Consider the following 288,358-nt stretch of genomic DNA (forward strand, 5'->3'; position numbering starts at 1 on the left):
CAGAGAAGTGGGCTTTCAGCGTTAGTCGGTGGTGCGGTCAGAAAAGGCAGAGGTGGTCAGAAGCTAAGTCTTAGCACTAGAATTTCTTCAGCCACAGCTCTTTGCCCAACAGCAACGTCTAACACACAGCAGTGTTTTTTGATTTTATCATTTCCAGCGAGGAACGCGACAGCAGGCTGTTCTGACATTTGCGCTTCGCTGCAACTTTGTTGAACTTAAGAGACTTGGGTTATTCAGAATAGTATTTTATTTGCCCTGAAGTTTTATTCCAAGACCAAGGACAATTAGCTCACATTTTAACAAGGAAGCAATTAAAGAGCATGACGTTCATAAAAGTGATTTATTGTGCTATTAAATTAGGATGAAAATCATCAAAGTTCATAATAGCCAAAGAAAAACAAATAGAAATTATCTTCGTACTTGGTTTGTACCCCGATGCTTATCAGCCTGAAACGCGTGTATTTATTCTCCAGCGCTGCTGTGTAATTTCTGTCATTGTATCTCGCTGTTTGGAAAACTCATTGTTTTCATTCTGTGTTGAATAGCAATCCTTTAAACTGAAAAGGTTTCAATAGCCCTTATCTGCTTAAAACTTTCTCTGAAAACAGGCTAAGCTAAAGGAGTAAAGGAGTTTTGCATACCCCCAGGCAAAATTGCTGGAGCCAAGTGTTCCACCGGCCATGAGGCGAGCCTCTTGCCCTCCAAAACCCTCTGCTTCTTCCATCTGTCCAGCCGCCTATGCATTTATGAAAATGCTTGCTCTCAAAATACTTCCCTTTCCACTGTTTTTATATGTAAACCAAAAAGATTAAGATGTTTTTACTGAAATGTCAGTTTCAGACTAACACGGTCTGCTCTCATTTTCTTCTCTAGAACATTTTAAAATATCATGGGTATCTTTTTCTTACTAGATATAAATATGTTAATAACTCCAAAAGAAAAGAAGAAGCAACGAGAACATGTCCCAGTGGCAGCACTACCGAACCAGAGATCAGGAGTCTTTCTACCGCTGGCTGCCTCTGTGATACTAAGGAAAAAAAAGTTTTATTATTGAAATAACAACACATTAACTCCTTCATAGGACTCTTGGCTGCAAAACGTTTGAGCACTTTCTCTAAACAGTCTTAGTCTCTTAGTCAGTCAAGATTTTCCTAACAATCAGGGTTCTCCTTTCATAACAATACACAGAAGTGCCTTTTAGTCTTTTGCTCTTCACTAGCATCTTTCATAAAAATTCTTCCTGCATCTCACTGCCAGCCCCTCGTATTTTGACTAGGGAGCAGCCTTCAAAGGTAAAAGCTCCATCTCCGCAAAAGGTCCAGTTTGCACGAAGTTTAGGGATCCTACCACGCTATCAGAGGTTGCAAGCCTGCTAGCCCTTTTTGATGTCACAAGGCGATGAGAAGATCCACCTGACTAAGAATTGCAAATAAATTCTCCTGAGCAGTAAAATCATCAGGAAAAATCTATCCCTAAAGTTAATAGGTGAGAGCCGGTTCAGATAACCTGCGCCCCTATCCAGGACATAAATCTGAAGCATGTGGGAAAGCGGGTCTCTGAAACTGAGCATCCTACTTATTAATCACTGGAAAGATTCCTGGTTTAGGTGTCTGAAATTCATTGCAGCGACGGAGCTTGTTATACATTTAATATAAGGGAATTGTTCATCTACTTAACTACGTGCTAAATTGATTTGCTGAATTGGGGCCTGTGTTTTAAAGTCATAATAAATCTCTGCTTTTCTGGACATGGTTTCTCTTACTATAATAACTTGGTAAACATTTATTTATTACAAATTTGAACTTTACAATTTGCAAATAATTTTTATCAATTCCTTAAAAAGGCTCATTCATGACTTGGAAAGCATCATGTATTATCACATCAATGCAAAGAAAGCTAGTAAGACCTTAAGTACATCTGTTTTCTAGAAAACAAAATTATTTTTTTAAGAAGTGTTTCAAATTCCCATTTCCTTAGTAAATGATCCTTCCTTATTTGAAAAAGGAAAGCATTAAATGCTCTGCCTCTATGATGAGTTTTAAATAGATATTTTCAATGAATTATCCTGATTGAGCTGCCTGTCAAGATAATGGTATAAATTGCTCCTTCAATCTACATTTGCAAACTGATTTGAACAGCTTCAGTAAAGACTCAGACAAAAGTTAAAGGAATCTGATGTAAATCAACAATGAGATTAGTGTTCAGATCTCCTTTAACAGACAGGCTGTGCCGCAGCTGAACAGACTCATGTTTCAGTTTCTTTTCTGTTTTGCTTTAATTTCCCTATTTCAACTCTGTTTAAATTTAAAAAGTATGAGTGACAGTCTAGAAAGAGGGCTCTGAAACAGATAATGAAATTATTCCAGAACCTCAGGTACTGCGTCTTAAAAACTTGTATTGATCATACAAATGACTGAATTCTACATGCAGAAAATATGTTCAAACGTTGAAATGCCAAAAAAAAATAAGGACTTTTAAAAAATTAGGATTCTAGAATGCTTTACATGTGATATGGACTTAAAAGGCAAAAGTATTATTGATCTTATTAACAAATCTCAATCTCATACAGAAAATGTTGCTATTTTTAGCTTTTCACTTCTCTGCTATAAAAAAATATTTTTCTTGCTGTGTTTAGTTTTTAAATCACTTGATCATTACAGTGATCTCCATTTTATTTTGTTTGTGTTTAAGATGATTTAGGTGTTCTAGTACCTTTTAACAGCATGTTCCAATATTGTTTTGCCTTTTTGATTACTTTACAGCCACTTTTAGAAGAAAAAGGAACAATGATAATTGGATATAAAATTGCATTATTCATGTTCTGAAAAATGATTAGAAGATTTGAAAAATGTTGACATACCTCACTATTCTGTTTTGCTCTGCTTTAAATATTGGTGTATTTATTAAAGCTGGTTGGAAAATTTAATCATATATAATATTTTTGTTTTTCATCAGATTTGAATTCTTTCCAGGTTTTTCAGGACTCTCGTTTTTCTACACGTCTCAGAAAATCTGTATTAAATGAGGTAGGATTTATTCCAAGTTATCCAGTGCATATCTTCAAAGAAGTATGTTATGTATATATCCTTTACAATAACTTATTATGTAAATAGTTATTAATACAGAATAGTTGGGAAAAGAATACTTTAAAAAATGTTAATGCCTTTTAAAATGTTGCGTGAGAGATTTCAGCGCATGTAGTGAATATCTCGAGTTATAGTTCACGCAGTACTTTTTATTCATCAGTTTTAACCCTTGAGGTTATTTTCTACTTTTTTGTTGTGGCTACATGTTATCTGTTATTTTCCATAGCCAGAAATTAATTCCTGAAGGGCAGGATTTTTGCTTTTTTAACCTGCTGCGTGATACATGATTCTTCACTGAAAATAATCTGGTTCGTACGTGTAGTGCAAAATCATCCGCGTGGAGAATGTGGATGCTCAGACTCTGATCTCACAGCTCTGGGCACAGAGGACAGACGGCTGCAGCCACCCGCAGCCCTGCTCCAGCCCGTGGCTCTAGTTCAGGACCCACGCAAGGAGCTGCGGCAGGAGCAGGACCAGTTCAGCACCCTTGAACAACTAGCTCAAGGTCAGGGGCAGTTTTGGGTGCAAAGGCTTTAGTTATAACCTTATATGTGGTTCTTCGACATTAAATCCTGAGGGCATCCCCTTCTGCCCTCAGCTTTAGGGACTTAACCAAGGCTAGTTTCTGAGCCCAGTCACTGCGAATTCCCAGTATGGTCCCAGAAGAAAGGCAGGCTTCATCTCCACTTCCAGAGCAGAGCTAAGCTAAGATCGGATGCGATGTCTGCAGGAGCCAACCTCTCTCTATTGACTGCTGTGGGAGTATGACCTGAGGAGGTGCTTCCTTAGGCGCTTCAAGAAATTTCTTAGAACTCTGCAGGATGGATCTAGGAATAGAAATTTCAAGAAAACTGGCACAGCTGGGTCATGGATTTCGCCAAAGAGGCTCATTATAAAGAGTGTTTATATAATTTAAGCCTGGAATGAAACCCTGCTAGACATATGCCTCATTATTTTTTTTACCCTCTGAACAGATTTCCCATCAATCTCTGCGGTGGTAACCCAAGGTAAAGCCTGGTCAAACCACTGCATGTAAACACACGTAAGTTGAAGCACATGAGCAGTCCTTCTGGAGCCAATGGGCTTGGCTTGTTAAAGTGGGATTATTTGGCATGTGCGTAATGAGCAGAACTTCAAAATGGTGATGTCCAAGCAAAGGCTAAAGGCTTTGAAAGAAGGAAGGAAAGAGGCAGTAGCAGTTCAGTTCCTCTAGATGAGAGGAGTGAGAAATGGTTATAATTACTGCTTGAGACTGTTCTTGCTAACCATGGAGCTGCTAGCTACCTGTCCTTGCCTGAAGCTGCCCAAATCTCAGAGACAGGTGGGACCATGGCCAGTAATTATAGTGATTTCTCCCTTGCAAAGGGAACTGAGCTGCTGCAGCTTCACATGGGCTCACTCCAGCACAGAGAATGTTCTCAAACTTCTTAAAAAATTGCTTAGAATTTATCTTTATGATGGTTTTAGGCGGGAGGAGGGAAGGGTAAATCATACAAGAGCAAAGCAAAACAACCTCAAACAACAAAAGGCCAACTCCAGAGGTGCAAAGGAAACAATGATTATCAAGATCCCAAAGTCTGGCCAAGATAGTTGAAACAGTTTTGATACAGATCTTGGATTCAGTATGATACTACGTGCAAGTAAAAGTAACCTTGACTGAGCTAGTGTTCATTCCAGCTTTAGGCATGGCTGTTTCCAAACCCACTTTCCCCACGTTGTTCCACATCACCGATTTCTAGGGTGGGTTATCCCTGAGCATAGACGAGGCTCACCCTAGTAAAGCCTGCCCCCTTTTTTTCCATTGTTTTACTACTTGGAGTACAGTATACTGAATATTCTCCCCCTATTTATTGGTCTCTTTTCTTCGTATATGTCACTTTTGGCCTTTCAGCAGTGCAACTGTCTGGGCCACAACAACAACAGGAAAAACGCTGCTGACAGATTGCCGTTTTCATCTGTGATTTAACATCAGTCCTGCTCAGGCTCTGAACTGTTCCACATTGCTCAGGAGCCTAAATCAACTCACTAGGCGATCCCGCCTTGCTCAGCAGCAGGCATCCTCCTTGCTCGGGGCGACAGGAGAACGTGCTTAAGCACACCGAAGGGAATAGATTTAAGGACATACTGAAGTGTTGCTCTGATTTGCAGCCTGAGGAAAACAGCCTTACTGTAGCAACATAGATCTGCCTACTAGTTTGGTCAGTCTGGATTCAGTGGTGAAAATGAAGGCAAAATGAGGTCAAACACCACAGAAGTCATGAGTGTGTTAAGAGGTGAAGCAAGATCGTGATTGAAGAGTACAAAAAAAGCCTGTAAGGTGAGGAGATGATCTAAACCACGTCCAAGAGACAGGATGGGGCAAAGCCAGGGATTGAAGGGAAAGTGGTATCAATGCAGAACGCACAGAGCAGGGACACGTGGCACGATGGGAGCTGGCAGAGCTGAAACAGGCTGGTGAGAAGACTCACGTGCTCTCAGACTGCACGTGGGAAATTTGAAGAGCACAAATTTGTCCGTAGCAGAAGTGTGCAAGTGACCTGTGCCCTAGCAGCAGTTTAAAATACCAATACAGATGTGCCCAGAGACTCTTCACCCAAACACCCATTAACTAACCATTTGCTGTACTACCAGACTGATCTAGCACAGGGTCCATCTCCCATGTACACAGGAGCCAATGGAAGTTAGGCATATCCTCATTCATACAAACAAGAGAATAGAGTTAATATTACATCACTGTGAGAGTTTCACTTTGTAGCCTTAATATTGTTCTTATACAAAAGGTTTCATGCCGTATAGAAATTACCTTGTCAATGCACTTTTCTGGGAGCAGGGCAGATGTGCTTGTCACTTGTTTGTAGCATCTTGGTACTGGAACATGAGTGGGGGCCATGGGGAAGGAAGGAAGGCCACCAAGGGACAGATCCCATCTCAAGGCTACCACCACCTTTCTGCAGCTACTACAGTTTCATCAACCCACCTTCCTCAAGCCCAAGGAAGGAAACTCGGCTTGACAAGTGTGTTTCTCATCAGGCTATCGGGGTGTTTGTTAAGCGACAAAACAAACAATCCTTTTTCATGGAGGGTTGTGTTGAAAAGTGACTTTCCTTTTATAAACTGGCCTGAGCCTCTCTCAGTCATGTCTGTTTTCTATGTGTGATCATTGCAGGGGAGGGAGGGGAGTCAAAGTGATTCAGCGCTTGGAGCCTCATCCAAGACTTTGTACAGCTTGGATCACTGTCATGTTTAGAAGCGGGAGGATGACAGGAGACTCTGCTAGCAGAATGTCTCAGATTGTTTGTCCTTGCACTTAATCCACTTTATGCTTCCTCTCCTGCCAACACTAGCAGCAACCAGCAGCTTTGAGACACTGGAGTTTTTGTGTAGCTCTTGCACATTATTTTGCTTCAATTTTTCCTCTCAGCATTGGACTTTTTTTTTTTTTTCTCTTTTGTGATATATGTGGTGGTTATGAAAGGTGTGCCTGTGAAAACAATACTGACAAAGGATTCAGTTGCATTCACTGGGGAATACAGCAGGAATTATACCGAAGATATCCAGCTATTGTAGAGTCATGGAATAAATTATGTTGGAAGGGACCTCTGGAAGTCATCTGGTCAAAACTTGTGCTCAGAGCTTCAAAGTTAGATCAGGTTGCTCAGGGCTTTGTTCAGTCATGTTTCGAAAATCTTAAGGAATGGATCTTACACAGCCTCTTTGGGCAATTATGCCAGTGGTTAACCACTGGTCATGATTTTTTTTTCCTGTATATTCAGCCAGGATTTCCCTTGCTGTAGATTGTGACTATTGCCTCCTGTCCTTTTGCTATGAACATCTGAGAAGAGTCCAGTTCTGTCTTCTCTGCAACCCTCCTTTAGGCAGCTGAACACAACAGTGAGATATTCCCTCTGCCCCTGTTCCTCAGTCTGAGGGAACCCAGATCTCCCAGCCTCTCCTCCTGCTTTGTATGCTCCAGCCCCCGACCAGCTCAGTGGCCTTGGCTGAACTTATTTAAGTTTGTCCATGTCATTCTTGTACCAATGGGCCAAAAGTGGACACAGTACTCTAGCAAGTGGCAAGTAGAAAGGAATAATCCTTTCTCTCAACCTGCTGGCTGCACTTTGGCTGATACAGTCCAGCACACAGTAGCTCACTGACACAGTGGCACACTGTGAACTTTTGATCCCAGTCTGGTGTCCACCAGGACCCCTAGGTCATTTTCTGCAAAGCTGTTTTCTAGCAGTCGGTCCCCAGCCAGTACTGGTGCATGGAGTTACTCCATTCCAGACGCAGGACTGCATTCCTTTTTGTTGAGCTTCCTGAGATTCCTGTAGGTCCACTTCTTCAGCTTGTCATGTCTCTGAATGGCAGTCAAATCTCCAGCACACTCAATGCTCCCCTCAGCTTGGCATAATTCACTGAGGCGCCTGCCATCCCATCGCCTGGGGAACTGGTGAAGGTGTTGAACACCATCCATCCCAGTACCTACAGCTGAGGAACACCACTCAGCTCTGACCTCCAGCCAGACTGCAGCTCATTAACCACTTGCCTCGAAGCCCAGCAGTCCAGCCAGCTTTTCAGCCACTTTGTATTCCACATCTCCCAGGCTTGGCTACAGCTATGTTACCTCTCTTGCCTGTGGACATTAATGTTGATCTGTGGTAGAGAAAGGAGTTGCAAAAATTCGAGCACAGAGATCAGAGGCAGGAGAGCTGGGCTGTTTCCCAGGGTCTGCTGTGTGACCTCCAGTCCCCACACAGGGATTCAAACAGATCAGAGCAGAGGTAGGGTCAGAAATCAGCTGCAGAGAGAGAGGCAAAAGCCTCACAGCCATCTCATTGCTGAAAGGGCCTTTTTCTCCCCACTTAAAGGCTCAGGAATATCACTGCCCTCATTTCACATCAGGATTTGGGAAGAGGGACAGGCATGTTTGTGCATAGCTCTCTGTCATCAGGTGTCCCTCTTTCCATGTGTTTTCCTCGTGCCTCTGTAACACAGGGGAACACCCTAGGTCCCAAACAGGGATAGCCTATAGTACCTGAGACAGAGCAACAGTCCTCTAAGCCCTTCTTCCATGTTACTGGCCTGCTTTCTTGCTGCCAGGAAACCTGGGCTCAGCCGGAAACTCCATCAAGGTGGGTTTGATGGAGCTGCAAAGTGAGGTTTATGGATACTCAGCAGTTTGCCACTGTCTGCAAACATACCCGCCTCCTTGAGCAGGGATGCTGTCTGCCCTGAACCACGAAGAGCCCGGAGGAGCATGCTGCAGCAGCCTGGGACGTGGGAAAAGCGGAGGACACAACCCTGCACCACAGGGCTGGCAGCAGGATTCCACTTCCTCGCCCCATCAAGGAAATTTCCTGCGCAAAGATCCTGGAGCAAAATCCAGTAATGTGGCCTGAGCCATAAATCGAGCCCCGGAGGGAAAGGGGCACCCCCAGCCCCAGTGCCCCACTGAGTGTCCCAGCTCAGACCGGCACATGGGGTGACCACGCCAGAATGCGGAGCTCCAGCCTGTTCATAAGGAGGAAAAGGGAGACACCTAATGGGAACAGGCACAAAAAGCACCACAGCACACGCGCACTCGCGACGGGAAAGCATGGGTGCAAGGCAAAGACCTGCAGTTTTGCCTGCAGTGGGCCAAGGAGGTCCAAAGGCATTTGGGAAGGGATTGGAGAGCAGCATCTCCACAGGGTCTGATGGGCTGCTCTTGCAGTCACGCTGGGGGCTGGCAAGGGCAGTGCAGGGGCCATCTCTGCAGCAAAACTGCCTCTCACCTGCTGCACGTGTGGAGCCCAACCATGTGTGTGATCTCCCTGCACTCAGCTCCTTGGTGCTGCTCCAACGAGCAGCCCAGGGCGTGCGGGCAGCGGCTTGCAGACCATCCGAGCTACACCATGGATGGCCTCCCCAGCCAGCTGAGGGGCAGCGATGCTGTTGTGGCCACTGCTGCTGTGCTTGAGGGTCCCAGCAGCACCATGGCTGCACTGCCAGGACAGCAAAGAGGGGGTGAAGGACCCTCAGAGCTGTGGGCAACTGTTGCTCTTAACGCTACTCTTTGAAGTACGGGCAGTGAGACAGCTGTTGTCCTAACCCTACACCAAAAATGTCATGGCTGCAGGTGACGGCAGCATCATGGATAAGATCAACCTGGATAGCTGGGGACAACCGGCATCAAAGTTGTTTCTGACAGCAATCAAACAGGCAAAGGAACAAAAGAGGACACCTCAGGTGGCTTCACACCTTGCTCTCTCCCTCCCTGTGGAACATGAGCACCGAGTCCTACTGAAAGGAAGAGAAGTCTGACAGGTCCCATGAAACACAGACAAACACGAAGTTCCTCTAGTGCAGCACCAATTTATTTCACCAATTTCTGCCCATAGAAAGGCCGCATAGGCTGCCAGCAATTTGAGACAGTGAATCCACCGACCATCTTCCCAAAGAGACCTCCGCTCATGAGGAGACCAAGCCTGGTGAATTATAGCCCCCTCAACTCACCCTGCAAGCATTCGCTGCTAATCCCTCATAACCATGCCAGGGAGCAAGCGCAGGTTCCATTTTACAGATGAAAGAAGTGCAGTGGTCCCTGTGCCCATCCCCAGCCGAGAGGATGTGGGGGGCTGGGGTTCATCAGGTCGATGGAAACAGCACACGCTCCCCCCCAACAGTGAAACAACGAGAACAATTAGCCGGTGAGGCTGAGAGGTAGATCACCTCAGCAACCAAACAGGCAAGCATGGAGATCTCACTAGAGAAGAGAGCAGCCGTGCAAACCACCAAGTGCAATCGGGAAGAAACCTCACAGATCACTGTTAATGACAGCTGCTCAGCAAGGAACAAAGTGCTTCATACTGGTCATGGGCCGAAGTCCACGGTTGTCCACGCTGGCCGTCATCTTAGACAGATGTACAGTGTTAGCTTGCCAGGGATTCCAAGCTTTTGTAGTCCTAACCCGCGTTGCGGTAACCCGAGATAGGAAATAAAAAGCAACTTCTTGCCAGCATTCCTGGATGAGCTTCAGGGGGAGAGCTGTCTGCTCCTCTCCGGCCAAGCCGTGCCTATAACTGTGCGACTCCCGGGAAGCACATGAGTGTTTTTGTGGTGAAAATGTGACTCAGCAAAGTTCTGCTCTCAGCTGGATCTTGGAGGCAGCCGTTGGTGTCTGAGACAGAGGCGAAATACCACCAACGGGCTGATGAGAGCTGCCCTCTGCGGGAGGCAGCTGTCTGCCCGCCCCAGCTGCTGCCAGTGCCTGTCTGGGCACCTGTCAGGAGTGGGACAGGGGGATGCTGCGTTCCAAAGTGGAGAGAGCAGAGATGTTGAGGAAAGAGACCGAGATGAGTAATACGGGTATTAGGGGTAGTCAGGGAAAAGGGTGTGGGAAAGCAAAGAGCACAGGGCTCCTCTGTAGGAGAACGGGAGAGGGGAAGGACACATTAGGATGGGGCATCTTAAAAGGAAGGAGGGAACTTACGCTGATAATAGGTCAGTATTTGTTGTAGCAATGACTGCAATAAGCATATCAACAAAATATGTAATTCTTTAACATAGTCAAGAATTTTTTCTTGGTTCTTGCCAGTGAAAGGCACAGGACACTGGAGGTAACAGGAAGGGGAGAAGCAGGTCTGGGCTTTGCATGCCCAGGGTCTGGAAAGGGTTTACTTGTGTTCAAATCTTACTGAAATAAATGAGATTTAAGCAAAGGTTTAATTGCTGCACTCAATAGAGATGCTTTCTTGAATTAGACCCTTCATCAACAAATGTTAATCAGATGTATTTCCTTCCCAAGATGCCTGCCTGTGAGGACAATTTCACCATCTCAGGTGCTCAAGTGCACTAGTGACAAGGCTACAAGGCCACGTGGGCAGGGGTAGTGCTGAACCTCTCAGACCCCTGTTCTGCCACTGGTGCTCATGACAAATAGTGCATTTATTTCTCTGAAATAGCAGCCTCCAGCTACTTCAGCAAGACTGCTGCTGAACGCAGGACTGCTCCTCATGAGAAAGACAACAGACTCCCATCTTGGGCTGCCAGCTCCTTCATACCAGGACTTCACGGACACCTCTGAAGACCACCATCACGCCAGTGTCATAGGCACTACAGGAACACAGAGCGGGTTCTCCACCTCCTCCACCTGCGTGGAGAAAAAAGTCACGTGCCTTTGGCAGAAAATAAACCCATGTAGTCAAATACCAGAGTGAGGTGGGGGAAAAGTCAGATGAATCAAATAGATGGATCAGATTCCAGTAGGCCCTGAAGGTCACTCCAGGCAGGGTCTGCCAGAGGGAAGGTGGGAGCAGCGTCGCTCCTCCAGGGAGGGTGCCAAGCTACCAGTCTCTTGTCGATTAATCCTGGGGAGCAGGAGGCGGTGGAGAACACCCTGCCAATTGTAAATGTGGTGATGGGGCATTGGGGGCATATATACGCATCATTAGTCATCCGCAAGAATTTTGTTTTTGTAACCTCTGCATTTTTATCTGTCACTTCAAGCAATAAATATGCACTCCCGCCAGTGATTTGACATTACACTTGCTTTGGATGGTTGCCTTTCCCAAATATTAATAGTAACTCATTGTGGACACAGCATTGGTATTTAGTTAGATCAGACCAGCTTCTTTTAAAAAACAACTTTTCGTATAAAGAGAACAGATGTTTTTAATTTACACAAAGAACAAAAACAAAGTTCTATTGTTCAGTTACAGTGAACACAAACATTACAGGCACACAGAAACTAACACCAATAGCACGTTAAAAAAAAATTAAAAGCCCATCATTATACAGGTCTGCTTATTTGTGCTTTTTCCACCACTTTAATGATTTAGTGGCATGCAACGATAGCAAGTGTTGCTTTTTGGAATTCATATGAATTTGAGTGCGGCATATTTTAAAGATAAAAATGGCATAAACACGAGGACACTTTCTAAACACACATTATACAGACAATAATAATAATAGTTCTATAATAACAAATGAGGAATGTAAACCCTCATATTTCACAGCACAAGCCAACTACTAGCTCATGGAGATAGAAAGAAATTCCCTCTTTGAGATGATTATTCTATAGTTGTTCTTTACAGGGTATATTTTCCTCTGCACGCTCTGCACACAACAGGAAGGTCTCACCCGTCTGAAACACAATGTGTGTGTACGAAAACGGACAAAGCATTTTAATTGGATCAGAGCAGTTGTTTTGTGGTGTGGTATGGTATGAAGTTAAACCAGAACTATCCTTATATGCAATTTTTCCCTTGGGACATAAAAGCCCTTTGAATGTATTTACGAGCTTCTGCCACTTGCAGGTTGGAGCAGAGTTCAGTCATGTGTTCATGTCAAGGTGATCAAGCCCTTTCCAGACCAGGAGTGCTACCCTGCAGGTGGAGGTCACAGACACACACCCTGAAAAAAAAAAACCCACAACATTTTTCAGAGATAAATCTTAGCATCATTCCCATTTTCTCACCCACTGGACCCACAACCTGGATATCTAATTCTCAGCTTACTCCAAGGCACAGCTTTTCTCATGGAGAAGCATGTCCTCTAGCATTTCCTTCCTGAAGATTTCCTAGTGGCTCTCTCTAGTTGGTTGTCACATCTTAGGTCAGCTTCTAGGGCAGCTATTTCTAGGTTTAGAAATACTAACATACTAATATTTCATTTCTATTTCAGATTTGCCAGTCCTGCAGCTGCAAGAGGACAAGGAGGGCAGAGATTCCTTATCTTGGCTTCTCCCAACTCTATGTAGGCAAAGATTCTGCTTTTGGTACATTAAAACCAGACTTCACCTCATATCCTTTCCCATTGTTCACTAGTTATTTTTTTGTCTAATAACAGGTGCCATTTGACTCTATCCCACACTCGGACTAAGTATCAAACTATGAGGCTTAGTTAAGATCATCACATGGAACCTAGTGAAAAAAACCCACAACACTTCCTTGCATTTTAACCAGTTGGAAAAATAAAGTTATAATTAAAAGACTCGGGACAGAAAAATGAGAAAGTCTTTTTCTGTAGCAACTGTATAACCTGGGGATTTCAGTACCACAGAACAACAGAAAGACAAACATCATGACTCAAAAGAGCTGGAGCCTTTTTCCACCACTAAAAGCAAGTCTTGATGGGAGAGGTGCTATACGTGTGCGGCTCCAAGTGGCTGGTTTTAAACTTTCAATCACATTATATAATACAAAACCCAGTTCCAGACCCATGCAGGAAAAAAGAGAAACCAAACATTACATTCATACGGTACCTCTCAGCTCGAAAGAACCCAAGCCATGAATCATCTTATCCACCACAGAATGCCATCACCTTAACGTCAAAACACAGCAGCTCTTTATTACCCTACAAGAACATTAAGATGGGTCCTCTTCCGCAGCCAAAACATCAAGGAAAACTCAGTAGACAAATATAATAACCTGGAATGCACAAGTGTATCCTCCCTACCTTCATAACGAGTACCAGAGGGACTTTAGGGACCACAAGCAGCTGATGTTTCCAGCCGCCCAATGCTAACAATGCTTTCCACAGCACTTAAGCGATCCTTGGAAGCCAAAAACATTTGACCTGGACTTGCTTTGCTTTGCTTGGTGGACAGTGAGGCCAAGAGCTGGCTATCGCACGCTGACCGCAATCTCTGTGTCACATCCAAAGTCGTTTCTGCCACATTTATAACCATGATTAATGCCAGAAACAGAGCAATTGCGATACTCTGTGTTGTCCAAAGATCCAGAAATTCATCTACCCCCTGCTTGTGCAAAGAAGGCAGCTAATTGCAGCCGTGTACCTGTCCTGACGGTTGGCTGTTCATTAATAAATTGCAATCACGCTCTCTCAAACACGGTTCCCTCAGACCTTGACTCTCCGTATCTCGGAGAGATGCTACATGGCTCTTGGAAGTGGCTTATCAAAATTGGAACTGTTTGCTATCCAAATATACTGAAGTTTTCACTCAAAATTCAAAATCTCATTGTTACACCACACTCATCACTGTGGTATCTGAGTACCGCCATTTCCAGCTGAATTCCAGCCCCAGCTGGATTCAATGAAGAGTCACTCTGAGTCCGAGGACGCAGAGCTAACTCAGGCCAGGATCATGCAGCGAGTCCTGCGTGGGCTCATGAGAAGTTTGTTGCAGAAGTTGGACTTCGGCTGCCGCTGAATGAGAAAGGGTCTCCTGGCCAAAGGACATTAATTAGGAGATTGCTAAAGCCCTGGGGCTCTGCTCCAGAGCACTCACACAAGCGTGCCACCGGCTCCCTGTTCTACAAAGTGAGCGTGTCTGGCAAGGCGGTGGGGTAGGTCCTGCTGTTACTGCAGAGGTTCTCTGAGACAGGGGGACAGAGGAGGAAATTACACTGATTGCACGGTGTTCTGAGAGTGGATACGCCCGCTGGCTTTTGTTTATCCCAAAGCGATGTGAAGCATACTGCAAAAACAACCTAATTTCTACAGCACAGCTCTGCTCATGGATATGAACGAAAGTAAGATGAGAACGGTTGGGTAATGCTCCAAATGGGGACAAAAAGGAGATTGAGCCCTGTTTTTCAATGGCTAAAATGTCAACCTAAATGTCCTGTACTTCTTAGCCCACCGTAGCTCATTCATGGCACACAAGCTGTATTTTTATCTCGCCAAACCTCTCCAGCCTCTCCGCTTCTCAGAGAGCTTGCAGTTCCAGAACCACAGCTCCCACCAGGCACAATGACGTTCTCTTCCCCAACAATATGTGTGGCCATTTACAGACCTGCACATGGTCTGACTGATCCAGAGATATCGGAGCACTTCTGAAAACAAGATGTAGATGTTTTCACCAAAACGCTCTCCGATAATCAAACAAATCAAAGGGCAACCTAACTGGATCCACAAAAGCAAAACATGTAGCTGCCAAAGAACCGCTGTTATCTCTGGCATGGCTGGGTCACTAGGACATTTCACAGAAACAAAAATGTATTTCCTGTGCAGACCCAACTAAAATACCTCCAAGGAAATGTTTTGTGTGCTCTTAAGACCTGAAGCCAAAGCTACCCAACTGGCTTGTTAGGAACGAGATTACCACCCAGGGGCTGATGGAAAGCACGGAGCACCCTCTGCTGCACTCATTAAAATTAGACTCAGCAGCAGCACTCAACCTTGTGAATACCTGGCAGAACGGTGCTCTGCCCTCCTAGTGAGGGAAGCTGCCTCCCACTGCCAGGAGCTCAGATAACGGAGGACACTGCAGGATTCAGCCCAGGCGTCTCTCCAAGACAGAAGCCACCAGTCTCTCCTGAGTCACACACCGGGTTTGGAGAAGGTAGCACAATCTCTGTTGTGAAAGGTCAGCTACACCTTTCCTCCTGCGTCTGACCAAGTTCTCTCTCCACAGCTGGGTCAGCTTTATTTCAAAGAAAGGAGGACTTTGCTGCCCATGCACAGGTCTCCAGGGACAGATGGAGGTTGTGGGTTACTCGCTACGCAGGTAATGAGACTTCAGTTGCTGCCCCATTCATTTTCTATCTTGATCTTTTTTTTCTCTGTTCATCCCATCATTTGTTCATGTACTTACACTGCAGGATCTGGCTGCTTTTCTTGCTGTTCTGGCTGGGACAAGGGAGGCAGATGGCTCCTCCAGGTTGGTGAAACATGATAAAAGGATAGCAAGGAGAGGCAAGGATGAGAACTTGGTTATTTTGCTTGTAACAAGATGTGCCTCTTCTCTGCCCTCCAGTCCCACTGGCTCATCTGCTCTGTATGTGTTCCCACCAGGTTTTGTAGAGAGCAGTTGCCGCTCCAGGATTTTTTGGATGAAACTGAATAAACTCTTGCTCCAGGGAAAGTTCTTCCAGCTCGAAATCAATGGTGAGTCACAAGTGGCTGCCCTGAGTACCGTGAAGGCTGGGGAATCACCTAAGTGATCCCAGTGCCTGTGATCTGGATGCTGCTGCCATCTACTTGATAATTGGTAACTGACCCCAGAGAACTTGCAGAACATCCTTGCCACCTAGACCTGGCTTCTGCACCTCAGTTTGGCCACTATCCCTACAGATGAGTAAAGCTTGTATCTACAGCCACAGTCCCCTTCGCCCCTTCCCCCTAACATGCTAGGGAAAGGAGAAAAGATGGCCTGAGGAGGAAGGACTGACTTCACTTTCATTCTTTCCTCTGCTGAGTCCTTACATGTGTCTAGCAAGGAAAACAAAGGCGACATTGCAGCTTGGATATGTTCTGGGCAGCACAAATGACAGCAGCAGTGTAGGCTGGGTAATACCCAGAAAACACGCTCTCAACGAGCGTTGAGTGAGTGCTGCAGTAATTAAAGGATTTTTTTTTTTTTAATTTCCTTTTTATTTAACATCACAATAGCAGTTAGATAGCCTATTTCAGTTTGAACAAAGGCTTTCCATTTTGCTAAGGAAAACAAAAATCCACTTAACCAAAATGAAAACCAGAAAATGTTCACATCAGATTGAAAAAAGTATATGATTTCACCCCAAACCAGATTTCTTTCTATTGAGATCAGTCCACTTTTTTCTGAGTTTTGTTTTTTTGCAGTTGATTTGGAGGCAGAACTGAAAAAGTCAAGCAGAGCAAGGGTGTGGGAAGAAGTGATAGCATTTATGAGAGCAACTGATACTGCTGGAAAAAACAGACCAGCCTTCAGGCACAAAAAGGTTGTTTGTTTCTTCCAGCTCTATCAGTTGGTCTCATAAAAGCTACTCCCTTTTCTTCCAAAATTCTTCTCACTTATCTCCTTACTCTATCCTAGCTGTAAGAATCCATCTACTGAAACAGCAGTTATTAGTACTGTTCGACATATAAAGATGACAGACAAATCTAGAAATTCCAATGGCAGCTAGTTAAACCCTATCTACTTGTACAGATTCTTGTGTCTAACCCAAAACTAAAATAGTTCCTTAATCAGAGGGCAGATAATTAACAAAATATGATGTTATTAACTCTATCAGCATCAAGAGCGGAGCGCAGCCAGCCCTCATCGTCTCTGTTACTTGACTCCACCATAGCTTTAACAGCACACAGTGTCTTGCCAAGCAGAGACGAGCAGCAAACCTGACCAATTTGTAGAAGCGCCCATCCAAAATAGGTCTGTGAGTGCATCCTTTGACCAGAGTTAGCAGCAAATTAACACAACCCGAGGATTTTTAGAAATGGATGGGCTTAGTAGCCCATAACTATTTTCTAGAGAGTAAAATCAAGGAGGGAGAAATATATGTGATGCCTCAGAGAAACTCTCCATAAGAGTTCTTCAGGGTGGCTGTGGCACAACCTTCTGGACACAGAGAAAGGGGCATTAAAGTGAGCAGAATGTGGGTGAGCTTGAGACATGCCAGACTGTCTCATGCACTCTAACACATACCAGCACAGCTTCGCCAGCTTCTTAACAGCAGACATTGCTGGAGAGCACTCAACCCAGCTGGATCTCTTTTCAGAGGACCTCTTTTCTCAGCTCCACTCTGCCCCATGACTTGCCCTGAGCTTTCCACCCACACATGATTCCCTTTTTCTGTAGATCCTTATGCTGGCCCCATTCTACTGGATGAGAAACTAGCGTCTCGCTGTGGCTATGTCCTCTCAGAAGACGTGTGGGGCAATCCCGTCTTCCGCGCATCAGTACTTGGCTGTCATGTGGCCAACGAGGTAAGACCCAGAGACGGGCTTGAAAACAGCTCAGACAGTACGTCCTCTCCAAAAAGACAAGATTTGGATATTACATGGCATTCCAATGGCATGTTTTGAGAACTCAAGAAACAGTGAACTCAAGGAGTTAGTGGTGGTGGTGTGTAGAAATGAATAGGCAATGGCTCTCCAGTACGAAGTTTGTTCACTGTGACTGACACGGGATTTCCTCTTTCCATGAAATGACACTTGGCCTAATGCTGCTGACTGGCTGCCAGTTCTCAAGCATATCCTTGTAGCTGCTGATTTGCCAGAGATTTTCTTGAAATCCTCTCTGGAAAGAAGTAGGCATCTACTCGAAAAAGCAACATTTGCAGTGTGATTCTGGCAGACCGTTTCCTGGCTTAATTTGTGTGGTAATGTGCCTGTTAACACATGCCTAGGAACCTAGATCACACACATCTGTTAGACCCAGATTTGTCTCACGTAACTTTAGCCATCTAAAAGATAATGTCTAGTCTAAACTAGTTGTTTACGCTTCCACAATAGTCAATGGAGAGAAACAGGCATCTCCGGAAGGTGATTCACCCCTTCCTAAAATATGTGTAAAAGTGTAGCCTGGATTTCTAATTTCTAAATGTTAGTTGAGATGAAATGTACCTAGAAACAGAACGTATCAGAGTAGAAACTTCATTGCTTGTCCGTGTTTAGTCTGGTTGGTCCTGGAAGCCCCACAGAAAAAATAAGGTAAAACTTTATGGGCAGAGGTTATGCTAACAAGAACGGAGGGTGTACAGTGTGCTGTGCAATGACCAGGATTTCCAGACTGGAAATTTCTCTGGAAAGGTTTTGCCTTTTTCTGTAGAAAAATACACATCCACGTCAGATTGAAGCACAGTCCATGGCTTCATGCGTGGCTCCTGGAGAACTGAAGGACCAAGAGGAGCTCTTAGCAAAGCTAGTCAAGATAGACACTAAATAGCACTTGTAAGACAGATCCGAACTACCTACACCATACTGAAAGCTCCAGTACTTTCGCTTCATGGGGAGGCCCATAGCAATCATGAACGGAAGGAATGTGAACCACATGGAGAGGTAGGTCAGATTTTCCCCTGACTAGCTGCTCCTTAATACTGTGGCAAGAACAGTGCTGAGCGGTGACCCGAGGCAAAGGCTGTGAGTACCGAGGCAATGTCTCTGCCTCAGAAAGCCCAAGCACACAAACCAGTTAAGACAGGGTGGTATGCTGGAGGAACTGTCACTACAGACTCATCGTAATAAAATGTTCTCAGAAACAGGACACTGGGCTGGACAGTCCCACACAGCCCCTTCTGGGACCTTCCACACTATCTGCTGAATTGTCTGTTCTTCTTCCCAGGCAGATGAGCTGTTTTCACTGACTGTGAACATCAAGGTCTCCTCATTTTCAAGCATGAGGGCAGCTGTGACCTACACCTACCCTATGTACTGCTCCTACTCTGCCTGGGCTTCAAGAGAAATTGTGTGTGAAGAAAACTACATGGAGGTAAAAGCTTTCCCACTTTCCTACATCCAAGCTCCCTGCCAGGCACAACAATCTCCACATGTTCCAGTCAGAAGTTGATTTTACACTATGTACCAGGCTTGATAGTGACCTGCTGAAATTCAGCAGGGGGTGTAACTGTAGGTGCTTATTAGTAACACGTTTGCATGTCATAGGTATTTTACATGCAGTGAAATTCAGTTAACGGTACAGATGTCAGGTTTGATGAGGCTTTGAGCAACGTGATCTAGGGGAAGGTGTCCCTGCCCATGGCAGGAGGGTTGGAACTAAGTGGTCTTTAAGGTTCCTTCCAACTCAAACTGTTCTACGATTCTATGATGTAAGTCAAGCTACTGCAAGCACATCAGCAGCCAGGCAGGCCAACCTGTTTAGCTCACGAGAATACCTTTATGCTATAAAATGCTGCAGCATCTGTGAGGATGTCATCCTTGTATTTGAAATAATAAAACCTGGAGCTTGCAGAGCTGCAACCCTGCTGTGCCACACAACTCACAAGATATCATTATGAGACAGGACCCACTGGGTGGTACGATTTGGCTGTCCAGCCTGCTACCAGCATCTGCACACCAATGTAGAAAGAAGGCACTGAACAAAAAAAATTTCACTGCTTTTTGTACACACCTACTATAGGCAGGATGAAGAAAGCCTATTTCTCCTGCTAGGACTTGAGCTGTGCAGTCAAGTCTGAGTGTTGCAACACATTTAAACTGTGGTACAGATGTCTGGGGCAAACATTGACTTCCAACTCAATGTCCAGAACTCACCTCACTCTGCAGCACATGCTGGCAAGATATACATCATAGCATCTACCTTACGTCTTGAGGATCCTGCATTTTCAGGTCTTCAGCCTGCCTGCGAAGAGAGAAGCAGTCCTGTTAAAGCCAACAGCCTGCTTCCCTATACCTCCAGTGGAGACACCCAGGTGCCCCTGGAAGTGTCCAGAGTGGGATCTCGTTTACAGCTTACCAGATATGAAACAGGACTTTTGATTTACCTGGTTATACACAAAGTATTCCTTCTGCTGTACACACACCACCATAAATGTCATGGCTTTAATATTGATTTTAAGGCCACAGAAATTACCACTATCAAGAACCTCTTTGGAAACACTTTAGTTACCTCCAGTGAATGTCAACTGCTAAATCGCAACAGACACTGGAGAGGAAATCTGAAAGCCCTCTCTTTACTCCCCATGCCTATAACAATTGTGAAGATTTGATTGTTCTCAAAGAATCTCCTCTGTGTCCCCAGGTGTCAGTGAAGACCAATGTCCCTGCAGTTTCAAATGACTACACCGTAGCATGGCTGTCTGCACTGCCAGAGGTATGAAGGGGAGTCTTTCCTAGCAGCTCCTCGCCTGCCTCTTCTCACTAATCTCATGACGCACTCTTGGGGCATAGCTCCATCTCTGTCAAAACAGGGATATGGCAAAGATGCCATCAAGTATTGAAAAACCTCTCAAGTTTTCTTAGAGCTCTAGGCTGCAAAAAGACATTTAGGTGGGAGAACAGAGCCATATGCTTGTTACATTAGTAGAAACTGAGTTCAAGACAAACAAAGGTACGTGGTTCTTCACACAATTGGTAGTGAATCTGTCAAACTCCTTGCCAAAAGATGTTGTGGCTGCTAAAAGCTTGCTTGATCTCAAGGAGAGTCTGGAAAAATTGACCGAAGAGAAATCCAATAAGACATATGAAATACAAAGAAGCTACAGATAGCTCAGAAGTCTCTGAGCTGAAAATTATTTGAGGCTGGAAAGTATTAGGGGGAAATACATACGCTCGTCCTATTTTTCTCATGTCTTATTTGCTCATTATGCCAATTTTTCCTTTTGACTGTCCCTCTAAATAGTTATCAGTTCAGGAGACTCTGTTCTAGACCCGTATAGACATTCCTCTCTTCTTATCTTTGACACAGTATGGCTATGTACTATAAAAGGTAGTCTGGCATTTGGCCTCTGGACTGCTCCAGCCATCGACAGACACGAAAGCAATCATTTTATTAATAGCACAGGCATTTTGTCCAAGGGGATTTATTCAAGGCCACCAGTCTAAGTTTCTTCCAGGGCTGCTATAACACTATCTCTAAAGATGCCTTAAAGAGCTATAGAATTCCTTACCTTGATATATGTCAAGGGTGTTTCTTGCTTGGAGTGGACTGTAGTGTCCAGTGCCACTCCAGTTACTCCAGCTTCTAATAGGAAAATAGATGCTACAATATCATAGTTTTTTAAGAGACTTTGGTAGACTTAGATCTCATGCAGCTCATCTCTCTCTTGCAGACTCAAAATGTTGCATACCAGCTATGGCAACTGATGTTTGTTTCTCCATCAGGGAGAAAGAGAATAACGGTAAGCGATGCAGCAAAGCTGGGCTACAGCTTCAATAATACGCTGTCCCGAGTGTACCTCCGTGCGCCCTATCACAGCAACGAGTCCGACATCAGTGTGGTGAGTTGCTGCTCTCAGTCAGATGCAAAACTGTGCTGTTTCCACTGCCTCCCTAGGACATCAGTTCTCTTTCTTTGCCTGCATCCCAACAGGTCAGTGGTGTAAATATGAACATGGTGACTTCCACTTCCATGTACAGGCAGCGGTGGCTGCTCTTGCTGATTGACACAACTGTCTCCTGTCCTGTTGGTAAGGGCTTCTTCATTGTTCACCAAAAATAACTGCCTAAGGAGCTAGAAGAGAACCTAGTCTTCCCGTTTCCCTGTGACCTACTCTGTAAGACAAGAGGTTTACAAGTTGCCCTCAGAGCAACACAAGCTAAGAGTCCGTGGCTTTAGTCCCAGACAAACATGTTCCCTGCTGTGATGCTACATTACTTGTGTTCCCAGTGCAGTGTTGTGTTGTCTTGTCTCCGGTTTCTCAAACCCCCACGCTAGATGCAGGGAGCTATAGACAAGTAAAACTGGACCAGAAGGGCCGGGAAGCCTACCCATGACTAACTCCACAGCCCCCCTCCACTGTCATGTAACTCCACACAGGGGATGCAGCTCTGTGTCATTGGGACTCAGCTAGTCCTTTTCTCTGGAGAGACAGAACTAGCCTGGCTTTTTCTGGCTTTGCAGGACAGTGGTGGCTGCACCTTCTGTCTCGCACAGAACAGTACTACTTTGAACAATTGATGGGGAAGCAGGATGTTTTAAGTTGTCATGATCTTGAAGCCAATATTTCAAGGAGAAGGCCCAAACAGATGGGTGTGCCCCATTCTTTTTGCCAGTAAGGCAAAACTCCTGGGACCAGAAGGACAACAGAGAAGGAAACTGGGAGCATGACTGTCAGTTCTTCTGAATAAATTAATTACTCATTGGATACTGGTGATTCAAGTCTACTTTGAGCACCAGCGTTTCTGTGACAAAATAGCCATCAGTTGGCTAATATCATCCTACAAGGTGTTTCATTAGTGAAAGCTGTAGAGGTACCCTGGTGAAAAGAAGTGAGGGAAAGACAGCCATTGCATAGTGAAGACTCACTGGTAAGTCCAACTGCCCGGCCTTTTGGGGCTGTCTATCTAATTCAACAGATGGCATCAGTTTCACTGATACTACACTAACATGGACTGTGCCGAGTGTTATCCCCACATTAGTGGTTCAAGAATCCACCTTTCTGTCTAAAAACATCTTAATGGGAGTCGATGGCCGAGTCATAGTAAACCCAGAGGAGGAGAACTACTTACTGGAGCACAACAAGACACACATTGGAATAACTATCCCTATTGGAGCAGAAGGAGGCAAGCTAAAGGTTAGTATGAACCTGTTACATGCTAACACATTTGAGGACCGGCACCATGGAAGATGTTTCTGAATCATAATAGTTCCAAATCATTCCAAATAATGATTAATTGCTGCATAAAATTCTTAGATACAAGAAATATTTTAAGATCTCATTGAAGCCTTCCAGTACTTAAAGGGGGCCTACAGGAAAGCTGGAGAGGGACTTTTTACAAGGGTGTGTAGTAATAGGACAAGGGGTAATGGCTTTAAATTGAAAGAGGGCAGATTTAGATTAGATATAAGGAAGAAATTTTTCACTCGGAGGATGGTGAGGAACTGGAACAGGTTGCCCAGAGAAGTTGTAGATGCCCCATTCCTGGAAGTGTTCAAGGCCAGGTTGGCTGAGGCGTTAAGCAACCTGGTGTAGTGGAGGGTGTCCCTGCGCACGGCAGGGGGGTTGGAACTAGATGATCTTTGAGGTCCCTTCCAACCCAAACCATCCTATGATTCTATGATCTAGGTGCTCCTTCTCTGTGTTTTGAAAGCACCTACTCAGAAACTAAGTATCTCTAATTACAAAACATGAGAGAAGCAAGAGACTGTCTTTTCTTAATAATCCATAAAGTAAACTAATAAATTAAGAGTGAATGGATTCCTGGGCACTGGAGTTCAATTATCTATGTTGTTACACTATGAAACTGGTCCTGACACATATTTGACCTGTGTCAATGAGCCATTTCCTAGACAATTTCCATGCAGGTAGCATGGGTTAGCATGGGACAGGCTCCCAGCATGTAGCTGGGGTGCAGCTGCCTGCTTTGGACACAGTATAATCTATGTCAATCTATAATTTACAGTGTGTCCAAAGAAACGTTCAGTCTAAAGGAACTGACAATATTCTCACAAGGCTCTTTACCAGTCATGTTTGAGAAGATGACATTGGTGTGACTTTGACTTTGACTCCTCCAACCCTGATAGCTCCTTATTGAGAATCTCAGCAGTATCTGAGCCAAATATGGACCAGATGAATGGGCCAAGCAAACAAACAAACAAGCTCTCCTAGTAAAATCCATTCCAGACTGTACTAGAATACCATTTTCTCTTTCCAGTGTAAGAGTTTTAACCGTACTCAGTCATTCCTCTATTGACTTATTGAGAATTAAGACTTAATCACAATTTTTACCTCCTAGAGCTCCATATCTGGTGGTGTATATGGAGTCATTTACAGTATTGACTTGTTCTTGGAGCACACGTGGACAGATGCAGATTGGCAAATGACAAAGTACACTGTCATCAAATCCATCACCACACCTTTCATGCCACAAATACCAACTGTTATCAACAGTAAGTCATTCTTCTCAATGACTTTTACCAATCTCTTGCTTTTGCTGTGTTACATATTGCTCCATTTGACCTCTGCCACACACCTACATTCACCAGAATGTTCTCAACTCCCACTTCCAATTTGCTAGCCAAAGTCAAGATGTAAGGTATTATTAAAAAACCTCAAATCTTTAGCCTTAATGGCTTTACCATTTATCACCTGTCACTATGGGATGAAATGAAAAACATCAGTTGCTGATAAGGACATGAACATTTCTTTCACACTAACATTCAGATTTTTCCAGTGAGCACTGGGATCCTAGAATAAAGATGTTGTGTTGTGCAATTATCACAATGGGGAGAACTGTCTTAGGACAGCATTCATTGATGGCATTATCTCCCCAAAACTGCCTGTATTGGTTATCTTGAAATCATTGTGCCAATCAGTGGTGCAGTAATATTTTTTAATTATATTTTCCAATGCATTAAGACACTAAACACTTTCAAAGCTGTCTGCATAACTGATAGAGAAAGAAGAAGGAGCCTCTTGGCGTACATTATGATAGCTTTTCCATTATTTTATGTGGCTGAACTAGATTCTAGATTTCTTTATAGGGAAGTCATTCCACATCACAGTGCACCTCTAGAAAATTACTGAACCCATTTGCTATAAAGTTGTGTGCATTTGTTGTTAATCTTCTGCAGCTTGAAGCAATTCTCATGTACTTAGAGTATTTCAGATCTCACTAGAATACAAACACTCATTAATCAGAGCCATTAAAAAGATGGCTGTTGGCTAAGTTTCCTGGAACTTGAACAGGAGGCCACCCCAACTGTCTTCATTACTTGATCCACATCAGCAGTAATTTGATGTTCTCTCACGACAGATACTCTGCCAGAGGAAAGGCTATTTAATGTTGCATTTGGACACTTTCTTCCCGACGTCTCTCTGGTGGCAATCGCAATAGGAAATGTGCCATTTACCCTGAGAGAAGCACAGCACCATGGGTTTAAGATTTATGAAACTCCCTTTTCTAATAGAACGAAAGGATTTATCCTGGAAGTCTCTTTTGATAATCTGTATGTCCTAAAGGAGGTAAGATACAGCAGGTCACTTCAGCAGCTGAGTGGAGGAGGTAGGGCAGTCCCTTTTCAGAACACAGTCTGTTTTTTATTAACCAACAACTGTTTCTTGTTCATAAAGGTGTCAATGAGTCTGAGCTCATCTGAATTAAGATTAGAGGCTTGCATGTCTGCACCTTGCTCTCCCTAGGTCTCTCGGAGACATGCAGCATCAAGTGTCGTTAGATGGTATGAAATATGACTTCCTTTAGTGTCTGTTAGCATGGCTGATGTCTGAGCACACATTCAGTAGGAACAGGTTTGTCAATTCTCTAGTAAATGCTGTCCCTTGAAACAGGAGTGCCTTGGAAAAATAAATCAATTATTGCAGTCGTGCAAACACCAATTACCAACATCCAACAATTCCTGAACCTACAGTTTATGCAGAGCCATTTGGCTGCCGGCACAGACCATGCACCATGCGAGCATGTACAGGAAGGCTCAGGGTATTCTAAATGTAATTTTGTTAAGCTTCAGACCATTTCTAATCCAAATATTTGTAAAAAGTATAAACTCAAAGAGGGAATTCAATCTCTCATTTTAGTGGGAGGATGCATAACTGCAAGTCCTCTACCACTGTTTTGACCAAATCACGCAGAGCTGAGATGCTATTTTCTCTCACAAGGAACAACATTGTGAATGCACAAGATTAGAACTTGAGCCAATAGTTTTCAGGCTGAAGTCAAACCACAGTTAAAATGCATTAAGAATCAAAGCAAGCTAAAAATTTTCAGAAGTATTTCTTTCAGATGGAACAATAGGTTTTGCTTTGGGGGCACTTTCAGCAAAGTAAATGAGGATACTGAGAGGGATCTCTCATAGCATCTCCTTACAACTTTTGTCTTTTCTCATTGTCTCATTCTCACTCTTCTGGCTTCAGCTCACACTCTGAGTAAAGAAGAATAAGGATTTGGGCCCAGATTGCCCTATACGAGCTCTTTCACCAGAGGGCTACAGAGGAAACACCACTGTGTGCAGTTCTGCCCCCATCTTCTGAACAGGCACTATACTGTCCACATTTATATTTGCCCAAAAGAACTGTTGAACCCAGTCGAGGTTTCTGAATAGTTTTAGGTCAACTGAAGCGATGTTTTTGGAGACTGAGCTATACACAGGGGAGAGGAGATTGTTGGAGCTATTATTTAGTGCTGCTTAGGATACACATTCCTGTCTGTGCTGGAAGCCGTTGCTACTGCAGCCTTACACTTCTCTCTTTTTCAGTATGTGAATAGAAATGAAACAAAATATACCCTCCTCGTTAACTACACTCTAAGTGTGGGTCCAGAGATGACACTCTATTATCATTCTGCAGAGGTGGAGTGTGTGATTGCTGATATCGGTAAGCTTTCCCCTGATATTAACTGGTTTGCATCAACAGCATGGAACAGCTTTTCATTGAATTCTGTGAGAATGGCTTTAGGCTGAGGATGAGAGCTTTTGGGAAAACCCCACCCTTTGATAGCTCATTCTTGGTAACATAGCCAACTTGCTGCTTTTCTGATGGCAGCTCTTCTGCATACTGGCAAGACAGTCTGCCCTCGAGACACTGAGAGCAATAAAAACTGGTGTGTAAAAGAAGTTGGCTTGCAAACTCAGTGAACAAGATGCCTCATAACTTGAACATACATCTACTGGCAAAGCTTTCAGACAGTGCTATGAGTTTCAGTTTGTCCTCAAATGCAATTCTGCCTCTGCGTCCAGGGTAGAACTCAACTGACTCAAATATATTGCTGTGAACTCCAAAGACAGCATTTCTCTAAGGAGACAATCATCCACTAAGAGCTGTACCTAGCAGGTTATCGAAACAGTCAGGAGGTCTGATTGGTATTTTCTCAAACTTCCTAGATTTTGAACGCCATGAAGGTGACAGAGTCTCCTCACTGTCCTGTTTTATCTTTGAAACAGCTCTGGGTTCAACCCAAAGAAGGCCGACCAAAAAAATGTATTTACACACATAGCTCAGCTTACCTCACTGAAACAGGGAGTAGGCCTGGAAGCAAGCTGGTAGGCCACTGCTAAAGCATGAGGATTCCTGGTCCCACCAGTGGTGAACTACTATATCCACACACAGCCAAAGCCCTGCAGACAATGCCAGTGTGCACGTAACAGTGCTGCTGCAGTGCCAGCGCAAAACTTAACCTGTGGTAGAAATCCCTGCCTGGGCCAAACATCATCACTTAAACCCTGCTTCATTGCTAATGCTTCATCCCATATTCTTCCCGCAGAACTACCAGAAGCAGTTGGTTACTGTGATGAAGAAAGCCTGTATCTTGCCATCCCAACCTATGGCTTGCACCAGTATTGGAACCTCTATCTTGGTAACAAGCTCCTGACCCAGCACGTTGTGCTTACCAATGGGTATCTTGCAGCTACCAATTCTACACACCTGATCTTGCAAATACCTCTGTTTGCCATGGGAGTTATCTATGAGGTACGTGAACTGTATAGCCATGCCTTTTTTTGAGCGTGAAGGACTGTTTGGTCATACAGCCACAGTCCCACAGTCACAGTTTGTAATGCTGCAGTGTTAAACTTATCAGAAAACCTCCAGAAGGAAGGACTCTAAGTCAGTGCAAGTAAGACAAGAGGTATCGGACATGGACCCTTCTGGCTATGCCATGCATTATGTAATCTGCAGTGCTAAGTTGTCTCTAAAAGATACGCACCGAGTCTTCAAAAACAAACTCTTCAGTATTTTTAGTAAGATGAGGCAAAATGTCCCATCTGCACTGAGCCAGAAACAATATTTCGATATAGCTTTTATGAAAGAAGCTCTTTTAAAGGAACATTTTGTAGAAATGTTAAGACATGGCAGGGGAAAAATTATGCTGTAATAAACATCTGAACTATTCTACAATAATCAGCCAAAATTTATCAGTGACAGTGACCAATTAATTTCTACTAGAAAACTTCTGCCCCCATGTTGCATCAGGCTCTAGTCTTCGCACTGACTTAACTCTTGTGACTTGTTAGTATCCAAGCAGCACAAGCTAAAGAGCGGAACTTTGTACATATGGATCACATGACTTAATGGGAAACCTCTTCCATCACCTCCTTCACAGGAAGTGTCCTTTCAGAAAATTAAAGCAAGGTTTGATGTTGTCCTAAGGAAAGTGAGAACTATGGAGACCTTACAGATGTTCTCCGTTAGCTGCAATTTTAATTCTTCAGCATTTATAAGTAAGTTACACAAGTGATCGATCAGTAAAAAGATCCGTGATTCTTTCCTTGAGTTTATAACCAAGTCTCTGATTTTCTTAGTATGCCACTCAGACGGTACTATAATGATATCTGCCCAAATGAAGACAGTTCCTGCCATTGATATGAGTAAAACCAAACTAAGGGATAGCTCTTGCAAGCCTAGAGAGTATAATGAAGGGCACGCCTTCTTCAAGTTCCATGTCACTACCTGTGGCACTTCAGTAAGGGTAAGCCCATGGCCGAAGCAGATACCTCTGCTGGAAGTCTCTGTCTCTCCTGCATTTTCTCTTTTGTTCCCCTGCCCTAGCTCCTAAGAAGATTCAATTTTTAATGAGCTTCCCATATGCACAGTTTGAAGGCGATCACATTATTTACGAAAATGAAATCTCTTATGAGAAAGAGACTCTTCCAGGACAGAGTATATCGAAAATCACAAGAGATCCAGACTACAGGTAGGAGCTACTGACACTGCTCACTTTGGTACAGCTGCTGGAAAACAAAAGTGAACACAAAAATTACCTTTTCTCCTATTATAGACTAACAGTCTTGTGCTACTATCGAGCAAAAGAGACCCTAGTGCTAGGTGCCGTCGCTAGGGATCCATCCACATCACCTGCCTTTGGCTCCGGTACAATGGTACCAAGATCAAATATTGCGGGTAGGCAATTCTCTTCCTTCATTTTTAAATTTCTGTGAATCTTTCAAGTTCCTTTGTTAAGACATGCCCTGCTTCCTCCTACTGAAGAACCTCAATAACTTTTCCTTTTCTGCAGTACACAGAAGGATAAGACAAGCCCTGAATGTAGTTTCAAGAGTGTCCAAAGGTAAGTCTCCTCCTAAGAAAATCACGAAATTTTCAAACATATTTTAATTTAAATAAAATTAAACAACAAAAAAAAAATCCCGACGTTTTCTCGAGATGAATCTTTCGTGGAATTCTACGAGCCTAACGTGGCAATACTCAAGCGACCCGCAGAGCCTGTGTTTCTCGAGGTGGAGCTGAAAGACAAGAGCCCCAACACTGAGTTATACCTGGAAAACTGCTGGGTAACCAGGTCTCTAGACTTCAACAGCACCCCAAGATGGAACATCACTGTGGATGGGCAAGTAGTTGTTGAATGACCGATGCATTCATAGAATCATAGAATGGTTAGGGTTGGAAGGGACCTCAAAGATCATCTAGTTCCAACCCCCCTGCCATGGGCAAGGACACCCTCCACTACACCAGGTTGCCCAAAGCCTCATCCAGCCTGGCCTTGAACACCTCCAGGGATGAGGCATCTACAACTTCTCTGGGCAACCTGTTCCAGTACCTCACCACCCTCTGAGTGAAAAATTTCTTCCTTATATCCAATCTAAATCTGCCCTCTTTCAATTTAAAGCCATTGCCCCTTGTCCTATCACTATTCATGTCCTTCTCCTATTCATGGGAGAAGCCCTGATTTCTTCCAGATGTGTTGACATGTTCTCTCAAATAGGTGCGAGGTTAACGGCAGTGAGTATGTTGCAGAGTTCTGTCCTGTAGCTGCTGGCCCCAGGGTGAGACACCCTGCTCATTTTAAAAGGCTGGCAGTAAGGACCCTGACACATCGACCGCAACAGGTAAGATAAAAGTCAGAGGCTCACGTCCCATTAATGGACCCTACTCTGTGAACTTCCTAAGACCACTTTAAAAACGCCAGTTTAAGCACCTCACAGGCTTAAAACCTACCCAGCATTCAACACAAGCAGCTTGACTGGTGTGCAGCTTTAATTTAGTTCTCTTCTCAAATCTGCTGTGGAATACAGTTTTGAGATTGGACTGGCTGGAGTAAACAACAGAGTTTGGTATGTAAATATGACTTTTATATGGTGTTTCTGACTTTTTATAGGGTCAGATTCATAGCACTTCAGCTCAAAACGGCTAGAACAGAAAAGTCAACTTACATGCCACAACATTCACACGAAATTCAGCTCTGTTGTCTTCCATCTGTCCCAGCCAGTCAACCATCTTCTCAGATGCCAGCCCAATGGGCAGGGAAGCAGAGGCTTGTGGGTTTGGCCTTACACTTTTGAGGTTCTGTGCGCCTCCAACAAGTCTAAAAAGAGCAAAGAGAACCGAGGACGGTCAGCTGAGAGTGCTTTGCTTCTAATGCACCCAGTTGCGTGGACTCCAGCACATGTACTGATATGAGCCATGGCACTACCCCTGCCTCAGCAGCTTAAGTAATCACGTAATTTTTTGACTTGGCCTTTCATAAGCAGTTCAAATCATGAACTTGCTAGAAATGAACATGATGCAATTCTGGCTTGTGCTGCTTCCTAAGTGTGCAGCTGCATCTAGCACTAGATTGAGTTTCTGTCTAGCTTTGATACATAGCCTCACTGCAGCTCATGAGGTTTTAACTTCTCCTGTCTCAGCCTTTTTGGTTACCAAACTGCCCAAGGGCTTCTTTGACACCAAATTTGAAATTCAAAACACGTTCAGCTAGAAGGTGCTGTATGCAAGAGTTCAGACAAGCCTAAGTCTAATCAGCTGTAACTTCTGCAGAAAGCGGACAGAAGACAAAATTAATGCCTTGGAAAGAGGGATTTGATATGGACCAAATGGTACTTTTTCTTGTTCTCAGGTGTATGTGCATTGTTTGGTGGCAGCCTGCCCTCCTACCAACATGCCACACGGCAGCCCCTGCAGAGGACAGTACAGTTCAAGCAGGGAGAAGAAGGGTAGGTGTTCAGGAGAAAACCAGCCATTAAAGCACTCCTGACCTGATGTTTTTAAGGGATTTAGGACCTCTGGTTTTGGCATCTGAAATGCCTTGAACATGGACTGTATAACATTACATTTAGCTTGTACTTTAAGGCAGTAACACTTAACGTGCAGCATGCATGTATTCTTGAAAAACTAAACAAATACACTGTGTGTCATTCTCAGCCTTTCCAGGTCACCGTTCAGCCAATCTCCAGGGCTACACACTCGCTGGACCAGTCTGGATTGTTGATCCAGATCTGAGATGACACATAAGAAGTGAATTTGGTAAGAACATCAGGCCCTGTGTACTCACCTAGAGAGGTCACCATGCTTTGTGGCACAAAGCCTGTCCTTCAAGACCTTAGAATAATAAGTTCTGGGACAAGAACTAGGGAACAAGCAGGGTTTGCAGTCTCCTAGTCTAAGCTTGAGCCTGTACGAGAGGAAGAAGGAGAGCTACCTGCCAAGCCAGAGGGAGGGAGAGCTACCTGCCAAGCCAAACACAGGTGGGATGGCTGTGGAGAAGATGCCAGCAGCAGAGTAGGGCATGTTGGAGTTGGGCTGTAGCAAGGTGGTTTTGGAACCAGATGCTATTTCAACAGGTTTTCAACTGGACTGCCCCCAGCAGTCATCACCTTTCAGCTGAAAGAAAACAGATCCAAAATTTTAAAAAACAAACGCTAAAGCACAAATCATTGCCATATTGCAAATTCTTTTGAAGGGTCCAAATCCTCCAAATTGTTAAGAGTCTACCCTATAGCTTCGTCTGCTTTTGGAGAACCAGAGCTATTCATCTGCATGCTCCAGTCTCACTCCTCACTTCACTCTGTGTGTGTGTGTGTGTGTCTCCAACAGCACCTGAAGGCTCTGCTGTGCTGGCTGCTTTCTAACGGTGCAACTAGACACAAGAGCTACCTCTTTCAGTGACCACCACAACTATCTTGCTTCAAGTGAAAAAAACAGACTCTGGGACTCAAGACAGCACTGCAGCATTGCAAAGCGCCAGGGTCTGCAAACAGGATTAGCAAATGTTGTAACCTGTTGCCTCTCTGAAGTGGCTGCAAAAGAAAACTTAACAGAAAATAATCCAAGGCTGCAAAACAACACTTCTTGTTTCTTCCAGCTGTTGAAATATGGACTTGGACATTACTAAAATTATCCCAGCCCTGATTATGGCTGCTTCTTGTAATATTTCATAAAGTGACTGCCAATCCTCCCATGTGAATGTAAAGTGCAAATCTGAAAAGTCAAATAAAAATACATAAAAAGTAATGTAAGTGCTGAACATCTCCTCACTCACGTGCAACAGCAACCAGCTGGCATACCGACATTGGCTTCAAAGAGCGAAGCAATCTGCTACTCAGGGCCTCTTCCACGTGCAACACAACAGCATACTTCTTTTTGCCATTAATGCAGATTTTTGTCTATAACATTGCATTGACCTGAGCTTCTTGGAAACCTGTTAGTTCCTCACTTTCTTTTCACCTGCCCAAGTACGAGAAGGGCTAACTCTACAAAATAGGAGAGGATGGATGCTCTAACATGAGTGAAAAGGACAACTCACCCAGTATTTTGTTTTTTGTGCCCACAGGAAACATTTTTTAAAGAGAATAAAAATTAGAAGGGTTATTTTCAAGAGATCAAGGACAAACCAGACACATGACCATCCCTCTCAGGATGTGCCTACGCGGTAACCGAAGGCGGTGTGCCTGCAGCACGCGCAGGTGTTCAGCAGCAGAGAAGAGGGGCCAAGTGCCCTGATGCGGATGCAGGTTTACCAGCGTGCACGCATGCAGTCTCCAGCGGGTTTGCACAGCTGGTACAGCCTGCACCTTCACAGGCTGGCTAGGCTCCGGCACGCTTCCCGAAAGCTGCAGTCATGCCCGTGAGCATTGCTGAATAAACGTAGTCTTAAAGCTGTATCTACTGAAGGACTAAGTTTTGTAAAAAGGAATCGGAGGGTACTGGGATCTCAAGACCCTCCTTCAGCAGCAGCTTGGGAGATGTCTTCTTCTCTGCTGTATAAGCAGTGCACTCTACTGTCCGGAGCCAACACTGCAGAGTCAAGCGAGCTTAACTGCTCCCACGCGTTTTCCAAGAGAGCACATTCCCCATTTTTAACATTAACAGTAACAAACGCATCAGTTTAAATTAACTTTCTGTTAATCTAAAAAACAGCCCTTTTGAAATTTGTAAACTGGGATGAAGGTTAAATAATGCCAACTAAGTGTTAGCTCTTCTTTTCCCAGTGCTCACAGGACACTGTCTAGCTCCACACAGATGAGCATCAGGTCTGGTGTTGCGTCACTAAGGTTCACTTGCTCTGCAGTCTTGCAGAGCAGATTCAGGTAAACTCATCTGCAGCAAGTGGGATATCACAGATCTTTCCCTTTTGCCCTGGAAAGCCAGGAAGGGGTCCAGCAGCATTGCATACCCATCCACCTGGCAAATGAGGAGACCATTCTCTTCCGGATTCATTGGGAGGGAAAGGGAGAAAGTGTGACAGACCTGCATTCCTGTTTCAGTAGGCATTTCAGGTTCCCACATTCTCACAGACAAGCCAGAGAAATTCCACATCCCTGGTTTCCTCCCCCTACCTTGGTTGCTATTCATGGCAGATGATGTTTTTTACATTGAATCATGCAAGTGTGTTAGTGTTAGGCACTCATTGTTTCACTTTGAGGGGGTCTTTCCCAAGCTATGATTCAGCCATGCTATTGCACAGTGAATTGCTCTGCATCTAGGTTCTCCTGGGATCACTCCCTCCTCTCAGGTGTTGCAGATGGAACTTCGGCACCTAACTCCTGTCTTAGATTGCCGTTTTCAGCCCTATGGGTTTAAGCTCTTTCCTGGATTAGGCTTTCAGGAAAGCAGTCATACCACTATAGCTGAACAAGCCTTCATTATTCAGCCAAGGTGGAGAAAAGGAGGAATCAACAAGGTTCAAGAGATACATTAAATGCACAGATACAGGTACATAGGAGTTCCCATACAAGCATGGAAAGCACTGAACTTTGGATCAGCCTTTTCCGTAGTAATCAGGAAGTTAGGCTGAAACCTACTGTTACGATGTCTATGATAGGATTAGACTAACTGTTCCTTGCTGGGAGATGAAGATATCCTTCAGGTCCATTTCACATACTCATTGTACAACACAAAGACATGAATGATGAAAAATCTGATCGCCATGGGCTGTAGAAAGCGATGCTGTGGACTGCATCCAATGCCTCTCTGCTCGTGGACTAAAGGGATCCTACAAGGAACATCTTGGAAACAGTCATTTTTCAGACACAGACTAGAGTTCAACTCAAATGATTACAACACGCTGCTAGGCAGGCCTCCGCCTTGACCAGATCTCACAGCAAACCTTTTTTACTAAAAAACAACCAGTCCTTCCATCATGCATGAAAGCCGCAGGCTGAGGCTGAATCTGCTCTATTGATCCAGCCCCTGCCTCTATTAAAAGGATGAGGCAGATCAACAACAATCCGCTAACACAAAAGAAAATAGAATATTATCCTTCTACCAGTAATCTTCAGTTTTGAACACTGTTTTTGTCTCTTTCTGAACTCTTCCCTTTCTGAAAGTGCGGGGAGAGCACAACCTGCATAGCTGAGCTCAACTGACAGAAAGACACTTATTCCCCACAAAATTTGAATAGTGCACCTTTCACTGATTTACTTCTAACCAAGGTTACGTACTAAAACTGACAGTGCATAGCACACTGCTCAGTGGTAACAGGCAAAGATTTTCAGGTTCTCATGCTGACTTACCTGTTGTCCACTCGGAGGGAAAACACACGGAAGCAGAACATATTCTGGCCACTTGACGACCTAGCCCTTTCCCCTCAACGTGCTGCAGCTTTCCCTTTGGAATGGCTCTCCTTGTTCCCCACGCTGCATCTCGCTCTAAATGTATACAAAACACTTCTCATACTGCTCTGTGCCCTGCTAACCTGGGATTTTGTCATCTTCTCCTACCTTTCTGCAAAAGCGAGGGAAAGGCCTTGCGACGCTGTGAGTGGTGTGACAACTCCTCCTCCTGTGTTTCAGGAAGACAAATAAGGTTCTAGGGAAAAGCATCGGGTGCTGATGTTATTCTTTGCCTTGTTCTCTGAGCAAGTAAGATCTTACAGACTGTTGTTCGAGATACTGAAGAAAAAAAAACCCATTCTGTAATGTATTGAGGAAATCACGTATTTTTTCTAAGTTTAGAGGTAAATCACCAGGTGAGAACACTGTTACTTGTTGCCAAATTAATCCCAGCTATGGGGAACAAACTAAACGGAGGCGCTGCCAGTGAAGGCTGTGCGAAGGAGGGTCATGTGCTTTTGCAGAGTAAATTTATAGGTAGGAAACCTTGGGAAAGCAGCTGTGAATTATTCACGTCTGAAACATTTCTGGCCAAAAAGAAAGTCCATGAACACTAGTAGCAACCACCTGTAGGACTTACTGGTGCGGCACCATGACTTTGACCAGCACATGCTTCGCACGGGGGGATGGAGTGGGCAGGCAGGACTGACCCAGACGCTCTGCAGAGGTTTACAGTTTCCAAGCAGAGACAACCCCTGAAGCCCGGTGAAGTTGCAAAGCCACAGCACCTCCACATTGCGAAGCGTCCAAAGCACACAACCCCTGCTCCTTTTACAAGCTGAATTTGTCTGAATTTCATGTGGAAACACTGCATAACAAGAATTTTACTACTCTCCATCAGACTTCTAATTCTTAAAGGAATATGAACAGGAAAGGGGAGTTACTTGTCCTTGCAGGACAAGGGGAGTTACTAAACACGTCCTTCTCTTCAAGTTGTTTTTTAAATCAGTAACGGTAGTTTATACCCTTTCAACAGGCCTGAGTGAAAAGAACCCCACACAACACTATTTAATAATTTCAGACTGAAAACCCCAAGTAGTCTCGTGATGTAAAGCCAGAGAACCAAGTCACTCGTGTGCATGTGAAAGGAGAAATATGTGTGAGAACGTAACTGGCCAAAATTACCTTGAAAGATTTCCACGTTATGCCGAAATGCACCATGACAGTTCATCTCTCTACAGGAGGGAGGAGGAAATATTGTGAAGAATCTGCGATAAAATTGATCCTAGTCCATTCTGTGCCAACAATGAATGCATTGGAAGCAATTGAGCAACATTCACAAACCACCACAAACTGGGAAGTAGGAGGGACATTATTACTAGTATCTTTGTTTTCTAAAATACTTGCTGACAACATTTTCATTTCTATCTGCACCTTGTCATTTAAACAGCATTCTGTGCATAACATCTGTGATCTCTCAAAGTTCATAGGTCATATCCAACTGTTCATATTGTCTTTTTACTTTCTTGGCATGGTAAGTCAGGAACAGGCTTAGCTCTAGCTCACCTTCTCACAATCAACCAAGAGTTGGGAAGATCTCTCAATTTTTGAGACTGAGGTGGCATGAAACATGTCAAGTCCTTAAATTACCAACGTTGTTTTGGAGACAGAGCACCAAGATATAAAAACGGAAGCAAAGTATGTGCTGAATATATGCTGAAAAGCCCAAAATTAAGCTTCTGGAAAAAACAGTTATGACATCACAGCCTGCTTTTTGTCAACGGTTACATTCTGCTATCATGCATCATATTTATGTAACTTCAAAGTTGCTGCTGTCAAGTGTTATAGAGCACAAGAGGTAAATGCAGCATTTTCTCAGCCCCATGCTCCAAATTTGCTCATTGCGGCTGTTGCAGAGTTTCAGCCCAAAGCTCCAAGTGACCGCAGTAAGGCTGCTGGGGGAGATGTTCAGAGGTCCAAGTCTGTTCTCATGACTTACCCCAAAAGGTTCCACTATCTGCAGTGAGCCCTGCACACTTGTGCAGGCTCCAGGATCATCCATGGAGAAATTCACAGTAAGAACTGTCATTAGTATCATTTATTAAATATATATATCTCCTAATGCTCATGTGGGCAATCAAAGAGTATTTCTTTTATTAGAACTTGTATTGCTATGAACACACAAAGGTGTTTCGATTTCAGCAATGGTCCCTCCTACCACGTGAGAAATGAAGGTGCCTGGGTATTCACAGCCAGTTCAGTCACATGGATTTCACATTGTACTTTTCAAGTACTGGACCTTTTCAGTAAAGAGGAGAAAGCCACAATTCCTACTGTGAATAACCAACCCAACTACATTCTCTATCACAAGCTCTTTACAGACAATCATGAGATAAAAAGTACATGTTCATTTTTATTCATTCAATTATTAATCTGTCCAATACTTTTACAATGGGATTACAAAAAATAGGGTGTGCTCTGTTCCTGCTTGTTTAGGTAACATAAAACTACCTCTAGGAGTGAAAGAACTTCAGAGAGACTAAATGCTTCTATCACATTCCTCCTGTATAGTACAGATGGCATTACCTGAAAAGATGCTGTTTTTTTTAAGTGTTTCTTGATACAAAAACACTCTGAAGTGGAAAGAGAATCAGTTACCACAGCATCTCCAAGACAACACCTTATAATTAACAACTGCACTTTTAGCTTAAATCAAATCTACATTTAAATGCGGACAAACACTATCATTATTAAATCACTGTACTTCTCCCAAGCCCCATGACTTTTTTATGCTTTTCCTCAACACTAACAATATCCAAAACCACTTTATTTTGCAATCATAACCTATTTTTAACTTATTTACCCAAGAATGAGGTTTCTTCAGTAGGGAGTAACACAGGTAAATGATCTTGTGTTTCATCCATCAATGACAAATTCATGTAAGTGTTTAGCAAAACACTTTCACACCACCAGCTGCATTTTCAATAACCTCGGTTTTGTTTTTCTTCTTTATCAAGAATAGCTTGTTTGAGACTCAATGCAGCATCTTCAAACTGAGGGTTTAGCTCTAATACTTTCCTGAAATCTTTCATGGCCTCATCAAAGCATCCTGTTCCAAAAAAAAAAAAAAAGAAAGAATGAATGAATGATCTCTCTGTAACTGCTCAAACCCACAAACCACAACTGAAGAATGACTCCCAACTCTTTCACTAAGTAGCAGCTGTACTCACTGGACTTGATACATCTGGATTCTCCAGAGGTCTAAGTGGAAGTCAAAGGTCTTCAAAGAGAGAAACCAAGTACCTATTTTTGAACCTAAAAAGGGCTTAAGGCTCAATTCAGCCAGCTTATATTCCAAGAGAAGGAGCCAAAAGGCCCACGCTCAGGCAACTAACTAATAGCCACGCTGCCTTAAACCTGGAACGCAGGCATACTGCTTCGCAACTGATGCCCTTGGTCAGGCTCTGTTCTCCTGGTGCTCTCTAGTCCCCCAACTTCTGGGTCTTAACTTTGCAAGGGCCAAAATCCAACAAAAGGATCAGGGATGTCGTTTTCTTATGGCATGTTCAAAACCCGGGCAGTAAATTCCCCAGAGATGGTCAACATCCCACTGCAAGTTGAGGAGGCTGTGCTCGCTATGGCTGCACCCACTCAAGAGATTCTTCAGCTCAGGTTTAATGGCAATGTTTCAAATTGGCTAGTTTTAACCCTAACGCAATTTTTTCAACTGAAACTGCAACTTCCCCATTTTTCCCTGAATAGTATCGTTTCAAATGACACAGCAGCCCATCTGCAAACAGCGGTATCTAACCGCATCCACGGGTCACGCTTGCAGCTGAAACATGCTGTGATTATGTGAGAAAAGAGCGTGTCTCTGCACCGCTTATTTCTGGCGTGCCGTCCTTCTCCTCCCGGTGCCAGGCAGGTCCCTCCATCTGTAGAACGGAGGGAATTACTCTGCGGCTTGGGGTGAATCTCGGGACAGAGCAGCGCTCTCCGCTGCGAACCAGCTCTGGGAGAGTGTCTTGCCCTCTCCCTGCACCGGGCGGCAGGCCGTGCCGGCTCAAGGGCCGCCGCCTGGCTCACCGGGCGCACGCCCGGGCCGCCTCGCCCCGCCCCGGGTGGCCCCGGGGAACGGCCCCGCACCAGGCGGCGCCGGCGTGACCGACCGCGCGGCGGGGGCTCGTACCCAGCCGGTAGAGCACCAGGCCCCGGTTGTAGTAGGGCACCTCGAAGTCGGGCTGGCACTCGATGGCGGCCGTGTAGTCCTCCATGGCGGCGGCGAACTCCACCCGAAAGTACTTGATCTGGCCCCGGTTGTTGAGGGCCGTAGCGAGGTCGCGGCCGGCGCTGCGCGGGGACAGAGAGCGGCCGTCACGGTGGGACCCGCTTCCCCCCCGCGACCCCCCGCCCCGGCACGTACCCTGCGGGGCCGGGGCCGGGGCCGGCGGCGGGCCCGGCGCACCGGGCGATGAGGCGGCTGTAGAGCTCCTCCGCCGCCGACAGCCGCCGCGCCGCCAACTGCGCCTGCGCCGCCGCCAGCAGCTCCTCCGGCCGCTCCATGGCGGCGCCTCCGGTCCGGCCCGGGAGGCGGCGGAGTGACGTCAGGCGGGGCTGGCGCGTCGTTGCGTCACGGGTACGGCAGCGGCAGGAATGGGATCGGGGCGCGTGGGGGAGGTGTGAGCGGGGCGGACGAAGGGCTGCGCGTGGGACGCGCCTCGCCCGCGGGTCCTGCTGGCGGAGCGCGGGATGATGCAACTGTCGCAGCGTCATCACTGTCTAATACACGTTTCTGCGAAGGAAAAAGAAGTTTAAATGCCGGGACAGAAAAGAAAAATATTTCGTCATTTTTAATTAGAAAACGGGGTTTATTCTTAACGTAACCGGAGTTTAAGGGGAAGGCATTACCTGCTGTCAAAGGCCCTGGGCTGTCCTCTGGGAAACCACCGCACACCGCGACGGTCGGGCTCGGGGCTGCTCCCAGGATGCGAAGCACTGGCCGGTCTCGTGGGGAGCTCCCGGCACGGAGAAAGGACCGGCAGCACTTCCAGAGCAGGGCGTCAAATCCAGCAGTAAAACAGCGAAGTAAACCAGCGTTCCTTAAACCTCCATGTGTCCGAAGGATGACGCTTCAACTGTGTTCAACAGATGCCAGCTGCTCACTTCAAGCAACTTTAAAAAGTATCTCGTTACCAGATTCCAGTCTGAAGGTCCACAGAGGTTTCCTTAACTGTTGGAAGACATCACCGAAGCTCAAGAACCCAGCTGCAGACTAACGACGCTGACTGCTGAATGTCTGCAAGCCCTTTATTGCCACGCTGGGTTTACATACACTCGGCAAAAGAAAACAGCACAAACCTACGCCTGAACTGGTACCATCGTACCCCTAAACTGGTACCATCACTTGAGTAGAACAGTACAAGAAAAACATACACAGTAATAATATCACAACTACCATGAAATTATTTCAACTCGGGAATTACTTCCTTCAAAAATTTTTGAATTTTGAGAAAACTCAATATATTTACTATGGAATTACAAAAAAAAAAAAAAAAAAAAAGGCGAGCTTGCTTAGAGTGAAACATATTAAGATGAACCTACATTCAATTTGCATCGTTTTGAAACTAGGCTCAATTTACAATTAGAAAAGAATGCTTTTACCTTAAACCTCTGTAAAAAACTGTAACAAAAAAATGTGGAGTCTAACACAGTTGTTTCTTTACGTAAATGGAACCAGTAAAGATTTCTCTTGTGGGTTTTCTAGGTATTTTATTTTAATATTTCTCTAATAGTGTGGCACTATCTGTTACAATACAGTAACCTGAGTTGTATTTTAAAATATAGTGGATCAGTAACACTTTAGAGTATTTTTAGGAGACTTATATAAAAGATACGATGATAAACAGTCCTTTATCCTCTGCTACGCTGTACTGTGGCACAGAGGACAGAAGTTATAATTACTTGCTTCTTTGGCTTTCATACAATGTTTACACACACTGCACAACCAGAATCGATACTCCAGGATAGGTTCTCCTGTTGCAACACATACAGGAAGTTTCCCATCTCCACTATTAAAAAAAAAAAAAGAGAAGAGTAAATAAAGCTGAAAGGATAAAAACATGGTTTTAAAATAGCAATGAAGACTTGTTTTGTAGAAACTTGCAAAACAGCATAAACATCTAACTGTGTGCCTACAGCTAGTTAAAAAACTTGTGATGCTCATCTGTAAAATACTGCTTCTCTATTCAGATTGTGCACCACTTTTTGATTAGAAGTGATTAGATCAGAGAACACTTCACTGCTAACATAGCCAAGTAAGTAAATCTTCACACAACAGCATGCACACTCTCAGAACCATATAGTCAGCAAATCAGGACCAACAGATCCAAAAGATTTAAGTGAAAAGAAGCAGTGGAGGCCATATAAAGTTAAGGTCCAATTAGACACCTGCACTACTATTATATTTATTCCTCTGAAGAGTCAACATCAAAGCCACTAGTGAGATTCTGTACATCTGCACAGTAAAATCAAGACAAGTTAAAATCTTATTCATTAAAAAGAAAATTCTTTCACAATCAATTTCCATACTCACAAATTCCGTGCTAGTAGCCGGAAACATATGTCAAAAGCACCACTGTGGGTACAGCCACTCCAAGGACTTAGAATCACAGAGTTGTGCAGGCTGGAAGAAACGCTGAAGATCATCGAGTCCAACTGTTAACCTGGCACTGCCAAGTCCACCACTAAACCATGTCCCTAAATGCCGCATCTACACATCTTTCAAATACCTCCAGGGATGGTGACTCCACCACTTCCCTGGGCAGCCTGTTCCAATGCTTGACAACCCTTTAGGTGAAGACGTTTTTCCTAATATCCAGTCTAAACCTCCCCTGGTGCAACCTAAGGCCTTTTCCTCTTGACCTATCGCTTGTTACTTGGGAAAAGAGACCGACACCCACCTCGCTACAACCTCCTTTCAGGTAGTTGTAGGGAGCAATAAGGTCTCCTCTCAGCCTCCTTTTCTGCAGGCTAAACAACCCCAGTTCCCTCAGCTGCTCCTCACAGGACTTGGGCAATGAAGCTAGTGAAGGGTCTAGAGCACTTCCTTGGACACGTTCCAGCACCTCAATGTCTTTCTTGTAGTGAGAGGCCCAAAACCAAACACAGTACTTGAGGTGCAGCCTCACCAGTGCTAAGTACAGGGGGACAATCACTTCCCAAATCCTGATGGCCACACTGTTTCCCATACAAGCCAAGATGCTATAGGCCTTCTTGGCCACCTGGGCACACTGCTGGCTCATGTTCAGTCAGTTGTCAGCCAATTACCCCTTAAGTGTGCCATTCACATTCGCATTCTTTCACTGGACATACTCATCTTCTCACACTATGTAGATTTAAGTAATTCACAAAACAGTGGAGACTTATTGGTTAATAATGGTTAAACATTCACTTGCGGTTATTTGCACCACACCACAGTGCTGATGCAAACAGTAACATTATTACTTTAACGGCACTTTACACCTTATCAACTTATCAAACTCCTGTGCTCTGTGCATATGCATTTCCTGTTAAGATGAAGTTATGTCTTTAAGCCCAGTTCCTCCAATAGAGTCAATGTCTGTTCTCCCAAATAACGCAGTGTTGTATTACCCTTTCTGCAAACTGGCTAACACCTGCATCGTTCTTGCCCAATACTTGGTTTAAGCAGCAAAGCATGTAACTAACTTGGTCACACAAAACCTGCCAAAATACAGACAACAGCAGAAAAAAATGCTGGTATTATTACAGTAGCATATAAACCTACCTCTCAAGAACATCATCCAGATCTGATTTTTTGTTATATTTCGGACAATGTCTCGTGAATATCTCTAGAGCAAGGTCTTCATACTGTTGCCTCTGCTCTGGCCTAAGAGTTTCCAAGGATTCCAGTTTAACAAAGGCTTTTGAACATGTATCGAATGCTCTATTTGCACATGCACAGAGTGCCAAAAGGGAATAGATTTCAACTGCAGGGATAATATCTTCATAATCTCGCAAATGAAGAGCTAAGAAATGGAAAAAAAAATCCAAGGAAATTATTACATGTCTCTGAGAAGTGCAAGCATCCCTATGAAGTATTTGCTACTAATAGACAGTATTAATCTTAAAAATTGGACACAATGAACCAAAGTCTTTTCATTGACATGACTATGAAGCATGTGTGGTTCAACACTGTTTAAAAATAAATAAGGGAATTTGGGAAATTAGTGTCTTTTTGAGACACTTTAAAAAGAAACAAACAAACCAAAAAAACGTTAGAAGTATTTGAAATGAACCTTCATTAATTGGACAATGTATAGGGCACCATTTACTTCTCTAACTCCCACAAACTTTTTATGAAGCTCTACAGGAAGGTCTGATGTGAATTCAGGCATGCTTTATAATTTAAAGAAACAAAATGGTCAACAGAACGACCTCAGAGATCGTCCAATTTAACCAGGCAACTTTGGTAAGTTAGTTTTGCATTGTCTCCAAGAAAATACTTTCCAGGTATCTTGACTGAAGACATATTCAATTCATTATATGGTTTTGTTTTAAATTCCATGTATCCAGCAAGAATAGAAAAACATGCCAACTATAAATAAAATTATGAGCTGTGCAGGTCTGTAAAATTAGAACGGTTTCTTTGCAGGATAAAAAATGAAGTCCTACCTGTTTTAAGTGCTGCATCTACAGAACCTTGATAGAGCTGTCTTTGTGCAAGTATGAAAAAATGGTAAGCCTCAGCTCCTCGCCAAGCATTGTCTGCAAAGCGATTAGTTGAAGAAAGAACATCTTCTTCTAGCAAACCAGCCAAAGCTGAAGCAGTCTGAAAACAAAGCAGTATCACAAGTAATTTTTATACGAAACAGATACAGTAGGATGTGGGGATACATGAAAAGATCTTTTATGTACTTGGTGATTACACCACTGTCTGTGTTAACTGGGGAAAATATAAATACATGGACCTAAAGTGAACATTGTCAGGCATTTTATACAGTGCATAGCCAGAACATATGGTGCAGATTTTCAAAGATAAATATCATATACATGTGTACAAATATATTCTGTGCACATCTGCAAACTGGTTCATAGTTTGGATTAATATTGCATTTCAACACCAGATCTTTTAAAGCTTTGTTTAAACTATTTCATTTGTGCATATGAAGATGAAAGTGTAAGCAGGAAAAAAAAAATATTCCATTTGCTTCCCCCATATCTGGAGCCATCTCCCTTCTAAATCATAGCCAACATAGTTTAATCTAATCGAAGACCTCTCTTTGGGATTGATACTTACTCCTAAATGACAGGAAAGTGAGAGTCTCACAGGAAAAAAAAAAATATCTGGAGTTTCTTTGTATAATTTTCATTGTTATAGTGAAAACATTAAGAAAAACACATTAAACTTAGGAAAAAAAGTATCTATTTATACATATGATTTAAATGTTTTACAATAATACTTTAAACAATATGGAAGGCTTGCTTTAAGGAAAGCTTTGTTCTTAGCAGGAAAAAGGGTTATTAAAAAAAAAACATAATAGCTTCACATGAAGATAGCTTTATTTATTCTGACTAGGTAGCACATACCAGAATTCAGAAAGAAAAGACACTACCTCTGAACTTTTTCCTTTAACTTTTCCCCTTTGTGCATTTTGCATTTGTTCATGGCACTGTTCTACAAGTAAAGCTGATAGCACATAAAGCTTTTTAACTCTCAAAGGCTTCGTCCTTTTTTTTGCCTCTTCATCTGCAATCTCAAAAAACAAAACCAAGGAATTTAATGTAGATTAAAAAAAACATATTAGAGGAGTTGCTTCATTCTCTTGGACAATTGCATGCTTGTACGAGCCTAGGAAATCATGCCAAAAAACAATTTTTCATTTGAATGTAGTAATTTAGACTGCAAACAGAACTATAAATGAAAATGTCAAAGTGAAGAACACACATTATTCTGTGTTTATTTAGCTAACACATACATGAAGCCAGATTCTCCGGAAGGATAAATCAATGTAACCATGTATAAGTCAATTGACTTAATATAAAAATAAACTAAAAAGTAGCAATTTTTAAACACTGGAGTTTAAGAAATACATAGCTTTCTAGTGGTTTTCTCAGAAAAGAAGAATGGCTTTTGAAAGTAACATATATATATTGCTATAAATATTTGCTGTAAAAATTACAAATCACTCTTACAGACTTTATAAGCTATGTACAGAAATCTCCGCAGCCAAACCAAATCTAAGCAACATCTTTATCTTAAAAGCACACCACAGCAGTTTCTAATTGAAGGTACCAATTGAAGAAATACCAAAATTTAAATTCTAGTTAAGATATTGCTATTTTTAAAAAGAAAGGAGATGAAACTAATCCACAAAACATATAAAATAACGTGGACATTGCACTCAGGCCAGTCTCCTTTACTATGCAATGCAGGGCAAAAAGACCTTTCCTGAGGTGCAGGTCATCTCATTCTGAAGTGAAAGTCTCAAAATAAATCTGATGGCTTGTGTCCTGAAAGCCTCCTCTCTACTGGCTACAGACAAGGACATCCAGGGTAACGATTTCAAACAGAGATACCTCAACTTAGGAGTTGGATTCATCTTTGCAGTATCCTGTATAATGACATCTGCTTATTGCCTGACATTGCTAACACTAAAATAACCCCCAAAAAATAAAAGTAGCATGGAAATAGTAAGAGCTAGTCTAAAAATCCAGTTATTTGACATAAAAATAAAACCTGCAATACCTTGAACATGAGCTTAGCAGCTTCAAAGAAATAATTGGCTTTACGATACAGTTCTATAGCATCAAGGATTTTATTCTTTTCCAGTAAATGACTTGCATATCTGGCTAACAAGGATCCAATCTCTTTCATATTGTGATTTTTAGCCAGCTCCACAGCTTTATTCCACTAGAAATGAAAGCAAACAATTATCAACCTCATTTTTTCAAATACATTCACAGAACAATCAGGTTATCCATGAACAGTCTGTAACATTTGTGTTTAATACATCAGCATGATTTAGAACCAGGCTACTATAAAATTAAAGCAAAAAGCAAGAGAATACAAATGTTAACATCATTGCCAATCATGTGATACAGCAGCCTGTGAAACTAATGCTAGACCTCTGTCCAAAACCACATACAAAGCAGTTGCTTCTGCTTTGGTAAAAGCATTGCAAAATCACTCCATTGCTGCTCGTAGCTGGACGCACAGATTTCAACACTTCTGATATTACCAAAATCATAGAATCATAGAATCATAGAATGGTTAGGGCTGGAAGGGACCTTCAAAGGTCATCTAGTCCAACCCCCCTGCAAGGAACAGGGATATCTCCAACTAGATCAGGTTGCTCAGGGCCTCATCCAACCTGGCCTTGAACGTCTCCAGGGATGGAGCATCCACCACCTCTCTGGGCAACCTGTTCCAGTGTACTACAACTCTCATGGTAAAAAATTTTTTCCTAATATCCAACCTGAATCTACCTCCCTCTATTTTAAAACCATTACCCCTTGTCCTATCACAACAGGCCCTCCTGAACAGCCTCTCCCCATCTTTCCTGTAGGCCCCCTTGAGGTACTGGAAGACCGCTATAAGGTCACCCCGGAGCCTCCTCTTCTCCAGGCTGAACAGCCCCAACTCTTTCAGCCTGTCCTCATAGGAGAGGTGCTCCAGCCCTCTTATCATCTTTGTGGCCCTCCTCTGGACCCTCTCCAACTGGTCCATGTCCTTCTTATGTTGGGGGCTCCAGAACTGGACGTAGTACTCCAGGTGAGGTCTCACGAGGGCAGAGTAGAGGGGAAGAATCACCTCTCTCGACCTGCTGGCCACGCTCCTCTTGATGCAGCCCAGGATGCGGTTGGCCTTCTGGGACGCAAGAGCACATTGCCGGCTCATATTAAGCTTCTCGTCCATCAGTACTCCCAAGTCCTTCTCCTCAGGGCTGCTCTCGATCCATTCACCACCCAGTCTGTATTTGTGCCTGGGATTGCCACGACCCAGATGTAGGACCTTGCATTTGGCCTGGTTGAACTTCATGAGGTTGACACGGGCCCACCTCTCCAGCCTGTCGAGGTCCCTCTGGATGGCATCCCTCCCTTCCAGCGTGTCGACAGCACCACACAGCTTGGTGTCATTGGCGAACTTGCTGAGGGTGCACTCCATGCCACCGTCCACGTCACCGACAAAGATGTTGAAGAGGGCCGGGCCCAACACGGACCCCTGAGGGACACCACTCGTGACCGGTCTCCACTTGGACATCGAGCCGTTGACCACTACTCTCTGAGTGCGGCCATTGAGCCAATTCCTTATCCACCGAGTGGTCCATCCATCAAACCCATGCCTCTCTAGTTTAGAGAGAAGAATGTCGTGCGGGACAGTGTCAAAAGCTTTGCACAAGTCCAGGTAGATGACATCCGTTGGTCGACCCTTGTCCACCGATGCTGTCACCCCATCATAAAAGGCCACCAAGTTGGTCAGGCACGATCTGCCTTTGGTGAAGCCATGTTGGCTGTCACCCACCACCTCCTTGCTCTCCATGTGCCTTAGCATGGTTCCCAGGAGAATCTGCTCCATGACCTTGCCAGGCACAGAGGTGAGCCTGACCGGCCTGTAATTGCCTGGGTCCTCCTTGTTCCCCTTTTTAAATATGGGGGTCATGTTCCCTCTCTTCCAGTCATCGGGGACCTCGCCAGACAGCCACGACTTCTCAAATACAATGGCCAGTGGCTTGGCAACTTCATCTGCCAGTTCCTTCGGACCCGCGGATGGATCTCATCAGGTCCCATGGACTTGTGCACCTTCAAGTTCCTCAGATGTTCTCGAACCTGCTCTTCAAGTACAGTGGGCGGTGGTTCATCCTCACAGTCCCTGCTAGTTCTTTCCACAGCTTGGGCGGTAAGACAAGAGGCTTTATCAGTGAAAACTGAGGCAAAAAAGTCATTGAGTAACTCAGCCTTCTCTATGTCCCGGGTAACCAGAGCACCAGTATCCTTCCGGAGGGAGCCTACGTTCTCCTTGGACTTCCTTTTGTCCCCTACATACCTATAGAAGCTTTTCTTATTGCTTTTTATATCCCTTGCCAAATTTAATTCCTTCAGGGCTTTAGCCTTCCTCACCTGATCCCTGGTCACTCGTACAGCTTCTCTATATTCCAGGCTGTCAGAAGCATGGCTAAAGAGGACTTCAGCCCATAAGCTCAAGGCACAAACAGTGACACTTTTCTTACCCTTGTCTACTCCTCCTTTTGTCTGTGAATTTTCCTGATCAACATTTTGGCTACGGTGTTTGCCCCAGACCAAAAGTTTGGCAGGACTGAGAAACCTGGCTGAATCTCATACCTAATAGCCCTTCAGATCCATAAACTAGGAAATTGTTCACATAAAGCCAGCACCAGTCAGTCCTGCCATTCCCCTACATCAAGGTCCTCATAGTCATCCTCAGTTTCTCTCTTATTTGAGCTGACACAAATGTTTGCACAGGTAAGTCATACTGGAGAAGAGCTCTAGTTGTTAACATACAGATCATTTTTAAGATCAGTTCTTTTCCAGCTACATCCTACGCAGCAACAAATACATTTGCATCTGTACAAGGAAGGAGGGGGATGTGGAAAATGAGCAGCCAGAAGCTTTCCAGTCTTCCTCCCATTCCCATTAAGAGGCAGCACAGCCTGGCCCTACAGAGGCCACAAACGCCTGTATGCTGAACATGCTCACCCCACACACGCTGCTGCGTATGGCTTTGTCCCTCCAACAGTCTAGTCCTAATTCCAGATAACTGGCTGAAGCGCTGAAGTATTAATCATCCGGAAATCACAATGAATCATCAGACACTTAACAAGGACTTGTAGTTACCTGGGCATTAGGACAGGAATCTCACTGTTAATTTGGTATCAGTAAAGCAGATTATCTACGGCTCTTTTACCTGGTTGAGATGTACACAGGTATCTACCGCATCCTTTGGTCGATTGCATTTCAGAAAGGCTGACACAGCTTGTTCACACATCCCCACTCTTACAAACATATGAGCTATATCCTGCAAAGAGCATCAGCACAGCGTTAAATTCACTTTGAGGTTTTCAACACATTGCATAGCGACTGCAACACAAATTATATTCTTGTTTAATTTAATTCAAAGAAGTGGGGGGAAAGGGGTTGTTTGCTTCATGGATTTTGTGAAGACAACACACACTGTAGTAAATCTTTACAACAGTGTGCTACTTTCACACACTGCTTCTAAATTAAAAGAAAAAAGCTATTTAAAAATTTTGCTTTCAAATCAAATTATACCAGAAGGACTGTGTTCTTAATACTTAGAGTATTTCACCAAACTTCATTATTAGAAAGAGGTTAAAAAGAAAGTGCTATGTCTTGCTTTGTTCAAACAACTGAAAATGGCATTAAATGAGCATGTTTTGCATTTGAGTAATCAATCACATGATAGTTTTAAATTAGCTATTACTCAGTAGGTCATTTCAGGCTAAGCCACCAACTTTCCGTCCTTTCAGCAGAGGATCTCCGATTTTCTTTGCACATTAGCATTCCTGCCAGAGCTATCATGTAAGATGTTAAACCAGGGATAGCAACTAGGAAGAATTTTTTTGGGAAAAAAAAAAAAAAATCAAGAAACAGTGTAGACTACATGACAAAATGAAAGTTAAAGTTAGTGTCCAGCCATGAGGAGTGACTTCTCAGTGAAGCGCAGCTATTTTGGAGAGAAATGCCACAATCTGGGGAGGGAAGCAGTGTATTATGGCTTAGCCATGTGGCTGTACAGCATGATGAATAATCAGGTCTATATATGGAACCTGGACAATAAGGGAAAGGAAGAATGATAGAGTATGAAAACAACAGTAATACTGGAGATCAATATCAAAGTAACACCATTATGCTTAAGTCAGTATGTCATATATTGCATTCTTTCTCTCTTTCTTAATCCTCCCAAGATGGAAAATTTAAAATAAATAGTTCAGCATAAGACAATGAAAAATAAAGGTGCTTTTTGCTTACAGGGAGCAATTTGTTATTCTCCGGAAGTGAGTTAGCTAGATTCTCCAGTCCTTGGTAGTCCTCTAGCATGTAGTAACATTCAGCTAAACGTTCTTGGTTTCTTCCCTGTACATAATACTGTACAGCATTTAACCTAATAAGAAAAAAAAACAACGTGGTGGCTTCTTATATACAAACACAAGTTAAACTTCTCACTGTGTAAGCCTTTTGCATTTGTAAGTTTAAAATGACATTATTTTAAGTAGGTAACTTTGCTTGAGAGAGCTTTTGTAGCTAGATTTTCCCTGTTTTTCTAAAATGCACTAGAAGTTTTAATTTTCACAGATCATTATATTGTAGTAGCAAGATTGATTCTCTGACTAGCATAAGGTTAGGGAGTCAAGGAATCTTAAAACTGTATTCCCACATCTGCACAGATCATGGCTGATAACAGAAAACAACTTAGAACTAAACTTTCAGAAAACGGCTTTACTGTTGTGCCTCCGTATTTTAACACAAGCACTAAGATCTCCAAGACCATTCTCCAAAGTTACCTAAAGCATCTAAAACTCAACTTTCAGAATCTAATCACAAGTTTTCAACTGCTTTGGGACCCAAGTTCTTTGTGATAATATAGTCTGGGTAATTGTAATACATAGTGGAGCTGTTGGAACTCTATGGGACGGTGTGTTCAGGATGCTGAAAGTTTACATGGGCTTAGAAGGCAACAAGAAAAGTTCATGAAATAAAATTTCTGTGAAAATTATGAACTGCAAAGATGTCACTTGTGACTCAGGAAGTACTTGACTAAAAAACGTGTTCTGGAGAAATACCATTACATGCACACATTGTTCTTAAAATCGTCCTTGGGTGCCCAGTTTGGGCAATAGCTGGAGACAGATCCAGGTCAGAGAGAATTCTGGACCTTTTCAAACATTTGTGGGTTTAAGCATTCTAGAAAGCTTGTGGTTAGTTCTGCAATTCACTGATGTTTAATAATTCTCTCCTACTTTTAACTGATCTTTATTTTTCTTTAGTCTTTCTACATCCAGCCTAATACAACTGTATAGGTATTGCTCTTCCTCTCCCCTCCTTCGAAGCAGGCTTCTGGCAAAACTGAGATTTTTACCACCTTCGTTCTTTAGATAGTTGATCAACAGCTCTGTTTAAAGGTACATGCAGTGATGAAAACATAAAGGTCTGAGCTAACTCTCATCATTCCAAAATTATCCCATGTATTGTATCCTGACTTTCCTGATATCTGTCCTTCCTCATTAAGTCTTGTCATCAGTTTTATAATTTCCTTTGTCATTTCCTTCTTACTAGTTCCTCTAAGAACATACCATTTCTGGCGGTCTGCAAAATAATCTCCAATAGCATTGTGTGCTTGTTCAAGAAGGGCATCATCTGAATCACCTGAGCCAGTTTTCAATAGCTGCAATACTCGAAACCAATCTCCCAGTTTTATCCGTAGTCCAATGGCAAGATCTCTAATATAAACAGAAAATAGCAGGAAAATGTCAAAGACAATAAACTAGGTAACAAAAATCTTGAGAAAAGCATCTGAAAGTATTTTCGTGTTCATAACCTACATTGTAGGTATCACAGTGATCCCGGCTATCTTGTTCACAATTTAAACAGTATTCCATACAAGCAAATACTCAGAGAGCTCACAGGTTACATCACACGTATGCACTTCTGTATTAGCCACAGTCCGTTGTGAAGAGTTAAATGAGCAGCCGGCAAGACAGCTGGGCTGATTCTACTTCGAGTTTCCTCTTATTCTGTATACCATTCTTTATCTTTCACTGCTGACTGCTACAATAGATGGCAGCAGCTGCAAAAGGCTAAAAGCAGAAGAGAGATGAGGGGAAAGGCCAAGGAGCAAGGAATATGAATAACGGAGGCTAAAGCTGAGATGTAATAAAATGGATTTCAGAAACTTCTCTTTCAGATTCAGGATGACTTTGGATGAAGGAGAATGGTCTCAGAAGTAGTCTTTCCTTTTTATTATTCATGCACACATACGACCCACCGTGTGTCTGTCTGGCACCTTTTTTCTACCATATAGAATAATTCTGTATTACTTCATATAGAAGGAATTCTGCAGGCGCATAGAAAATAAATAGGAGAGATCTATACACTTCTTTTAAAAATGCTCTAAATTTACAAGTGAGTTAAGGAAGGCAATAGCAAGTCAGTGCAGTCAACTAAATAAGAACATCTGTCTAAAAAATTTAAAATTGTATTTGAAAAACAGATTTATTTCAGCCTGATTTATGGTAGGTCCTTATCAAGATTTTTCTAGTGGTGAGGAAACACATAAGGTAAATACAGAATTCCCATGTTCTTGTAGCTGAAGAATGAGATGCTCTACTGTTGAAGAAACTAGTAAAAAAAAAGGCATGTCTTTGACTTCTGTAATCCTATAATGACCAAATTTCTCTTCAGCCACATGGAAAGGAACATGCCATATCTAAAAATCACTGTTGCAGTGTGACTGAAGTGCTTATGAGGCAGTCCACCTCTCCAAACCAGCATACTTCTATCGGCTAATTATGTGCAAGAAAGTTTCCCATATACCAGGCTCTAACGTGCATCTCTCCCCAGCTCCTGCCTCCCCCACTCCTTACAGAGGGAGAGGAAAGTTTCTCATTCTTACAGCATGAAAGAAGAAATAACTTTTTCTCCATCATACCCTACTCATTTTCATGGCTTCATTAATCAAAGCTTAAAAATTTCACATGTGCATAAGTGATTCATGCCTCTCCACGTCTGACCACCACCTACAGGCTACATCATACAACTGCTGCTTATTATTTCTCATTATCCTTTTTCAGTAAAGGCAGTACTCTAGTTAATTAAATAGCATTGATTTCTATTTCCCAGTAATATTGTAATATTGCTTTGTTTTCATTCCTGAGCAAAAATTCCATTGATTGGTCCACAACTTTATCCAGAATCCTTCCTGTCTCTCCAGAGATTACAGTTCATTAAAAACACTGTTGTTTGTATATGTAATTGGAAAGAATGTATACTTGGCTACTAGCTAAGAGCAACAGTACATAAATTAGACATTAGTTAAGATTGTTTGTTTGTATTTTTGGAATCCCAGTTGAAACACCGACAAAATACTTGAGAAAAAACATCCATGAAACACAGCACTACCTAGGGCAGCTGTTTTGCAAACAGTTTGGAATGCACTGATTTACATATAGAATTGGTTACCTATGGATACAACAAAATTCTCTCCTCTGATCCTTTTCTGTCTTTCCAGAAGCTGGTAAAGTCTTCAGTACTAAAACAGCCATTCCTTATTAAGGCAAGTATTTTTTTTTTCAGACTTTTTTCTTTATTTGCTGCTGACTACATGCAATTACCTTCTGTCCATATCCAGATACATTCTCTCAGCTTCTTCAAATCTGCTAAAATAGGCTGCCACTTCTGCTTGCTTCATTGACTCGCTCTGCAGGTTGCCTAGACACTTCACAAATTTAATACCTTGATAATCTTTGCAACGTACAAAAGCTTGTTCAGCAGTCTGCAGATCCAGCTTCTGAAGAGCAGCTTCAGCCAGGAGACGCCTGTGTGAAAAATGCACATAATAGATGAAAAAGCAGCTGAAAAGTAACTTAAATGAGGATCCATTTAACTAGTCATTATTTAAAGAAGACATTCAAGGTACTGCAATTGTATTGTTTATTAACTAATCTTAATTCAGTCCCCAGTATGTTCTGTGATTTATCCAGTACTTGCTCAGGGAAAGATGTTTAAATAATTGCTAATGTTCTACTGTTCAGCTGTTCAAACGGACACTGGCTTGGGAGGAATGGGCAGGGTTTGAGTATTACAGTTGTCCTGTGTGAACTGTGTTGCTGGTCTCAATGCAGTTCCATTTAGCTGTTTCTACCTATGCATATATCATAACTATAAGCCTCGATGGCAGCCTCAGTCTGAAGGCCTCCATCTAAATTGGACATGAAAAATAAGTTATCCTTCTAATCTATCTGGATGTTCCTTGTGCAGTTAGGACAGCAGCCTGGGAGAGCAAGGCAATCTGGGAAACCTTGTACCGGTACTGCCTCATTAGTACTATTTGTATTCTGCAAATAGAGAACTTCTACCTTCAGGCCCACCTACATCTATCAGGTACTTGAATGAGCTCTGGAATTTTCTGAAAAAAATAAGGTGAGGTAAATTTTGACTGGCCGATTGACATTGTGAAACACAGTGCAGTAGGGCCCTGACTAAAACAATAATATTATTGCTGTACTCAGTGACCTAAGCCATGCTTAAGCAGTACCAACTCAGTATTTTTTAATGAATTTGAGAAGGTTATTATCACTTCAACTCAAGTGCTCATCACTGACACCAATGAAACCAAGAGAAAAACAGTATGGCAAATTTACTCGATCTGTGAAACACATCATCCTGTTTGTTGTGTTCTAGCAGTAAGGGCACTGTCCCGTTCTGATCTAGAGTATATTGGCTTTATATCCAGCACTTCTAATAATTTCCCCTGTATGAAGATGTGACATATCATATGTTTCCTAGCATAATGACAATTAAGTTCATTGCAATTTTGGAGCAAGGTGAACTCCATATTCACATATATTTTGTGATTTTATGATATAAAACTTATACTGAGACACAGACTTTCAAAACTAATAGTCATTTTATATTAAACGAATAGATGGTACAAGCAAAAAGCACAAATGACTTCAAAATTCCAAAAGTCTTCAGCTAGTTCAAGACATTAGTAAAAATGAAGACTCACAAAACGAACATTTTATCCTACACAAACTAATAAAATTACAGTACTGTTAACAGAAACTTTCAACATGTAGCTATCAAATCCTGTTGTGATAGTTTGATATGTGGGGGGGGATGTTCTGGTGGCAGGAGAGGGCATTTGCTCCCTGAGCCACCAGATCTGAGTCCCATCCCCCTCGGGGGGTTGAGCCAAATTGGCGCCTCTGCGAATTGCCCTATTTAAGTTGGGACAAAGGGGCGGGAAAGGGCTTTTTGCTCAGGAGCGAGGAGAGAGCAGAAGGGCGCTGCCCTCGCTCCCGGCTGGGCAACTGCCCGGGCCCAGGCCGGCGCCATGTGCTCAAGATGGCGCCGGGGGAGCCGCATGGGGGGTGCTCGGGAAGCGCCTCGCTCCCGGGGTGCCCGCCGGGCCGAGCTCCTCTAGAGGAGATTAAGATCTAAGAGAAAACAACCACAACGACCAGGTCAGTCAAGATGGAGCAGGAGGAGGTGTGCTGGAGCTGAGGCTTCCCTTGCAATCGGTGTGAGATGGCAGGCGGCCCCCCTGCAGCCAGGGTGTACTCGGCGGAGCAGAGACCCACTCGTGGCCCGTGGAGAAACCCACGTCGGGAAGGAGATGCCTGAGCCCAGGAGAGGTCGTGGAGCAGGGGATGCGCGACCAGGTACTGTTAATAATGGGGCATGGAATGCACGATGAGGTCGTGGAGGCATCTGGAATCCGTGGGACGACCCACGCCGACGCGAGTGGCAGCAGCTCCCTAAGAGGCCGGGACTGGTACAATCCATGGGGAAGGATTGCAATCCTGCGGGCAGGACTCACGTTGGAAAAGTTTAGGGACTTTTTTTCTTCATGAGTAGGGGATCCACCGAAGCAAGGGAAAAATGGTGTAAAGAGTCCTCCTCCTTTAAGAAAGGAGCGGCAGTGAACAACATGGATGAACTGACCTGCACTCCCCATTCCCTGTCCCCCTGCGCCGCCAGGGGGGAGGTTGAGCCAGGAACGAAAGGAAACGGGGTGGGGAGGTGTTGTTTTAAGATCTGGCCTTGTTTTCTCTTTTCTCCTCTCAAGTAAACGGTTTCGTTCCCTTATGTCTCCTGTTAAGTAACTGTTAATAAATTGTTTTGTTTTATGAAGAAAGCCTGAGTCATGTTTTGCCCGGGACCATGGTTGGTGGGTGCTCCCTCTCGGTTCTTGTCTCGACCCTCAGTGCAAAAACCACGACACCTGTTTTTCAGAACATACATTCTGGAGACAAAAGCACAACTGGATAGGAAGGAATGCTTTTTGGGACAAGCTTTCGAAGCAAGTTGTCTTGGCCAATCTTTCAGCAATTCTAAATTTGCCTCTGAACTGTCAGAATTAACAGAGCACTCTCAACTCACCTTGATGCAAGCCAAACACCCAATACTGCAAGAAATCAGTTAGCTTCAGAACAGATCCAAAATTACTAAAGAAAGGTACAGATAGAGAAACAATCTCTAGAGAGTTAAAGAGAATTGGCATCATTCAACAAGTAACTTGTCAATGAAGTTTTAGTTTCTGCTACTGACTTTTCATTAAATTTTCTACTGAGGCATTTACTCTTCCAGCCTTTACGACGTGGGATATTAAATAGATTTCCAGAACTCCTGTTTTCACAGGTTTACTCTTACATGTTTGCTGTACAGGCTTTTCAAGTTTACTTTAATAGCTGAGTCCGTGTTTAGTGTAAACATGCCAACATCTCCTTTGCTTAGATTACTTCTGAGAGGCTGCATCATAACATGATTAACATACCCACCTCTTCTCATTTCTGTCCTTTATGGCTTGTCCAAAATGCTACAGGGTTAGTCAACTGCTCTTGTTACCGTTCTAATGTGTTCCCTTTACACCTCTTTGTCATCAAGGTTCAATATAAAATATATTCATAAATAAATATCCTCTAAACTTCTGACCAATTTGAATTTTAATTTAACCAGCTCAAAGTTAGCTTTCTGACACCTTTTTCATTTTCTTCAGATTCGCCCCTAAAAGCAGGGAGCACTGGGTTTTAGGGCTCATACAGCACAGAGCAAAAAGTTGTCCTGAGCCTGCACCCTATACCTGCTACTGTGACACATGCATCATGCCTTCCATCCTAGGTACTACAACATTTATAAAATCACAACGTTCCAGTTTAACAACAGCTCACTTTTTCGGGTTCAGGAACTAGGAGCCTGGGGAAGCACTGGCCCCAAGTTCTTTTTTTAAGATGACTGCTGAGAAGTCTTGAACACTTGCTCAGCGTCTCCTGAAACACAAATTCTCAAATGCTCGGGAACAACCACCTCACTTTCTCGCATTCTGGGAAATCATAACGCCACACAGCTTGAAACAGCCCAAACACGCCAACTGCAAAAGAGGTGGGGAGCCAGGCTAGCGGAGGACTGCAAGACTCCTGTTGGGCCTTCCCTCAACACTGTAATTCTCCTTTGGAGATGGTTCAACCCAATGAAGAGACCTTCTCAGTTAGAATAGCAGCCTTTCAGATTACAGCTGAACACTGTGGCTTTTTTTTTTTATTTTCCCTCTCCCCTCCTTTTTCTTAAATGATTCGGTTTAAAGAGTGTACTGCTTTGGCTGGTTTTGATTGAGGTTTTGTACTTTAATACTAGACCTGTCTGAGTAGGAAAAGAATACAAAAGAACATAAATTTAAACTAAGTTGGCTTATAAAGAGATTTTACCAAAGTCTGGGATGTGGATTGTCTTCTATGAATTGGGAAGATTCTTCAATGCCAACTTTTTCAATCAGTGCTCGACTGTCTCGTAACGACCGAATCTCAAAATTGATGATGTAATCTTTGTTAGGATGTTCAGGATTCTAACATAATGGAAAAAGAAACACGTTATTCTGTGTCACCTTTACTTTCACCCAGCATAGATATCTACTGTTCAAATCATTCAGACAGACACTAACTTTTCCTACAAAATAAAATTAATTATACTTACCCTTAATATTTCATCCAGAAGAACGGATTTGATTTCTAAATCTTCAAAGTTGCAAATATATCCAGAGGTTTGTATAGGTTCCTTAAATAAGTTACAAAGGAATGAACTTTTTTTCTGTCTGATTAAATACTAACCAAATCTGTTAGGTATACATAAAGAGACTTTCTTCTTCTCCAAACTATGATTTAATTGCATATGCAACACGAAACAAATACTAAAATCATTAATATTATCGGCAGTTCCATATACACAGACATAATTAAAAATCCTCATGTTTTCTATAACTAAATTGAGAAAGAGATAAAAATACTCCTGCCAATATTTTGATTCAATTGAACTGTGTTTTACAAATATATTTACTAAAATTGTGTTTATATTTTCCAAAGCATACAAAAAATATGCTACTGAAAATATCTCATACATTTACAAAAAATATGACAGCATTTTTATCTTTCCAGGACTGATAGTTCATTTTACTAATTTGTTCCTAAACAACACTCCCACGTTAGAGTTGACAAGACTTTGAGATTTCCAGAAGCAAGTTTATATAAATAAACACTTGCCTAATTGAACAATAAGCACAACAATAATACTATTCGACACAGAGCCATTAATTTACTAGCAAATTTGTAAAATGTATGTTAATATTTACCTCCGGATCCAAGTTTCTGAAAACATACATTCTTGTTTTCTCCATCATTGCAAACAAATCTGGGTTATCTTTGGCCCATTTCATATCCCAGACATCTTTACGTTCCAGTTTCAGCTGCTCACCTATCACTTGCTGTCCTGTACTGTCTACTACACGTGCATCCAAGTCAAAGAAAGTCAAAACACCTGAAAGGTCTATGATAGCGACACGACTACAGAAAAACAAAGGAAATAAAAATAAGACAGCTAAATAACACTATTCAAGGTTGTAAATCTGAAATAGTTCCCTAAACTGTCATGCTCAGGCCAAATTTCTCAGTGTAATTCCATAGATTCAGTGAGATGCATGTGATTCTCATTTATCTGCGCAGCAGAGAGAGACCAGAAACATGGAAAGAAGTTTTTCATCTGCTCATACAGGATCTGGCCCTGCAAAGCTTCTGAAATATGCCCATTTTTTATCCAGCATTTTGAAGATCGTTAGTACTTCACATATTAAGTTGAGTAAATTGCAGGTTCTGTCCCTCACCAAACTTTTCTTGACAGAGCCTAAAATTACAACCAAACAGAACTGTTTTTCATTATTTATGCGGAGGCAACAAAGCAGACTCTTAAATTAAAGAATCCTCTAAAAAAGGATTTCTTATATTTCTACAAAAGGTATTCTTTAGGGGTTTTTTCAAATAATATGAAGTATAATCCAATTAATCTTTGAAGTCATTTAAAATATGGGAAAAATAAAATTTCTAAAGGGTTACATTTGAAAATGTCTAGTTACGTATGTCTTCGGTGAATCATAGTAGCCTATATTTATTACAATGCCATTTTAAAAGCATTTCTAAATATTGAAAGGTATTTAGACACCCTTAATCCCTATTAAAATTTCAAAAGCAATTTAGAAAATTAACTTCAAAACGATTAGGGATCTGAGACTTTTTCATTAGCACACAGTCATTTAGGAAGGAAACAGCTTGGGTTCAAAACAAAACTAATGCAGCTCTGACTAGATCACATTGCCTTTTAAGTGAAGCTGTCTATTTTTGGTCTATACCTAAAAAGGTGAGCCATCTACACACATTATGAATGTTGTTTGAAAGTTATTTTGAAGGGATTAAAATTGTCTCACAAGTCATCTTTAATCAGTATATTTTTGCCTTTTCTGCCAAGACTTTTGTACTCTCTCTCGCAAAAAAACAGCTGTTAAGTAGAAAGCAACTTCAGCATTGGCACAGCTGAAGCTTAGGAAAACCAGTCTTGCTGGAAGCATTGCCACCAGCTACAGCTTGTAACAACGGAAAATTAACACAGGATCAACAAAGTTTCCAGGCATTAGAAGGACACGGAAATAGAAAGAAGCCTGAGAGATACAGAATTTCAGGTTTATGTCATAATTTCATTGATTTGTGTCATCATCATAGGAAGATTATGTTTGGTTCATATAATAAAACAAAGATATTTTCATGTATACGTTTCCTGAAGAGTTTAAAACATAAGAAAGCTTTACTAACGCAGTCTCTCAGCAATCTGATGACTGGCCAGACGTAATTAATTAGTAATAAATGAATGGTTAAGGAACCAGTAATAACAACTATGAGTAAATAGTTTATATTAAAGTAAAATTAGTACATAATTATTATAGAATCATAGAATTCATAGAATTAGTATTTTCACAAACTGTAGTGGTTCATTTTAAATCAGACACCTGCGTTAGAAGCAGATCTGTAACTTACCTGGAGTTGCAGTTCAAAGACAGCTGATATGCACGACAGTTCAGGGCATACTTCTGTACTATACCAACGCTAGGAAGACTGTACCTCTGAATAGTGCCAGATTCTCTTCCCTAGAGAAAAGCAGTGCTTACTGATTGAGAGAATTTGTCCATCAATAACCTCTTTAGACAGGTTTTATTTATGTGCTGTCCTAAACAAAAGAGGTTTTGGATATGTGACAGAGCAAAAGTGGAGAGAAGGAATGTCATCATCCTAAAAGTTCTGAATTCTGCTATTTAAACAAGATGCTTTCTTAGAATGCTGTAATTTACAGATCTGCTTAAATCAGGATGTTAAAACAACCAGCCATAGTCCACAAACAGCCCACAGAACATTTTCAGGAGCCCAACAATTCCCCATAAACATTCAGACATAGTGTACATAACAAAAAAGGAATGCAGTGAAAAGATCTCTGTCCCCTGCTGGTAAATCCACTCAGTGCCATATGACAGTACCAGCTCAGGTCTGAAAGAAGTACAGCTGTGTTCACATCTGCAGGCTAACAAGTCTCACCAGCTACTTCAAGACCTGAGCTAGCTTTAAAAGTAAATGCTGTAAAACACACTGGTTACTCAAAGCCTTGAGTAACAGTAAACAAATCTAAGTACCAGTGTTGTTTATCTTTAAAGAATTTTGCTGAACAACACACATGTCCCGTGTCAAAACACTAACCAGGCCAATAGTCTAAAATGAGTTTGACGTCTCTGGACTGAAATGATCACTGTCAATATCTTCTCATGGTGCTTCTGTAGACTGAACAACATATCCAGTTCCTTGCAGGGGAGTTGGACTAGATGACCTTTGACGGTCCCTTCCAGCCCTAACGATTCTATGATTCTATGATTTTACCTACTGTTTAACACTTATGCTGAAAATAAGTTGATACTAAACTTTAAAGGTAGTCCAAACTTTATTCCTTTCTGCCCCTGCCTCAAGCCACCCCTAGGATCCTCAGCATAAATCACCTTTCATCTTGGACTTTTTCGTATCTGTATACCCTATGAACTGAAAAGCAGATTTGGTCAGAAGTGTTAGAAAATCTAACCATTTTAACACGCATTTAGCTTCAGCACGTTTATCCCGATCTGGTCTCAAAGGCATTTCCTCTCATTCCCTTCCTTTTAACCAAAGTCACTAATTAATTATTCTCTTAATTTCATTTTCTCACTCTTACTCTTCAAGCACAAACAGAATCCCATAGTCACCTACCAACCGTTACACCTTTTTCATTCATTTTTTTCCCATGACCCACTGATTTTGTAAAATCTAGTCAAAGGATATAACAAAACAAAACAACCACTGTGGTACGAACATAGGAAAACATCAAGATCTTTCTTGGGAAAGTGGATAAAACAAAGAAACACTGTTATTTTTCTATCTTTGTTCTGCTCAGTTAGTTTGTTTTAAAGCCCACCTATATGTCTGTTCATCTGATGAGATTGCTCTTTTCAGATTGGAAAAAAAAAAAAAACGCACCAGCTGTTTGGCATGATACAACACCTCATACGTATATTCCATAATGTGTTATATATGTATATAGCATAATATATACATGTGATATTACCTATCATCATACATTATACCACTAACATGCAAATAGACAATCTTTGCAAATCTTTGTGCATTTATATGCAGCCTAGAAGAGACTTCCCAGAACTCAGATTGCAGAATTAAATCCTGACCTGGTGTCATGGTTTGATGTGGAGGGGGGGGTGGTTCTGGTGGCAGGAGAGGGGTTTTGGTCCCTGTGACCTCCCCGGTTTTGGAACCGGGTTAGGCTTAGTTCTGGCCACCAGATCAGACTGCCATCCCCCTCGGGGTTGAGCCAATAGGGCGCCTCTGCGAATTGCCCTATTTAAGTCAGGACAAAGGGACCGGAAAAGGTGCTTCGCCCAGGATCGAGCAGAGAAGGGAGGAGGGCACTGCCCCCACTCCCTGGCTCCCGGCCGGGCAGTTGCCTGCGTCGGGCCAGCGCCGCCCACGGAGAATGGCGGCGGCGGAGCCAGCTGGGGAACTCGGGGGCACCCCACTCCCAGGGTGCCCACTGGGCTGAGTTCACCTGGAGAGGACTGAGATCTGAGAGAAACAGCTGCATCGACACCAGGTCAGTGAGGATGGAGCGGGAGGAGGTGTGCCGGAGCCGAGTTTCCCCTGCGGCTGATGGTGAGATAGCAGGCGGCCCCCTGCAACCAGGACGGCCTCGGTGGAGCAGAGACCCACTCGCAGCCCGTGGGGAGAAGATGCCTGAGCCCGAGGATGGTCGTGTTGGGGTGCACAACAAGGCAGAGAGGCATGTGGAGTCTGCGTGACGACCCATGCCGGAGCGAGTGGCTACAGCTCCCTAAGTACCCGAGACTGTGGTAAAGCCCACACCGGAGCAATCTGTGGGGAAGGATTGTTTCCAGTGGGCTGGACTCACGCTGGAGAAGTTTGTGGATTTTTCCTCGTGGGTAGGGGATCCCTTGGAGCAGGGGAAAAGGGTGTAAGGACTCCTTCTCCTTTAAGAAAGAGGCAGCAGTAACAGCACGGAATGAACTGACCTGCACTCCCCCAGTCCCTGCCCCCTGTGCTGCTGGGGGGAGGAGGTAGAGCCGGGAGGAAAAGGAAGGGGTGGGGGGGGGAAGGTGTCGGTTTTAAGATCTGGTTTTGTTTCTTTCTGTCCTCTCAAGTAATCGGTTTTTGTTTCCCTTTGTCCTTCTAAGTAATCATTAATAAACTGTTTTGCTTTGAGAAAAGCTCTGCCTGTTTTGCCCAGGACCATGGTTGGTGGGTGCTCCCTCTGTTCTTGCCTCAACCCTCAGTCCCTTTGTTTTTTTTTCTCTCTCCTCTGTACTTTACTGGAGAAGGAGAGACTGTGTGAGTTTTAGTTGCTGGATCAGCCTAAAACCACGACACCTGGACTTTATCAAACCCTACGTATAAGTACTAACTCAGGTAACTAGTCTGTACTTAAATTGTAAACACTTAGTGAATTAGCTCTCCTAAAGAAAGAATCTAGGTTAATGGAAGAACCTGTTTAAGTTATCTTTGAGGACGCTTGGAAAGAGATTTCATCTGTGTAAGTTCTAAATTCAGAAATGCTTTGAAATTATGACTGCTTATGAACACACTGCAGAAGAATCTCCTGCCTACAAGCACAAGAGGCAATTAGGAGTTATTTTAATCATGTAACTTACCACAAGTAGTATCTTATCAGATGCTGTAATTGCACAAATTGGATCTCTTGTTCCCTGAAAGAATACAAGCGATATCACCATCAGTTTTAATGCCACAGTAAAAATGCAGTGCTAAAAAAAGAAGTTTTATTTAAATAAACAAGAATATTGCTAAGTATCCACATGATAAGGGGCTATCAAACCTCAGCAGTACACAGTAAATGGATGGTTTATGATATTAGTAGCCTTTGTTATGGGAATCATGACAATAGTAATATTAACAGCTTCCTTTCTTCTCCTGTCCCTCCTCGAGAAAAATAAGAAACCCAAAATGTAACAGGTGTTCAACAGAAAACACAAGGCAGCAACCATCCCTGACTTGTGAGCCCCGTGATTAATTTCAGGTATATTGGTAAGTACAAAAGCAAACACGCGTGCACACACATACTCATAAAGTGAAAAAGGCAAAAAATACTAGAAAAGATTACAAGAGTATTTAGTTTCAACAAGCTTATATTTTGTGGAAACAAGGGGAGCTGCTTCTCACCAAGAGGACAGCAGATGTCTACAAACTGGACCCCAGAATATACTTTTTGTATGTTCCCTACAGTTTGGTGTATATTTTGAGTAATACATAATGACACAGTAACAATGCACTAATCAGAGGGAAGAAAAGTAACACCTACGTACAAAAGGCAGAAGTAAAAGAAAGTTTGACCACTTCTGCTAATGAAAATCTATGAAAATAAATAAAGCAATGCTAACTACTTCTCTTTCAAGCTACCAGTGTCACCACAATAAACTAATTAAAAACATCACTCACTTCAAAAGCTCTGCTGTAATCAAGGTGTCCATCTGCAGATCCTGAAGGGGTGTCATCAATATGATAAATCCTGTAGAAAGAAAAGTTAGGAAAAAAAAGTGAGTCCAAAGAAAGGATCATTTTTCGTAGCATATAGGTATCTTCAATCCTTGGAGAAGAAACCATTGCAATTGGAAAAGAGAATAAAAGCTATGCCTGTTCTTATGTTCCAGTAGTATCCCCTTTGATAACCCTGCTTAGTATTGATATAAAGATATGGTATTTCCTATCAGTCTCACAGATCCTGATGGTCTATTCCCATACGATCTATAAACTTTCATTCTGCAACAAGAAGTTCCTGCAAACCATCAACCACTCCAGTTGTCTCTCTTCAAACATGCACTTCCATATTTCCTCAGGCTCTTCTCCGTACTTATGAAGAGCCTCACCTTCATATCCACAAAATGTATGTATTACTGTATTTAATACTTCATCATAACTTGTGCCTTAAAAAGTAGCACCAGGAAAGATTTTAGAATGCTAAAATCATAGTTTATGCTGAATTACAAGTATTTACTTTTTCTGTACTTCTGTCAAATTTACAATCTTGTCCAAGGCTAGGACGTTCAGGTGCTAGAACAATGGGAGTTATTACACTGTGTACAAATAATTACTCATTATTATGGATATATGGTGACAGGAGATGGTAGATTTATAGAAAGATGCTACATGGAAGAAAAACGTAAAATAATACAAAAGAAAATCATAACAAAGTTCCAAGCTTGTGGAGGTGACAGGAAAAGTTAATGCCACTACTGAGCACCTGGGAAAGAAATATTTTGGAGGCAAGATGATATTGACTTTGGCTTGTTTAGTTTGAGAGAATAAAAGTCCATACAGGATTAGATGTCAAAGATAACAATCAGGCCCAAATGTATTTAAAACAGAACTAGCTGGACAGACTATGTCCTTACAGCCACTGACACACAAGAAGCAGTTGAAGTTATCAGAGGGAATACAGCTGCCCAGAAACCAAGAGTATGGAGGAGAAAAAGGGGAAGGTGAAAAAAGCATCAAAACACACAGCTCTAAGGGAAGCATGCAGCGAACAAATGCAGACACTGAACAGGATCTAATCCAAAAAGTCTAAGAGATTTGGATAACAAACGCACATTTGTTATGACAAACTGTTCTTTAGTATTTAATCTTGCAGGTCTGTAACTCAACAAATCTGAGTAGAAAAATGAGAAGACAGAAGTTCATATTTTAAGCATGGGAGAATCCACCTTTATCAATGATACCAATGCAAAGGAAGAAAAAATGACAAAGCCTGAAGACAAACCTTTCCCTGCCTTCTTTTCTTGTCCGTGCTACCTGATTAATTTCCATTGCTGTGAGCTTCTTGGCCACACGATACTGCCAGATGTAAAACGCTTCTTTTGAAGCTGCTATCACATGTGTTTTGGTCATTGTGACAAACAGCGGCCCTGTTATGAAACCCAAATGGTTGTAAAATTAGAGCGGCAAGTGTTGGACTGGATGTCAATTTGTAAATTTTTTCCCAGGTGGATAAAATCGTATCTCCATAGGTTAAAAAAAAAAAAAAAAAAAAAAAAAAAAAAAACAACAAACAAAAAAAAAAAAACCAAAACAAACCAACCCAAACCAAACAAAAAAAAAACCAAACCAAACCAAAACAAAAACAAACAAACAAACAAAAAACAATCCACATCACACACAACCTGGCAGCAGGTTTCATTAATTGCTAAGGAATTTCACTAGGGCCTTGTGGCCTTATTCAGAAGAACAGAGAAATTCTTTACAAGTTCTGATTTTAAAATTAACACTTTTCTTCCTATTATTTCAGCAAATTCCCATGTGCTAATGCAGAAGACATGAAATACATAGAGACAAATTTTCAGGTTAATGACCAGTTCAGGAATATATCAAATCTCTAACAAGATCTATAAAACACATCCATATCTGACATATTTTTAATTATTCGAATACAAATTTTGAGTTAGACAAGACCTAGAAATGCTGTTTATATCTTATTTGGCCCAGCTATTAACTAAAAATTCTTTACCTGCATGGCAGCCAATTAAATATTTAGCAAAGTGTGTGCCTAGTTTACTTTATTGCATCCAAAGTTCACAGTATAGGATGGCAGGGTATTTTCTTTACTTCAGCCCCAAGTCCATTTAGAATATGTGGATAAATTGAGTATCTCATTCCTGCTGTCAATGTTTGGTGAACAAAGGAAAAAGATAAATATATATATATATGCACTCAAACCATTACATTATTCTTTATGATACACTGTCTTGTGGTGCCTTTTTTTTTTTTGGTTACAAACCTGTTTCATCTTTCTGAAAACAAGTGAATGCACATAAAAAGACATAGAAAAATGCAGAAACCTATTAAATGTAGAATTAGAAGACATTGAGGGATTCAAGTAAATCAGTATGCTACCAGACAAAACAGGCAAATTCAAAAGAATTGTGTAGCCCAGCCTGTTAGTGAAACACTGAGTCATATAGTTAATATGCTGTGAGCACGAAATCTGATTCTTTTACAGTGAGTCACAATTTTTTCTGTATTTTAGCACAGAACAGAACTCTGGAGGGAGCTATAAGCCTACCACAAAGAGCAGTGCTGCCAGAGACAGATCGGGGAAGACTGGTTGAACAGATTTTATTTCTTTGAAACCAAGAGGATTATATAAGCTATGTGATGGCTGTAGAATACTTTTCAGTATAAATGTAAATACTGGATAAGAAGGCTTAGTGATGATGCTTAACATGTGACCAGTACAGTTGTTTACATTATATGCAACTCAGTGTACTTCACATACTTGTAAACATTAATTTCAATAATTAGTCACACACAACTGAAGAATACAGTCTCCTCTGTTTCATTAACAGTATCAATAAATTCTATGTATTTAATTTGTTCTTTTATTAACTTGCAGCTGTACATGCCATAACAATTAGTACTTTTATCCTTTAAAAATTAAATATGAGAATCTCCTGACCTGAGAGGGAATAAGGTTTCCTCTTGCTCAAATCACAAAGTTTTACTACTAAGCCTCATATTTAGACTCAGCTTAGTTAATGTTCAAACACCTGGAGCCTAAACTGACTCACTTGTGCACATCGCAAAGTACTCCAATCTGGGAAGAATATTCACATAAGCTCTGTTGTGACCCAGAAATAAGATGGTAACACATCTGTGCTTTATTCAGAGGAATACAATCAATTAGGCATTTTATGAACATGCCTCAGATTTAAACTGATTGTTGCTGTCAAAAAAAAGAAAAACCACACACCAACTCTTGACACATTTCCCTGCCACTTCTTTTGTATCAGCTCTAGCATTAGCTTGACCAGAGAGTAAGTTGGATCAGTTCATTCATCTAACTGACCTCAAAATTAAATAAATAAAAGCTTAGTTTAAATTGCATTAAAGAGCTAAATCACAAACCAGGAATGAGCAGCCAGCATGGAGGGCAGGGTCTTCCCTTCTTTGCAACAGTAGGCTAAATGATGATTGGATTTAAGCCAAATGTGAAATCAGAAGGAGAGGGATACACAGCACACAGACACAATCATCAGGATCAGATTGATAAAAAAAAAAAACAACACACATCTGGAAGAGCAGTATCTATGTGGGAACTGATGCTTTTACAAAATTGCCTACGTAGCTTAAACAATCACATAAAAGTACAACATACAAGATTATTTTCTAAAATTGCTTTAGCATTTTATACTAGGCAGTCATTGAAAAGCAAACACACAAAAAAAATACTAACAGGAAAAACTGTGGAAAAAGAAACTGAAATTCAAGTCTAGATTAGACATTAGGAAACATTTCTTTACCAAGACGGTGGTCAAACACTGGAACAGGCTTCCTAGAGAGGTGGTCAGTGCCTGAAGCCGGTCAGTGTTTAAAGGGCATTTGGACAATGCCCTTAACAACATGCCTTAACTTTCGGTCAGCCCTGGAGTGGTCAGGCAGTTGGACTAGATGTTCGTTGTAGGTCTCGTCCAGGTTTTAGTTCCCTCTTTAGCTGTATAACAGCATAGATTCAACACGAGAAAAATATGCCTCAGCCACTCCAAGTTTGGGCTGTTGCTGGGGCAGAGAAGGAAGGAATGGGATTTGTCCTTTTCCTGGGAAAGGAAAGATGCTCCTTTAAATCCCTTCAGGCTGAGGAAGATCAGGAACCTCTTTCTAGGCAGCTGGTTTAGCAACTTAGTTTTCCTGTAGTGTAGGGAAGTATTATCATCTTATATAGTGGCCCTGATTTTAGCAGCAAGTGCTGCTCACTTGGGTATCAGTGCCCTTCAAAGAATTCAAGCTCTGTCAAGCAGACAGAAAAGCAAGCACCTTAAGTCAGAAGGAGGCAAGACATCTGGACACTCCTCTGCTCAGCATTTCCACTGCACAGCCTTCCATACTAAACACGTGGACTTCTTAGATTGTCTAGCTCTTCCCACTGATTTTGCAGATATCTAACTTTGGTATCAATGTCTTAATACTTAATTTTCGGACCTTGCAAATATGTATAGAAAACATTTAAAAAGGTGCCTTAATTTTCAGTGATCAAATTATGAAAAAGATTAAACATGCCATTCCATCAAAACAATGCCAACATGTGAAACAACTGCCCTTTAAGTTTGTTCTGGCCCTTCTTTCTCTTCTCACCTCATTTCTCTTCACTATTCTTTCATAAAACCTCCTCCCTGAAGGAGAGAAACTTTATTTCTTAGATATCCAGGAGTCTCAAATAACCTTCTGCGATGTCTGTATTTCATCCATACTCGCTCCATCTCACTTCAAAAAAAGATAGAACGCCTGCTTTCATGTCTAATCTTCTTTGAAAAATAGTAGATGGAAACCAAACTTAATGCATGACTGTATTACTTTGCTGCACGAACAAACTAAGACAGTTTCTCGTAAATGAAATAGGATATACAAACAGGAGAGAGACAAGTAATCCCACCTAAATCTGATGGAAAGGAGGCAATCTGACAGACAGACACAGGACTGAACTGCTGTTTTCACACAAGCCTGTTACAGACTGTTCCTGAGAAACTGGGTCAAATTTAGTCTGATCAATAACATCTGCCTAATTTTAGAGCTTGATTCAAATGTCTCTAGAAGTGTTAGCTCATAAATAGAAGAAAGCATCAGAAAGCAGGAGGGACAACAGAACCGCACATGGAACAACTCATGAATGGCCACAGTTTACAGAACACGAAAAAATACTAAAAATCGGTTACAGTTTACTTTAAAATGGTCAACTTTAAGTAACAGCAATTCAAGTGCTGTTTCACATGTAGTTCAGTCATCCTTGTTAACGCATCCAGGAGGGAGGCGAGACACCCAGGCACGACTCCAGCACTCTGCCTTTAACCCACCTGTATGTTGATCAGGCTGCTGTATTCATTTCACTGGGTGCTAACACACATGTGAAAGACAACTCAACACTCCACTATGTCAGTGCTCCTAAGCTCATCTAAGAAGATGATACAATCCAGCCTGAGTGACATTTTCTTAGCAGATACCATCTGTTGTGTTTCCATTAAAAAGATATTATATAACAAGATATTTAACCTTCTGTAGTTTATATTTAGTTATTCATGAAAGGACTTCGACAGAAAGCCTGTGAGCCTGTGAAACAAGCACAGGAGAAACTCTGTTGGTTAATTTTTGTACCTTTGTTAGATGGAACATAATCATGCTAGACAATGGAGAAAAGACTAATTTATGGGCTAGCAGACACTAGCTATTGTGAAGGACTCTAAAAACAATGCACAGGAAGCACAGGAAGAAAAATGCCTTTGGGCAAAACAAAAGAGTGACATGAGGAAGAGCTTTAAGGTGTAACCATCCATGAATGTCTAAAGAAAGTTAAAGTGATGCCCTTTCACCAGATAATGACTGATTAATCCTGTTTCGCCATCGTTTGCAGAGGCAAGCATTAGAAAGCTAATGACACAATTAAAAATACAACAGAATAAAGGGAATAAGCACTTTTCATTTGAGCCCTTCTTGAGCTATTGGCTTAGAGCCCAACAACATAAGATTTGCATCTCCTGGGGGTGACTCAAACGTTATGCACCCTCACAATTACATTGCCATTAGGAATTAACAACACTTTGTTGAAACAATCTTATAAAATGTTATAAATTGACAATTCATACAAATTGTGCCTTAATACATGCTCTCAGATGCATTATTCCACTGCTCTGTCAGCTACTTAGCATCCCTAGATTAGCAGCCTTTTTTCTCCACTATCAATTTTATACCAGGCTAAAGCCCAAGAGACCAGCAGGGCACCAAAGTCTCAAGGAGGAGTAAAACCTTTACGCTCAGTAGAGTGCCAGGTGACTGCTATTCCAACAAGGGGCAGTCTGGTAAAAAACAAAGATATTGTGTGTTCAATTTGCAGTAATTACAGTCAGTCAAAAAATATAGTTTAGAATCATGGCAGTGAAGAGCACCCACTTAAGAATAGGCAGGAACACACAGGTACCAAGGGGTCTGTTGAAGAACATCCTACTATACAAGAAGGTATTTTTTGTAAGCATTTAGGAAAATCAAATAAAGTAACAACCTAAGTGTTTTTAAACTACTCTGAAAGATGGTATTTAGAAGTCTGAAACAAGAACAAGAGTTCAAAACAAAAATTACCTAAGCAACTTGTTTTCTGGACAGAACTCACTGCAACAATCTGTCAGTTCACTAAAAGAGAATAGCCTGAAGAACTGTTTTGGTAGAAAGAAGAGCACGAAAAATAATTTCACAGACAGATAATATATTTTTCATAAGTCAGTAACACCCCTCCAAGTACCTTGAGTAAGAGATATGTTAATTTTACTTTTGTACTGCTTATATCTTAAACTATTAACGATTACTCTTACTTGATAATTGATTTAAAGCTGATTTTTTTCATTTATAAACAGGATAAAAGGATAATGATTTTGTTAGAAATGATGCACCAACTGGAATCTTAAAAGAACTTAAAGAAAGGTCTTCTGCCTTTAAGGGTTTACAAGGTCTTCTCTCTCTATTGACATCAGCAAGGCCAGCCAGCTGCTGAAGTTCAGCACCCTGTCAAACTGGAACAATTATACTTTCTACTGCCAAGAAGCTCCAACTGTGATAAACAGCATGACATACTGTATATTAAGACCTTGACTGTGTCCAAGTGTCTACACCTCGCACAAACTGACCTTACGTTATAAATACTTCAAGACATTCTACAAAGTTGTATCTTCAAAAGTTAGAAAAAAGGAAAGCAATTATGATAAAACTAGCACGATGTGTTCCAAAAGTGTTGCATTTGTAGGCATTTGCTTTTCACTTCCATTTTCAATCCCTTCTGTAAGTTTGGTGGGCTAACTTTGAAGGAGTTTTATGGGATGCCTATGGTAAAAAAAAAAGGCTGAATCTTTGGCTGTGTTTACTATACAGCAGTGAAAGACTTGCTTGTTATGTTTGAACTACTGAGACTACAGAAATTTTTCAGGACTCAGAAATGCAAATACTCCTAACCTCAAGTATTTGCCCGTCTACGAGGCTGAAGGCTCTAATGCCTAGCATTTTTACAAATGAACTGACACTAGGAAAGAGCATTGTAAATCTACGCAATAAGCCGATCCTCTGACACTGGAGGGAATAGAAGCAGACTGCAGAAAGCTCAGTTAAGCTGAAGGAACAAGAGAAGCTTTTTCCAGATTGTTTCATCTCTTCAGCACAATTCAAATACAGTTGGAACAACAACAGCATTTTTCAATTAAATAGCACTTCTCTCTAACTGTTTTCAGTCACTAGAGAAGATTCTTTTCTTGTGTACAGACAGCTGTAGGAGAGAGGTCATAATGAGGAGATCATAAAGAAACTGATACCTTTGTTTATAATGTAAATAAATAAAACCATCACACATAGATTTAGAAAGCTGACATAAACAGAACACTAGAAAAATGCAAAGAAAAAAGTTCAAATGCAGAGTTAGAGGTGTACATGCAAAGCTAATTTTGACCATATGAGTGGGATTCTTCTCACCTAATTTTAGACATCTCTGACAGAAACGAGCTGGTTGCCCTGGGCTTCTTTGTACCCAATGGAGAGCAAAAAGACTCCTTTCAGGAATGATTCACCAAACTTATTTTAGATGTCAACTGTAGAAATGAGATGAACTACTCCCTACAAGTCCCCCAAATCCTCCTCCCACAGCCCAAATCCCACCTGTCAACTAAGTCCAGGAGACTAGTAGGCATGTATAATGTAGACATCTGATCAGGAGAGGGGACGGGACATGGGGAACACAACAGACACTCCACCCACATCACTACCACCCACCACATCATCTTACTTCAGTGGTCAGTTTTGTTGTTGTTTTTTTTTTCCCCCCTCCATCATCCATTGTAAAATTCTTGGTAGTGAATTTCCTGGGCACTTTATTCCTTAAGATTCTGATATGCCACCCCTATTGTAAAAGGTGGCAAGAGGGCATCAAGTTAACATAAACAGAAATTATAAGAATAAAAAGTATCACAGTATTGCATACACATTCCAGAGGACAAAGAAGTCAGACTCATTCATCAGGGCAGGATACTCTCCATTTTAATTATGAACTACAATATAGGGCATGTATTTCACAATATATATCTGACTCGCAGCAGATTTCCTCCTGCTATCACTGAAAAACTGAAGAATGTTAGAAAATGACACTTACAAACCTCGTTAATATATAACAAAAAATACGACTGTTTAGTACCACTGGTTGAAGAGAATAATCATCTTTATGATCTCAACTATTTCTATTCTTTTGGTATACTCTCTTATCTCATTCAAAAACAAATGAATATTTTTGCTAGAACTTCATTACAAATGATTTAGCATTTCAACAAAACAGAAGAGTTAGTCCAAGAATCAAGCTTCAAAAAGAAAACTGCAAACTGGGTTCACAGTGTCTATTCCGAATCCAAATTCAGATCTATTTGGATAACAAATCAAAAATAAACCAAAAATCACAACAAAGCAGATTAATTAATCAAAAAGGTGATTAATTTGTCAGTTTGTCCACACTTCCCTCATCTGTTTGGAGGAAAAAAATCAATGATCTTTAATCTCTAGCAAAGCTCCCAGAAAACAGTGGTTTGCAGTTACTCGGCAATGTTCTGTACCACGCCTGCAGCAAACAAGCATTAGAGAAAGCCCGGAATTCAGATCTATTTAGGATTTGAGGGTATTTTTGTACATTTGTTATAATCCACTAATTTTTTTAATTTGATTTTTTATTTATAATCTGAAACTATTTAGATAAAACAATTGTGTGAGAGATGATAAGGAAAAGATATTATCAACACTGAAATACAAGAAAGAGATCTTTAAGATACCTGAGAAGCAGCAACATGTTATTTTTAAACAAAAGTCCATACCAAATATTTCAATTGCTCTGAGAAACTGGACCCTCTTCAAAAAAAGTACATTTTCTTAAAAATTAATTGAATTACCACTGTTGTGAAGGAAAATCTGAATCACCAAGAACATCCATTAAAAAAAAAAAGTAACAATATTTTTAAATTCTATTGTAAATACTTTGTATCAACTGGAAGAATCACTTTAAATCTAGTCAATTTTTACAAGGAATAGGACAGGTTTTATAAGCCACTGTTTTTACTAACAGAGTAATTAATAGGTCATTTCCAACACAAATTACAGTTCACAACATGAGAAGCCCTGATTACACGTGTATTACATTTAGGGAGAGTGCAAGCAGAAGCAAGAAGCCAATACAAAATCATAGTTACAACCATGTCTAGAATGGAAGGTCACAACATCTGGATGCAAGCAGTGTTACCACACAGTGATTGCTTCATTGAACAATAGACTTGAATAAGAAATTAATTATAAAGACTAGAAAAAAAAAAACAAACAGAATGAGACTATTGCAAGTTGCTTACCAATATCGATATATTTTGGGTCCAAGGGAGTGCCAATAGAATTGCAGAGAACCAGCACGTACTGTGTGGAAATAAAAGCAAGCATCATTACTACCACATTTTTTGTAAATTAGTAAGCTGTACAAAGTTTTCTATGAAGGTGTATCTCATAACCCACATTTCACACAATATGATATTAATCAACAACAGGAAACAGAGGGACCATGACTACAGTAACTATAAAGTAGCATAAGCACGAGAGTAATGAGATATTTGCCAATTAGCACTATAAATGAAGCCAAGCACAAAACAGGAACATGACCAGCTGATTTAAGCGAAAGAGCAACTCTACCAGACAAAATACAGTACGTAGGACATACCATCAGCAGGATCCACAGATAACATGCAGGCAAGACAGCCAGTGTCTCACCCCTTGCTCTGTGGGCCACACACTGTACTGCCATTATTTACTGGAATGATACACCAGTGACTTATAGAATCATAGAATGGTTTGGGTTGGAAGGGACCTCAAAGATCATCTAGGTCCAACCTCCCTGCCATGGGCAGGGAAACCCTCCACTACACCAGGTTGCCCAAAGCATCATCCAACCTGGCCTTGAACACTTCCAGGGATGGGGCATCCACAACTTCTCTGGGCAACCTGTTCCACTGCCTCATCACCCTCTGAGTGAAAAATTTCTTCCTTAGATCTAATCTAAATCTCCCCTCTTTGAGTTTAAAGCCATTGCCCCTCGTCCTATCACTACACACCCTTGTAAAAAGCCCCTCTCCAGCTTTCCTGTAGGCCCTCTTTAAGTACTGGAGGCTGCGATAAGATCACCCTGGAGCCTTCTCTTCTCCAGGCTGAACAGCCCCAACTCTCTCAGCCTGTCTTCATAGGAGAGGTGCTCCAGCCTTTGGATCATCTTCGTGGCCCTAACTTCAACTTCTCAGTAACTCAACTCTCTCCTCGTTGTTCATGCAAAGGATCATCTGATAAACTGCATCAGATGCCCTTGCTAGCAACCAGAAGTCAGGACCCTTGTTCCATCCTTTGCAGACCTTGATCATCTCAAACCTCCAAGAGGGCTGCAATGTGGGGAGAATTGTGAATAAGGCTATCCCTCCGCCCTGCAGTATCACAGATACCACAAAACTGATGAGTTCTGTTAGTTCTGCCCCTCTTGTAATCCTGCTCAGGAAGGCTTTGATAGCTCAGACACCTCAGGTTGGTCTCTTAAACTCAGGAAGATGCAAATAAATAAAAATCGACCTAGACACCAATTCTTCATTGTTGTTACTGGTGTATTTATTTTTCCAGGTGTAAATCAAGGATTAAACAGCTTTAGGATGATAGCACAGGGAAATAAGAATGTCTACAATGAGAAGTGTGGAAATTAAGTAGCAACTTTTACTGTAAAGTCTTTAGATGGAAAAAAAAAAAAAGCTGCCAAAACACCACCTAAGAGTTGTAATCCTGACTCTCCAGGAAATGGAAGATAATTAGTTCTTCATAGCTCTTTCCGTTTCCTGAACAATTAATGTATTTGTGGCAGCAGACTACAGCAACTGTACAGCTTACTCCTTTAATAAACTATCAATCTGTCAGTTTAATCACATGAGAATGGCAGAATTTAGGTTTTCAGCTACTGTAGGAACTTCATTCTTTCAAAGAAAAAGATCTGAACTAAGATTTCTTTTCAATAAATAATTTATTTTTCTGATTCTGCCAATAAACCTTACAAAAATAGTATTTTTATTTCTTCGTTCATGAGTTAAATTTTCCACTAGCATTCTCAAATTTCTCTTTCCAAAAAGTAGGTTGAGCCTCCATCTCTGTAGGAAACCACACCTGGCTTTTTAAACCATTTATTGTTTGTTTCCGTTATGTTTATATTAATTCTTCTCTGGTAAATTATCTAGACATTCACTCTTTAATCAATTTCTCTTTTATGCTCTTTTTACTTATTTCTGAGACTCTAAGTGAGTAGATCAGAGGCTGCCAAGGGGTGATGCAGTAACAGTACCCAACACAGAGGCTGCACGAGCTACACAGGGTGGTGCCAGAAGCAGGGAGTTTGCATTGTCCCATTTGATCAAAGCAGAGAGCTCAAACCTTGCTACGGGTATCAACACTAAATTCTTCATAACTTACTGAGGTTCACATCCTCTTGCAATACCTTTAAACACTTCCTGCTGAAATTAGTCTTTTTTGCCCCATCAGCTATTGCTGTACATTTTGTCATCTTGAAATCACAATTCTAATGACTGAAATCTACTGAAAAACAAATCTGTTTTTCAGAAAGCAACTCTATTAAACTGGCCCTCAAAGGATAAGCTTGTTCACTTCATTTCCTAAAAGCTGTCCCCTCCCACTGGAGCCATTTCGAAAGAACTGAAAGATGCTTATTATCTGTAATTTTCAGATGCTAAAATAAAATCTCTTATTTATGCTCAAAAAAGTTAGTGTAAGTCCCTCCACTGTTTGTTTCTTATTTTAAAAATGCAACCCAGAAGAACCTCATTTTATTGCACTCAATTTCATCAAATGGTTTTGACCATGTATATCATATTTTCAATCCATACAACAGTACACTACTTACTGCACAATCAAGCAAAGTAGCACTAAAGTATTTTTTTTACCGTTGCACCAATTGACTCCATCTCGTGCTCCTCCTTTGTAAGCAATATACAAGTCATATAGAAAATAATTCAGAAGTGAACGCAGTAAGAAAAACCATGTAACAGTTAGCATCACGCTAACTGAATACACATTAACCAATGGATACATTTATCATTATAATTTGTCACAACATTTAACATAAAAAATAAACAAATAAACAGAGCAGTTTGTAGTAACACATGATTTATATCACCTAAAAAATTCCCCTTTTTTTAACACTTCTGACTGATTAAATATTTGTTACCATTCTTATGCTCTCCTGTTTTTAGTTTTTTTCTTCGGAGAACTGTTCTAAATATTTCTAAAGAAACATTAATATGGAAGGCTGCCGTTTGCATTAAGTTACTAATGGCTACAAGGAGTTAAAAATATAGAGGCAGTTAATCGGTTCTGCACATTTCTGCTACTACTTTGTTGTTTGTTGGAGTTCTTTGTTTTTAAACAGAGTCCATTCAAGTGCCATTCTGTCAAATGAAAACTGAACGACACACTCCAAGACAGATTCAGAATTTAATATTTCATCTTATTCTGGCTGTAAAGCACTGACATGCAGAACAGAGTGTTTCAAGTGAAAAGACTTTACCTGAGGTTGATTTTCATCTGCTTTAGTTGCTAATACACAGAAGTCTCCATAAGTTGTTATGGAAATCAAGCTCTTGACATATTTCACATACTTCTCATTGTTTTTTGTGTCCCAAAAGACTACACAGTATTCTGGACGATCGGGTCGGGTATACGCATAAACAACTGTATTGCAGCAGTAACCCCACTGCCAAGAGAGAATTTTGATAAAACCTATCAGAAATCATAAGAATTCAATAATAAAATTGTTTATAGCTACAAGTTTATTTCACGTACACAATCACTATTCAATATTCTTTATCTGTCAATGATTAACTGATTTATTAGAAGCATGCGAACACAGCTCCAGTAATAAGTTATTTGTGTAATATTAAACTGAAAGAAGCATTCCCATCACACAGAATAGCCTATCGCAATCAGAATTGGAGGATCAACCTCAAAATGTGACAAAGATCTCACTTCCCCTTGTTTCTTCCTTGTTCAGTGGGTACACAGAAATACCCACTGTGATGATGGTTTTTGCCATGAAAATGCTTGCTCTATGACTATTGATTTGGAAACCCAGAGCTCATTTCCCAAGGAAGATATAATAAACACCTCAAGCAGTGCAATTCCTGAAGCAGACAAAAATAAGCAATTATATTAGAGCACTATAATAACTCATGCCACCTCTTCCATATCAGTAACATGAGAAAAACCCTCCCTTCCTCCCAGAAGACTATAATTATTCACGTAACAAGTAGGAGAAAGGGCAAAAAGGCAAAAGAAGAAATGGAATATCCAAACACTGTATTTTATTGTATTCAACTGATTTAAGTTAGAGGAATTAATAATAAAAACTCTTTATAACACAGCAGGATCAGAAAATACCTGGTGGAAAAAATCTTCAGGTAGTGAAGCTAACAAATAAACAAGATAAAAAGCAAACCACTTAAGGATGATGATGCAATTGTAGAAAAACTAATAGAATTCTCTGCACCACCATTTACTAGATAGAGAGGAGAAAGCTTGTTAGTGAGCTGGCCAGAAGGGTTCCCACACTCCATTGTCTCAGTTTCATTCCCTGTAAACTAAAGTATCGGACCAAAGAACTTTTAGAGTAGATCTATAAACTGAATGGTAATAAATTGTCAGAACCCTCGAGTAGACTCCTACAGGAATTCAAACACAATGCTGTAGAGAACAGCCAGAGGAACAGGAGTGGGCAGATGTAAAAAGCGTTACAATTCTGGGAATCACAAATCAGTAAACCCTGCTTTCACACAAGGTAGAGATGTAAAAAAATAAATATTAAAAAAAAAAATCCCACAAATATAATACATAATGGAATAAGATGGATATGGATAAATACTATACACTGGACAGTCACGTTTTTAGCCGTGGAAGTTATACCTCATTCTTTTATTATTATTTATTATCTTTCAGAGAGGCAGCAGGTATGTGAATGAAGATTACCCAACGGATATGACCTACTTGGATTTTCAAGAAAATCAAGCTTCTTTCTTACAGGAAGAAAAATAAAAGGATTGAAATAAAGGTAGTTTTGAGAACGGAGAGCACTACCCACAGGATCCTTCCCAGAGAGGCAAACTGGAACTTAGGCTATTCTGACTATTTAAAATTTAATGAAAGGAAAGTTATGAGGTAACAAGTCAGTAAACTGTATATCATGATTGTCAAACCTAAAACTGATTTCAAGAAGTGGCAAAGGACCCCAGAATGCTGGATGATGAGGATGTAAAGTGAAATCCAACATAGATTTGAACAAAGTAATATACACCAGCAGAAATCTAACTAGATCTGTCATATTAATTTAGAACCCCCTTATTACGGTAATACTTGAAAAATACAGGAAACTGGATTATTTAGTAGATTGGCAATGTGATACTAACACTTCATCTCCAGGTCATTAACTCCAATCCAGTCTAAGTTAATGACAGCTTTGAATTACTACCCTTTAATGACTGTCACCTTTTAGCATATCTAGTTCCTAAAAGGGAGTTGCTAATATAATCAGAAAGAACTTAGCGGCAGTAATGTGTATTATTTACTGAAGGACAATACATATCATTCACCATAAAAATATTTAACATTGAAATTGAGTATACTACTAAGAGGTTAAGAGTTTATTTGCTGCAGAAATAAATTAATTTGAGCACATCTTTTTTCCAGTTTAAATATGCAAAAGAGAAAAAAAAAAAAAAAAGACAAAAAGAGAGCTTACACATGCAGTTTCTAAAACAAAGGTTTCAAAATATTAATGTGCAAACCGTGCCAGATCTTGAAAAACACATGGTCTCATAGATACTGATGAGTTTAAGAAAAAGCAATAGGCTTGTGTTCCAGCTGTTCCACATTTCCCAGAATAAACATTAGGTAGCTTTCCTGCAAGACTAATTTCCAGCTCAAATTTCCAAAGTCTTTTCCAGCAGATTTACAACAAACCATTTGAGATTGCTTCCTAGCAGACTTATGTTTACAACTCCCTGACCAATGATTTTTCACAACCAACTGGAACAATATGTTTCAGTATAGCTGCAGTATGTTCCTCACATTACACTCTCTCTCCCTTTAATCACAGTGGTTACACACTGATGATTAAAGAACACATCCTATGCTGGAAAAAAAAGGTATACAATACTATATACTGGACAGTAATTACCATTTTTTTGTTAAATTGTAAATTTAAGCGAAATAGTCCTAACTCTTTAAAACGAACCAACCAAAAAACCCATATGGTAGTTTTAAAAATATATATTATATTTAAATTATATATATATTTAAAATCAGCTGAATACACACTTGTAAAAAAATATATTGAGAATTGAAATACAAGCAGGAAGAATGCCTGTTAGGTTGCATTCACTTCTACTGTTTAGGTTTCCACGCAATTCTCCTGATTCAAACTAATAATTCAATACCAAAAAAATGACAATAAAAGTAGGGCTCAAACAATTCCATTGTATCCCTTAGTCTAATCAGTTTAACCAAACAGCAATGAAGACACAGGAGCCTTACCTACACGACAGCCTCAATTACTACCAAATTTAGAATCGTGCCCAATTCTGTTAGTATTAGCAAAGCATACATTTCCTTATTATGAAAATAAAATCACAAATTAATTATAAAAACAATGGCTAAGCCATTCCACCACGAAGACAGACACATTCCACTAAAACTTCAAGTGAGTAAAGTGGATCAAGCAGTAATTATAAATTAAGCATTGACTTACATATTCGAGAAAGCTACTTTTTAAACCCATTCAGAAAGAGAATAAATAACAGGAAACTCTTTAATACGGTTAAGCGCCACATTACGAAATACCTTGTAATCTGGACGAATGTTTGCAAAATATATGTAAGAATCAACAGCTAATGCAATTTTCAATCCGCTTCCCTCCCAAGACAAGGCAGATATCTGTTTGCCAGGGACTTTCAGTGTGCGCAAATGCTTGTTTAAAACAAGAAAAAGATTCTGAATTTATCATAGGAAAAAACACACTCAAATATATAAACGACAGTTTTGATAGTTGATGAAAACTAAACGTACATGTTCTTTACAGTACCCCATAATGACTCTCAAATAACAATACAAATACAAAGAGCGAGATATTTAACATGCATTACCATAAAGTGTTCTTTTGCCTCAATTCGCATTTTGTCAGAGAGAAAAAACAGGACTCAGCGAAAGTTCAAGCTTACAAAAAGGAGTAATACATGGCGAATGACAGTATGACCATTTTTTCCTTTTGTTGGTAATTTGAATCACCTCTATAATTTCAGATGATAACCCCTACAGATGATGGTGGATCTTAATCCCTTTCACAGCACGGCTCACAGCTGTATCCCTACCACAGTTACCCTCAGGGCTGATGAGTACTTCCTCTGTACAAGGGACAAACTTCCTCACACTCTGATACCTAACACTAACTTACTGATTTCCAGATATATTACTAAGAGGGAAAGTGAAATTACCTGAAATTACCTTGCAAGGCAAGAGTAGCACCATGAACAAAAATACATAGGAAAATTGCCTCTCAACTATTGAACACTTACCGTCTTATAAAAAAAGACAGGAAGTACAAAAATCATTTACAAAACAATACCTCCAACAGACACATGCAGTTTAGAAACAGTTTACCTTTTCTGAGGTTTGAGCCATGCTTGTATTGATATCAGATGACGTTTTTCTCAGTTTTATTTATTCCATAAAAGCAGAGGGGAGCACTCACTGTTGTATTTTAAACTCCTAATCTAGAGATGCCAGGGTCTTTTACACAGCTCAGTGGACAAAGACAAGTACTTCCAGATTTGATACATGTTAAGTCAGCATCTCAACTGCTGCCTAAGTGTTCCAAACCGCTTACCCACTATAGTCTGAACTCAGGTACCTGGGTTAGGTGTTCAAAGTCAGACACTATACATACCCCATCATTTAGTGTTTTGAGATGCCCTCAGATTTTCATGCTGGCCACTAACTTGCTGTTCTGAAAGGGTACCTGGTCCTATGTTGTCTTTCCAGATTCAGGTGGATATCCTAGATATCTTAGACCACATTAAACACACAACATCTACATTTTGGCATCCAAATTCCACCAGTAATGACCACACAGACAAAACATACTAAGATTAAAAAAAAAAACAACCCACAAAAACATTCAAGTTATATAAGTATTTTAAATATTTTTACCTCACCAAATGGAGTATAGAACTGCACAATGTTTACTTCTTTATCTTGAGAAGTTGCTTTTAGGGAGCCTGCCACCGCCAATACGCTTCCACAGTGGTTCCACTGAATACATACTACGTTCATACCAGTGTCAATCAAAATAGGATCTAGTTTTTAAGAAATAAACATTAAGAATATAAACACGAGTAGACATTTTGAGTCAAGAGTAGCTCAGTAATTATCACCCTACATTTTGTACCTACTGTGGTCATTCTCATCTCTCATTATCTGGCATCTTCCATTGTCGTAACAGACAGCAAGACAAGGACAATCGGGTTCAACGTAGCCTTCTGCACCATGGTACCAATGTATTCCAGCAATGCTGAATGCTCCAGTTAAGTTCACCAAACAACTCGGTTTCATTTTCACCTAGATGAGAATGGTTAATTATATAAAGTCATATACAACCAGCTATTTAGAAGAACAATTTATATCTCTACTGATATTCCAATCCCTAACATTCTGTGATTGTGATTCTGTGATACCTTGCAGAAGACCAGGTGTTCATGCAAAATTTTTTGCTTGTCTCACGAAAAATTTTCACATTCTCAAAATTTCAAGAGTTTGAAAAACTTCCTTATTCAAAGCCAGATCAGACATATGAAAAGATATTTTAACTACAAGTAAGTATTTTAATGTTGGCATTTTCATGCTTTGAAAAGTAAATTAAAAACGAAGAAAAAAAAAAACAAACAACCACATAAACACACAAGGAACCCCACTGGAGCTTTCGGAAAAAAAAAAAAAATCAATCTATTCCTGGTCACAGGATTCTTTTTGAAAAGAAACATTTTGCCATTTTTTCTTGATAAAAGTCCCTTGAATAATATATAAAAAAATTGGAAAAATGTGTCAAATTAGAACATCAATTAAGATAAGTTTACTTTTGTAAGTACTGGAACAGGTTGCCCAGAGAAGTTGTAGATGCCCCATCCCTGGAAGTGTTCAAGGCCAGGTTGGATGAAGCTTTGGGCAACCTGATGTAGTGGAGGGTTTCCCTGCCCATGGCAGGGGGGTTGGAACTAGATGATCTTTGAGGTCTCTTCCAACCCTAACCATTCTCTGATTCTATGAATTAGCCCAGTACATCTGGTAACGCAGGTAAGGGATTTTTCTGAAAGATAAGAGTGCACCTGGATCACTTCGAGGAGGGCTACCAGGGAAGTTACAGAAAGGAGGAGGGGAGAGAGAGAGAGGGAGCACAACCACACATATTGTTGATTAAGCCAGGGGGACAGGGAAATGGACAACAATGTATTTAAAGAATTTCAGTAATTTACAGCACATGCTAGAAACACCATGACTCACACAGCAGGAAGAAAGAAAGGTATAGTGGGAAGTTAAAGAAAAGGAAGCAGGAACAGTCACAGATACTTTCTTAGGGAAGGAAAGTAAATGAGCAGAAATTTCACTATAATAGGCATCTAAAAGTCAAGAACATGGTTCCAAATACATTGCTCTTTCCAAAGTCGGCATTTTACTTCTGTTTAGCATTTTGTCACAGTCATATTCCAATACTCGAAATTTAGTAGATAAAAATAAATAAGCAAACCAAAGTTGTAGGAATGCAGCAACACTATAGTTACTTCCTTTCATTTTTCCACTTATTATCAGGTCTTTCTCTGAAGCACGTAACATTCCTTATGCAATAAAGAATGACAGGAGCAGTAGAAAAATAAACTACTGCTTTATTCTAAAAGCACGCTAGTACTTTTAACATGAGTTTCATTTTATTTAATTAGTATCACCATACGTATTTTTACATTTTCAATACCTATTGCAAGGCAAAAAGACATTAGTTCATATGATATTCATTTAGGTACCAAGAAAGAAATATTTATATTTAAAAGCTGCAGCTGCATAAATCTTGAATAAAAACTTTGTGCATTAAGACCTTGTCCAGTTCTCAGTACTGAAGTCCACCAACTAAACAAAAAAACATGAAATAAATTAAAAGGAACTAAGTTTTTATGCCTGTTGAAGTTAATATCTTTATTATACCACCATAAACTTACAATAAAATTTCCTTGATGGTCATAAATGTGAATCTCTCCATCTGCCGTTCCGAAGAGTAAAACTTTGCTATCGGAGGACCAGGCCACATGGCATAGGTGGGTACCTTTCAAGTCTTTTCCCCAAATGCGATTACCTGTAACAGAAGGTTGATTGCATTTGATTGTCGTGGATTAACATATCACAAAATTTAAAACAGGATACAAGTTACCAACGTAAAAACTAAAACAGCTAAAGAAAGTCAAAGCAGCTTAGAATGTAGCTATTAATTGTATTTATCTAGAGAAACAGAGCCACTACGTACATAATACTGAAAACAAAAACTAGGTATATACCACAGTAATTAGTACAGCTTAAATTTTACCATCCACTGATCCAACAATCACAGCTCCATCTTCATATACAATACAAATCTTTTGTCCATCAGCATTCCAGCTCATACTTCGAACAACAGATTTATTTCTGTTGTTAATCATCTCTTCATACCAAGCACCTATTGGCAGTGAATGAAAAACTGAATTATACTTCTGATTTGATAATCCTCTAGTGGATTCAAGGTACACGCTAACCACTGAATTCAAGAAGTAAAATTACTCTCAATTAAAAGGATATGCAAATAGGATAATAATGACATTTCTTAGCAATACGAATTCCTGAAGTTGTTAAAAAAAACCCCGAAACAAATAAAATATAATACAGATACACAAAAAAGTTTATAAAAGTTACCAAGCAATCAAATTAGGTGTTCAATGACATGGAGAAATCTAAGAATGGTCTGCTTGTAAGTAAACATGAGATAGTAGGTCACATGCATATTACATTGCAGAGACACAGCAAAAAGCTATAGAAGCAGTAAGTTTTGGAAAGGAATTGAAAACAAAGTTGTTCTGCCCTTTCGGTAAAATTCTAGCCAGACTATGCTACAGTGTCCCCCAGACTACAGAGATATAATTGTTGTGAAATTCAGTGTTCAGATGTGAGCTGTTTATTTCCAAAATGAACCTGAGAAATGAGGAATCAGAGAGGGAAGCCAAAGTCCCAGAGGGGCCCTACAGAAAGAGATCCATGCTTACATAATTTCAGAACTGAGAAGAATGCACTAGGAAACATAAATGCAGGGAACAACCGCCTTTGATAGGAATATGTATTAAGTAATTTACTGGTTCTTTTCCAAAACTAAGAGATTGTTTTTCATAGAATCATAGAACGGTTAGAGTTGGAAGGGACCTCAAAGATCATCTAGTTCCAATCCCCCCTGCCATGGGCAGGGAAACCCTCCACTACACCAGGTTGCCCAAAGCCTCATCCAACCTGGCCTTGAACACTTCCAGGGATGGGGCAGACAACTTCTCTGGGCAACCTGTTCCAGTGCCTCACCACTCTCGGAGTGAAGGATTTCTTCCTTATATCTAATCTAAATCTGTCCTCTTTCAATTTAAAGCCATTGCCCCTTGTCCTGTCACTACACGCCCCTGTAAAAAGTCCCTCTCCAGCTTTCCTGTAGGCCCCCTTTAAGTACTGGAAAGCTGCAATAAGATCATCCTGGAGCCTTCTCTTCTCCAGGATGAATAGCCCCAACTATCTCGGCCTGTCTTCATAGCAGAGTTGTTCCAGCCTTTGGATCATCTTCATGGCCCTCCTCTGGACCCGCTCCAGTAGCTCCATGTCCTTCTTGTGCTGGGGACTCCAGAGCTGAACACAGTATTCCAGGTGGGGTCTCACGAGAGCAGAGTAGAGGAGCAGAATCACCTCCCTCGACCTGCTGCCCACGCTTCTCTGGATGCAGCCCAGGATACAGTTGGCTTTCTGGGCTGCAAGCGCACATTGCCGGCTCATGTTGAACTTCTCATCGACAGCACCCCAAAGTCCTTTTCCTCAGGGCTGCTCTCAACCCATTCTCCGCCCAGTCTGTACTTGTGCTTGGGATTTCCCTGACCCACGTGCAGGACCTTGCACTTGGCCTTGTTGAACTTCATGAGGTTCTCACAGGCCCACCTCTCCAGCCTGTCAAGGTCCCTCTGGATGGCATCCCTTCCCTCCAGCACGTCCACAACACCACACAACTTGGTGTCATCTGCAAACTTGCTGAGGGTGCACTCGATCCCACTGTCCACGTCACCGACAAGGATGTTAAATAGCACTGGGCCCAGTACTGACCCCTGAGGAACACCACTCGTCACTGGCCTCCACTTGGACATTCAACCACCGACCACAACTCTTTGAGTGCGACCATCCAGCCTTATCCACTGGGTGGTCCATCCATCCATGTCTCTCCAGTTTAGAGACAAGGATGTCGTGTGGGACAGTATCAAATCCTTTGGATTGGTTTTGTGACAGTAGCTACCACATATCAGGCAGAAAGACTAATCAAGTCTTTCTGACTATTCAAGTCAAGATATTCTTTATTCTGGAAATGAGAAGCTGAGCTGAGATTTTGTTTCCATTTTTCATTAAACAAAAATCCCCAAGAGAAAAAGAAAATTTTTTTTTCTTTCCCATATGTGCTGGAAAGAGGTTAATTTGACTGAAAGGTTTGCTGGCTTTCAAATGAATTCCAGTGTACCAAAGAAGCACACTTTTTCACATCTCTCTGTGAAAAAGTCAAGAACAATAAAAGCCAATGACAGCAATATACTCATTAGTCATATTAATACACTGCCTTATTAAACATTTCTAAAGATTGTTTTTATGAAAGTATTTAATTGATGTCCTAATCAGGCTTGCTAATTTCTTGTAGTTCTACCAATATGTCTGTGCTTGATGCACTTTGCAGAACTACTGAAATATCACAATGATACCCAGAACAGAACCAACACAAAGAAGCACTGCTTCTTTTTGTTGATGTTCAATATGCTATTTTCCTCCAGGGAATAAAGTAACAGACATAAGAAAGTAAGACATTTAGAGCAGTTTACCAAGCATATGGCTAAGAACTGACATCTCCTAAGGTAGCTCTGCAGGACAAACGCCTTTTTATATGTGACTACACTACGAAAAATGTAGACAAGTATTACAATAAAAACTTGGAAATTGTTATAAATCTATTTTGAGCTTTACAGTCTCCAAAATAAAAAGTCTGAAAAAGAATTGTAAAAATTGCTGGGGGGGAAAAAAAATATTTCTTACAGCATGGAATATTATCGCATCTCAAATTTATCCTGTAGAATACCTTTATACAGCATCCACACAATGATGAGTCCATTTTGATCACTGGTAGTCAGTTTTTGATACTGTTCATTCCATGTTACCACTTGCACAGAACCTAAAAAATGATATATTTTTTTTTTATTTACACCCTTTAAATAAGTTAATAAAACCCACCACATCCAACTGAATCAACCTGGAGCTTTTCAGATATTTGGACTGCTAACTTTGATTTAGTTTTAGGCATTCTGTCTGTACGACTTGTTTCCTCTTTCAAAATTCTGCTCAACAGCTCCTTTTGCTTCTGTATTCACCCACTTGAGTGACATCCTCTCCCAATTCTGCTCAGAATTTTGCTTCAATACGCAAAATCCAAATCGTAGTTTTGCGGTTTCCGACCACCTCTGACATGTTAGTCTGGGAAGTCGACTACGCTTCATTGTCATAAGAAGTTTTGTTCTTTTCTTCCTCTTAGTAGTTTGATCATCAGTAGTGCTGCACTTTTAAAACAAAATCTCCTTCACAATTACCAAAAAGAGCACTCTACACACAGTTCCTTCAGACCCTCCAGTCTCATATGGGACCCTACTCATAAACATTTGACTTGACTTGAAACATAGATTTAGATTCATAGATTTCTAGGTTGGAAAAGACCTCAGAGATCATCGAGTCCAACCATCCCTAATCCCCATTAAACCATATCCTCAAGTAGATCATCCACCCTATTCTTAAACACATCCAGGGATGGGGACTCAACCACCTCCCTGGGCAGCCTATTCCAGTGGCTGACAACCTTTCAGAGAAGAAATACTTCCTAACATCCAACCTGAATCTCCCCTGACTAAGCTTATGCCCATTTCCTCTTGTTCTATCACCCGTCACTAATGTAAAGAGTCCCTCCCCTACCTCCCCACCATCTTTTCTCAAGTATTTATAGGCCGTAATCAGGTCTCCCCTCAGCCTCCTCTTCTCCAGGCTAAACAGCCCCAACTCCCTGAGCCGCTCCTCATAAGTTTTATTTTCCAGCCCCTTGACCAGTTTAGTCGCCCTTCTTTGGACTCGCTCCAGGAGCTCAATATCTCTCTTAAAGCGAGGGGCCCAAAACTGGACACAATATTCCAGGTGCGGCCTCACCAGTGCCGAGTACAGGGGCAGGATCACTTCCCTGTTCCTGCTGGTCACACTATTCTTGATACACGCTGCTATCCCATTGGCCTTTTTGGCCACCTGGGCACACTGCTGGCTCATATCAAGCTGGTAGTCAACCAACACCCCCAGGTCCTTCTCCGCCAGGCAGTTCTCCAGCCACTCATTTCTAAGCTGTATCTTATTTATTTCATCAGTTCCACACTGGGTATGAACTTGGCCATTTCGAGCATCACACTCTTTCATGCCATCATCGCTGGTCATCCATTTCCTCTGTATCCTTTTCCTTTATCAGCATCAGTCATGAACTTTATCAACAGATGCAGTTAAAGATACCTTTGAAAACCCCTCACGTTCAGGGTAACTACTTTATTTCAGAAATGAAGACAGCCATTCAAAATATTCCCTAAATCAATTCCTCACAATTCGTTTTTTCAATCATATTTAACCAGGCCTCTAAAATAACCTGACTGACTGTTGGAAGGTTTCAACTGCAAATCCTCATAAAAAGACCACTTCTTCAAATAACGTAAGGATTTTAGCATTCTTTTCATATCCTGTTGTCCACAGATGATGACCATTTAACATTTCTCACGTAAGAGTTTAATTCCACCCTGTCTAATTTCCTTCCATTCAATTTTTACTTTCACACACTATCGTTCTCTGGCTTGTTGTTTTCTAACTTCTCTAAAATTTGTCTGCAGACTATATTGCAGTCTACATATATACACATTCTGCAATTGTCAATGAAGGGAAAATGAAGATATATTTATGACAGAGATCAGGTTTACTGAACTAACTTCAATTTCTTCAGAAAACGTAAAGCTATCAAAACATATAAGCAAATCCTATAGACACTATTAAAACCAACCAAACAAAATGGCTTAACCACATCAGTGTTGCTAGAAAAAGGCTTAAGAAGGCTTTTAGACTTATTTCTGATTGCAGTCTCTTGTTTGGAGTTTAAAACTTTCTATAGACAATGTAAGAGAAAATTGTACCCTCTTTTTTTTTTTTTTAACCACAGTAGAACATTATTGTTTCTTTAACTCAGCAATTCCAGTTTAGCTTTTTGCTTCTGCTAGAAAGCATTCTTTATCTGTCAACTACCAAGGCAGTGTGTGAACAAATGGATGGGAGCAAATATATCCTGATCGTTTATGTAAATACCTAAAAATATATTCCAGTCCCATGCAACCGAGCAGCACTTCCAGACAGACCATGCTGAAGTCGGAGGTAATAAGTGCTATACCAGTAGCACTGCACGACTTGGGGAGAGGGGAAGTCCCTCTGTAATATAACATGTACAATAGCATCATCCACTTAAATGGCAACCAATATTTCCTTCTCAGGATGATGAACGGGGACCGAATAATTTGGGAAAAGCAAAGCCTGTGGTAATACCAAACGCAAGTTAGGCTGTAACATCAAAGTTCGGGCTTAACCTTTTAAAATCCAGAAGCAAACTTTAAATCCTAACAGGCAGAGCAGAGCTTGGTTTGTGCAGCCGGCGTTCTGCATCACACACAATATCTGTCAGGAGAATCAAGGTAAGGCTAGATCAGTTTGATTCTCTACCCAGTAATTCGCTCACAGATGATGAAAGATTGACTGTAGGTCTCTCATCAGATAACCTGGTAACAATAGATAGTCAAGCTGTTACATACCTGAGCTGAATACTGATAATCTTTATTTCAGGCTTATAATAAAAAGCAAAATTACTCTATCGACTTCATAAAATCTTGCTTTTTTTTCATTCTAATCAAAAGTACATTAAATATCCAAAGACACACTTACCACTATGACCTTCAAGAGTTTGATTCACAGAAAGATTGCTAGGAGCTGCAAGTCCCTTTATTTTCGCTTCATCTAGAAATAAAAAAATAGCTATAGAATAAAATCAATAAAGCATACATATTACTGTGTCTCTATCAATACTGCAGCTCTAATCACTACATAAAATTATTCATCTAAAAGTATGTAAATTGTAACTGCAGGATGAATCTTCCACCCCTCAGTTCAATGCATTTGCTATTTACATCTGCCATCCAAATTCATATACTCTTTATGGTTTAGCAGCTTTTCAGGGAAAAAAATCCAACAAAACAAACAAAAAACACCAGAATAACAACTATGGCTATCATATTTTGCTACATTAAGAAAAAGGTTTAAAAGAAATTGAAAATATATTAGATTTTACTTTTCTTGGAACATATTTATTAAAAAAAAATACAGCTTTCTCCCTAAAATAATGAAGACAGTAGAGAACTTTCAAACAAAATCAAGAAATAATGAAATAAGTTCCAAAATTAACTGGAAGTCTATACAAAAAGAATAAGAATGAAACATATGTCTGGAAAAAGAAAAAGCACTGAAGAAAACTCCAGCAGATATAACAGGTAGACAAATTACATGTATGCCCTGTAAGACAAGCTGGAGGAAAACAGTGCTCAGAAGAAAGTGACAGCACATTTGGTGTTTATGCAAATACATAACTATCTATGTACAGATTTAAAACATATGCAATATTGTCAAACTTGTGGAAGGAGTTATGCTTTCTGAAGTGTGGTGGATTTTATTCTTAAAAAAAAAAAAATCCCTCATTTACCTGTCTGTGGTTCCAATTTTAAAACTTTCAGTAATCCATTCTCTCCACCACAGGCTATGAAACCTTGATCCTTATTCCAGGAAATACATCTTAATCGGACATTATCAGGAATTGCAATCTGAAAAAGAAATGTTTTGTATCTCTACACAGTTGTAAGAAGGATGTTTTATTTTAAAATACTCTCTTTGAACACCTCAAAGACACCTATGATAGCACACAAGGTAAACTGATTTCTATCGACAGGTCAGCACATGCAAAAAAGAGACAGAAGACAATTAGAATTACAAGCACTAGTGAAACCGTGCAACGCAACGCTCGAGAAGAGGGAACTCTAACATAGGCAGTAAACAACAGCAACAGGACATCTTCAAAAGTGCGCAGAGGAGGCGCCATGAGCAACAAAACAGGTGAGAGGGATCACACAGCGCACAGGGCTTTGCCACCAGCTGGTCTCCAGCTGAAATGCCACGTTCAAACTCTCTTGGGCGGGAAGTTGCTTAGGAGACAGCTGAAGACCCAAGAAACCCCAAGCCCCAAACCCAGGCCGAGGGAGCAGGCAGGACGGAACAGGGCAGCGCTCTGCGAAGGGACGAAACCCGCGGCAGCACCGCCAGCGCCAGCAGACCCGCAGCGGCCGCAGGAAGGAGCCCCGAGGGTCCCTTCAGCGCCCCGAGGCCTCCGCGCTCCCAATCCCCGGGGGCTCCCGGGGAGGGGGGGGTGGGGGTAGACGGGAGAGGGGACCTCCCGCCCCCTGGACTTTCCTCCGTGCCCCAGGAGCACCTTCTTGCACAGGTAGATGAACATCCTGGAGGAGCGGCGGGCGACGGGTGCCGACCCACACCGCTCCTCACGGCGGCGCGGCGCGGCGCGGCCTCCCTGGGAACCGCGTCACCCTGGCAACCACCGCCGGAAGTGCGCCTCGGGGGCGCGCGCTTCTCCACTTCCGGGAACGAAAGAAGGAAGACACGAGGAAGGCGCTGCTGCCCGCCCTCTGGCGCCAGGGACGGGCGCTCCCGCAGTCGGCGGCTCCTCCTGGCCTGAGGCGCTGTCTGAGGCGGCGGGAGCAGCGGCCTTTAGCGACGTTGTCTGCCGGAGAACGGCCCCCCGGGAGCGGGGAGATGGGCTCGGGCTTTGCCCGCCCCGGCACGGCGGCAGCGGCGGGCAGTGCGTGACCGATCGCGCTCGACTTGGGTCGAGAGCACTGGCAGTTCATTAATAAAGGTCGCTCTGCTTATCCAAGAGGCAAAACGTGAACGCTCGTGGATCCAAAAGTGTTTGCACAAAAGCGTTTTTGGTATAATTTCCATCGGTGCATCCTCAGAGTTACCGCGACCTCGGAGCTGCCCGAGGCGTTCCCGGGAGCTCGCTGAGGTGACGGGTGGCTGCGGCTGAGGCCGCGGGTGTTGGGCGCCATTCCTGCTCCCTCTGAGGCGCTGCGGGCACCCGCGGCCGGGGCTGGTCCCTCAGAGGAATAACGCCTCGATTCAGTGGGTCAGAGCGGGAGGGCCGGCCCCATGGCTGCTGTTAGCACCGAGCAGCGCGGGGGGGTCCGGGACGGGTCGCGTCCGGATCTGTGCCGGCATGGGGGGTGCGGGAGGGTCCAGGAGCAGCCTGGATATGCAGCGCTGACACCGAGCTAGGCTGAACCCAGCTGCAAAATAATTGTTTTCCATACCGAAGCTGTTCAGTAGCTGATCGACAGAAAAGGGGAGCATGGGAGATGTACAGAAGACTATCCTATGTCTTCTGCATCCTGCTCTAAAAACTCGCCTGCTTGACACGGGAGGAGGAGGAGTGCCATGTCTCCCAGGGCATCCCCCTCCCGTTCATAGTGGCTAAGCACTCCGCAGTGCAATTATCCACGACAGAAACACTGAAATACAAGCAATTTGTTCAATGACAAAGGAGGATCATGACAAAGCCAAGTTTTCAAACCCGTCTCTTGTCAAGTTTCCTGCTGTTCCCCTCTTCTCAGAGAGGCTATCTGGAGATGGAGAAAAACAGAATGAGCTGTGAATTATCATTACATCATTTTATTGAAGTTACATGGACGTGCAAGAGTGAGCAGCACTGGGCATCCAGCTTTTTGACTAATGCAAACTTAGAAGCACATACATAAGGCAGAATTATAAAGCAAAGCTGGCTGAACCCCTGTAAGCATGCTAAAGCTGAATAAGATACCTAAAGGTAATTTAGAAAATGCCTGTGGTCAGACAGTTGGACTAGATGATTATTGTAGGTCCCTTCCACCTGGAATGTTCTATTCTATTCTATTCTATTCTATTCTATTCTATTCTATTCTATTCTATTCTATTCCATTCCATTCCATTCCATTCTATTCCATTTGGAATAAAAGTAATTTTAAAATACTATCCAAAAGATTAAATTTAGTTCTGTTCATAACAGTTTTCTGCATTAGTCTGAAAGCTCTACTGCCTCAATAATTAAAACAGTAGAATTACTCATTCCATATCAACAGGTGCACCCATATTTAAAATTAAATTGTTCCGTCAATAGGACATGCTGGTATGTCCTATTTTAAAGAAATTCCTGATATCACTTCGGAATTTTATCTGGTGCTCACAAACACAAAATGAGACAAGATAATTGCTCAGAGGAAATGAATGTAAATACCATCATTTGTAACGTAAAATGGAGTTATGAATACTAATGCATGAAACAAGGCCTGCCCAGCTGACAGCTTGCAAGACATCTGGCCTCCAGGACAATTTTCCACTATCGTGTAAAATTATACATCTCCTCTGACATCTGGCCTTAGTGTAAATGGGACTGATGTCATCCACTCCCAATTGCCAAGAAGTTGAAAAGTCTTCTATTAGATTTACAACTTATTTATTCTTACCAATTGCGGAGGCCGAGGCATACTTCTGGCCCTATAAATCCTTATATAATACCCATGTCTAAGCGGAGGACATGAAAGTAAGCAAAGTGCAGTGCTGGATGTAAAACTCCATGACTCACAGAAAAAATATGCATACACAGCACTTTGAGGAAGCAAGTGAAGCACAGCTAGGCTGTCCTACGCTGACTTTAATTGAACTACAGCAAATTAATATCAGTGGGGACACATCACAAAACATCAACCACAGACCAATGCAGCAATCTTGGAGAGTTTGTAGTCTCATTTTCGGCCCCTGCTGAAGCTGTGTCCCATGTTCACCTGTGCTATTTAGTATTAAACTAGAGTAGTAGCATTAAACTAAGTACTAACTTAACATGACTGCACAGACATACCTGAAGTCTCACTCGCACGTGCAGTGGACATGATAACTGAACTTCTGCTCACTAGCTTTCTTTGCAATTGTTTTTATCTATTGTGTGCAGGGTATGAAGCAAGCACAGATGTTGTTTGATATGTCCTTGGCACACCAGCTACTGATACAATATTTTGTGCTATTATATTGCAACACTATACAACGTATTTTTGATTTTTCAATTCTAGAAGAAAGAATAATAATTATAGTTTTGACTCCATCTTCACATTTATTTAAATATAGTTTCTAGAGCATTTGGATTATTACAAATGCCAAGTGTGCAAAACAAGTGGATTCCATTAACAATTAAATTTTTAAATTGTTAGCTTGTGTGTTTTATCCTACAAGCCCAATTGACACAACTAGTCCCAGTAAAGTCAATGGTTAAGACAACAAGAATGACTAACTAATAACATAAGTAAATCTTGCAGGATAAAAACCTTCAATTGGAGGAAGTCTTTCAGCTTTCTGAGTGTTAAACATTATTAATACTTGAAATTACTCTTAAACCTTTTATCTGTATTAACAAGGACTTGTAGGTTTTAAAATCAAACAGTTCTTTTTGCAACTATGTGACTTGGGGATAGTATCCTGTGTAATTATGTGGATTTCTTCCATTTGTGCCTCCTTTATCTTAGAGATTTTGTTTCCTTGGGTTTTTTAAACACTTTATTTCATAACACACATCCTTTAGGCTGTATACAAAAAAAAACTTCCAACATCACTGTGCTGATCGTACTTTATTTTATTAAAATAAGTTACAAGACCTCAAACTACTTTCCCATTTAATGGAGAGGTGACATAGGCACATTTGTAACTCTGCCTTGCCGTTTCACAGTTTTATATAATGTGATATACTGTATCCATTCATTTTTTTCTGTATTAACTGTTAAATAAGAGAATAAAAGAGCAGTTACTGCAGAAAAGCAGTACCTGCTGTACTACTTGCAGTACAAACTGAAGCACAGCAGATATAGGTAACTTTATGGTTATAAAGTGACTGTACATGAAGATCCTCAGGGTCACTGGATTTTCAAGACTGTTGCCTTCCTTAAGTCTTCTTGACATTTGTCAAAAATAACAAACCAACTGCTGTTTTCTAAGCTGTGCAACAAAATAAAGCTTGCTGAACACAATAAAAAGGATTGCTTCTGAAGGATTATTTCTTTCAGAATTAAGTAGAATGGTAACTCAGACAACCTGCTGTCTGCCTTGATACGCTTGCAGCTTCTCAGACACTTCATCTAGTGGTCAGTTGTTAAGGACAATATAATAGATGCCTACAAGGTTTGGTTTATTTATAATCTTCTGATTGCTGCATTTTCAACAAACAGTCTGTTTTCTAAATGAGGTCAATGCGTGTTTGAACCAGTGATTTCAAAATATTTTAGAGATCTGTCGAGGTGGCAACTTCCCAAATGATCTCAATAACCCTAATTTCTTAAAAGGAGTTGGACTGAGTGACATTCAGGGCTGAGGAGTAGCCGGTGATTGTCTTCGCTGCTTTTTTCAGGTTGTCTTGAAAGGATAGTAGGGATACAAACTGCACACCAAAGAATAACTTTGAAAGGAAGCCTCAGTTCTTTGTAATAAAGTATATTCCTAACATGAAACCACCACATTTTCTTGCTTAACATTAGGTCTTTCAGGCAGAAGGATTGTTCTCTGAAGGATGTGCTACTATTGAGATGACATTACATGTTTATTTATCTTGGTGTTCAGTTTTAACTACTTAGATTACCTGGAATTATATATTGTAATCCAAGGAAAATCAGAGTCTTCCCTTCACCTCTCCGAGGCAGATAAACTCAACTCCACGAGGGATTTGCAATTAGACCTCATAAAAACAACTTTGAATTTATTCAAGCACTGGGAAAGTCTTGTGTCCTTGGCAGAAGTTTTCATTCGGCTTTCAGAAACTTTGGGGAACTGAAAAATTTATTTATCTGTATAAATAATGAGTTAATATATAAAACTTACTGGTCTCCTGCTTTGCTATCCATTGATTAATCCTAAATACCCGACTCTTCCTTGATTCTGAGGCCTCCGTGATCAGGATGACAAACTGACAGATGTAGTGCTCCCCTAAATCAACTCCTATTTGAACAAGAGCACCTTTTACAGAAAAAAGCATGCAGTCTCAAAAATTTTCCAGTGATGAAAACCTTGGTAAATTGTCACAGTGATCAACCACTCTCACTTCTAAAAATTATGCCTTATGTTGAATCACAGCTTGCCCAACTTTAACTTCCAGCTATTAGTTCCTGCCATGGCATCTGAGGGCATTTATTCCAGCCCTGGGAGTTTACCACTTTCTCTTTTATTTTTTTTTCTCTCCCACATGTTTGTGAAATGCCTAATCCAGGGGCTGACCACATTTCTCTTCGCTGCCACAGGCACCACACTGCCAAAAATGAAGCCAGCAAATTCCAGCGCAGCGTAGCTGGCACCCACCAGCCTGCACCCTGGATGTCCTGCGGACCCAGGGCTTGCCCAGCACCTCCAGCCTCGGCACCCTGCCTTGCAGCTCTCACATTCTCCTATATCCCAGCAGCTGACACATTTTCACGGAGAAGAAGAAGGTGCATGAAAATTGCTTGGGACAGTGCCTGTCTGCAGAGTTGGGATGCAGAGGAATACTGCAGCAATGGTCAGACTGTTGTCGCACTGCCTGTTTTGGGTGTCTTCAAAAATTTGGGGCACATACACACTACTTACGGGAGGGTTCAAAACTAAGCATTTGCTGCAACAGTAAAAGTCATCTGAACAGAGCAGTGCTTGATGTTCAATATACCATATATAATCTAGGTGATGTGAGCAGTGTGCATGTTATCTGTATCTTGATGCTAAAGTCCTTCAATGAAATGTGAAAGCATAATGGTATTTTCAACAAGCAAGATTTTGCTCTGTAACACTTCTAAAATTACCAGGAAAATACTTCCTGTTGTGAAGCGTGTTCCTTCCCTGGCTAACACCAAAGCAGCTCCCTCTAAAATACCAGTAAAGAGCTGAATGCAGAAGATCATGTGAGAAAAAGGATATATTTTGTGGACAGAGCTTCAAGGCGTGAGGTGACCGAGTCCTGCAGGGCAGCTATGGCTTCACACTTACAGGATTCTTCAGTTGTTACAAGACTGCTCGTTACGGCTCCTACGAGAGAAAACAGCACTTAGAATATTTGTGACAATTATGGAACATTTAAATCCCAGGAAAATGCTTGATTCTGCACCACGAGTTGAATTCATGCTATGAGATTACAGCAAGCACTGCAGCCCAGGGCAGTCAGGAAGGAGGGACAGCAGTGAACAGGGGCCAGGGTGCAGCCAGAGATACCAGTGTCATAGTCCAGGAATAAGACAGGCAAGAGAGGGCTCAACTCTAACAAAAGAGAAGGCAGAGCAGAGAGTTCCTCACCTGCCTACCTGGATCCTCCACACTCTTTAAATTAGATCATGATTGAACAAAATATAAAAAGAGGACTGGGTGCAGGGATCAACTAGCCTACCCCATCAACTCTAATCACTATACTAGAGTGAATCCCTTCGCCTGTTCTCTCTCCCTCTCATCCAGAATATCTCCCATCCCAAAAGGTAGGGCACCCTGGGAAGTAAGTGTGTATAAGTGATGCAGGCTGGGAAGAACCTGCAGTGCAGGTCTCTCTCTTGTAAGTAGTACTTTGACCATCAGACTATCCACATAGGAAGGCCACTGGCATCACTGTAAACAGAATGTATTCAATTAGCTGTATTTAAGGCCATGACTAACTTGTTGGGCTTCTCTTCAGAAGAATGATGGAATCATAAAATGGTTTGGATTGGAAGGGACCTTTAAAGGTCATCTAATTCCAACCCTCCTGCCATGGGCAGGGACACCTTCCACTACACCAGGTTGCTCAAAGCCCCATCCAACCTGGCCGCATCTGGAATATTGTGTCCAGTTCTGGGCCCCTCAGTTCAAGAAGGACAGGGAACTGCTTGAGAGAGTCCAGCGTAGGACCACAAAGATGATTAAGGGAGTGGAGCATCTCCCTTATGAGGAAAGGCTGAGGGAGCTGTGTCTTTTTAGCTTAGAGAAGAGAAGACTGAGGGGGGACCTCATTAATGTTTATAAATATGTAAAGGGTGACTGTCATGAGGATGGAGCCAGGCTCTTCTCACTGGCATCCAATGTAAGGATAAGGGGAAACGGATAGAATGGAATGGAATGGAATGGAATGGAATGGAATGGAATGGTTAGGGTTGGAAGGGACCTTAAGGATCATCTAGTTCCAACCCCCCTGCCATGGGCAAGGACACCCTCCACTACACCAGGTTGCCCAAAGCCTCATCTAACCTGGCCTTGAACACTTCCAGGGATGGGGCACCCACAACTTCTCTGGGTAACCTGTTCCAGTGTCCCCTCATGCTCATCGTAAAAGATTTCTTCCTTATATCTAATTAGAATCTAAATCTATCTATCTATACAAAATCAAGGTTGCTGCTCAGTCAGAGCTGGGTTGTAATGGCATTTGAGGTACTCATCACTCCCAAACACAGCACTTCTGAGAATGCCATAGTCTAAAATTAATCCCTCCAGCAGTTTTCCAAACCAAGCAGAAAGGCACGTAGTGATTTTAGGCACACAGTCAGTGTCAGAGACTGGTTGGTTTGCATCAGTTTCTGAGATGTGGGTGTAATTTAGATACCTAAGTCTCATCTTAGGAAGAAATTACAAGAATTGAATTTACCACTTGGTAAATAATACAAAAATCAAAGTAAGAACACAAGTATTAATTTTAAATGCTAAATAATAAGGGTCAGCTAAATCATCAATGCGTATCACCTCACAAGTACTCTCGGTTTGTAACATTGGCAATACGCATGCATAGGGAGTATCAGTTTTTATTCATCGAGGGGTGCGAACGCAAGTCCATTCCAATGTCACATGAACATGGATGCAGGGAACAACAACATTCAAATTGGCCCAAATGAATTTAAAATCTAGCAGAAAGGCACAGAAGTGTTGATGGAGGAGCCAGCTAGTGTGACAGAGAAGTCATCAATCTCTTAAGAAAGAGAAAGCAAGCATTGCCATACTCCACAGTGGTTCCGCTGAATCTGTTCCTAGGTCTTGCCCTCAGTCTTCCAGACTTACAGGGGACCAGCCTCATCTGTCCTCAGAATTCCTTTTTCTCCATAATCCACCACAAAACCAAGGATGATCACAAAGGGCTCAGAGAGATGGTAATTTCATTGTGGTATAATAACGTCGGGCATCAGCTGATGTGTGTGAGTTCATAGCTACGTGGAAGCCAATTTAGCCTCACCTACTCCATGAAGAAAACAGGAGTTAAGGCAAGCTGCACCACTTGCTGCAGGCTAACAAACATTTCAACAGCTACTGAAGCACAGGTACAGTAGTGAGATTACCATCTGCATCTGAGACCAGAATAATAAGCTTCCAAAGGCAGAGCTTTCATAAAAGAGGGCCTACAATTATGAAATACCCTTTCAACAAGTTATCAAGGGGTATTACTTGTATGTAATGCCTGTGTCTTGATACATGTGTTTTTACGTTGCTTGCAAAGACAACGACAGCAGATTATTCATTTATTTTTTCTCTAGGTATATAAATGCATAGCTGATCAATGCCAAACAAATTATGTGAGCATTATAACAGTAACACAATAGAAATATTACACCTGGATACAATTTCTGTTTTGTTTTTTTCTGAAATATTTTTATTTCTTTTTTGTTTATTGATCATGCCATTGATATTTCCATTTTAGAGGGAAACTGCAAAATCTATGAACAGATTCATTTCTAGCAGTGCAGAAACTCATTTGTCTTAGAGCCAGTGTTGAAACTGGTGTCTCCTTGATTCCACTGAACCTGTATTTGTTCAGCTCCCTTCTTTGGAACATTCCACCAGCTTTATGGTCAATGTACAAAGAAGAGCTGTTCAAGAGTCAGCTGGAGGAAGGCCAGTTCAAAATATCACACCAACATGGTTGGTTTCCAACCAACTGCCAGTTAATTTTTCATGTTTGCATTTAAATTTTCCAATGACAGATACAGATCCTCCTTGGATTATGTCGGTTTTAAGAAATTTACTTTCCCAACCAACTTTGGCAACTGCCCAAGGGTACCCTGAAGTCTTCTACAGTCCTTCTATGAAATTTAGAGTCTTCCAGTACTTGATATTCAAAATCCTGGACACTCCCATTACCACTGGGATGGTCATAGTCAAACAAGTGGTACAAAACATGCTAGAGTTGTGTTTTTATACTGCATTTATGTTTAAGTCCAGACCTACAAAAAAAATACTATTTTTGCAGATATTGTTTGGCTATATCCACCTATTTTATAACTCTGCTCTTACATAGAGTCCTTAGCCACTTGATGGAATGGCAAGTTATTGCTGCTCTGAATCAGAGATTGGACTAGGTACCTCTTGAGGTCCCTTTCAACCCAACTTTATTTACGATTCTACATCAAATGGTGCAGAGGTTCTGCCAACAGTTGATGCCATTATTGCCCATCTGAAGGGAAAACAGTTGGTGAGTTCATGCCTGCCCCACTCAGCTTGGAGGAGCAGAGAAGAACATATGGTTTAGCATTACAGTAGTTCTTCTGACACCAGTTCCGTTCCCCTCTGGCCTCTCACCATCCACCAAATGCTGGTACACAATTGAGTCCCGTGCTCCAGAGACAGATGCCTCAGAACCCTGCCTTGCCAATCACCCAGTTGGTTCCCATTTCCTAAGGAAATGCAGATTATAACTGATTTTGTTTTACAATATGGTGAAGTCCTTAAATGTGCAGTGATAGGTAAGAGTCAACTGTAGTTTTAAATACAATAACTGCTATAACTAAGCGAGAAGGAACAAACTAGTTCAAACATTAGTGGAAACAGGCAGAAAAGAATGAAAAGGGATTATACTTTCAGAGAGTTTGTGAGTTGATAGAATGTTTCTTAAACAGATTAAAGGGATTTAACACATTAAAGAGAGGTACTTCAATAAATATATTCAGAAAAAAATGACATTAAATTATTACTTGAGCATGTTTTCTCATCTGGATTTAAGGTAAAGCCTTCCTAGCAGTCACAGGTGTATGATCCACCATTACTCACAGAGACCTGCTCACGGCCATGGGTTCCTGGTGCACATACTTCAGTTCTTACAGAACGCGTTTTGGAGAAATAGTTATCCGAAAGAAAGGTAACTTTTTTCCTGCTTCCTAATGGCAATCCTTTTCCATGCTGGGAGCCTATCCTACGTGAATCTTACCAGGAACTACTGAGATGTGTAACCAATCTTGCCTTGAGGCGGTGAGAAGAACCAACTGCCTTACTGAGGTCTCTCTCAGTTCCTACTTTGCAGTCTATGGTCACTCTGACCACAGCTGCCTAACCCCACCAGATGTGAAGTGCCAGGTCACCTCCAAAGGCATGCCATGGAAAGTTTCCAGCACACTATAGCTTTACAGTAAGGAGACCAGGAAGGAAAGAACCATTTTTTAAAAAATTACATTTTTACTATAACACGAAGTTACCTGAGAAGCTAAAGAAACAAACAGCAACATGAAATTGAGCCTGGAGGGGAGGACACCGCCTCCAGCTGTCTCCTGCACGGTGGTATGCAGTTTCCACAGTTCTGCAAAGTATGTGACTGTGTGACTAACCCCAGCTCTTCTCCCTTCAATTATTTCTCAGTTCTGGGTTTGCTGAATATTGTTGTTTTTTTTCTTAAATACAGTGAAGGCCTTAGTTATAAGGATGATAAAGAAAGACCACATGGTAGGCAGTTACTAGCATTGTTGCATATAAAGTGCTTGATATCTCTGAACGTTGCTCGAAGTGGAAAAGGCAGTGACACAGAACTGTCTTACAACACTTGAACGCACGTAAAAGTTTCTCAAACAGATCCAAATATATTAACCTGCTAATGAGAGGATTTCAATACCTATACTTAGCTGGGAAGGGTATGGGGGGATAGGGAACAACCATCTGCACTTACTTGAGCAAGTCTTCTTGTCTGGATTGAGGGTGTAACCTTGGTAGCAGTCACAGGTATAGAAGAGATCATCTCTCACGCAGACCTGCTCACAGTCATGCCTTCCAGGTGCACACATGTCAACAGCTGAGGAGGGCGTTTGAGAAGAGAACATTAATCAATACCCAAACTTCACTTTAGTTGATGTTAGTAATTCCCATTTTCAAACATATCTTCATTTGGAATCAAACCAGGACGTTTTTATTGCATGTCAGCATGCTATTAGCTGTGGTAGGGTATACAGAGTGTTTTTATCTGGCTATCAACATCACAAAATTAATATGATTTTTAGAACACTGGCAACACTGCAGTTATAACAGATTGCAAAAGGAACTGAACTTGCAGTGACCCAGTTACAAAGTAATTATCCGAAGGAACTTCAGAGAACAAATATCTGGATTTTAAGAGAGTATTTGGCATTATTTCAGCTCTAATTGAGTTGGATAAGCCACTGGTTTATGGAGTGAAAAGACCATAAACAGAAGAGTATACATGGCTGTGAAAAAAAAAAGAGAGACGTGGCACCCGCTGCCAGTTACAAAGTGGGCACTTGATGTGTGAGGCTGATGTTTTCTGCCAAATTTAACATGTCAACTCTGAAAGGCCAAGCTGAGAAGGAGTTCCTATATTTGGATATCTTTGTGGTAAGGAGGTTCAGTAAGGCACAAGCAAAGAAAGAAAGAAAACAAAAAGACAAGACCCCCTCCTGGACCTAGACTATTTTTATTTCATCACAAAGACCTGTATGGTTTAGAAATCATTAGCAGCCTATTGCAATTAGATTCAAAAGGGAAAAAAACAAGCATGTTAGGGAACTAATCTGAAATTTGACTATGCAGGGGGAGAATCAGTGCTGTGAAAGGAGGTTCAGGTTTAGACTCCCAAAGGGAGTCTAATTCCTAACTGAATTCACATTCCCTCAAAGACGTTTATTGCCTTTGTATAATGCCAGGTGAGCGTTAATCTTAGGAACTCCATTTACAAAATCAGCTCTTAAACCAGGCAGGAAGAAATATTGAGGCTCTCTGGCTTCACTTCTTTCAGATGCAATACTTAGGAATTAATTGGAGAGGTTTGCCTGGGAACCTCCTGGAAATGGAAGCCCAGTTTCAGTGCTTTGTCACACAAGATGTAGTAAGGAAAGAGATTATGATGAAAGTGGAAAAAAGGATTTTGTGTAAGTAAATCATCAGTGAGACATCCAAAGAAATGAAGAAGTTCAAATCCTAATTAAGTGAAAATGGTGGAGAATACATATTAATTTGTAGGTACTATATATATACATCCTTAAGTACCAGCTACATCTATGCTTCTATTCTCCACAGAAGACCAGAGCTGGGAAAGAATATTTCCCTCTATCCTCTAAAGCTCTATGGCTGGAATATTTTTTGAGGTCCAAACACATCCATCAGAAAGAGTTATCACACACTCATGATGATACATACTGTAATCTCTCTCCCAGCACAGTCCTTGCCCTAATTCATCTCCTTCCCTTGTGCTGCTTTACTGAAGAGTTTTCTGACACAAGTAATACACATCACATATTCCTACCAAATATATTATCCTCTCCTCTCTCAGATGGATATGGCAATGCATGCTCCCTGGGTGTGAAAATACTGTGAAGTCCTCAGCGAAATGCCAAATGGCATTTTAATTATACCAATTACAAGCTTCACATAACTGTAGAAGAGCCATGAGTCTCAAATTATTACTGGACATATGAAGAAATAAAGTTGCACTGTGTTTTCGGGAGTTGTACAGAAACTCTTGGATAATTTATCAGAAAAACAACATAAATTAACCTGATTTTTAAAAGCTACTTGCTTTTAGCTAAATACAGTATTTCCTTGATCAGGTCTTACCTGAGCAAGTCTTCTTATCTGGATTCAGAGCATATCCTTCAAAGCAGTCACAGCTGTAGGATCCATCATTACTCAGACAGACTTGTGCACAATCATGCCTTCCAGGTGTGCACATGTCCATGGCTGTGGTGAACCATGTTTTAGAGAAAAAAACTATTAATCCCTCCCAGACACTCAAGCATTTTAAATACTTCAACATTTACAAATATAATTTAATTGGGATTCAAATTATGATTCAACCAGTGCCGTACTACATTATTATATTATGCTGCAGACAACTGAATTCAGTTGCTAATTATTTAATGGAGGAGGCAGATATCTGGACTCCAAGACATTACTATACCATGCCTCACGCGATTCTGATTTTCATCAGCAATTCTATCAGCCCTGAATATCCCCAGTAGGGATGAAGCTAAGGATATGGCTATGATCAGGCCATACTGAGATGACCTGCCATGCGTCAAGGCTGAAGAAGTTGTTTCTTGCAGTGTTATCAGTAACTACAGTGAATCCAAATTTTACTTTATGCTTTCATCCATGAGCTGAAGGCAGGCACAAAAAGCCAGGCATTATATGTAGAAATGCTATTAAATGGCAAAGAGATATAAAGCCTAGTGAGAGCAAAAACAAACAAACAAACAAAAAAGCAGGAGCACGAGAAGACTATGTTCTCTATTGGAAACATTCTCAGAAATAAGAAGAGTGAAATCTTTGGTGAGAAGAATATGTGCTCTCAAAGGGAGGGATGCACTTACCAGTGATAAAATAGCCACCCTAAGGCTGGTGCTGCTCAAAACTTCTGGATTTAAAGAAAAAACTCCAGAGAAGTATTGTGTGGAAAAAAGCTTTTATAATAGGCTAACTTTTCAGGGTGACGATTCAAGAAGCTGCTGCCAGTGTAAGACTGGGGTTGCTATATCACAGATACCTGCACAGCTTGGAAGCAGAAGCAGCAAGCTGTAAAAAAAAAATGAGTTTCGACAGGAGAGATGGAGAGGACAGGGGAAAAATGTCAGGGTTTAAGTTCTCTATGGACTAGTGGCACTCAGTCTCCAATGGAGACAGTGCTGGTTGGCATCTCTGGAATAGGTTCATCCTCTCCCAGGGACTAAGTGATGTTTATGAAGTACTGTGAAGACCATAAAATGGTAGGTAAGTGCCAAATTGCATTTTTGTAATCAGCACATTTAAAGAGAAATGCAATTTCACTCTTACTGGAACCAAGGGGAAAGTGTACAGGTCAATTGTCATTTTAAGAGTTGATGTCTGTAAGCAATTTTTCAATCAGAAACAATGAAGGTAACTCACAGAAAACATGTCCATGTCTCCATGAGTTTCCTATATTAAAGTAGCCTTTAATTCATACCTGAGCAAGTCTTCTTATCTGGATTCAGGGTGTAGCCTTCATAGCATTCACAGACATAGGATCCATTGTTACTCACACAGATCTGATCACACTCGTGCCTTCCAGGTGCACACGTGTCCACAGCTGCAAGATGCATGTCAGAGAAACAATTCATTGTTAATAAAAAGTAGTTTGGGATAGAGTGCATATTCACATTGTCGAATATATTTCTATTTGGGATCAGCTCAGAAATGGCAATAGTAATTGAAAGAATTAGAGTAAGTGGTAAAAGAAAATAGCTATACAGTCTCTACATCTGAAGACTTTGTTTTGGCGTCTGGCCCTAATGAATGGCTCTGTAGGCATAACAAAAAGGATGGTGATGGAATCAAACTACTTCTCATCATCACTAGCAGCAGACTTATTTATTTATTATTTAGTATTAGATCTATTATTATTGAAGGAGATGGAGATGTTCACTGTTTCAACAAAAGTACACAAGTAGCTTCTCAAATCCAATTATGGCGTTCCAAAAATGTTGGTTTTTCTGGTTGAACACATATACCAAAGGAGTAATACCTGAGCAGGTTCTCTTATCTGGATTCAGAGTGTAGCCTTCATAGCAATCGCAAAGGTAGGATCCGCCGTTACTCACACAGATCTGCTCGCAGTCATGGCTCCCAAGTGCACACACATTCGCAGCTACGAAGGACATTTACGGAAAAGGCATTTCAGTCATCCCAAAAGAAACAGTCATTAATAATTTATGCTTACAACAGTACATCTTGCACCGTTTGCTGGGTTAGTGGTAGTGAATTTCAGTGCTGTGTCACTGTCACAAAAAGTTGCAGGCATCTTTTGCATCATACTGTAGTCAGAAGAAAGAGATCATAAATGACACTGGAGAAACTGCACTGAAATAACTCACCACCTCAGGCGGTAGAAAGACAAGATAAACTGAAAAGGGTGCAACAGGGAGAGGGAGATTTTAAGCATTTAGTAACATTATACTGGAAATGAGAACATGGTAATGAAAAGAACCTTCTGGTTTATTGTATCCAGTCCCTTTCTATTACAATGAACCAGTTTAAATAATCCCAAAATGTGTCAGTCACTGTCTGGCAGTTTACTAACTTCTGGTCACTGGCATACAACCTGATTTACAAATTCCTACTGCATTGTAAAAAAACCCCATGTAAACTGAAATGCATTTGAAAATAAAATAAAATAAAATAAAACAAAATAAAACAAAATAAAACAAAATAAAACAAAATGCAACAGAAAGAGCATCAAGACCAAGAAGAAGAGAAAATGACTCAGAGGCACTAGGATAACACACTCTCTTCTCAGAGATGAAGAGAGTGTCTGTGTAGTGATGGTCCAGATGCATCAGCCAGCAAAGAAATCTGCCAGTGCAAGATGGGTATGTGAGGGCTGCAGCTGCCTTGATCCGTCAGGTTTAAAAAGCCAAGACCAAAAGAGGATATGGAGGAAAGTTCCTACAGTAAGGTAGCTTTACAGGCACACAAGCCTCCTAATTGAAGGACAGTACAGAAATAACGTCGAGACCTTGGAGAACTGAGAAGCTGAAACTGTGAACTACAAAATGAGATTCAATTTTCAGGGACCAGCTAATTCCCCAGCAGACAGTCAGGTTATCTCATCAGACTGAGAAAACAGAAAATAGTGGTAGAGAAAGCAGCATGACGGATGGCAGCTGATCTAAGCGTGTTGTGGTGACAGGGCAGACAGAACGGCTGTTACAACGCTGGGCTATCTCTGCAATGCACTACGTGTGCTGACAGCCTTTTCCTTCACAGATGGTCTAACTACATAACTACTTAACTTCTGACCAATTTTTCTCAAGTGTATTTAGCTTTGGATCTGCTGCTTCTTTGGTCACCTCAAGTTGCTTCTGCTTTTCTCCACAGATTATAAAGGAAACCTGGATACTTGCCTAAACTTAGATGATTTTTAGATGACTAAATTTAGATGAGATGAAAATAGAAGGAGAGAGAGAAGGAAGGAGAAAAAAAAGAGAAAAAAGTGGGAAAGGGGAAAGAAAGAAAAGAAAGAAGGAGGAAACAAAAGGGAGAAAAATTGGAAGACAAGTCTTTTATTACCGGAGATTTTACTTAGATGAGTAGTTACAATGTGGATATTGACTACTGGTGAAATCAAACTCCAAAGCAATAGTGGTGAGATAAGAAATGAGATGTAAGCGCACTTGAATCTCCTCATGTATTTCTGATTGCAAGGCAACATTGCACATCTTCTAAAACATGAAAAGTTTAGATATCTCCTAATAAGGCTGATAGAAAGTGTGTGTGGTAGGAAAGTCAAGTTTCCACTGACTTGGACACCAATTCAAGGCTAAGATTTTCCATCTCCAGGATGGTCTCACGTTGAATGATGCTCTCAATGCACCAAGAACTTGATCTTAGCCAACTATTTTGCCCTGAACATTAGTTTTCCTGTTTTCAGTTCACCCTACAAGCAAATTTATTTGGCTTAGCCAAAGCAAAGAAAATCCTAATTGTCACTGGTGAGTCTAGATTTCCGACCAAAAAGCAGTCTGGAGCTGGAAAAGTCCCAGTTCACCCACACTGTCTTACAAGACCCTCTTAGATTCATTTGGTTTGTATGAACCTTTTTAAAAATAATTCCATTTACCCCATTTTTGTCCATGAATCCCACAGATTCTGGCTATTTGCATGCAAGCAGCTCAGAGTTACACTAGAAGTGTATGCGAATGAGATCTCCTTGGTTTATCCTTCAGCTTAGTAGAGGCGTAGTTCCTATGCATTGGAACAATAAACAATGAGTTTATTCTTAAGAACAAGAGATTTTTCTTTGGTGCTATGAAAGGACTTGCTTTGGCTAGAACGTAGGTGGAAAATTAGTGTTATGTTCACAGCACACATAGCTGTCCAGCTAGGTGGGCACTTGTACTCACTTCCAGCTACCAGAGAGAGAATGTGGTCACATCAGCAACACAACATGATGTCAAGCCAAACCTCAAGGCATTTCCTATGTTAATTATTGGGCAAAGTGTCCTGTCTGCAGATGGCCCAACATGTTTATTTCACACCTAGAAAAAGAGGTCTATTCACTCTAAATATATTCAAAAGGTATGGTGATAATTTTTAGTAAGGCTTTGAAATAACAACACATTGCTGACCAAGTTCCCAAGGCAATGGCTGTTATTTTAATTTTCTTACAATGTTCTGTACACCTGATTTTACCCATTACTTGCTGGAGACTTATTTTACAAGTAATTTCCTTAGAAATTTACTCGAAAAATCTACTTCATACAATTTTTTTAATTGTCAAAAAGTTGTTGTTTGATTTTTGTGAGTAGGGCTATGTCGCAGCTATCTATAGGCGGTTCTAAATACTCCAGATGCACCCTTTTTTGACCCTTTTTTGTCTGTAAACAACAATAACAACCTACATTGGCCCAGCATCATTAGCTGAGTTCAAGCCCAAATCAAACACACACCCAGCATTTTTCCAAGACCAGCCCTGAAAGAGCGAAGCTAATTCAACTTATCCCACAGTCCCCTGTCTAAATCAACTTGCAGAGGAACAGAGAAAGGTGTGAGTCTGGCACATGAAGAAGCCCAGCAATGCCTGCAGAGTGAGAGCCTGTTGTGTTCGGGCAGTTCATCCCACATGAAATTTCTCAAGCTAGCGTGGTGGTTCACCTGCCACACTGATATTCCTACTCTGAGTCTGTAAGGAGCCCCTCAGCACCACAATTCCACCCTCCATGCTTCTCAGCAGATGGGGAAAGAAATAAGCGGACTGCACAGCTCCGGTGTGCGCTCTCCGCAAGTTGGTAACTGTACCGGATGGATTGCCATGCTTTCTCTTGCACTAAATGGGACCAACTGCACAAGGAGGTCCACTGAAATCAGGTCTGTTACTTGCATGGTAAGGTCACTATTCAAAATGAAAGGTCACTACTTGGCCTCCACTGAATAAAAGGGTTGGCTTGTTTGCCCAACGGGTGGCAAAGGAAATATTTGAATGTGATACATAACACTTCTCAAAAAGAAAAACTTCTTTCTTAGGGAGTGGAACCACAGCAGGAGCCCAAAGGAGCCAAATTACACTACCCTCTTGGACTGGCCACCTTACCGCAGAAAGTCTCTCTGAATTTGGATGTCAGCTTTTCGATCACACCGTAGGTTTCCACATAAAAGACGTGTTCATCCAGTGGTTCGCTGGCCATTATCCTCAGGGACTGCATGTCTGCCCGGTCTACCCCAACTGCATAGATCTCAATGCCAGCTGTCCGGGCGCTTGCTGCCACATCTTGAACCTGGTCTTGTGGTCGTCCATCTGTCACGACAATGACCACCTTGGGGATATTGAAGGTTGCTGGCCGGGTGCCCATTTCCTCAGTGAAGACTTCATCCATGGCAGTTTGGATGGCAAGGCCAGTCATTGTGCCAGCGGACAAGGGCTCAATGTGAGATATAGCCTCCTTCATAGATGCTTTATCAAAGTAGGTCCGGAGGGGAAACTCTACCTTGACAGTGCTGGCATAATTCATGACTGCCACACGGGTTGTTCTTTCACCAACGTCCAGAGTATCAATCATTTTTGACAAAAAGATTTTCACTTTCTCAAACTCTTCAGGTCGGACACTACGGGAACTGTCTATGATGAAGACAAGGTCTAGGGGCCGGTTCTTGCAGGCAGTGTCTGTCAAGAAGGAAGGAAAACACTTCAGTCATCTCCTACACAGGACCGGAGCTCTCACCCTAGGGCAGTGAAAGCTGTCACGGCAAACTACTCCTACCAGATAAATGCTGGCACTCTTGATTATCTAGAAAGAGGCTTAAAATTATAGCGAGCAACACATTATTTTATATATATATAATACAGATATATGAAAATAAAATAGATATGTGTGGATATATTAAATACATAATATATTTATATTATATATAAATTCTTAAATGTTGATTTTGACAAGTAATAAATAATTGAACTTTTCTAAGCATTAAAAGACAGGTCCACATTTGAGCCCACAAAATGTCTAACTATCCTTGAAACAAAGGGTTGTAGTTTGCATGTAACAGCCAACACAGAAATGTAACAATATATAAATGTACTTACTTTTAATTTTTATAAAGATAAAGCCTGAATTCCATTTTTTTTTAAGCTATAGAAATAAAATGGTAAAACAACTGGCTAGAACAGATCCTAACAATATTTTTTAGCATAGTAACAATATAGATTGCTGATTAGGAATTATTTCTTGTTTGTAACTCACAATTCGAAGTACACAACAAAAAGAAATAAAGGCCAACAGGAAAAAGAGGCAAATGACGCTGTGATAAAGGCTTCTTTAGAAGTTGTTACTGTTTAAAGGCTTCTAGGGCAGAGAAAAATAAAGTAACTTATTATTTATGAAGTAATTTTACATGTAAAAATGAACATTTACACAAATATTTCTAGCTTCTAAAATTCCTCACTGACATAAATCTAGACTGAAACAGAAAAACCATAGCTCAGATCAGAGACAAACATCACTTTTAGGAAAACAAAAAATAAGCAAGATATGAAGAGCAGGCGGCCTGAGCTGCACGCTCTCTGTCCTGGTATCCTGACCTGACACCGACGATGCATTAACTTAGTTTATGCCATCAAGGTATGGATTTGTACTGCTGGTTTATGCAAAACAGACAACTCAAAAGCACAGTATTTCTACAAAAGAGACATTCCTGCTCAGCAGTGCATTAAACAGAAAAATGTGAGGTGTTCAGTTTGAATATACTCCCTGAAGAGCAGTTTTGGGAACCTGACACTTTTCCCAGCTACTATCAGGTTGACTTTTATTATTCTATTCCAGTTAAAAAAAAAAAAACTTCACAATTCTTTTAAAAGTAGAGGTGAAAATAGCACTTTTTTCCCCCCAAATGCATTAAAAAAATTTTTCTCTTGTGCAAGTGAAAATGTAGAGAAAAAAATCAAATTGCATAGATACACCTTACTTCCATCAGGAAACAGTAGTAAAGATGATTTTGCCTTTGGACAGAGTAACGGAATGGACGAATCTAGGATCCCGTCCAGGTATATTATATATAATTCTACATTCACCCCATAACTCATTTTTTACATAAGGTTTAGAAGAATGGCTTTGTGCCCTCCGGGAAGCTGGGAAAACATGAAGAAATGTTTGCACATGCATGCATAGCTTAAGACTTGAAAGAAGAAGACACAAAAGAAGAAGACACACGCTGTTTGTAAAAAAAAAAAAAAAAAAAAAATCCAAGATTTGTAGGCAAAAGAATTCTCTTTTTTACACGAAGAAAAAACCCAAACTTTTCAGGAGCCTGATCCATCCGTGAGCCTGAAATAGAGATCTTCTGAGAAATGAACACAGGTAGAAAGCGATATGCAGGTTTCAGAGATTAGCAAGGCCCGCTTTGCATTAAAAAAAAAAAAAACAAACAAAAAAATAGTTGGTACTTCTGCCTACAAGCGCATGGTCCATGGACCACTGCAGTTACAGCGAGATGTCCTGGGGCATAAACTTCCCTGTAACCGCGCGTAAACCCAAGCACGTAAGGAAACACCCCGCGAGAAGCAGTGGCAGGCGGCGCCCGCAGCGGCCGGGTAGCAGCGAGCAGGAGGGCATCGGCCCGGGGAAGGGCTGCGCGCCCCTCGCCGGTGGCGGCCAGCCGCGGAGAGGCAGGATTTGCAATGCTGGGCACCAGACACCAGCGGGGCACCGTACCTGCGGCGGCGGGGCTGCCGGAGGGGCCGCCGCCGGGCCGCGGCTGCCGGCGCGGGCGGAGCGGGGCGCCCCGCGCCGCGGGCGGCAGCAGCAGCAGCAGCGGCGGCAGCAGCAGCGCCAGGCAACAGCCGAGGGTGCCGAGCGCCCGCATGGTGCTGGAGCCGCCGCCCGCCCCGCTGCGCTGCCTTTAAAGCTGCCGGGCGCCGGAGAGGGAGGGGGGAAACCGAGGCAGCATCGGCTCCCCCCGCCCCGCCGCCTCCTCCCCGGGGGAGGCCGGTGGGCAGGAGGGCGCAGGCTGCCCGGCCTCGCTTCCCCCGCCCCGACTGGGCGACCGGCCTGGGAGAGAGGGAAGGGCTGGAAGGATTAGAGGGAAACTTTGGGAACTTGCGGCATGGAAAGGGCAGGGTTCAATCCTGGGAGCAGAGGGAGTTGAAATATAAACTCGTCCTTTCTGCCTCCGCTGTGATTATTCTGTCCAGGTCTGCTAACTTTGCCGTTCTGGCCTCAAGCAAGCGTCAGGCTTTATCTCCAGGGCAGTATTTGCAAAGACTGGGAGAAAAACCTCACAGCACGATCACTGAGGCAGAAGAAGCTGCCTTCCCTGCTGTCAGATCTAACCCTGGGTGTCTGTCTGGTCCCCAGCATTGCAAATCCTGCCAGTTCCTGTGGGAAGCTGCAACAAAAAGCACAGTTGAGGGCGCAAGTCCACATGATGTCCAGCAGAGTCTTTCCGAACATGCCTTTGCTGAACCCGCAGTCCACACGTTGGATTGCAGGACCATCTTTTCTTTTCACCCCCGTAAGGGGATCAGGAAGACCCAATTTAGAACAGAAACCACCACACCCTCGCAACCCACCAGCACCATAGTCTTGGGCAGGTATCGTCTCACTTCAGAACATACGATCCTTGGCTGTGCAGGAGAAGAGGCCACCATCACATTCACAAAGCCTGCAAATGAAAGCAGGTTAGAAGGACCACCACCATCTCTTTCACACAGAGCAACGTCACAGGACAGGGTGCAGTAGAGTATGATGGCTTTCCCTAAAGGGAGGTACAGCTCTGAGCAACAGCACGTGCACACACCACACAAATTTCAAGCCATTGCCTGCTCACCCATATGATCACCCACCCATGTTTTGGGAAGTCTCAACAACCACCCCTTGGCCAAAGCCCTCTGCCCATACCCACCACCTCCAAGTTCCTTCAGTGCCCACTCACAGCCAGAGAGCTAACAAGGGGAGCAGGTTTTTGGCTTCGTTCTGTAACACACACTGGACCTCCCTTGGTGCGGATGGATCCAGGCCAGAGTGCAAGAATCACACGGCTCCCAATAATTTCAGCTGTGTGTTTCTTAGACCACTTTAGTTTCATGTAGTCTTCCAGCTCCCCTCCAGAAATCGCATTTAAACAGCCTTTGCCAGCATCTAAGGATGCCCCTTTTCTGAAGTCTCTTTGGAAGAATCCAGATCCAATATAGTTCCTCAGAACTTGGAAACAGTGCAGTTACAGAATCATAGAATGGTTTGGTTTGGAAGGGACCTCAAAGATCATCTCGTTCCAACCCCCCTGCCATGGGCAGGGAATCCCTGCACTACACCAGGTTGCCCAAAGCCTCATCCAACCCGGCCTTGAACACTTCCAGATGGCGCATCTACAACTTCTCTGGGCAACCTGTTCCAGTGCCTCACCACCCTCTGAGTGAAAAATTTCTTCCTTATATCTAATCTAAATCTGCCCTCTTTCAGTTTAAAGCCATTGCCCCTTGTCCTGTCACTACATGCCCTTGTAAAAAGTCCCTCTCCAGCTTTCCTATAGGCCCCCTTTAGGTACTGGAAGGCTGCAATAAGATCACCCCCCTGGGCGCACAGGGTAACTGGAAGGGACAGCAGTGGAAGGTGTTCTTACACCACAGTAGTTTAAGGCTTTCTCGCAGATGGCATCTTAGGTAAAGAGAAAACTAAGGAACCCATTATACTGACTGCACATTAATGACAGAGGACGTTTTTAAACACGTCGGGAGACAGGAAGGAGGTACACGAACAGACTGGAATAACCAACAACCTGTACGGTGTAGCAATCTGAATCCTTTTCCCCAGAGTTTAATCCCAGATCCCTTTTATCTTCCAAAGTAGAAAGCCATTTTTTCTTCAGACACATCAGAAGATCATTAAATTACCTTTACCTCTTACTATAGAGGAAGAACAGTAGAAGCTGGTTGTTCATGGTTGTTTTTTGGGTTTTTTTTTTAGTTGGTTTTTATGTTTTTAGAAGAACATTTCTGAAGTTATGGTATAGGTCAAACAATTTTGGACATTTTCCCATGTTAATAATGTTGTAGTCCTACCGGGTGGGTGTCTATTCTGCTCTTAACACCTGAACTCATCAGACATCACATTTGTCCTGAGGGCTAGAAGCCTCCAGTACAATTCCCTTTTCCCGGCTAACATGTAAGTAGCAACCAGACAAGCAGAAGACAACCAAGTACTCAAACTACAAAGGCTGCCATAGAGGCTTATACATTAAAGGGAATCATGTTCTCTACCCACAGGAGGGCTTTTGCTGAAGAACACAGATCAACCACTAAACAATCTGTAGGAAGCCAGTGTTCACTAAGCTCCACGTATGTGGGACTATCTGCAGTACACTGAAGCACTTAAAAAACAAAAACAAAACAAAACAAAACTCAGAAAACAGATCAACCAAGGCCACTGGTAAACATTTCGTAAAAGATTTATTTAAGTATCATTTATCACAAAGAGGAAAATACATGTAAGATTAGAAGCATGCAACCATCTTCCACATTTCTATTTATTTTTCTTGTATTTGCAGCACTTTGTAATACAACTCCTGTGCCACCCTCACTTCCTCCTGAAAAATACTATGTTTCAAGACATCGGATAACCAAAAAAACACAGTAAGGTAAGATAACGTATGAGAAAAGTGCAAAGTAAAAAAAGTCACGTATATACCACATTCAAACCCCCTCCCCCTTCAAAAAATGGATAAAGGCAAACTGTCATTTTGCTGCACGATCAGATTGTCTTTATGAACTACTTTACAAAAAAATTAATATAAATTAAGGGCACGATCCTGCAGACACTTATAATTGTAGCTAACTTCAATCATAGATTGGCTCAGTTGGTATTATTAAAAGCCACAAGTTAGTCACATGCCTAAGTTCTTGCAGTATAAGGCCCTAAGGCAATAAAATGTTTAAGAGCATTAAGGAGAACAAAAATTAAAAGCAAACAAAATCACTCCCAGATGTGTTTTGCTTAGTAAGTTTATATCAAACATATTTTAAACAGAACAGTTTGCTCCTAAAGCCCTGAATATTTCTATTACTTAAGCAGTTTTGCAAGATTAAAAGACAAAACCCCCAGGAAGCTGGTACAGATGTCTATTAACATAAAAATTGCTTCAGGCAGGTATGTAGGGAGGTGGAGGTTCCTTCTCAGGCATCTTCATTGCCATTTCATAGGTTGGCAGAACATACTAAAAAGAAGATATTTTGAAGAGATTAATGCAGAAGGTTTAGAAAAAAAAAAAAAACACAACACAGAACAAAACCACACATGCCCCATCAGCAACTTAATCCTCTGTTGCAGGGAAATGTTAAGAATTTACTGATGTCTCTAGTAAGCTAGTGAGAAAGTGAAAGAAGGTGCAATAGCAGTTTACTACTCTGCTAAACCTCACCCTTGGTCATTTATTCCACCCCACTGCCTCTCAGTTTTGTGAAGCAGCACAGGAGGTTTCAACTGGTGCAAGCAGAAAGCTTCACTCTACTACAAGACAAACATTCAAAGACTTTTCTCTACAAAATCTCCTATTTTATGCATTGTAAGAACATAACTAAGAAATAACCCATTGTAACATTAGCTGCTTTAACTTTTTAAGCTTTCCAGTCTTTGTTTAGGAAGCTTGTAAACGTATATGGATATGGTTGTTTTCTACTTCAAAATTAAACGATGCTGGTTCCTTTTATCTCAAAAAGAGGTTTTACCTGTGGAGGAGCTTCAAAAGCAGGGTACACAGCTATCTCTGGCAAATTTCGGTTGCTGATATATTTATAGCAGTTCCATACACAGTTAATTAGATATGCCTGAAAAGAGAGATTTCTCTTTGTAAAGGCCTCATATGCACTAGCTGATTCAGAAATTAGATGCTGGATTACATCCATATGACAAAAATGAGCATAAAGCAACCTAGTTGATACATATCTGAGGACTGGTTGCTATTTCACAGCCTTAGCCACATACCTATGTTGTTCCCCATTTAGCTTTGCTATCATAGTGACTCAGAGAGCATGAGCCACGCAGATTTTCGCAGAAGAATTCACAGATTTATTCAACTAATCGCTCTATCTGCCTCAGCGGTGCTGGTCAAATTAATGCCCAATTGGCTTATGCTTCTGCAGATCTCAGTCCAAACTTGCCAGGAGGAGGAGGAGGAAGACGAGGACAGGCCAACAGCACCATCCCACTCACCCCTGAGTTGGCATTACTAGTTGTCCAGCTACCAGTGTGAAGGAGAGGGCACGAACGCACAACTAGGGTGGCAAGGAGGAGACAGTAGAGCAAAGTAGCCTGGACTTTAAGTCAATATTAGCTGCTGCAGAAAGACAGACTATCGTGCTCTGATGAGGATTAGATTTTTTAATTATTCATCTGTATAACATTAATCTCTCTGAATTTTTCATTGGCAACTTAGCACGTGGTTATACACAAGGTACCAAATTTCCCAATCAATAAAAAAAAACCCATCATCTACTGTATTAGGCTTCCACTCCCCCCAGTCAGACATTCTTCCTGGAGAAAGTATGCAAAATGAGTAAAATTATTCTTCATGACCTCATTTTTTCTTAAATTCAATCTGAATGCAATAAAGGAATATTATCATGGCCAATGTATATTACCAACTCATTTCTCTAATTTGCTTTGTCTCCACAACACTTTTGTAATTCAAATGAATGCCTCTGTATTTACATCTTCAAAAAGAAAATAACTGGTAATATCACCCTTCAGTAGGAAGAAAGATGCAGCTCTAAATTAACCTATGCATTTCCTCCTTCCATCATCTTCCTTCCAAAACACTGACTCTAGTTTGTCAGGCACAGTGAGAGATTTTAAAAGTTTTGTTTAGAAAACTTGTATGCAGTAACTCAACGTTGTTTTGCTACAAGCTTAATTACAATTATTACATTTATCTCCACATACGCAAAAAGATGCTATTTGAAGTCTTTGTGCATTCCTACTCAGGAAGGGCAGAGCTGCATAAACATGCCCCACTGCATACAAACAAGTTAGCTGAAGACACCAGTACACAAAATATAAAACTTAATACCATAATTGAACATCCTAACAATTCTGCTCAAAAAAGTTCTTAACCCAGCATTAAGAAGTCAGCTAAGTTCTTAATTCAGCATCAAGAATTAACTCAGATTGATAGCATCTTAACAGAGTTAACTCATGAAACAGACACATGCTAAAGTTTTAACTTACCTTTAAAATGATAAATAAAGCAAAGAACACCAGAACAATAAACAAGAGACAGCTGGAGTCCAAGGCAAGGAGATCATCTTTGTAAGGGAAATCCGGCTGGTTAAAAAAAATATGGAAGGCGAGAGAAAAAGGGAGGAGATAACCATGAACACTGTGCAGTCATGAATGACAGAAGGACATCTGAACTTCACGCTAAATGAAACAAACTCTTGCGTAAACCGCTCCCTCAGAAACAGCAAAAAGTTCGGTTTCTCACTAGTTTCTTCTTTACCCTTCCACAGAGTACAATATTTATCCTGCCTGTCCTGCAATAACAGGTCACTACAGAAAAGCGCTACCTATACAGAGCCGTCTATGTCTCTAGTCACTTCCTCAGTCTCACGCTAGCACAGATATTCATGAAGTTTCCTTCACAGCCACAGCACAGCATTTGTACTTACAGTCCTGAACTCTTTAATGGCTTCGTATTCACCATCCCCTGTCAGTCTAACCAGTAACGTACATGTGCGCAGAGCGGGAAGGAGAAAAGTTGCCCTCAAATTTCAGAAGAGCCAAAACAAAGAAATTCTGCAAATTTCAGACCCTTCCTCTTTCCCTGACCACAGTAACAAAGCCTCACTCCAACACCAATCCAATTTTTTTTCGTTTATTTCAAAAAGGATTTTTTTTTTAAACATCTACTGCGACAGATCTAAACACCAGCTGGAAAGACCTTGTGATCCCCGACACATGACAGTGTATTCTATCCTACCCACTGAGTCTTCTTGCAGTTAAAACACAGGCAGTGTTGATGAAAACTCCATTATCGTTTCCTTAGAAGGTATTGTTGCCAAATGAGAATAGCCATATAGAATGTAAAAAGGAACCCGCAATCTCAGATTCCATCCCATACTGCTGTAGGACCCTATGTCATACCAATCCTTAACTATACTCTTCTTCCCCTTCCCCACCAAATAAGGGTCAACACATTTTTAATCTGCAGTAACAAACCTGCCACAGAATCATACTGCTTAAAGGGTTAGAAACATCTTTGTTCTCAGTGCAAATGTAGCCAAGACAGTTTAAACCAAAAACTCCCATGACAATTCTTTCTTTCCTCTCCCTGGCTTTCCTTTTAGGGAGCAATGACACCTTTGGCCCTTCCACCCCTGGCAAGTCCTCGTTCCCATAACCATCCTAGCAGTCATGCCCTATGGCTGCTGCAGTCTGAACTCCTCTTACGCACAGGTGGGTAACTATAGCTCAGTCACTTATCCAATTAAACCAAAATGTATCCTCAAATGTAATATATCAACTTGAGCTGAACAAACACTTACCAATTGATCCAGGTAATCCTTGATTCTGGGCAAGTAGGTTAGAGAACTGATGGCAACCAGACAACTAAGCACAAAGTCAAAGAGCTGGTAACAGAAAAATGGAATCAGCCAGCCTACACGATGCTAAAAAGAAGAAAGGGGGGAAAAAAAAGAAACAACAAAACAGCAGCCTGTAAGGTATTTTGTTAAAAATTCAAGTAGCAAGTTTAAAACCATGTACTATAAACATACTTACAGCGATTGCACCGTATACCATCATTGCACTGATTGTGAACATGAGGAGGGAGATAGCGAATAGGACGCAGGCATTTTCTGCATTAAAAGGAAAACGATAAGCATCAGTCATTTCCTGAAGCTGTCAACACTGCAGCTGACAGGTATACAAGCTCTATCCATTACTATGATCTGTTCTTGCTCAACTGTTTAATCTGTGCAGCAGTAGATTGAGTTAACTCAGACCTCTCCTAATGGAAAAAGAACTGGTTCAAGAAAACCAGCAGGCATTTGGAAAAATCTCTCTGCCCTAATCAAAAGCCTGAATAAAGCTCAGACACACCAGTTAGAAGCTTGACATAGTTTGATAGTAACGCACCACAATGATGCCGATTTGCAATATATGTCAGTGCTAAAAGTATCTGTGTGACTAACTTAAAAACTGGAAAGAATGTGAAGTGAAGCTAGCACACTATCAACCTGTTCACTTTAAAATGGTTTCATTTCGTAATTTGGTCACTGGCAGTGGGAGCAGCACTGCTCCTTCAGTAACGCTAGGGAAAACAGGAAATCCCTGTGGCAGGTATCCCGTTATTTCCAAGACAAGGCAGCCGAAGAGAAGTCAAATGGTAGCGGAATCCAAGGACACTCACAGAAGCCTAATGATAACGATTCTCCTTGTGCGTCACAGTTACTGATGACAGAAGCGCAGCTGCTTTCTACGAGTTACATTATTCTCATTCTCCTACAGCAAGCACAGTTTACATTTTTAAACACAGAGAAAGAAACCAGCTTGAGAGTCTACAGATGTGGTAAGCTAATGTTTTTAGCAATAGTGAAGCCAAACTTTTATGGCTCCCATGCTTGAAAGAGATGATCTGAGAATCTTAACTGTCTAGTCTGCAACTGATTTGAAAAGACACACTGTAGAAGCACTTATGTACCAAATTCAGGACAAGATAATAGTATCTACATACACAGATGGCATCAAGAAGGAGGTCCTCCCATGTCTGAAATGCACTGCATTGATCAGAGAGCCCTAAGTACTCAGCAATAACCAGCAAGTGTGGTTTTCTTCTCAGGATTTGTTACTCACAATATCCACATGCACAATCAAAATTTTATAATTTAACTTTAATTTTTAATTTAAATAACCTTTTCACGCACACAAAACCCTCCAGCCCACATCCTAATATGGGAAACAAGAAACTTTACGCCAAAAGCATGCGATAGCCATTTTACACTAAAGCGTGGAGAAAGCACCTTCAGAAGCTCAACCATATAAGCTTAAGGCTACCAAGTACATCAACATTCGTTACAGAACATAGAACATTATACAGATATCTGCTGTAATTTTACTTAACATCTTGGCTTTATGAAGTATTGTTCCCACTCTCGTTTCATTATTAACAAATGTGGGTTACAGTCACAGATCAGAACTGACAGATCTCCAAGTCAGGTCATGAACAATTAACATGAAGACTGTAAACCAGAACGCTCAAAACCCAGATTTATCATAGAACGGTTTGGGTTGGAAGAGACCTCAAAAGACCATCTAGTTCCAACCCCCCTGCCATGGGCAGGGACACCTCCCACTCGACCAGGTTGCTCAAAGCCCCATCCAGCCTGGCCTTTGTGCTGTACTATTTATCTCTGCTCCAGACTGAATCTGACCTTCCCTAGATTTTAGTGTAACTCAACAGACTGAGACAAGACACATTAGAAGTGCCACACAACATATTTCTGCACATCTGAAAAACCAGAAAAAGCATGCACACAAGTTTACATGTCATAGTCCAGTTAAGAAACTTGGTCATTGCAGAGAAAAGTTTGGCACAAATTACACTTGTAAACATCATACACTTAACCTACAACAATAGAGTGGAAAGTAGGTTTAATTCTGCACATGGTGCTTTCTCTCCTGTTTCTTCTGCATGTCAAACTTTTACGAGAAATACTTTGGTTTCACTCAAGTACTTGGCATCTCAATTCTTCCACTTTCCATTGAAAGATGTCACGGTTTTCCTCTTAGTAAAATCCTACACAATAGCTGGAAGCACTTTCCTTAAATCTGAGGATCACCAAAAAATCCCCAAAAAGTCTTAAAAAACATTTTCTGCTTTTTGTTTTACTGACACAGCAAGGATAGTAAATGTTTATGGAGAAAGTAAATTAGAGATGTTCCACACATACTTCACCACTCAAGGCACTAGAAAGCCAAGAAATCTTTAGAAATCTTATTGCTTAAGATGCTTAGGAGTAATAGGAAGTAAAAATAATATTCCATAAAAGTTTTTTTCTTTAATTCTTGTAGAACAACTCAATCCCAGCATAATTAAAGAGACATTGAGAAAACAAGACCACATTTAAAAGCTGTATGAGTATATTACACACACATATTTATCGTACTGCATGTTCTATTTTCTAATCAGACAGCAGAGTTATATACCTACCAGCCATTCTCTCGGAAGCATAGTAATTTCCAATGACTTCATACTGGATATCAACTGTTGGCACAATATTTGGATGAGTCACTTCTACTGTCAACAAGATACCCATCAGCAAGTTCACCACCTGAGAAAGATCACAGTTACCTAAAGGTTATTTACACTGCAACAGTTATGATCTTTTTAAGGACGCACTAATAAATCTTTTATTTCAGTTAGAAATAAACTCTTTGGTTTGCCCACATGGGGGGGGGGGGGGGGGGCGGCGGGGGTAAGACAACCCAACTTACAATTAAATTTCAAGCTGATTTAGTTAAATCACTACCAAAACCACCAGAACAGCACTGAGCACTTGCTCCTTTTAATGAACCACAACTAAGTAACTCTGCAAATTAACAGGATGGATAGGGTTTGTAGGAATTCAAATGACATAATTAAACTGATACTGCATGATGACTGCAAAGATTTGTGAACTAGAAAACTGGAAAAGTTAATAGAGGCCAGGAAGGAAAAGGTACAACCACCGATGCAATGAGGAACATTTGGAAAGAGTTTCTGCTTTCTACAACAAATTGAAAGGCAGAGTTCATTTAATGCACAAATAAGGTACTGCCCCCTACTCTCAAACAGTGCTGAGGGGCAAGTAGCACAAGGGGATGTGTGAGCATCACACAGTAAATTACTGAGCACATGAGGGAAAACTCTCACTGCATCTCTAATCCTCAAACGTAGCTAAAACTCTCACTGCATCTCTAATCCTCAAACGTAGCTTGCTGCTTGGTTTTTCCCACGTCACAGTTTTAATACAAGCAAGGGAGAACTGTCTCCTTCCCCTTCCTAGATCATTTATTAAAACCTCATCAGTCCTTATCAGAAAGGCTACCCAACACAGATGAAGTTAAAAAAAAAATATCACACACAGATTGAACCCCCAAATTTGTAAGAATTCAGCACTGGCTACATGCTCATCAGTCTTTCTTACACTGCCATTGAAGACTACTTCTGTTTCCCCCATTCTGGTACATACCAGAAATGCTTTCAGTAACAGTAAGAACTCAGAGTCAAAAGGAGCTTAAGCCTCTGCAAAACTGCCTTCACAGCATTTATAACCTATTCAAGATTTACAGGGGCATAGTTTCTGTTACTAATATCTGGAGAGACGTGCCAAAGAAAAAGGCTGCGTAACAAAAAAGTCACAATGGTATTTTCAAGCTGCAGTTGTCTTCCAATCAGTATTCAGTACTGTCAACACCACCAGCAGGATCTTTTACAATTAGCCTCAAAATCAAAAAACAAACTGGTTTACACTTTCTCACAACTTAAGAATATTTGCCAGATATTTCTTCTTTTACTGGCCTGGTTACAGGAGTCAATGACAGTAATAGCGGCAAGTCTATGCACAATTACTGAAGTTTTCAGTAAGGAAAAAAAGCTTTTGAACATTTAAAAGGAGTTGTAGATTTTAAGACCCATAGGTCCTACACGCCTTTTTTTTTTTTTTTTTTTAAGGGTTTTGTTGAGGTTTTTTCTTTTTTTTTTTCCCCCCTAGGGTTTAGAGATATGGTGATAAGTTTGCTTATACTTTCTGCTAAGAAGAATCCTTTAGTGAAATCAAAGATGATTGTTCTGTAGAAATGCTATCAAGTCATCACGTATTATACAAACTTAGAAACTCCAGCTACTTTCTGCCACTTGTATCCTCCATTTTATGCCTTAGAATGTAAAATATAATAAGTAGTACAGCTGACAGTAAAGAATTAAGTTTAGCCACCAATATCTTCAGCCTTGAAATGAGCATATTTTCCCCCTTGCAAGACATTTCCTTGCAAGACAGGGCAAACTCTCAAGTTGCTCATCTGTCACTTGTCTAAGTCTTTTATTTTGCTTCACCAATGTCCAATTATAGCTAAATCATTTATTGTTTACACACAGTCATCATTTTAACTTAAATAGTGATAAAGGTCAGGACAAAAGACAGTATTATCTTGAAGGGCCCTTCCAACCCATACCATTCTATGATTACTTCAACATGGAGTTTAACTGCCATGCTAGGCTATCTCCCTCAAGATAAAGAGCAAGCAGCACTTGAATTAATGTAGAAGTACTGAAGAACTTGAATGCCTTGGAATTGTGAGACTGTGATCCTACATCTGTCACTTTGTTTATTTTCATCCTATTCACGGTCCTAATTTAGCATAGAAAAGTCCTTAGTAATTTCACTAGTTGCTAAGCACAGTGCAAAGTATTAAAGCTTTATTTTCTCAATCTGAAATGGCGTGCAAGGAAAGTAGGCAATTAAAGAGTCATTCAAAATCCAATCTATTAGGATCAGTGAGACAGAATAAAAATACTAACTTGAAAAGAAAAAAAAAAAAAAACACAAACAACAAACCCAAACCTCTGCCAATTAACATCCCAGGCTTTCCAATACTCCATTCTGCTATTGGTAAATCAGCACTGAGCAATTCATCATACTCAACATACGGATTTCAATTAAGAGCTACCAGCAACTCTTAATTTGAAGTTCTTTTAAGCACAAAGCCAGAGCCTGTGCTTAAACTTTTAACTACTACCATTCTTCTTTCACAGAAGCTTGGTAACAGCAAGACCACAAGGCTTGTTTCACCTTCATAGTCAACATGACTGGCAGCAAGAGTATGGTTTGGATTGTCAGGCATCGTCAGAGCTTTTAAGAATCATAGAATACACCCACTGTGAATAAAATATACGTTCACAAACGGTCTACATGGAGAAGGAGTCAGAAAAAACACAGCATAGGTAAACCTCAGTGTAATCTGAAGATTAAAACCACCACTCCCCCCAAAAAAAACACCAACCCTGCCAAGCCAGCACTCAGTGGATAGTGCACCGTTCTGAGGTAACACCTCAGAAATCCCAGCAGTCCCCATCCTGGTCTTTTTTTGTTAGGAAGTAAAACAATAAATAATGACAAAATGTATGTTCAAATTCTTACTAAAAAGACGGTTCCATTAAGATGAAAAAACTTAAGTTTTGTAGTAAGTTTAATAGATGTATTTTACTCTTATAATTGCGATAACTGAGCTTAACAGAAGTTTGGTGTAGCTTATATCAAAATTTAAAAAATCCAGTAGCTGGTATTAAAGTAGAAAGTCACCGTTTATAACAAACTGGTAACAGAAACATTCTCTCCTCATATGATCAGAACTCAAAAGACTGTGGGACTATAACAAGCATTAGCTTTTTAATTAGTGAGTTTTGTCTCCACGGTATACATTTAATGCCTAATTATGCAAGTTCTTTACCTCTCTGGAGGCCTGAACATTAAGTTTAGGTTTCCCCAAGCACTCTGTGTGACTACAAGTCTTGGACAGAAACAAGAACTCCTACTTATGATTTGCTTATTTCCTTTTATGAGTGAGAAAGAAGAGGGAAATTGCCTTACAGTACACTTTTGCACTTCCTCTCACTTTTCTAGTATTTTTCCTTAAACATGTTCCTGAAGAAACAAACAAAGACCGGTGTCTTGTTGGGGTTTTTTGTGTGTTTTTTGTTTGTTTGTTTTCTAATTATACTGAAATAATACAAACTTGAAAAACAATAGTTTTTTTAAATAGAGTATTTCCGAGCTTCTAGCACCGTCAAGATTAGATTGAGACCAGTTACATTCCTTCATTTCTGGAAGTCTTGTTCAGTGAAAGAAAGACTCCAGAGATCATCCTGACCCTCCTGCTAACCAGTAGCAATTGCATCATTTAGACTCGACTGCTGAAGTTTGCTGCCGGAATGAAACAGCCACTCCCTCCAAAACAATGCTATTACTTTTAGGCTGTTTATTGAACTCTGATCTGGTTTTTGCCAGGGCAGTGTTCATGCTTCCGGTTTCTGGAAAGCACTGTGCCTAATGAGAAAGTTTACAGGAAGAAACAAGCTTCAAAGCCATACGTTTGCAATTACGGAGCTAGGAATAGGAGGTTTCTTTTTCCTTCCTACACAGAACAGTAGTGGGTGTTGCAGAGTAAACCAAACTATATTAGTCCTGGAACTCAAGTATGAGTCCGCTAGAAATGTTCTTAACTCATCTTTTTGCAAATATACTTTCATCTATTTATCAGAAACCGCAGCAGCATATGGACTTCAGGCATGCTTGAAAGAGACAGTTTGATCACACAGGACCAACACAGACATTTTAGAAAATAATATCCTTGTTCTCTCTAGACTCAGAGAAGTACACAACAAGGACAGTGATATAACTGTTTTAGTGAGGAGAAACATTAATTAGATGCAAGACTTAAGAGTATACAAATAAGCAAGGAGTAGAAAAATGCCTAAAGAAATAGTTACATAAGAATAACGCACATGTATTAAATAGCCAGAACTCTTATCTTACTAAAACATCTGGAGTAGATTGCTACGAGACTCCATTTTGTGTTTGGTATCAAATTCCTTCAGGACTGCACAGCACGAGAACACAGTGTATCCAGTAAATACAGGCTGACCAAGGTTTTCAGTAACACAAAGCTATTGTTGAACTAAGTATTCTCTCCCACCAGAAAAAGCTATCTCCCTCGCAAAAAAAAACAAACAAAAGAAACAGAAACCACCCCACACAGAAAGTTATTATTTGTCCCACTGTAACTTACAAGCACAGATTATTAAATTGCTTTAGAAATACTTATCACAATCTAGTATCTGAAAGACTGAAGTTAGTGATATACTTAAATGGTGCATTAATTAACATGTCTAAACAACCTGACATACCTTAGGCCATTTAATTTTTTTTTGAATGTGTCAGCAGAAATTAAGTTCAATTTTCACTGTCCAAATTGTCGCTTACCTTCAAAAGGGATGAATTATAGCCGAATTCTGATCTAAAGCATTAGGCAAGACCACCTAAGGCTTCATGGTAAGACCTTATTTCAGCTCAAACACCTGACAATTGTCAGGGTTGAGAGTTACCACCTTTTCCCAGCTGACAACTGGGAAGAACTGGGTAAAAAAATTTCAATGCATAGTTTAATGAAGCATTTGATACAGTTTATAGAAAAACACAGCTACGAAGTACTTCACATGCACTCAGAACTCAACTATATTTTTCCCCTCTAGCAGCCTGAATCCATTGCAGTGACAGGAGATCACAGGAACACTGCCTCAGGCACCACTCCATCTCCGAAGCCATCAGCCATATCAGTGATGGGCAAACTTTTCACCATCCATAAGCACTAGATATTTGCACAGATTCAGAAAGGAGGAAGAGTGGCTGCATCCAGCCAACGAGACGAAACAGAAGCACAGCAAGAGACGCAGAAGCTGGAAGTAGAAGCTAGAAGTACCACCGGGTTTGTGGCCAGGGATAGCACATCCCTGCCCACCGCCCCCGCCAAGTTCCTGGGTTTCTAGACACTCCTGTGACCAGGAAACAAAGTGGGGAAGGCAGTAAGGTGCGTTTGTTCCATAACAAGGGTTAGTGTCTCCTGTTAACAATTTATGCTTTTACTTGAGGTACCAGAAGCGTATTTTTGATCTCCTTCCTTCAGCATAGGATAAAACTTCTGGAAGTTCTGCAGGTTTCCAGATAAAATCCAATGTTCAATACTGCGATGGACCTTATTTTTCTCTTTTATATGAACTAATAGTAGAATTTAATCAACATAAGGATTTTTTTTAATTTCTTTTTGAAAAAGAAAAGAAATCCCTTTCCTACAGTTTTGTTACACTTCCCACCTCCCTATCTTGCTTTTTCTTCTATTCTTCTCTCCTGACATTTTATTGATTGCCTGTACATATTTTTTTTTGTCAACAGAAGGACTGAGGTGAAAAAAAATAAAGGATCTCCCCATACTTTCTGAAGATAAACCATAAACTCTCTAAACTTAAATCCTCATGCCTGTAAAAGCAGTTTCTGTGCACGGCTCCTTCACATCAAGGCATTAAAAAAAAATATGCATTCTCTAGTTTTACAATCTAGGGAAGGGCAAAGAAAAACAGAAAAGCTATGATGCAACGTTTTTAAGCTAGCCTCACACTTTTAACACCCATGAGGGTAAGGGGAAGGAAAAATAAGGAAATTACTTCAGTAAAGGAGAACTCAGTTCCCCCTTTAAGGGAACTAAGAGAAGTTTGGGCTCCAGGCCTTAACTTGCTGATATTGTTTTCACATTTCTACTTTAGTTCAAAACCATCTTTAGTATTTCAGCTTCACCACCACAGCGCTCTCAGCAAAAAAGCACTCACCAGTCAGAAAACAAGAGGTGTTTTGGAAACTAAATCCATTTGTATCGCTCCTCAACCACTGTATTGAGAGCAGACTACTAAATATCCAGGAACTTCCCTTTCCACAAAGCTCTTCAACAAGCAGAACCCATGTCCATTTCGAAGACCCTCACCTTCCTCTCAGAGGTTATACGCTACTCAGGGGAACCACATTTCACCATTCTACTCTCAACATAGCCCAAACTGCAGTCTCCCCAGACGTTAGCATCTCCTTTCTTACCAAGGACACGTTCAGTACTGTTTCAAACATATAAAAGCCCCTACCCCTCCCATCTAAGAAAGGGAATAGTAACAGAACCCCTCAGAGACCCAAGTTAAAACGCCCTGAAGTTTCCCTTCACTTTATTTTTCTAACCATAAGGGAGGCCGTCAAGGGACAACCGGGTTTGGCAAAGCCGAAACAGACCCCGGGAAGGAAGAGCAGCACAAACCACGCCGGGTGACTCCGGGAAACTCGCGCAACTTCCCCCGTGCACAGCGCAGAGAGCAATCCCGACAGCCAGCACGACAACAGCGGGCTCCCAAGGGGCAGTACCACCCCAGGCGAGAAGAGGGGGAGCCCCGCTTCACCCGGCGCCCCCCCCCCCCCAACCCCGGAGCCCACCGGCAACGCATGCGCGCTGCCCACCCCGCGCCCACCGCTCCCAGGCCGGGCACCGGCCGAACTCGAACGCATGCGCGCTGCGCACCACCGAGAACGCCGCCCCCTCAGCGCCGGCGGCTGCTCCCCGCGCCAGTCTCTCACCATGTACCAGGTGCCCAGGATAATGGTGCCGGTCCGCACATGGCAGCAGCCGCAACACCGAGTGCTGTAGAAGCGGTCCCGGCTCCGCTTGAACGTCATCGTGCTGGCGGCAGCAGCAGCGACACCGACCTCCCGCCTCCGGGTCCGCCGCTCGCTCTCTCTGGCTACTTCTCCCGCTGAGGGCCGCTAAACCCCCGCACGCGCGTCACGGCCGCTCTGGCCAATCAGCCGCCGACAACGGGGGGCGCGAGGGTGTGCCTGCGGGAGGGCGTAGGTGTTGCCGCGGCAACGAGAAATTGGCGGCGCCGCAGGCCAATCACAGCACCCCTGGGTGCGGCGCCCGGTCGTTCACCTGCGGGCGGCGGGGCGGGGCTCACCTGAGGCGAGGGCGGTGGGCGTCGCCCCTTCTGGCTGCCATGTTGGGGCGGAGCCCGTTCCTCCCGCCATAGCCACCTCAGGGTTGGTGTTCGGCGTGGCGGATCCCGGAGGGGCTGGGCTCTGGCCGTGTTCGCCTGGCGTCTGGGGCACCGCTCGCCGTGCTTCCCCATGAAGTGGCGGCGGCGGTCGGCCAGGGTGTAGAGCCGGTGCTCCGCCTCCGAGCAGATATCCAAAACGTTGCGGTGAAACTGCGTTGTCCAGTAACAGCCCTTTCTTCCAGGAAAAAACGGAGTAGGTATCTCCTTAGTAGAGCCTGAAGTGGCCTGCTTTGAGATAGCTGCCAACATCCCACGGCTTTCACTGAAATTCAGCCAATACTATAGAGGGTTTAATTCGCTTAAACCCTTTTGCTATTCTTTTGCATTAAATTGGATTAAATTATTAATATTCTGTGTTACATGCTAAGAGGATATGTGCTAAGAGGGTAAACACGAGGTGAATTTTAGCCCACAATGATGCTTTACTTTTTTGTGAGTCAGAGTCCCTGTTTGTGAGTGGATAATATGCTACTTTATTAGTCCTACTGAAAATTGCAGGTGCTGCTGGATACATGTGTTAATTAGAAATAATGTGCATAAATCTAAGTGCTGCCTTTGTACATGTATGTGATAAAAGGTTGCCCCACCGCTTAAACTCAAGATCTGTTCCCATATGGAGCAGGACCTATAAACTTCCCCTGACTGAAGGGCAGCTGGTGGTTTTTGCAGACCTGAGCTATTGACACAGATATGCACACAGCTTATTTTAACCTTGGTGCAGCTGTAAGTGTTTCCTTTTTGGCTGTGTACAACCAACTTGAGACACTCAGAGAAACATAAATATTTGCTGTGAATATATACACCAAGATGTATGCCGTATGTCATTGTTAATACTGAGTTTTTTTCCCTCTGAGCAATGAGAAGGTAATGAAGTGACTGTGCTCTTCCTTTTGATATATTCCAGATCCTAAAATTAACACATTTTATTGTTTTAGCTACTTAGTGTGTTTTTAAACATGAGCTGTTTCTGAGTTGTTTGAAATTATTTACTTAAAGGCTTTAAAACCGACCTTTTTATTTTAAATCCCCTGTGATCCATAATTGGTATTTTTCTTCCTTAGGGCATGTTTCATTTTTGAACAAACATGTTGTAAGTGCTGCTAAGACTGCTCTAATGGTCCTATTATAAACTATTGTTTGTTTCTTTAGTGCTCCTAATGTTCTCAACTCTGTGCACAGATGCTTAATTATCAACACTCTGATTTAATGTAGCAAAACCAGACTAATTTTAATCAATATACATGCATGCTTGTAAATAAATAGAAAAAGAATGTGTGTTTTGTTGTAATCAGTCATTTTAAAAATCAGTTTTCTCACAGATGGCACGTTGGGAAGCCTAAGCCAACTGTTTCTGCAGCACGCATGCCTCGATTGATTACATTGTTCCTGCGGAGTTGAGAGGCCCTTCCTCTAGTTGGTCTGTCTCTGTGTGAAAGAGGAATTCACAGGCCTAGAGCGAGTTAGAAGAGAAAGCAGGAGCTTCTGGCTTGAGTTAGGGCATCCACTTGGAAACACCTAGATTCCATTCTCAATTCAAATGGTTTGTGAGGGGAAGTGTTGAACTAAGATCTTGCAGTTGGATGCTTTGCCTTCAGTAGTACCACTGGCAGTTCTCATGTCAGGCTCAGATCTTCAGGGCCATTTTCATGAGTTGAAAGAAATCTTAATTAAATGCTCATATCTTTGTCAGCCAGGCTCAGAATAAAAATTGATGTGATTCCTTTGAGCTTTACTGCTTGTTATACCCTGCAAACAACAAAGATACTGGGAAGAATAATGTGAATGTCATTTAACATCACAAAGCAGCTTTCCACAGCAGGATAGACTGATTTGGAACTACTGAGTGGGCATAAAAATCCTCTCCACTTTCTCCTCCCCTCAAAAAAAAAAAAAAAAAAAAAAAGAGTATTTTGAGAATGATTGCATTGTTTCCTGTACTTGAGGGGAAGAGAGGATAGGTTAATGATTTTAGTCCTATATTCTGTGAAAGATTACAGTTCTTCCATGCCACAAACAGCCTAGATGACCTCAAACAAGACACTTCATTCTCTCAGCTTTAATTCTCTCATTTTTGCAGGTTCAGAGAGGATTTGTAGGGCTAAATATGTGAAAAATTCTGAAGGGTTCAGCTTACAGTCATGGCAGCCAGAGCAAAATCTGAGAGAGACAGGGAGTACTGGTGATAAACTTTCCTTCCCAAATAGCAAAAAGACCTTGACATTGAGGAGGCAAATTGTCCACTTCCACAACAGTAAGAGCGGAAAGCCCTAAGCTTATCTGCAAGTCAGAAGTAGCTGCAAAAGAATGATTCGCATTCCTTTACCAGCAGGACACTTAACTCTTTCCTTCTCAGCAGGTAGGGAGGGAAGGAGTTTTGGCATCATGGTTCATCATTAGGTCTTTCAAAATCTGTCTAGACAGGAGATTTGATCTTCTGTCTTGAGAGGGCAAGTCAATGTTTTACCAAGTAAATTATTATTTTTGAATAATCATATTAGAAAATAATATAAAAACCTTGTGACAGCAGAACAGCTAGGATCCTGTAAATGAGAGGCCAGGTTGCATTCTCTTCTGCATCTTCAAAAAATTAAGTTCAACACCTGCAAGATGTCAAAACAATACAGCACCAAGACTGTTTTGTGCTGATCGTTGTAATTCCACAGTCTTTCCCTTTTGTGCCGTTTTTCAGTCTATCCTTAACTAAAAGATGTTCGTTTAGACTTACGCTGTAGTCATTACTTCTCCTTCACACGCACTGAGCTACTGCCAGGTTGGTTATGAAAGATGAGGTGCTGTTCTGGGTCAGCATTTGCTCTCCGTGAGTGTGTGTGAGGGGAAAGCCACAGACCATGAGCTGATGACCATACGTAACCTCCACAGGCAGAGTTCACATCACTTTATAATGAAAATATTGTCCTGTTTGGGATTGGGGAAACTGAGGCACAGTCAGATGAACTGATGTGGCCAACACCACAAAGGCTAGTGAAAGCAATAGGAACATCAAGAAAGTCTCCTGTCCAGTGGCTTCTTTGCCAGGAAATAAAAGGTGTAGTGCAGGGCATGTTGGAGCTCTTCCATTCCAAAAGGAAGGTCTTCGATGATGAGGGCAGTAACAAGCTACTTCTATAATTTTTTTCTATAACTTTACTCTGTATGTGTGTCTGCTACTCTACATTATAAAATAAAAAAAAAAAGAGGAAAGATGACTTTGTTTCTCAGACTTGGTTATTTTCCACAGTGAACAACCATTTTTAAATTAAAAACGAAAAAGCAAGGTTTTTCAACATCCCAGAGAAACTAATGTCTTTACATAGATACTGCAATATATAAGACTAGGTCTCTTCACAGAATTTAGAAAAATCAATAAAACTGGTGCAGAAGATGTGAAAAATATCTAGGCTGAGAGCATGGATTGGCTTTTAGCTTCCTTAAAAAAGATAAGAGTGTACTGGAGTAAAAGCAAAGCATTAACATATCAATGAGGAGAAAAAAAAAACCTGAAATAAATTAGTCAGAAGGGAAACTTTCCTGTTGATGACTCACACAGTGAAATCCTAGATATCCTGAAGTCAGCACTAATGAATTTTCCCAGCCTTTTTCTCCAAGATGGATTCTGCTAGAAGAAAACAAGCTAATCCAGAGATTCAGCAGTGTCCTGTAAAAGAGATAAGAAAGTAATAACATATCACGATGAGTTTTTTGGTTATTGGATTTTACTTTTGTTTATTGAATTAATCAACATCACTTTGAGATTCCTAATGTAATGTTCCAAGCTTCTGTACTTTTTGTTCTAGTTGATTGCTGTTAACAATCTGAATTATCTTTTACCAGCAGTTCCAAACCTTTTCATTTGTAACAGATGGATCAGAAAGTCAGGGTTAGAAAAGCAGCTAAAATATGACAGTGTGACATAACACTTTTCTTAGCACAAGACTGTTTCTGGGTTATTCACTGTACACTCAGGTTTTCTGAATAAAGCCAACCAGAAAGCCAACTGTATCCTGGGCTGTATCCAAAGAAGCATGGCCAGCAGGTCCAGAGAGGTGATTCTGCCCCTCTGCTCTCGTGAGACCCCACCTGGAATACTGTGTTCAGCTCTGGGGCCCCCAATAGAAGAAGGACATGGAGCTGCTGGAGCGAGTCCAGAGGAGGGCCACGAAGATGATCCGAGGGCTGGAGCACCTTTGCTATGAAGGCAGGCTGAGAGAGTTGGGGTTGTTCAGCCTGGAGAAGACAAGGCTCTGGGGAGACCTTCTAGCAGTTTTCCAGTACCTGAAGGGGGCCTACAAGAAAGCTGGAGAGGGGCTTTTTACAAGGGCATGTAGTGATGGGACAAGGGGCAATGGATTTAAACTGAAAGAGGGGAGATGTAGATTAGATACAAGGAAGACATTTTTTACAATGAGGGTGGTGAAACACTAGAACAAGTTGCCCAGAGAAGTTGTGGATGTCCCATCGCCAGGTTGGATGAGGCTTTGAGCAACCTGATCTAGTGGAAGGTGTCCCCGCCCATGGCAGAGGGCTTGGAACTAGATGATCTTTAATGTCTCTTCCAAACCAAACCGTTTTATGACTCTTTGATTCTATGAATACCAAACACTGAATAAAAATTCTTGTATGCATTTACAGAATCAAAATCTGCTAAACTAAAGGAGCCGTGGTTCATTTATATCAGCCTTCATACAGCTGAGCGGCTATAAAGATGTCTAAAAATAATGTACAGCATTTTCCTCCATCTAAAATGGTACTTGCAAGTTCAGATATCTCAGTACTTTCACATGACTAAAAGTGAGTGCTGGAGTACTTACTGGCAATCTCCCCCTTCCAACCCTCAGCCTGGACTTGTCTCACCATGAATCTTGGCAGGGTGAACAGGAGGATCCTGAGGATCTGAAGACTGCCCACTTAGGGAAGTAGGAAGAGTTCATAGAATCACAGAATGTTTTGGGTTGGAAGGGATCTCAAAGATCATCTAGTTGTAACCCCTCTGCCATGGGCAGGAACACCTTCCACTACACTAGGTTGCTCAAAATTACCTTCTGGTAGTTGTTACTTCTTTACATATTGGCTCTTTGAATGAGTTTGCAGCTTGGGACATCAGCAAAGATTTCCAGGAGGACCACGCTGACAGGCAGCTGATGCTGCCAGAAGTGCTTGATTAAATAATTTATCATGTGTCTCTGTAACTTACAGTACTCAGAACCACCAATGAATACAGAAATCAAAGTTTTGACATGAACTACAGTTTACCAAGTTTCTAGTAGTCTCTGCCCATGACAGGGAGGTTGGATTAGATGATCTCTGAGGTCCCTTCCAGCCTATGCCATTCTATGATTCTATGATTCTTGATGGGGTGGTACCAGGGTCAGTTATTGTTAAAAGTGGGTTTTTCCCAAAAAGGCACGAGGAGTTTGTTTCTGGGACTGGTGCATTACAGTGTCCTTTCAGTAAGGGAGGACACTTCCTTCGCAGATGAGAACGCCTGTGGAGCTCAATGTCAGGGGTGGCACATACTGGAAACTTCAATTTGCCTTCAAAACACCCCTGGGTCTGGTTTGGTATGATCACAGAAGGACAAGATTTCCTATGTCTGATCTTTGTATCCCATGACTTACAAAGCCCCTCTCCTTACAAGGAGCCAGCTACCCTTGGAGCATTTTCAGTATTATGGAGCAGGCCTGTGTCATTAGCACAGTAAATAAATTATTTTCTGCCAAGCAATTAGTATGTCTACCTGATACTCAGCTCATGCAGATATGTCAGCTGTGCCACTGATCTGCAGATTGAGTGGAACCTTAGTAATTGTAGATAATTACAATGATCAATTACAGATAATTATGGAACGGCAGGCCAAATTCCTCTCTGCAGCTGCCCCTCTTAACCCTGACGGTGTTACATCACGGTTTGAATGGGAAGCAAAGCTCCAGCCTCTGCACCTGCATACTGCAGTCTGGCTGTGAGTAAACACGGCTTTGTAGGTCAGGAGTTCATCAGTTACAGCATCAGCCACATCTTAATGCCCAAGATACTCACGGACTCATCCCTTACGGATATGGCCCTATTATTAGGGATGTAGCCGATCTTCCACCTTCACGAGGCTTCCCACAAGAAAGAGCATCATTACAAAAATAGAGCAGACTAAGCTTAAGAGAAAGTTGAAACTTAAAGCAGTGTATTTCATCATTTGCAGCTGCTGCTGTAACAATTAATTGCTTGCTCCTAACCAGATCATAGATGTTTTCCCAGCCACGCTTCATCTCACCTCCCACACCGCTCCTGCACCAGAAGCTTGATTTCCAGCTGCTGGGCTATCTGCAGGGCTGGGGAGAGCTTTTGGCAGTTCCTGAGGCATGTGCCACTCAACCAACTAATAAATTGCTTAGGGAAAAGGCAGGGGAAGCCAGTTGGATCTGGCCCATGAACTGGCAGATAGACTACACTGGGTTGATGGATGACCAAAGAGAGGCTACTCTAGATTTACCCCTCTAAGGGATAAGCTATGCAGAGAATGAAAACATTCAGATATAGCACAAGCAATGCCACAACCTGTTCGAAGGATGCTGAATCTCTTGTCTCAGGACTTAGGCTACTCTCCAGCTAGTAAAGATCAGAGATTAGGAGAATGAGCCATTAAACACATTAATTTAACACTCCCGATGCCAGAGGCAGCGTAGCAGGCTGATGATTTGCTCAAAATGGTTAATTCTCACAGAAGGGGAGACATGTCTTAAAACCACAGAAACCAGGGAGCAGCCTTAACATACAGTGATGAAAGGAAGGGGGGTTTCGTTAAGGGGCTCCAAGGTGCTTCTCAAAGGCACTGGCCATCTGCAAAGACCATTCATTAAGCTGAGCGATGGTTTTTCAGTTTCTGAGGACTAGGAAGTGAAAGAATGGAAGTTAACAGCAGCTGCTGAGTGCTTTGTGTTTTGGTTTGTTTGGGTTTTTAAACTTGGTCCGTTCGGTGAGGAACAGACCCTCGACACACTTTCCCATCCCTGGGAGCCCGTGTAGCAGCAGTGCTGGGGGATGTGGCTCTACCACAGCCGCACCAACCAAACGGTACCCAACATACCCTTCCGAACCACTCACAGCGACGGTACGGATACAACAGATGAATCGCACAAACGGTGGGTTGCCACCAAAATTGCCCTGAAGAGAGCTTCACGATTATTTAGGAAAGACTGTTTAGTTGTAGGGGTGTATTTTCTTTGCCTTCATTAGAACGTGGCATGAAATAAGGTGCCACCAAAAACTACTGAGATCATCTGTGTTCCAGTGATGACTTCCCATCTGTGAAAATGTGGAGCCAGAAGAAAAATACAGCCCTCCTGATAGAGCTGATGTCCTAAGAGTGTTACCGATGAATATGACAGAAAAACTGAGTAATATAATTTGTTGCTGCTTGTCATCAGCACTGCAGTCAACTTGTCAGTGTTACAGGTCTTGATTGTTCTTTTAGTCCAACAACAGAAGAATGTCATGAGGACTTCCTAAACATAAAAGGGTTCAGATGAAGGAAATCTCTTAAAAAACAGTTACAGTAGCTCGAAAAAGCTTGAAAATGAAATGGTTTTAGCCCAAAACATGTGCTCTTACTCACACACATACAAACTAATTAAATAAAACTGCTCATGAGTGCTGGGCTTTGGGCAAAAGTTTTTGGGTTTTTTTATTATAAAAACAATGAACATTTGAAATACTGTAATAGGTTGAAATAAAACATAATTATACAGACATCAAAAAGTTTGCAAGCAGATATAGAGAAAAAAGCAGAAGAAATCTGGAGTCTACAAATCTTGTGAGCTTCTCTTTATCTCCTTTCTTTTTTTTTTTTTTTTTTTCAGATGACAGAGGTTATCTTCAATGCTAAACAAAGACCTTGGGCAACATCCTGGCCCCAATGAGGTCAATGGATGTTTTCCATTGACTTCTGAGATAGCAGCTCTTTACTCATTACCTACATACTCATTAACGCATCTTCTAAATCCTTGAACTTGCTGTACTTGTTTCTCCAGTGAGGCCGTGTATTTTCTTGTTATGCATCTGCTCCAAACCAGTTACTTTCCAGATAAAAGCCCTTTGGTCTATTCAGTCCATTCATTAACTGCCCATATTTCCCAGACCCTGAGACACAAACACCAAGATGTGCAGATTCTAGACAGTGGGCTTCGAAGTGGGCTACTTCACATAGTAGCTGAACTCCAAACACAAATACATTGCTGCAATTAATTACTTCTCTGAAGGATCCAGGTGCTTTGGCAGCTATGCAACAGCTGAAGGCTATCGGGTAAAAGTGTGAGGCTGCAGGTAAAACTCAGACAAGCCAGTATCAGAGACTGGGTGGCTGCGATGGCAGAAGCACAGAGCTTTCCTCTGGCTCAACGATGCAAACAGGAGTGCTGCTGTGGCGTTGTAAAGCCATTATTAACATCCCTGGTTACTCAGTGTCCTAAGTGGAATGAGTGTCACAGCGTCAGCCCAATGCCTACAAATGGAACGTGCATACGTTTAACATGCGTTACTAATGTAATCTTCCCACACAATCTCCAAAGGCACAAAGTCAAATGCAGATGGAGATTTGACAATCACAATCTCATCCTTTGAGGCAGCACTTCTAGGATGGGTGAGGTGGCAGCACAGTCTCAGGAGGGTCTGAAGAAACCCTCACAGGTACCATCAGAGCTGCAGCTCCTCTGGGGATAAAGGGCTTCAGCTTTTAGTGTTGTCAGCTCAGCATTATTTATAAACCACAGTATGCAATTGTAACACATTCCCTCCTCCATACTATAAGCCCTCTGACAATGAGAAATAACACACTCTTCAATAAATACTAAAATGACATTTAAAAAAATTTCATTCACAAATTTAGTTTATATTAGAATATTTAAGTAACAAAGTGATAAAAACTTCCAAACATCAGATTAAGAAAAATTATCTTAAAAAGTTATTTCAGTCTACTACAAGTACAAATGCAACATGCTTTGGAGATACAGACTTTAAACTTTAGTCCACCATGAAATCTGAGGAGAGAAAAAGGGTTTAGACCATCTTTCCAAATAAGTTTAAAACCTCCTTTAGAAATTTTCCCTTGTGGAGCAAGCTAGCCTGATGGGGGGTGAAAAGTATAAGTATGTCAAGGTATGAGGCAAAAGCCAACTGTAGCAGCCAACAAGGATTTAAAAGATTGAGGAGGTCTGAGAACAATCTGTGTTATTCTCCCTTTGTCTCTGAACAGTGCTTCCCTCTGTACATTACTAGCCTGTCTATGAGCACCTCTGCAAAAATGCCAGAGGGATCAGACTAGCTGGTGGACCCTCCATGGAAATGAAGTACAATCACGGTCAGGTACATCCTGACCGTTTCTACAATGGCATATAACACTACAAGTTGACAAACAACATGACAGTGAAAAACCGAAAGGACTTAATGCATCCAGTCGAAACCCATTCAACAGCTTTCAGTCAAGGGCAGCAGTTTGTAAGGAACAGCCACGCTGTTTCGATGCCACCTCCTGCGCCCAGCGCGCTCACTCTCTCCCTTCTCTCACACACTCACGCTCCCTGGCTCACTGCTCCTCTTCTCCTCTTCCTCTCGCTGGGAGCTCTCCCAGAGCCTCTCTTTCCTTTGGGCTCAGTGCGGCATCACAGAAAGCAGAATCCTTGCAGCTCGTCGGCAAGCCTGCCCTGTTGGGTTGTCACTCTGGCAGGTGCACAGCTCCCTCAAGTCTCTTTCTTCATTTTCTTCCTCTTCCTCCTCTCCTTTTTCCCAGGTACACCTGCCATACAGACAACAGGGGCCAATGCACAAACCTTCCATGTGTGATCACATCCCTGAACTGTTTTCACCTGAAGAAGGGTATCTTGTAGTTCTTAGATATGTTTTACAAGGGTCACTTTCTGACAAGGGTAATCCAAAGTCATGCAGAGGGCTCTGAATGGTTCTAGTGGGCTCTGACTCACACATACATTTGCTTGCCTTTCACATTTAAAAACGCTGTGGAAAAATTACTCCCACTAAATGCAGTAGCAGTTTTGCTCATTAGCTTTGGCAGGAGCAGGAACAGGTTATTTGTCACAGAAAAAAAAAATATAAAAGAGCCTCTCTAAGAATTAATACATACAGCTAAAGGAGAAGCATTTTGCATATGCACTTAAAAATGCATTTGTGAACACTTCTCAGATTATGCATTATTCTGAAACCAAAATTCATCAGATATGCAATAACTTACCGTTATTGGGCGAATTATTAGCAACCTCCAAGGATTTTTTGAAGGAACCACAGGCTGCATCACTGCTATGTTTTGTAGATATCAAGTCCCTTGGGCCTTCTTCCATTCTTGTTTCCAAACCTTGCTGGGGCTTAATTGAAACAATATGCTTCACTAAGCATATGAGTTAAACGAAGCATATGCGAGTATAAAATATGAGAGAAAATGTCATTATTGGAATAATTAGGGTATTTAAAGAAACTGCAGGGCAAATTAGTTTTTAAATGGTTAGAATATTCCGGCATGCCATCTACCTACCCCGTTTATTTGTGTTAGAAGGGATTAAAGTATTGAAATTGTGGTTCATTACCATCTTTCCCCTTGTTATCCCCCCGTGAATAGAAGAACAGCAAGATACATTGAGGTGAAAGTACTATCATTCTATAGTGAGACTGAAGACTAAGATGTGCCCAGTGACTGTTAAATGACCACAGTCCACAGAAATACTGGAGGTAGCACAGGGAGCGTGATGAGCAACTTTGTATATCTAGCTTCGTAAGTAATTTCATTTTTTTAGGTTCATCTCCAAAGGGTGAGCTTGCACAGCAGCAGACACTGGCATTTTGGGCTGACGTGCAGCACAAGCTCCTTCTGGCCCATCATCAACGTGCCAGAAGAAACAATGCTGTCCTGAGGAGTCTGAACAGCACTATTAAGGTTATTCATTAAGGTACATACAAAGCTAAAGCAACTAATTGGATGTGCAAGAGAGAGAGTGGCCTGGCAGCACTCCGGTAACTGATGGGCTGTCTTAATGATCATGTGGATTATGGTCAGTGAGTTAGTTAAAAGCTTTTCCTTTAAAATGGGAGCATCAGGAGTTCAGAGAGCAAAATTATCCCAAGGATCAGGAGAGACCACAGTGGGTGAGAGGAGAAGAGAAATGATACTACATAGCTGTACGAGTTTAGAGCAACATATTCAATGACAAGTGAATGAAAAACAATTAGGACATTTTGGGAGGTCCTCCATCATTTCTCATTTCACTGAGCAGCAGGGACATCACAGGCAAGGATTGGTCCAAAATCCAGTCAACGCTCTGTTCCTTTGTACTTCCCATCCCAAATGAGCTGACATTTTCCACAGCCTTTCTCTGTTGCACTCTGAGGCGTTTTTCTCTCACTAACCTTTTCACTGGTATAACATTGGTCTCGCTGTATCTTCACTGGCTTTTGAGAACCACCTTTGCATTACTGTTAATATCTCCAGGTGACCTTCCGCCACAGATAAACCACAGCCCAGTTGTACACTAAACTTGGATTGCATTTGCCTGAGAAAGCATTTTTTCTTCCGTGATTAAAACCATCTGCTCCTCTCTGCATTGCAAAATAAAACCTTTCCGTAAACATGTTAGGGAATACTGTGTTGCAAAAACCCACTGGTCACTGCGCTCATCCTTCTTTTATGGGAGGGCAGGGAGAAAAGAAAAGAGGAAGCCAGAAGATGGAGAGGACCCTTAGGTCACATCATCCTAATGGAGAAGACATCTCCCTCTGCTCTTTGAAAACCAGACGCTACTCTGGGAATACAAAATACTCACATGCCTCAGTCCAGCTCCACCCCTTGCTTCCTTCACTTCAATTTTCTTCTTCTTCTGCTGTGTTTTGCTTTTGAGTCCAGAAAGACAGAAATGAATGCCTGCTTTCCCCTTTGGCAAGTCCTGAAAGCATCAGAGATTTTATAAAAGGAGGCCTGGGACAGCTGATTCATGTTTTTTCCAGGAAAAGTGATGGCCTCCAGGAGTGTGTGCTGACAGTGTACAAGCAGAGCATCTCTCTGGATAAGCTACACACCTCAGCTTAAGACAGCTGTTTGCAAAAAGCTCAGCATGCTCTTCCCACTGCTGCCAAAGAGGGACATTGCCCTGGGCTTCTAGAAAGCGTTTAAACAGCAAGCTTTCTGCTTCTACCTCTCCACCCAACCTACGACTCCATCACTATCAGCAAACCCTCTCACTTAGATAAACACGTCCCAGCCGCCTGGACTGCTGTGAAGGCGGGTGTCAGCTGTGGGCTCTACCCCTTGGCAAAGCCCCAGCTATTCAGGAAGGTCAGTGGCAGTAGAAAGAGTTCACTCGCACAGGGTGGCAAACACCTGATGCTTGCTGCTCAGGACAGAAAAGCTATTTGGTTGATGAACCCCCAGAACCAGCCAACTCCTCCAACCCATCTCACACGTCCTGCAAGTGTGTCCCTGTCCTGGTTTCGGCTGGGACAGGGTTAATTCTTCTTTTTAGTGGCTAGAAGAGCTCCATGTTTTGGTTTTAGCCTGGGACAGTCCCCCAGCTCCAGGTATCTCAGGCAGGTCAGGGGAGTGACCACACCAAGTGCCTCCTCCCAGCACGAGAAAGCCCCCGTGGTCGGAGGAGTCCAGCTCTAGGGCTGGGACTGACCCCAGTGGAGCAGGTCTCCTTGGTCATCTGCGCCGCTGGCTCACCTTCTCCTTCTCAACCCCTGTCTGATGCTCCTCATCTCCTGTCCAGTTTCCCCACTCTTCCGTGGGAGCCTTCCAGTCAGAGTCTAGGTCAACTGCTGAAGGACCATCTATGAGGACAAGCACATGAGTTATGTTCAAACCCATACTGCTTCCCAGGCTCATACTAGTAACACAAATGCTGCAAAGAGTTTCCGTCATCTTCCTGCTTGTCAATGGGATGTCTGGGTGTGCATGTATGCATGTGTGTCTTAAATGTATTTTAAGAAGTATACATTGACTGCTAATTCACAACTAGTGACTGAACTCTTCAGGACAGAAGGAAAATTAAAGAAGGGCAGAAAAACACCCACAGGAACAAAAGCCTTTCCAGCGTGCACTTCAATAAAACAAATGGCATGGCTTGTCAAACATTTTATTTTAATTTCAGGAAGAAGGACTCAGGCACATCCAGAAACAGTGGTAGAAACAGCAGGCTCTCCCACTCACTGCAACACACCATCCTCAGGGCAACTATTTGTACAAGAGTAATATCAGCAAAGGATTTGTGCATTTGTTAGTACTCTCATTGGCTTTCCTTTCCTGTAAAAAAAATAGTACCAAGTGCATTCTTGACTTCATCTTCTTCCATTTTCTTTTCTTGAATGTAAGCCAGAAAGGCACCAAGACAGCATAGATCTCCAAAGCTCCCTAACATGCAACTGTAAATATGCATGAAATAGATAACGCCTACCCTGCATCGGTTCTGATCATTTCATGGGGGCTAGGCAGAAAACTTTTGAAAATCTTTTACTTTCTGTATCTGCCAGCATCTGGTACCTTTGAAAATCTGGCTGCAAGCCCTCAGCTGCCTCTCCACAAAGCACTGTCAAATGATCCTCAGGCAAGAAGGCAAAACAGACCAGTCTAATTTATTTGCCCAAACTGAATGAGGTGCAAAAAAGCAGATAAATCAGCATAGGATGTTGAAAGGACAACTTGATTATTTTTTAATGGTTTGAATGTAACAATCTTAAGTCTTATCCTAACAGGGAGAAAGACTTTCAAAACACAACATGTAATAATAACTCTTAGCTGACTATGTCTCTTAAAATAAAAATAAATATAAAAAAAATCCCAAGCTGGATGGAAAAACTTCTAGTTGAAGCAGGGCCAAAACCAAAAGCATGCTGGGGATGATAAAAGAAAACTGTTTCCAAAAAGTTGCTCTGTCCAGTTTGCTGCCAAATGTTATAAACATGATTATAAACATTGCTCAAGTTTCTCAGATTAAAATCCATGCCCTGTACATAGACAGTACTTCTTTCCTCTTCAAAGGGGACAGGAACAAGTATTTTCTAATGTATTCCCCCCAGAATTCCAGTCTAAGTATTTTAGGCAAATGAATGCATCTAGATTTGAGAGATGCACAACATGCATGAAGGAGTTAGAAGTCTGAAGAACAGTTTGTATAAGCTCTGCCAATGGATGCTCTCATGGGTGTGTAAGCAGACCGACTGCAACTTAAGGAAGGCACGCTGGAAGCCACGACGATTGTTTTCACTTTTCGATCTCTTAAACAGTATGTTTATGTACTTATTTTTAAGAATGGAAATAGTTTTAATGGCTAAATTCCTGCAATGGGCTTATGTTCATGTTTCAGCCTCGTCATGCGGGTAGGCATGAAGCCCAGCCGGGCAGCGGTGACTGCCTCATCTCAGAATTGCTCTTCCCAAAGCATTATGTCCATGGGGTGTTTAAAATCAACTCAGAGTAAAATTCAGTGCAATATAAGATTCTTTACAATTTGCTGAATTTGATGGGAAAATAGGATTAAATGTACTTATCCTAGAGCTCTGGTTTAAAACCTCTCCTGTTGTGTAGCGTATTTCCCTTCTGGCTACAGTGACATCTCCTGGAATGGCTTTAAACTTTGAATAATCTCTAATAGTTTTACATCAGCAACTGGTCCTCCTTGGGTCACAACTTCTCACACAGGCTAGAACAGGTCAGTAATTCCTTCAGTAGGAGAAAACCATGAGCACGAAAAGGAAGGTGCCATGCAGCAGCAAGTACTCCTGCTTCCTTGGGAGGTTTAGCGGCAACGGAGGTGATCTCTCCCAGCGCATCTACAGACCAACATCTTGATAATCCCTGCTTTTCATTTTTTACACAAGCACTGCTGTTAAATGCCATTTTCCAACTAGATTCTTGCATGCAACCCACCTCAGTCCCCCAGCAGCTCCACCCAGACAAAGTTGAACTTTTCGAACTTTTCTGTTCCCTGTCCCATTTGCATCGTGCGTTTCAGGGCCAAGGTGATTTCCACATCCCCCATGTAATGGAGATACTTGAAGATCCTGAAGGGCACTACTTTGAAGGTGCCTTCAGAAATCAGGGAGGATGCCAGCACTTCTGCAGGCAGAAAGTCTCCCCAGCACCAACCACACAAACACCTTTGGTCTCCAGCTGCCTGGGCAATGCCAGGGAGCAGCCGGATGTGACCTGGGAGGTGTCGGGGAGCAAACAGGGCTCCACAGCAGCAGGGGCAGGTCAAAGGGGACAGTCAGCACATTCCCTATGCCAGCTGATAGAGAGGGTAGAGAACAGTACTCTACAGGCTGAACCTAATTATCTGGCCTGGAAAACGAAGCTGGAAAGTACTGCAGGAAAAATCAGTCTATGTCACCAAGAAGGGGGATTTAAAAATTTCTAGTCCAGAGTTGTAGGTTTGGATCCTATGCTATCAGCATGATTCTTTGGCATGCTCTCCCCCAGTATGGTCAGCAGAAACCTAAGGGAGAGCCGCCCTTCATCTGGCAGGGCAAGATACTCCGTGGACTGTGTATTGTCTATGGTGCTGAGTCCTTCTGTGGCTGCTGTAGAAAACCTGTTCCTTCACAAAGTGGGGGTGGCTGTGTAATGAGCATGGTCCTAACCCAAATCCTTGCTGAGCCCTCACTTGTAGACCAAGTGGAATCCATTCCGCATGAATGGATAGACAATTTCCACTCTAAAGCTTGCATTTCTGTGTTACAGGTCAAAATTATTGCTACCAACAGCTGGGTGTAAGTCCCTCATTTGGCACCTTCCTCTAGAATAATTCAGTATATGCAAAAATATCAAGTAAATCCCAGGCTAAAGACTTCTTTTAATCCAAAGCAGCTGCTGATTCCCATGAAACAAAGGAATTAAAATTCATTTTAATCCCAGGACAGAAGAAAGGAGGGGAGCCATGAGACATGTGAGATTTCTGAAGGTTCCAGGGAAAATCTGCCTTGGCAATCAAGAAGGATCCACTGGGAAGATGTCAAGTAACAGGTAAAAAGACAGCGCTCGTGGTCATGAGACACGCTGCATTTGCAAAGCAGAACGTGGGTCTTCTGAGCCTGCCCTGCGCTGTCATCAGAGCACAGGTCCACTGCGCTCGGAAGCAGACACGTGGCATTAAATCTGTACTTGCCTTGGAATCAGACACAAACACTCTAAAAGAGCCCAGCTGGCTGCGCTGCACGGATCACACGTTTTGTAACAGCAAAACCAGCCACAGCCTGTAACGCGTATCGTGAGGCAGGTGAGAGTAAGTACACAGATGTCACCAAAGGGGCAGCAGCAGACGTGTGGGATAGATGTGCAAAGGCAGTATCCGGAAACACGTGCAAGCAGTAAAACCATCAAGGCAAAGCACAGGAGGCAGAGCAGGCAGGAGAAGTCTGGTGGATCCAGAACAACCCCACAGAACAAGCGAGAATGGTGCCTGGTGAAACCAGAGCAGCTCCCGGGCCTGAGAGTAAAGTAAAGTAAAGTAGAAGTAAAGTAAAAACAACCTATGGCAGAAGCACCAGAGATTTTCTCTTCATGGCAGGGCTGAAAAACATGTAAACAATAACAACGGGTAGGGAAAAATGAGAGGAAAGAAGTAGCCCGCTTTGAAGCCTCATTCCCTCATGAGGGACTGCAGCCATCGGTGCTGACCATGTGGCTTCAGCTCTGAGACACGGAACACCCCTAGCTAACAAAGGCTTAGATTACTAAAGTCTAATTGTTTGAATGTGCAGAAACAATGACTGATGACAGAATGAGGATTACAGAACCGCTGAGGTTGGAAGGGGTCTCTGGAGATCATCTAGTCCCACCTCGCTGCTCACAGCAGGGTCAGCTACAGCAGGTTGCTTGGGGGTGTAGCCATGTAGATAAACCCAAGGATGGAGAGTCTGCAACTTCTCTGGGCAACCTGTTCTTCTGCCTGACCACCTTCATCATAAAAAAAAAGGATTTTTCTTGTGTATAGATGGAATCTTCCATACTTCACTTTTTGCTCGTTGCCTCCTGCCCGCTCACTGGGCAGACCAGAACCAACCACCCCACCGGGTGTTCATCCACACTGATGGACTCTGCTGGACCTGCTCCACTATGTCCACACCCATCTTGGACTGGGGAGCCTAGAAATGGGCACGGCACTCCAGATGTGACAATGATTAAGAAGTAACCATCAGCAACATGTATCATTAATGAACATCCACGTAGCAGTGTGTTGTTTTGAAACCAGACTGTTTTATCAGTCTTCTAAACACTCCCATATCACAGTGGCCATTCAACCCCCTAACTACTAACTCCCTCTCTCCCTCTATTTATACACACTTTCAGTTGCGACAACACTTAATCCTCAAACCTTTCATCAGTAAGGTTGTTATTATTACTGGTACTTCACAAAACGATAACCGGATGGGTGCCAGGAGCCAGCCAAGGCTGCTCCGCCAGCCGGGGTAGCAGCAGGAGTCCAGCACCCAGCTCCTTCTTCTGCACCAGCCCATCGCAGAACAAAGAGACTCATTAAGTGTACTGATCTGGACTCGATAAAATGACCCCAGCTCATATTCAGGTTATGAATGGCTTTTTTTTTTTTCAGTTCACAGACCTGCAAGAGCTAACAGGCCTTGTTTAACCGTCAGAGAGCTCATTTTGCCTGCAGCGCAGACCTTGGTGCCAACCATTACCTCACATAAATTCAGGGAATCCATGTTCGTGACACTCCCCTCTGCATCAATATCAAGGCTGATGATTCAAAGGAAAAAAAAATACTACTGCTATGAAGCAAGCCGTAAGGCAGGCAGAAATCCTTCCATTTCTGCCTTCCATCAGGATACTGCTGCTCCGACGTTCGCAGGAGCAAGCTGCTGAATTTGCTCCTATCTGTTCCTCTCTGAGAGAGACGTGGCACCGAAAAAGCAGAGCTCTGCCCGGCTTTGCAACTGCTCCGGAGCGTGCCAAGTGTGACATGTGCTAAATGCAACGCGAGGAAAGGCTGCTGAAGAGCTACCTACGTTGCCTCCCTCCCTCCCGTGCGAGCGAGCCTGCGCTCACAAGTTACACGGGGGGTAAACAAATACAGCACTAAGCGTGGAGAATGCTTGAGGCTGGGTTGGGTTATTTTTTGTTGTTGTTGTTTCATTTTTTTTAAAGCAAACCACGCTATTTATAAAATACTCTGGTGATCAAGCAGATGGGTCTGCTGCCGTCTCAGTTTCCGCCGGGCAGAGCAGCACAACGACCGCAGCCTGTTCTCCTCGATGCACCGAACCAGTCTGGGTTCTCCTGTAGTTGAGGCAATCGGAGCAGTTGGAGCAAGAAGGGGTCTGCTCAGCTCATCAGCCATCGCTCCTGCCAGAGCAGGGTAAGGCCTCCCAACAACAGGGGTATAAATAGATACTTCACTCAATCCTGACCAAAAGGTCAAGAGAAAAGGCCATCTAATACCCACACTGTTCATGCCAAACCATTCCAGCCGCTTGGCCTTTCAAGCAGATTTTAAAAGTAAAAAACCCAAAACATTACCAGTCATAAAAAGACCGAAATCCTGATTGCCACAGTCCACTGGAGTTGGATTTTGCATCTGGGTTCTGGGTATTACAAAGGAAATTTTAAGTTTTGGCAAAGGTTTCCCATGCTCATGACCCCCTGCGGCTCTTTCCTGTCACCACCCCCCCCCCCGGCTGAGCCTGGGTTGGGACCTGCCTGGAAAAGGGGCCACTCCGCTCCACCCTCCCCACCCAACCATGGGAGGGAGGGGAAACACAATGCTTCGGTTGCGAAAACCAAACCCAACTTTGAATTCGTTTTGCAAATTTAGTGAGATGATTGCTAACATGTGGGATTGCAGTTTTTTTTTTTGAAGCGCAGAGCCCGTATTGCTGCCTCTGGCTCAGGAAGTCCCTGACCCACTCTCTGCTGGGTGTGGGGACAGACATGGAGGGGATTGCCCTCTGCTTGCCCTGTTCCTGTGCTTATTTGCCAGCAATATCTCTGTACAACTGCTGGAGATGACAGCGGGCTATGGGAGCCTTCGGCCAGCCTCCCTACAGCTGATCTTGCTGCCCAAGAGCTCCAATTACACTGTGCACAGCAGCATGTACACACTGAACAAGACTGCACCTACTGCGTCCCGGTTTTGTCGCCTTCTAACTAAAAATGTCAATAAATTGCATGTTCTCGCCCTTCTCAAGGATCTCACGCAGGGCTCCCAATGCTCTGACCGAGCTCACAGCAGCTTTGAGTGCCTGTCCAAAACCAGACCCAAACTGAATTGCTCCCTTACCTCTGCCAGCCTTGTGCCAGGTGGGACACAGACCCTGATTTTGGAGGCTTAGAAAACAGACTGAAAAGGGTATCAGTATGAGTACACTTGGCTTTCAATAGAAAATGAGCAAAGAGACGTACCCTGACCCTGCCATGCATCGTCTGCCAGGAGGAAAGCCGAGCTGGCATGCCAACAACATCTGGAAGGACTGTCCTCAGATGATTTACTCTTTGTGTTATCTGCATTCAGGAAAAGCATCTTTTTTAAAATAAAAACAAAAAAAACCCCCACCAAATCCTAAAAGATAATCACATACGTATATTCACTTTATTAAAACCAATTAATCATGCCTTTATCTGCTTGCTATGTCATGACGCCTGGATGTTACGTAATTTAAGCCACATATTCATCTATGCTGCTCATCACAGTGGATTTATTAACAAAGGCTGGACGAGGACACTACATGCAGAAGTTATTAAAAGCAACCCACTCAGGAGTGGCTGACTAACAATATTCAGTGCTGTAAACTTCCGACACATCTCTGTTGGGGATGTCAGAAGGGAGCTACAGTTCCTGCAGAACAAAAGCCGCATCCAGTGTATCCAGCTCCAGCTCCTACTGACTTCAGTGAAAAAGCTTCTGCTCATTCTAACAGAAATCCATAATTATCAAATGAATTACTCCGAGAAAGAGCACAGATGAAAGAGAGCTGCTGCAGCAAAAAGAAGAGTTAAAGTTTTTCTGATTATTTTTAACAGCTAAAGCAACCAGTAGGATTCATAAGCCTCTCTGCATGGCTCCCCTTAGCCCCTTTATAAGGCCTGTACGTAACACACTAGTGTTTTCTTCATTACTTTCATGCAGAACAGATTTTTTTTTTCATACCTCTGATGTTTCCTTTCTTCCCTTCACCTAAAGAACTCCTTTGTTTATGCAGTTTTGCTGTCTATCAGCTTATTTTTTTTCTGCATAAATGCAGATGTTAACAAATATTTCTCCCTGTTGAGTACTTATAAGTTAGGAACTGCTTCAATCCACTGATGCAGAGTTGGAAAATAGATGATAAAATATGGCATATATTACACTGACTACCACGTCTGGCTTTAGAAGTGAATTTCAGCGTTCTGGCTTACACCACACATGCTGTTCTGTGCACAGATGTCTATCTATATGTATCTATGCTTGCCTTTAGCATCTCCCAAAGCTTCAGGACCAGACTTTGCATTCATCATCCAGTTGAGACCTCCAGATAAATTTGAGTTTCTGGTAGGCAGAGAGTGTATGAACCAGGAGCGCTCAGAGCCAGGCAGCGAGAAGGACTGACAGTCGCAGAGAGACAAAGTGAAAGCCAGAAACAAGGCTCAAGATTGAGGCAAAACCAGAAGATGCTCTGTCCTTCTCAAGGCCAGGCATGGAGAGGCTCAAACTGAAAATCCCTCACTGTGCTGGAGAGGAAGCTGCTGGCTAGGCGGCCTCTAACAGGGCCTCTCCAACCTGGGCGTTTGCTTCCTCCCTCAGTCTGAAATTCTCTGAATTTGTTGGTCATCAGCACACAACAGAAACCTTCTGTGCGAGTAAACCTAACAGAGAAAGAATTTGCTGGGGAGGCAGGTTTTTTTTTTATTTATTCCAAGATGAGGCACAAGTTTGGAAAGCTCTCAATAAAACGTTCTGATGTCACTCCTTGAAACACTGGGAGTGCTGGATTGCAGATGCGAGTAAGTTGTATAAAGGAGAGTGACTAATGAAATGTGGCTCCAAGGGAAAAGACCCACGTGTGAGCAATGAAAGTACTTTTAAGCCAAGCATCTAAGAAAGCGATAGAAGAATTCAGATAGAAGTCCAAAGAGAGACCACTCACCTAACTCCCTGGACAGCTCTGATAACGTCCCAAAGGTCACAGGACAGGATTTTATTTCTGCAATATCCCACGTTCCTGCATTTAAAAAGCAAATGAACAGTAACCTAAAATGTGATGTCACATTCGCAGCTGATGACCGCAGTTTCTGCCTGACGCTCCCAATCTCATTACAGCCCTTCCATGTTCTCTGCACCCCAAGCCTGCAACCACTGCTGTTGCTGGAGAAGAATCCAGCAAGGAGAAATTATCTTCTGTGGACAGAAAGAGTCCAGCCCAGTCGCCACGTACACCTTCTCAGTCCTTCAAAGTGCACGTCACACCAGCATGGCACTCCTCTGGGCTTAAATTCCTCACTCATCTGAACTTATGTCCTCTTTATGCACAACTGGCAGAAGTTGTCATCATGCATCAGCTTACAATTTGGCCTTCTGAAAGCATTAAGAGTAAAAAACGGTACTAATGTCCTCCCCGCATCATCCCTATAGTTTTCAAAAAAAAGGACTCTAGCAGAGAAAGCAACTCATGTAAGGGTAACCTAAGACCATTTTCTGAATCACCAGAGTACTGGATTACTGCTACTGAAGGTGAGTTACCATATGCCCTTATATACCAATCAATCCAGCCAACAAGCTCGATTAATCAGTGAGACTGTAATGAAAATCAAATGCTTTTGAAAATTAACCAAAAAGCAGTATTAACCACTTTTTAACTTTTAACTCATAACTCTCCTGCCCCACCAAGAAGTCAGGAAGAGAGATGTAAAGAAAGATATAAAGGTCCAGTTACCACCTAGTTATTAAGTATTGCTATTGCTCTAGAATCGACAGTATCACCCACAGCAGAAACACAACGTGAGACATAACTTTGCCATAAAAATTAAACCATGATGGAAACAAAAAGTCGTCGAGTACCAGTGAGAGAGCTGAAGGCGTCTCCTACTCTCTAGTGTAAGAGCCTGGAAGTCCATCCCTTCACTGCTTTTAAGGTGTCTGAGGTTTTAGAGATGCACTTTCCCACCTCCAGCTTATGTTACACAGAGAATGTCCTGACAGTGCAACTGAGACCCCAACTAGCTCTAAATGACCTTGTTTAGACACCGACAAGGGGTGAATCAGCTGGGACGCTGGGCAAACTAGGTACAGCACGGCACTGACATGAGCAGACTAATTCCAGCTGTCAAATACCCGAAGTGATTTAGGAATACCCTGCCTCATACTGCTTTGAAATGCACAGATATACCCTGAAGCCCAACTCCGACCGTGTGTGAGCACCCTTGGAAGGAAAGGCTGTGGTGCCTTTGCAAACACTAAACATCTGTGGGTAGAAAACAACTTGCACCCGACATGTAGTCTGCAACACAGAAGAAATTCCTGCCATAAAGACCCCTCTTTTCACCCTGCTGGAAAATAAAGGCAGGGTGCAAAGGGGGTGGACAGCACTGCGTATGCAGGACGGACATCAGTGGGGCTGCACGCTGCTGGATGCAGCCATTCATGAAGCTTTTCCTCTGCAACGCTTGAATGTCAACACTCACCTACGTTGCAGAAAACATCTTCTTCTGACCGGGAGGCCACCGATTCTTCCCGTATGGCTACTGAAGCCTTCAGCGCGGTTCCACACTCTGCCTCGGCTATGAGAGCACCTTTTCCAGCGCCACTGGTGTCCTCTGTGAGTGGCCACACTGCTCCCTTCTCAACCCAGTCAAAGGCTGGCTCGACTGCCGAGCTACACAGGGATGCTGTGCTGGAGTCTTCTTGGGAATAAGCATTATCACAGGGTCATCATTATTTTTAATCACAATGACGAGTTCATACAGGGGAAACAACTGAGCAAAGCCTGATCTCAACCCATCAGATGCAATGGCTCTATTCCAACTGAAGTTATTTACAGATACAATGGCAGTGAAGCAGGGCCCCTGGGACGAGACACTGAAGCAGCAAACGTGAAGGCCACGTGAGGAGGAAGGCACCACACAGTCCAGCAATGTGTCCCACAGGAGATGATGCCACATCACAGAGGCCGTGGGCTTCCCTCCCTGCCTGCAAGGGTGGCTCAAGGCCTCCAGCGTCCAGCTGGGGACCCAGAGCAGTAAAGGGAGACAAGGGGACAGCAGGACCTCCAAGGGAAAAGAAAGCAAACCTCTTGGATGTTGATAGTTCAAGGCTGCTAGAGAAATCAATGCTGGGCATACTAATATTATAAATAATGACAATTATTTCCAACAGTTTTTATTTCAAAGGACTCCCAAAGCACTTCAGGACTCCATTTTCCTGTGATCCTGGCGGGGAGGGGACCACTGCTGGCATCAACCCCACCTTCACACACCTTAATGCTGCTGCTGCTGCTTCTTCCCTGCTAGGAAACAGCAATGAAACTTGGAAACATCAAGGAAATTTGGCAGGGCTAGGGCTTCTTCCTGGAAGAGTACGTTTCACTGCTCTGTAAATGTCCACACTAAACAGGACCACCCAGGCTCCAGGGTTGCACCAAGGACTTCTGGTGCTCCAACTTCAACTTAGTCTGCTGAGCTCACTTGCCCTGGGGCCAGCAAAGCACTTAATGCCTGCATGGGCTTAGTGTCAAACCATGTGTGGTTAACCTTCTGCATGTGCAGCTGGCTCCTCCAACACCAACAGCCCAACTGACATGAATAAAGCCAAATGTGGACCCATCTACTTTGCTGGAGAGCAAGTAGAGACCTCAGCACCTTAAGCCCTCATAGACTGTCATGTAGATATTTAACTCTTGATGTACAGAATCCAAATGATAGAGAAAGTGGTCCCAAAATGTCTGTATATTTTTAGGTTAAAGTTTGTTGTTCACTTACCCCAATCTTCAATTTTAGTAGAGCATCTGAGAGCACTTTAACATAGTCTTATTGCAGACAGTGCACAAACACGCAGTCATCCAGCTGTGTCTCCCAATCCCAAACTTCCATCTTAGCTTCCAAATTACACTAATATATTAAACTTACAGGCTTGTCTATCATATTAATGATTTTATCACAGATAATTAAAACATTTCCAAATGCCTTAATTCCATGACCTGCTTTCATACAGAGGTTATAATAACATAATTAGCAGAAATCTGCACAGGCTTAAGTGCATGGCAGATACTTTGAAATCCCCAGAGGAAAAATGTGGAGTGAGCACAAAGCATTGTTTCATTTTATCTCATTAGGATAAGAGTATATCCCCCCTTCATAGCTGTTTACTCAATTAAAGAACTGCTTTGGAACTGAGTAAATTAAGCAGGTTTTTATACATCCATTATCAGAAAACTTCTTCTGTCAAGTCACGCAAAAGTAACTAATCCACATTACGCCAAACCTTTAGTAGATCTCAGATCTCACAGACGTTTGCTTTCAAAGTCCTATGGGTAACACTATGTGTTTTAATGAAAGCCTGGAGTAAAAGGCACGCTCTCAAAGCTGTCTTTTCCCAAATAAATAGCCTAAGTAAGTGCAAAGATTTTCTGCTGAATGACAAATAGAGCAAACAGAAAGATGCTGGGAAGTGAGAAGGGTTGACAAGCCCAGCCATATCACGCGTGTAAACTAAGCCTGTACATTTACCTTTTTGTTTCAGCCTTTCCTTCCTCAGGTGTCTCTTTTCTCGGCTGCTGATCTGGGTCTGCCAAACTCCTACAACACAGAGCAAAGTGCGTTTTTAAGCTAACAAGAAACTTACTTTACTGCCTTTGTTGCTTAGCACCAAGGTAAATAGCTGTCTGATTTCTGATCAAGGTTTCTGATGCTGGCTGTAAAAGTGGCATCGGGGCAGCAAATGCCACCCTAGTCTCGTGCAGCATCTCCCCCGCGCGCAGCCTTTTCTGTCTCTGCAGAAACGTGCTACGTAAGAAATCCCCATCACAAACCTGTCTGTCATGTGTCCTGACTCATGTAACTGCACATATTCTTCTGTCCTTTGTGTCAGCCTGATGTGACACCTCCCTCGGGGGAGATGTCACAACAGAGTTTCAACTGCCTTGTACATCTGACAGCAGAAAGAACTTCAGGAAAATCTTAACTGTCAAACAAGGCTTCAATTTACTGGCTTTCTCCAGTCCTGGATATACCCTAAGACTTGTTCGGCCATGTGGAGACCCTCCGCCATGCAGCTGATTTCCACACGCTTTCATTCACACTGATGGGGCCACGTTCTGCCTCCATCCACACTCTCCATGACCCAAGAAGTCTTGGGAGGGACTGGCACGAATGGTTAATAAAGGAAAAAAAAACCCACAGTCCACAGATTTCACTTGAGACAAACATCTTTCTCTGAACCATCCCTGAATAACACATGAAACAGTTTGGGTGGCTCATCAGTTTGAAAAACTAAACACTCATTTGAAGAAAGCCTGTGCTGCGTCCCCTTCTCCTCCAGCAGCCTCGCAGGCATCCTGCTCCTGACCAGGGTCCCTCAGGGAGGACTCAGTCCAACAGCAGCGAGGGCTTCTCTTGCTCTCACCACCACACTAATCACATTATAATCTTTTAAGCCCAGAAAAGCTTATGATTTGTTGTGTTCCATATGACCCTTGATGGAGGGAGGCAGAGAGAGGCTCATGGGATGCCATGTATTTTCCAACGAAATTATAGCTGCCTGAGCCTCGCTAGCCTCTGCCAGATTTCTCTGCAGATTTGTCTGTAACCAAAGATCTTGGCTCTGTTCACGGGTGTGCTAGAAATTGGCTGTATATTACCCCAGCACCTTTACCAGCCTCAGTTGTGGGAACAACAAAACGCTGCCTGGGAAGACCACAGCTTCAGCTGTGTATCAGCACAGCAGAGGCCACAGGATTAGAGTAAGAACGTGAAGACAGGACCCTGCTACCCAGTGCACCTCTGGCATCTTTCTTATCCAAGGAAGATGCCTCCTCATCTGCAGATTTGCCATCCCTATGAACGTGCTAAGGAGCTGAGAAGGGTGGCAGGAAAGCACATGGTCCCTGTCCACGCAGTAACACATAGCAAGGAGCAGATGATAGAAATAGCTCTCAAACTGGCAATTTTTCCCAATAACACAGAACACTAGAAGACCTGCCTTTTGAAATATCTCATCCCATGTTATTTTTAGGTAATACAAATCAGATAACGGAAGAATCAGATCTTCTGTTACCTTCTTCCTCTTGCAGTTTGTCTTTTTGCACAGAAAGTAGATCTTTTGGCACCTCCTTGTCTGAGCACTGGGCTTTCCTTCTCTTCTTAGGCTACAGTACACAGGAGATACATGGCAGAAAGATAAAACAGATATTTGTTACTTTTCAACATGAAGAAAAAAGATTCATGACAATAGTTTTGAAACAGAGATCACACGGTGATACTCTGAGCAAGCACTAAGTCACTGGAGTCTTTAAGTGGGTGCAAAAGTCTTCCTGCGCAGATTTTATTGCAAACTTCAAACCAATGAATGTTACAGCTTTTGGCCTACAGAATTTGACTTATCTGCTAGGTTAGAAAGCTTGTATTTTAATTCAGGTACCTGCTCTATAGTAAGGTTTGCATTCATCAGTCCTAGGTCTATAAAGGAGGAAAACCCAAAATTATTCACCCCATTTACGAAATCAAGAGTTAGGACCCTGCCTATGCTTAACTAAAAAAACACCCAAGAAACAGCCTAGTTTTAATGAAGGTATCTGTAGTTTACACTAATCTGAAAGGGCATAGCAGTGGCCAAGGCCGTTTTCATATGGCTTGATGAAACAGTGGAGCTAACTTGAAGCCTTCAGTTTCCATTGTTTTAGTTTTAACACTAACATTAACTAACATTAACACTTTAATTAATTGTTTTAGTTCTTGACTCTTCCAAGGTGGGATGCTCCTGCCAGGAACAGCTTGGGGGCTGTTCCTCACTTGGAAGTGGCTGTAAAGCACAGACTCTGTCCTCCACACCAGTACAAGTGCTCAATGCCCAACACAAAACCCTTGCCCAAATGCAAGGAAATGTCCTGTGTTAGAGCTGGAACTGAAATACAGGAGATCTCAGCTCCTGCTTCTGGGTTTGGACCACGAGACCGTCCCACTTGTGGTGGCAGTGACAAGCACCACCGTGTGACTGTGCCAGAGAGTCACTCGGTCTTATGTTCCCAAGTCATCTCTTAAGTTCTCCAGCAACAGGAACAATGAATTATCTTTAAAAAGGACTATCAAATAAGGAACCTTCAAAACAAGTATGCCTTGAAAGGTAATTATAATAACAAAATCTAAAACTCTTACTGGTACCTTGAGGAGTTTTTTCTCTCTGGTGTTGGCTGATGTTATAAGCTGGCCATTCACTGGAACCTAGAAGATGGACAATAAAAAATGCATTATGGAATATATATTTGCATGGGTTAGAACTAGATGATCTTTAAGGTTCCTTCCAACCCAAACCATTCTATGATTCTGTGTGGGTGTATGCGTAAATATATATATGGATACAGTTATTTTAATACATTCCTATAATACATATGATAAGCTGAAAGACACTGTTAAATAATCCCCAGTACAAATCTGGGCTAGAATTTGTGGCCATGTTCCAATTTGAGTTAATTTATTCCAAATTAATTAGTGTTAGCTAAGCCTTTATGAATGTAAATCCAGAAACTCCACATAGATTTATTCCAAAGCAGACATATTTGTGGTTTATCCAAAGATTTGTCTAAGATCAAAGCTCTTTTTCAAATAGGGTAAGCCTGTCTTAAAAAAGCAGCATAAACAGGAGAAGGCTTATTTTAATTCTTGTTTACTGGCTGAGGTGGACCTGGCATTCCCCCTCAAGTGTATCTGACCAAGTAAAAGAAGAGCTTTCATCCTATCTAGATCCTATAAAGTAAACCACAAAAGTTTAAGGACATTTCAAATTACAGTTTGATTAATGTCTCGGCTGTCTCAGAATTCACTGGCAATAATCAGCCTCCAGCTACAGGGGTGGGAGGGTGTAAATCTGCAGCTCAGACAGCGAGGCTGTGCCACCAAGGGCCACCACACGCTACGCAGGGGCAGCAGCACCCAAGAGAAGGCATACCCCCCTCCTGCACCTGCCTCTGTTTCCCTCTGACACACAGAGAAGCACGTTGCTGAACATATGGCACTCCTCTCCCTTGTCTGGGTTGTCTTCCTTGTGCAACACAACCCCTGTTCGATGCTGCCCAGGTTTCCTCCAGTCCCATGGGACCTGCTGGGCTGCTGAGCTGAACCCAAAGCTCACAGCAGAGAGCCTGACCCAGGCTGTCACCACCATCCACCACTGATCCATCCTCCATCTCCGTCTGGAGCGAGGGGTGACAGCGAGCCAGGACGATGCCTGGCAGGTGAAGGCAGCTCTGCCAGGGAGCAAAACCCCTGGCATCAGGAGACAGTGGGCACCTTCTCGCAAGCTAGTGACAAAGGGGCTTCAGATGCCCACAGTCCTCTTGGGGAAGGGAAGACTACTGATATTTTCCACCCTCTTCTCCTCCTCCCCACCCTCAGGAGTCATCTCTGTCCCCAGAGACGCTGTGGCAGAGTTTAACCACACGCAGGATGGGAGACGCAATCTGCTCTGGTTCAGCTGCAGGGAGCAGTACCCGCTCCACGCCATCACAGATGTTGCTGCAGGGATGAAGTCACACGTGCAATTAATGAAAATGAGAGACTGAAATCAGCACGGTCCACAAAACAGTGTGGTAAACCAGGAAATCTAAAATCTGAAATTTTTTGATTAAAAAAAAAGAAAAGGCTTATTGAGTGGCCACATCCCTTTGGGTGACAGGGACACCACCCAGACGTGAGAGGCAAAGGCTCGGAGGCACCTTGCGACAAGCGAGATTACAGCTCTCACAGCCACACCGCGACACAAGGAAACTGTTATTTGCAGTTCTCCCAACAAGTTATTTGTGTTCTCCCAAAGGCACTCCAAAGCATTGTCAGGACTTGAAGCAGCTTCTTCCGAGAGATAAACCAGAGTTATTTCTTAGACATCAAAAAAATGCTCTCTGCTGACGTTTGCAATTCTTAGTTACCAGCAAATAAAATCCCCAGCAAACCCAGCGCAGCTGCGGTCCCTCAGCCTGTTAATGCTTAGTTCTTTGGGATTTTGAAGACACTTTAGAGCTATTTTTCACAAGTCTCAGAAAGGTCTGGTTTGACGTGCATGTTCAAGACATGCACCTGCACGCTGGCAAGTGCTTCACCCTTGGAGGTGCTTGCTTGAAAACCTGGACCAGTTAGAAACTCATGGTGTGCAAGGGTGTAACATGGACCCAGCAGGCTGGTGTTCCACCCACCCCTCACCATTATTCAGAGGAGGAGCCACAAAACTGCAGACTTTCTGACATGCCAGTCTCTGAACACAGAGACAACACTGATTCTGGGGCTTTGAGTAAAATATCACAGTAACAGGAGCCGAAATATCTGCCTAATTACATCAGTAATTCCATCAGCTTCAAAGGATAATTTTAAACTAAGTGGTCCACATCTCTTTCATCTCCCTTAGCTGTCATTTAATGTGTTTACAATTACATTCTCTGAACGTTCAGCAGTAAAATAATACTTCTGTGTTAAAACCCAGCAACATTTTGTAATACTTAGCAAGGCCACCTCTGTTTTTTCCCACAGGTGGTCATCTCTCTTCTGAGACTCTCAGGTTCATTTACTAGAGGCACTCCATAAACCCCACCACAAACCAGACCATTTTCCATATTCTGCTCTGCTCAAGGCAAAAATCCCACTGTGTCTGTAGCAAAGAGGGAAGTAGCCTCTCACATAGGATGGGAGACATAAAATACAAAGTTAGTGGAATTTTGGTGAAAATTTGAACCCCTTAGGGAAGATCTTCAGCTTACATGATTCTTTCTTTCTCAGCAGATGCTTCTAACCAATTAAACGTGTGAAAATACAGACAGATCCTGTTCTTAGTGAACAACAATTCCTATGCAATATAAAATGTTGGAGCGAGGGGGGTGGTTTTCCACTACATGACACACAGGACTTCAGGAAAACTGAATTTTATAGCACAAATATACGAAGGGATAACTGAGGGAAGCCACACAACATGTAAGCGCGATATTCCTTTCCAATCTTAACAAAGCCTGGTGATTTCCCAGCTCTCATAATGAGATCTTCAGCATTTTCTAAAGGTTTTGCAAACAGACCTCCCAAATTAAGCCACTTTCAGCCAGACTGCCACCATCAGCAACAGAAACAGCACCACTAACTCCTGAAGCAAGGAGGATACTTTTTCATCTTCTTTCAGACACACGCAGAGAAGAGACATCCATCTCCTATTAGCCTCTCTTTATGTCAAGATGCTTCTGCAAGCATGAAGGACTACACGAAAGGAGGTGTCAAGATTAAGGACATGCAACTGTCTTCCTCCCTCAGGCTGCCGTAAACAGCTCTCTGCTGTACAGAGCCCTCCCAGAGGCAGGGAAAACTCCAGAGGGAAAACATTGAGTGTTACAGAGAATTAGGGAAGATGCAAACTATATTGGCTCTGACAGACTCAGCTGGGACAGGATCACATTCCTGGACCTTCTCTTCATATGAATGACAGCAAGCAAGAAGCTGGAAAAATTGCACACTTTGTTTAAATGCTTTCCCAATCTGACTGCTGTATCCTTGTACCAGACTTACCAGACTTCCTACTTAAATGATATTTAATGATCTTATTTTCACAGCCAGCCAGAAAGCCAACTGTATCCTGGGCTGCATCCAAAGAAGTGTGGCCAGCAGGTCGAGGGAGGTGATTCTGCCCCTCTCCTCTGCTCTCATGAGACCCCACCTGGAATACTGCGTTCAGCTCTGGAGTCCCCAACACAAGAGGTATATGGAGCTATTGGAGCAAGTCCAGAGGAGGGCCACGAAGATGATCTGAGGGCTGGAGCACCTCTCCCATGAAGACAGGCTGAGAGAGTTGGGGTTGTTGAGCCTTCTAGGGAGACCTTTTTGTGGCCTTCCAGTACCTAAAGGAGGCCTACAGGAAAGCTGGAGAGGGACTTTTTACAAGGGTATATAGTGATAAGACATGGGGCAATGGCTTTAAAATGAAAGAGGGGAGACTTAGATTAGATCTAAGGAAGAAATTTTTTACAATGAGGATGGTGAAACATTGGAACAGGTTGCCCAGAGGAGTTGTGGCTGCCCCATCCCTGGAGGTGTTCAAGGCCAGGATGGATGAGGCTTTGAGGAACCTGATCTAGTGGAAGGTCCCTTCCAATCTAAACCATTCTATGATTCTATGATATTTCATCTGCAAGGTAAACATCCCTTTCTCTTTCCATCACTAAGAGGTTAAAAATATACTGTTGATAGTCATTTACTATATTCCAGGGGTCTTCAGGCTGACTGACCGGTTATTCAGTCTTAAATACCTGCCTGGAACTCCTGAACCTTGCTGCATCCTTCCTAATGAGCAGCAAGAAAAATACCAAACCTGACTACTGCCTGATGATCATGGAATAGCCCACCACTTTGGTGATGATCTTCTTTCAAACCTGAAGTATCTGTTGCTTCTCCACCATCCTTCAGTAATAGCAGCAATTCTCTTAATTTCGTCACCAAGTATTTTTACCGAGTTCAACTTCCTTGCAGTGGAAAGGTATTATTCTAGCTTGACCTTTTGTATTAAATCCTGCCTTTATCCAGCCCCTTTTCAGGCAGTAAGCCGGCTGCTGTATGGCTGAGGAACCCCACCCTACCCTATTCTTCCCTTTCCAAGTCTTTAGGATACAGGATTAGTCACGCCTCTTTATCATGCTCTTTGGCCATTCTGAAAAGGAAAAAGGAATTTTCATTATTTTATTGCACTTAACCTAATGGACTCATTAAAGAGAAATTAATTTTGTCAGGGTAGTTTTTTTCTTAATGAAAAACGTCATTTTGTACAGGGAGAACACATCTAAACCCGCCACAATAAGTGACAATATAAAGTCATCAGTGCAATTCCAAATACATTAAATATATGCAGAGAAACAGAATCTGGACTTCTAGTGAAATCAGACGTAGCATATTAATTTCTACTCACATTCTGTGGAACAATAGAAAGATTATTTTTAGTTCATGGCCATTTGGTTCCTGACCCAGTGGAACAGGATTTCCCCCCCGCCCCCTGCCTTTTTTTCCTTTTTATGTAACCTAAAGTTTTATTTCTGATGATTGCTGTGAAACCTTTATTCTCTTGAGCTAGCATTTAATTTCTTTCATGCTGTTAATATAGTTCTACATAAAGTAACAAAGAAAGAAGGCAAAGTGATGGGTCTTCAAAGGTTAAAAAATACTGGGTTTAATCATTAATATATAAACCATGTATTCAAAGCCATAAAACTGTACCCCTAGACACTTCCCTTTCTGCACTTCAACAGTTTCACAAGACTAGTCCCTTTTACAAAACCAAACACCTTTGTAAGCATCTATCGGGTCAGGAAGTCTGCTTGCAAATCTCACTGCCATCAACTGGTTACAGAATTAATTAAAAATTATGTGAACATTAGCTTTAGGTTCACTAACCGCCCTTTGTCCCACTTGGAGAACGTGCTTAAAATTGCCTTCCTTAAGAAGGCATCCAAAGACTTCCCCAGTAGAGGGATCCGGGGACAAAATAAACTCAGCGTATGAAACCCAAGGGAAGCTGTTATATGCTTCGCACATCGGAAATCAGGGAATTCGCTGAAGAACATGAATCAGGATTCAGAAAATTGTTTTCAGCTACTACTTTCAGAAAACTCCAATTAAGTGGGCTGGACATTGGAAATGAAAGGAAGTAAAAACTACCCCATTCTGGCAGGGGGTCTATGAACACAAAACCATTTCCAGATTTAAGAAATACTTCAATTAAATTGTTTCCTAATGCTCATTTCCAGTGCAAAAACTAAATTTTTTTCACCTTGTGTTACACCATAAGATAAATGTGGTGGACTTAGGCCAAAGGGCTACACTGGTACAGCAAAAGCGACACCAACATGCACTAAATTAAAAAATAAAAGAAAATGAAAAAAAAAAAAAGAGAGAAAAGAGCAAAAATAAAGGGACTTTCTAACCAAGGCATTAAAGAACCTCCCTGAAACACGCTGTGTTACTACTGAACAAGGTGTTGCTGCACTCTACAGCTTTCTCAGTAGACCTTCAACAAGTTGAAAACTGAGCAGAAAGTCTCCATTTCTCTCAGCATCCTCTCGAAGATCTGGTCTTTGCTCCCTACACAATGCACTGGGGGTTGGAGGTCTGAACTACCACTTGCAGCCCACCGTTTGCTCTCTGAAGGTGGGTTCTTCTGTCCCATGCACAGAAGCAGAGGCTCAGCCACAGGGTAAGCGAACCAGGTGCTCCTGGGCCAGCCAACAGCTTCTTGGTTCCGTCAGCAGGCAATGAGCAATCTGCATGACAAACCCATTGGGAAATAAAGCAGCATGCTGAGTTTCATTACTTCTGAATCAGATTTTCATAAATGGAAGCAGACATCCTGGCCAGTCTGGCTTTGCCACGTGGTCTTGTGCCAATGATGGACTTCAGCCTGGAAGACTTAATTTCCCAAACCAATGGGAACCAGGTGAATGGGAAAGGACGAGCCTGCGTTTGCCAGAGCAGAAAGGATGATATTTAGGCAGAGCACCAGAGAGACAGGAAGGCACCAGCTTCAAAGAATATTACTCATTCATTCCTAGAAAGGATAACACAATGGCAGTTTCCGCTAAGGTGACAATGGGAAGCCACAAAAACATACTGGGCTCGTTAGCAAAGGAAACAGGATCTTCATGTGTGGCAGCAGAATATAAAGGAACTTCTCTGGGCCATGCCCACTCATAACACTACACACATGCACCTGCAAAGGAGAGGGATAAAAGGGCAGGATCTCGGTTTGTGATCAAGATTGTAAATATTGATCACCTTATTATTAATAGCTATTATTGATATGTGTTAATACAAAGTTTTCCCTGACAAAATCACTTCAGACAAATGTGTTCCCAGTAGGAAAGAAGAGTGTCTTGGAAGGGAAAATTACATGGGAAACACACACAACGAAGAGACAGAATTGTATGGGAAATATGCACTTGGAATATGTGAAGTTTTGTCCTTCGTTTAAGGTGCCTGGCAGAGGAAAGAGGTGATGCTCCCATCAACTGGATGCTCCAAGAACCTCAGGGAACAGGACTGAGCCATCAGCACTGAAAACCTGTTCCTCTGCACATACTCCCAGGGATGAAGTTGCCTGTAGGGACACCCTGAGCAATAACAGGTAACAAATACAGGCTGATGACAAGTAGTGGGAGCCGGAACTGCAGTTGTTGCCATTCATCTCTGAAGACAATTCCAAGAGAAAAATTAAAGAAGAAGCTCTAAGATGCTGCTCTCTACGTCACATATCCTCGCACCGGTCAGCCTTCCCAGGGTACACACGAGGCCGTATACAGCAGCCATAAATATGAGGAGCTGACACGCACCTGCCCCAGTTCAGCCGCTCTTATCATCTTATGAGATGTCTGGGAAGAGATGAGTTTCCCTAGCATGAGTAGATTAAAACCACTGTTGCAAGGAGGGATGAAGAAATCAGTTTCCTGAGATTTGCTATTCTAACTAATTAGAGTGAGGGACTAATTACAACAAGGGATCACGGCTCCATTTGAAGGAGGCAATTACCAAACTCCAGCACCTTGCAGGATACTTATAAAATCAATTCTCATCCAAGACAGCTGTATGAAAATGACGGTGCAACTGTGTGGCATTGGCATGAAGAGTCCCATATAACCTGAAAAGGTCAGAGAAAAGGTCTATCCGCACACCTCTGCTGCTGAGGGGATTGATCTTTAGTTCTGGTGCTGTTAAGCCATCCCTGCAAGAGGCAAAAAGTAGCTCCAGTTCATAAAGCCACTTCTGAAAACCAGAAAGCTTTCTTTTGGGATGTATCAGATGCTACATATTTGTATAAGTTGCCTAAGGAAGAGACGATATCACTGCATTTGTGCACAGCTCTTCTTTTGAACTGACCAATTTGCAGAACAACCCAAAAACATCTGAATAAACACAAACGCCAAAACTTAACAGCAGTCTTGTTCAGATCAGTTGGCTTCCAGCAAGTCTTGTTAGCAATTTCCTACAAGATTCTTTACTGGGAAAAAGGCTATTGTGAAAAAGACTAAACTCTCCAGCACCATTTCTAGAGACCTTCTTGTGTGTGACAACAGCCGAAACGTAACTTGTTATGTATGACGTGTAGTGAGATCCCATTCAACATGTGCTTTTGTGATTGTGTTGAGGCCATGCTTACATTTGAACCTCAAGTTGTTCAACAGACTGATTTCACCTGGGCTGTGAAAGCAATTCAGACTGGGTCTCACAGCACGCAGCTTGCTCCAAGACTAGTAATCGCTCCATCCTGCTATGCTCCTATATGCAAAATTAACAAGTAGTGAGATGAAAGGCTTGAAAGCTGCCTGCCACCAGCACTGGCATTGGGAGAGACTAACATAGTCGTGCACTGTTGCATTTTACTGACTTGGACCTGGGATAGATTTGGATGGAGGTGGCTGGGAGGGTGGCGGCTGGGAGCTGCAGGCTCTGGGCAGGAGCCCCACAAGTTGCTGAGGGCTCACCTCCCTATTGCTGCAGGGGACAGGGGCACGCAGCAGAGAGGACATCAGAGGGACTGCAGCCCTGTAAGAGCAGATTCCCCAGGAAGGCTCTCACAGCCCACCCATGGGGCAGCGGCTGGGAATCACTGGCAAACACACATTCCCAAACTGAAAAAATAATTAACCGCCTAGTTTCTTTTAATTAAGATGACTTATCCAGCACTCCAGGATATGCAGATGTTTGGCTTCTGGGATGTATCAACACACCTGAGCACTGGAGGCGATTCGTCTCTTGGCTTCGTACCCCAGCATGCAGCAGAGAGGGGTTCTCATCCTGTAATACCTATGCACCCCAGCTCATGGCATCGGCCATGGCTATGAACGGAAGACTTCGTTATTAATATCTCTGATGCTGCCTTGGTAGAGATTTTCATAGGCAAATTTCAGCATATTAAAGGTGTTCTGCTGTTCTGGCGTTCTTGCATGAGCTAAGTGCCAAAGCAGCATGCCGCGTTTTACACTTACGTAAGGAGATAAAGTTTTTGCCTCAAGGATATGATGTTCCAAAGACAGAGATAACATGATGGGAAATGACAAGGAGCAGTGGAGAAAGGGGGTAGGGAAAAGAAAACAAAAGAGACAAATAGAGAAGGGAAAGAGCAGGGTACTGTCATGGGAGGACATGTATTTTTTAATTTCAGCATGTAAGGTGTTTTCCCTGAGTTATCTTTCCTTACGATCTTTTCAATTAGTTTTTTTAATCATCCTCTTCTCATCCTCCACCTCTTTAGGACCATATTGTGTCTCCTCTGCACTCACAGAATAATCAGTGGGTTGTGTGTAGAGGATGATGTTAGTCTGTGTAAATGTGATGGCTGGAGTCTGGCCCCTAAAGAGCACGAATCGGCTCAGTGCAGCAAAAGATGAGATTAATGATAGTAACTGCAGAGAACTGTAAACAAATTTATCCCTTCCGTTTATCTCCTCCCTCCGCCTCTTTGGTTTCTATTATTCAGGCCTGTGAGGTAAAGCATCTCTGATCAGAAAATATCTATTCAAATCAATGTCTTCAGCTTGAACTAATAACCCCGCCATCGTGAACAGCACCAGGCCTGTCTCTGACAGCAGGGTGAGTGTCCACCCCTTTCTGTCCCACACTGCCTCCAATAATCAGGGGCTCTGCAAAATTTTAATTCGTTCTGCAGCCAAGTCAAGTTATCTAGTATTGATAATTATAAAGCTGTAATGAAATTGTTACTGAAATCCCTCTTCATCCCTTGACACAGGCAGTTCCGTTCAGATTCCTTGTTGATTTAATTGTTCTTTACTAATCCAGGGATACCTATGCTGTCAGGCCAAGATTCTGTGCTCAGTGATGAAAGACAGAATACCCTAAAATGGACCACCCTATTAAAATACAACTATAATAGACTAAAAGTTAAAATTTTCATGACAAAATAAAGAAACTCTGAAAATTAGTGTTATGATGGAAGGCCTGACAATCATATTCATGAAGAACAAAACTACTTATTTTACAGCCCATCTAAAAAAAACCCTGCAAATTCATTTTGTCTCAGAAGTGAGACCTAGGAGATACTAGTAACAGATAAAAATGCCCAGATATGCTTGATGTATTAATTCTAAGTACATACTTATCTTCAGTATGTTCTCCCAAAAGCTTTACTTTCCATATTGCAATGCTTTTTATTTTCTGTAATTTACGCTGAGATTTTCTGCTACAGACAGTTTACAGCAAGTTGAAGCTACACAACCATGACAATGTCATATGGAAACTTCATCGCAGCACATCATACCAAACTCAGGACATATATTCAATAAGGTGGCCACGGTCATCGGTGCCCAGCTACTATCACATATTAATGCAACAATAACAAAGCTTTGATTTAGAGTAAATATACATTATTAGCACATTGTATTAACACTATAGCAGAGATACTATACTTAGGTTCTCCTTCTCAGTATGATGGACATTAGCTGGAGTTTTCTTAATTCTCTGCAAACCGCATCAAGCCCATATGGAGTTGCAAACCACATCAAGCCCGTATGGAGTTATGGTGTTAGACAAAGTGGGAGAAGAAAGGCCAACACCAGCAATCCCAGGCCAGGAGCTCTAGCAACCTGCTGCCTTGCACTGCAAGCTCAGAGAGGGGCTTGATGCCACCCCAGGGTCCAGAGAGCAACGCTGAGCCCCCTAACCCCTAAACCACCCAAAGAGGTTTGGGACACAGCATCTCTAGGGAGGACAGGCTGCGGGATGGTCTGTAGCCGCTGGGCTGCGAGCAGGGGGTGCAGTCCGGGCTGCCCGGCGGGGCTGCGGAGCGCAAGCCAGGCAGGAGGAAGAGATGCTGGGGAGGAGCGGGGGAAGGATGCTGGTCCCGGGGAGACCCCCGTGCCGGGGGCGGGCAGAGAACGACCTCGAACCCCCCCCGCCTCCCGCCGCCCTTACCTGCGCCGTCCGCCTTTGTTCCTCCGGCTGCCGCGCCGGCAGCTCCCCGGCCGCCCGGCCGCCGGCTCCCGCGGGTCCATCCTCCTCCTCCTCTTCCTCCGCCTCCTCCTTCGCCTCCCCGGCGGCGCGGCGGCGGTGGCGGCGGGGCCCCGGCGGGGCCCGGCCGCGCCGCAGCCCCCGCAGGACCAGCAGCGCCGCCGCCCCCAGCACCAGCGCCGGCCAGAGCAGCGCCAGCAGCCGCCCCGGCAGCCCCGCGGCCGCCGGCACCAGCTCCCCCGCGCCCAGCGCCAGCCGCACCGCCGGCCCCAGCATGGCCGCCCCGGGGGCCGCCGCCGCTCCCCCGGGGGTGGAGGGATGCTCTGCTCCGCTCCTCTCCGCTCCGCTCCTCTCCGCCGCGCACGGAAAGTTGGTGCCGGAGCTGCGCTCGCTGCCGCAGCCAGGAGCGGGCACCAGTGCGGCTGCGGAGCCGCGCCGGGCGGGGGGACCGGCCGGTCGCGGCGGAGGGTGGGGGGCGGGAGGGTGCGGGGGGGGGGCGCGGACACGTCGGTGCTCACGGGAGGCTCGTGGCAAAGGGTTCGGCCCTGAGGTTGCTTGGTGCGGGGAGGGGGGGGGTGGGCGTGGGACCCCGGGCGGTGCCGATCCGTGGAGGGCTGTTCCGGGGGTGGAGGAAGGAGTTAATGCACTGAGTGAATCTTTTCTGTGGAAGAAGGAAAGTGGTAAATTAAAAGCGAATGCGGTGCGGTTCAAAGCAGCGGAGCTGCGGGCATCAGCGTTAATTTAGGGAGCAGATGTTTGGTCGAGGATCGGGATACACAGGGATGTTCTCAAGTGATGCATATTTGCAAAATTCTTCGGTCTAGACAGAGGAGTTTTCAGGAATGTACTTCTTTTCTCTGGCGCCGTTACACATATGTCATTATCGAGCAACATCCCTGTGATGATTACAAGGATTGCCTGTGTAATGCAGCGCGTGATGCGTTCTCATCTAGTGCTGATCCTCAGAGAAATAACAGCTTATCCCCGCTAGCAGAATGCTAAGCAGAGCACCTCGAACCACAAACCTCTTTACTTTGCTTGATGGAAAATTTCTGCACCCACCTGATGCATAAGAGCAGGTGATGCTGTCAGAAAGTCTTTTTTCAAAGGCTTAGAGCTGCTTTTAAAGTGTCAAGTTCTATTTTACCATGGCCAGTCTAGAAGGACAACCTCTGAGAAGTAAACAGTGAATAGCAATGAAGGGAAGGAACGAGCCCTTAATTCAAAGTGCAGCTCTCAGTGTGGTCGTGTGTCACACCTGGTATAAATTCTGCAGCACTCGGGTTAGGGAGCATTACTTTGAAGAACATAGTAAGAAAAGCTTGTTTAAATAGAACAGCATAAAAATTCATGTTTGTAGTAAACCCAGCACAGAGAAGGAGTTGGTAAAGGAATGGGTTTGGCTGTCTTGGCTTTATTTCACACCCAGTGGGGACTGCTCTCTCCTGAGTGTGGATCCAAGCACTGAAGCTGAAACCTGAAAACATACCCATGCAAGAGACAGCAATAGGGAAGGCTTATGATCCATCCTTCTGCTGGATTACCAACTCTTTAGGGTTGAAAGATTTATTATTTCCATGTCCCGGGCCTAATTCCAATTCATCCTGAAGAGATCCAGGTTTTGAAAGCACAGTAAGATGTCATAGCACTCTGGAAATTTCCAGACAGAATCCAAGGAGGTTGTCGATAAAATGAGGTGCTGAACGGCTTTATGGGGAGAAGAAGGTTTTGGGAGGGAGAAATGCTTAATATGCAAGAGAAGGCCACGGTCGTATGGTGGTACTTCGAATGCTGTTGTTGGGGTGGGAAGCTTCTGTTTAAACACGGATCTCACAAATTATCTGTCTTCTGTCTGCCTGTCTTGTCCTGCCTGTCTTCTAAAGTTCAGCACTGACTAATCTTGTGGTCTGAAACCTCAGAGATTTCAGTGATTTTGTTCCTAGCACTGATACTGATTTCTTACAACAATGTCTATCTTGTACCTATCTGGAGCCCTGCGCTGGTAACTGAGGAGTCATGTGCAAATGTCAGAGACAGGAGGGCTTCTCCATGAAGCTAAAAGATGTCAGTTATGTGATTAGTTTTATGACATTTTATGTTGATACTTGTCTTTGATGTTTTCCCTGCCTTGATTTCTCTGTTCATAAAATGAAGATACATCTCTCCAGGTCTGAGCTGTTAAAAAGCATACAATCTATACCTCGGGTCATAAATAAATGTAACTACTTTCAGCTCATCTAAATTAGCTTACTTTTCTTTTTCCCAGGGAAACATAAGCTGAAAGACATTTCAGGAGTCAGCATTGCTTAATTTCTTTTTTTTCCCCTCCTCAAAATAAAGGCAATTACTGTGGCTGGCCTTAATGGCATTTGTTTTCAAAGATAAGCATTACCATATTAGGCCTTTTTTTGGTATCAATACAGGCTTATGTAATAGCATATCACTTACAGTATTGGTCTATGAAAATAAGTCAGATTATCATGATGTCATGTTATACTGAAAGCCTGAAATTTTATTGCAAGCATGAGAAGATATTTTTCAATTTATGTGTGACATAAACTAATTGAAAATATCTGATGGGGAGTTGTTCTCCATTCATACTCAGAAAGAAAGTCCAATAATCAGGAGCTGGAACCATCTACTTGTTGCAAATCAAAATGCGTTAATGTATGCTGACAAAATAGACCTTGACCATTGAGAGGTGGGCCTGTGCAAACCTCATGAAGTTCAACAAGGCCAAGTGCAAGGTCCTGTACATGGACTGGGGCAATCCCAAGCACAAATCCAGGCTGGGCAGAGAATGGATTGAGAAAAGCCTAAAGGAGAAGGACTTGGAGGTGTTGGTTGATGAGAAGCTCAACATGAGCCGGCAATGCATGCTTGAAGCCCAGAAAGCCAACCATATCCTGGACTGTATCCACCAAAGCGTGGCCAGCATGTCGAGGGAGGTGATTCTGCCCCTCTACTCTGTTCTGAGACCCCACTTGCACTACTGTGTTCAGCTCTGGGGTCTTCATAAGAAGGACATGGACCTGTTGGAGCAAGTCCAGAGAAGGGCCACTAAGATGATCCGAGGGCTGGAGCACCTATCCTATGAAGACAGGCTGAGAGAGCTGGCATTGTTCAGCCTGGGGAAGAGAACTGTGTAGACTTGTAGTAGTCTTCCAGTACATGAAGGGGGCCTACAGGAAAGCTGGAGAGGGACTTTTTACAAGGGCACGTAGTGATAGGACAAGGGATAATGGCTTTAAACTGAAAGAGAGGAGATTTAGATTAGATCTAAGGAAGAAATTCTTCACTGTGAGGATGGTGAGGCACTGGAACAGGCTGCCCAGAGAAGTTGTGGCTGCCCCATCATGGAAGTGATGAAGGCCAGGTTGGATGAGGCTTTGAGCAACGTGATGTAGTGGAAGGTGTCCCTGCCCATGGCAGGGGGATTGGAACTAGTGATCTTTAAGATCCCTTCCAACCCAAACCGTTCTGTGATTCTATCAAAATAGTGCAGTCACTAATGCCTGATAAGCCATGTCCTAATCTGTCTACTTCTGCATACAGAGTTAGTCATTTGAGGTGCTGAAATATTGAAGGTAGGCTTTGGGAGTTTTTCTGAGGAAAAATCCAGTCTTATTAATGTTTAAAGGTTTCATGAGAGCAATTAGATTTTGATAAAACCAGATCAGAATCGTAAAAAAAAAAACCAACTTGTTTCAAGCAGTTTTCATGCAAAAAAGCAAAGCAATGCAATGTTTTCTAGCTGAAATTAAAAACATAAACTTTTCTTTCTATTGAATTGTAAAAAACCCAAAATTTTCTGAAAAAATTAGGGAACAAAATAATTTTTTTAGTAGTATTTCACAGAAATTATAAGATCTTGACCTGGCATATTAGCAGGAGACTTCATGATTCCCCACAGAAGCTAAGAGAAGTACCCTACCTACCCTGACACTGAGTATCTGTAGCCTTGCTTGTGCAACAGATGCAATGATAGAAAAATTAGTGTTTTCACACAAGTGAGAGAGGTCAAAAAGAAGCTTTTAAACTGCCTCAGCCAAAACACCTTTTGAGGGGCAGCGAGAAGACCTCTTGGCAGTATTTAATACTCTCTAATCAGCTTCCCAGACAATTCAGAAAACTGTAGCTGAAACAAGGCAGATGAGTTTTGTTTCTAACCACTGCTCAGAAAGCCTTGAATGAGGGGACAGAACAAGCTGTCCCTTCCCTACTAGAAGCAACTGGTGCTTACTAGGTTGTTTGGAACAGACTCTTCTCATAAAATTACAAGGCGTCATCCTCCCATCTCTGAGACTATGGGTATTTGGGATAACTACATGGAAAACAATAGGGTTTTGCACTGGTTTAAATGACACGGAGCAGCTCTCCTTTCAGTAGTCATTTTCGGAGCCCTTGGTCAGGAGTTATTTCTGGTGCAGGCAGGAGGATGTTCAGAGGCAGCCAAGATCAAAGCACAGGTCTCCATTTCAGGTATTCGCAGGTAAGGACGTGTGCCCCAGGCAGTGACTCCTGCTGTGGGGCTCTGATCCCGGCTTCCACTTTCTTCTCTGCTGTACGGAAGTTAATTTACAGGCTGAGATGATCTAACAACCCATGGCTTATTTACAGGCTCAAAGGGACGTTTGCACCAAATCCTGAGGTACACTTGCCGATGTGCAGGAGATGTCTTCATAAGATATTTGTGTAATTCACAAACTTTTCTCATTTTTTCTCCTGTCTGAAGTCCGGGTGCACTAGTGACTTTCCATGGACACACGTGAAGCTGATGAACTGCAGAGCTTGTTTAGCTTATCGGGGAGGAAACTGAGGCACATGTTAGCTGCACGCCTGGCAAAAGCGTGTCAATAACCAGTAACAGGAGAGGAGTGCTCCATCTGTTCAGACTATTCAGCTCTTTGCACGGCTGCCCTTGTGGCCAGGTATTTGCCACTAAGATGATTAATTCCTTGACAACTTGATGTCTGGCCTAGCAGGCCAGCATTTCCTTTTGGCATCTGTGGCTGCTTTGAGGAATGTAGCTTTATAGATTTTTACTAATTATCTAATAGCTTTTCAATCTCTTGTTTCAGTACGTGGAACTGGTGTTAAATAATTACAGATCTTCAGCATACCATTCTTAACTGATTCCCCCAGTAAATGTGTTTAACACTTGCCTTCGTTTCCTGTACATGATTCATTCAGTTGGTAGGTGATCCATCTTTGTTCGCTGCCAAAGTCTTTGAGTTGGAAGAGGAGTTTAATCATGTCACTTGGCTTTTCTGAATAGGGAGAAGAAATGGAGTCAAATAAGCACACAATGGTACCGCAGCCAAAGAAGAACCATGGCCTGGGTTTCTTTCACCAATAAAAAGTTGTGCAAGCTTCAATTTCCCTTTCATTTTCATAAAGAACATGCTGAAAACATCTATTCAGCCAAAAACATGAAATTAAAACAAAGAAACAAAAACGTCTTGAAAGGAGGAAGGAAGGCACTTTCCCAGCTTATGTGTTAATTAAGACCAGTCAAAGAAAACTGCTTCAAAAGGACGGAGGAAGCCAGTGGCAAGCACGGCTGCAGCTGCTTTTAATAGGCTATAGCAATGACATGCATGGTAGACAAAGTCATAGCAGGCATTAGCGCAACAATGGCGGTTCAAAGGGCATGGCCAAAAAGTTGGAGGCAACACTGAAGTTACTGAATAGTAAAATTGTTTCACTAGCAGATTTGTCAGCAACAGTATGGGACAAAGGAACTAGTTTAGCAGAACACGATCATCTTGAGAACTGTAAACACTGCTGATTTAAAGATAAAATCAAAGGCCCTGAGAGCAAAGCAGAAGTAGACATAAAAATATGCATAGTTGGCTTTCCTGAAGGCAAAGAGGTTTGCATCCCTGTCATACAGTTCAGAAAGAAGCTGTTAAGTGCCCCAGGTCACTCTTGCACCCTTAGCACCCGCTTTTCTCCGGGATGAAAGCCTGTGCAGAGCTGCCTGAATATACAGCAGCACTGGTAGGTTTTCTGCGCATCCCATCAGCAGTGGAGATCTGGGAATCTGGCAGTAGAATTTATTCCCTTCCCCTTTGCAAAAAAAGCTGAGTGCAACCTACAACATACTATTACGAATATTTTACACAATTAAAAAGAATGAATTTGTCTAGCAGCAGAAGACAGGGCTGTTACTATGTTCTTTACATGCATATTTTTTCTCAGTGCTGTTCAGCCTGTGTCTCTGATCCAGCTGTCTGGGAAACCAGCTGGTAATTTTCTATTTCTTTCTACAGGCAGTTCAAGCTCTTGCTTTAAAAACTTCCTAGGTCTCTTAGTCGGAGATCAGCAGCACACATGCATCTTTTCAAGATAATGGAAGTCTCCTAAAATCAAGATAAGTGTCTGTCCTTGCTTTATTCCAAACTGGCACACGACACAGTGAACATAGAGTAAATTAGTGATGACACACAGTTTATGGCTATCAAAAAGAGCATTCAGAGAGATGCAGCTGACACTCTGGAGGGAAGTGATCATTGCCCTCAGGGATGCTTTAGTGTAAAAAATGTATGAATATGTACCCACTGATAAAAATGTGGCTTACACTACAGTGTTCAGTCAATATCATAGTCTCATGTGATCTGAGTATCAAAGGCCACAAAGTTTTCCCTAGATTTGCCCACATAACCTCTGTATCAGAAGAGGATCTTCCGCTTTGATCTGGAGACGTGGTCTGAAAAATGTACCGCATCCACCACATCCTTCATGTTTTCTTCTCATGTTTAGTCATCCTCCACGTGAAAAAAACCCTACATCTTGTTGTTTACTAAATATTATCTAATTTCAGTTTCCCACCACTAGTTTCTGTGACTTTCTCAGCCAGAGATATCTTTCTCATAGCTGCTGTGTTCTTCCTGAGAAAGTGCTTCAGTGTCATAAGTACATTACCTCTTAAACTCACGTTTGATGCATAAAAGATATTAAATCTCTTTATAATTCTCATCAAAAGCCATTTCCACAAGGTCTCATGCTATTTTGGGGCGCTCTTATTTTGCACATCCCCTTGACATCCCTTTTCTGCATCATCATATGGAAAGGTAATATTGAGCCTCTTGAACCTATTCAGTTGTTCCTAGCATATACACTGTGGAATCATTAGAGCTCTCATTTCCGCACCAATGCCTTAGGGGCTCCAGTGGAGCTGCCTGCTCATGTTTTTCCTGCTTCCTAGCCAGTTTACTAATTTCAATTCAAAAATATTTATTGGATTACCAGAGTAAATGACATCTACAAACTAGTAGGGCTTGTTGGTTGCCAGCTGGTGACTGCCCTGTACTTGCTTCCTTCCTCTGCAAAGGAGAAATAATGTTTCTACAGCACTTAGTCTATCTTGTCAGCTCAGACTAATCTCATCAAGACGTTGGGAAGAAGAAGGAGTTTAATCTTTTTGTGATTAACAGGGAATCTGGAGCAGTTACAGATAGATCTTTTTGAGGATATCGAAGAGATTTACAGTTGTTGCATAGACTGGTAGCACTGGTCAATATGACAACATTAGCAGACAAAACTCTGATGTGTTAGTGTTGCTTTCAGATGATCTGTTCCATTACATCTGTACAGCAGGTGTGGTCAGTGGATAAAAATTTGCTTTTGCACTGTTAACAGTATCACTTTCTGTAATGAAGGATTATTATAAATGCATTTGATTTCTTATATTCCTGGCGTATCTCCTGAGAAAAGTAGCTTATGGAGGCTATATTTACATGGTGCTCTGTCGGTACATGCCTGTTTGTTCTACCCACAGTATACGTGCAGCTGGTTGCTCAGACCTGGTTTGCGTTCAGTGTTTTCACATCTGAGACAGGCAAATTTTGAGTCTGGCTGTAAAAGACCACAGCGAAGTGCCCAGAGCTGGCCCATCACCGGAGCTCATGCTCCTGAAGGACAACCAGGAGGGCTGGGGCAAATGATCTCAGCATGGAGAGTCAGGCCTGAGACATACAGGACTGCTGTCTCCCAGATGTAACCTGGTTATAGATGATTTATTGCTTTTTCTTCTCTTCCTTTGATCCCAGGTCTCCTTATAGCTGAAGGAGATCATCCTTCTTGGGCATTGCTGTTGAGACAAGCCCAAAAAATTCAGATATTGCGGACTGCTGTGGTCACTTGGATCTGCAGAAACAAATGCCCAGTTCCTAAGTGCCCTGTGAGTGAACCCTGTATGCCCAGGGAGCTTGCTGGCCTTTGCGTAAGACAAAACGTGTGACGCTGGTTCCTTCAAAGGAGATGTCGCAGCAACGTGCTGAGTCTCCTTCGTCGTCGGTAGTTGCCCGGGATGTCAATGTTAGCACGAAGGTTTGTTTTATTGAAGGCTCTGTCCTGTGAGCAGCCAGGTTGAAGGCTTGGAGTTATTCCAAAGAAGCTTCTGGACCTGCCTCTGCAGAAGAAATCTCTATTAATGACTAAGCCCTGAGGTTTTTCAAACTGCTGTTTTGTCTAGATCCCAGGCTTGTGTCTCTGAGCTGTGCCCCGAAGATCCAGCCAGAGCCAGAGCAAGCTGCAGGATTTGCTGGGGTTGCTGCTCCTCCGCTCACCCTGCCTGAAAAAACGCAGCCTCTTGGGATGAACCTAACATTTTTTGTCTCCTTCCATAACCCAGGGAGCCACAATTTCACCATAAGGCATGTGACAGTGCAAGCAATGACAGCTATGGTTTCCCGTTTTGTAATTGTCATGGCAACTATATTGTAGCTTAGATTGGCAACATTTAATTTCTGGGGGTGTCTTGCTTAAAATATGACATAATTTAGCATTCAAAGGCATCCTACTGCCCCGTTATCACACCATACAACAACATTTTGTTGCAGCAGCACTTCTTGAGACTCCCATGGACAGCGTTACCTGTTCCTCCACATTTCTTCCCAAATAACGCAGCGTTTCAGAAGAGAGGGCTGTGTTTGACAGGTGTATTTCAGAAGGGAGCGTCTTGTAATTTTCCGAGCCTCTGTAGGAGTGTGTCTTTAAGCCAAGCTCAAGTCCTTTAGCTATTCCCTACACCCCAGGTTCCTTTCATGTAACATTTTCCTAAATTTAGGGCATTGAGCTTAAATTCACTGTATAAGGCATCTCCAGCTGCCCGCAACTTACTGTGTTCTTTAGGTACCATGCAAAACATGCAATTCAATACATGCAAAACAGAACTAAAATCTCTTTACCCAGCATGGCTTGGAGGCAGCCCTATTTTTAAGCCTAGCTCAGGAATGTGGATAGCAAAGTGTCTCAGGAGGAGTAGATCCAGGCTGGAAAAGGTAGGCGGCCATGGCAAGGCAGGACAAGCTTTTTGCTTGAGCCGTGCTGCTGCTGGGCAGAGCCGTGGTGGCCTCGGGGCAGGAGAGGCAGCATCGTGTGACCTCGCAACAGCTCTGCTCTAATTAGCCTCAGGTTACAGGCAGCGGGGAAGGCAGCCACCGGAGAAAAAAGGGTCGGAGTGGACGACCTGTCCTGTGGGAAGAGTTCATGTCCTGGAAGGAAATGCTGGCCATCGTTATGTCAAGGGTCCGTGCTGACACTTCATTATGTTTCTGTCTGAAAACGAATTATTTGCTGTTGTAAGCAAGTTCTGAGATGATTAAATGAAGCAGAGGAGGGACAGCAGTATCAGACACATTTTCAGTCTGTGAAAGGGAGTATTTTTATGTTCTTGATAATCTCCATTTTACTTCTCAACTAGAAAACATAACCTTCTGGTTTATATGCCACTCGGGGGCCATGTTCACCACTCAGCTCTGCCAGGTAACCCTGGCCAAGACGTTTTGTCTCAGGAGTTAATGGCTTTGCTTTCACATCCTTCATCTGCTTGTCTCCTCACAGCAGCGTTCCCCAAACTCCACAAGGCCATGGGCTACAAGAGACAAGTTTTCCAGGCAACACTGCACTTTGTTCTCCCTGTGAGCCTTAGTTTTAACTTCTGAATTTCCGAGTAGCATGGGGACAGGTTCCCGCAAGCTGTGGGCCGGTGAGGTGACGTCTCAGTGCAGGAGGGACATCTCAGTTGACGTTAGGAGGGACACCTAAAGCCTTGGGGCCACGTCCTTGGAGGAGCACTGGTGTCGTGCCGACTGTGAGTGTTAATGATGCTTATTGATCTGGGAGTTCTTCATGCTATAGAGAGAAAAACAAGCCTTAAAAACTGCCTAAATCCTGAAGCAGAACAGGATTTAAGGCGTATGTCTCTTAGTATTTCTGATCAGCTTGTTTAAACAGCTTTGTGTGTGGTGTGCACTGGCCTTTCTTGGTTTGATGCCTAGGCATATACCTTCTCCTCATTGTACAGCCTTGATGCCGAAGATGCCAGGTCCTACAGCTCTCAGTAACAAAATCCTATTAACTAACTGTTAACACAATTCTGTGTCTAAAATGCAAGACATTTCCTTTTCCAATAGTGTCAGCAGATAAACGTGCTAGTGATGTGAGGTAATCGGATGTAATTATAACAGGAACCAGGAGTGGGATTAAAAAGTTCCAGGTCAGTTGTGTCTCTTGAAATAGGATTTTGTTCCTCTGGAGAGCTCATTTGTATACCAACCACCTGATTTCCTGAGCTGCCATAGACAAATACGGAGCACACCATGCCCATTCTGCAGGGATTGCCCGGAAGATGCCCCTTGTTGAAATTTTTAAATTGAAAATATGTTTCGGATGATTTCCCTGGCCAATCCTCCCAGGAGGACCTTTGAGCTTGAAAATGCTCCTGCAGAGGATGTGCGTTACCCTTGTGAGGAATCTCACTACCCAAATGCACAGTTGTTTTCAGTTTTCCCAAAGTGGTATTGCTTTCATGTTGTCAGATAAGAGATGCTTGTGGTTAAGAGTGTAATGCAGCTTCAATAATAAATATATCTATTATTCAGTCTAGTTTTTAATAGCTCTGTGATCCCAGTAGCGTATAAACAATGGGAACTAAAGGATAATGTAAGGCAGTGGTCGGAGTTGATTCCTTGTTCTCGATCCTCTCTTTCTCACGCACAAGCAGCCCCTCTTGAGATGCCAATCTACAAATGATGAGAATCTTCAACAAGCTCCAAGGACAGAAACTAGTACTTTATTCCAATTCTCAGCAGCTAAGTTTTAGACTCATTTATCACAATGCTGACCAAACCACCGCTGCCAAGTTAGCACTTAGGAGAGGGCACTTGGATGTGGTGGAGATGGCACCAACCTAAGCCCCAAATAAGGCAATATCTGAGCAGAGTGTTTATTACAAGAACTAATTTTTCAAAATATTCTTGGCATCTTGAATTTTGCTAGCACTTTTTTTCTGAGGATTCAACATCCCCCAATAGTCCAATCCTGCTGTGTGCCAAGCCTTGATAAAAACGTTGATTGCCAGTGGAAGACAGTTTATATCTCTGCCACATGATTCATTGCCACATTAAAGCTATCACAGCTCCAAATGTACAAATATGAGGTCTATGCAGGAGGGTGAGATGATGCCCTGAGGTACTGCACTGGTACTCCTTGCCATACAACTGTGCCAGCTCTGCACAATGTATGTTCAAGGCCAGGTTGGATGAGGCTTTGAGCAACTTGATCTAGTGGAAGGTGTCCCTGCCCATGGTAGGGGAGTTGGAACTCAATGATCTTTAAGGTCTCTTCCTTCCCAAACCATTCTATGATTCTATAATTCTGTAATTCACTCTGCATCTCAACAGGACCAATTAGGTTACCTGAAGTACTATGATGATGTGCCTGTGTTGTTTCCAGATCGAGAAATGGCTTGTTTGGTACAAGCGAGGAGGTCTGCACTGGACTGTCCGAAGAGGTACTCTGTGCTATGCAAAGCCACCAGTAGACAGTACTGCATGTACCTTAGGGACCAGGCATGTAATGCATTCAGTACACGGTCCTGTGTGAATGCACAGATAATGGATCAGGGCATCACAGGCTGTTAAGATGCCATTGCAAGAGTGTGGAAATAACTCTTTGCAAGATCAGACCTTGAAAGGAAAGCATCACCCACAACCTCAGACCTCTTGCCCATCAGAGCCCAAATAACAGCCCTAAATTAGAGGAAAGTTGTGGAGCCCTGAGCACAGGACTGCTGTGTGAGACCTAAGAGAGTCCATCCATGTGATTAGAAATGCAGCTGGAATAACTGTGTTACTAACTCATACACCAAAACCGCTTCCAGATAAAAGCAGGCAGAGCTAATGCAATCCAGTGGGCCATATTTTCCTCACCTCAGGAAAACGTTTCTGTAAGCAAGTGAATTTCTTGAGTCTCAGTGATGGCAATAGCCCCATCATGAAGACCAGGAAGAGGCACTGACAGACTAAGCCATGGGACATCCTCAGAAGTATCTTGGTTTTAAACCACTTTTTGAGCCCCCGCATCCCCATGTTGCTGAGGGATGCTTCTCACTGCCCTTGAGGAGCTGTGGTGCCCTTTTGCTCCTCATGTTGTGGGCCCAGCCTCTAACATGCCTCTTTTCTTTCTGCTCAATTTGCCTGGAGCTACAGCCTCACTCAACAGCAATTGTAATGGTACCTAGAACTAAAAAATATGCTGGGAAGCTGAAATTGTCCATTCCTTAGTTGTCTGTGCACCTTCTCTGCTCATGGAACTGAAGAGCAGAAAAGAGGTTCAATTTTCTGGTAAAATTTAATATTGCAGAATATGGCCCTGCATCCTATGTGTGTCGTACCACCTTTGATAAAATTACTTCTGAGCAACAGGGACAAAGGGAGGTCCTTATATGTCCATGCCAAAGCAGAGCTCTTCAGAACCGTGGAATAAATGATCCTGGGAAGTTTGAAGCCCCCAGTGGGGATGGCAGACAGGGTTGCCCTACAACATCTGTACCTCACATGGGAACAAATCTGAGTCATGCGCAGCCAGGCAGTCAGAGGTGGCGCTTGCAGACTGTGCAGACCCAAGGAAATTTGCAATTCCAACAGCAGATGGCACGGTCCTAAAACTAAAATCAGCCTGCAAGGAAGCCGCGGGGAAACTGCCTGAGCTATGAATCTGAAAGCTCCTGCAAGAGGATCCTGTAGAGTGAGTCTACTGATTTGGCAACATAAGCAAACTGTTTTTGAAAATACTGTGTTTTCTCTTTAGGAGAAATAATTTCTAAAAGAAACTGCATATATGAGACAATCTGGTAGCAGGACAGTTTAGTTTCAGACTTTCAAGTACAGCTGACAGCTTAAACGTAATTATAAGTTCTTGGCATCCGTGGCACATAAAGCACTCTTTTAATTATCCTTGTATAATCTAAAAACAATTTATAGTGGCCATAGATACAAAGAAGTTCTATTTACTGGAAGGAAAGTGAAACTCCAGAACGATTTAATTGAACAGTAGTCATCTTAAATTTGCTTTCATGTGGACCTAATCCTTTTGTGTTTCTTAGCCATTGTCCAGAATCTTACAGAATTTGGCACAAAACCCGTGTTCTGTTATGTTTGGAATTTTAGGAACTGAGATTTGAGTATATCAACCCAAAAGCCCCCAGCCCTGTACATAGCAGATGAAGTTGCTAAGCCACTATCCATCATATTTCAGAAGTTGTGGTAATCTGGCGAAGTTCCCAATGACCAGAAAAGGGGAAATATAGCCCCCATTTTTAAAAAGGGAAAAAAAGAAGACCCAGGGAAATACAGGCCAGTCAGTCTCACCTCTGTGCCCGGCAAGATCATGGAGCAGATCCTCCTGGCGACTATGCTAAGGCACATAGAAAATAAGGAGGTGATTGGTGACAGCCAACATGGCTTCACTAAGGGCAAATCCTGCCTGACTAATTTGGTGGCCTTCTATGATGAGGTTACAGCGTTGATGGATAAGGGAAGAGCAACTGACATCGCCTACCTGGACTTATCCAAAGCATTTGATACTGTCCCACATGACATCCTTGTCTCTAAATTGGAAAGACATGATTTTGATGGATGGACCACTCGGTGGATAAGGAATTGGCTGGATGGTCGCTCTCAAAGAGTTGTGGTCAACAGTTCAATGTCCAAGTGAAGGCCAGTGACGAGTGGTGTTCCTCAGGGGTCAGTACTGGGACCAGTGCTATTTAACATCTTTGTTGGAGACATGGACAGTGGGATCGAGTGCACCCTCAGCAAGTTTGCAGATGACACCAAGTTGTGTGGTCTTGTGGACACGCTGGAGGGAAGGGATGCCATCCAGAGGGACCTTGACAGGCTGGAGAGGTGGGCCTGAGAGAACCTCATGAAGTTCAACAAGGCCAAGTGCAAGGTCCTGCATGTGGGTCGGGGCAATCCCAAGCACAAGTACAGGCTGGGCGGAGAATGGATCGAGAGCAGCCCTGAGGAAAAGGACTTGTGAGTGCTGGTGGATGAGAAGCTCAACATGAGCTGGCAATGTGCGCTTACAGCCCAGAAAGCCAACCGTATCCTGGGCTGCATCAAAAGGAGTGTGGCCAGCAGGTCGAGGGAGGTGATTCTACCCCTCTATTCGGCTCTCGTGAGACCCCACCTGGAATACTGCGTTCAGCTCTGGAGTCCCCAACACAAGAAGGACCTGGAGCTGCTGGAGCGGGTCCAGAGGAGGGCCACAAAGATGATCCGAGGGCTGGAGCACCTCTGCTATGAAGACAGGCTGAGAGAGTTGGGGCTATTCATCCTGGAGAAGAGAAGGCTTCGGAGTGATCTTATCACAGCCTTCCAGTACTTAAAGGGGGCCTACAGGAAAGCTGGAGAGGGACATTTTACAAGGGTGTGTAGTGATAAGACAAGGGGCAAGGGATTTAAACTGAAAGAGGGGAGATTTAGATTAGATATAAGAAAGAAATTTTTCACTCAGAGGGTGGTGAGGCAGTGGAACAGGTTGCCCAGAGAAGTTGTAGATGCCACATCCCTGGAAGTGTTCAAGGCCAGATTGGATGAGGCTTTGGGCAACCTGGTGTGGTGGAGGGTTTCCCTGCTCATGGAACTAGATGATCTTTGAGGTCTCTTCCAACTCTAACCATTCTGTGATTCTATGATTCTATGTGAGAAAAGCAGTGCAGCAGACTTTACACTTTCGTTCCATCAGGATCAACAAGATCATTGGGCAAATACACTTATTTTGACACTTTTTCTACAAATTTGCAGAATAAAACCTAGAGATCTTCCCTCAACAGGCAGTATGGTAAGCCTGGATGTTTAATCTAGGACAACATTTCGTGATGTTTAAGGAATTAAGAGACTAATCCATCCTTTTGATGCACTAAGGAATTGCTAGAGGAATTGTCTAGTGGTTAGATCAGGAAAATGTGAGTCAAGGCTTCTGTTCCCCCCTTTGTCAGTGAATCATTTCCTCTTCTTTGAGTCCCACAAAACACCCAGACAGAATCCATCCCCAAGTAAAATAAACTCTTTACCAGATTTGCTCACCATGTAGTTCCCAAGCTAGTGCTTGCTGTAGAAGCTCTAATGTGTTAGAATCTGAAAACTTCAAATGTCGAAAAAGAAAGATGTGTTGTATTCCTGTACGTGAATTTTCCCTCTGCAAGTTTCAGAGCCCAGAGCTCCGTTATCAACTGCCCTGTGATAGCATATAGAGGCAGCAATCTCAGTATGGTCCTCGTTTTGGTAGATGCTATAGAAGTGCAGAGAAAAGGATTTTTCCAGTGCTAAGCATGTAATTTATATTAGTAACATTTAAGGACTGGACTGTCCACCTCAGTTAAGGACCCGGTGACTTTTTTTCAGTTAGACAGAGGCTGCTGTGTTCAGAGAGTGATATGACCCACAAATTTAAAATCTTTTCCTTGGAATAGGATGAATTGTTTTCTGGAGATGTCTGTCTCCACTGTTCATAGAAGGAAGCATCAACTGATTTTACTCCTAACTTACTGCCTCAGTTCAGTGCCTTAATGGACATCCTTGACTTCTGTTGTAGGCGTCAGACCACATTAAGCACCAAATCCTTAATTTTAACAAAAGTGTATTTGCTGCTGTGTTGTGCTTTCAACAACTACAGTTATTGCTGCTGTTTTTGCAGTTGCCACACTTTCCCTGACCTCTCCCCACCACTGCACACAAGGACTGCTGCTGCTTTTCTATTCAACAGGGTTTGCCCAGGAACCAGCATCTTCCCAGAGGCAGCCTACAGCAGGCAAACAGAGAAACAGTGCGATGCTTTACTGCCCAACACATTAGTCGGTCATCCTCTCCCACTGCTAATCAAGCAAACAAAAATATGTGCTCTCAGAGATAACAAGGATTAAAGGTTTTGCAGTTATTTCCCATAGGGATGCCAGGCATTCCGGCATTTGCAGTAATTCCCAGAAGTTTACATCCCAGTTGACTATGCAGAGAGGGCAGTGGTCTTCAATGTTCAGAGAAACACGAGTTCTGAGTCAAATAACTCTGCAGAAATGTCTTGAGTGTTTGGGATTCGTCCTTCAAAAATGTCTGTCTGACACAAGAGGAGATTAATCTTACCTACCTGCACCTTTCTAAAAGTTAGCCTGGTGAGCAGGAAACCTCAGTAACTGACGGAGGCAGAAGAACGATTTCAGACAAGGAAAGTATGAATGAAATAATGCCTTAAACAAGGGAATCACAATGGTCTATTATTTTCTTCTGCTGTTCTTCTTAAAAACAATTAAAACTGTAACTTTCTCAATGAGAAAATAATTTCCAGTTTCATTTCTTTGTGAAAATTCAGTTTGCGTTTCCCTGATACCTTTCAATTGGTATGTTTTTTCCTACTTATCTGTCATCAGAGGTTGTTGTCGTTCAGGTATGTGAATGTAGGTACCTGGATGGATACATCTGATCTAGCTATTTTAAGCTCTGCTTGCCAACACGTCTACTGAATGTTATTTGTCATTCTGAGGTAGAGTAGGCCTAATGAACTGCACCCCAGAAATGCTTATTTCTCCCCATTAATAATGAAGAGAGCCTGAGGTCACTGTGGTGTAGACATCTGCACTGCAAACGTCTAAAATTAGGTAGGATAAATCTCATGCAACAAGCTTTATACTTTAAGCCCCTGTTCAGCAAAGCACTTACTGACAGCATAAAATGAAGCCTGAGCTTAAATGCTTTGCTGAACTGAAGCCTCAATTACTCAAGGAATGAGAAGACAGTCATGGGGGATCACAGCAGTTAGACTTGCACAAGGCTTATGTTGGATTTCCACCATGAAGTCCTACATCCCATTCTATTCCCCTACAGAAAACACTTCTCTTCCTTCAATTTCCTCTTCCAAACACATTTATTTCCGACCCCTCCCGACGCTCACTCTTTCCGGCTGAGTCACACACGTGGTGTAACCCAAAACTGGGGCCGACGAGAAAGAGGCATCGCAGACTGCCGGGATTTGTGACTCTTCGCCATTGGTTCTTATCTTTTTTTATTATTATTATTCAGTGTTTACCATGAAATTCTTCACCACTTGGCTGAAATCTTTACTTGGGAGTGGCAAGACTGCATAAATGTGTGGTGGTGGGACGAGCAAGCTTCATGTAATCTGGGGCTTCATTTGTAAACTCCTGGGGTAGGTAGCCAGAGCTGAAAGCTCAGCCTCGTTGGGCATGTTTGCACTAGCAAACTCCACGCTTGCAGGGTGCAGTCTGAGCACAGGTGCTGGTATACATGTCGTGATGTTGGCCTGGGCCACCACACCATCCAGCCCCAGAACACCCTCAGGGTCCTGCCACCTCCTCCTGGCTGCCAGGAGAACCTGGCTTTGGGAGTAAACCTTGAAGTTATACTAATTATTTTTCTTAGTCATCTTGCACCTTTGAGGCAGAAACCTAATCATCGTTTTTATGCAGAAAGAAGTTACTAGAGTCACCTCCTGAACTTCCCCAAGGCTTTTGAATAGAATAGAATAGAATAGAATAGAATAGAATAGAATAGAATAGAATAGAATAGAATAGAATAGAATAGAATTTCAGCTGGAAGGGATCTACAACGCTTATCTAGTCCAACTGCCTGACCGCTTCAGGGCTGACTGAAAGTTAAAGCATGTTATTAAGGGCATTGTCCAAATGCCTTTGTGTTTAAGAGTGGGTGCAAATAATAAATAATGGTAGTGATTTATTATTGTTGTGCTCACGCTATAAAGGTGTTAGAGGAGATGTCAAAATACTCAAATCAAATTGGCATGCTTTGTTTATTTGTGCCATGTCAGTGCTACGCGAGAAGCAGAGAAATAAAATTACTAAACTGAGATCAGCCATCAGCAAGAATTCCTGCATCCCCAAGGATGTGTAGAGTGCAGACTAATTAGGAATTTATAACTGTAAAAGTATAGAAACAGCAACGTGATACTTTTTTTGCCCTGTTATCACAATTTAGGCTCTGTAGTCCCTGCTGGTCAATACAATTGATGGAGATGCAATACTTGGGATTGCAATATTGGTATTGATACTGACAGCCACCTGAATTCCACTCTTTGTTTCATACTAGTTAACTACCTAATAAACCAAATAGGTAAATTAAACCTAATAGCAGCAACACAAATGTGCTGGAGAATTCAGTTTAGTCCAGTGACTGTCATTGCCATGGGCAAGGCAACTGTGCTAAGGGACGAGGGAGACTGGAGTCAGCATTACTTGAAAGAATCAGCAATTTTCTGGGCTACGGTACATTATGTTACTTTCCATAACTCCCCAGATCCGACTTCCATTTCCTTGTGGCAAGTGCTTATGCTATATTTACAAGTGAAAGTATGAGTCAGTGTCTAATGCATTTTCACTTGCTTTTTGTCTGGTATTTTCTACAAAATGAATGGTTGCAGATGTCTGTGTGAAAATATTCAAATCATTGTGTCTTTCACTCCATTAGCACTGAACAGCTTTGGAAGATAATGAGACATACTTAAGTATCTGCTTTTCCCTCTTGATGATACATTTAGAATTTTCAAATGTGAAAAAACCCACAGCTTTTTCTTTCAATTAATCCATGTGTCAAGTTTTTATTATTAGATTTGTACACATTTAGCAATAAATATTGTATATTTCTATTTTCACCATCTTTTAGTTGCAAGAAACTATGTCAGTATTTCCAGTAAATTGCAGGCCGGAAAATAGATGTGTATGTGTTACTACTTCCTGAAATGCTCTTTGATAATATAAATAAATACATTTGGAGTTTTTTGAAGTGGGAGAACCTTTCTAATAGAAGTAAAAATGCTGTTAGGTGATTGCCGAGAAATGTTTATTTAATCTCTTTGATAAGTTTTCAGGAAGAAATGAGTGAATAAGATTTTGTTTGTTTGTTTGTTTTTCTCTTTCAGTATGTTATGTATGAGTTAAAATCTCACTGTAAAATAATCTGCACTGGTATGTTTAATTTTCCATTACTCTGAAAGCAGTATCAACGACAGATTTACCTGCAGTTCTTATTTCTGATTTTCAAGTACTCAAAATGTAACGAGTAATTAAAAGCTACTAGCAGTGCAAAAAAATCTATAAATTCAATAAAAGTATTTAAATTCCCTCCTTGCATAATTCACAAGGTTTCACAATTGCCTAGCATTTCTCCTTTATATAAGACAACAACTGAGTCAGAGACTTCAACACACTTTGTTATAAGCTCATTTGGTGCACAGTCCCTGTTTGCTTTCTGACCATGGTCATAAGATGATCTACATCCAATTAAATCTCTCAGCCTGCGAATTAGATATTCATTTCACACCTCTGATGACTGCGTACAGCAAAATTGCATAATGTCTTCGTAAATCTTATTTGAATGAATGAGTCGTTGAATTAAAAAATGATGTAAAGCTTAGTCCTGCCCTTTCATACGTTACACTTCACTACACATTTTCGAGAATTAGCAGCTCTGCTTTCCCCACGACAACCCAGGAGGTAACGACTGAGCATTCAGGGTCATACTCTGACTCAGTGGTTATTATACAAGGAAGGTACCGGTTAAGGAGCCAGAATTTAGGCTGTTTATATTGAAGCCAGTATTCCCTTGGCATTTATTTTGGTTTCATAATGTTTATTTTGGGGGACAATAAGGTTTCTGCCCACAGAAGGGAACTGTTGTAAAATCTAAAAATACAGTCTTATGCGTGGCAACATCCTGGCCCTGGAAATATAAGGAAAGACTATTTTTTTTGGTGGGAATTTATGGCACATGCATTAGCTGTGAAACTGTAGTTCCCATGTGCGTCAGTGCATCACGCTGCCGTTGAAGACCAGCAAGCCTGATGCTGAGATCCTGTAAAACTTTTCATTGCGACAATACTGTAGAGACAGGAGTGAGCTTTTAATAAAGTCACCTCGCTTCTTCGTGCTAGTCTAAATCACCAGATCCGGTAAACGGCCTGCAGAGTGCTGTACCACATCGTTGCATTACATAAAATCTCATCTCCGGTGTTTCTCAGTACGTTTCCAAGGGAAGTGAAAATAATGCTCGCTGACCTGCCTTTGGGCGTGAACTGCGCCGAAAGCAGTTACAGCTGTTGACAATGAGCCCTCAAAAACCCGTCCCACTCGAAAACCTGTCCCTTGCCTTTCACAAGAGCAAACACGCAGAACAGATAAGGGCAACGATTTCGACTTGCCATCGTCTGAGTCGGCAGGAGTGGCGAAATAGTCATAATCCGGCTGATATTACTCACAATAGTGTAACTGATATCCAGCTCAAGAAATTAAACACGTGTTTACCTACAGATCCATGCCCTGATACTTAACTTACCAGAAGTCATTTGATGGTGTTTTTTTCTCTTCCTTGGACAGTGAGAGCCTCAAACCTGGAGGATAATTTTGTCTTGCTTTCCTCCGGATTTAGTCCACGAGAGACTGTGCCACTGTCTTAGATAATTCCTTTTCCACCCCCTTCTCTATCAGCAGCCTAGTGAGATGCCAGACTGCTGGGAAGAGCACTGTTGGCGGTGTTCCCGTTCATAAACTGCTCCCACGCGTTGGTCAGTCGTTTAATGGGAAAGTAGGTTTGCAATGGAGTTCACCCCTCCTGGAAGACAGGGCACAGCCCAGCAAGAGCTCTAACCAGAAAACTGATTTCTTGTTTCACCACAGGAGAAAACCATTGTTTTTAGAGATGAAAAAAGAATACGAGTGAGGGAGAGGCCCCTCACCTACTCCAGCAGAGCCAACGGTCAAGGTCCTTATTCCAGTTGCGGTGGGAGAATGTGTAAGCTTTTTACATTCTATTTTACAAACAGTACTTCTTTTTTCCTGAAAAAAAAAAAAACCACCTTTAGAAAGGTCAAATTTATTAATAGATTTGGGCTAAGTTTGGCCAAAAATATTGACGCCCAAAATGCAGGCACATTTTTTGAAAATATTACTTTGATATTTTCTCCTAGAATTTGCCAAACATAACTTTTCACTTTTCATTGCAGAAAGGCCTCTTGACTTTAAAAATTATCCTACATTTACAAAAGCAAACCTTTGAAGGGTTAAGCTCTTCTGAAGAAGAACAGGTCTTCTTCAGACCTGTCTGAACTTTGTCCCATGTCACTCACATCTGCCACCCACAGCGCACTCCAGCTCTGCGCCTCTGCACAGGAGGAAACTCGCTGAAAGCTACAATGCCCATGGTCCATTTTTCAAAAATTCGAATGCTATGAAGAGCTTGGTTCACCCTGCGCATGCTGCTCAGTGTACACCAGGAGGGCAGATGGCTTGAAGGGAGTTTCTGTAACACATAATAAGAGGGAGAATATATCCTGGGACCTGGTAGAAAGGCTTTGGAGAAATACAAATATGGGTTATAACAGCTTTTGGTAAACCTGAACCAAATGCAATTTGTTTCTGATGTAAGGACTTTCAAGGCTAACACCAGTGCCAAAGCATGCTGAGCGAGGAGGAAAAGGAGTGGTTCTCTTTGGAAACAAGGATTTCCAGGCTCTTTTTGGTGTCACTAGCACTGGTGCCATTGTGGCTGCCCAGGCAGGAGGTGTCCTGGTCTGGAGTCCCGAGCACACAGTGTGTGCTGGTAGTGAAGACTTGAAGGGGCAGAAGAAAGAGAGCGGGGTATCCTCAGGGAAGATGGAGCATTGTGGCTAGGAAACAGTTGAACCATGTCTCAGATTGGCTGCTTCTCTGCCTCATCCTGCTCTCCTGCCTCATCTCATCATCTCATAGTTTCCTTTCCTTTCCTTTCCTTTCCTTTCCTTTCCTTTCCTTTCCTTTCCTTTCCTTTCCTTTCCTTTCCTTTCCTTTCCTTTCCTTTCCTTTCCTTTCCTTTCCTTTCCTTTCCTTTCCTTTCCTTTCCTTTCCTTTCCTCTCCTCTCCTCTCCTCTCCTCTCCTCTCCTCTCCTCTCCTCTCCTCTCCTCTCCTCTCCTCTCCTCTCCTCTCCTCTCCTTTCCTTTCCCTTTCCCTTTCCCATGCCTCCCTCTGTACCTGAGCACATATTCCATCTCTTTTCTCAAACATTAGAAGGGTGATGGGTATCAGCCACATTCTCCATCACAAAGAGGCCAGTGCATCAACAGTTCACTGTCTACATTACTTTTTTCTCCCTGTCTGCACTGCCATCATTTTCAGATATTTGGTAGAGTTATAATCCTCTTGTGGACCATGTAGCATTGTATTATTGAAACCATCATTGTCACATTAGTAACAGCTAGAAGCTTCATATTTTTTGGCCTTGCTATAGTGAAAACACATAGTAGGAGACAACTTCTGCACCCAGAAATCTTGTAAACGTGATGGCCGATCATCTTAAAAGTTGCGGAGTCATCTGGCCCCATTGGTGAACCTGGAGAAGAACTACCCCCAGCTTCCCAAGGGAGCTCCAGGTGGATACCAGTATGGTGATGGCCCAGACAAGGTGAGAAGGTGGCCTGATATCATGATGACTGCAGGTGGGAGCAAGTCTCCAGCTGTAAGCAAGAGATGATACTGCTGAGCTGCAGGGCTCCTGTGAGCCACAGCAGCCCATGGAAAAACACGTGGCATGGAGGCTACCAGGCACAAGTCTAGGGCAACTGGGAGCATCTTTCTAGCCTGGGGCTTCCATGGGGACATCTTTCACCATCAGTGAGGCTGGGATCATTGTCCATGGGATACTTACAGCCCTGGAACTGGCCTGACCAGCCGCCCCACTGAACCATCTTGAGCATGGGCATGCTACAAGGGAAGTGAAACCAGGGAGAAGGGCAGCAGCCATCCCTTCAGCACTGTCACAGCTGCAGGCAGAAAGCTGGGTCCAGGCTAATTCCTTAATAACCACGCTGAGAAGCAGGGCTGGGGCTTGCTGACTGTTAATTTGGGTTTTCCAGACTAATGCTTCCTTCTGTGTCCTTCCCACCCTTCCCTCTAATAAAGTTCTCCTCATTTAAAACACTTCGTTAAAGCTTGCTGCTGTGACTAGGAAAACACTGCTTGATCTGGAGTGCACAGCATTATTTAGTCTCCCAAGCTTCTGAATCATAGAATCATAGAATCGTTAGGACTGAAAGGGACCTTCAAAGGTCATCTAGTCCAACCCCCCTGCAAGGAACAGGGATATCTCCAACTAGATCAGGTTGCTCAGGGCCTCATCCAACCGGGCCTTGAACGTCTCCAGGGATGGAGCATCCACCACCTCTCTGGGCAACCTGTTCCAGTGTTCTACAACTCTCATGGTAAAAATTTTTTCCTAATATCCAACCTGAATCTACCTCCCTCTATTTTAAAACCATTACCCCTTGTCCTATCACAGCTGGCCCTCCTGAACAGCCTCTCCCCATCTTTCTTGTAGGCCCCCTTGAGGTACTGGAAGACCGCTATAAGGTCACCCCGGAGCCTCCTCTTCTCCAGGCTGAACAGCCCCAACTCTTTCAGCCTGTCCTCATAGGAAAGGTGCTCCAGCCCTCTTATCATCCTCGTGGCCCTCCTCTGGACCCTCTCCAACTGGTCCATGTCCTTCTTATGTTGGGGACTCCAGAACTGGACGCAATACTCCAAGTGAGGTCTCACGAGGGCAGAGTAGAGGGGGAGAATCACCTCCCTCGACCTGCTGGCCACGCTCCTCTTGATGCAGCCCAGGACGCGGTTGGCCTTCTGGGCTGCAAGAGCACATTGCCGGCTCATATTGAGCTTCTCGTCCACCAGTACTCCCAAGTCCTTTTCCTCAGGGCTGCTCACGATCCATTCTCCGCCCAGTCTGTATTTGTGCCTGGGATTGCCACGACCCAGATGTAGGACCTTGCACTTGGCCTGGTTGAACTTCATGAGGTTGGTACGGGCCCACCTCTCCAGCCTGTCGAGGTCCCTCTGGATGGCATCCCTCCCTTCCAGCGTGTCGACGGCACCACACAGCTTGGTGTCATCGGCGAACTTGCTGAGGGTGCACTCCATGCCACTGTCCACGTCACCGACAAAGATGTTGAAGAGGGCCGGGCCCAACACGGACCCCTGAGGGACGCCACTCGTGACCGGTCTCCACTTGGACATCAAGCCGTTGACCACTACTCTCTGAGTGCGGCCATTGAGCCAATTCCTTATCCACTGAGTGGTCCATCCATCAAACCCATGCCTCTCTAGTTTAGAGAGAAGAATGTCGTGCGGGACAGTGTCAAAAGCTTTGCACAAGTCCAGGTAGATGACATCCGTTGGGTGAGTCATGGTTTTCAAGGAGCCATAGTTCAAAATTGGACCCAACTTAGCAGCACATGCTGAAAGTGTTACAAAAGTAAGCAGACGAGACCAAAAAAATGGAATGATGACCAGCAGAGGCACAAAGAGATGAAAGATGCTCCCAGGATCCAGCAGATGTTCAACAGCAGAGTGGAGAAGAGATCTGAGTCAGGCTCCTCTGCCGAACGTGTCCATCACAAGCCTATAGGCTCAGCTTGGCTGCCCAGAAAAATATCCCAGAGCGCACAAGACATTTTTGTGGTGCTGTGAGAAATTGCACAGCACAGAAAAGACTCAAAGTCTTCTGCACTGTTATCCAGAAGCCAGAGGGCACCAAGAAGGTCTCAGATGATAAAGACTGACTGCTCCTTTGCCTCACATGTTGACACCTCAACTTAGTGTCTTAAGTTGAATTTTGGCTTTTTTACAGTAACTCCCTGCCTCCTGCTAAGTCCTGATGTCTGAAGTGCTGCTGAGAGCCTCATTTGCTCTTCTTTTCTCATGTCCTGGCAAGACAAATCTTAAGATGGCACCACTGTGAATAAAAGATAGTTCAAGGACTGTTTTCTGTCTCATGGTCTAGAGTCATGGCAATGATCCAGCTCCTGAACAGTGCCTGTGCTGTGTCCATGAGAATGCAAGCTGGCCCAGGTCGAGGATGTACGATGGCCAGCCCATGGGCCTTGTCGTGGTTTTTTTTTTTTTTTGGACTGAGGATCGAGACAAGAACCGAAAAGGGAGCACCCACCAAACATGGTCTCGGGCAAAACATGACTCAGGCTTTCTTAATAAAACAAAACAATTTATTAACAGTTACTAAACAAAAGACAAAAGGGAACGAAACCGGTTACTTGAGAGGAGAAAGAGAAAACAAGGCCCGATCTTAAAACAACACCTCCCCACCCCCTATTTTCCTTTCGTTCCTGGCTCTGTCTTCCCCCCAGCGGCGCAGGGAGACAGGGAATGGGGGAGTACAGGTCAGTTCATCCATGTTGTTCACTGCCGCTCCTTTCTTAAAGGAGGAGGAGTCTTTACACCATTTTTCCCTTGCTTCGGTGGATCCCCTACTCACAAAGAAAAAGTCCCCAAACTTTTCCAAAGTAAGTCCTGCCCGCAGGATTGCAATCCTCCCCATGGATCGCACCAGTTCGGGCTTTACCAGTCTCGGCCTCTTAGGGAGCTGCTGCCACTCGCGTCGGCGTGGGTCGTCCCACGGTCTCCAGATGCCTCCACGACCTCGTCGTGCATTCCATGCCCCATTATCAACAGTACCTGGTCGCGCATCCCCTGCTCCACGACCTCGTCTGGGCTCAGGCATCTCCTTCCCGACGTGGGTTTCTCCACGGGCCACGAGTGGGTCGCTGCTCCGCCGAGTACACCCTGGCTGCAGGGGGGCCGCCTGCCATCTCACACCGATTTGCAAGGGAAGCCTCAGCTCCAGCACACCTCCTCCTGCTCCATCTTTGCTGACCCGGTCGTTGTGGTTGTCTTCTCTTAGCTCTTAATCCTCTCTGGGGGAGCTCGGCCCGGCGGGCACCCCGGGAATGGGGCGCTTACCGAGTCCCCCATGCGGCTCCCCCGGCGCCATCTTGAGCACATGGCGCCGGCCCGGGCCCGAGCGGCCGCTCGGCCGGGAGCCGGGAGCGAGAGCCGCGCCCTCCTGCTCTCTCTCCTCGCTCCTGAGCAAAAAAGCCCCTTCCCGCCCCTTTGTCCCAACTTAAATAGGGCAATTCGCAGAGGCGCCGCCTTGGCTCAACCTCCCCCGGGGGGGGGATGGGACTCAGATCTGGTGGCACAGGGAGCAAATCCCCTCCCCTGCCACCAGAACACCCCCCCCACACATCAAACTATCACAGGCCTCTACACTTTGTTAGTGTAATTTTTTCCTCTGCTCAGAGTTCTGCTTTTCATTATTATATTCACTTTTTATGACAACGTAATTTTTAAGGCCAGGACAAAATGTGACTGACATTTTCTAAAATATTGGTGTTCTGTATAATGAAGGGAACATCACAACCACAGTGTTGCTTCACTTAAACCAAATACCTGCAAATGACAACTTTACTCAGCTGAGGCAAACTTGCAAAGCCCAGGAGTTCCACGTTTTCTGAGAAATGACTGGATTTTGCCCTTTCATCCCACCTTGGCTTCACATTGTGAAAATGCAGATGCTTAAGAAATTGCCTCCAGGTGTTGAGTGATCCGAATTTCACAAAAATAATAAACCTTGATTTGAAATAGATGACCTTGTCAGCACAGGATCTTTAGGCTTGCAGAAGAGAATTGAAAAGCATCCTTTTGCATTCTTTTGCTACAATTGTAGCATTCTTTCAGTAAGTGTCAGACTCAGAATTGCTCAGTTTTCTTGGACAAGACAGTCTTGTGATACACACAGAGCACAAGGCTGATTTGGGTGTTTTGTGGAGATACGTGAACTAATGCTAAACTTTCTCATTCATATACTGTCTGCTAAGTTAGTCCTGGCACTGTGGTACTCAGTATGGAGCAAAACATCTGTTTTGGAAGTATGCAGCGCTCACAAAGCTACGTGGTGCCTCTACACAGCGTCCTGCAATGGAGACTTGCCCTTCGGTTCTCTTTGGCCTTCTTGTGAACCAAAAGCACCTAGCCTTTCTGTCTTGATTTCTTCAACTGGAAGAAAGGATAATACTGCTTTGCTTTCTCTTCGGGATTCTTTGTTGGTTGATTTATGAATGGAGATGAAGTCTGGAATTCTTTGCTATAAAGCCAGTCTTTTGCCCCATGTCTCTCAACAGACCAAACTATGCATTGGGGACATCTGATGTGCACAGAGATGGCCCAGCAACTACTGCCCCACTGTCTTTATGGTTCATACAATATTTATTGTGCTGCCAGGTTCAACAGTGCTGGAAAACATGCATTGTAGATGCGACCTCACTGTAGAAATTGTTTAGAGCCTGCCAAAGCTGTAGTCAGAGTATATGGTATTTTTTTTCTTCTATAAAAAGCCTGAGGGTTAGTATCTTTTTAACATTCAGGAGACAAAAAATGCTTCCAGCACTTGGAAACAGCAAAGAGCATCCTTCTGGGATCCCTGAGATGAGATACTAAGTCATGTAATGAACTTGTACTCCTTGTTTTCCTATTACAGCAGACATTGAGGAGTAGCAGTTGGGTCCCTGTACATCATCACCGTCAGCAACAAAACACATTAACTCAATGCTGCTAATGAGCATCAAGTGAGCACTGGAATAAGAAGATATGTTGACATTTAAAAGATCCCAGTTATCAGGCTCCATGTTGCCTAATTGCGAGCATTATGTGGGAAGCACTGCTTCAACGTGTCTATCTAGTATGGGCATGACCGACAGGAATACACTACTCCTATGGAATGTCAGTTACTGCAGGAAACAATTATCCTTTCTGAATATTCAAAATATGTCAAAACATTCTTCCTTTTCCCCTTTTAGGGCTCATCATCAAAGCTGTGAGTGTGTCAACATCATTCCACCTAGTCGGAGGCGGCTCTGAAATACCTCATTCACAGGCGTTTCTCTTGCTCAGTGTTGAACCTTGTGCAGCCATAGCTGACTTAAGCCTTCGCAAATAACACAGGTAAAAATCGATTTTGTCAACCAAAGGGTGGTCTGGTCAGCATGTACCACCGTTACATTCCTTTCCTCTCCAAAATAGGGTGGCCATGGCCAAATTTCCTGAAGTCCTGGACTATGCTAATTCCCAAACTGTGCTAAGTGTGTGCAGAAGAGGGCTAGTTGACCCAGGTCAACAGCACGTGAGGGACTATCCTAACAATTTAATAGCGTAGGTGATCACATTCTGGAGTCTGGGCCTGGGTCCTGACACTTTAATTTACTAGCAGAGATAGAGTCAGTGAGTCGTAACAACAGGATCATCCAGTCAACTGGTCTGATGTCTCACCTTGCTTCCCTTTCATAGGGGTTTGCCTAGGGCATCTCTACTAGGAAGACATCCAATCTTGATCTGAAAACATCAAGAGACAGAGAATCCAACCCTTCTTTTGGCAAGTAGTTCCCAGGATTAATTGCTCTTACTATTAATAATGCATGCCTGGGTATCTTTGTATGAATTTGTTTGGCTTCAGCTTCTAGCCGTTGATTCCTGCTATGCTTTCTCCACTAGATGAAGGAAATCTTTTGCATACAGTATTATCTTGTTGTGGTGGTACTTGTACACTTTAATCAAATCATGTCTCCATCTTTTTGATACCAAAAGCAGAGAGATCCCTTCCAGGCTTTCACTAGAGAGAGATATTTTCTCTCATCCTCTCTCTGACCTGTCTCCAACTTTTCCCATTTAAAATATAGGCACCAGAACGTTTTGCACTATGCCAATATTAGTCTTACCAGAGCAGTGGGGAAAGATAAGATCAGCTCCCCACTCCTACTCACTACTTCCTTATTCATACATCCATGAATCACATTATCCCTTTTTGCTTTACACTAGGAGCTCATGTTACCACCCTTAAATCCAGTCTGTGGTCCCTGATTTCCATGGCTGCCTGCTATCTACACAATAGGCTCCATTCCCTGTTCCTGTAGGAGTGCCTATACTAAGACACATCTTTAAAATCAGGTCTTCTGTACTGTCTGTGTTATAGTGTCCTGGGAGCACATTGCAAAGTTAAATCCCTGAGCTGCTCAGATAAGATTCTTGGGCGTGGAGTAAAGAAAATAAGTAAGAATTGTTCCTTAGAAAATGAATGACAAAATTCTCCTTAATGTCAATAGGAGTGGGATCAGCTCATGGCATTTGTTCACCGATACGAACCCGTAACTAAATGTTCCAGGTCTGCAAAAGGTGAAATTCATGCTGCTCTAATTTTTTTTCGTATATAAGATCTTGTAACTGCTGTAACCAGTGAACACACATGGACTCCTTCCCACTGCTTCTGACAGTATTTTCTCATCTTAAAAAAAATAAATCAAGTCTAACCTGTCTTTCCAACAAAGATTTTCTGCTCATTAAAATCTGAGAACTGCTGCATGAGTTTCAGCTTAATAGGCAGAAAGTATTTCATTTGTCCGAAAGACAAGTGTAGTCTACATGGCTAAGCCAACATTATGAAGTTTTAAAGTCAAATCAGAGCTATTCTTTGAAGAACCGTGATTGTGCAATCATCAAGGCATTTTTCATGCTGGCAAGAAAAGACACTAACCAAACTGATCTGGCACATTTTGACAGGTATTTTTTAGATATGTAGATTGAAAGAACAGCCCTGAAACTTTTACGTGAGTGATCCTTACCTCTTTGGTCCTACTGATTTTAATGAGAGTTTCTGCTCAGGAAAGGATTTCAGTATTTGACTTGTGCTGATATTTTCTGCCTGTGATTTTTTCCATGTAAATATGAGGTCACACTGATGTCGTAACACCAAGAAATCTATCTTGTGGGCTCATTAACAAGAGGACAAGCATCTAAAAGTCTACAGGTTTCTGTGGCTGAAGATTACAGTGTAAACCCAACTGTAATACATATTGATGCTTGAAAGACGAAAGTACGTTTAAGTTCATGTGAAGCTGTTGATTCCCGTGCATGATACACTTTATATTGTAGCACAGGAGCTCACAAAAAGCATTTTGCCATTAAAACAGGACTTGGTAGTTCTGAGGAATGCTACAATTTGTGTCTGAAACTACTTTTAGAGACTACCTGTGATTAATGTCGATGTAGCTGTCATTGTCAGATGTTCACATGAAACTATATGCTTATTATTTCCGAAGATCCATGATGTGCCCTGCAGCACTAGGGAGGAAGGACGCTTCCCCAGGCCCCATGAGACAATGAGCACAAGGTCGGGATGTTTGTGAAGGCTTGTACCTCTGCGATATGCATCTCACCGTGGTTTATTTGTGCTGTCCCAGGTCCCTGTAGCACACCCATCACTTCACCATGAGAATGCCTTTCAGTGATGTATTCAACTAACCAACTACCTGTCACATGTATTTTGGACGCACGTTTGAGTCAAAGAGATCTCATCCCTTTTTAGTGGCCAGTCCGGCATGTTTCCATGCAGGCATGTTCTCACTGCACTTCCTGAAAGTTTAAAACAATCAATAATGCTGATTCTGTTTTATACAAACGCAGCAAAGATGTGAACAGGAAAATCTGTGTTAATAATAGTCTGGCCACAAAGTATTCTATAAGCAAAGGGTGGGTTTTTTTTCTGTCACGGCAGTCGTAGCTGTCCCAGTGGCTGGGTGGCAGTAAGGTGTGTTAGCCCGTGGGAAACCTGACCCGGGGAGTTCCCAGGCAGGCGAGCGAAATGAGGCCACGCTGCCTGGGTATCTGTTGGGAGACCGCTCATATACCTCACTTTGCCAAATATTATCTTCCAAAGTACTGGTATCTGCTCAGGGTTTGGAAAACAGTTAGAAATAGTGGCTGGATTCCTCAGTTGCTTAAAAACTTGATGTCAATCCTCCACTGGGAGAGGAACTAAAATAACCATATGCAAAATATGGGAAGCCAGCATGTGGTGTTCTCTAAATGGATCATAGAATCATAGAAAGGCATAGGCTGGAAGGGACCTCAGAGATCATCTAATCCAACCTCCCTGTCATGGGCAGGGACGCCTCTCAACTAGACCAGGCTACTCCAGGCTCTGTCCAGCCTGGCCTTGAACACCTCCAGGGAGGGGGCATCCACAACTTCTCTGGGCAATTTATTCCAAAGTCTTACCACCCTTGTACTGAAGAATTTCTTCCTAAGATCTAACCTAAATCTGTTCTCCTTCAACTTAAACCCATTTCCCCTTGTCCTATCAGTGGACACTCTTGTAAAAAGTCCCTCCCCAGCCTTCCTGTAAATTCCCTTCAGGTATTGGAAGGCAGCTATTAGGTCCCCCCGAAGTCTTCTCTTTTCAAGGCTTAACAATCCCAGCTCCCGCAACCTGTCCTTGTAGCAGAGGTGCTCCAGCCCCTGAATCATCTTTGTGGCCCTCCTCTGAACACACTCCAACAAATCTATGTCTCTCTTATGGTGGGGGCACCAGAACTGGACGCAGTATTCAAGGTGGGGGTCTCACAAGAGCAGAGTAGAGGGGTAGAATCACCTCTCTTGACCTGCTGACCATGCTTCTCTTGATACATCCCAGGATGCGGTTGGCCTTCTGGGCCGCATGAGCGCACTGCCGGCTCATGTTGAGCTTCTCATCTATAAACACCCCCAAATCCTTCTCTTCAGGGCTACTCTCAGCCCACTCTGTGCCCAGTTTGTATTTGTGCCTAGGATTGGCCCGACCCAGGTGAAGGACCTTGCATTTTGACTTGTTGAAGCTCATGCAGTCAGCACTGGCCCAATTCTCAAGCCTATCAAGGTCCCTCTGGATGGCATCTCTTCCCTCAAGTGAGTCCACGGCACGACACAACTTGGTGTCATCGGCAAACTTACTGAGGGTACACTCAATGCCGTCGTGGAGGTCGCTGACAAAGATGTTGAACAGCACTGGACCCAGAACAGACCCCTGAGGGACACCGCTTGACACTGGTCTCCATGTAGACATTGAGCCATTGACCACAACTCTTTGAGTGTGACCATCCAGCCAGTCCTTTATCCACCGAGTGGTCCATCTGTCAAATCCGTGTCTCTCCATTTTAGAGACACAGATGTCATGTGGGACAGTGTTAAACGCCTTGCACAAGTCCAGGAAAACGACATCCGTTGCTTTACCCACGTCAACCAGCACTGTAGCTCTGTGGTAGAAGGCCACCTAATTAGTCAGGCAAGACTTGCTGCTAGTGAAGCCATGTTGGCTGTCACCAACCACTTGGTTATTTTTCATGTGCCTTAGTACAGCTACCAGGAGAATCTGTTCCATGATTTTACCTGGCACAGAGGTAAGGCTGACTGGTCTGTAGTTTCCCGGGTTGTCCTTGGTCCGTTTTTTAAAGATGGGGGTTATGTTTGCCCTTTTCCAATCTGTAGGAACCTCACCAGACTGCCAGGACCTCTCAAATATGATGGCTAGTGGCCTAGCAACTTCAGCCGCCAGCTCCTTCAGGACCCGTGGATGTATCTCATCAGGTCCCATGGACTTGTGCACCTTCAGGTTCTCTAGGTGTTCCCAGACCTGATCTACTCCTACCCTGGGTGGTTCTTCACTCTCCCAGACCCAGCCAATATCCTCTGTGATTTGGGTGGTGTGGTTCGAGTGGTTGCCAGTGAAGACTGAGGCAAAAAAGTTGTTGAAAATTTCATCCTTCTTCATGTCCTCAGCAACCAGGTCACCTGTATCTTTCCAGAGGGGCCCCACATTCTCTCTCGTTTTTCTTTTTTCTCTCACATACCTATAAAATCCTTTTCTGTTATTTCTAATATCGCTGACCAGATTTGACTCTGTCAGGGCCTTAGCTTTTCTAACCTGGTCTCTGAGTACACGAGCAACTTCCTTGTACTCATCCCAGGTTACCAGTTCCTGCTTCCATGCTTTGTGTAATCCCCTTTTATATTTGATTTTAGCCAGGAGTTCTTTGTTTATCCATATAGATCTCCTAGTGTATTTGCCTGATTTTCCTTTTAGGGATGCAATGCCTTTGAACTTGGAGGAGATGATCCTTGAAAGTCAACCAGCAATCTTGGGCTCCCAGTCCTCCCAGGGCTTTATCCCATGGCATGCTACCAAAGAGGTTCCTGAAGCGGCAAAAGTCAGTTCTTCTGAAATCAAGGGTTTCGAGCTTGCTGAGCTTCCCCCTCTTAGCTGCCCTTAGGATCTCAAACTCCACCATCTCATGGTCACTGCAGCCAAGGCTACCCACGAGTTCAACATTACCTACCAGCCCCTCCCTTCCCTATTGATGAGAACGAGGTCTAACATGGCACCTCTCCTCGTTGGTTCCTCTATCACTTGGATAAGGAAGTTATTGTTAATGCATTCCAGGAATCCCCTGGATTGCTTGTTTCCCGCCATGTTGTTATTCCAACTGATATCAGGGTGGTTAAAATCCCCCACGAGGACCAGGGCTTGTGAATGAGCAGCAACTCCTATCTGCCTATGTAGGGCCTCATCCACTTGGTCCTCCTGATTGGGTGGTCTGTAGCACACTCCCACTGTAAAGTCTCCTACTCTTCCTTTCACCCTGGCCCACAGGCACTCGGTTCTATCATCATCACTTGCCAGGTGGAGCTCCATGCATTCTAGCTGTTCGTTGACATAGAGGGCAACACCTCCTCCTCGTCTCCCCTGTCTGTCCTTCCTGAACAGTTTATACCCCTCTAGTCCAACACACCAATCACAGGAGTCATTCCACCATGTCTCTGTGATGCCGATCAGGTCATAGCGCTGCAGGCTCACAAGCATCTCCAGCTCCTCTTGTTTATTGCCCAAGCTGTGGGCATTCATGTAGAGACATTTGAGTTGGGTCCCTGATGAGGTACCCGGAGCCCCCTGATGATGCTCAGATGTTTCCACAGTAACCAACCCCTCAACAACCCCTGTGCTCTGTCTGCAACCCGGCATGACACCTTGATGCCTTGCTAATTCACAAGACTGCGCGATCTTGCTAGTGCATTCCTCCCCCACAAGCACTGGCATACTGCATTCCGGCTCCCTTCCAGTGATCCTGATTTCACCCCCACCCCCTTTCATACCTAGTTTAAAGCTCTGTCTATGAGCCCTGCCAACTCCCTTCCCAAAACCCTTTTCCCTCTGTCGGACAGGCTATTACCATGCCTTTCTAACAGACCTGGCCTCTTGCAGATCCAGCCGCTGTCAAAAAACCCAACCCCCTACCGGACACACCAGGCTCGGAGCCAGGTATTAAACTGTTGGTACTTCCTGCCTAATCCCTCATCATTGCCCACAGCTGGAGGGATAGAGGAGAACATGACCTGTGCTCCTGATCCCTTGACCAGGCGCCCCAAGGCTCTGAAGTCCTTCTTCATTGTCCTTGGAGTGGTTCTTACCAATTCCTCACTGCCTACCTGAAACAACAAAAGGGGGTAATAGTCTGAGGGCCGTACTGGGGAAGGAAGCTTCTTCCTGACATCTTTAACTCTGACCCCTGGGAGGCAACAGACCTCCCTGTGCAGTGGATCCAGTCTGCATATCGGGCCTTCTGTTCCCTTAAGCAGTGAGTCACCAATGACAATGACCCATCTTTTATTCCTTACTGATGAGGTTTTAATGACGACGGCAGTCCGACTAGGCTTTGGTGACACCTCCAAGCAGGGAGAACCATCATCCTCACTGTTATCCAGTTCCCCTTGAAGAGCACTGTACCTGTTATGCAAGGACACCTGGGGGGGCGGGGGAATTGCCAGGCAGTTACGCTTGTCACTCCGAGCAGGGACCTTGTGCCATTGCCCCCTGTCCCCTAATTCCTCACATTCCCTGATCCCCTCTAACCTCTCCACTTCTTCTTTCAGCTCTGTCACAACCAGATTATGGAAGTTGTCAATTTCCCTCTCGCTTTCCCTAATTTTTCTTAACCTACTCACCTCCTCCCTGAGCTCCAACACTTCATCCTGGAGCTGCGCCACCCGGTTTAGCAGGTCATCAACCTGCTTGCACCTCACACAGCCATCCTCAGGATTGCTCCCAGCTACCAGGGAAAAGCTAAGACATTTCTCACAGCCTGTGACCTGAACACCAATATCCCTTCGAGTGGATGCAGAAAGCACAATTCTGCTCCTCCGGGAAGCCACCATGACTCCCTGATAAGGTGAAGCACTTCAAATCCCGTCCAAGGAGCTGTAAGCAGCAGCAGTTGCCCCCTCGTTAGGCAGGAACAATAGGCTTGCTCTCCTCCTTCTTCAACGACCATGTAAATGGATCATGTAAAGAGACTAAAAAAACCTGGCCAGGAGAGGTCAGATATGGATTTGAACAGTTTGAGAGCAAAAGTTGTTCAGAGATACTCATTTGACTTGATCTTGTCTCTCGATATTTGGGCATGGAGTGTTGTTTGGTGCTAGTCTGCAGAGCTGGTCTGCCTGCCCTTGAGCCATTTCAGTTTGCTGCTGCCTGTGATTATATTTCCGTCATTATGGTATTTGCTATGTTTCACTTCTTAAGTACGCTTTTTAGGTTAAATCTCATATTTTTACTCAGTGATGAATATTAGACTATACGGAAAGTCATAATTTATCAACAAGATGCATAATTTTCCCTCCCTTTCTCTGTTCTTTCCTTTTTCTTTATTTTATTTTTTCTGTTTCCTTCCCTGTTTCCTTCCTTCCTTCCTTCCTTTCTTGTCTGCTTTTCTTTGTCTATCTGTCTTTCCTTCTATCTTCCTCTCTCCTCTTCCCCCTGGTCCTTTTCTTCTCTCTGTCTCTCTGTTTCTCTGTCTTTTTGCTCAAGCTCACAGACCTTTTTTGTGAACTTAGGTACACTGGATGACATAGTTACACCCACGGATTCACCCTCCCTAAAATCATTCACAGCTGGACTTGCCACTGCATGTTTCTCTCTTTTCTGAAGCTGAACAAATTGCACAGAAAGAATTGAAACCACTTAGATTTCTTTTCTAGCATCTTTCGGCTGCCGCAATAACTGAGCGTGAGTTATTCTTACCTTAAGTATTCTGCAGATACAGAGAGCAGCACACACTGTGCAGAGGTGGGAAGCTGGGCCAGGTTAGTCACAACTGATAAATCCCAGGTGGCTGTTCCAGGGGGGCTGTGCACCAAACTGGGTGACGCTGGTGTCCTGGCCAGGGCTGGGGCAGTGCCTGGACACCCACCAGCAGCACACAGCCACGGCCTTTGGGGCTGCTGTACTTACAGTGCTTCTCAAAGGTTCGCCTGAAAGCAGCACTGAAGAAAAATGAAGACAATGTGCTAGCCTAAGCATTCATTTTTATATATGAAGTGACAGGTACTGGTAAATATTGTAGCTAGAAGCCCAAGTCATTTACTTCTTGTACCCCTGATGAGAGAAGTGAAAATGCTTCTGATCTACAGGGTGGTTTCCTTTACACCAACCTCCATCATACCTGCAGCTCTTTGTAGAAATATCTGCCAGCAATAGTCTTAAAATTCATATGGCACATTTGTACGGCAGCTATTTCCTACCCATTTCAGATTCAGCATCTTTTTCAAGGCCTTAGGTGAACTGTTTTTCAGGAGAAGAGTACTCAGGCCAGGAAAGAAACCACAGCCCCAGGTGAAGGGCTGCCCTTGACAGCTTTTTGCAATTTTTGTCGTGAGCATCCTGACAGGAAAGATATTTGCTCAGTCTACGTTTCTCTTTGTTTCTGTTATATCATTTTCTGATCTAATTTCTTGACCTCAAGAACGAGAAGAATTAGGAGGAATTAATCTGGAAGAGTAAACCTCCTGTGAGGTTTTTCTTCTGCTGTGAGCCACACTTCCAGAGAGTGCCCAGATTTTTGTCTCTCACAAAATAAAGTTCAACACAATTAGGAATATCATATCTTGAAATTTTAGAGCCATAGCAAGGTCAGGGTGAGGGGAATAAAGGACATCAAGACCTGTTGGTTCCTGGTAGGTTGGTAAGCAGCTCTCATTGCAGGGAGCTCAAAGAGGAAAGACAGGTAATTCCGCTTCCAAATGTCTTATTATTCCTCTGAAGATGTTATATATGTATATGTTAGGGTACTGCCCACAGACTTCAATCTACATCGGGTGTGCTTTGTGTAAGTGAATGAGGGAGAGTCCCTGCTCCGGAGAGCTTGCAGTCCAGATGGACAAGAGGGATGAAGGCTAAAGGAGGAAACAAAGTCACCAGCAATTCAATGTGTCCATCAGCCAGGACAACCTCCTCTTCTGCACTTCCAGCCTGGTCTTCTGTAGGCCATGCCTGAATCACATGTGAGGTCCTGTGGACCTGGCTAGTAATAAACAACTCCCAGTTGCATGTGAAGGTCTGAAAATTGCATTTCAAATAAACACTTGAATTGCTGGCTTTACTAATCCAGCATTTTAAACATAGATTGAATATTTCAACAGAGCTTATCATAGTACCTTATGCCTCCACTAGCAAAGGCTGTAAGTATGTGTGAAGAACAGATAATGTAATTTGCAGAAAGGAGCATCTCAGTAAGCGCCTAATTATACCATTTAAACTGTGCTTGCTGGAGCCCTGGGCTATACTCCACTGCTTGAATTTTTGTAAATCCTTGACATTACAACTGCTTGAAATCTATGCCAGAAGGAACACTGGATCTGTCAACCAGAGAGGGAGGCTTCGTTGTCCAAAACTAAAGATGCCTGAAGCCTCAGACAGCTTTCCACTTTCAGCTGTTGTGCTTCGGTATTGGAGAGCCTGTGTGAGAGCTGTAGGATCATACCCTTTACTTGTGTAATATGTACGATAGGTATCACTAGGGCAACACGTCTGGGTCAAGCAGATAGAGCAAAGAGCCAACCTGCCTGTGATTTTCTTTGTGCTTTGAGGGCTCTTGAGCTGGCCCTTCACCCTGAACACGTAAGTGAAGCACCACCTGCCCAGGCCAGTGCCTGAGTTTCAACTAAATTGATTGCAAAAGTTTCCAGTACAATGCTAGATGTGTTATCTGTATAATCATCTAGTTCTCCTTTGTAGTTCACTTCTCAATGTAGTTCTGACTGTTTAACACAACTGGAAGAACAGCTTCTTTTCATGGTTAGATAAATACTCCTAAGGTATCATCAAGTTGAGAATATTTTCCTGAAAATACTAGCATAAGTATGACTATTTCACCTTCTTTTGAGAGAAAAAAAAAAATGGATTGCAGAGAAAGTGATCAAGTAACGTGTCAACAAGAGAGTCAGAAATGGCCATAAACAAAAGGAATTTTGCCCAGATAGCCACATAAAATCTTCCACCTTCACTGCATTTTTAGAGAGATTAGGAAAAAAAAAAATTCAGAACATTTTTTTTTTCCAGTACTCCCATTAAATGATGCTTTCTCAGTCAAAACACTTGCTTGTTCTCAATTTATCAAAACTGATAAAAGTAAATATTGCTCCTTCCATGAGACTCGCAATGGTCGGCCTTTGCTTTGGTAGTCATAAAACAAAGAATTCAGATATGCTTGAACACTGAGGATACCTTGGCGTATTTTTGTCAGAAGAGACACAGTATTTTGAGGATGCAAAGTAATTTCAACTGTCTTCCTAGAATTCCTTGCAGATGGAGAATGATGATAAATCTCTTCACTTCCTTGCATGGTTTAGGGTTGCTGCACACTGTTTGAACAGCTGCACTTGTCCCATCCCTGAAGGTGGCTGCAAGTCAGTGGAGGAGGAAGCAATTCAAACATATATCATTCTAAAGTGACAGACGGGATGAGTTATTAGGGTTTTTTTTTCCACTGGTAAATCCTTGTTTCTGTTAGTGAACATGCTGTCATGACTGAAGAGTTTGAGCAACTCATGGTAGTGCTCAGTGCGTCTGTCATGTAACAAAGGTTTCTCTTCCTGTCCCAACTCAAATTTCCTAACATACATATCTCTCTAAACTCCCTTTAAACCCCCAAAAGGCACATATGGAGCAAACTCCACTACTCTGTGGCTTGGGTAACTTACTAGTTACATCCTTCTTCAGGCTCCTAACTGGAGAATTCCTGTAAAATCGTTCAGTAAATATGTGATACATACTCCCCTTCTTAGGGGGCTTTCATAGAGTAAGAACTGTGTATTGTAATTTTTTTCTCCATATTTAGTAGCCTTAAAGGTATAACATTCAAAGCCATTATTTATTGCCAAATTCCTCAAGTGATCCAAGAAAGCACGATTTCTTACCAGAGATGGAAGTGTCTTCAGTCTACCGTCATGTTGCTACAAGACTGCAGCCTGGGTAATTCCCTGCTTAGCAAGCACACCTCCACACTGAATACTCTTGCAGAGGAACCTCTAAAACACACCACTTATTTGCCCCAGGGGACCTCACTGATTGACAGTGAACATCTCTGTGGAGCTGCATTTGGTTTGGTCTGTGACTGACATGTGACAGTGAATTTAAGCAAGTTTTTAGTTGGGTCTGTGATGGTGACTCTGATCCAGTCAACATCCCCATGTTTGGATACCTCCCAGTCTGCTGTACTGAGTCTCAGCTCATTGCTCCCTGCCTTTCAGATTTGCTGTGTCTCACTAGGACTCCTCCTGGCACATGTCAGGCATAGACTCCAGGTGGGAATCAGCTTCATCTGCATTTCAATGTGTAAAAAGTTGGGTTTAGGCTCTTTCTCTCATCTGTGGTGTCAGAGGAGCATTCTGAGAGGGTATTTTTCCCATTAAAGGGAAATGTCAAAGTTAGATTAGAAGAAAAGTTTCGTGCAGGTTCCTATTTTCCCTCTAGTGAAAGCAGCTGAGACAGGTGACGAATTTTACATGTATGAATTTAAGTGGTATGAGGTCCGTTATCTCTGTCTCTTAGTCCTTCATGGAACCAGAGGCCCACAGATCCATTGCTGCTGGCCGTTAGGACACTCACAGCTCCCAGGTAGGACATCTTGATCACTTAAATACACTGAGAACTATCCAGGGAAAGTGGTGAGTTTGTGGAGCCACAGTATACATCTACAGGAGCACATGGCAAGTTAGCACTTACACACAGACACAGGCAGGATTTGCATGGGCTTTGTGGCTTTTCATCTCAAACACTTAAAAAAAAAAAAAAAAAGAGGTTCAGATGGTTTAGGAAACAATAATCTTTATGAATTCTGTACTATTTCCACCAGGTCATTTTCTGGAGACCAGCAGATATAATAGCCTCAGATGAGAGCCATTCCTGTTGTTCCTTCTCTGCTTCTCCCTGACCAGCTCCAAGAGGCAACCACTGCCCCTTTCCTCCACAATTTCACATTTGAAGAGCTATTTTGCACCAGACAGTGAACAATTCTTCTCTCATTGCCCTTTCTTTTAAAACCACGGAGGGTCAGCAGTCCTCTGTAGCTGGTCCCGTGCAACCACATTTCCCCTCCTTCTGGAAACCTAGCTCAAAATCAAGGCTAAAAAATGGCAAAGCCTCCCCTCCCCTTATATTTATAAAGTGACATTTGCGATGTAAAGAGTTTGTAAACTCTAAGATCGCTTCCACCAGCTGAGGGAACAGAGGGAGCAGCACAGACTCCCGGGAAAAAGATGAACTAGAGGGATAGACATCGCATCACAGCATTTGTTGTCTTCTGAGGGCGATATAGACTATCGAACCCTGGTTTTAATACGGCCATCTAAAATCCTGCAGAAATATAGTTTTTCTGTAAAACCCCTTTAGTCAGATGTAAATTGAATTTTCTACATCAATAGTGAATCTTTCTTCAGTTTAAAGAAACTGTGAATGTATAGGCTACACAGGAAGATGAGCAGAGGCTTTACCCTAAAACCTATTGACGGGTCACCAAAAAAAAAAAAAAAAGTTCTGATTTTAAGAAAAGAATTAAAATCAGATAACCATACAACTGTGCATTCTGTTTTACAGTACATTTCACATATTATCAAAGTCCATGTGAACTAAACGTGTCTCCAAAGACTTCAAAGCCACCTATGGTGTACCCTGCTAAGTACTGGCAGTATAAATGTTACAGATATTTAGTTCCTGATGCAATAATTTGATATTGAATCTTAAATGAATGAAAATTCTAAACCAAATCCCTTAATTGAATCACAACTGCATTTCAAAGATGTTTTACAATCTGAATCTGGATTCAGATCTGAAGTATACCACTATACTACCAGAGCGGGCTCACTACAACTCCCATCATAAACGCCACATACACTTTCGAATATATTGTAATTTAAATCAGCAACTAGAAAGCAAAGCAAAGGGTATTTCTCAAATGACTAACGTAGATAGATTTGATGCATTTTATAAGCAGAGACAAATCCTTTTATCCTATTTTGCAATGTTTTATTTATATAACAAGTAAAAGGCTATTTTGCATCATAAAAGAAAGCTCGAAAGACAAAACTAAACAGAGCTGACCAAAGCTGAAAAACAGGAAAGAGAAAAAAGGAATTCTAGTTATTTTACATAACAGATGGCAGCATAACAGAAAGCAGCTGATGTTGGTTGCCTATGGGAATTTTCCCATGTCAGAAGAAAAATAAAATTTAGGATATACAGAACCCCCATGAAATGAATGTCATAAAAAGACTATTTTATTTACATATACATGCATGGACATAGACATATAGATGTATACAAATTTGCACATAGTTGTAAAGACAACTGGAAAAGAGGGAAAAGAGACTAAAACTTATGGCAGAATTATATTTTTCCTTACCTGCTACACAGTGTTTATTGCTCCTTTCTTTGGAGCATCTCATTGTTCTCCTCCCCTACCAAACTCAGTTTTTCCCTTCTCCCCTCCAGGGCTCTCTACATTTTCATCTACATGCTCATCTGGGTTCCCATTTCCCTGTGCTCTCTCCATCCTACATCTCCATTTTATTCTGTCACTAAATCTAGTGTCCCACTTACATTGCACCCTTCTGCCACTCTCCTTGTAAAACCTTTTTCCATGCTGCTCTCCTGCCTGGAAATACAGCTTGCCCTGAAAGGCAAATCTCACCCCGTATGCAGATGCCACCAAGTCTGGTAGGGCAGACCCATCAGACAAGAAGGGCTGTCCCTCATCTCTTTGACCTGCCCCTGCATACACAGGGAGCTTTCAGGGTGATTTTTTGTTGTCTGTTCAGACCAGAGATATTTCATATACGACCTTTGCCATCTGTATATCTTGCCTGGGCAATTCATCCCCTTTATGGTTCACTCTCAGTGACCTTTTTTCCCCATGAACGGCTTATGAAATATTCTCAGCAGCAGCATACCTCTCTGTCGTGGCTTAGGCCGATCTGGCAACTAAACCCCACGCAGCTCTCCCACTCCAGTAAAATGGAGAGGAGAAAAATGTAATAAAAGAGCTGAGGATCGAGACACGAACAGAGGAGCACCCACCAACCACGGTCCCGGGCAAAAGAGGCTGTTTTCTTAATGCAAAACTATTTATTAACAGCTACCTACAAAGAGAAAAGCAAACAAAAACGGTTACTTAAGAGGATAACAAGAAAACAAGGCCAGGTCTTAAAAATACCACCACTCCCCCCCTTTGCCTCTTCCCGGCTCTACCTCCTCCCCCAGCAGCGCAGGGGGCAGGGAATGGGGGAGTGCAGGTCAGTTCATTCCATGTTGTTACTGCCGCTTCTCTTAAAGGAAAAGGAGAAAGGAAAAGGAGTCCTTACACCATTGTCCCTTGCTCCAGTGGATCCTTTAACAAAGCACCTCCCCATCGGCGGGGGTCATCCCACGGACTCTAGATGCCTACCGTGCTCAGGCTCTGGCATCTCTTCTCGACGTGGGTCCTCCACGGGCTGCGAGTGGGTCTCTGCTTGCTCCACTGAGGACTGTTCGCAAAGGGGCTGCTGGCAAGGGGGACTCAGCCGCGGCACACGTTGTTCCGTTCCATCTTCACTGACCTCTTATCTGTGTGGCCGTTTCTCTCAGATTTCAGTCCTTTCTGGGTGAACTCGGCCCGGTGGGCGCCCCGGGAGCGGGGCTCTCCCCGAGTTCCCCAAGCGCTTCCGCCGCCGCCATCCTCGACGGGGCAGGCACCGGCCCGGAGCGGGCACCGGCCGGGAGCGGGGGCCGTGCCCCCCTCTCCCTTCTTCTCGCTCCTGGGCCAAGGCACACCTTTCCGGTTCCTTTGTCCGACGTAAATAGGGCAATTTGCAGAGGCGCCGATTGGCTCAAGCCCCGAGGGGGACGGGAGTCCGGTCTGATGGGCAGCTTCTGCCACCCGGACCTCCCCCCCCCACTTCAAACCATAACACTCTCCCACTTTGCATATTTACAACTGACTTGTCCTACTACCCCCCATACACACCCATCACACTTGGCTTAAGGTTTATGGCAGGGATAAACCAAACCACTAAGGCAAGCAACTTGGTTTGCCTCAGCAGAAGGTCCTGTGGACCTAAGTACCATAAAAGCTGACTAAGATATTAGAATTTGAATATCTTTTCTGAACAAGGTATACAATGTATAAAGGAAAATAAGTTGTGTTGAGGAAACCCTGAAAAAGGACAGCACAGAAGAGAGAAAGAATATGAACATCCTCATGCAACAGCGTGGACTAGCACTGTTTGGAGGTTGATGAGTTTAAATACTTTTGGGCTACGTGCCTAGGAATGTCTGTCCCTGTGTGCAAGGGGTTTGTGGGCTGCCCTTTGGAGTGTAAAGCAAAAATAGCTGCTGATCCAGTGCCACTTGACCTAGCGCTGAACATACCTCTGTTATAACTGTTAACGTAATGAGTAGTAATTATTTCTCCTGAGTACCTCATTGCACCAAAAGAGAAGAGTGGTTATTATTAACTAGATTCATTAGCCACTAAAAGCTACATGGAGGAATTTTCCATGCACCAGCCTAACTCCACTCCTGTTGAAATCAATGCGTTATTTTTTTCCCCATGGATTCAGTTAGAAGCAAATCAAAGCCTGAGATTTTTGGAAAAGGCCAAAGAAGGAAGCTTTGCCCTGATGAGAACAATTTTTCTAAGACTTTGAAAAAAGATGACATTTTAGCAGCCTGAGAAGGAAATAGATGGGATCAGAATAAAAAGCTTGATGTTAGCACTCCTAAATGGGAAGTTCTTCCATAAAAGTCTCAAAAAGTGGTCTGTTGAATTCTCCGCTCAGAGCCTTTTTATTCCCAAGAGAGGTTTTGGCTGTGTGACTCTCGTCCCAGGTCTTACCCATTACTGAGATAAGGGAAGGGCAGAGGTAGCTGTTGTAGGTGGCCATTTCCAGGTAGAAACGCTCCGTTGTGATGATGCCTGGCTGCAATGTCTCCCCCTTTACAATTACAAGGCTACACTGGCTCAGAGCAGATGTGGCAGAGCAGAAAATCTGACAACTATTTTACAGTGGGATTTTTTTCCTCAACAATTAATTTTTCAACTCACTTTTCTCCCCTTTTATTTCACCTCTTTACTCTGTTGTTTTGGTTTGGTTATTTTCAGTTCAACTGACCTTAATGGAAGATCACATGGAAGCAACATTTTGGTTGCTTTTGAATTATATTGCTGTGTTTATCCTGGAAACTAGTAATTTCACTAAATTTTACTCAATAAGTAGCTTTTGACCAACAAAGTAACTATATACAGGACTCAGGGATTTTTTATTAGTGTAACCTAAAAGTTCAGTGTGGCGCAGAGGGCTAGAATCACTCGGACGCACTGTACCCAAATGTACATTTCCAACTGTCCTTTCTCCTTACCAGTTCCACAAAATCTTCCTCAAGGCATTTTCCATAACTGAGACCAAGAAGAGATCCAAGGAAGACCTGTGAAGACCGCTGAGGAGCAGGTAGGCCAAACCCATTCTGTGCAAGATGCTCAGGCTGTTTCTGAGCTTCTTTTATTTCATATATTTCATAGATTTCTAGGTTGGAAAAGACCTTAGAGATCATCCAGTCCAACCGTCCCTAATCCCCATTAAACCATATCCCTAAGTAGTTCATCCACCCTATTCTTAAACACATCCAGGGATGGAGACTCAACCACCTCCCTGGGCAGCCTATTCCAGTGGCTGACAACCCTTTCAGAGAAGAAATTCTTTCTAACATCCAAACTGAATCTCCCCTGACTAAGCTTATACCCATTTCCTCTTGTCCTATCACCCATCACTAATGTAAAGAGTCCTTCCCCCACCTCCCCACCATCCCTTCTCAAGTATTTGTAGGCTGTAATCAGGTCTCCCCTCAGCCTCCTCTTCTCCAGGTTAAACAGCCCCAATTCCCTCAGCCGCTCCCCATAAGTTTTATTTTCCAGCCCCTTGACCAGTTTAGTCGCCCTTCTCTGGACCCGCTCCAGGAGCTCAATATCTCTCTTAAAGCGAGGGGCCCAAAACTGGACACAATATTCCAGGTGCGGAATATTTTAGGCTGGTGCAGGATAGTTGTCTCTGGGGGTTTTGGTTTTGGTTTGGCCTTGCCTTCAAGATAGACAAGGAAGGTGATGACAGGGAACCACAACAATATGTATTACCTCAGTAGTCAAAATTTTAGGAGACTTGGATGAAAATGATGTCAATTTTCTGGAAAGGAGGGGAAGAAAAAAGCATGGGATGGACAATTTTTAAAAGACTCAAAAATTAGTGAATTCACTTGCTTAAAAATATCAAGGATCATATTCTGCTCTTAAGATATAACATAATCACACTTGCTTTTTGCTTTCACCTGAAAGTTTGTCCAGCTACCCTGCTGCTTCACCCCTCAGAAGACTCATCTACCACATATGCTGATGTGAGCCATGGCTCATTCTACTTCTATGTAAATAAATTAGAACATTTATAACTAATAAGACATATTAAGCTAGTAAATGCCTAGGACCTTTCTCTGCAACAACAGGCCAACAGCATGGAGCAGCTCACATCCATACGATTAGCCTCTGCTAGGCACTAAAACATGTCACAACCAAACAGCCTGCTGGGAATGGTCCTTGGCCCATAGTGACTCCTGAGTTAGAGGTCTGGCCAAAGCCATGCCACAGATCGTTTGAACAGTTTCACAAAGACATATTCCCTGTAACTGTTTATTTACTCATGCAGATTTAGCCTCTCTCTCTGTCTATGCATCAGAAATTGATTGGTAAGGCTTAACACACATCAGATTCTAACTTCACCCACATTCACGCTCACTAATAGGCAGCAGATACTTCATTTTTCCAGAATATGTACCATACATGAACCCCCTCGGTGCACAGTTGGTAGGTTGTTCTCCGCATGTCATATACATGAATTTACAAACAGTGTATGTCAACTGACAAAGTATCACATGCAGAATTTGGTGTCCAGGGATGTTGTGTGGATTTCTGACTTCTGGGAGACTCTGGTTCACAAATCAATGCAGAAATTAGACCCTTCCATATAATCAATATTTTATTTCTGACATTTAGAGCAGCATGATGCAGGTATGTACTTTGCTTCAGCTGTTCCAGAAAATGCAGTTGAGAACAAATTGGTGGCTTAATCTTCTGTGAGAAGGTGAAGTACTTTCTGCATAGTACTGGGAAAACTCCTCAGATGTTGTGTATCTGAGGTAGCGAACCACCACTGCAACAAGAGATGCTAGCAAACGCGGACTTAACTGTAAAGAGCTGCAATGTGCACTGATGAGCTGTATGGTCTCCAATCTGCCCTTAAATCAATCCCCTGCAAGATGTGAGAGGTTAAACCAATGAAGCTTAAGTGAAGTCAGGGGATCTGATCCGACCACAGATTTCCCACTCTGTTTTAGGCTGTTTCACAGAATCACAGAATCACTGAGGCTAGAAGGGACCTCTGGAGACCATGTGGTCCAACATCCCTGCTCAGAGCAGGGTCAGGATTTCCCCATTTGAGCTGCATGTTCAATATTTATTTGCTTCAGCAGTTCGCTAATGTCTACAAAGATCCCTGAGATCTGTGAAAGGAAAGTGTTACATAAGTAAAACGCATATGACAACTAGCTACGTATTTATCTATGCAACTTTGGTACCTGCATGCTTCAGTATGTGTGTATGTGTGTGTATATATATATGTATCCTGAGGATGTTTCATGAATGAACACCCTTGTTCTGCTCACTATTTTTATTGTGGTTGCTGTTATTATTTATTTGTGCAATCACAATAGATCCAGGTTACAGAGTTAAGCTCTTTTGTTTACTCCTGTCTGGATCCTCAGCACTTGTTGTCCTGCATACCTTCAGATCTCTCAAGATCTTTAAGCAAAGGGGCACCATCTCCTCCTCTTCCCTACTCCACCAGCATTCCCTCACTTAAATTTACTGGGGAGGGATGCCATGAGTCCTTGATGCAGCTTGAGTGAATTGGGTGTTGCCCGAGTACCCTGCTGGTTTGGGCAAGCAAATACACACAGGTGACAGAGTTTAATGAAAATAAGCTCAGACAATAGCACAGTTCCTGTCATCTCACCCCGGGGAGTGGCTAAGCAGAGGAAAGACCCTTTGCTCAGGTACCTCAGCCATATGGGCTCTAGCACTGTGTTGGGCTGTCTGAGCCACTGAATTGCTCAGTAATCCACAGGAACTCACCTCTGAAAGAGAGATAACTAAATTCTTTCTAAGCTTGGATTCAGCTTTTGGAGATGTAGCCTAGTACCTAGAGAGAATGAGATCCAGATTTTTTATGCATGCCGTTTGGTTTGACCCCATGCAGGCAGAGAGAGGTCCTGAAGCTTGGCTATAGAGCCAAATTTATGAAAGGGACTGTGATGTTTGGGTCACATATTTTTTCACTCCCACTTCTAAAAAGATACTGGGAACCTGACTTCTGCATAGGAATGGATCAGATGCTGATCATTTTAACAGTGAACATGTTTGGAAATGACACCCACAGCCAGATCTGCAGATCTGCACACCCCGGTCTGCCAAAACAAACTATAGCGCAAAGCACAGGCCTTTGCAGAATGCAGCAATAAGCTGGGATGTACTTTTTTTTTTTATTTACTTTTTCTCATGAACAAAAGATTGAAACATACCCTTACACACCTGATCAGAGTGAATCAGGCCAGCTGAGCAAGTTTAGTCTAGCAAGCACCATTTGATGTGGATCTTAAAGAAAAAGTATATTGAAGAGCTGCAGAAATAAATGGTGTAAAAGCTGTCAACTGGCCATAGTGGTCTACATGCGTGTATTTGAATGGCATGAGAGAAGAATGAATATTATTTTCCTGGGTTACTGCAGAAACCTTAAGCAGAGTTTCAGTTCTCACGTTGTGCACTCCAGCTGCCATCACGCTGCAGTGCAACATCTGTAGCACCATCAGTCACGAGGAATCACAAACATTCCCTGAAATGAGGAGCATTGTAAATAAAACCAGCGCTAGAAAGCATTCAAGGCATAATAATCCTGCCCCCTCTACACAGATATTAATGAGACCACTTGGGACAGCAGTCTGTGCAACTGTGGAGGAGCAGTGTCTGTGATACTGCTGGGCATATGGGTGAAAACAAAGAAGCAAGAATGCAAGGAAAAGAGCAAACAAGCAAAGAAAATCTTCCAACTGGGAAGGTGTTGGAGGGTGATGGCTTCCAAATCCAGTCAGCAGATCACTGGCATTTTACAGAGCCATCACATGAAGTTAGTCAAACCAAATGGTCTTGATTCCATTTTTAGTGAAAGACTTGATGAGAAGATCATAATGAAGTAGCGATGGCTGACTCTGCTAAGTGGATGCAGTACAGCTGAAGCCTGTTTTAGGGGTAATGAGCTGAGAAATGGCAAAGACGACAGAACCTATGAGTGATTCTGAAGTAACAACAGATCTTTCTCTTCTGCTGCAGTATTATCTTCTTCCTGACTTCTCTGTTTCCCTTCCCTTTGCTCAATCTTAATGAGTGATGCTGAATTATTTCCACTATGTCACAACTGTCACAGGAGTTGTATTCCAGTTTGCTTCTCATTTTTGTTACTATACCCACTATTAACATGCATTAGAATGGCTGCTTAGATTAAATCTCTTGCAACCTTCTATATAGATTCAACACTAAAATCCTTGCTTTATTTAACATGTTTAGACATATCTATGTTCCTTAGATATATTTTATCTGCTTCCTGATAAATCACACTAAAACACCTTAATCTCCAAGTGAAAGGTCTGTTCCATCAGATTAAGCAAATAGCACTGAAAGCACTGAAAATTGAAGGGATTGAGTCTGTCCTGCATAGAAAGTGGAGAGGGTGAGCTAACTGCCCTTCACAAATTCTAATGTGAAATCTGAATTCTCATTTCACATCTCATTTCCAGTGCTTCCCATTTGGAGACTGATCTCAGAGACAGAAGCTGCACTGGCAGAAAAATGGAGAAGAGAAAAAGTTCTTGATCTCAAAATTTTATAAACAGCTGAAGAAAAAAAAAAACACAGATAAGCAAAAAATAGGTATTGTTCCCCCTATGACCATAATTTCTCTGCTCTGATATTGTGATAATAAAGCCTAGTCATTGGCTGCCACTAGTGATGCCAAAACCCCTTGGGAACAGGCAGCTCCATCCAGTAGTTTTTCTGCTGTCATTTGGGGTTATCTACTTGGTCGTCTCATGTTGGACCTCTCTGTGGCCAGTCACTGAATGCCAAAATCCCCAAATTTGTAGTTTAAGCCTGTATTTCAGCCTACACTTCAGTCACTTGAGACATCCTGTGGGGTTTAAGCCAGGATGAGTAACTCGGATGTCTCTGCATTCTGCCTCTGCTTTGGCACAGTGTTTATGAAAACATCCCTCCTCTCAGAAGGCATTGCCCTAGGGCATGTGCAGCCTGAGGACAGCAGGTCTGACACACTGGCAGGATAACTGGAGCTCCTCCATGTGAGTGTGGCTGAGTCACGTTCCCCCTCCTCAAAGGAGCAGGGCAAGAAGTTGAACTCGCGCAAAGGGAAGCTTTTTGGAGCTGCAGAGTGTCAAGGCAAAATATGGAGAAGTGTGATCATCTCTTAAAATCATGCAGCCTCATGCTGTTTGGTTTATTCCCAGCCAGAAGCATGAGGCAGGCAAAGTTACATCTTGAACTCATAGGTTCAACTTTGGTTTTGGGTGCAAGTGTACCCAGTCATATTGCTACCAGTGTGGTAACCAGTACCTCCTTTGAGCTTCCATCAGAGAAGCCTGGGTTACCAAAATCCCTCTCATGGGGCTTCTCCTTACCTCTCTTCCCTGCTCCTCCTGCTTTTTTACTCACTGTACTGCTGTTTCAATGTAGGTTTGCTTTCGAGCAGTTGCACTTCATTGTTGGTTTTGTTGTGATAGCACCTGAGCTCCTGGCCATAGACAAGGTCTCTGCTGTCACAAAGCACTTCACTGGTTTTTAATTTCCAGGACTCATCTGGGTGCTGGGTGGAGCTGAATGATCTGCAAGGTTTCTGAAGGAAACAGAGTCATAAACCCCAGAGCACCACCAGCCTTTTCTGTATTTCGCACAAGCTTCATAAATGCCGCGTCAGATGAAATTATTTATAGTCCTGGGCACTGCTGGCTTTTGGTTTGGACCCAGTCCTTCCAGTTTGCCTCTGCTATGAGGTTTGGTGGTTTGAGCACAGTTTAAGAGCCAGAGATTTCTGATCCCAGCCATGCTACTAACCCCTTGCACAGCCCTGGGCGAAGCAATGAACCTCTCAGCGAGAGTCAGCCTCCCCACCCGCAAAATGGTGTCTATAGCTCCTGCTCACCTCCATCCTCTATGTATTGGAAAGGCCGATTAATTTACACATGTGAGGAGCTTTTGATGCGCAGAGTGCTTTATAAGTGCCAAGCATGATTAGGGTGATTAAGACCATCTACAGAGCTTGTGCATGAGCTTGTTACTTGAAAGTCTTTGGGAAAGAGAAAAGGGTGACAAACACTCTGCAAAAGGCAACATCTTCTTGGTAAAAAAAGGCAGATTGAGGGAAGGAGAATTTCCCCAGGGCAGGAGAACTTCCCCAGGGCAGAGACTAAGCTGGAAGTGCTGTTTCAGAGCCTTTCAGCCCCAAAGCTGCCTGACCCACAGGCTCTGGGCACGAACATTGGACGCTTACCCAAATACAAATTACCCCGGTGGTTCGAGGCCTGAGGAGTAACCGAAGAGGCTCTGGGGCTGGCCTGGGAGGTGTCCGAGCGTACCTGGAAGGGGGACCCCTCGGCTGGGGCAGAGCAGCAGACTCGGATTTCATGGAGGCTATAATTTTGCCTGCTGCCGCCGCTAGATCCTAATAACCAAACCGAGAAGGGAATTTTTTACGCCGTCCGAGGCATTCCTGATCCCCCTCCGCATCTAGTGAAAACTTAATAGCGTGAGAAAATGCCTTCCTGTAGCGTATCGTAAACCACATGCAGAACAGGAGCAGATGGAGGGGGCCTGTCCCCTGCCCGGCGGAGGGGCTCCGCCAAGATGCTCCCTGCCAAAAGGACGGAAGCAGAAAGAAACGGCACCTTTGCAAGGTGCGGTCTTTAGTCAACGAGGGCGAAGCCAGCAGAGATTGCAGAGCCTGTGGGGTAATAACTCTTGGTACTCAGAGGAACATTAAGTAAAGGGAGAGGGAGAGCTGCTTTTCCGAAGTCTTTCCTCCACGCAGATGGTAGCAGTTAAGATTCCTGCAGGAGCCAGGAGCTGCAAAGTTAACACATCTGGAAGTTTCCTGACGCCTGAAGTCAGGCCGTGGCAAACAATGCTCGCCGGGCTGAGCAGGCGCTGCTCGGGTGCTTTTATTGCGCTTGGACTCATTTCAAGCTCTGCTCCGTGATTAATTGCACTTTTAAAAATAAAGTTCAAAACGCTTCCCAGGAAGTTTGGGCAAGGCAGAGCGCTCCAGTGGAACCAGAAGTTCAGAGCTCAGTGCCACTTTCATTACAGCAGCCCCAGATACAGCTCACATCATTAGCAACAGCTTCATTTGTCACAGGATCTTGCAATCCCATTTCATCGTGGAGAGGGTGCCGAGTGATACGATGCCTCTCCTCCTCCCAAGTCTCTCCGACGTCTGTGGGACGTGGCAGGGTGGCCGCAGATGTTGACCAGCCTCTCTCCCTCCATCTTGTTTGTGCAGTGAAGTTTGGGGCCAGGCCAGGGCTAACTGTCATCTGCCCCGTGGAAATGACGGTAAGGAAGAGCCTCGCATTTTCCCAGCGTGCTCCTGCCCATCTGTCCCAGGGCCAGCCTCACTCTAACTCACAAGTAAAAAAATAAAAGGGAATCTTTCGGGGAGCGGGGTAAATTAGAAGAGCACACACTTGGGAGGCAAAAGACATTTCAGAAGACTGGAGCTACAGTAAGAGAGGTTCTTGTTGTTGTGTAATGGTGATGGAGAGGCCAGAGGCAAGACTGTGGAAAGGAGGACGGTAGGTACTTTTCATCTTCATACTAGGATGGAAGAAAGCTCTATCTCTTTGCTAAAAAACCAAGTATGTATTTGTGGTAGAGATGCTGTTACTAATGATGAAGGTGCACAAATTACACTGCCTGAGAGGAACTGATGTGGATTGAGTAGGGACCTGGAAACCAGGAACACGGTAACTCATTAACACTTAACGAAAGAGCCTGTGAAGGGCTGTTGCACATCCCTTACAACCCCTCTGGGGCATCTGTATGAGACAGCATGGACTAAAGCTCACACATCCACAAAAAAGTCCCCCTGCAGCTGGTCGCTCCCATGCACGAGGCATGCACAAGGCTGTTTCGCACTCTGTTAGCACCCAAAGGTGCTGCAGGAGCTGGTGAGGTACCTGGCTGACGATGTCAGCTCTGTGCCAGTGTTCACTTCACTGCAAAAGACAGGGGTTGTTTTTCGTACAAAGGTCAGCAGGGTAAACAACAGAAGATATGCTGAACCGCTGGAAAATATCGCAGGCAGGCAGCAAGCAGAGGAGCAGAGGGCTGCAGGCACCACGTGCTTGTCTGGGCAATCTCTGCAAGAAAAACAGCACCATGCACGCAGGCTTCCAGGTTGGGTCACGCCAACACAATGCCAAATCCATGGGGCCCTGCCACCATGAGGCATCGCTGCACACCACAAGCCGAAGTGGAAAAGATGTTGCAGATGCATGAGAACCAGACAGCAGATTTGTCATCCTGTGGGCTTGTCGTGGGCTCTCGGTATCCCTGGGCTTCTGGCATTTGCCCCTTTTTCTGGTATGTCTCAAAAAGCACCCAGATGGGTAACCATCGAGTTGGGCGCGCTGTTGGTGTATTTTACAACACAATCCGGAGTGCTGCTCCCTTTCTCCTTCACCCCCTTCGCTTCCTCTACTAGACTGCCTTTGCATATTGTCTCATGTTAGGACCTGATTTGGCAAATGATTTAACTGCTTGCTTAATTTTAATACACTGCAAGTCATTGTGTTGCAATCACAGCCGGCTGCATGTAAAGCTCATCACGTGCGCGGGTGCTGGCAGGAGGGCTGTATGCTCTGGAATGCCGGGACAGGGACTGTGTGACCCCTGCAAGGGCTGGTGGAGAGCAATCTCTTCCAAGCTGCTCCCTCCAATGCTTTTTGGGCTATGCCACCACTCAGCGAGCGATTCAGCTAGGGGAGCTCTGAGCCGCTGTTTGCAATGCTACTGTATTATTTCAGGGTTTGTTTGCACCTCCCATCTCTTTTGTAATCTCCGTTTGGCTCTTGGCTTCATCCACAAGCTCTTGGCTTCGTTTTTACAGGGCACCAAGCACCCCGGGGCTGGGCGCGGGGTCGGTGTCCTGTCAGGTACCTGCAGGTCAGTACAGCCGACAAACACCATCGGGAGAGCATGCCTCACTTGTTTCTCTCTTTCATTCATCCCTTGTGTACTCTTTCCTTTATCTGCAGCCCTGAAGGCATGAGTCTCTGTGGATTGAGGCTATACTGTATGCTGCTTTACATATATATCAAATAATAAATTAGTAAGGAAGGGATTTTCCTGAGACAGATCGAGCTTCTTACCAGAGGCGTATACCAGCAATCACTGTACACATGTAAAATTGCAGGTGGAGCAAGCCCGCACACGGAAATACCACTCCATGCAAGCAAGAAATTACCGTGCTGTTTTGTTTTTCTGTTTCACTTTCCTCCCAGGAATTTCTTTCTGCTTCCATACTTTATCTTCTGACCAAATTTCATAGTGCATGGAGTAGAGGAATGTGCGTGGGAAACACTCGGCTGGCTGTGCTCCTGCCTCTGCTGCACAGCCTCCCCTTCCGCCGCCCGAGCGTGGAGCCTGTCCCACCGCTCACCAAAGTCGTTGTCGCACATCTCACCCGTGAGTCACTAATACCCCTGGCTGCTCGTGTTGCTGCTTGTAAGCGATTAGTGCTTGTTCAGAGAGCTTTTTTTTTTCTTCTTTTCTTTCCCCTGCTCCTTCTGATTCAGCTGATTTAGATGGCCGATGGCTTTCCTGCTTGCTCACACTACCGTTAGTCACAGCCCCGCTGTTAATTCACCATCATTCCAGGGGCGGAGAAAGGACAAGCGGACACAGGCGAGTGTTTGGTAATCAGGGATGGGCAAGTTGCTCGGAGGGGAGTCAATGACTGTGAGATTTCATGGCACTTCAGAAAGGAGGTCAAGTCCTGCTGGTACCATCCGCCCGAGCTTTTCACACAGGAGGTGCTAAAAAGAGATCCTGGAGCTTTAGGAATAAGCGTGAGTTGTAAGTGAGCATGGACACACCAGGGAAACAGGCTCTGCTAGCTGCGTTGGAAGGTGAGGAGCTACTGAACAGGACACGTTCACGCAGCTCTTTGAGACATAAAATTTTGCTGCTGAGGTTGATTGGAGAGACCTGCTGCTTTTTCCCATGTTATGGACTTCAGCTGTGTGGGGCTGGTGCAACTGTGGGTATCCATGGCACAGGAAGACGCCATTCCTGGTCTGTTTGCAGAGGGCTGGCTGCTGTAGGGAGAGAAGACAGGCAGCAGGTCTTGTTTGGTCTCTTGCTGGGGCTTGTATGGCCAGTCCTGGGCATGGCAGAAGAGGTTATTAAATGGCTGCATTGATGGGACAAGATGACATCTCCTTCTCTGGCAGGGACCAAATTGCCCAGGGGAGAGAATGAAGCAAACAGGCAGCATCACCCATTGCAAACGGTTTGCATATCTGGGACTCATTGTGCCGAGGGGGAGCTTCTCTGTATTTAACCAACTTCAGGGCATTTGGGAATCCGTCTCCAGCAGCAGGAACTGTGTGCACGCATATACAGGCCATGCTGGGAGGGCCCTGTGTTGACCAACACTGACCCTGAAAAACCTCCCTGACATTCACTGAAGTTTTTCTTATCTCCTGTTTTCAGGAAGGTCTGCTGCCTTTTTACCGACAGCAATGAGAGTCCTTCCACCACAGCACACAGAAATGAGATACTCTAACCACGCAATTGCATTTTTTTCTTGATGTTTACCTGGGATTGCAGCCAGATGGGCACTGAAAACTGGTTTCCAAGACCAGAATTTGGGAGAGGGATAATCTAATCTGACCTCCTGTGTAACCCAGGTCAGGGAGTTTAACATGGTAATTCCTGCACGGGAAGGAATTAGTCTTCCTGGCTGTGCCATGAACTCTGCTCAGCCCAGCAATTTGTGGTTGAATTAGGTATGTCCAGTCTCAGGTCTGAAGCAATGATGAGTTTTCGTCTCCCTTGGCAGATAATGGTCTGGTTTGTTGCATTAGATTTTCTCCCCGGCTACATTCAAGAGATGTTCAACAGTTAAATTAGATTGTTGGAACTATACCCTACATGATTGAGGTACAATTTGGATGTGTACAAATACATTGTGCCACTAATAGTTTAACCTTGCAAATTCTTGAGTAAAAAGGACAATGATTACAATTGTGGTGATTTTCTGCAGAGGACTGGGAGTTATTTGTGCGCACAGTTGTGATTCAGAGGCTGTAGGAGTTGGGTGCAGATAATACAAAAGGAAGCTTATGACTTCCTTCACCACTTCACCCCTCTTGACCCTGCTTCTCTCCTGCCTCCACATCTGATATTATTTTGGTTATATGAAGACTTGTGAGAGGGTGATGGCTATGTTTCATGGGGTCTCCGCTTGTGAAAACTGAGTCAGGTTCTCCCACATGAAGTGTTTGTATCAGAGTATCTCATCTCTTGCATAATATGAGAAAGAAAGGCAAATAGGTTGGAGAAAGGAGAAGTATGAATGTTCAAAGCCTCAGAGATCTCAATCTGACCCCACCACTTGTTAAACGACCAAAGGGAGGTCACTCTTGGTCAGAGTCTTTCCAGGAGAAAGCTGCTCCTTGCCTGCCTCTCAAGATAAATGAGTTCATTTGGAAATACATCACCTTGAATATATAGCCATATGTGCATGTTTTGTATATAGCTACACACATACTTACTTGAATAATATACACAAACAGATCCCTGCATATACCTGAGCTGCTTCACTTTGAACTAAGAGCTGTCAGTGCCTCGTAGCTTCAGGTAGTGGTGATATATGTGTATACATACACACACACATACATGCATTAGCTTCCCCTGTTTTCTCTGGAAAAGACAGGGATCCCTCCATACCCTGTGCCTTTGAGCAGCAGGAAACTGGTGTTTCCATTGTGTTGGGGCTGGATAGACCAGAGGGAATCATAAACCAAAGCTATTCCAATTGGGAAGGAGGAAAAATCTCTAATTGAGCAAATACACACGCAGGGCCTAATACTGCCCTTAGTTCAGCCATGGTCTCCTTTTGTGCCCCTGGCAGAATTTAATCCCTAGAGTGAGCTGGTGTATTTTCTTCCGATCTTTTCTAGTTGTAGATTCAGTCACTTAACTGCATAAAATTCCTCTCCTTCCCATAAAACCATGGCTGCACTTTACCTAGCAGGTCAGCAGTGCTGCATCTGTGGCCTTCAGCATCTGCACAAGCATCTAAGAAAAACAAGCCTATTACCAGTTTGTTTAAACTTAGTAAAGCAGAAGCTTTCCCCCCAGCAAGGCTGGCGAACTGAGAAAGGCTGAAGCCCTCCCAAGTGGTTTTAAACTTCCAGGTCAAAGAGCCGTAGAAAGAGCCTGCAACAAAAACCGGGTGAGGAATTAATGGCGAGTGCCTTCTGCTTCTGCATTCATCCCCTTGCTGCTGCTTCATCTCATTTCCTTTTCCATGGGCAAATGAGGTGGGTGGGTCTCAGTTTGTCTGTGTCTGATGGAGGACAAGGAAGTCCTGTTCCAATATATATCGCTTCTGCTATATTTTCATCCCATAGGTTTTGCGACATTCAAGGAAGGAAGCGCCATTTTACTGGCAGCTGAAACATCCTGAACAAAAGGAGGCTGTGCTTTCCCCCTGCAGCCACTGCTCGTGGCTCACTGAGTGAGAAGCTCGCCTTAAAATTACAAGCTCAGCCTGGAGACTAGTGATCAGCTGGAACAGGTGGAAATCAAAACAAGGCTGTTGTTTTGGGGTACTTTTTTTTTTTACTTGGCACCTGATAATTTTTCCCCCATGTATAATAATTCAGAGCCAAGGTTTTTTACAGAGCTCTGAGATCACTGCTTTGTCTCTTCATACGTTTCCTGTTCTTAGCAGAGTTTTATTTTTCGTGATAACAAGCCAATAAGCAAGGAGCTTGTGGAGACCTGCTCACACGTTGAACCTGGAGAATGGAGGGGAAAACCCAAACCAGTATTGCTGCATCGCTAATGGTGCAGGGGCTCAGATAACAATTATAGCTGCTGGATATTTAGGCTCTGTATGTAACCCACCTTTCCTGGCTCCCTTTACAGCTCACGTTTAAACAACAAGCATTTTCTCTTTCCCAAGGCTTTTCCTTAACTGGATTTTTGTTGTGCTTTTTTTTTTTCTTCTCATCTGTGGCTTAAGAAACTGTAAAAAAATAGCTCGGAGGAACCAAAAAGAACCAGTACTCCAGAGAATTTCAGGCAGGAATTACATAGCTTTCCTAAAAAGCCATTTTGCCTCTTACTAATGGGATGGGGAGAGAAGAGAGACGGGAGACGTTTTGTTCTGCATGAGTTGTTGATGAACATGAAATGCAAGTTTAAATCAGGAATTGAGGCCAATTTCCTTGCTGAAACCAACAGCCTAGGAGGTGGGTCAACTGCTATCTCAGCTTTATATACAGATGTGTAATAAAGCATTTATGATAAAGGGAAGGACTTTGGGAAGGGGGTGACTATTATACTCTATTTGCCCTGTACGTGTGTTTTCTGGAGCCTTACTGGCCTCACAGGGTAGCAGTGCTGGGACTGGCACAGAGGCTTCTTGACTTCTGTTCCTGTTCCTAGTGGCTGAGCCATCACTGTCCACAATAACTCCACTCCTGTGGTTAGATTGTGGTCTTCACACCAGGTTGTGTAGTGCTTTATCTCATGAACAGCCGTGTCACCTGCAGCAGTGGGCACTGCCCTGCCCAAAGGGGACAGAGAGCACAATGGCGACTAAACTCCCCTGAACGCAGCAGCGTCTCTCCTCCTCCTCAACCCATGCCTGTTTTTATACTCTGTCTAGAAGAGAAAAAAAAAAGAGAAGATCATTAGCCGGTGTGTTTCCTTCAGCAGCCAACGAGGTGGAGAAATTCATGCCCCACCGTTCTCTGGCTCCTGCTTGTTCATCTTTGCTGTCTCCTTCAGTGTACCAGCCCAGCTGCAAGGCTGTGCTTACCCACAGCATCACCAAAAACATCTCCACTGGAAATAAAAACTTCCTTCTCTGCATCAGCACTGCTGGCAGACGGTAAGAGCAAGTGGGGTGGGCTGCACGCAAAGGGCCCTTCGGAAGATGAACGAACCGTGTGTAGGTGCTCACTGCCCTTGCAGCAGATCTCTGCAACAGCCTTTCAGTCAAGAAATATGTTTCAAATAACATAGTGGGCTACTGGATATTAGACATGAAGAAATGGGAAGACATTTTGCATTTCATTGCACAGCAAGATTTCTCGGTATGGATCTCCAAGGGACTGTTCACAAACACTGTGATATACACCAATCCCCATGGCAGTATATCCTGCAGAGGTAGGTCTTTCAAAAACATTAAGGACTTAGCATGCAACACAACTGCTGACAGGCACTGTGTACAGTCTTGCCCATCCGAGGTTTTTATGGCCCCATGTCCCATAGACTCACAAATGTATACGTACATTGATCCTCATAGCACAAATGCTTCTGAAAAAGCAAGGGCAGTGCTGCTTCTGCCGTCGTATAGTTTTACCAGTTCTCAAAATGCACTGGACACCAATTACCATCTTGTTTGAAGAAGCTTTCAGTCACAAGCCTTGAGTCAGAAATGCTGCAGACGCGCTGATAAAGGGATGGTGAGATTTTTATCAAGCCATGCCAGTCACTGCGATGACAACTGTATCCAGGCCTGAACTCCTGCTGTTGGGATGCAGCAGCACTCCTCTCTATAAATAACAAGAGTGACTCTGCAGGCATCCCAAAGTCGCAGAGTGCTAGAGGGCTTTCTTCTTCTCTCCTTCCAGAAAAGTACAGCATCATGTTATATCAGAGCTGTAGCCACTGGCATTAGCTCGGGATAGGACTGCTGTCAGAGATCTGGGGACATACTGATTTCCACTCTTCTTTTCTGGACTTTGTTACATTATAAAAGAAGCAATCAGCTTTCATGCAAGAGGACAGGGCTTTGCCTTATTGCAGCATTTTTAACTTCCAAATCACTTTACAAACATTGTGGTGCATCCTGACAACACCCCTCCAGAGAGGTGTGGATATGTTTTATCTTAATTTTATATTTGTATTTAATCAAGAAAACAGGAAACTAGTTTCTCATGAAATCTTCATTTTCTGGCCCTCAGGTTAGACCCAGAGGCACAGTTCCATCCTCTGTCTGTCTTGGTCTTGGCCTTTAATCAGTCTGGGATGGCAACGCTACAGAAAAACAGCCCAGAGAACAGTCTGGAGGCAAGCCCCAGATACCAGCACAAGGCTGCAGAGTGGCTGCATGTCATAGTTTTACCTTCAAGTGTAAATGTTTAGGCTCTTGGGCATTTGCAACCTTCTCCACTCAGCCCGTCCTACACAGTGCATGGCGTTTTGCAACCACAGCTCATCCTCTCTGACCCAACAGCTTATTTTAAAGACATCTGTTCCCTCTAGCTTATAGCCATACAAGCCAAAAGAAAACGACCTGGTGATAAAACATGATCGTATTAATCTCTCCCAAAGCATATTTTCAGGCTTCATTAACTGTATATAGTCAACAGCGAAGAACAGGTACAGACATTGGGGAAAGGGCAGCAGGATGGGTGAACCGGCACCCTGGCCCCAGAGGTCAGCAAAACGTCCTGAGAGCTGCCAGGCTGCTTCTGGGAGCCTGGTGCTCCTACTCCTTCATCCAGGGCAGATCTCACATTCTTCAGAGGATCTAAATCATTTTTAGTTTTAATAATTTTTAGAATGCACTGTGTCTTCTCACTCACCCATCCTGCATCAACATGTTCACGTGTCCATATGCAAAACTTTTAAAATTTTAGATCTTTTAATTTTAGTGAATGCAATATAGCATCTGACCACTGTTTGAAGCTCCCAAATAACCTTATTTTTATCAAATGCACTTACTTTTTACATTATGCTGCCCTGTGACTTTCATGGCGGTTAGAAACCTAAATAAACCACCAGGGTTACAGCTTTGTGTCCCATCCTGGTTGTTCATACCTCCTGATCAGGACACACAGCAGGAAAACACGCTGGGCTCATTTTCATATTGCATTTTCCAGAGGCTCTGTGTAAATAAAAGGGCTGCGAAAGCCCCCTGACTGCTCCCAATGCTTTCAGGAGGGCAAAACCTAGGAAGCTGAAGCACTTATTCTCTATGCCTCATATGTTGATAGCCTTTTAACATGAGATTTTGAAAAAGGCCAGTGACTCACTTCAGAGCAAAACCCCGCCATTGGATGGTAGTTCCTGATTATCAGAGACCCTTTAATCTGAACATCATGGTGCATCTGCTGAGAGATTAAACCTATGAATGCTGTCCAAGTTTCTATTTAACATTCAGAGGCCAAACATCACATCTGAAAACAGGACACTGTTGTTGTCCTTGCTCCTCTCTACCAACCTACACGATTAACATATCCGCATGTAGTTTGCACAGCACATAAAACAAATAAAGGCTGCATTTCCCAAACTGCAGCCACAGCAGAGTCAATGAACTTATAAACATGAGCGGAAAACTTGTCCACATCAGTGGATTTCTTGCTTATGGAAGATCACTTGTATGTCTGGATTTCTTGCCGCTGTTAAGGATTATGGCTGCAATCCTACGTGAGTTGTTTTTCAGTGTTTTAACTGCAGCCAACCATCAGGCAGGCAAGATAGCGCAAGCCACATGGACTGAGCTAGGCTGTGATCTCACTCCATTACACAATAGTTTTAGGAGCCCCAGTGGTGTAACATTGCACAGAACAAGCTCCGAGGACTTTGGGGGTTACAGACAGTCCCAAGGAATTATTTTATGTCGTGGGAGAGAGAAATGGAAATTACCGGGAGTTCAAAGTCCAGATTACCATAAAGCCAGCAAACACATTCCTATAGCCTGCAAGTGTACGAAGACATCATACTTGGCTCATGTCCTTTCCTCTTGCCTGTAGCAGCCGCAGCTTCAGCCCTGCTTTGTTTGTGCTACATCGACATCTCAATGAAATGTGACTGTGGGGCCTGATCCTCACCTAGCCGGTAGCTCTCCTGATGCCAGCGCGCCTGTGCGAACACTTGGGCAGGGAAACACTATTTCCATTACATTATTTCTTTCGTTTATTGGCTTTTTTTTTTCCCCCTTGAAGACATTTATATTTCAGCCGTAAAATACGCTCAGATTCAAAGTTGTTCTGGACCAGGTCTCCTCCAAAAAGTTTGTATTTTAAGTTTCTATTCAATTTTCCCATAAAATTGATATGTCTGTTTGTACGGAAGCACTGTGAAGGACAGGCTGGGCTTCAAACTGCCAGATTCAGTTTGGACTTATATCAGCACCAAACGCCTGTTGGGAGGTGAGGCAACGGCAGGATGAAGGCAGAGGGAAGAACCGAGGACTTGGAGGAGATGGGGGACGCCGAAAGAGCAAAGGATAAAACAGGGCTCTGCCAAACAGGGTTCTCACCCTGACAGCAGGAAGCTGCAGAAGCAAACAGTCCTGTTAACCCCTCCCTCCCAGGGATTGCTGCCCACAACACACAGAAGATACTTTGCTCTCCCAGCCTTTGCCAGCCCTTGTGTTTCAGAGGTCCTCTGCTGTTTCAGGGCTGACCCCCGGGTCTCTCCCTGCTTCTAACAATGGGGCTGGCTTGGACGCCCTGACCGATGTCTGCACTTACCTCTGCAGCCTCCATGTATCATGTGCTTCCTCCCCGAAAGGTTTTGGTCAAAATGAGCCAATTCATTGATGAGTCCCATGGTTCAAACTCTTTAGATTGCTTCTGCTAAACCCAATCTAGGAACAGCTATCCAAGAACATAAGTGAGCTGATCTCACGGGACAGGTGATAAATAAACTTGGGGAAAAAGAGCCCTGAAGACTTCTAACAAATCACATTATTCTAACAGCTCAGAATTTAGAAAAATACTAATGCCAGATTTGTTATCATGCCCAGCGCACTGATAGGAAGACTAACCCATTGGTCAGAAGGAAAGCTCATTGTAAGCCAGTCAGGAGCCCATATATATATTTCCTACCGAAACAGCTGCCCCAGCAGCACTTGCCATTTCAGGATCTGGTAGGCCACATCAGAGATTACTTCTGTCTACTGCATAATATCTGCATTTTTTATGCAGTTTGAACAGATTTTTGATGATGTCTCATATTTTTACTGGACTTTGCCCTTCGCCATGGTAAGAACCGTCTTTAAAAGAAACCCCACTCCCATCTGTGTGCTCAGCATTTTTCAGAGCTTCCGTGTTTACCAAAACGTATCCTCATGTCCCTTCTGTACCTCCCAGGGAGCCTTCGTGCAGCAGCCTCCTCTGGTTGTTTTAGTTATCTGTATACTTTTCTCCTTGAATTAGATGACTTCTCCCTTCCTAGACAGATTACACAAACTGTTCCTTACCCAGACAACATGAGTCTTTCCACCCCCAGAAATTGCCACACAGCTCCTTGCTGAGCCTCTCTTTCCATAAATAATGCATGTCCAGATTTCTTAAATTCTTGGTCATCTTCCTTGATTCAGATGTCAGTGACCTCTGTTAAGACACCGATGTAATTTTAAATGAGTACATCTGCAGCTGGAATCCCATTTATGAACTTTTTTCTGACTATATAAATAGAAATATATACTGTAGTCCTTCGTGGGTGGAGCAGTGACATTACCACAATGTTTTTTGTGCCTCAGTAGCATCTTTGACCTGATTTAACACAGTCAAGCTCATATAATGACTTACTTAGGGTTTTCCACAGATGGGGTGCAGGCAAGCCACGTACACAGAGCTCGTGGGTTTGTGTCATGTGCAAGGAGGCAGGAGAGGACGGGAGAGAATTCATGCTACCTAACTGAGGTGCTGTAGTTATAACCCTAGTTACCTAGTCTCTTTCTTTAACCCTATAATAATAATTATGTTAATTAATTTAACATAATTCCCTTCCCTCTGTCAGAGGGACATGTTTGGTTTTCCCAAACTGCCTACAACTCTGGTACAACAACAGGTTCATTGTAAATGTGGCAACTCAAGCAAAGAAACAGTATAGGGGATCATCTTCACAATAGGGATCACCTTCATGGGTATGGTAACAAAAGTGAGATTCCCATGCTCAGCCCAATGAAATCCAGTGGAAACAATGAGATCAGGAGCAGAAGCATATGAGATCCATTCCAGTTTTACCAGTAAAGCATCAGTTACTGAGTTAACAGTGTTCAGTTTTCTTCACAGAGCAGTTTCCTCCAGAAGATGATCCCCTTTATATCCATAATGACATTGTCTTCACAATATCTCTCTCCCTGTGAAAAGGCAGCCTGCCTCATGCTGCTTTATATGGTCAATAATATACACATCCTTAAGAAGGAGGATACACTTTTCACAACTTGTCTACCCCTACCAGATCTGAGGACTGAAAACTCCTCCCTGTGATGTACGTTACAGCTGCAACACAGTGCTGCCGTGTTTATAACCAAGGGTGGCTGCTTTCCCAAATCTCTCTCTTCTGGAGTTCTGATGCTGTCCCCTGTCCCAGCCTACTCTGTTCCCACATGCATGAGCATCCTCCTTTACCCATTCTCTCTTGTATGCATAGCTCATGGCCCTGCCACATGCCAGTGTTTGTCTTGCAACTTGTGTAGTTCATAGAAGTGCCTAGGTTGGAAGGGACCTCGAAAGATGATCTGGTCCAACCTTTTGCAGGAAAGGGAACCTAGATGAGATTATCTAGCACCCTGTCCAGTAGCATCTTGGACACCTCCAACGATGGGGAATCTACCATGTCCCTGGGGAGGTTGTTCAAGTGATTGACTGTTCTCACTATAAAAAATTTCTTTCTTATATCATGATGAAACCTCTCCTGGTGCAACTTGTAAACTTCACCCCTTTTCTTTTCCATGTGAATCCTTGTGAATAGAGACCCTCCATCCTCTTGGTAGCTGTCCTATAAGTACTGGAATACTGTGATGAGATCCCCCTGAGCCTTCTCCAGGGAGAAGGGATCTAACTCCTTCAGTCTTGCTGCAAAAATTCTGTGTTCACAGCATCTCCTGCTAGATGTATCATGTTTATACAGGATCTCCTTGCACAGCTCGTGTTTATTGCCTGTGACCCTGCCACTCTCCCGTGTTTATATTCTGTGGCCCATATTTACATCCTGTGACATCCGAGGCCGTGCTGCCTGTCCATGATTTTCTCTTCCAACATCTGTTGCTCAGTGCACCTTTGCGCTTGGGTTCAAAGTTTAAAATGAAATGTAGTTGTAAGTGGAAGATTAAAAAAACCACAAGTGAAACAAGACACCTATATCCTTGCGTACTTCTGCTGATGTCCTTGATATGAATTGATCTTTCCAAACCCCTTGATATGCAACCAGTGGACCCTTTATACTGTGTGGGATGTAGAGATCAAACCAAGCACATTTAATGAGCTCATTTCTAACAATAAATATTCTTTTTCTAGCGTATCTCCTAAATTCTCTCTGGCTATACTTTGCATTTCTCTCATTAGAAACATGCTCTTCCTGTCGGGCCGCTGACATTACAGAGAAAGTTACTGCCCTCAGTTGGAACCTGGAACATAATTTGAAGTGCCTGAACTCACATTCACACACACGTACACAGAGTTAAAACTCTCAAACATGCATTGACCTTTTTAATCCAAGCAGCTCACTAAAATTCAGGATCTTGCAAAACACTTATCAGTTACAGTGAGAAAACTGAAGATGAGTTCAAACATTTTATACTGGCTGGTTTGCTGCAAGAAAGTACGAAGTCTTACTTTCCTGAACAGAGGAGCAATACATTACTGTTCATGCACAACTGGCTTTATTTTAATCACAGTTCCCAAACTACATGAACTTTTCCCAGATTTTCTCTCCTGTGCCCTTTCCCCAGCAGCATGTAGTTGTGATTTCTCAGGCTGTCCGCCTGCCTTTCCTGCAGCTTCAGAGCTGGGGCTTTCTGCTACTTAGTCTTGGGCTCATCCACTGCTCTGTTTGCACATCCAGAGTCCAAATGATCTCCAGAAAAAATTCTTCACTGGGATCTATCAAATTCCCATGTTATCAGTGCCTTTCTCTGTGCTTACATTGGGCTTTTTGAGGCTCCTGGTTTCCTAAAAAAACCTTAATGGCATCTCACAGTTAAATTAAACAAAGGCTGGGGAGGACGTGCTGTCTGGGAGATTTGCTCAACCTCCATCATGGCTTTCTGGTTTCACAGCTGAGCTGCCCAGTGCCATCCCCTTCCCCGCGCTGGGACCTACTGAAGAGGCTGCAGCCATGTCTCCTCCAGCATCCCATCACCCCATGATTGGTGCCAACCCTCCCAGAGCTGCCAGAGCAGGGTCTCCTATACCTCCTCCTCCTGCTATTTCCCCTAAACTTACAGTTTCTATTTAAATGCTCTCAGTCTGACTTTTTGGGGTCTGAAAGGGGGTAGAGACCGCTCACACAAAAGGCAGATCTGACACAAGCCTCCAACAACAGGGCTGGACCAGGACAGGGCCAAACAGTTTCTGCAGCCAGTGTGATGGCTGGGAGGAATACCCACAGCCCCAAGCACTCAGGAAGCAAAACCCACCAGATTTCAATCAGACCAGAGCTGTGACTGTAATGAGGATAATGGCCCGTACTTTAAAGAGCTTGAATTCATCAACATGCGGAGTGTGCTCTGCTGTCGGACTCGATTATTACCATTACGCATCATCCTGCTATTTGACCTAACTCACAAATTGTTTCTTTCCATCCCACAAAGATCTGGAGCTAGAAATAAGTCAAGTTTGATGGGTGCATGAACGGTGCATGCTCAGAGGCATCACGCACACCACAGGTCCAGCACTTACCCCTGCTCGGAGCCCTGCAGCTCACGTGTGGCTGCAGAGGTGTTTAGTGCCCACTGAGTGTACACAACGCGGGTCAGTATTTCCAAGGCTGCAGCACATGCTGTTAGAAATCTGCCTTTTGTTTCCTCAAATTCAGCTGGATACAGTGTGCAGCCATGGCTTTTATGATGATTTTTTTTTTTTCACATTGCATTTTTGCAAAACAAAGGCACAAATGGTAATCAAACTCCTTTCACTCTTTCTTTTGATAATTTGAGGAGATTGAGCTCGTATTTCTCTTTGGAAGAGGTTATTTTCTCCAGTGCTCAAGTAATTCCCATGACACATTTCTTGAGTTCTCCAGTTGCCAGCATACTTTAAAAAGGACACCAGAACTGCAAGAATTTTTCCAGGATCAACTTTAGGCAATTAGAGAGGTAAAACGTCTTCTCTTCTCCTACTAAACAACTTCCTTGCTTGTACAGACAAAAGTTACCCTCTTGTGTCACCTTGGGAGCTCATGTTGTGTTGCTTGTCAGATAGGATCCCTAAATCCTTCCAGTGTTATTGCTTTCCAGAGGCAGCCTCATTCTGCAGATAGTCAGCCCTCTTTGCTATGAAATCTGTATTTTTCCATCTCTCTGGTTTAAAACACAGGTTGTTTGAATCAGCTCAATTTAGCTCTCCAAATGATTCTAGATGACAGCCTTATCTTCATCATTATTTATCATTCTGTCAAAATATGTCATCTACAGTAAATTATCTCCACAGTGTTTCTTATATTTGCTTCCAGAACAGTGCAGAAAATGTTGAACAGCATTGAGTATACACTGATCCCTGCAGTTCATCATTAGATGATTCTCCATTGACAGCCACTTTTTGAGACCTATCAATTAGCACGTTCACGATCCAATTAATGTGTGCTTTATTGACATTGTAGGCTGTTCTTTTTAATTGCAGTACTGCAGGAGAGCCAAGCTCTAAAAAAACCCTGTTTACCATCATTGTTCAACTCTGCAGTCCTCCCAATAATGAAATCAAACTAGTCTGAAAAAGACAGTGAACCATGTGTCTGCGATTAATTATGTTCTTATTGTTTTCTTCCTTGATAACTGAATCTTACTAATGGAAGTATTCCCATTACCTTGTCCAAGAATAGCAGGGTAACTGGCCTGTAGTTACGTAAATAATCTTGATTTCCATGTATGACTACCTTCACATGGGCCCATTTCCAGACCTCTTGAACTTTCCAGCTTTTCCAACGTTTATCATCAGTACGCCAAGTTTCGGTCCCCTAACTCCTCTATGGCTCTTGAGCTCAAGTTACCTGGACCTGCTGATTCTCAAACATGTTCACCATTGTGCTTTTAATGGACTGGGAAGCCACAGAAACCCGCTGTTCTCTTTCTTGCCAATACAGAAGTATTTATTGAATGTTTTCACTTTCTTCTGTGGAGCTCCCAAAAGGAGCAATTTTACAAGAAAGTTACAAAGTCTGGTCCCTGTGCCAAGTTCCCCGTTCAAGTAGTGTTTTTGTCTGGCTCCGCCCTATCTGGTTATAAGCATGTTGGCAAATAGAACCGGCAGAGACTTGCTGTGATAAAATCTTGTGGCCTTATGATATAATTCCTTTGACAAAATGTTTAAGCTTTAAAGTGACTGGATTGTTTGTTTCTCTGGGAAAGGTTCAGAGAACCTCATTCTTCTGGAAGAAACTTACTTCCAATTTCCAGTCAAACCTTATTCGTGGCTAGTTTATAATTATTTTGCTGCACCAACATTTTCCTTTTCCTTAACCATCTTTTCATCCCTTGCATGTGTAACAGCCATATTATACAACACAGTCTTTGATGTGATCAGTTAAAGAGCCAAGGTGTTTTGGTTTCTCCGTGTCTAATAGACTCCCTGTTCTTCCAACCATTCAAGCTATTCTTCTCTGAACTCATTCCAGTTTGAATTCTTCTTTCCTGACCATAGGATGACCACATGAGGTCTTATCAAGGCTTTGCATAACAGTACTGATATTTCTATATTTTTACTGCCAATGCTTCACTCAATGCATCCCACTTCTCTCTCTTAAATGCCCTAGTACATGTAGTCTTGCTTCTTGTTATAGGATGAAGACACTAAGGAGATGGCAAGAGAACTGAAAATACAAATACTTATAAAATAAATCATAGACTGCATTTTCCAAAATCTCCACAGTATCTTAGGGACCTAATCTCATATTCATGGGTGTTTCAACTCTACTGCAGTTTTCTGTAGCGCTTAGGTATGTGATGTACATGTGGCCCTTAGAGTCAAATTCTGGTAAGACCCTAGCTGCACCTTTAGGTTCCTAAAACATCTGACCTTAAGCACAGGTGGAGTACCTCTTAAAATGTGCTTCAGCTTGTAGGTCACTTAAATATTTTTTAAACTATTCCCTTAGAGGTCATGCAGTGGGCATGGTGTGCAGTTCCAAGAGCACTGTAAACGGGATGCATCAGTAGTGACTAATCATGACTCTATGGAAAGTCTTCAAAGTATTTGACTAATGAAAGCAACTGTAGAATTTTCCTTAAATAGTCTTACACCACGAAAAAGCTACCAGGAGTTTTCCATCAGAGACTGAAGGATAGTTCACTGATAGACCTTGTTAGAGCAAAGGAACATGTGTAGTATCCCTAGTCTTCTCACTTGCATCTGCTCTGTGAGCTTAGTACCCAGTACTTTTATGGTATTGGCTTTCTGCTTTTTATGTCATGCTTACCACCTTACACCTTGCAGAAAATTGTCCTTTCTCACACTTGGCAAGGATTCTGGTTCCCCTTCACAGAAAGGGAACACTCAAGAAAGTCAGCAGGGATCAGTGGAGGCAGAGGATGGTCACTGTGTGAGAAAGACCTATGTGTGTCTCAATTCATCTGCCGGGGAAGGCAACTGAGGGCTTTGAGATGCATATCTATAAAATCATGAAGAAAGAGGGTCAACTGTCTGCTTTTACTGCCAATGCAAGATCAAAACAAAGACAAAAGATGTAAATTAAAAACACAGGGAATTAAATACTTCTTTATGCTGTGCCTGAGTCCCTAAGCTACAGGTATGTGTACGCTGATAGAGTAGACAGGGCAAGTGTCACTGTAGGCTTGAACTTTCCTTATATTTTTCCTTAAGCGTCCATTTTTGGTCCCTGTTGAAAACATGATTGTAGGCTAGCTGAGCCTCTGACTGGAGCTGGCACGAATATTTTCTGTTCTCATGTGGTGTAGGTGCAGACCCGCTCGGCTTTGGCTGTGCTAGGCTGTCAAACATGGGCTGTTGACCTACTTCCCTATCGTACTGTGTGAATGGAGAAACACAAAGGTTTTGGTGGAGCCGTTGTGCCTGGTGCTTGTCCATGGCAAACCAATATTGCAGCAGGTCACTGAGATCAGCTGCATTTCTGATCACAACCAGTTTGTGTTGCCATTAATTATTTTCTCTTTGCTTGACTGTAGTGTGCCATGGTGGCTGTTGACTCCTCCTCATCTCTGACTGCACAGCTTCATGTTACAAGTCGTTTTGGAAGTAGCTGGTATTTAAAACCATGCTCTTGCTTTGCTCATTCCATCCTTGGCTGCACAGTCTGTCCCCCAGCTCTCTCCTACCCTGGTGCTTTCCTGACTCCACAGTAAACTGGTTCAGGGATTCAGTCCCCCAGAAGTTACTCCTTAATTTATGGGATTATTGTTCCCATGGGTTAGTACCAGGACTTGGTTCACAAGGAGATACTGGGGTTCAAAGGAAACAGTGGGAGGTGATGGGAAAGGGGAACAGAAGTACAGTTTTCAGGAGCTGTAGCTGTTAATTTGGCTCTGCAACATGAACCCTCATCCCAGAAAACTCTGGATCTGTCTGCGTGGAGAGTTAACATCTTTGTACATATCACGTTGCTGTGGAGTGAAGTTTGCTTAATGCTTTTTCATCCTTTGAAAGATGATTTTTTTTTTTAAAAAAAAGGATCTGTCTCTGTGATTTCAGCTCAGGCATTCATTTCTTAGAAACACAGGTCATTGTTAGTCATGTCCGCATGGAAGACATAGACTAACCAACATTATTTTAACTTATGACTATTCTTAAATTAATCAGATAAGATAATTAACCAGCACATAATTAACTTTATGGTAATATTTTTCAAAATAGACAATCAAACCTTAACTATGCTCACATTAATATATTGATATAAAGCCTCTGCTCTAATAATGTTAGATATCTAATAACAATTTCAAGCTTTTAATTAGACTAGTTGTTCAGTTTAATAGATCAACTTGCACTTCTAATTATCTTTATGCTCTTTACAAAAAGCAATTAATTAAGCCTTATGCTACTCCTGCCAAGTCAGTTAATGGTATTATACCAGTGATATAAGGTCCAAACAGGTTTGACAGTTTTCCCCTCCCATCGTGCTTCCCTGAGGATGCAAAGGTGACCATGCTCCAACCCTGTGAACCTCTGCCTGGTGCTGAAAGTTAGCTGACAGGGACCTGGGCCCAGGAGTAAGGTGCCCAAATAATGATAAAAGAGTCAATGATGACAAGCTCGCTGTGCTTGGACTCAAGCAAGGAATAGGTTGAGACAGTTTATATTGGGGAACCCCGTCACTTGCAGGTGGGCACTGCTGGGACCTGGATGCATTTCAGAAACATGGAGGTACTTGCTTCCAACAAATCTAAAGATGATTTGATGGAGGGCACTTGAGAAGTATAAAGTGATATATAACCTGCAAAACAAGTTTAATGAAATGCTTCAAATTGCTGTGAGTTATGTAACCACATTAAAACAGTAGCATCGACACCAAAACATTGAACAGAAGCTAGGATTTTCCAAGCTGGGATAGTCAAACAGTGCTAAGAATTCAACCTCCTCACCCACATTACCGCATATGCAGAAGACAAGGAATCAGTTGCTGATTCTGGTAAAACGGTCACTACAGTTTGGTAATTACTCTGTGTGTTACTATTTATCTCAACAAGGTGAACCGGACTCCCTGCAGCATGATTCTCCACTTTTTCTGCATCACAGAAAGGAGGAAGAGGATGGAGGAAGGTACCATTCCTCACCCCACCAACCTGCCTGAGCCAGAGCTTCCCCTCTTCCCATGAATGAGGGACTAAATGACACCATATCATATGAATGACTGCAAACAGCTGTCCTGGATGACCTGCACTTCTCCCCTAATTAAAAGTTCTCCCAACTAGCCAAGTTCCTTTTGCAATCTGTTCATCTCATAGTATAATTTGTATTCAGATTAGACTGGTTTGCATTGATGAGATATGAGATGATGGAGATTTTAAAAATTTCTTTTTGGGAAGTAACTTTCTTGCACAGATAATAGTCCGAATTTTGGTCTGATTGCCTAGATCCATGTTCTTTACTGTGATTAAAGCTTAATGCTCTGTTTGTTACCTGAACATCTTCCTACAAAAGACTACTGATTTTTGTCATCACTAAAAAGGGGCAATGACCATCTAAAATGCCATACAGTGCGATATGGAAGCAGTCCTCATGTGCTGAAGCTGCGGTCGGAGATAAGCCCCTTCTGCCCTATGATAGTCTAATTTAGAGCAGAAAATTCCTCAGAATAACCAGCTCCCAGTCCCAGCTGAGAGCTGGCTGATAAAAGCGCTGTGAAATATTCAACTGTGCATAGTAGCAGAAGATGAAGAACAGATGTGGTCTAGAAGATCAGCTACACCTAGAGCAAACACAAACCTCCGTACAGCATCCTCGGCTCCCACAGCATCCGGCCATGCCTGGCTGGTGAGGGCTCTGCTCGCCAGCTCTGCAGTGCCCGGAACTGATCAGCCAGCACCTCTGTACCTCATCGTGCTGATGCTCTCTCCCTTCCTACACATGAGAAGAGCTGATCTTCTCCCTTTTCTTCGGAGTTGCCTGTGTATCTGATTGCCTGTGATATAAATGCTCTCAGTCAAGTCATAGTGCCTGAGAGCACAGAGAGGCGACAACGCTGCAGGAGCTGCTCTGCTGTGGTTGTCACCAGCTGAGGATATAGAAAAAGCATGTGTTGCATGGAGAGGTAATATATGTTCTTAGAGAAATTAGCAGTGCTGGAAGAAACATAGTGCAGTCTCAGACCCCCTTTGCTACACCTCTCGAGCTGTCTCTGAGATTGAAAGTTTGCCTTCGTCGCTTGTTAAAAGCGATTATTTAAAAGGCAGTGACCACAGAGTGGCTCAGCTAACAGATGCAGGGTGGTATCTGCAGAATGGCCAAGGCATGTTTGAGCTCCAGACTTAGCTCAGGTATTCGCTGCCCATGGCTGAGCACCCAGGTGTGCTACTCTCCGTGTGAGCTACAGCGCTGCAAAACCACGAACTCTTTATTGGGGCCACTTTGATGTTAACTGGGGCTGTTGTGGGACCCATTTCACACCTGCAGTGGTCATCTGGGCTGCAGCATCACAGGATGGATCTGAGCACTGGACGTGAACTGGGGAAGCGGGTGGGGGACAGCCTCCCAGCTCAGCCTGTGGCTGGGCACCGGGCATGGGCGTCCAACCCGCCTGAGAGCAGCCTCGTGCTGTGGTCTTCTGCTCCAGATGGAGCAGCTGAATTCAGATCTTCCCCAGTCAGGGGTTGCAGGACGCACGTGGAAGCTGGTAACAGCAACATCCAGCAATCCCTATCGTGATGGGGGATGTTTTCCTGATGTTTTTTGTGATGTAGATGTTTTCCTGCTGCTGTCATGGACAGTCCTGCTGTCGCCAGGAGAGAAGCAGGCTGGCAGTAGCCTTTACTGCTCTTTATTTACCTGGAAATGCCTTAATTCTTGGTTAGAGGTGAATATGAACTACCTCAAAGTTGGGAAGTGTTTGGGATTGAAACACCGTTTTAGGATTGTTACAGGAACTGTGTGGAATGTGGGTGCACAAACCCACATTTAAGTTGCCCAAAAGACACAATCCTATTTTCCGGGGTGCCAGTTATTGAGATTTTCCAGGTACTGACAGCTCAGAGCTTTCAGTGACTCTAGTTGTATTTGTTCATTACACATTTCTGACAGTTAAGTTTTTTATCTAGGTGCCTTGAATAAGGATTCAGGAGTGTAAATTTTGGTCCTGGAGTTTGCAGGTCCAGTTGCAATATTTCCTTGCTCTCATTCCAGGGTTTTATGCTTTGGACTTACATTAATTACTTTCTAAGCAGTTTTGATATCTTTTCAGTATTACCCAGCAGATATTTTTATAAGATTTTATTTAGTTATAATGATCAAGCGTTTTCACAATGATTTCAAGGGAAAAAAAAAACAGTTTAATTACTTTGTACAGAGATTACAGTTGCTCAGGCAATTCTTTGTCTCCTCATGACCCAGGGAATGAGAACGGGATGTTTTTCCTTGCTACGCAGAGGTGACTGGCTGGCTCTGACTCGCTGCGTGCAGTTTTACCTGCAGCCACTGAAACACTCTGAGTCACAAGGAGAGGTAATCACGCAAAGGATATTGCAACCATGAAGCCACTTTAGGCACAGCTCCTGGTAGACGGCAGAAGCAGGGCACAAATGTATCTATGTAATTCTTAATTAACTCCAAAAAATGGCTGGGTCCCTTTCCCCCCTGCCCCTTTCTCTTATTTCCAGACCATAAACCAAATCTTCAGCAGGTATAAACTGGCAAAAGCTCTTTGACTTCAAAGGAGCTGGATCAGTTTGAACCAATAGAGATTCTGGCGCCATATGGCCCTAATTATGTTAATGTGAGGCCCAAAGGATGCAGTGCAATAATAAAAAGGAAATGCTGTGTGATCCATCATAGCTTTGGCACTCAAGACAGGACTTTCAAAGGTGTTTAGGCACCAAAAGAAGCAGACAGGTGCGTAGGAGATTTTCTGTGTTCCATTTCCCCCATGATAAAAGTTTATTTCCTTTCTATCCCAAATCAGGTTTGAGAGTTCCTGCAAAAGGGGAGAAACCACTCGCCCAAAGTGACCAGAGAAAGACATTTCATTTTTATCACAATGAAAATAGTGATATTTTTCCAAAGTGGACCTCTAACTACTTCATCTCTAGCCTTACTACATCTCCGCATGCCCCATGGGGTACAGGCACTGGCAGCCCGAGGTAGCACTGTGCCAGCGCCTGCTGACATGTATGAGAGTACGAGGAAGTCTGCTGCAAGGGGTAGCTGGAGTAAAACTTCAGGAGTAGGTAAGGATCTCAACAAGACGAATGATTCAGACCAGGCTTGCTCGCCCCGAGGAGCGTCTGCTGCGGCGTACGAAGCCACGCTGTCCCATTAACACGACTTCTTGCAGTGCCATCCCCGCGCACGGAGCTGCAGGAGGATATTAGGAGGACAAGTGTAACATATTCCTGTTCTCAGCAGATGGAAACCTACCGCACCCTGAGTTCCCCCAGGCCTGTTGGTATGGAAACCTTCAACAGCATGGAAACTTCCTTTGATTTTAAATCCAAACAACTAACCACTGTTATTCTTGGACATTTATGTTACATTTTCCTCATATTTTCCATCTCATGGATGATTAAAAACAAATTATTGCATTAAGGTGTTAGAAGTTAGGATGCTCTGTGCAGCACTTGTTTTTTTTTTCTAAGTCCTTGTCAGGAATTTCCCGTTGATCAGGTTTTACGTTGTCTTTACCTAAAACAAATTTTCACTAGGGATTGAAATAGTCTCTGAATAGTTTAAAAAGTGTTCTCCTGTCTCAAGATGTTTTCTAAAAGCCTTGCAGTCTTTGTCTTGCCAGGCAATGAAGCAAGATTGCTCAGAGCATTCTTACGTTGCCCTAAAGGAGTGGGAAACAGATTGCTTAATAGAGCAAGTGGTACGTCCCACACAATAATCTTCACGGTCATTTTTCATTGTTCTAATGTCTTTATATTGGTGCTCTCTTGTACCGTACTTAGGAATGATGCAACTCTGATGCTGTAATCACCAGGTAGGCAGCTGGATAAATTCCCTTTAAAAAAAAAAAAAAGGTCACCGTTTCACAAAGAGTTTCTAGCATGAAAACATGTTTCTTGATCGCTTGCGTTTTGCATAATTTTGTTCTTTAGATGTCTTACTGCTAAGAGGTTAGATGCAATACCAGTGCATGGCTGTACTCGCTGAGCGGTGCTGCTGCCCTTCGAAAGAGCCTGCAGTACTGGATGCTTTTGCTTTAGTTCCCAACGTGTACGAATGCGTCAGGAGTACACATCACCCTTGGGACTAGCCAGAAAACGTGGAAAGTGAAGAGTGAGGTAAACTGAACAGTCAGGCTGTTCTCCCTGTATGTGTGAGAGTAAGGTTTAAGTCTCTACTCTGCTTGAGCTAAACCAGTTAATGGAAGTGGGGCTCTTGAAATCTGTCAAACGCTTGTCTGCTCTGCTAGTCTGCGATGGGCCTCTCTAAATGTAACCAGAATTTTGTTTGACTGTTAAAAGCAGCTGTCAAAGTGGGTTTGATCAAAACCAACATATTTCTGAAAAGTACTGGATTTTATGTTTTGACATTTCCTGGTGAACAGACTTTTGTTGTTGGGATCCCAGATCAGTTCTGGGCAACTGTAGTGGAACACGTGGGAGACTGAGTCAGACGGGTTATCCTGTATCCCCTCATGTAGAAGATATGAACAGGCCTGCCACCTGGTTGCAACAGAGCCTCTTCAATAATAAGCCATTAAATTACTGATGGCACCCTACGAGATAAAATATCCCAAATGATGTTGCCAAAACGTACACTGTTAATAGGATCATGACCTTTTATGATTTTAATTTCAGCAAGTGAACATTTACTAGATGAAACTCCAGTCTTGCATGCTTTTGTGATTGGAACTAATGTTACACATGTAAGCAATGTTTCCCCTTTGACTCAAGTTATTTATTGGCATAAATATTTGCAAGATCAGAACATTAACACCTAATTTAACACGTTTTAGGAAAAAATAGCAACAACTCATATGCAAGTCTCCATAGTTCTGAATATTTCTATAAAGTGCCTGAAGTTCCTATATACTGCGCAGCAGGGAGTAACACACATCTGCCTTTAAAAATTCACTGAACTTGTTGACTTATACTCAACTGAGAAAAAATGTAAGAAAAAAATGTTTTTATAGCAAATTCCTCAAATATTTACCAGGTGAGGCATCAATAACAAGACCTTAAATAGGCTCTTAATTCCACAGTGAGGTATTTAAACAGTGGTTTGATTTTAAAAAATGCTGGACATATTTTCTGAAGATCAAACCGCAGGCTTAGATTCTTACTATTGACAAAACTCTGTATTTAGACATTCACTTGGAAAACTTTCATTGCTACTTCCCTTATGTGACATTTCATTCTTGTGTTTGGGTAAGGGACACTCTTCTAATTAGAATAAATGCTTTGCAATGCCCAGCTACTGTGTCCTCGTTAATTAACTTTCTTGGTTTTATAAAATGCAGGCAAATACTGCACTGAATATTTACTGGGGACCCGGACAATGACAGCCCATTGTTACAGAGCATAAGTGTATGTAAAAATTGCTTTTGCATTTCCCATGTTTTGCAACCCCTTTCTTTTCCTCTTCTTATGTCATAATCTCTGCAGAGAACTCTCTAATGAAATCCTTAGTACAATTAAGATAAAGGATTCGTTATGATGCATTCAGAGTAGGGATAACCACGTGGACTTCAACTAAAACAATAAAGTTTTTCCCTAGCATGGTCTTTCGTCAAAAATCAGACATTGCCTCCCTGCTTGCCTCAAGGATCCTGAGAATTGTAAAACACGTGGACAAGCATGGGCCAAATTTCAGGTATCTCTAATCTCAGTGAGAGTCTGGAGTCAAATCCAGAGAAAACACAGGAGTTTCACTTTTGGCCCTACTCCAGGAAAAACAAGGAATTTGAGCTCTTATTTGATATGACACAGATCACACCTTCAAATCTGACACTTGGAAAAAGGTGAGGGCTCCAGCTGACGTGAGAAGAAAAGGGCTGGAAGGAGTCTACAAGATGAGCAAATCCAGGACACTGCATTGTAGTCACCAGATTATGTCATTTCCCTCACAAATGTGTTCATTATCATGTTAAAATCAGCTGAAGGTTTTGCCCCTGCAGTCATACTGGCACACTACAAGAGAGCGTAAGGATGGCTGCAGATGGGATCAGCCATCTGCCCAGCGCAGTGTTCTGGTGCGATCAGTGTTCTGGTGCAGTCACTGTCCTGTCTGGTCCAGGAAGTGGGACCAGGGCAAACATGCAGCCAGCCTGCCTCAGAGCGGTGTCCCAGCCCCTCTCGCTCATAGCACGGGGTCTCCTGCACCAGAGGTACTGACTTGGCATTTAATACCCACTGTGGACTTTTTCCGTGTATGAATTGGTTCAGCTACCTTTTTTGAAATCGTGTACAGGCTTAACATCCATAAGGTCCCACAGAAAGGGTTTTTTTGGCTTAAATGCACCTCGTTCAATACCTGCTGAGGGGCCCCTTCCACTTCTAGAGCATTCTTGGAAAAAATCGGGAAAGCTCTTCTTTGTGGATACCAAAAGGGAGCTTTTAAAGCTTCAAGCCATTGTTTGTACATTTATAAGCCCCGTGGAAAAGGCAAAAATAACCCAAAGAGTATTGGAGGAACACTGCAGAGCACTGTGAGGAGCCTGCGAGATGCCATCATCTGGAGCTGCCAGGAGCTCGCGGAAGAGCAGACACCGTTCCGGTCACCCGCTCCAGGTGAGCTGGCAATGGCAGAGGTGCAGCACCAGCCCAGACGGCTGCTTGGAGAAAGGTGAGGCTTGTCGGACAGATGGCAACAGCAGAACTTCTCAAATGGAGCAAATCAAAGGCTTGAAGAGGTCAGGAGGAGTTATTTACGCTGAGGGGTAATGTTAGCTGGAGAATAATTGCTTTCAGACTGCTTTTGGACAATCTCTTTTCAGCTGCTCTTAAGCCATTGCTTTTAGGTTGACCTCTCCTGGTTCACCTGGGGCTGTCCTGCCTCTTGATTAGTTGCTATTAGTAACTGCAGCCTGTGGCTATGGGGCAAAGCAGCACAGGGGAGGGATAAAACATGGGAAGAGGTAGAGAGGGAAGGGCTCTGCTCGGGAGGGTCCACTGCAATGTGGGCTCTGCTGAAATGTGGCTCATCCCTCTCCACAGAGCAGGGACGTTGCAGACTGACCTGTGGTTGTGCCCAGAGCTGAGATGGCTGGAGGGGCTGAGGTGATGCAGGTTCACTATAAACCATCAAGAGTAAACTGAGGTGGTGGAGGTAGTTTAGGAGAGAAATGGCAGCTTTGGAGATCTCAGAGGACTCAGAGCTGTGGGAGTAGCAGCTGAGAGCCTTCTGTGGTTTCTTCTGCTGGGGCAGAGGTAAAGCTTTGGTGCCCCTGCTGGGGCCAGGCAGTGGACTGGACATTCCCCAACAAATTTCAGCTTATTTTCAACCTTCAGGCTCGTCGTGCTCATGTTGCTAAGTGCCAGTCACCACCAAGATGGACATGTTATTTGGTTTCCCAGGTGTCTGCATATTTGTGTGAGGAACATCTAGGTGATTAAGCCTGGCCTTTCTGAATTGGGAAACAGCCCCTGTGAGGAGGATTTAATTGTTTTGAATTAGTTTGATGTGCTGAAAGGGTTCCTAACTCTTCATTATGGAAGGGAACATACTGAGGTTTACAAAGCTGTGCCTGGCTCATGGGGCAGGCAGGGATGGATCTCTGGCTGTCTCTTTGAACACAAGTGTGACACCTAATACACAGGAGCCAGGTTCCAAACAGGCAAAAAGAGTCAATTCTTGGACTCAGTGAATAGTAGATGTGTGGCACCCCTTTCCAAAAGGTGCTGTGGATTCAGGGAGGTTGCAGAGCTTCATGGAGAGGCTTGAAAAAGAGCTTTGCTGAACAGGCTGAGAAAATCCCTGATTCTGGAGTAGCTAGAGTCTGGGAAAGCACTTGGAGAGCCATTGTATATGCTCACCCAGTTTTTCCTCTTCCCTAGGTGTCAGCTTAAGACCAACATTCTTATTTTTAATTTAAGAAAACAGAAAAGTGAAGAGGGAGAGAGGAGGGGGGACTGGCAGTGAAGCGAGACCACCAGTCTACCCCCATATCCACCCCCAAAGTCCTCCATCATGAGACGTACAGTGAGGTGTGGTGGAAAAATGGGGGACAGCCTTGGCCCCAGGGTCCTTGGCCAGGCTGCAGTGGTGGGGATGGGGGTGACACCTCCACACTGACAGCAAACGGGGTACAGAAGCAGCAGTGCTCTTGGCAACAGTGTCAAACCCTATCTGGATCTAGAAAACCCCTGTGGTCAATTGAAAGGTGCTAAGGACATCCCAGCAGGCTCCTTCATCATTAACTAGAGGCATCAGGGGATGATGTTTGCCTCCGGATGGGAAAAAACAATCTAGTGAAATTGACAGGGAGGACTGTCTTTTCATTACTTCTGAAATTTACCTAAAAAACCCCAATGCAGCTGCTTTAATGCAAGCTGCAAGCATTACCATTATAAATAGAAGTGACACTAATTCTGCTGCAGGAGCAGCACCTTGGCATTACATTGCTCCAGCATGCAACATATATGCTGTTTAATGCTTTGACAAAGCATAACTCTTAAGCACAACAGACTTTCCATATTCTAAATGTGGCTTCCTATAGCTACAGCTGTAACAGATTAACATAAGAAGGACATGGACCTGTTGGAATGAGTCCAGAGGAGGGCCACAAAGATGATCGGAGGGCTGGAGCATCTCTCCTATGAAGACAGGCTGAGAAAGTTGGGGCTGTTCAGCCTGGAGAAGAGAAGGCTCTGGGGAGACCTTACAGCAGCCTTCCAGTACCTAAAGGGGGCCTACAGGAAAGCTGCAGAGGGACTTTTTCCAAGGGCATGCAGTGATAGGAGAAGGGGCAATGGCTTTAAACTGAAAGAGGGGAGATTTACGTTAAATGTAAGGAAGAAATCCTTCACTCTGAGGGTGGTAAGGCACTGGAACAGGTTGCTCAGAGAAGTTGTGGCTGCCCCATCCCTGGAAGTGTTCACGACCAGGTTGGATAGGGCTTTGAGCAACCTGGTGTAGTGGAGGTTGTCCCTGCCCATGGCAGGAGGGTTGGAACTAGATTATCTTTGAGGTCCCTTCCAACCTAAACCATTCTATGATTAATTACGATGTGTGTACACATGTGTGTTTCTGTGCATGCATACATGAGTCTCCAAAATTTATTTTTAAATATTCCTATATGAAAGAAAATTTCTTTTGTGCCTGCATGTGAAAAAAAAAGCAGAGGTAATTTATTTACTGAACTTGTAACAGCTGTAGTTCTTAGGGAGATGAGCACAAACACTCTTCAGAGGCTTCCTGAATCCAATTGTTTAGCATTTTATTTTCATGCTGGATAATTGCTCTGTGCAGCTGCTTTTATTTAAGAGGTTAGTATTTTAAAGTTGAAATTAGGACATATTGCAAACTTCACCCCACAGTTTACTCTGCTATATACTACGCACAGCAGCTCAGACTGTTAATCATAGGTGAGGGTGAAAAAGACGAACTCATGCAACTGCAGACAGACATATGGAGATATGGCCAGACAGAGCAGCTTAGAGCTGTAACCAAAGTTACTGTCCCAATGAAGGACATGCATATTGCGAAATATGTTAGATATAGAATCATAGAATCATAGAATCATAGAATCGTTAGGGCTGGAAGGGACCTTCAAAGGTCATCTAGTCCAACCCCCCTGCAAGGAACAGGGATATCTCCAACTAGATCAGGTTGCTCAGGGCCTCATCCAACTGGGCCTTGAACGTCTCCAGGGATGGAGCATCCACCACCTCTCTGGGCAACCTGTTCCAGTGTTCTACAACTCTCATGGTAAAAAATTTTTTCCTAATATCCAACCTGAATCTACCTCCCTCTATTTTAAAACCATTACCTCTTGTCCTATCACAACAGGCCCTCCTGAACAGCCTCTCCCCATCTTTCTTGTAGGCCACCTTGAGGTACTGGAAGACCGCTATAAGGTCACCCCGGAGCCTCCTCTTCTCCAGGCTGAACAGCCCCAACTCTTTCAGCCTGTCCTCATAGGAAAGGTGCTCCAGCCCTCTTATCATCTTCATGGCCCTCCTCTGGACCCTCTCCAACTGGTCCATGTCCTTCTTATGTTGGGGACTCCAGAACTGGACGCAATACTCCAAGTGAGGTCTCACGAGGGCAGAGTAGAGGGGGAGAATCACCTCCCTCGACCTGCTGGCCACGCTCCTCTTGATGCAGCCCAGGATGCGGTTGGCCTTCTGGGCCGCAAGAGCACATTGCCGGCTCATATTGAGCTTCTCGTCCACCAGTACTCCCAAGTCCTCCTCAGGGCTGCTCACGATCCATTCTCCACCCAGTCTGTATTTGTGCCTGGGATTGCCACGACCCAGATGTAGGACCTTGCACTTGGCCTGGTTGAACTTCATGAGGTTGGTACGGGCCCACCTCTCCAGCCTGTTGAGGTCCCTCTGGATGGCATCCCTCCCTTCCAGCGTGTCGACGGCACCACACAGCTTGGTGTCATCGGCGAACTTGCTGAGGGTGCACTCCATGCCACTGTCCACGTCACCGACAAAGATGTTGAAGAGGGCCGGGCCCAACACGGACCCCTGAGGGACGCCACTCGTGACCGGTCTCCACTTGGACATCGAGCCGTTGACCACTACTCTCTGAGTGCGGCCATTGAGCCAATTCCTTATCCACCGAGTGGTCCATCCATCAAACCCATGACTCTCTAATTTAGAGAGAAGAATGTCGTGCGGGACAGTGTCAAAAGCTTTGCACAAGTCCAGGTAGATGACATCCGTTGGTTGACCCTTGTCCACCGATGCTGTCACCCCATCGTAAAAGGCCACCAAGTTGGTCAGGCACGATCTGCCTTTGGTGAAGCCATGTTGGCTGTCACCCACCACCTCCTTGCTCTCCATGTGCCTTAGCATGGTTCCCAGGAGAATCTGCTCCATGACCTTGCCAGGCACAGAGGTGAGGCTGACCGGCCTGTAGTTGCCCGGGTCCTCCTTGTTCCCCTTTTTAAAAATGGAGGTTATGTTCCCTCTCTTCCAGTCATCGGGGACCTCGCCAGACCGTCGTGACTTCTCAAATACAATGGCCAGTGGCTTGGCAACTTCATCCGCCAGTTCCTTCAGGACCCGCGGATGGATCTCATCAGGTCCCATGGACTTGTGCACCTTCAAGTTCCTCAGATGTTCCCGAACCTGCTCTTCAAGTACAGTGGGCGGTGGTTCATCCTCACAGTCCCTGCTAGTTCTTTCCACAGCTTGGGTGGTAAGACAAGAGGCTTTATCAGTGAAGACTGAGGCAAAAAATTCATTGAGTACCTCAGCCTTCTCTATGTCCCGGGTGACCAGAGCACCAGTATCCTTCCGGAGGGGGCCTACATTCTCCTTGGACTTCCTTTTGTCCCCTACATACCTATAGAAGCATTTCTTATTGCTTTTTATATCCCTTGCCAAATTCAATTCCTTCAGGGCTTTAGCCTTCCTCACTTGATCCCTCAAGCTATGTTAGCTCAGTGCATCCCTTTGCACTGCAGTAAGTGAGGAGTACATGCAAAAGTACTATTGCAGGTAAGGAAACCCTCTAAGGCCATCAGGACCATGTGCTTGACTTATTTGCTCTGTCTAGGGGAAGATCTGGACAGACTCTTCACACAGGGTCAGGAGGTCTCCGCTCACGAGCCTGGTTTGGTGCTACAGGAGGTCACTGGAGCAGACACTGAACACACAACCCTCGACCTTCCCAAGGCTGTTCCCAGGCGGCGATCCTGCCCCTGGTTAAATGCATTGCATGTGTTAAGTGCTCCCTGCAGCACGGAGGCGTCTGAACAGGTTGGGGTCAGTGGAGAGACGGTCGCTCCTGGATGGGATGCTTAACGGTACAAATATAATCCAAACAATATGAATGCATACACTACCTTGAGGGAAAACTAGGAAATTGCCCTTCCAACTTCAGGTTATGGATCAGATGGCACCAAATGCCAGACACTTTGGTTTTTGTTTTCCTATGACTCCTGTTATTTCTAGTAAATACATTCAATTAGACGAGTCATTCAGCAACGTTAAAGTTTTGATACAGCTTTCCCTTTGTACACCTCCCCTCCTTCCCACTCACTTTTTGGAACTGTGCAAATTCATTAACGGATTACAGGGTTAACACAAAAATAAACAATTTGTCCTTCATCAAAACAGTTCCTACTGTAGATGACCTAGGTGTGGCGTAATAAGGCTGCTACAAGACAGCGTGAATCCAAAACCATTTCACCAGTTCAGCCAGTCATGCTTGCTCATACTGAAGGTGGTAGTGTTTCTACCACTTGCAAACAGGCTGCTTCGCCCTTGGGAAAATGGTAGATCAGGACGACCAAGGGTGTGCAGCCGCATTTCCACTCTGTTTAGCACTGTTTAAGGAACTGGTAATGGAAAAGGAATGAAAGGAATCGGTATCTTCTGGTAGAGTTAGTCCCTTGAGGATTTCCAGTCTGTAAGCAAGGTCTGGCTGGGCTGCACAGGAGGCGAATGCAAGTGTTCAGCTGGGAGAACTGAAACTATTTGTTAAAAAAAAGAAAAAAATGTTTCTTTCACTCTGTTTGCTTGCAAACAGAAAAAAAAAAAAAAAAAGAGGGGGAAGGGAAGCTTACCTTGTGAATTACAAGAATCAGCTATAAATTGAAGTATGCCAATTTTTTCCAAGCCTCAAGGGGCTGAAAGACTAAGTATTTTCAGTATTTAGACCCCCTCCACCAAATAGGTTTCCCACTGTTTTCAATGAAAACACAATGTAATCAAAATCAGAGTTTAAAAAACCCCACAGGACAATTTAGTTAAAAATTCAGTTTTGTACCTGAGGGGAAGTGTTTTAAGGGGAAGTCACTGCTACTGAACTTGCTAGTAAATTACATTGTCAAAAAAGGTTCTTAGCAGACACTGGGGGAGGAAGGTAACATATTTAGCATCTGGCCTGTAAAATAATTTGACATCAAAAAGGCTGAGGGTTTTCTCTCCTGCCCAAAGCTGTAGCAGAGAAAGGCACTCATGGCTGCTACTCTTCACAGCAGGGACGTGGAATAGGGGACCATGAAAAGGCTCTTGCTGTCCTCTCAGCAGGGAGCTGAACTAGCCCAATTCTGAGACACATTAAGGGACATCCTGATGAAGAGCTGCTGCCTCTTAACTTTCTCCAGCATTAAAAATATCTTTTTGAATTAACACCATTATCATCTTCCAATGGTGGCCGCTTTGCATATGCTTGCAAAAGAGTCTCTTGAATTTAGACAGCTAATGGCTTGAAAAGTCCTTCTGCCCTCTGGAGAAAAACAGATCATCAAACCTTGGATCTTGACCCACTTTTAGTTTTCAGTGCCATCAACAATCTCAGCAGCAACAATCCTCCCCTTTCCCAAGGGGCAGAGCGGTACCACCCCAACCTCGCAAAGGGATGACAGGAGAAAAAATACCAGCTCTTGATTGTACCAGTATAACAATTAGGAGTTATATCCTAGAGGTTGGAGGAGGTTGACAGAGAGGGTTGGGGTCATGCTATCATTTACTCCTCCCCGAGTCACGTGTAGAATTTAGGAGAGGATTTCTGCTCCACCTTTCACTTACTTTCCTTTAGCACTCACAAATAACTCATAAACATGCCTCTGTACAGTGGATCATTCTGGTGATATTTCTCCCAGTTTTCTCACTCTGGGTATCCACGAAGACCCATTAATAAAGCATCTTATCTGGGACGCTGGCTCCAGACTCCAAGACATGCTTAATGTTATGTATGCTCATGACCAGCAAAAGCAAAAAGACACCTTAGGCATTGCATTTTTTTTCAATGACATATTTAGGAGTGTAAGAGGTGTTAAATCAGCAGCAGGATTTTCTTCCTTCAGTGAAAACATTTCTAGTTACAGGTAAAACATTAATTCAAGAAATCAAATGCAAGGGTTAGGCAGTTCAAACAAAGCCCACTTCCTGCTTCGAAGCCTAGTTCAGACCTTGAGCTGTAAGCCTCCAGAATTTGTTAAAAGGGCAGACTTTATTTTATCAGTTATGACTGGATGATACAGTAGAGAAAGTGTTGGTGGGCTGTTTTGAATAAATGTCAAGCATTTCCAGGTAGTGAAGGTGTTTGTTGCTAAAAAGCAGTGATCTCTCTGACATATACCAGAAGATTTTCTCATCAAAATACAGTCTTGAGCAAGTGAAATACTGCTCCATTCCAATATAACATTTATTTTGTTGAAGATGAAAAAAAAATCACAACAAACCTGCTACAGAATAAAACTACCCAGTCATAAACTCTACTCTCAGATATATCTGTGTAAATCTGATTATAACACCACTGCTGACAGGGTTACTCCAAATCTGGACTGGTACAACTTGAGACTAATGGACTGGAAACATTTGAAGTAAACACGCCCCTGTGATTTCAAATATCCTTTATCACTCAGCTATGCAAACTACCATCAGCAGAATATAAGACATGCTACTTTGGAATGAAAAAAAAGCCTATTACATTAAAATAATAAAATCAATGTGTAAGCAAGAGGGAGTTTAATTGGAGGGCAGGTATATGCTCTTAGTATTCCCTTAATCTGCAGATATAAATCTTTTTCTGTGCACTAGACTTCATGTACTTCACGCCTTCCTCTCAGAAGTGAGGAGAATTTTCTATAATTGTTAGTAGCCATCTTTTTAAAATACTTCAAATTTTTTAGATGAAAAACATGAGGCATGAGTTGTATGATGTAATTTCTATCCTAAAATCTCCATTAACAGCCTACCTCATCGAATACTGTTTGTTGTTTATTAGTAGCCTTGTCTTTGTACCCAGGAGAGTTAGGAACGTGTGCAGTGAGAATTTCAGGGAGAGGAAATAGCTTTTATTGGAAAAAACACACATCTAGTTGGAAAAGAAGAGAGGCTTTCAAGCAACAAGTTTGACCTGAAGAAGAGCTTGTGTGCCTGAAAGCTTGTCAGCTGTTTCTATATTTATCACCTGGTCTTATAAATGACTACCTCTCCTCACAAAACTTGCCCCAATTATTTATTAAACATATGCTTTGAACAGCTAGGACCTTACGGTTTATGCAGATGCCTAACAGAAAAAAGCATGAATATAATAACGTAATAATACAGAAAAGACATAAAAGAAAGGTCTGTCCCCAAACCTTGGTGTTGATAATGAAAACCCATCACCATGATGCTGTGGATGAAAGAGCATCTTAAACTGAAGAGGGCAGATTTAAGAGATCTGAAACTGAAAGAGGGCAGATTTAGGTCAGATATAAGAAAGAAATTCTTTACATTGAGGGTGGTGAGGTACTGGAACAGGTTGCCCAGAGAAGTTGTGGATGCCCCATCCTTGGAGGTGTTCAAGGCCAGGTTGGATGCGGCTTTGGGCAACCTGGTGTAGTGGAGGATTTCTCTGCCCATGGCAGGGGGGTTGGGACTAGATGATCTTTGAGGTCCCTTCCAACCCTAACCATTCTATGATTCTATGAAGGGGTTCTGCAGAAGGGTCAGTGTTTGCTTCTTGGTTTTATGGGAAGAAAGCATTGGAAGGTGGCTGTAAAAGTGGATGATGGGATGATAAATGAGCCAAGTGATTAGCCTTGTGAAAAAGTTGAGAAGAAAGAGCAAAGTTTCTCCCCTTACTCTGGTGTCAGTCGGTATTTTAGAGCAACAGTGGAGCTCTTTGTCTGGCTTAGCTGAGTCATACAATTATCTCAATAACAGTAAGTACCTAGCAACAGCCTCAATAAACACTCATTTATTTGATTTATCAGCCATTTTGAAACAGGTTTGGTAAACATTACCTTTTCACTTTTGGATTACATTATTAAAAGAGCTGCCTAGTGAAGCTGCACCCCACGGTACGAATAACCACACAAAACCACGGATGTCCTGCCCAGCTTGGGCAGGTGGGCTGAGCTTAATTTGACACTTCTTGCCCATGTTGAAGTACAGAAAGCAGGTAGGGATCAGCGTAGTATTTATCACGGGCTTTCTAGCCAGGGGCTTGCAACACAGCTGTTGATGTTAACGAGCGCTATCGATAACTGCACAAGAATTTGGTGGCTCTGAGACCAAGATAGGAAGAAAGAAGAAGCAGAAACTTAAGTTTCCACAAATGTAAACATTTGCATGTGGTATTTAAGGATAACTTACAGTGGCTGGTATGTGCTTTAAGTACTGGAAGGGGTTTGAGTACCCAGAGATTGTGAGAAGTGTTTGCAGTGGATTGGGATCTGGGAACAAACGGAATTTTTTGTTATCATGGAAGATATCAAGATTAGTTCCAAAGCAACACTTGATTGACTCTTGTGAAAGGGAGGCTATGAAGTCTAGTCAGAGAGCATATATATACATATAAATATATATGTGAATATATATTTTTATATGTATGTATATATAGATTGGAGGTGTACTCTTTATGGGAATGCTGAGGTAGCAGCTTTCCACTGCTGTTCCCAAGCTCTCCAAACAGAGCTGTGCCTGCCTCTTGTACAGTGATGAGAGAATTGTCTTTCTTCAAGGAACAGGGAAATTTTTTTACATGGGAAAATGTCTTTGTTCAGCTGAACCTCTATTTTCTTCCCCTCAGGTAAATGCACCATCAGCCTATATGGTCGGAATGACCCTCCCTCAACCTTTCTGGCTTAAACTGTTCTATTGTTCATGAAATAATTAAGTGTAGATTTTTACTTGCTTCAGTACAATGAATAATTATATACCTGTATTCTCATTCAGTGTTTATTTTCATACTGCTGTCATAATGACACTTAAAGATGTATTATTTTTCATCAATATATCTATATTGTCCCCAGTACTAAAATATTGTATAGCAGCAGAGTTTATTCCCTTTCCTGCTGATTTTTAAGGTACAAAGAAATAAACTCTTTTTGTAACCATGTTCACAGCCCAGGGATTGTGCCTGTTAAAGCAATACAGAGTCTGCACTCAGATAAGATCTAAATCTAACCTTGCCCAGCAGAGAGGAAAAGAAGAAGAAATAGAACTCTCTCCTGCAAAACATCACCCATCTGCTGGGTGGGGGTGAAGCTCTCAGGTGCGTCCTGATCTCCCAGCTTATCTCAACCTCTCATCACACCTCTTCATGTTTTCCATGCTTTTACCTTTATGCATCGTCAACAGAGCACAATATAACGCATTTCTGCAAAGGCACGATAACAATAATTTAAAGTGAAAAGAACACACTATACCAGAAATACAGACTTAGTATTAGAGTTAATTAATTAAATATTTTCCAAATATTTCTCTGGGATCATCTCACAATTCTTTTTTTTCCTCCAAAACTTACATTCTGGATAATGTGCAGGTGTTGTAGTCTCCATCCTTAGAGATTTTTCAAAACTTGTCTGGACAAACCCTCTGAGCAATCTCATCTAGCTACCCCTCGGAGCAGGGGTCAAGCTAGACATCTCCAGAGCTTGCTTCCAAACTATTTTTTTCTGTAATTCCCTGAAAATTTGATTGCAAAACTGACATGTCATGTGTCTCAGAAGACAACATTCATGCCACAATATACAGCGTGTTCTGTTATACCACAAAGACCCTTGAATAGCTTTAATTGTTTCATTTTCCCCAAAGGGGAAAAAGACCTCTTGGGATGTGAATCATGGCTATTACACCTGTATTCACGTAAAGCTCAGTGTAGTGCATGCGGAAGTAAAATCAGGAGCATTTTACCTTCCCTGGGTGTGACTAATAATTTACAGGCAATTTCATTATTTGCAGGTAACTGTACAGGAGGGACAAGTGTGATTATTAGCCCATTATGTTGTGGTTTTTTTTTCCTTTTTACATTTTCTTGTTCATAATGTCTGGCAAGTTGTAAATAGCACCGATTTCCAGCCTCTTGCGTGCTGCCAAGTTAAGGTTCTTCACCTCTCCATCCACAGAGGATTCGAGAGATATTACACAAGGCTGACTGCAACAGAAGGGGAGAATAAATGCAACAGGTTTCACAGATGCAGGTAAATAATCCAGGTGAAGAGTGAAAAGCTTCCTCTGGGAAGGGTGTTTCTGTGAACGACATACCAGTACCTAAATGCACACACATAGCACTGCAGCACACACAGGAAAATCAATGTGCGCGGGTATATTCCGGTTGGGACAAAGCGCAAAGCAAGAGTGACGGTGGTGCAGGAATCTACTTGTTTCTTTTGCTCCCCCTCCACAGAGGATGTTTGTAAGCAGGTAGTCATAGAGACATGTGGAAATAAAAAGAGGGGGTTGGGTATGCGACCTGTTTTCCTACAAGCAGACAAAGAGGTTTATTATACGATGTTTAAAAGATACAGAAAGACAATAATAAGTCAAAGTAAGCCAGAGTGCTCTTAAAGACAATTGAAAATCTTTTATTTTCTTGACCACACATCTCACTATGGGAACACAGCAGATTTTAACAGCTCCCTCGTTAAAGATGGTTGTTCAATGCATAGAGGTTATGCAAGTCAGGACAGATGTGAAGCGCTGTGCAGCTTTGAGAACTAACACTTTGGAGTTACACTTTCATCATGTGATTTCTTCATTAAAAAAAAACCTAAAAACATACCAGGTTGAAATAAATGTTCTGCTTTTGTTCTATCCAAAGAAATTACAATAGAATCTAGATTAAATCAAACTTTGAACAAAATTCTCCCTCAGAGCTTGGAAATAAAGCATCAAAATCGCAAGGTGAAAAGTTTCTAAACCATAGGAACTAGCCAGAACTTGTTACGTTCCTGACTGATAAACACAAAGTTCAGCTGATCTTTAATGGAAAAAAATATAGTAAATTTCCCTTCTGGGGGTTTTATTTACCCAACTCTTTCAAGTTGCATTAGCACCCACTGTAATGTACTTAACTTTCATTCATGAGTCACTCTGACACTATACTGCTTTTCATCTATGCAAACAATAAAAAAAACGAGTTCCTAGGCACAAGTAAGGAAGGAATTTTGAACACAATGTTTTTTTATCAATGAAACTATTGACACAAAACTACACTGATGTCAGTCATATTTCCATTGAAGTTACAAGGAATAAGAGCAGGCCAATATTTGATGATCATTTCACTAATGTACTGCATCATCTCTGAAGACCAAGTCCTAAGAGACATTGAACACAAGTGATTCTATCAATTAATGGCAACTACAGATCTGCAGCATCTTTAATAATTGGCCATGATACAATTTCCATCGTAAAATGTGTATCCTAATACATTAAAACACATTTTAAAGGTGAGCATAGTGTATATAGTATATGGGAATGTAATATGTACTTCATTTAAAATATTTCACCATTATTTAAAGTTAGAAATAAAACAGTCATGTAGTGCTCATTTCTGTTACAGATTCAGTATAATTATAGGCAATAAATATTAAAGTTGAAGCAAAAAAGAAGTTTAAACTGAGAATTAAACTGAGGCACATTTTATATACTATAAAGTTGGAATGTGGGTTTGGGAGTGGTGAACTCCCATTGTTGAGTTCTTACCTCAGCAGGTAGGCAGTAAAGTCATTTTGAAAGATATAGTTCAGAAACACAGACCTGGGGTGTGAGATTTCCTGAGATAATCAAAGCTATCAAATAATAGATCTAGTCTGGATTCAGAGCCTGATCTCCTGTACAGTCTGAGACATAGTGTCACTTGTGCTCCTGCAAGAGATCCCAGCTCTTTTCCTAGACTCTAAAAGGTCGGTAGGCATATGCATCACATGGCTCTTTCCACACCTGGAATCAGCACAGCTCTTCTTGGTGAATGATTCTTGGGTAAAATATCTGCTTGATTTCAGCAAAACTTAACCAACTAATCCTGGCTTCACAGAACAGTCAGGGAGAGCTGCGGGATGGGGGGCGGAATTTGATTGGTAACAGTTTGTCTTTCTCACTAACAAACTCATAAACCATGAAAATGAACTGTTTTGCTGAAGGGAAAGTTTAAGAAATACAAGATGAAAATTACACCCAAGTAGAGTGGTCGCAGGAGCACCTATGCCTACTTTTTGCACCAGGAGAACTCGCTCAAGATTCCTTCTGAGGCCCAGATGGGTCCTTGCATGCAGCATGCTCTGTTCCTCCTGCAGTCCCAGGTAAATGAGATATTTATTACTTCCTCTTCTGAACTGCTGGGAGCCTGATTATACACTGCTAATGTTTGCTCTTTCATTCCAGGACTTGGCTGCATTTCAGAAAGAGATGCTGTTTCTTAATGCTCAAAATGATTTCTGCTGTCAATCTACAAACACAGCTAGAAACAACGCAGCAGTGAGGTAGAGAATTTTTGATCTGAAAATGAGATGGTGAGTTTGGAAGTACTACCTCAATCCTGCCTCCACACATACCGTAAAATATAGTATCCTTTATATTCTGTTACACGGTATATAAAATAATACAGTCCATACATTGACAGAATGCCATTAATTATATACCTAGCACACTTTACTCTCTGACGTCTCAAAAAAACTCACTGTGGAAACCTGTGCTAACTGAAAATCACTGTCTAAGTCTGTTAGCAGCTCATTATCCCATTATCCCAGACGAACAGTAGGTTAGCAATAAATACATAATAAATAGTAGGTTGTTATTTGCTGTTTTGACACCCGATGTCATTTCTGAGAGGTGTTCATGCTGCGCCATGCTCAGATATTAGATGAAAAGAGGAGGAGTAGGACTTGCCCTCTGCTTTGCCTTCCAGTGCCAAGGCAAGGAGTTCTCCAGGGAGCTACGAGGCTGCTTCAGGCTGGGGGAACATCTGGGCTGGCAGCAATGGTGCAGCAATGGTGCAGCATTCCCAAGGCCGTGGAGTTCTAGGTGTAGGGCTTTTGTGTGATTCACTCTCAGGTATTGCCATATCGCCAGTGAAAACTCACCAGTGACTGCAAAAGGAGCAGAGTTAAGGATGGAGACGAGCACTTTGCAAAATCCCAAGTGTTATGCTGCTCATGGATGGTCTCCAAAAGCCTTTTAAGGAAGCACTTGGGCTGCCTGCGGCCCAGGTACTCACCCATCTTCTCAGGCAGGTTTTGCAGCTTCCTGGGAAACAAACTCCGCCAAGGCTGGATGGTTATTAACATCCGCTCTGGAAGCCCTTTGGGCTGTATTTGTGCAAACCAGCCTGGCTGCAATGCAAGCACCCCAGGGGCCTGAACCCCACCAGGGTTAGACAAAGATCCATGATTTGGCCCAGGAAATAGCACAAGACATGGCCCAAGAGGACCTCAGATCTCCAGTCTCCCTCCCTTCTTCTGCGCGGTGGTTTGGAACCCCACTCTGGACTTTTTCACAAACGCTCTTACATAGTGATACCCCTACGTCCCAGGCCCTGCTGCTTCACATGCCCATTGCCCACTCTAAGCCTTCCCATTCCTTGCAGCATGAACCATGGAAATCCTTGTGATTGAGATCCCAAGGAGAAAAAGGGGGAGCAGTGGTCCCAGGGAACCATTCCTTACTGGGGTACGCTTCAAGCGAGTGCTGCAGAGAGGGAACTGTGGAGGGATGGAAGTGCATGAAAAAAGAGTAAAATATTTTCTTCCCTCTTCACTGCCTCAGTAAAACTGCCTGGGCTAACGTTTCATCCCTCAGGCTTTTGTCACTCCTTTTCTCATGTTCTTCGCCTTCCCACCCACTAAACACCTATCTAGCTGCTGGCACGTTGCAGACTGATGGCACATCTTTTTGTAGTTGCTCATACTGAGGGAAAAAACCTCAGTTTGTTGAAAGATGCTTAACTGAAAGATGTTTAACTGAGTTTTGTGAAAGAAAATCCTCGTCTGAACAATGCTGCTGGAAAGATGAGGCTTCTATTTACTATAGAAGATATAAAGGCAGATAAGCAGGCCCAGCATGTTTTTTGCAGCCTGGCTACTGTATTAAAATATGATGAAAAAGACCCTCAACAGGCACCACAAAAGCCAGTGGACAACCTTTTTTAAAAAGGAGAATCTGTCTTTGCTTTAAAAATTCACTCAATGCTCCCTTGATCACTCTGGCTTCAGGTAGGCTGGTGAAGCCAGCAATGTCCCTGAACTCCTAGGCCCGGGTGGATGTGTCCTGGAAATATCCTGATTTTCATAGGAAGGAGGGCCAGCAGAGACCCAAGCAGGGAGCTGTGCCACCATCCAGCTGCTGCCGCATCATCACAGCAGGGGACAGGACACATCAGTGCACCACGACCGGCTCCACCAGGTACACAGCTTTCATGAACCCAGCCACAAAAGGGAAGTATGACTCTGGAGCTTTGCGTTCTTAACTTTTATCCCTGCTGTGCTTGTCCTCTGCCAAAACATGTGCACAAGTGCGTCCAACCCAGTTCCTTCATCATGTCTCTAGGATGGAAATAATTTACACTTAATAGTTTTTAAATGCCCAATTTCACATTTAAAAATTACTTTAGTTTTAAAATCACTTAACAGATTGCATCCAGTTTTGGCTTATCTCTTCGATCTTTATTAATAAATGAAATAGGCCAGGGACCATTTGCTAGCCCCAAGGCAAAGTGGCACAGCACAGCTCACATTCATATGGCTGAACTCTCTTTCCGCCCCTATGCACTGGGGCTGAGGGAAAGCTGATCACTGGGAGCAGTCATCGGTCTGTGGTGTTCCCCAGATGGCACCGGGGTGTTGTTGGGAAAGTGATGGTTGGTACGAGCCAACAATGACGGGGTGCGTGTTCACAACTGCACGTGCCTGCAATCGTGAGCGCATGGCTGAACCCCCACTCCAGCCTCATTTTATCTACCAGTATAGATGTACTTGGTGAGAATTACTTTGTCCAGTTTGAGTTCTTTAAATCTTGCCACCTTCTAGATACTTGTAGTACATATTCCTAAGTAGTATGGATAGAAAAAGTTGAAATTTTTATTTAATTTATGTCACAATTTATTTAATTTCAACTTACGTACTTCATGGCTACAGTCAAGCAGGGTGTCAAGCGGTTCAAACTTGGCTGGAAAAGCTTAAGAACTGCATCGGCAAAGGTGAGAAAGGCCAGAAGAAACACATAGGCAGATGGCTTAAGGGACAGAGCACACTCCGAGTACAAGGTTTATGAACACCTGACCAAACACAAGTCATCCTGAAATTTAACACCCACACAGACGCTGATGCTTTCACCCTAGAGAATCATAAACTATTGTATTTTTTTTTTTCATTTTCATCAGTAATCTTGTCAGCATCCTTGAGCACAAGAAAGCCTAAGAGAAGGCTCTGGGGTGATCTTATTGCAGCCTTCCAGTACTTAATGGGAGACTACAGGAAAGCTGGAGAGGGACTTTTTACAAGGACATGTAGTGATAGAAGAAGGGGCAATAGCTTTAAACTGAAAGAGGGAAGATTTCTATTAGATTTAAGGAAGAAATTCTTCACTCAGAGGGTGGTGAGGCACTGGAACAGGTTGCCCAGAGAAGTAGTGAGTGCCCCATCCCTGGAAGTTTTCAAGGCCAGGTTGGATGAGACTCTGAGCAACCTGGTGTAGTGGAGGTTGTCCCTGCCCATGGCAGGAGTGTTGGAACTAGATGATCTTTGGGGTCCCTTCCAACCCAAACTATTCCATGATTCTATGATTCTAATTAGCATCCTCCAACAGTCAAGGACCAGAAGGGTTTCTTTAATAAGACCAGATAAGCTTGATAAATTGTCAGGAAGAAATAAACCCCTGGAGACCACTATTTTGCTATTTATTCTTCACTAAACACCTTCATGTCTTGGAAAGTCTCAGCCATGGTGTGAATGGGGGTGTGGGCAGGTAACGTTGGTGAGGTTTTGCCAGGCAACCCCGCACAGCCAAAGCACATGGCAGGTTCTTATGGTGACTGAACACAGTAAGGCTTTTTGCCTGGCCCTCAGGAAGCACTTAACAAAGCAGGAACGAAATGCTACTTTGCTTAGAAACTTTTCTGCAGGATTTATTCATCTGTAGCCTGGTGAGCAATTGACAAGCTGCATTACTCCTGAGGCAAGTGATAGATACTTGAAGTGTTGAGTGTATCTCTATTAGTTCCTAGCCATTTTTAGGACTCAGGAATTACTAGGGCTGAATGCTTGGAGATGTGTTATCTGTCATTACTTGCATAATTCTCATTCACAACAACAACAAAAAAAAAAGCCTTACTGAATTTACACAGCTATAATATGGCTGACATGCTACATAGCAAATGGATTATACAATGGTGGCAGAAGCAAGTTTTAAAGTAGTTTATTTATTTAATTGGAAAAGAATTAAGAGCCAGATTACAATTCATGTAATTCACAGCCTATACCATTGATTTCTGAGCGTCTCATACAAGACCCTCCCTGTGCCGATGAAAAATAGGAGCATCTCTAGCCTGGTCACACTAGCTTAAACTGCAGAGCGTCACAATTTTAGCTCCAGAAGTCAACTTTCAAACTTCTTCTGTGTTAGCTGAAATGGCACTTACCACATCTGCCAGAGGAGCTGAGAGATAGGCTACCCCTCAGTTCCCCATGTGGGTTCCCCAGGAGTCACATCGCCTGCCGAGCTCCTGCTTTCCATCCCATGCAGGTGGTCAGAAAATAGCTGGAGGCTTCAGGAACTCTGTCTGCTGCCATAATCTGCCACAAACACAGCCGCTTACCCAGCTCACTGGTGTCGGGGACCATGTCACCTCTGTCTGCCTCTGCAAAACAGCGCAGGACCTACCTCAGACCACGTGCATCAACACTGCCCCTCACAAGGTCTGCGGCAGAGCGAGGGCTGTCGCTGGACTCTAACCTGCCTGCTGGTTTTATCTGATCTTTACAAATCGTTCCTGTCTCTCTGTGTTAGAAGTCTTCTGAGCAGTGACAGGAAAAACAAGTCATCGTGTGAGCAGTGGGATTAACCAGTCTTTTCCCATGTTTGAAGCATTCATTACAAAGCTTGTTCTCTCTCCATTCAATTATCTAACATAGTCTGAACTCAGACTGCAGCCTCTCCCTCAGTACAGGCACTAATGGAGTCTGCTTTCTTTCCCTATTGCTGTGAAACTCATGGAAAATAAAGACTTTTGCAACTGCTACCTACTAGTGGCTCCTAACTGTCCATACTAACGCAGGGGTCTACGTAGGTATTGCACTTGACTCAGCTATCAACACTAGGTTACTGCGACAGTCAGGGTATACTCCCTAGGAAGGGAGTATTTCTTAATCATGTTAATTTAATCCATTTTGCTGTACTTCTAATCTTAGTCAGTGTAAGAGGACCTCCTAAAAGTGCTCCTGTACTTAACAAGCACACACATTGTTCATCTGATGTTAGCAGCCAGGAGTATATAGAGGAGCTGCCATACTAGAATCCTGAAATGGTTACAGTTGTCCTGCAATTCAATGTAGCTGAAATTTGGGGGTGTCAACAATAAAAAATACACTCTGTTTTGCACTTGCTCAGAATCCAGCTGGTTCTTCCCCTTGGCCTGGCTTTCCAGCAGGAAGGAAGGAAGACACACACGTGGCTCCATTAGCCAGATTTTGCCTCCAAGAGGTCTGTTCCCAAGGAAGCATAAAAAGGCACAGGTTTCAGCAATGAAGACATTCAGCGCTGGTGTTGTATTTCACCATGATTCTTGCTCCTGAAGAACTTTGGACAACCTTTTGGCCTTCCTCCCTTGCATAAGCAGAATAACAGGAACATGAGAACCTGCATAGGACAGGCTCCTTCAGTCCGAGCTCTTGGGACTTCAAAAGCCACGCGCTACACAGCAACCGCAAGACAGACAGACGGGAAATGATACAAAGCGCAGTGTCTGCTGGCGTGAGGCTGCTCTCCTGCCCCCTCAGCAGATTCCTTCCTGCCTTCTTCTGATTCATCACCATCCGCTGCTCACATATTCATGCGCTGTCCTGCCTGATGGCCCTGCTTAGCTTATTCCAGCAGAGGAGCTCCATCCTGAACTTCAATTTTTTTTTCTCCTCCTTTCTAATCATATACACTGTGTTTCACCAAGATTATTGTAAAAATACTTCTGTTTCCAGCAAAAAAGTCAGTAAGTGCTGGCAAATTTGTCGTACATCACGACAGCGTGTGATGTTTGCTGCGAACAGTGAGGATTTGCTACATCTGAATGTGGTCAGACGTCACACCACAGGTGATGCACATTGGGTGTATGAAACAGCACAAGGCTTCAACCAAATGAGCCAAAGGAAAAGACACTGCAAGCAGAGTATGACTGGCGAGGTTTTGCATTCCTTTCTCTTGGTTATGGCCCATCACAATCATTATTTGCTTATCTCTCAAGAAAAGAAAATGGCATTTGGTTCAGGTTCAGTAAGCTCCACGAAACTTTCGTCCTGGTGTGGATACCTCCATCTGTGTATTTATAGCATCTTGTTTGTTTTCTATGTGCCTCGTAAACAGCAGACAGGGTATAGCTGAACTTTTTTTTCAAAAGTATGATGTTCAAGTCCCTCAGAAACTTTCATGCTCTGAGGACACTCAGGACGTCTCATTCTGGTCAAAGCCAGCCATCTCCAGGAATGACGAAGAACCTCAGCTCTGCTATGGACAGGAGGAAGGGCAGGAATTTGGGTCCACCAAAATCCAGCTGTTAGCTTTACAGTGACCACAGACGTGGGACTGGTAACTAAATAATATCCTTTGTAGGAACAGACATTCATCCCATTCTTTGCTCCAGCAGTGATGCCAGCTACTGAGACTATATTTAAAACTGAGCACAGATTCTTTCAAGCAAATGTCTTCTATCAATTATATCCATCTATATAGACTTCCTCTGTGTGGTGGTAAAAACTTTTTAGCTCTGTCTCTACTAACTACTAAATCATTACTGTAAGGCACAGGTTTTTTTCCCTGAATAAAGATCTCAGATACACAGGTGATGAACTTGGTGGAGAACAAGTCCCTGGGAAAACTTTACCAGCACTCAGTCAACCTCAAAGTGAAAAAGTGTTCCCTGATGTTTAGACAGAACCTCCCGTATTTCAGTCTGAGCCTGTTGCCTCTGGTCCTGTCACTGGGCACCACTGGAAAGAGCCTGGCTCTTTGCATACTCCCTTCAGATATTTACATACTTCGATATGATCACTCCCTGAGCTTTCTCATCTCTAAGCTAAACACTTAGCATTCTGAGCCTTTCCTGATACGGGAGAAGCTCCTGTCCCTTCATCATCTTAGAGGCCCTTAGGCTCTGCCCAGTATGTCCATGTCTCTGTTGTACTGAGGAGCCCAGAACTGGACACAGCATTCCACGTGTGGCCTCAGTAGTGCTGAATAAAGATGAAGGAGCACCTCCCTTGACCTGCTGTCTGTACTTTGTCTAATGCAGCCCAGGATACCATTAGCTGCCTTTGTTGCAAGGCTCTTGGAAGGGGCAGTGCAGGCCAGGACTGAGGATTTGACCCTTCCTGATGAGAAGACAAAGGATTTGCATGGCTCTGCAGAAGGCCAGGTCTTCAGATGGGGTGGGCTAGCCATGGCCCAGCTGTGCTGAGCTTGCTACAGCTGTGCTGGCCTTTGTCCAGTCCTCAGGTGACCATCACTTCCTTCTATTCAGCTCAGCCCGGGGAGGGTCACCTGTCCTATTGCCCCTGCATCACAAACGTTGCCATGGCTGAGCGCTGGTAACCCCAAAGAGAACGGCTGACAGCCCAGTGCCATGCCTGCATCACAAACGGGGGGGAATTTGTCTGTGGGGCTGAGCGAGGCCAGGCGGCACTTTGCCTGCAGACTGCCAGGCAATGAGACGCTCCCGAGCGGGGAAGGAAGAGTGAGTGGGCTGCGAGCTGCATCCAGCTGCTCCTCCTCAAGCTCTCCTTGTCTCCCTCGGGCACGTTACAGTCATGACTGTCCTGCCTTGGGAAGTGACCTGGTTGCCCAGTCTAGCAACCAGCGATTCCTGCTGCTTTTTACTCTGCCTCCTGCTGATCGTGGCTGTCCACGGCTTTGCTTTTACCATGACCAAGCGCCAGGTAGGAGTCAGTGCTGGTGCTGAGCCAAACTCTGCCTGGCAGAGTGGGGGTTCAGCAAGGACCTTGGGGTAACCCCAAAGATGGGCTGGAGGGGCTCTGCCGGGCAGGGGAGGCTGTTTCCCAGCCAGACCCCAGCCAGCCGGGGCCAGCAGGCTCCAGGCACGCGCTGGCCTGGCCCTGGCCGGGCTCTGTGCTTGAGCTGGTGCCGCTGAGGCGGCGGGGAACGTTCCCCTCTCACCCTCTGCTTTCCTTCCCTGTGCAGGAAAGGAGGCCAAAGAAGCGATGGCACAGAGCCAATAAGGGTAATGCCAGAGGTGAGCAGCCCCTGGGCAAGGGCAGATGCCCTGCAAAGACACCTCCTGGCCGTGTGTGCCCACCACCCCATGCAGGGATGCCACATCTGCTCACTCTGTCTCCTCTGCCTGCAGCATTTGCCATCCTGGACCCTTTACGCTGCTGGAGAACGTGGTAAGTGGATCTGTCCCACGTGGAGCACAACAGCCTTCTCCGGTATCCCCCACCACAGGAGGTCCCACTAACGCTGCCCTGTGCCCCTCTGCAGCTCGCCCACACGCCCAGAGATGGGTGGCCTGTTTGAAGCACTGCACCAGTTCAACAGGGCCCTTGAGGACCTAACAAGACACATGGACATGTGAGGCCACTGAGGAGGGAAGGGGGCGGGGGAGGCATGGCTACCGCTTGGGCAGGGCATGGGGAAATCCATGGCTCTAAAACATGAGGGGAGATGCTCTTGCAGAGGGACCGACCTCTGTTGGGGAGAGCTGACAGCGTCCCCCTCTTTTCCTGGGGTGGCAGAGGGAGATGCTGTGGCCAGCAAGCTGGGAGGGGGCACGTTACAGTCATGACTGTCCTGCCTTGGGAAGTGACCTGGTTGCCCAGTGGTGGGAACACGATGGGTGGGACCCCACAGCAGCCTGCCCCTTCTTCAGGGCAGGAAGAAATGCCTCAGTTACTCAGGAGTGCTGGGCTCAGACTTTCCTTCCTCCTCCTCCTCCTCCTTCTCCTCCTCAACAGGCTCAACCAGGAGATGCCTGAGGACAGCAAGAGCTCCCGGACTTCCATCACGGACAGTGAAGTTGAGCCCTCTTCAAGCATCCCTCTGCCCCCTTTGACAGAAGACTCCCACACTTCCATCACGACCTCCACTTCAGAGGTGTCTCTGTCCTCTTCAAACAATGACTCCTGCACTTCCACCACAGCGAGTGATGTTCCCTGTTCTTCATGGGCATCTCTCCCCACTCTTTTGGGTGGAGCAGGCAAGGCTTATGCCTCCAGCTACCAGACTGGCTTGAGCGATCCCAGCACCGACCTGGAGGAGCAGCCTAGCCCCACAACTCACCCAGCCTGCCAGGAGGAAGTGGCCAGCTGCCTTGAGGCTGGTTGCATGCAGCAGCACCAGCAAGATCTGGAGATCCAGTTGGATGCTCCCACTCCATCTTCACAGGTGCCTGAGGTCCACTCCAGAGAAATGGGAATGCCTCTCCACCACAACAAAGACCAGGAAACCTTAGAGGGCCTCATCCCAGAATCCCAGCTGGAGCAGCTACTGGGCCAGCCAGCCAATGTGGAAGAGACCCCACAAAATGTTTCAGCCTCAGCTCCTCCATCACCTCAGCAGCCAGAAGAGCGTGACGTGGTGAACGTTCCCATCGTGCGGGTCCTGCCCTTCCTGGATGAGGCTGTGAAAAGGCGGCTGGAGTTTCACATTCTCAAAAAACAGGTACAACGGTGCTTTGGGCTGCCAGTCAAGGTCCTGGAATACGGGAAGAACCTTGAAGACCGCGTCCTGGAGTAAAAAGCTGCTCAGCCTCCTGCTCCACAGATGCACCCTGTGCTGCCCTACCGCTCTGCCCCCACCCTTCTGCTACAGAGACAGGCAGGCTCCCATCAGGAAGCCAGCAGGACAGCCTCCTGGCCCACAGGAAGAGGCTAAAGACCCTGTGGACACGTGCCCCCAAGGGACACAAACTCCAGTCCACTCTGGACCAGCAGCCCTCCAGGGATTGGCACAAGAAATGCTCCAGGAGGACGTGGATATACTCCCATGCAAAGGGGAGCATGGGGGCACAACCGACAGCAGCACGGCCAGCAAGGAGACCCTGCCAGGCACCAATGGGAATGAGGAGGGCCCTGGGACACAAGGGGATGTGCAGACCACCTACTGGAAGGTCAGAGCAGCTCCAGTGTGGACCTGGGGACACCTGAGCTGCCATCAGACATGGCAGCTCGTCCAAGCAGAAGACCCTTCCATGAGGAGAGACCCTCAGCTATGCCACCATCTCCAGCCTCTACAGGGAACAGCCTTCAGATCCCCCATCTGGCAGAGCTCCTCACAGCCCTCACTGATTTCCACAGGGCTAGCCGAGTTGCTGAAGACCTGCAGAAGCAGCTGCTAGCTTTATGGCTGGAGCAGCCTGTACGCAAGGCAAGGCACCCCGCTGCCTTATAGAGCTGTGACTATAGAGGAGCAGAGAAGGGCAAGGGAAGCGCCCAGGACACAGTTGGCTCCAGGAGACTCTGCCCCAAGACCAGCAAAGCCCTGTGCCACAGCCTGCCTGACAGTGAAGGCTCTCAGACTTGGGCTCCATCTGATGTTGTAGCCCCACACACAGGAATGGAAGGGACAGTGGGAGAAAGGCTTCCACCTGAGGACAGAGCAAAGAGGCTGCAGGGCCAGAAGAGGGCTGCTGCCACCCAGCAATCACAGCAGGTCCATCTGTGTGGGTCCACCATACATATCCCACTGGTTCAGCATGGGTGACTTCTGCCGCAGACCGCTCGCACCAGGCTCGTGCCCCCATGAGAACGGCCAGGCACAGGAGTCCTGGGGCAGAGACACCACCTCTGCCAGTCAACAGCTCCTCTTGCCCACGGAGAGCCTGTCCACATGCTGCTAGTTGGGAGTGCAAAGAGCAGCCCGACCCTCAGAACGAGATCATGCTCTTCCCCTTGCATGTGTCCAGGAGCAGCAGGGCCCAGCAGGGTACGGACCCAGCAAGCAGTAGATCCTCCCCACGCCCTACCAGGTGCGGGAGCTCTCCCAATAAACATGTGTCTCTTGAATTAAGCTCACAGGAGTCTCTTCTTCCCTGGGGAGGAGCAGCTGCTCCATCCCCTGCTCGTTTCTCACCCCTCATTGCACAGTCAAGGTGGGCAGCAGCTCTGTTGGCAGCTTCTCTGGAGAGGACCACAATGGCCCTCAACCAGGTCCTTGAGGTCCCTCCTTATGGCTCAGGATTCCAGAGGCAGCATGGGATGCCTGACTTCCTGGAGGTCCCCTGCACAGCACAGTTGCTTCAGTACGCTTCAGTGCTGGCAGCACGTACAGGTCCTTCAAGGCAGCAAGTCACAAAGAGCAAGAACGTTTTGTGTCCACCATGGGACAGAGAAGATGGGGGCCCCAGTGCCTGTTCTGGCTGCACTATGACAGGCAGTGACCCTGGACCCAGGCAGACAAACGCCTCTGTGGGCATCACTCTCCTCCAAAATCCCTGTCTCTCCCTTTCAAGGGAGATCAGGGCTGTGGCATGGAGGTGACCTGAAAGCCCTGGGAGAGTGGCAGGATCACAACCCTGAGCTCTGGGTCTCACTAGGAGCCCTATGTGCCCAAGCACATACTGAAGTGAGAAAAAGGTTGAGGAGGAGAATGTGAGCAGAATCCCCTAGCAAGCAGAAAAGAGCAGTGAGGGCTGGCAGCAGGGAGTGTGATGGAAGAGCTCTTGCAGGTTCCCCTGCACTTCCTTAAGTGTTTAAATCACAGAATGGTTGAGGCTAGTAAGGACCTTGAAGGTCACCCAGTCCAAGCCTCATGCTCAACCAGGGCCACCTTGAGCCAGTTGCCCAGAGCTGTGTCCAGACAGCTTTTGAGTATCTCCGAGGATGGAGACCCCACAACTTCCCTGGGCAACCTGTGCCAGTGCTTGGTGCAGGCAGAGAGGCATCTGAAGCCCATGGAGAACCCCATGCCAGAGCGGGTGGCAGCTCCCTAAGAAGTTGTGACTCTGTGGGGAAGAAGCCCGCGCCAGAGCAATCTGGTGGGTAACGATTGCATCCTGTGGGGAAGAAGCCCACGCCGGAGCAATCTGGTGGGTAACGATTGCATCCTGTGGGAAAGACTCACATTGGAGAAGTTGGTGGACTGTCCCATGAGGAGGGGATGTATTGGAGCAGTGGGAAAAGAGTGTAAGGAGTCCTCCTCCTTTAACAAAGGAGCAGCAGAAAAAACACCTGAGGAACTGACCTGCAATCCCCTCCTTCCCTGTCTCTCTGCACCACTGGGGGAGGAAGTAGAGCCGGGAAGGGGAGGGGTGGGAGGGAAGGTGTTTTTGAGATCTGGCTTTGTTTCTTGTTATCCTTTCTGAATGAGCCGTTAACCAATTAAGTTGATTTCTCCCCAAAGTGAGTCTGTTTTGCCCGGGGCCATGGTTGGTGGGTGATTCCTCTCTGTTCTTCTCTCCACCCTTAGGCCTTTTGTTACATTTTTCTCCACTCCACCTCACTGAGGGAAAGGGGTGAGTGAGGGACCATGTGGTGGCTTAGATTCTGGCTGGGCTAAACCATGACAACTCCCTTCAGCTATTTCTATAGATTAGTAAGATCCCCCCTGAGCTTTCTCATCTCTAGGCTGAACAGACTCAGCCTTTCCTCATATGGGAGACGCTCCAGTCCGTTCATCATCTTAATGGTCCTTTGTTAGGTTCTCTTCAGTATGTCCACGTCTCTCTTGTCCTGGGAAGCCCAGAACTGGACACAGGAGCCAGATGCAGCCTCACCAGAGCTGGATAAAGTGGAAGGAAGTTTCCCTCGACCTGCTGGCAATGCTTTGTCTAATGCAGCCCAGCGTACCATTAGCCTTCTTCGTTGCAATGGCACGTTGCTGCCTCACATTCAACTTGGTGTCCACCAGGATGCCCAGGTCCTTTTCTGCCAAGCTGCTTTCCAGCTGGGTGGCCCCAGCACACACTGGTGCATGGGGTTGTTCCTCTCTGGGTGCAGGGCTTGGCACTTCTCCTTGTTGAACTTCATCAGGCTCCTGTCAGCCCAAATGTTTATCATCTTTGCTTCCCAATGCCCATACCACACTATGATGTTTAAAATTAAGTTAAATTGCCCAAGTCGAGTGTCCTTTGCTTGTGACAGTAGTTGGAGAGCGACTGTTCTACCTTTATTTCTACACATGGGTTTTCTCACTGTTCTTCTTCCGATTCTCTCCCCTGTCCCCATGGGTGCATCTCATTTCTGCCGGCATGGGGTTTTCCCTAGCAGGGACACCGCCGAGATGTCGTCGTGTGTGGGAGGGGGTGAGGGGCTGCCCTGTGCCAGTGAAAATGCAGCCTTTTCTTTTGCTGGCTCTGAGTTAACACCTTTGAATTCACACCTTCCAGTTCTCTTGAAAATGGCCTTGTTCCTATGCTGTGAGCCACGGAGCAGCTCCCAAAGTGCCCTTCTTTGCCATGCAAGCACGAGCAAAGCCTCTCAGGACTGCCCACAGCCACTGCCCCAGGGAGGTGCCCTCGCAGCCGCGGTGCAACCAATGGCTGGAGAGAGCCTTGTTGTGGGAACCTGGGGGCTTCTGCCATGTCAATGCTGCCGCGTGGGAGGGAGCGAGGCTTTGGCATCGGCTAATGGAGGGGTGTGCAGAGCCACACACCGATCCCCCACTTTCTGCCCAGAAGCTGCCCCCCAGGAGGGACGAAGCGTGAGACCTGTGCCGTTAGACCATTCACACGGCTGGAGGTGTTCTTGGACACGTATTTCATAGCGAGAAGAGGGGAGGTTTGTAATGAACAGATGCTCCACCTGCTGCAACCCTCTGCCTTTCGGTGTCTGGCAGGGGCAGGGGGTGAGGTTTGCTGGGAGCGGGGATGCCTTGTCCCTGGGGCCACCCTACTTCCCCACAGGAGACCGCTCGTGCCTACGGTGCGAGTCTGTGGGGGCGGTGATGGCGCTGAGGGCAGAGGCTGTCAGGAACGACGGCTCTGGTGGCAGGCCTTCCATCCCTGCTCTGCAGGGGCGAAGGGTGGCCTGTGCTGGGCACGGAAGGCGAGGTTCTGGCAGCGGGGGCCCTCTGCGCGGGAAGGGCTCTGTGAGGGGCGGCCGGGGCTGCCCTGTGCCGGTCACAGCCCGATCCAGCAGCTTCCAGCAGTTTCCAGAAGACTCCGCAAGGGCCTGTCAGGGCTCAGCCAATCCCGGGAGCTCCCGGCAGCCCCGAGCCAATGAGAGGAGGCGACGTCACCCCGCGAGAACCCGCCTGAGGCAGAGAAGGCTGAGGAGGAGCGGAGGCGGCGCGCGGGGGCCGGCAGGGAGCGGACAGCAGCCGGGGCGGGCGCGGTGGAAGGGCGGGCCGGGCGGGGCCGGCGGCAGGGCCCGGCCCGGCCCGGCCCGGCCCGGCCCCCAGGGGCTGTGCCAGCAGCCCGGCGAGGGAGCAGACGGGTGGAAGACTGGCAGGAGCAGCCCCAGCCCTGGACAGGATGGAATTTGTCCATGGGGCTGAACGAGGCCGGATGGAATTTGGCCGTGGGGCTGAGCGAAGCCGGGCGGCACTTTGCCTGTGGGCAGCCAGGTGAAGAGAAGCTCTTGAGCAGGGAAGGAGTGAGTGGGCTGCGAGCTGCATCCAGCTGCTCCTCCTTGAGCTGTCCTGGTCTGTCTCAGGCATTTTACAGTCATGTCGGTCCTGCCTTGAGACGTGACCTGGCTGCCTGGTCTAGGAACCAGCGATTCCTGCTGCTTTTTACTCTGGCTGCTGCTGATTGCGGCTGTCCATGGCTTTGCTTTGTCCATGACAAAGTGCCAGGTAGGAGTCAGTGCTGGTGCTGAGCCAAACTCTGCCTGGCAGAGTGGGGGTTCAGCAAGGACCTTGGGGTAACCCCAGAGATGGGCTGGAGGGGCTCTGCCGGGCAGGGGAGGCTGTTTCCCAGCCAGCCGGGGCCAGCAGGCTCCAGGCACGCGCTGGCCTGGCCCTGGCCGGGCTCTGTGCTTGAGCTGGTGCCGCTGAGGCGGCGGGGAACGTTCCCCTCTCACCCTCTGCTTTCCTTCCCTGTGCAGGAAAGGAGGCCAAAGAAGCGATGGCACAGAGCCAATAAGGGTAATGCCAGAGGTGAGCAGCCCCTGGGCAAGGGCAGATGCCCTGCAAAGACACCTCCTGGCCGTGTGTGCCCACCACCCCATGCAGGGATGCCACATCTGCTCACTCTGTCTCCTCTGCCTGCAGCATTTGCCATCCTGGACCCTTTACGCTGCTGGAGAACGTGGTAAGTGGATCTGTCCCACGTGGAGCACAACAGCCTTCTCCGGTATCCCCCACCACAGGAGGTCCCACTAACGCTGCCCTGTGCCCCTCTGCAGCTCGCCCACACGCCCAGAGATGGGTGGCCTGTTTGAAGCACTGCACCAGTTCAACAGGGCCCTTGAGGACCTAACAAGACACATGGACATGTGAGGCCACTGAGGAGGGAAGGGGGCGGGGGAGGCATGGCTACCGCTTGGGCAGGGCATGGGGAAATCCATGGCTCTAAAACATGAGGGGAGATGCTCTTGCAGAGGGACGGACCTCTGTTGGGGAGAGCTGACAGCGTCCCCCTCTTTTCCTGGGGTGGCAGAGGGAGATGCTGTGGCCAGCAAGCTGGGAGGGGGCACGTTACAGTCATGACTGTCCTGCCTTGGGAAGTGACCTGGTTGCCCAGTGGTGGGAACACGATGGGTGGGACCCCACAGCAGCCTGCCCCTTCTTCGGGGCAGGAAGAAATGCCTCAGTTACTCAGGAGTGCTGGGCTCAGACTTTCCTTCCTCCTCCTCCTCCTCCTTCTCCTCCTCAACAGGCTCAACCAGGAGATGCCTGAGGACAGCAAGAGCTCCCGGACTTCCATCACGGACAGTGAAGTTGAGTCCTCTTCAAGCATCCCTCTGCCCCCTTTGACAGAAGACTCCCACACTTCCATCACGACCTCCACTTCAGAGGTGTCTCTGTCCTCTTCAAACAATGACTCCTGCACTTCCACCACAGCGAGTGATATTCCCTGTTTTTCATGGGCATCTCTCCCCACTCTTTTGGGTGGAGCAGGCAAGGCTTGTTGTAAAATGCAAAGTGTCCTAACTGGCTAGAGGAATCGTTTTGTGCAGGCTTTATTTTCCCATTTATGAAACTGGGAATCAGTGTAGGAACCCACTGCGTGGGATAATTTCAGATGTCCTTTTTCTCTAAGGTGTTTTTCTAGATAAATAGTAATGGCGCCTTGCTCAAGGCAAAGTTGGAGTTCATGTTGCCCCATGCAGAGAAAACGTGAGGCGCCTGAAGCAACCTGTTACTGACTGCAGGTAGGGAAGGGAAGGGGAAGGATGGTCTGAAGCATGTGCCACTAGGGTAGCAGGAAAATAAGCTGGAGAAGGCATTAGAGGCAGTGGTACTTGGTAAAAAGGGAAATGAGCTCATGAAAACATACGCTTTCTTAGAGCAATTCAGCTTCTCCTATTACACTGAAAGCTGGAGAGGGACTTTTTACAAGGACATGTAGTGATAGGACAAGGGGCAATGGCTTTAAACTGAAAGAGGGGAGATTTAGATTAGAACTAAAGAAGAACTTCTTCACTCTGAGAGTGGTGAGGCACTGGAACAGGATGCCCAGAAAAGTTGTGGATGCCCCATCCTTGGAAGTGTTCAAGGCTAGGTTGGACGAGGCTTTGAGCAACCTGATCTAGTGGAAAGTGTCTGTGCCCATGACAGAGGGGCTGGAGCTAGACGATCTTCAAGGTCCCTTCCAACCTAAACCATTCTGTGATTACAGTAGTGCATATTAAGTTCCTACTCCAGCCTAAATTGCCTTTTCCAGGCAGGAGCCAGAGTGAGGACATAGCTTCAGAAAGCAGAATGGAACCACAGAAGCTGGCTGATTATTCCCACTTTCATTCCCCAAATACAGGGACATCACTTCCAGCAATACCAGACAGCTGCACTGCCTTGTTCCCAATGCTCAGTTCTCCTTGGTGCGTTCAACAAGCAGCTTGAGTCTAAAGGAGCCTCATTTATGAGAAAGAGACTTTGTTGGCTGCTGACTTGCCATGGGCCATGTGACACAGGCCTGGAGCAAATCAGTAAATTCAGAAGCCAGACTAATGTGTAAAGAGAATTTTCTCTTGAGAAGGCAAGGGTGGGGCAGAGGACATAGTAATTACGTGTTCTTCGTGAGTGCTGCTTTTCTTCCTTTCCCAAAACAGCTTTGCAGAAAGCATTCCTATTTGTGTATCTCTCATTTGCACTGCCTTCCCCCTGCTCCCCCAAGAAATAGTGACATTAAAAGGTTTGTCATGCTTTCAAGGGAATTCAACAGCAGTGGAAGGATGACAGAATCCATGGCTGATTGATGATGATCTGGGACCCTCTCCTGGAAGCCCTGGAGCATTGATTGCAGCGTCAACAGTTGTCAGAGGCCAAAGCTGGATGCAGAGTGGCCCTACCGCGTCACATATTCCTAGTGGGACATGCTGTGCTCTTCCTCCTTCCCCTCTAAGCTCTTCAGCTTTACTACCTCTGAGAAGATCTGTAGAGAGACTTGGAAATTTAGTGCAGGATCCATACTTTGCTGAAAACCTATGCAGAATGAGGTGTAAGGACATGTAGAGAGAAGGACGACAGTAATGGATGGTGGTTTTCTATTGAGAAAAAGCAAAAGCACTTGCTAACAGCCTTTAGCTGTCATCTTAGCAATGAGCAAGGGCATCCTTGTTCCTCGTGGGCCTTAAGTTGTTATTAGGCCTAAGTCATCATTTGGCACCACCTGCTTTGCCTCAGGTAGCAATGAAACAGTGTGGCTAAACACTGTCACAGTGTGAGTGCCCCCCACTGCCAAGACCTGCTTGTTTAGAAACATTGGCTGACCCAGCTCTACCTGTAAGACCTCAATAGACCATGGTCCGTGGAAGTGGGGGAGGTAGAAGACTACCAGAGGAAAAGCTGTGATGCATCGTGATTGCAAAGTAAACAGGCCAGATGCACGTTGCACAATGCTGAAGAAAAATGGAACAGAAACCCGCTTTCTCAGTAATAAGCAGCAGACTCAAAGGCCCTCAGTGTTTGGATGTGATTTTCCCACAGACATGTTTTTACAGCTGTGGTTAATGTGTGACTAATCCTTACTGTGGAGTAACCGCACAACCACTCCTTAGAGCTGTGCGAGCACACATCGCTGCGCTTCAGCGGCAGGGTTTTTTTTTTTGAGAGCAGAAAATGGCAACATCCGAAAAGAATGCTTAAACCCAACAACTCTTCTGAACAGGGCTCTAATCGTTTGCGCCGCGCGCAAGAAACTCGCAGCTAGGCTCCAGTTACGTATAACCAAAAAGACAAACCACCTCCCGAGAGCAGTAAACAGTTCAAAGGCTCCTGTTTTCAGGAGGCTGCTATCAAACATTAACAGCAGTATTTGAGCAGCAAGAGCAGACTCAACCAGCATTTTCAAGAGCATATGCAAATTGTCTTTTCCTCCAGGAGTACGTTAATAGCAATAATAATAAAGCCCCGTTTTCAATCTGCGTAAAAGGCAGGTACTGTAGCTCCAAAACAACCATATTTTTCCCCTGTGCCACCCTGAGAACAATAAATCTCCGAAAAGACCTTCTTGACCCATTGCTCTGGGTCATGAAGACTGAACACTCAACTGCTATTTCAAGTTATTCATAAAGTCAACTTCAGGCCTGGATGTACTGAATGAGAAAGGACTGATTCCTCCATCAGCAGGCTGTGTGCTGTATGTAGCTACACGTACAGTCCTCCTCACTTCATATGACGGTCCCTGAAGGGCTGGCCAAACCCTGGTGGCCACTCAGAGCTGGGCTGTGAAGGCCTCTGACCATAGAGAATGGATGATAAAGATGATTTCTGATTGCCAGCAAAGGTAGCTTTTCAGATATCCTCCAGGTATGGATGGATATGTAATTAGACAAGCCATCTACTCACTCGACTGCGATACACGTGAACTTTATCTTTTTAGGCACTCTCTACTTTATTTTGATGGCTTCTAATTTGTGTCAGTTTTTGTTTTAAAAGACAATAATGTTCTTTTATGGCCTTTTGAAATTATTTCGGCCTTCATTCCAGTTGGTTTGATTTTGTTCCGCACAGAGAGTATATTAAGTAATAACACTTTTAAGCTTTCCTCACCTAAGGCTTTGTGTGAGGAAGTCTGGGTGTATCTGCTAGAATAACAACTATATGATTCCTTTAGGTCAACACATTGGCTGGTCTCGTGCAGCAGGGAATGGCACCCAGCACGCCGCCTAAGCAGGGCAGCAGCAGGTTTATGAAGAGCATGTGCTCATGCTTAGAGAGCCACAGCAGCCTAGAGCATCTCCCAGAGGAGCAGCTCCTTGCTCTCAGCACCTAATTACAGATAATTCCAAATACTAATTCCAAATCTGATGGGAACGTGGAGGCACTGCCTTGCAGAAAAAAGATACCTTGTTCAGAAGATGCATTTCTCAGCTACTGCTGAGTTTGTGCTGGCATTCGAACCCTCTCCTTTCAGAAAGAAATGCCATCTGGTTTACCACCCTAGGAAAGCAGCTAGCCAGTCACCTAACACGCGAGTTCCCAGGCTTTGTTTAGAGAGAGAAATGCACTGGTGACATCAGCAGAAGTTTCTTCTATGCTGCCTCAGTGCCTTCTTCAATGTCCCTCCCACACCTTGATCACCTGCAGCAGCTCCTAGCTCTGTGTCCAGAAGGGGGGATCTATGACAGATCTGTGACAGATTTTGATGGTGGATTTTTGGAGGTTTTTTGTTGTGTGGGTTGGTTTGGTTTTTTTTCCTGCATACTCTTTGGAAATACATTGCATACCGCAGTGGTACATGTACCACAATTTGGGGACTCCTGGTCTGGTGGTGCATCTTAAACATAGAACTGTCCCCCACACTGGTTGTCGAGGGTCAGGAATACTTTGATGGTTGGCTCAGTCAAGTAGGAGTCCGTGCTGAGGGCCTTTCTATACAACAAAGTCACATGGCTTTGGTTAAACTGGAACAGCTTGTGTTCCGAGACCCTCTATCTATCCAAATGCTAATCTTTAGTTTTAAATTGTGCCTATTTATTCTTTGCTTTAGGACATTTTGAAGTAGGATTTTCTACTTCTAAAAGCACTTAATATTTTCTGACTTTTTAAAATTTAGTGATTTCCCTTACCTAGTTCCTGTTATGATTTCTAGTTAGCACATACGTGTGTGCATGCTCATACATACACATAAGCACAGGTACATATATACATGTGTGTTTGCACACACAAACCAGAGTACATTAGTCCCAATTATGTTTTGTTACCATCTCAAAGAGTAGTCCAGAAGGCTGCCCATCTGCTTTTCCCATGCTAAAGCACACTAGCGGAAGCAAAGTAGTAAACTAGAGTAAATAAAATACGCGATAAATAAGAGCAGATCATTGGCACTAGGGTAAGATGAGACTTGTCTTTGTGTGGAACACCAGAGCAATCGGTGTTCCCCATATAGACTAAACGTCAATCCATAAACCCAGCAGTGTTGCTACCTGAAGAAGCCTATTGCTCCAGATGGCTAAATGTTGCATCATCCTCTCTCTGTCCACACACTTTCCTCTTGCATTTACTGCTTTTACACTAGTGGTGCTAAATCTTAGAATCTCAGCCCGACTTATCTGCACTGTGCTATAAGCAATGGGAAGTGTAGAAACATGATGGTTTAAACTTTGAATTAGGATTTTTTTTCAGGCAGTGTTTGCAGAGAGGTGTAATTTGGAAAGTTTAATGATAGACAGTTTGAGGAAACAGGTTGAGGAAGACCTATTTCACGTTTTCTCCTAACAGAAGTGACACTGACTTGCCTAATTAGTCTAGTCTCTTTAAAAGAGGTGGCTTTCCAGAAACCTCCACCTGGAAATGTGGCTTGGCTGAACTTGCCTGTATTAGACAAATAACTTTCTTCTCAGCTCACAGTGAAGTGGCCTGAAAAACTCTGATCTTGATCTCGAGATTGCTGGGAGGAAAAACAGGTTTAAGAGAGGAAGGGTTTTTAGCTGGTCTCTGTATTCTTTATGCATAGACTATTGGCTCAAAGACATCCTACTGGCTCAGGATCATTTCATACCATAATTTTCCTGAACCTCAAACTTTGTGTTCAGTCCATTTTGATCTTTTGCCCCCACCATTAATGGAAGGATTCTCAATTATTTCAATGTTTATACTTGCCAGTTTTTTTTTTTTCCCCCATATCATTCCTTGACCTAAGTTGCTCATCTCCATCTTTTGTATTGCCCTGTACCATGACAAGCATGCAGGTGGCAATTGTAGACCTGTACGACAGTAACTTTTCCCAAGCTGAACAAATCAAACATGGTGAGTTTAGTGTGGGAAGAGACTTTACTTCCACATCATTTTAATGTTTTTCCTCTGTTCCTTCCCAGCATAGAATCAGAATTAATCCTAGAGCATGTAGGTGATGGTAAGCAAAGGGTTCACTAGTTCTTTGTGTAATGCTACCCATGATGCTGAAAATTCCCTCTATTTGCTGGACATGCCTTGGCTACTACATCTTGTTGATTTTTTCCTTTCTTACAGCTGCATCACACAGATTTTTATTCTAAAATTGACTAATTCACCTAGCCCTTTCTTCCCCTCTCTTATTCCCAGGTCAGAACAGAAATTCCTGTAGTTACCCCCTCCAACACCTGACCTTGTCCTGTTGAAGTTGATCCTAATTGTTGTCAGAACATTAAATTCTCCTCAATGTTCCACACTGTTGAGGCTGCCCAAATTCCCAACAGCAAATGTAATTCTGTGTATTCCCTTCCATTTTAGCTTAATGACAATATTTAGAAAGTATCCCCAAAATGAGGTCTTTTCTTTCTTCTACCTCCTTGTCTTGCAGAGCCTGCTGCAGGCTCCCCCATAACCCATTCCTCACCACTTTACAATGCTTCCACTAATCCCCAGCTTCCTCCTTTTGATTATTCATTTTCTGTGTGGCACCGATAAATTGCTTTACTGAAGTTCAATGAGATTAGATTGCCTTTGACTGAAAAAAAATGCTATCAAAAAGCAAGAGATCTGATTAGTCTGGCACAATCTACTTTTGGTGAATCCATTTTATATTTTATCTCATGTATCAGGCATCCTATCTTTTAATTTTTCTATTTGTCAGGTCCTTTTGTAAGATCCTGCATACTGCTGAGGCCATACCTTTTCTCCTCTCTCCTTCCTTAGTCCAGACACAGCACTTAATTTTCTGAAGTAAAATTGCTGTTGTCCTCTAATTTGACCAGCATATTAAAATGCTGTCCATCAGGCTTCCAGTTTCATGAGCTAAACATCACCCCAGAATGCCAGGTGACTATTTGGTTTTGAACCTCTAGCTTATCTCCTGCATATTTAAAGTGTTGTGGTTTTTTTTTAAATTTGCTGCTACCTCAAATGGACCAAATTTCACCCCATACCTTTATCCCACTACTCATCTTCATCAATATACGTACTAGTCCTGATGAAGACTCAGGTTAGGCATTTATGAAATGTCTAGAATAGCTTTTCTTCTCAGTACTCCCATAAAATGGCCCTTTTTTTTTTTTTCTCTCCTGTTCTCTATTTCAATTACAATATTATACAGCCTTTTAGGTTTGCTTTAGCTTCCTTTATAGGGTCTACTGCAACCTGACAAAGTGAGAATTGCTAAAAGTCCTTCTCTCATAGTTTGCCTTCCTTGACATTTGGTGCATTTACACCCTCCAGCTCATTTTTCCAGAACAAAGGAGGGGTCAGATTTTCTGCCAGCCACATTCTTTGCATCTCACTTGTGAACAAGAGTAAATGTGATAATTGCTCCAGCATGGATGGAGAAGAAGAAAGTCATGAACCACAGTGAACAGAAATGTCACTCAGGAAAACCCAGGCTAACCTGTGCTGGAATACAGAGGCAGACTATCCCTTCTATAGAATATTCTTAATACAACAAAATTTTCTCTCAAGTGCACACTGAGGATCAGGCACTGTATTTCATTTGTAAGGGTTTTCACATAAAAACTTCCCACTTTCCTCAGCAATTCCTTTTTCCCCTCCCTGCCACCTTAACTTCACACATTATCACTGACTAGAAAAACGGAAGCAAAAATCTTGGGAACCCCCGAAGAAGAGAATTCATAGCAGGTAAGACACTGCTATGCAAAACAGTCAACTCTGATCTTACACAAGTCTTTTACACAGTTTAAGGGGCTGGCAAAGTCGGTGTGCAGTTAGAAACCAGCTTCCAACAGAATACTTAAAACAGGCCAGCTCTATTCTTCCTCCTCAGAGATAAAAATCTCCAAATGTGTCTTGGGAAGCACGTTTTAATAGAAAGACTTGGAGCTGCCCCTCCTGCAGCCTTCCCTGCTCTCAAACTCCTGGAGGCAGAACAGGTAGCAAGAGGGAGCCCTGTGGAAGATTTACACCTTTTTTCACCTTTTTGGGGATGGTGACATACTGCACAAGTAAGGAGAGCTCCCAAAATTATAACCAGCATAAAATGTTGCAGGGCTCTAACAAAGAGATTTCGTACAAGTCGCCACTACAGCCCATTCACATCCCACACCACTGCCGCAGGGCAGAGCTCACCGCAAGCGTGACATCCAGCCATAAGCAGGTCACACTCATACCCTTCGAATTCTGAGCTGGAATGTCATATTAGTACTGAAATTGACATTTCATACTTGGAATTCAACTTTCTTAAAGACCTGGGCAGTCTTAAAAACCATGTCTGCTTTGTGAAGTATTATATACAGCAATGATCACAGATCAGACACGTTCTTGCCAAAAATGCCATTTATTGCAGTATACCTTTACATGGCATACAGATAACCAAACGTTGCATCTTCTGTTAGAACTTATATTTCATTTGTACCACTTAAATAACACAGAATGTCATGTTTGTTTCACAAACTGTCAGTTTAGACTACCAAAATATACAGTTTTTTTCCTTTCCCCCTAGCAAGGTTGTGAGGTACAACTGAAGTTTACCACTTTTATCTTCCTGTGCTTTACAAGAACCTTTTCATAGATAAACCTATCAAACAACATTTCTACATTCCTATACAAAGCAAAGAATTACAGCTGAAATTAACACCATCTGGTCATTGCATTAACCTATAAAAATTCATTCAATAAAAAAAAAAAAAGACATAATGGACTTTGCAGCTTTACTTAAAACCAGCCAGCTACACATATGCACAAGTTTTCCTTGTGCATAAAGAAGAGTTTGGAATCAAGAAGTGGTTTTTTTTTTACTTGGGTTTGCAGAAGGCACCATTTTAGCTGTGTAGCAGTTCAGGAGTGTTTTATACTTCATTTAAATTACACAGGTTTTTAAGTTTTACTGTGAATGTGCAACGTTTGTACCAACTGTTGCTATATTCTCCAATATTCTCCAGTCATTCCCTCTGGCTCAACAGTACAAATATTTACATCAGTTGTAAACACTCCTCCACCCACCCCATACCTTCTGCACTGAGCGATGAGGAACTGAGGTTGCAAGAAGCTAACCGAAGGCAGAGCAGAAGTAAGGCTTGTGCAGAACACCACGCTTTTCTTCTCACTCAGTTTGAGAAACCCTGGAGAACTCCAGACCCTCAATGAGGCCTCAGTGCCTCACATCTGACAGCACATTGACCACCAACAGCTTCAGGCATCCAGACTTTCCTCAGGAGGTGCTTTTCAGCCCTTAACTAGTCTGACATCCCTGGAGTTGCTTCTCTCCAAAGTGCAGGAACAACTTCTGAAGAGCCATTCCCGAGTCATTAAAGTCAAGCACACCAACTGTTGTATATATATTTAAGGCCATCTACACTTAGCCTTCACCAGGCTTGTTTCAGATGCTGTGCTTCTCTACTCCTCAGCTGCGAAGTCATGATGTACTGCTTTCCACCTTCCACCCCTGTGTGCCAAGGTATTCTGTGGCAATAGATGGCAGACCACGTTCTGAGGCAACCACTGTAAACAGTGCACAGAGAGGTAGGTGCTACAACGCGCCATCAGTCACCTGGTGACTACACAGTTAACACGGATGAGAGGATGTGCAGCATGACAGCCCAACCTAGATTTGGCACCTAAGAAGAGGGAATGTCTGAGATGAAACTACTTACCTAAGCCTTGAAAGAGCAAGAGGGTAGTGGGACAGTCCAACGTTATTGGTAAAATGAACTCTCCACTTTGTTTTGGGGTCTTTGGGGTTTGTTTTGTATTAGTGTATGCACCAACTGCACAGGAGCTGGTTCTGAGTATGGGATAATGCTTCCGAAATATAAGTTATTTTAAGCCATGTGACAGTCATTTGCTTACCCTGCCCCTCACACCTCTTTTCACTAGAAATCACGTTCAGCTTGATGTTCCACAGGCATTAAGTGCTCCAAATATGACAGTCAGAAAGAGCTAGAGGATTGCAGTGTACCAAACGTCCGCCCAGTGCAGCCATTTGTTACACTTAAAACACATCTATGAGTTAAATTGGAAGGATCCCTGCTATACAGAATTCGAGCACTGATAACTGTTTATTCTTGCTAGCCCTTTCCCTAAATATCAAGAGGTTTATACATACAGTGCTCCCTTATCTTCTCCCCACTGCCTGCCCCAGCAGTCTTTAGATAAACCAAAGTGAGTTTAGGAACTTGCAGTCCCACTTCTGTTTAAAAAAATAAAATAAAGTTGTGCAAGAAAGCAGGGAATGTTCAATGAATCCAGGCCTACTTTGTAGTTATAAAATTTCCAATGGCAAAGTGGTAAGGGCTAATAACCCAAAGATCATATGGCTTACGTTTAATGCTAAGCACACTAGAAGGTCCATGTGCAGGGAGAGAAGAGTCCAAGAAAGATGGAATAAGAAGTGTCCTGAAGATCAGTGTTTATGCATAGAATTCTTCTTGTTTGTGTGGTTTTTGGTATCCTCCATTAGACTGTTTTGGTTCATCCAGTGAATAGCTGCCTTCGTCTTTTTTCTTCATTCTGTACAACATAAATGCAACTAGAAACACTGCAAACACCAAGCCTACTAGTCCTCCAGCAATAACACCTAGAAGGGAGAAACAGACACAGATTACTCTAGATGCCACACCAGATAATGCTAGGATGATTGTTAAGTTCCAGATTGTTCCTCACTGAATGGTCCCTGACTTCAAGACTTCCAGAAATTGATTTGTCCTTTTGCCCCCTCCCAAGTCATCCTGCCATTACCAAAGGCTCATCTACATGAGGTACACCTATAGAAACATATCTCCCACCGGGCCCTGCTGCAAAGCATGCAAGGCTATGTTGTTCAAATCCAGTAATGTGACCCAGGCAGCATTAGAGCAGTTTCACTAATTTTTGAGAGGAGCGAAGGAATAGGTTTAAACATAAAATTCCAGATAACTAGCAGTGGCTGCTTTGCTATTAGCAGATTAATATTTGCCCCTGTTAGCGTTTCAACAACACAGAATCATGAATCACCACCCTTGTTTCAGAGGTCTAACATAAAATAAAAGGTTGGCTTTCATGCTTAGAGATGTACTTGCAGAACTGCAGCTTCTGCTGCTTAGAAGACTCTTATGAGAGTCTGCTTTTACCAACTAGAAATCCAGAATATCAGGTACCTCCAAGAACTTCTTTTCTGTCCATAATTCCTGAGGCTCCTGCTGCTTTGGCATTCCTCCCAGAGTCAGCCGGTACTTCTGAGTTTTGGGTGGGGACCAAATCCTCATCTTTAGTCAAGATGAAGTCTCCCTGTTGGGACATACAAGGCAGGTTATTCATGTTTCTCATCATTGACTGTTACTGAAGACTTTCCTCAGCTTTGTTTTTTCTCATCTAAAACCGTCCATCAATATAACCTTTTAAATCAATCATTGCTTTTGACAAACTATCATCCTTTCCTACAAAACCAACTTACAATATACTACTAAAGCCATTTCCCTGGAAAGGGTGTCAAAGCTATTAGTCCTCACCGGGTCTCCAGAGCCATCTTCAGAAACCTCCCCTTGTGTAGGAACAACGTCCTTTGGAGCTGCTGTCGTGGAGGTGGCAGTGATGTCTCCCTCATGAAGGATGGTGGAGTGGGGCTCAGGCACATCTTTTGTGTCTGGCATATCAGAGCTAGGGACTTCAGATTCGAGCTCATGGACCGTATCTGAGGATTCTGAAGGAGTTACATGAACTACCGAAGGAAAGTGAGTAGTGGGGCTTCTCACTGTTGTTGTAACAGCATCTTTGGTTGATTTCTCATCAGGTGAGCCCAGGATGGGTACTTCGTCCTTCACAGCTACAACTGGCTCCTCTGTCACTACATTACTCGTTGCAGAAGGAGATATTACTTCTTTTTCAGTTCGGCTCTCAATGCCAGGAAACGGTTGTTCGTTGAAATCCATTGGTGTTGCCAGTAATGAGGAATTAGTCGGTTCTGCTGGGATTCTCCAGGTACGAGACTGGTCAGTCAGAGGACCTGCAAAACAAAAAGTATTATCCTTGGCCAGTTTGGAGACCTATTAATAGTATCTTCAGGACACTGGGCTAAGGAGGATGCCTAACTTGCATAGCCAATTTTTGTAATAACATCCGTTCAGTTGGTAATTCCTTATCCTTTTCAGTGGAATAGGGGAGGGACAGACCAATGTGCTATTCAGCAATACTTTGTTAGTCCTCTGCTTCTCCCTAAGGCACAAGCGCTAGACTGTTTGCAGACAGGTCGATAAGAGGGACGTCTGCTTCCAGTACACTGGTTGCTCAGGATGGTTATTTGACTCTTTTCCCATAAATATGTTTTATTTGATTCAGAACAGTCACCCATATACTGAACACCTTTAGTCACTGATTTCAGGGTCTTATTCCTGCAGAGCTTAATCTGAAAATACAACTACGTGGCTGGAAGGAAGCAGAAGGAATACAATGCTTTAGCTTTCCATAGCTGGCTCTTTCCTCAGTAGCATCTCCTCAACTTCAGCACTAAACAAAGCTCTCTCATGCAGCTTAGTAATCATTCCGGTAGACTTTTCCCCACCCTAAAATCCCTTTATTCCACTTTTAAAAAATTATGGCCTATGAGAACTTGCACATCTGATGACAGATAAAATTTGCACTTGATGTGTGTTGGCAGGTTGAGGTTTACACACCCTGAAATGGTATTTCCTACCAGCTTGTAAGAGAGGACAAAGGCCCTTCTTACGGTCTCTCTTCCCCATGAGTAAAGAATCACTCCAGTTTCATAACATTCTTCACGCAGTATCTTGTATTAGCAGTGACATGAAGTATACCTGCTTCTGCTCCCTTTCAAGTGTCCCACAACTCATTTTCTGCTAATTGTTAGTATCTGAAGCACTACAAGATGAATAGATTAGGCTCTTTCTCTGTTCCCAGCTCTCATATTCTGAGGCTAGGGGGTGGAGGTGGGGGTGATTCCTTCCTCCCTCCCCAACCCCCTGCTTTTAGCTTGGATGCTCATCAAGATCTTGATTGCCACATTCTGGAAGAATCAAGCACTAACAGTACAAGTGCTGACAACTCACCTGCACCTGAACCTGAGAATACATCATCGTCATCACCAGATGAATCAAGATCTTCTGGAGGAAGGTTCAGATTTGTAGTTTGCTTTAAAGAGAAGGGGAAAAGGTGTGTTAGTGGTGAGTTTACTTAAAGTTATCTGTGCAACTTTAAGTTGTGCAGAGTCCTCTAAGGGCTCCTGAAGGTTACACAAACTTTCTTCATTCAGATTGCATTTTCTCGTCTTTATTCATTCCATCTCCCCTCCCCAAAAGAGTAGTTCTGGTTAGTCTATTCGGTGTTGGAAAGGTCAGTCTTGCTGTCTCCCTTCTCTGCACTGTTTCCAGGCTGCACTTACTTTGGGAAAGAAGAAAGCAAGGAACCTTTTCAGAGCTGCATCCCAGTAGCAGCCGATGCTCGGTCCTTACACAACATAACCGTTCTGCTTCAGGTTCTGACTGTTCGTGTCTTCACTATCTACCAACCACTTCATCCATTGATTACCGCATTACTTCTAAGGCGCGGAAAGGAAGGGGAGACAAAGTAGTTTGACTTCTCTGCCTTTTTGAGCCCCTCCAGCACTGTTCATGTATCTGAAACTACAGAATCTAACTGGAAGTACAATGAGATTCCTTTTTTATAAGTGTGGGCACTCAGACCACTGATGTAGAAGCCAGCCTTCCATGTAGGAGAATACAGCCCCCTGAGCTTTCCATTTATGCTTCAATGAGTACACTAACCAGCACAGAAGTTCAGTTGCTGAAACAAGAGGCCAAACCCCTGTTGTACTGCACCTGTTTGTCACAGCACACAACGTTCAAAGCCATTCAGGATATCCAAAGAAGACAATGCTAAATAAAGCCGAGTGACTACTTCATACAGCAGAGGCCAACAAGATGTATGGACTTATCGTTCTTATTGGTACAACGTGCTTGACTCAGCTCATGACTAGCCCCAGGTTTATTTCTGCAGGCCTACTATTACCTAACCAGTCATTCTCCCTTCTCCGATTTCAAACCACAGCCCTATAA

General features: G+C 43.5%; 8 protein-coding genes across 12 annotated transcripts in view; 2 read left to right on the forward strand and 6 right to left on the reverse strand.

Moving 5' to 3' along the window:
- The first annotated feature begins 15,508 nt into the window (after positions 1–15,508).
- LOC104372256 (uncharacterized) lies at positions 15,509–31,596 on the forward strand. The gene is made up of 22 exons (XM_086623405.1): positions 15,509–15,537; positions 15,632–15,690; positions 15,825–15,917; positions 17,587–17,714; positions 19,072–19,218; positions 20,488–20,559; positions 21,518–21,685; positions 21,778–21,874; positions 22,764–22,981; positions 24,144–24,297; positions 25,164–25,372; positions 26,620–26,737; positions 27,624–27,829; positions 28,461–28,578; positions 28,660–28,826; positions 28,951–29,051; positions 29,136–29,257; positions 29,373–29,423; positions 29,519–29,702; positions 30,078–30,201; positions 31,209–31,305; positions 31,514–31,596. The coding sequence occupies exons 1-22, from the start codon at positions 15,509–15,511 to the stop codon at positions 31,594–31,596; spliced, it is 2,745 nt and encodes a 914-aa protein (XP_086479531.1).
- A 5,946-nt stretch (positions 31,597–37,542) lies between these two features.
- Positions 37,543–39,705, reverse strand: TTC32 (tetratricopeptide repeat domain 32). Of its 2 annotated transcripts, XM_086623422.1 has the most exons (4): positions 39,608–39,705; positions 39,529–39,531; positions 39,332–39,492; positions 37,543–38,251 (listed from the first exon to the last, which is right to left on the reverse strand). In XM_086623422.1, exons 1-4 carry the CDS (start codon positions 39,703–39,705, stop codon positions 38,124–38,126), a joined length of 390 nt encoding a protein of 129 aa, XP_086479548.1. In that variant the 3' UTR covers positions 37,543–38,123. The 2 variants fall into 2 exon arrangements, with proteins under 2 accessions (XP_086479548.1, XP_086479540.1); XM_086623414.1 differs by lacking the exon at positions 39,529–39,531 and having other exon boundaries at positions 39,566–39,705.
- A 1,001-nt stretch (positions 39,706–40,706) lies between these two features.
- Positions 40,707–91,959, reverse strand: WDR35 (WD repeat domain 35). Of its 4 annotated transcripts, XM_086631405.1 has the most exons (28): positions 91,906–91,959; positions 91,126–91,243; positions 90,315–90,386; positions 87,397–87,489; positions 84,592–84,720; positions 84,230–84,363; positions 82,418–82,583; positions 82,176–82,321; positions 80,811–80,936; positions 77,488–77,673; positions 76,865–76,897; positions 74,243–74,303; positions 65,608–65,752; positions 64,287–64,356; positions 63,485–63,538; positions 60,270–60,379; positions 58,541–58,751; positions 57,889–57,969; positions 57,624–57,760; positions 53,529–53,732; positions 51,492–51,638; positions 50,170–50,302; positions 49,085–49,195; positions 45,908–46,072; positions 44,775–44,915; positions 43,834–43,990; positions 42,947–43,187; positions 40,707–41,210 (listed from the first exon to the last, which is right to left on the reverse strand). In XM_086631405.1, the coding sequence occupies exons 1-28, from the start codon at positions 91,927–91,929 to the stop codon at positions 41,063–41,065; spliced, it is 3,543 nt and encodes a 1,180-aa protein (XP_086487531.1). In that variant the 5' UTR covers positions 91,930–91,959; the 3' UTR covers positions 40,707–41,062. The 4 variants fall into 4 exon arrangements, with proteins under 4 accessions (XP_086487531.1, XP_086487530.1, XP_086487533.1 ...); XM_086631404.1 differs by lacking the exon at positions 76,865–76,897; XM_086631407.1 differs by lacking the exons at positions 76,865–76,897; positions 77,488–77,673.
- Positions 91,960–95,111: 3,152 nt separating this feature from the next.
- On the reverse strand, positions 95,112–113,284 carry MATN3 (matrilin 3). The gene is made up of 8 exons (XM_086623433.1): positions 113,254–113,284; positions 109,786–110,355; positions 106,222–106,344; positions 105,664–105,786; positions 104,298–104,420; positions 102,400–102,522; positions 97,443–97,550; positions 95,112–95,647 (listed from the first exon to the last, which is right to left on the reverse strand). Exons 2-8 carry the CDS (start codon positions 110,249–110,251, stop codon positions 95,592–95,594), a joined length of 1,122 nt encoding a protein of 373 aa, XP_086479559.1. The 5' UTR covers positions 110,252–110,355; positions 113,254–113,284; the 3' UTR covers positions 95,112–95,591.
- Positions 113,285–115,109: 1,825 nt separating this feature from the next.
- Positions 115,110–128,989, reverse strand: LAPTM4A (lysosomal protein transmembrane 4 alpha). Its single transcript, XM_086631408.1, has 7 exons — positions 128,875–128,989; positions 121,884–122,004; positions 119,453–119,529; positions 119,218–119,340; positions 117,902–117,997; positions 116,404–116,502; positions 115,110–115,892 (listed from the first exon to the last, which is right to left on the reverse strand). The coding sequence occupies exons 1-7, from the start codon at positions 128,971–128,973 to the stop codon at positions 115,818–115,820; spliced, it is 690 nt and encodes a 229-aa protein (XP_086487534.1). The 5' UTR covers positions 128,974–128,989; the 3' UTR covers positions 115,110–115,817.
- Positions 128,990–139,072: 10,083 nt separating this feature from the next.
- On the reverse strand, positions 139,073–167,775 carry LOC147529190 (uncharacterized). Its single transcript, XM_086623444.1, has 11 exons — positions 167,464–167,775; positions 156,694–156,753; positions 155,591–155,681; positions 154,045–154,113; positions 152,005–152,223; positions 150,471–150,545; positions 148,750–148,848; positions 142,057–142,163; positions 141,161–141,280; positions 139,582–139,711; positions 139,073–139,128 (listed from the first exon to the last, which is right to left on the reverse strand). Exons 1-11 carry the CDS (start codon positions 167,773–167,775, stop codon positions 139,073–139,075), a joined length of 1,338 nt encoding a protein of 445 aa, XP_086479570.1.
- Positions 167,776–267,737: 99,962 nt separating this feature from the next.
- Positions 267,738–268,640, forward strand: LOC147529191 (uncharacterized). Its single transcript, XM_086625465.1, has one exon. It carries the CDS (start codon positions 267,738–267,740, stop codon positions 268,638–268,640), a length of 903 nt encoding a protein of 300 aa, XP_086481591.1.
- A 16,082-nt stretch (positions 268,641–284,722) lies between these two features.
- SDC1 (syndecan 1) overlaps positions 284,723–288,358 on the reverse strand; it is a 23,982-nt gene continuing 20,346 nt past the window's right edge. Inside the window, exons 2-5 of the mRNA XM_086623453.1 lie at positions 287,354–287,435; positions 285,800–286,293; positions 285,449–285,578; positions 284,723–284,889 (exon numbers count right to left, since the gene is read on the reverse strand). Coding sequence (XP_086479579.1) covers positions 284,723–284,889; positions 285,449–285,578; positions 285,800–286,293; positions 287,354–287,435 — 873 coding nt within the window. The remainder of the gene's footprint in view (positions 284,890–285,448; positions 285,579–285,799; positions 286,294–287,353; positions 287,436–288,358) is intronic.

This window comes from Tauraco erythrolophus, chromosome 2 (assembly GCF_009769465.1).
Source record: "Tauraco erythrolophus isolate bTauEry1 chromosome 2, bTauEry1.pri, whole genome shotgun sequence".
Taxonomy (NCBI): Eukaryota; Metazoa; Chordata; class Aves; order Musophagiformes; family Musophagidae; genus Tauraco; species Tauraco erythrolophus.

Coding starts and splice junctions, on each gene's coding strand:
- LAPTM4A (XM_086631408.1), bottom strand. CDS start 128,973: ATGACGTTCAAGCGGAGCCGGGACCGCTTCTACAGCACTCGGTGTTGC. Junction 122,005..128,874: donor TCCTGGGCACCTGGTACATG/GTGAGAGACTGG, acceptor GATCTTTCTCAG/GTGGTGAACTTGCTGATGGG. Junction 119,341..119,452: donor TGGTATACGGTGCAATCGCT/GTAAGTATGTTT, acceptor TCTTCTTTTTAG/CATCGTGTAGGCTGGCTGAT.
- LOC147529190 (XM_086623444.1), bottom strand. CDS start 167,775: ATGCTGGGGCCGGCGGTGCGGCTGGCGCTGGGCGCGGGGGAGCTGGTG. Junction 150,546..152,004: donor AGATGTTTTCTGCAACGTAG/GTGAGTGTTGAC, acceptor TTTTAAATGCAG/GAACGTGGGATATTGCAGAA. Junction 139,712..141,160: donor GTGGAGCTGGACTGAGGCAT/GTGAGTATTTTG, acceptor GTTTCAATTAAG/CCCCAGCAAGGTTTGGAAAC.
- LOC104372256 (XM_086623405.1), top strand. CDS start 15,509: ATGGAGGTTGTGGGTTACTCGCTACGCAG. Junction 29,424..29,518: donor AGTTTCAAGAGTGTCCAAAG/GTAAGTCTCCTC, acceptor CGTTTTCTCGAG/ATGAATCTTTCGTGGAATTC. Junction 31,306..31,513: donor TTCAAGCAGGGAGAAGAAGG/GTAGGTGTTCAG, acceptor TGTCATTCTCAG/CCTTTCCAGGTCACCGTTCA.
- LOC147529191 (XM_086625465.1), top strand. CDS start 267,738: ATGGGTGGGACCCCACAGCAGCCTGCCCCTTCTTCAGGGCAGGAAGAA.
- MATN3 (XM_086623433.1), bottom strand. CDS start 110,251: ATGATTGATACTCTGGACGTTGGTGAAAGAACAACCCGTGTGGCAGTC. Junction 105,787..106,221: donor AGATAAGAGAACCTGCTCAG/GTATTACTCCTT, acceptor TGCATCTTGCAG/CTGTGGACACGTGTGCACCT. Junction 97,551..102,399: donor AGACAAGAAGACTTGCTCAA/GTAAGTGCAGAT, acceptor TTTCTCTCGTAG/GAGCCGTAACGAGCAGTCTT.
- TTC32 (XM_086623414.1), bottom strand. CDS start 39,705: ATGGAGCGGCCGGAGGAGCTGCTGGCGGCGGCGCAGGCGCAGTTGGCG. Junction 39,493..39,565: donor CCCGGCCCCGGCCCCGCAGG/GTACGTGCCGGG, acceptor GTCCCCGCGCAG/CGCCGGCCGCGACCTCGCTA. Junction 38,252..39,331: donor CCTGGTGCTCTACCGGCTGG/GTACGAGCCCCC, acceptor TTTTTGGAACAG/GATGCTTTGATGAGGCCATG.
- WDR35 (XM_086631405.1), bottom strand. CDS start 91,929: ATGTTCATCTACCTGTGCAAGAAG. Junction 80,937..82,175: donor TCTATACTCCATTTGGTGAG/GTAAAAATATTT, acceptor GTTTTAAACAAG/CATTTGCGCACACTGAAAGT. Junction 76,898..77,487: donor CAGATGAAAATCAACCTCAG/GTAAAGTCTTTT, acceptor TTGCTTACAAAG/GAGGAGCACGAGATGGAGTC.